At 38.8% G+C, this 234,488-nt stretch overlaps 10 protein-coding genes, 2 long non-coding RNA genes and 9 other non-coding genes across 27 annotated transcripts; 11 read left to right on the top strand and 10 right to left on the bottom strand.

Annotated features, from left to right (window-relative positions):
- Positions 1-9,103: 9,103 nt before the first annotated feature.
- On the bottom strand, positions 9,104-16,058 carry Hydr2 (abhydrolase domain-containing protein 2). 3 transcript variants are annotated; one of them, XM_002051578.4, is made up of 6 exons: positions 15,804-16,058; positions 15,436-15,701; positions 11,432-11,601; positions 11,008-11,362; positions 10,593-10,942; positions 9,104-10,152 (listed from the first exon to the last, which is right to left on the bottom strand). In XM_002051578.4, the coding sequence occupies exons 2-6, from the start codon at positions 15,588-15,590 to the stop codon at positions 9,983-9,985; spliced, it is 1,200 nt and encodes a 399-aa protein (XP_002051614.1). In that variant the 5' UTR covers positions 15,591-15,701; positions 15,804-16,058; the 3' UTR covers positions 9,104-9,982. The 3 variants fall into 3 exon arrangements, with proteins under 3 accessions (XP_002051614.1, XP_015028223.1, XP_032293543.1); XM_015172737.3 differs by having other exon boundaries at positions 15,436-15,718; XM_032437652.2 differs by lacking the exon at positions 15,804-16,058 and having other exon boundaries at positions 15,436-15,737.
- On the bottom strand, positions 10,288-10,369 carry TRNAS-AGA (transfer RNA serine (anticodon AGA)). The gene has a single exon. It is a non-coding gene; the product is annotated as a tRNA-Ser (tRNA).
- On the top strand, positions 11,866-11,936 carry TRNAG-GCC (transfer RNA glycine (anticodon GCC)). Its single transcript has one exon. It is a non-coding gene; the product is annotated as a tRNA-Gly (tRNA).
- Positions 16,059-18,004: 1,946 nt separating the features above from the next.
- Tango14 (transport and golgi organization 14) lies at positions 18,005-25,138 on the top strand. Of its 2 annotated transcripts, XR_011416552.1 has the most exons (4): positions 18,005-18,144; positions 18,201-18,820; positions 19,181-19,572; positions 24,874-25,138. XR_011416552.1 is itself a non-coding variant. In XM_002051576.4 (3 exons), exons 2-3 carry the CDS (start codon positions 18,329-18,331, stop codon positions 19,520-19,522), a joined length of 834 nt encoding a protein of 277 aa, XP_002051612.1. In that variant the 5' UTR covers positions 18,005-18,144; positions 18,201-18,328; the 3' UTR covers positions 19,523-19,619. The 2 variants fall into 2 exon arrangements, 1 of the variants encoding a protein (XP_002051612.1); XM_002051576.4 differs by lacking the exon at positions 24,874-25,138 and having other exon boundaries at positions 19,181-19,619.
- LOC6629067 (uncharacterized) lies at positions 25,105-30,386 on the bottom strand. 4 transcript variants are annotated; one of them, XM_032437669.2, is made up of 5 exons: positions 30,253-30,386; positions 29,280-29,442; positions 26,931-27,150; positions 26,286-26,874; positions 25,105-25,995 (listed from the first exon to the last, which is right to left on the bottom strand). In XM_032437669.2, the coding sequence occupies exons 2-5, from the start codon at positions 29,384-29,386 to the stop codon at positions 25,217-25,219; spliced, it is 1,695 nt and encodes a 564-aa protein (XP_032293560.1). In that variant the 5' UTR covers positions 29,387-29,442; positions 30,253-30,386; the 3' UTR covers positions 25,105-25,216. The 4 variants fall into 4 exon arrangements, with proteins under 4 accessions (XP_032293560.1, XP_015028221.1, XP_015028222.1 ...); XM_015172735.3 differs by having other exon boundaries at positions 29,280-29,447; positions 30,253-30,369; XM_015172736.3 differs by having other exon boundaries at positions 29,280-29,447; positions 30,240-30,367.
- Positions 30,387-31,014: 628 nt separating this feature from the next.
- On the top strand, positions 31,015-32,907 carry IntS14 (integrator complex subunit 14). Its single transcript, XM_002051574.4, has one exon. It carries the CDS (start codon positions 31,108-31,110, stop codon positions 32,854-32,856), a length of 1,749 nt encoding a protein of 582 aa, XP_002051610.1. The 5' UTR covers positions 31,015-31,107; the 3' UTR covers positions 32,857-32,907.
- Positions 32,908-33,069: 162 nt separating this feature from the next.
- LOC6629065 (male-enhanced antigen 1) lies at positions 33,070-33,834 on the top strand. The gene is made up of 2 exons (XM_002051573.4): positions 33,070-33,475; positions 33,536-33,834. The coding sequence occupies exons 1-2, from the start codon at positions 33,107-33,109 to the stop codon at positions 33,707-33,709; spliced, it is 543 nt and encodes a 180-aa protein (XP_002051609.1). The 5' UTR covers positions 33,070-33,106; the 3' UTR covers positions 33,710-33,834.
- Positions 33,736-36,520, bottom strand: Plap (phospholipase A2 activator protein). Its single transcript, XM_002051572.4, has 5 exons — positions 36,298-36,520; positions 35,341-36,207; positions 34,892-35,281; positions 34,595-34,834; positions 33,736-34,540 (listed from the first exon to the last, which is right to left on the bottom strand). Exons 1-5 carry the CDS (start codon positions 36,453-36,455, stop codon positions 33,829-33,831), a joined length of 2,367 nt encoding a protein of 788 aa, XP_002051608.1. The 5' UTR covers positions 36,456-36,520; the 3' UTR covers positions 33,736-33,828.
- A 313-nt stretch (positions 36,521-36,833) lies between these two features.
- Positions 36,834-38,360, top strand: LOC6629063 (reticulon-4-interacting protein 1 homolog, mitochondrial). The gene is made up of 3 exons (XM_002051571.4): positions 36,834-37,456; positions 37,516-38,118; positions 38,175-38,360. Exons 1-3 carry the CDS (start codon positions 36,920-36,922, stop codon positions 38,277-38,279), a joined length of 1,245 nt encoding a protein of 414 aa, XP_002051607.1. The 5' UTR covers positions 36,834-36,919; the 3' UTR covers positions 38,280-38,360.
- A 1,156-nt stretch (positions 38,361-39,516) lies between these two features.
- Sema1a (semaphorin 1a) lies at positions 39,517-225,363 on the top strand. Its single transcript, XM_002051569.4, is given in 22 exon segments — positions 39,517-39,643; positions 40,714-41,476; positions 78,243-78,821; positions 162,590-162,686; positions 178,401-178,509; positions 186,927-187,122; positions 204,962-205,066; positions 206,121-206,209; positions 206,638-206,779; positions 206,845-206,966; positions 207,072-207,152; positions 208,577-208,722; positions 214,839-214,921; positions 215,476-215,619; positions 215,718-215,829; positions 216,190-216,332; positions 216,417-216,545; positions 218,066-218,273; positions 218,337-218,607; positions 218,679-218,732; positions 223,231-223,303; positions 224,271-225,363. Coding segments are annotated over 20 exon segments (3,432 nt in total). The 5' UTR covers positions 39,517-39,643; positions 40,714-41,476; positions 78,243-78,601; the 3' UTR covers positions 225,179-225,363.
- Positions 97,743-98,350, bottom strand: LOC138911287 (uncharacterized). The gene is made up of 2 exons (XR_011416772.1): positions 98,098-98,350; positions 97,743-98,046 (listed from the first exon to the last, which is right to left on the bottom strand). It is a non-coding gene; the product is annotated as an uncharacterized lncRNA (long non-coding RNA).
- LOC26530463 (bomanin Short 3) lies at positions 113,082-113,576 on the bottom strand. The gene is made up of 2 exons (XM_015173329.3): positions 113,421-113,576; positions 113,082-113,355 (listed from the first exon to the last, which is right to left on the bottom strand). Exons 1-2 carry the CDS (start codon positions 113,470-113,472, stop codon positions 113,282-113,284), a joined length of 126 nt encoding a protein of 41 aa, XP_015028815.1. The 5' UTR covers positions 113,473-113,576; the 3' UTR covers positions 113,082-113,281.
- On the bottom strand, positions 141,738-144,324 carry Lsp1gamma (Larval serum protein 1 gamma). The gene is made up of 2 exons (XM_002051570.3): positions 144,050-144,324; positions 141,738-143,986 (listed from the first exon to the last, which is right to left on the bottom strand). Exons 1-2 carry the CDS (start codon positions 144,257-144,259, stop codon positions 141,875-141,877), a joined length of 2,322 nt encoding a protein of 773 aa, XP_002051606.1. The 5' UTR covers positions 144,260-144,324; the 3' UTR covers positions 141,738-141,874.
- On the top strand, positions 148,509-148,591 carry TRNAL-CAG (transfer RNA leucine (anticodon CAG)). The gene has a single exon. It is a non-coding gene; the product is annotated as a tRNA-Leu (tRNA).
- LOC138911285 (uncharacterized) lies at positions 159,685-160,490 on the bottom strand. The gene is made up of 2 exons (XR_011416768.1): positions 160,085-160,490; positions 159,685-159,883 (listed from the first exon to the last, which is right to left on the bottom strand). It is a non-coding gene; the product is annotated as an uncharacterized lncRNA (long non-coding RNA).
- Positions 192,128-192,199, top strand: TRNAD-GUC (transfer RNA aspartic acid (anticodon GUC)). Its single transcript has one exon. It is a non-coding gene; the product is annotated as a tRNA-Asp (tRNA).
- TRNAD-GUC (transfer RNA aspartic acid (anticodon GUC)) lies at positions 192,533-192,604 on the top strand. The gene has a single exon. It is a non-coding gene; the product is annotated as a tRNA-Asp (tRNA).
- TRNAD-GUC (transfer RNA aspartic acid (anticodon GUC)) lies at positions 193,010-193,081 on the top strand. Its single transcript has one exon. It is a non-coding gene; the product is annotated as a tRNA-Asp (tRNA).
- Positions 193,468-193,539, bottom strand: TRNAD-GUC (transfer RNA aspartic acid (anticodon GUC)). The gene has a single exon. It is a non-coding gene; the product is annotated as a tRNA-Asp (tRNA).
- TRNAD-GUC (transfer RNA aspartic acid (anticodon GUC)) lies at positions 202,448-202,519 on the top strand. Its single transcript has one exon. It is a non-coding gene; the product is annotated as a tRNA-Asp (tRNA).
- TRNAD-GUC (transfer RNA aspartic acid (anticodon GUC)) lies at positions 202,825-202,896 on the bottom strand. Its single transcript has one exon. It is a non-coding gene; the product is annotated as a tRNA-Asp (tRNA).
- Positions 225,364-234,488: the final 9,125 nt, after the last annotated feature.

A 234,488-nucleotide genomic window follows, 5' to 3' on the forward strand; every position in this document is an offset into this window, starting at 1 on the left:
TGCAATTATCCATATATTGCGTCCGTTCCGCCTGTAAGTGCATATTAATTATAACGTTTTATAATTAAGAACGTAATACCTGTGTCATGGTTTTGGAGGGCTTAACAAGCATAAGTTCCACTAGCTTATACCTAGGCATTTTTGCCTTTGTCGTTCTTAATTTGTTGACAAAATTCCTTTTTTCAGTTTTAACGAGCAACAACAGCCACAGGCCTAGTACCAGGCACAAAATTCTTGAGGACTGTTGCATTTTCAATTTAGGGAACGTCAATCTCTTCTGGCAGCACTGGTGAATTTGTAGGCTTTTATATAAAGATCTAAGATGTTGACGGTACTTAAAGATCTCTAAGAAAACATTTGTGGTTACAATTGAATTATACAAATACTTGAAAACTAAATGAGTTGAATGAAATGAGTTGTTATCATGAGTGACTGGCAATTTTCCATTAATACTTACAGTTAGTTAGTTTATTGCGCATAGTTTGTCTTTAAGGCATAGCCTCTGTTGTTCTGTGCCAATTCGTCATTAAAGCTAACAGTCTTGTAATTATACCTTATAACAAAGGCTTTTGCTTGGTAGAGATCACAGGATACTGCGCAATTCTAGCGTTGAATGAAACAAATTAAACCAAAAAATAAAAAAAATTAATAAAATTCAAACTAGCTAAAGATCACAAAATTATTAAATAAAAAAAAAAAAAGCAGATGTATACTTTCCCCAAATAATAGCCAGCAACAAAGAGTCGTACAATGTTAGCTATAATAAAATATAATTTAATTGCCCATATGTTTTGTTCAGTGGACTAAATGCAGAGATCACGAACAGCCTATAAAATCACTGAGAGACTACCTGGGCTGTCAGTAGAACATTGACATCTGGCATAATAATGCATGCCTTTTTAAGCATTTACTTGTTCATATTAGTCCTGTGGTTTGAGTTGTTTGGAATTGGGAAATGTTTTGAAAGCGCTATGTACCAAAGATATTCATATTTTTCGCCAGCTAAACAGGTTAAGTTGAAAAGTTTTGCAATGCACCCGTTCAAAAACTTGACAGAGGTAAATCGAATTGGTTAATATTTGTAAAGTACTTATATTTTTTTCGATTTCAGTCCGAGCGCAGAACAAACCTTTCCAATTGCAAAGGCACCGGCATGGCTTGTGATCGTGCCGAGGACTGTTGCACGATGATTTGCTTGAAAAGTAGCAAAAAGTGTGCGTACGTTAAATCAATTCTACAAAAACCCTTTAAACGTATAAGTCCGTTTAAGCCCATAACACCAAATACTAAATCCACTATGGATTGGATGCATTTAGAAAAATATTTGTTTACTCCCGAAACTTAGTGAAATAGTTTATGTAGAGTTCAACTTAATAACCAAACTGAAGTAAAATAAATTTATATGGAAAATGAAATCTGAATAAGCACAAGAATTATTTTAGGCACTCCGAAAATAGCTTATTTACGCATGATTTCCTTTTGCTTTGAGTGGGAAATAGTTGTTATTATATGGCCACAGTTTCCTTCCGGACAATCGAACAGTAAATTGAATCAGAATCCACTAAGAGTACACATAAATTTACAGCAACACTTTGTAATTTGTGAATTATTTATTTGTTTGTGGTTGTTGTCAGCTGGTGGATTTATGTGCTGCACTTGTTACTCATACGCCATGTTGTACATGCGCACAGTGGAAGACAAATCGAATGCACTTGTTCTGTCATTTTTTCTGTTATTTTATTTTCTTTTTTTGCTACACAAAGAAAGACCAGTGCAATAATTTATTGAGCACTTTGTTATGCTCAAGACGGAGCTCCAGGAATGGCAGAATTAACCTTACTTAAGGTCAACAGACAAACATTAAATTGAATGAGTACAGTTTTTACAGTTTATCTTCGAGAATCTAATTTATTTTACTTATGAAGCGAGGATTAAAAAAAAAATATATCTTTCTAATAGGAGTAAATGAAATATGGAATATTATTTTGTGACTAGCTTGCCGGAAGCCTGACATATTCTGGCATACACTTGATATTATTAGTTGAATTTCTAAGTCAGTTTCTATGATATTCTAACGTTCGTATAGATTAACATATAAATGGAAGATTTGTCCTATTCGAACTCTCTATGGAACACTCTTAATGTTAGTTGATTATCTAAAAAAATGGTACTTTTCATGACGCTGCCAAGTCCTTACAGAAGAACTGGCTTATCAATCAACTAACGTAATTCATAAATTTACTCATTCTAAACAGGTAGTTTCTTCTTTCTTGATCATTCAACTTTACATTTCTTATCAGCATTGTGATAGAAAATATTTAAAGGTGTCGCATGTTGTTGCTCGGCTCGAGCCGTAACGTGTTCTACACAACATGCTAGAAACAATTGCTGACAGAGAACAGTTTATCTTATGTTTCGTTAACAGGTGAAAATTTCCCCTTATTTTGCTATAAAGCTTTTCTGTTAATTCAAACTGAAGCGCTTCTATAATAACATGAGGAACAACGGCAAATGTTAACTGTTTAGTTCAATGTGAATTTTTAGTATATGCAGCCCAAACGCGGACGACTGCATTTATTTATATTTAATTATATATTTATTATTGGTTGACAAAACGAGTGTCAACCTAAGCATTAAATACATAGAAATATAACAATTTTAAAGTTAAAACGCTTTCAGAGTACACAAATCTTTGATTTTCAGCTCTATTAAAGCTAGAAACTGATTATATAGTTTGAATTATATATATATCATTGTGTATATCCGAAACAAAATTTTTTAATGATGGTTTTTTAAAAAGTTTTGCAATTGAGATACTTGGAGATACTGGAGCACAACATTTTTGCAACTTCAGCCCCAAACCTTTGAGGTATCAGTTTTAGAGCGATCAACTCAATAAATCTAGACGAGAAAAAGCTAACTGGTAACTGGACTGGGCCGGTAGACTAGTCTACCAAGGAACTTGTCTAGAATCTATAGAAATATGTGAGTAAGTCTTGAATGCGACTATCTCTTGCCCTGAGTGACATACAGGGAACTGACTGCAACGCGGCACAGGATCAGGCTGATGTGCATTTGCATAAATTACACACAGTCACAAAGTTACGGTGATACGTAATTAAAGCCATGACAAGCAGCTTCATTAACAATTCTGTCTCTTTCCACAGTAACAACAATTTGTTACTCTTCTCCGTTTTTTTTATCCGGGTGCACCCAGGCCAGAAGCAGAGAATCCAAGGAAGTCCTGCAATTTGAACACATGCCCGGACTGGTCGGCACGTTTGAGTCGTCCCTTTTGCCTGCGATGAGTTACTGCAGGTAAGCTTATAGCCGCGTCTGTATCCTGTTTGCTGGCCAGCCATGCGCGATTCCAAGTTAAGCATACCGCAAGAGTCCTTAGACTTCGTGGATTGAACGCAACTCGCCAAGTATGTGAAATATGCAGAGCAATGTGTCCACTACTATCACAACTCTATTCTTCTTCTTTGTCTAGTCGAACCGTGAAGAAGATTACATATATAATTTTAGCAGTTTGTAAATTTCACATATGGTTAAACGAAAAAAAGTCACAGTATTCACTCATGTTTCACGCCTGCGGGTGAAATCTTAAATCTATATATATATTTGTATAATATTTTCACCCTCGCAAGAGGCATTTTCTACAATTCGTTCTTATTTCTTATTTTCTCAGTCTAGTTTTGTTTATTTTTCTTGTAATTTTCCCTTCAATTGTGAGTTTTGAAGACTTTAAGCAAAATTCCCTACTTTATATACATTTTGTGTGAAAATTATGCCCATTTCTTTGCTTTGCACGTAGCTTGCCTATAAAACTTCAGTCAATTTAATTTTATTTAATTTACATATTTCTATGGGAGACACATACTGCAAGATTTAAGTTTGTCCTCACATTGTTGTTTGGCTCAAAAGGATGTTGCCAGCTAAGTGTGGAGGGCTAAGAAACTGTCTATTCGCATGAATGAATTGTTTGTGCATTTTTGGTTTTGTTGAATTGAATACCCTACACTACATGGGTATATCATGTATTACAGAGATAGTCACATTATATCTACGAAGTTATTTGATATTTGTCTTCAGACTTGTGGTAATTAACTATTAGCTTTAAGGAGAGGGTATAAATAGGACATGATAGTATGCAAATAAAGGAATCTCTGCTGCTTTAAAGCCTTTGCCTTTTATTTTATTCATTACAATTGGCTTTTATTTGGTTTGCCTTTCCACTAAACCTAACAATTGTTGTATAAATTTTTAGGGAAGTTTGTAGAATTTTATTCAACAACACGGCATGTTTTAAACATTTATGAAATTTTATGCCATATTTTGAGCATTTTGCGATGGCAATAATACAAATGGCCAACAGCCAGAAGCTACAGCCATACGACTTCAAGTAAATGTTCATTTTATGTTTAAAGTTTAAAATTAATTTAAAAGCGAAACAAGAATAATCTGCTTAAACAGTGTAATATAAATGCATGCATAAATTATGGCTTTTAGAATAGACATTTGTTTTAATTAATTTAAAATCGCATAAGTTTTACCTTTCCTTAAGCTTTTCAACACCTCGCAGTTTATGTAATTGATTGTATTTTTCTTTTACAACGTCTTAATTGGAATCTTATCTCAGCAAAAGTCAAATGTCGCATCATGAAAATTCGTGGCAAGACTTTTGCGCAAATTACAGACATAAAAGTCGCAGCCCAAAGATAACCATAAGCTTTAACAACGCCCCGGAACAACGAAACAGGGCGCAAATAACACGAATAAAACCAAAATAAAGATTATTTTCGATACAGACCCATATGGGCATATGCTCCCCATTGATTACAGTGAAGCAAATTGCAAGTGACATGTCAACAATTGGATTGCATGATAGAACATGAACATTTATGGCAGAAGCAGGCAATTGTCTGAGATGAGCAGCTTCATCAGTCGCATGACTGATAAACAGGCTAAGGCAGCATTACGTATTAACGGAATAGTCATTATTATCAGGAACAACATTATCAACAACATCCATTCAACGAGGAGCAGCAGCAGCAGCAGCAGCCAGTCTCATTCACAAACAAAGTCGACTTGGCTGAGCAGCTCTCACCGATTGCCAATGGGCATCCAGTTGGCATTACAAGCACTTCCGGCATGAAAGCAATGGACGAGCCATCTCTTGTGTTGCCAGTGGTTATCAACGGCAAAGTAGAAGCAACTACATCAACAACTATGCCAACTAGTTCGGTCACAGCCAGCCACTGGGTTGTTATTCCAATGTTTGCGGATATTGTTAAATTGGCAATGGCTGAGTTGAGTTTTCCACATTAAATTTCAACAAGAAAAGCCATTTTTATATTCGGACTGTCCATTTACACAAATGGTTATAAGGATCTATATAACACCTAACACCTATTGTATTTAAATGGTAAGGATATTAGATCTGGGTTCTCAGCATATAAAATCACTAGTATTTGATAGGTTCGGTTAAGATATTTTTAATTTAAGGTACACTAAAGATTAAAGACCATTCTATACATATGCCTCATTGACTTGTAAATATGTAATTGTTTCTTTGCAAGATATGCTCTGATGTTGAAGAGAGTGCCCTCTACAAGGATAAAGAAAAACCATTTCGATTGAAATGCCTAGAATATACATTTATGCACACCCTTGTCAAAATAAATCAGATATAAAACTAATTTTCCTTAGATATATTAAAGTGGTCCGATATTAGGGAAATTTTCTTTGTCAAGTAAATATCATAGGTTTTTTTAAATTTCTTTGAAATATTGAACGCCATTTGTTACTCTCTAGTGTCGCCGTGTTTTTAGCAGTATAGAAACATAATTAATTTATTTTCGTGAGTTTTTGGATGTGGAAATATTATAAGAGACAAGCTTAAGATATCTTGATCTCAGGATATATTGAAAAGCAAAAAAGTTGTTTATTACAGAACTCAATTTTCATTAATTAGTAAATAAATATCTTAAATTTTATGCCTTTTCATATTTATTTTATTAATTTAGTTGTTCTACATTTGCCAGCTAAAATATATCAAGCAGTTTATCTGCCTGATAAATATAAGATTGCAGTGCTGCCACCTTTCAGCGATTTACATGTGTGGCAGCACCGTCAACGCAGCTTGCCTTCAAATCTTAATAGCTTAACCAGCTTCTGGTATACACTTAATTTAACTTCCACCTATCTGACTCCTTCATGGCATCTAAAAAATGCTCCAACCCAGTCTTATATATTTTAATTTCGCAGTGAAAAATAGGTTTTCGCTGGGTTTTATTGTTGGCCGCCGCAGGCGGAAGACTTCAAAGTAAACTGCGCTTTCCGTGTCCATAAAGAGTTGGATATATGTAGGCCTTGCTCCATTTCCTTCTTTTTTTTGCGCACTCCGCAGTCTGAGGTGCATCGGAGCTGTTTCCTGTGTGCCATCCTTTTGCACCGTATTTTGTCATGTGCACATTCCGTGAAAAATATATCAACTTGCAGATGGAGCTGACAGCTTCAAGAAGGATTAAACTACTTTTCTCACTAGCAGCACAAAACATAGCACAAGGCACGTGGTATACTTGGCCGGAGTTTGTTTTTTATATATATATATATATTTATGTTTTTCAGTTTTGCTGTCCTGCTGCTAGAATGCTGTTTTCTTTACTATGTCCTGCAGCGTGTTCAAAGAGCATGTTTATTATTTTTCCGACTTATGTATGCTGAAGATGACCTTAGGTTATAGATACAGTTCATGTATGTTCTTAAAGGTAAGGTACTTTACGGGGGATTGAAATTACAAATATTAAATATTTTAAAGACATGAACTTTAATGTGCACAATTAGAGGTAAGCTGCTTTATTTTTAAATTCAAATTTTTTGGAATCGATCTTTCAACCAATTGTACTAATTTTGGTCAAACCTATTTGTTTTATTTATTATAGTTGTATTTAATCTAAAATTGAAAACCATATCATGGCCCTTACAATGCACAAAATATACATTCGTTTTAATATTAATATATTTCTATTTATATATAAATAATAATTTGTAATTACGTACTCTCCAGTAAATCCTCCTTTGCTCAAGCCACCGTCTCCTCCTTTGGTCGAGTCGTCTCCTCCATAGTTGAAGCCGTCTCCTCCATTAACAGTGAAGTCTATGGGACTTACTTGAATTCCTGAGAATCGCGTAGAAGGGTGTCTGTTAAAAATACGTTTTTTATTTGAACATGCAACGCAGCATGCATACATGCATAGATGTACACATACATACATACAAACATACATACATACTTACATACTTACATACATACATACATACTTACATACATACATATAAACATACATACATACATACATACATACATACATACATACATACATACATACATACATACATTCTTACATACTTACATACATACATACATTACAATAAATATACTTAAAGCATATATATTTTTATAGCAGGGAATACCTGACTGCGCCCGTGGCAAGTTTCATGCTTAAGATTTTAGATGTATGATTTTCCCCCAGAGCAATTCAAATTCTACTCGCATATTCCTGAACTCCACGCCTTAAGTCAAATTTAGCAATAATAAGTTGAAATGGAATATTTGGAATGGCCGCGCTATGCAATCGAATCAATTTACATTAATATGGACATTTGGTAAACTTCGAGAATGAAATGCGGAAACTGAAATCGCGAAAAGAATTGTGAAAAACTTCCGCAATAGAAAACAAATTCCAATAAAAGAGTCCCGTTCGTAGTTAATGTAAGCTTCATATACAATTTTAAATAGTTTGCTTCATGAAAGTTTTAAGTTTGATTAGCAAGCTTCATAGCTAACCAACAATTATGTTATCTTAATCATTTCTAATCCACTTGCTGAAAAAGAAATAAATTGCAAAAAACATACGTTTTTGGCAACATAGAATAACAACCAAGTTGCTGGAACAAACAGACACGATGAAATGGAAGCGCTGACAGGCGACAATTCGCGAACAGCCAGCGGAAAATTCTGTGGCACAGACTGTGGGTACACTCTGTGGCAAGTGCCGCAAAGGGCTTCTGTTGCAACTCGGACACGTCTGCCATAGTTAATTGCTCAAAATGCAACATACAAGCAAGTTTATTAGATTTTTTTTTATTAAATTTAACGAAACACTTGGCCGTCTAGCCAGTATCTGACCGCAAGCTAGGCAGACCGAGGCCGAAAATAAGAGGAATTGTGACCAACTAAGATTGTCAGGTATTTACACTCCAGTTTAATATTGAGAAGATAGAAATAAAATATTAATGAAATTCGTTGCGTATAAACGAAAATAAATTAATTCATTTTGTTATAAGCAAAGATCTGTTCAAATGAATATGCAAATTAAATTACCGAAATGAACAGCGCAAATTTAAGTGAACATTCTGACAGCTAAGTTTCCTGACACATTGCGCAATATAAAACTTAAATTCAGTTCCTTGCAGCTTCATAAATTTTACGAGTAGTCGAATTTGTTGTTTACATACAAATCGGCATGGAACCCATCCACATTTATTGGGCGCTATCGTGCGTGCCAAAAGTAAATAAACGAGTGGAGACTCCTCGGGTGTATATTGAATAACATGATGATACACACACACACACGTGCCGGACCAGCAGCCATGGATGAATAAATGTCAAACATTTTCACACGCATCACTGAGATTTTCTGCCCATTTTTCATGCGTCTATTTTTCACAACAATTTTCCGGGCATGTGTCTGTTTGCTTGTGGTGTACGCACGAGCTCCGTTTTTAATCAAGTGGACAATCAACTTAGAAAACACTCTATGTGCCAGTTTTATATGCTCCAAACAACAACTATATCATAGACAGGAAAAATGGGGGAAATTCATTTTTCTGCTTCATGATGCGCGCAGACAAAACACAAAAGTTTCTTATGCCAACACTTTGATTTTCATGCAAGCGCTGCCAACTTCTTTCTTAGCGCAAAAATTTCTTTTTATAAATATGATTATTTTCAATTAAAAATTATCCTTAATGCATAAAAACGAACGCATAATAGTTATATGTTAATTAAATAGGTTCGAAATGCATTGAAAAAGTCTTTGTAGTTAACGTTTGTTTATTTAATATACATATAAACACGTATATTTGCTACACACATCAATTTGTTTAATATACGTACATACAAATCGTACATGTATTTATTACACACGAATATATTTTTGTTTTATTGTGGACAATAAAGCACATAAATACAAACTACACCGATTGCTTCGCATATAAATATAGAGAACTTTGTTAATTTTGGTATACAACATTCCATTGATATTTAATAAACAGACATCGAGGAAAAGTTACACGTACAAAAATTAGACAATTTTTGTTTCTCTATTTGAGATTTGAAAATGCTTCACTGTAAATATTATACGTACATTTATATATGTATATATACATATATATATATATATATATTTATATTTTTATAAAAAAAGGGACTTGTAAATCATATACACATATAAAAATCTACAATAAGGCAATTTACTTATAGGTTGCGGCCAGGGACATTTAATTTATTTCAACTGCACTTGTTTAGTTTGGCTTTTAAATTAGCATTTCTTACAAATAAGTACATGGTATGTGCGTTACTAACTATAATATAAATTAACGGTTTTAACTAAAACGTTTCGCTTTTTATATATCAGTTGAAATTTGCCAAAAAAAAAAAAAATGTATCCAAAATCAAACAGTTAAACGCCATACAATACAATTCAATGCTCTGTTTTAAATGCACTTTTAAAAGTTTACATTCATATAAATGTCCGCCTCGTTTACACCAAATATGATAGTGGTTTTATATGTATTGTGTTTTACTTTGTATAAGACTCATTTGACAGCAACATGGAATTTTGGCAAAAACAAAATGCATTTTTAGTTCAGCGGCATTACAAATTTTGACAGAGTATGGGGGTTATCCGACTCTTTATGTCGACACTTTGCTTCCACCTGCATGCATCAGGACCAAAGAGCCGACCATGGCAACTAGCGTGCGATCTAGCCAAGTGACCGGATTGGGATATAGGAAACCGCCTTCATAGAATCCTAGATGACCGCCATGTGCCACTTCAACGTATGCTGATTTTTGACGAGTGCCTGTAAAAAAAAATTAATAGTTTTAAATGATTTAATAATATGCATATTGCAAAAAATAAAAAATAAAACAATCAATATTAATATAGACAAAACAATATCTTATACAAAAATAAAAAAAAAAGAAACACCTTGTTTCGCAGCCGGTAGGATTCGAACCTACGCTCCCAGAGGGAATCTGATTTCTAGTCAGACGCCTTAACCGCTCGGCCACGGCTGCTTGTGACTACAGCACAGCAATATGCCAACTTGTGCAACTGTTGAAGCACGTATGTTAACTTAACAGAGGGTAATTTTATCGAATCACGTAATGTTATTCTAACAGCGTAATGTTACGTTAAGATGCTATGTTAAATTCTCGATGGCCAAAACAAAAATATTGTTAATGTAAAAAACATATTTGTAATTTAAACAATAGCTTAAATGTAGTGTCTGCCACTTACTCGCATACTCCTTAATTGGATGCAGCAACTCGACAGGCACCAGCGGATCATCCTTGGCATTAATATATATCATCGGTTTTTCGATAGTGTCAAAATAGAATAGAGATGAGCTCCACTTGTAAAGCTCTTGGGTCGACGCAAAGTTATAGACACGTCGCGTATAAGCCTCATCTAGTTCCGGCAGTGTTGCAGCCGCTATAATCTCACGCTCATTGAGATTATGACGTGCCTTCACCTCATCAGAGAGCAGCACATGACGATGACGCAAAATGATGCTCTTCACGTTCTCGGTCATGATATACAAATAGAAGCGACGGAAGTTCTGCCAGTTTAGCAGCCATTTGGTGCCCCTAAAATAATCAAATGCCAAAAGTTAAAGAAGTTATAAAACCAGGTGGAAACACAAACTGCTTACTCGACGGCGTTGTAGCCCTGGCATATAGAGATGCCGCCAATGACACTATTCGGTTTAGTTTTTTGCATTTCGCCCATGTACTTGGTCACGAGATTGCCGCCCAAACTGAAGCCAACGGCGACTATTCGATTCTGGTGATACTTTTGATGTAAATGCTCCACCATGGCGGCAAAATCCTCCGTGTGGCCATAGGTGAATATGCGTGTCGAGGTTACTTGTACGGTACGCAGGGCGCCAATATGATTCATAACGGCACAGCGAAATCCATTGCACTGGGCCAAATGCACAAAGGTGCGTATATAAACCGATTCCGAACTATTCGCAATGCCCGGGCAAATAGCCACAGTAATGTCATCTAAAGACGGTGTAAATAATAGAGAGATATAGAAAGAATTGACTACATCGGCTGGGATCAACGACTTACCCTCCTGCTCCTTCAGCGGCTGATAGAGATCGTATGTTAATGTAGAGCCATCGGGCAGCGACAGATAGACGCGCTCACCCAGCGGCCAGGGGCAACGTACACGGCCAACAATGCTATGTAATACGGTCTGAACATGACCGCTAAAACCCCATAGGCGTGGTGGGACATACCTGAAAGAGTGAATTAAATATATTAAATAAACAAAAGAAAATGAAGCATTGCGTGTTATTAATTATAGCCTGTGAGCCAGTCAGCTGTTTTTAAATCAAGGCAAAAGCAAAAGCAAAGCTATGCATAATTTATAACAGTAGACAGTTGACTTAACAGCAGCGAACTGTTGCCCATTAACAGCAGTAATAATGTTAAGAGTGGCACTACACTAACAGCTATTCGTGAGCACATGAAGTTCGTTGCTTGCTTCACGCCAGTCACAAGCATCGGTGGTTCAGTGGTAGAATGCTCGCCTGCCACGCGGGCGGCCCGGGTTCGATTCCCGGCCGATGCAACTAAAGTTTTTTTGGTTTTTTTTTTCTTTAAACTCTGAACATCTGATGACCTTGACGGAACCAAGGCCTGACTGCGGGCGTGCCAAAAATAAATATGCAAATAAGTACTACATATTTAATACAATTAAATTGTTCATATTTTTAGATAGTTGCTTCAATTGTAGGATGCGGTTGTTGCAGTAACACCATTGTCAACATTTTGGCAAACAACACAACGCTGAGCATCAATTGAAGTCAATTGAGCAGCAACAAAATCAGCGCCATTGCTGTCAGGCCTGCAAAAACGTGAACCATACCATGACTGTAATACTCTTTCGTATACGCGGGACGGTCAAAACGTTTTCCCCTTTTCAATTATATTCAATCAAAATGGTAGCGTATAGGATTGGGGACAATTATTCAAGGGAATATTCACAAATTTGAGGGTAATTTACAATAGCAATAGCGAATTGTTAATCTACAAATATAATATTAACGATGCGTGTAGTATAATTAGTAGATCAATGACCATTAAATATTAAAGTGTGTTCAGTGCGACTGGATTGGGGTAAACAAAATTGTTGAGCTATAAAAAACAGCTGTGAAAATTCCCAGCCTGGCTGTCAACAAAAATTTAACATTTTCGTTAAATTTTAATTTAAATGATAACACAACACACGTAAATTACACAGTTAGATGTATGTCCATATGTATGTATGTCGGTGTGTGCATGCATATGCACATATACATGCATACATGAATGCATATGAGTCATCCAAAAAGTTTGCACCCCTAATCAAGTAATAAAAACACAAGAAAGAGCGCCAAAACAAAAACAATAAGTAACTTAAGCTTATGTGGACGCAGTTGTGTGAATGCAAGAGAAAGAGTGGAATAGAGAGAGCGAGAGAGAGGTAGGGAGTGAAAGGGGGCGATTGCAATAGCTGCTGCTGCTGCCGATGATGATGAGTTGTGCGTTCGCGCTTAAATCGCTTACGTAATCTTTGTTGTCAAACAAAAGCGCCTAGGCAATACGCCAAAAACAAATCGACAAACAGGTAGCCAAAACCTCAACCGGCAACGAGCGGTACTTTTATATATACATATGTATATACATAGCTGAAGAGAGTGTGGCAAACGTTTGCCGGTTTCATGAATGTATACCCTGCAATCACGCACTTTGGGATCTTACAGACCTCAGATTTCTATTAATGTTGTTTTTTTTTTTTTTGAAAACTTGACCTTTTTTCTTGGCGAATAAATAAAGAGATTACTTAAGGGCATACATTTTTGAAAAAGTTCAGAGGCTCGTTCATATGTATAAAACAACAAGTGGGTGTTTCCGGTCTCTTGACCTAGGTACAGGGTAGTATCTAGTGGTGTTATTTGTTACTAAGTCATTTTTGTACACATGCAGACATATACAGACACATGAATGTGCGTGTGTGTATTCCTTTAATTCTCGAACGAAGTCTCTCGCACGCGACAACTAGAAAGTCTGTTGGAAGCTACCAGGCCAAAACGTTGCTAGGCGTTGCTCGCTCCGACTTAAGAGAGCTGCGCAATTATGATTTGCACTTTGCACCGTTCCCTTATCACCGTTTGACCGAAAGCAGAGAGCAAATAAACCTGAATACAAAGCTTGCTAAAAATTGTTGAATTGCCAAACCTTATGGAGAGAACCGAAAGGCAAAATAAATACATGAGAACGAATGTATGTAAGTAAATATGTATTTGTGTTAATAAATCACACATACATACATACATACATACTTATGTACTTATATGGATTTTGCAATAAAAATGGGTGAAAAATTTCCAGGCGCGTCTCTACTGTCGCCAGAAAATGTTAGTACACTGCATATTTATAAAGGAAGTCTCTGATATGGGCGCTAAAATTATCTGTGCTGATTAGCTATTGGAGCTAAATTTTTTCAATGTATACACTATTTATATAATAATTAGTTATTCCACAATAGTTTAAGTGATATCAATACAAATTTCGAAAATAGATTTATAATGGATTTGGCAGACAATTTAAATAACAGTAAACATATGCCACTTACACTGAACTATCAAATATGTTGATTGATCTAATTGCTAGAAATACGCTGTCATCGTAATATATTGTAATCGAATACTTATGCATGTGAATAAATCGGCAAGCATGTGTACGTAGTAGGCTAAATTTATAAAAATTCATACATTTATTTGTATGCACGAGTGTGCTTATCATGCGACTACGTTTCCAGCTTATAAATCAAATACGAGTGAAAATCCTACGATTGTGAATTAAGTTTATTATAAACTATAGCCAAAAATTCCTAATTGATAAGAAAATTGTAAATAGTGTACATGCCCATGACCATTTTACGGTTCATGGTACGGAAAATTGCAATTGAATCAAATACGAGCGAGCTGATTAGACGGTTAGTTTAGTTATTAATCAAGCGACAATTTGAAAAAATGATTAAATTTTGATAATCAATATTACTAGCCAACAATAATAACAAAGATCTTTGTAAATAGAGGCCACTAATTGCGGTTAATGATTCATGTGCCACGGCAGCTGCCGCCGATTACTTGAACTTTGCGCATGTGACGCGGCTGCGTGTATGTGTATTCACAGTGAATAATGCACAATTGGGTCTGGCTTGTAAACATATTAGCGAGCTGAAATGCAGCAATTTGAAATGAAACGTAATTACAAGATGCACATCAGTTATGAATGAAACCGGTGAATAAATTACATTGTTGAAGATAAACAAAAAAATTTACGAGCGTCCAGGGTCAAGTTCTACCTAGTAACACGAAAATTCAGACAAGTTGTTTTGTTCAATTTAGCTGTTCATGATAATGCAATTAACTGCCAGAGTTTCTAAGCATATTGCAATACGAGTACTTTCTAGTAGGCTACAAACACAATTTCTTAGTTTTCGAAGTAGGCAAGTCTATGCCGAATTAAAGTTCAAGCTGATTTAATAAATTAGCAATGTCATTTAAAAGGGATTCATATCATAAGTACTAAAAATAAAGCTAGCATTCGTTTAAAATTTGAGTATTTGAATATATTTATAAGTATATTATGAATTTATGAGTGTGATCCGAATTATACCAACTAGCATACATTTTTAATATTTGACTTGAATATCAGTTTTTAAAAGTTGTTTGTATGTAGCAACAATTCTTTCCACTAAGGAATGGATTTTCACAAAATCCAAGTCAATGAAAATTAAATTTAAAAGTGGCTACTGTCAAATAATTATGCGCATGTTTGCTGTTAGCTAACATTTTGGCGTGGCTGTAATGTAGATGCCACATACAGTTAACAGCTGGGCAGTGGCGTGAGATCGCTGCACTCACACACGCACACGCACACGCTCACGCACACATAAGTATACATGTGCAGTGTGTGGGAGGGAAAACAAAATCAAAAACAAATTGCATTGGGCCCACATATCGATATTGTTAACTTTTATGTACATCTGCTTGTGTTGCATTTTCTATTGCTCTACTTACGGTTCGCGCAGCACCGGCGCTATTTTGTACAAACAATCCAGGAACTGCTCATCGAGACACCAAACGCTCGGCTTCAGTGGCTGGCTGTGTACATTGAGGATGCGGAATAGAATGCACACGATGACAGCGATGAGCGTTAAAAAGGCGGTGGACATCTTTAGGTTTTCTGTTCCGCACCTGTAGGTGTCGCTTGCGACCTCAAGGATGTTGATGCGTCCTTCTACCCTTGCAGCAGTCGTTGTTGCTACTCAACTTGTCACTGCACCCTGAATATTACAAAATTCTGGTTATACAAATCAGAACTGCGGCTTATGAGTTATGATTAGAAATGTGACTTTATTAATTTGTGTTGTACACAAAAAGCTTACTATGTTTTACAGCTGGCAAGGCGGGCGGCGGCTGTAAAGTGTTTGTGACTTTCTTAACAGGCACGCATACAACACGCACACGAAGCGGCAATTGCCGCAAAGAAAACAAGGTCGCGATTCAGGACACACGCGTTAGTAAACTGCACTTATGTATGTAAATCAATTATTTACACCGTTTGTCTTATCATATACAAGAAATTTTTTTCGACTTTAATTCAGCAGTGTTACTCAGTCAATGGTCCTCAATCGTCTGGTGTTGTTTTCAACCAGGTTATGTTAACTAGCAGGCGCTGTTTTACTCAAAATGGCACTGTTACGTTTTTTGTCATTTTTTAGTACATTTTATGCAGGCAAACTGTATTTGCGCGCCAAGCATATTTTCTATTAATGCCGTTTCAAATATTTGGAACAAATATATTTTGAATTTAACATCCAATTTACATATTTTGCACAATTATTACATTTTATTTCTTATTATCAGATCAGATTACTGATAACGACTCACATATAAAATACATATCATGTGTACAAATTTCATCATTCATCTTAAGACTTTTATCAATGTTCCATAAATGAACGCAATGCTCCCTCTTACCTTTATTGTCTGGTTGGGCAACATACCAGATCAAATAGGGAGCCTTGCGACCGGTGGTAAGTGATATATATAGTCCTTCTTTATAGAGATCATTGACGTCAAGCCAATAATTATGATTGTGGTTTAATTTGGCTTTTATTGCTCCGTACTCTCTTTCATTTTGGATGCTAGCCAGGTGACCACCACGTTGTTGGCATTCGTATGCCGCAGCGAACCAGCTCATCTTGTGTCGATCTTCAATATAATAATATTTCGAACCTATTTTCGTGAAATGGCTGGGATGATCTTTTCGTTTCCTTTCGATCACTTGCAACTTTCCTTCCTGTTGAGCAACCTTCTCTTGTAGTACCAAAAGCTGACTCGTAATATTGTTGTACTTAGTTTGGATGTCATCGAACTTCGACTGCAGGCCTACCAATTGTTCCTCAATCTTTATAAATTTTGGTTGGACATCAGCAACCTTTTCATGTGAAAGTGTCAGCTGCTTGCCAAAGTCTTCCAACTTGGCTTGAGTATCTGCATTCTGTCTGTCTTCGTGGCTAGCGACCTGTTTCTGCAATATGGCCGTCTGTTCCAGCACAGGTTTCACTATTTTGAAACAATATTTGCCACAAGTATTTTCCAATTCACTCGGCTCCTCACAGGACTTTGACAAAGACACATTTAGCTGCTGATATTTAATGATTAAAGACGAAAACCTACCGAACTGCTGCCTATAAGAGCTGCCTCAGAAATTAGAAGCGCGATTAGAATAATGTACATTTTGTTTGCTCTCTATTTTCAGAGTTTACCAAAGAAGTCAACAGACAACTAAAATGAATGCACAATATGCTGCATTATATGTATACAGTGTGTGCCAGTATTTTGATATTGTTTTTATAATCTTTGAATATTCTCTGCATTCTTTAGAAATGGTAGACGAGGTTATCAACTTAGCAAAATATGAGGTTCATATGTTATCAAGCTCGAACAAATATGGTTTGAACTTGGAAAATATACAAAGCGCCTTTAATATTATTGTACTACATTTCCTGGAATTAAATACGAACAAAGAAAAATTATATAAATCCATCTTGGCTTGGGTATCTGGATTCTGTCTGTCGTCGTGGCTACTTTATTGTTTCTGCAATATGGCCTTACGCTCCAGCACAGGATTCACTACTTTAAAACAATATTTGCCAGAAGGATTTACCAAATTTCTCGAATCCTCGCAGGACTTTAACAAAGACACTTTTAATAGCTGATATTGAATTATTAAAGAGGAACTGCTCCTTATAAAAGCTGTAAATCATAATGAACAACTGAAGAATAAGGTTTGCGTCAAATGAAAAGGCATAGCAGACCCAATGAAATATCCATTCAAATTTTTGTCGATTTGATCATTCTCGTCTGTATCTTTAGCTGGGTATAAGGTATTTTCTAGTCGGTCACTTCCGTTACTTGATATTCTTTTATTGATTTGCTCATATTATCCAGTCAAGCAATGTAACGGTAAATGTACATTTAAATCAACCTTTTGGCGGACTTACAACTGTTGATTGCTCTTAGAGACCAATAGCAGGAGTCTTATCGATAGCAGTTCGTAGACACTTTTCGCGATATATCGATGCATATCGATAGTTTGGCATTCACTCAGCGAGAACACGTATGTGCATATGTGCGTGCGCCAAAAAGGCAATGAAAAATTAAAGTTCAAGTAATGTTGCTTACCAGCAGCACAATTACCGCATTTGTTGCTTAACATACGTAAGTGCTGGCATATAGAATTCGAATAGAAAAGATAATGCCCATCGATTTTACAGGTTATGTGTGGGTACCGCAGCGGCAACACGGCAACAAAACAAGCAACAGGAACACCGTTGCCCGGCACGTCGACGACGCGACTTAAACATAAATATAAATTACCAGCAACCATTCCAAACGCCCCAAAATGATGATGCAAATTGTGTGCCTACTGATTGGCCGACTGCTGCTCATATGCGTCGCCGCCTACGAGCTGCTGCAACAGCTCGGCCTGCGACTGCATGCGCTCGCTCGCAGGTCATATGACTACTGGCAATGTGATCAGCATGAGTTTCTTAGGCGTGCCAAGCACCAGCTGGAAAAGCTGCCGCAGCACCTGGTGCTAGTTATTGCCCCGGACGATTGTTATGTGGATGCGTCGCTGCTTAAACTCGTTTTCGGCTATGCCCAAGTTGTTGGCATACCCTATTTAAGTGTGTACGATACGCGTACACCCCGGCTTGGCTATGTGGAGCTATCGCACTTCTGCCAGCCCAGCGGGAAGAGCGATCGGTGCTATCTCTGGCCGCTCAAGCAAAAAAAGGAACAAAGTTTACAGCCGAACGGCTGCAAAGCTGTCGCTGCAAATGGCACAGCCAATGGCTATGCAAGCAACGGTGGGCATTACGCCCAGCTGCAGGTGAGTTATCATTTAGGAACTGATAAGGGCTTATCATAAACTAGCGGAAGTAATGGAAACGACGCTCCAATACATAGCAAGTGTATATATTCTGCGCACTATGTGGACTCCCTTTAATCTTTTAATCTTATTAATATCATCTAAATTTAAAAGCTGTATCAGCTTCAATAGGTTTTGTCTGCACACATAGCTCAAGTTGATTAGGGAAGGGCATTCAATCTTCGGCAACCCGAATATATTTTTAGTTAATTTGGTATCTGTCGTTTCCATGGAAGTGCCAAATCAGTTTCATGTATTTCGGTTGATTAGAACCTATTATTATTATTTTGTTCTTATCGCTCACAACTCGTTCCCTTGCAGGTCTATCAAATCGGAAGCTCTGACGGTCATGCGCTTATAGCCGATGTCTGTCGCGAGCTGTACGAGAATCGCACAACAACTCAGGTGCAGGAGATGCTGAAGCAGCGCCAGTCGCTAACCGATGGCATTGATGGCATGTTAAATAAGCGGCTGGGCTTTGCGGTGCCGGAACCGGAACTGGGCATCATTTTCTCCAGACAGACGTGCACATACGGCCTGCTGCCGTGGCATGTGCGCTTCACCGAGTTTCACACGCATCGCAGCGGGCGTTACTTTGATGCTAAATCATTTGCCAAGGTGCTCTATAAATATGCGCGCTGCGAGCAGCGTTGGGGCAAATAGATATTAAGTTAAACATGGTCCCTATGTTCTAAACTAATTAAATTAATTTAATATATATGTCGTGTATCCAATAAATTATTGTGAGTATTATTTTGAATGCTAACGATTAAGTGTTAGTAAGAATCAGAGAATTTGACAGAAGGTACTGCTATTTAACATAACTGTCCTACTTGTATTAGGGTTGCTACTGAAAGCATGGTGTGAGACAAAAAAGATAGTCTCTGCCGAGCATGGCCCGAGTGTGTTGTATAACGTCCAGTTTGCTATAGTGTTGAATGTTCACTAACAGTACTAAAAGTCAGAGAAGAATATAGAATGACAAGAGCATGAGTAGTATGCTCGAGGACGATGAAAATTATTCATTCTAAAAGTGGAAGTCATAGAGAACAGACGTGCTCGCTCCTAAAAATATAATTATTTTGTGACTATAACGACACTCGGGACTTGCTGTGCTGCCAGTATGCCTAATTGCAAAGAAAGTGATTTCTCTATTCCGACATCAGAAGTGGGATTAGGCGATGCCCCTCCACGAGGCAATTCTGACGATTCGTGGCGTCAGCTTTTGGAATCTCAAAATCGAAATATTCTTGAGATTATTAAAGCAATGCAGATGTCAAATTCAGCATCCTCAACAAAGAAGAGCATCTCGTTGCCAAAGTTCAACCCGGACATTGCAGGCGCAGATGCAAATGCCTGGTGCAAAACTGTGGACATAATACTTGACGATAATCCTATTGAGGGCAGTACACTGGTGATGACCCTCAGCGGCTCCCTAGAAGGAAGCGCCTCGCCCTGGCTTTCTCAAATATGCTATACTGGAATGAACTGGCAAAATTTTAAGGAATTGTTTTTGCAACGTTTCGTGGGAATGGAAACATCGGCGGCAACTTTAATGAACATTTTTAATGGCCGACCGAATGATGGCGAATGCCTCTCCGTATATGCGAGCCGTCTTGTGACGTCACTTTTATCCAAATGGAAGACAGCGAACATGGAGGAAATTGCAGTCTCAGTTGTTTTGGCACATACATCGAAAATCGACAAAAGTCTGCAACGTATGTTATATACGACTAATATTAAAAGTCAAGACGAGATGCAACAGCATCTGAAGGCCTATGCTTATGGAAGGTCAAATGGAGGTCTACAGCCAAATATCCCAATGGAACCAGATCGCAAGAGATCGAAAACATATGGCATTAAATGTCATCATTGTGGAAACCTCGGACACAAAATGGTCGAATGTCGCAAGAGGAAGTATGAAGAAGGCAACGTGTCAAAAAACTCAGCATTACCTAAAGTTCGATCTGCCGTTACCTGCTTCAAATGTGGCGATGCTGGCCACATTGCGTCTTCATGTACGAAAGGAGTTTCTACGAGCGGTGTTGGATCACATGACAAGCGTATAAACATCTGTTGTGTGTCCGAGCCAAAAGGAATCCTGCGTCAATCTGGTGAGCTCGTTCCATTTTGTTTTGACTCTGGAGCGGAATGTACGCTCATCAGAGAGAGTTGTGCCGAGAAATTTTCCGGAAAAAGAATTAATAATTTGATAGTTTTGAGGGGTATTGGAGAAAATCCTGTGTATAGCACTATGCAAATCTTGGCTACTGTTAAAATTGATCAGTACTCCTTAGAAATATTATTTCATGTAATAATGGATAAGTTTTTGAAATACGATGTATTGATAGGCCGTGATATACTCGGATTAGGCTTTGGAGTCTCCATCGAGGCCGACAAATTTGAAATGTACAAAACCAAAACTGTTGATGTACTAATAAAAGTGCCAGATATAAGTTACGTAGAGCATCTGAATAACGATAGAGCATTAAGCAACACTGATAAGAATCGTCTGCTAGAATTATTGCAAAACTATGCTGATAAATTTATTGAGGGTATTCCTCAAACGCGAGTGACTACGGGTGAACTTGAAATCCGCCTGCTTGACCCAAATAAAACTGTACAAAGGCGTCCGTATAGGTTAAGCATAGAAGAAAAAGAAGTCGTGCGAAATAAAGTAAAAGAATTGTTAGACGCAAACGTTATACGTCCTAGTTGCTCTCCATTTGCAAGCCCAATGCTGATGGTAAGAAAGAAAAATGGAACCGATCGACTATGTGTCGATTATCGGGAACTGAATGCTAATACGGTCGCTGACAAATATCCGCTGCCTTTGATTTCTGATCAAATTAATAGACTGAGTGAAGGCAAATATTTCTCCAGTTTAGACATGGCAAGTGGTTTTTACCAAGTTCCAATACACCCAGACTCTATCGAGCGCACTGCTTTTGTCACGCCAGAAGGACAGTATGAATTTTTGGCCATGCCTTTTGGATTAAAAAATGCTTCCTCGATTTTCCAGCGCGCAATCGTGAGAGCATTGGGTGATTTGGCTCAAACGTATGCCATCGTCTATATAGATGACGTGTTAATTCTAGCGAAGACAAAGGAAGAGGCACTTGAAAGGCTACAAACGGTCTTGGAAAACTTGTCTAGAGCTGGATTCTCATTTAACATTACAAAATGCTCGTTCTTGAAAACAAGCATAGAATATTTAGGATACTTGGTTGAAGCGGGTCAAATTCGACCAAATCCACGCAAGATACAAGCGTTGGCCGAATTGCCGTCACCGCAGTCAGTAACGCAGGTGCGACAATTCATAGGCCTAGCCTCGTATTTTAGGCAATTCGTACCAAAATTTTCTGAGCAGATGAAAGCTTTATATAATCTCACCTCCAAGAATAATAAATTTGTCTGGAAGCCGGAATATGAGGAAATTCGTCAAAAAATCGTATCAATTTTGACTAATGACTCCGTTTTGACAATTTTCGATCCACTAAAGCCAATTGAATTACATACAGACGCAAGTTCTATTGGATATGGTGCTATTTTAATGCACAAGATAGAAAATAGACCCAGAGTCATTGAATATTACAGCAAATGTACGACAATGGCTGAAGCAAAATATCATTCATACGAGCTTGAGACCCTCGCAGTTTACAACGCAGTAAGACACTTCCGCCATTATTTACATGGTCAAAAATTTATTGTGCATACAGATTGCAACTCCCTGAAAGCAAGTATCAAAAAAATTAACCTTACCCCAAGGGTACATAGATGGTGGGCATATCTGCAATCATTTGATTTCAGCATTGAATACAGGAAGGGAGAACGCATGTTACATGCTGATTTTTTCTCGCGCAATCCGTTGCCTACTGATTATAAATCCTCAGCGAAAACGGTTGAAATGCACATAAACCTAGCTGAGATAACCGACGATTGGCTTCTAGCCGAACAGCAACGAGATTCTGACATTGCTTCCATAACCTTAAAATTGCGAAACCATAAGATGGGAGAAGCTATCTCAGCGTCGTACGAATTGAGAGCAGGAGTATTATATCGAAGGATTCAAAGAAATGGCAGCACAAAATGTTTGCCTGTAATACCTAGAGCCTTTAGATGGTCAGTCATTAACAATGTTCACGAAGCCATAATGCATTTAGGGTGGAAGAAAACTCTAGACAAAATGTATGCCAACTACTGGTTCGAGAAGATGTCTAAGTATGTGAAAAAGTTTGTAGAAAATTGCATTACCTGTAGAGTGTCAAAACCACCATCTGGTAAGCCACAAATAGAAATGCACCCGATTCCTAAAGATGACATACCCTGGCACACTGTGCATATTGATATAACCGGAAAATTAAGTGGCAAAAACGACTTAAAAGAGTACATCATAGTTCAAGTTGATGCATTCACAAAATTTGTTCACCTTCAACATACGCTGAACCTTAATACGGAAAACTGCATTAAGGCAGTCAAAGAAACTGTTGCACTATTCGGAGTGCCGGCACGCATCATAGCTGATCAGGGTAGATGTTTTGCTAGCACAAGGTTTAGGGAATTTTGTTCTTCGCAGAAGATAGGTTTACACCTGATTGCGACGGGCGCCAGTCGAGCAAACGGCCAAGTAGAGCGTGTCATGAGCACCTTGAAGAGCATGCTCACAGCGGTTGAGAGTAGTCAGCGATCCTGGCAAGACGCTTTAAAAGACATACAGCTGGCAATAAATTGCACGACAAATCGTGTAACGAAATATAGTCCGTTAGAATTGCTAATCGGTAAAGAGGCAAGGCCGTTAGGAATGATAACAATATCAGATGAAAAAACAATTGATAAAGATTTAATAAGAGCACAAGCGAAAGATAACATGGTGAATAACGCTAAATATGATAAGGCTAGGTTTGATAAAAATAAAGCAAAAATTATAAAATATAAGCTCGGTGATCATGTCCTACTCAAGAGGGAAGAACGAAATCAAACGAAGTTAGATCCCAAGTTTAAGGGACCTTTTGAGATAATCGAAATACTTGATGGAGACAGATATTTATTAAAGTCATTGACGAGTAAGCGCACGTTTAAGTATGCACATGAGTATTTGCGAGCTTTTCCAAGCAACAATGTATCGGAGGAGTTGATAGATTTGAGAGATGATGAGTGTGACAATGTTGAGGACATTGCTCAAGACACTGTGGCACTAAGAGAGAGTGCGGTTGGGCTCATACACGATGGCTAAGACCGCACCATAATACTCACGCCGTGCACAAGTGCTCGATCATGGCGTGCTGAAGCGGGTGATATTATGGCGGGGGTCAGAGGTTGAAAGACCTGTATGGATCCGCTCCATGTTATCGTTGCTGGGCAGCAAGAGCCTATAGACGTGTGATGACAGAACAACAACAAAAAAAAAAAAAAAAAAATAAAAAAATAAAACCTACAATGACCGATGATACTGCTGTTTGTAAAGCTATTCTTAAAGTAAAGTAATGACTAATAAATTTTACCCAACAATTTTGACTATGGCATGATCTAAGCGAAATGTACACACGAGGACGTGTGAAATGTCAGGAAGGCCGTGTCGTGTATCCAATAAATTATTGTGAGTATTATTTTGAATGCTAACGATTAAGTGTTAGTAAGAATCAGAGAATTTGACAGAAGGTACTGCTATTTAACATAACTGTCCTACTTGTATTAGGGTTGCTACTGAAAGCATGGTGTGAGACAAAAAAGATAGTCTCTGCCGAGCATGGCCCGAGTGTGTTGTATAACGTCCAGTTTGCTATAGTGTTGAATGTTCACTAACAGTACTAAAAGTCAGAGAAGAATATAGAATGACAAGAGCATGAGTAGTATGCTCGAGGACGATGAAAATTATTCATTCTAAAAGTGGAAGTCATAGAGAACAGACGTGCTCGCTCCTAAAAATATAATTATTTTGTGACTATAACGACACTCGGGACTTGCTGTGCTGCCAGTATGCCTAATTGCAAAGAAAGTGATTTCTCTATTCCGACATATATATATATGTATATGTATATATATATATATGTACGGTGTGTTAGATTAAGTTGGCGCTTGCAAATTGTAAAAAACTCCACTAGAGATTTAAGCAAAAAAGTGAAAAGAAAACTGCACACACACACACACACACACAGAGTCACACCCTATACACACAAATTTGCGAGTGTTTGTTATTCATAAACGAAATTGTATTTGCAGAGATTTACACATGAAGCACATGTTAATTTGAGTTTTGCATAAATATTTTATGTATTTTAATTGTAAGTTCGTTTACTTAGCTGCTAGTGTTAGGTTTTTATTGTATGTATTTTGTTTCCTGCTTGCGAACCCTGCGCTCTACTCCCGCTCGGGCTGAGTGTGTCGCTTAGACAATAGATTGAAATCGGTAACATATTGATTCTTCTCGATGTTGTTATGCGGCCCGGAACTGTTGGGCATGCGTTCGTGTATCAATTGAAACGAGTTGCGCAAATCCATCAATGAGTCAGCCAGACCCTTCTTGATGTTGGCAAATTCACTGGACATTAGCGACAACTTGCCCAGCAGATAGTTCAGATTGTCGTCCATGTCAATCATGTGCTTTTTGGTCTCCTCCACCTTGCTGCTCAGGCCCATCATGGTGCTAAAGGTGCTGTTCACATAGCCATCGTGTCCCGCCTGCATCAGGCCCAACATTTCCCGGCTCTGGCCAATCTCGCTGGTCATGATCTCGATGCGATGCCACACCTGTGTCAGCGCAGTGTCCAGCAGACCGCTTATGTTGCGATTCGCCTCCTGCTGTGTGTTCACGACAGCATCATCCAGTTCGTTAAAGCGCGTCTTCACCAAGCTGGTCAACTCGGCCACTTGCTGCTCCAACAGCAGGCTTACCTTCTGCACGATCTGCAGCGTGCCAAACTCCACCTTGCGCTGCGTGTCCAGCACCACCTCAGAGTTGGTCATCATGATATTGTTGAATTTGCCCAGCGCATCGAAACCATCGTTCAACTTGCTGTGGCTGGCGTTTATCGCCTTGTAGTACTTATTCAGCAAGGTTAACTCAGCTGACAATTGCTGCAGCTCGCCCTGTATGTTGGCCTCCGTCTGCTGCAGGTGCTCCGTGGTCTGGCGCGCTGCTGCATGTGTTTAAAAGAGATGCAAGCAAAATGTTTTTAAAGGATCTGCAACTATATGCCAAGTTTAATTGGCATCCTTAAGGTTATTCCAAATCAATTCAGACAGAACAGGGAAGCGAGAATATGTGGCAATGATAATGAAGAATATTAAAAGGAGTGAGAAACATTAAAGGAAGAACTATTAAAAATTATAAAATGAATATGAATGAATGAATGTAATGTATGCATGAGTTACAACTATATCCCTTCTTATTATTGCAACACCTTAGTCCAGGAACTCTTTCACCCACCTGTTTGCTGGGCTGTCAGCGATTCGCTCTTGAGTGCCGCCAGAGCGTTGAGCGTCTCATTATTCAGTTCCTGGATATAGGCTCGATCCTTCTCGCTGAGACCCAATGGAGCAGGAGGTGCCGCCGGAGCTGGAGCGCTGCGCAGCTGCGCCACATCGGTGCTCAAGGCGCCCAGGCGTTCCATTAGCTGCAGCTCAAACTCATCGTTCTTGGGCGGAGCCGCGGTGGTAACTACGGCTGCGGCAGCGGCGACGGCTGCGCTGTGCTGCTGCAGCTTGGCCTCGATCTGGGTTAACAGCTCGTCGGACTTGGGCATGCGCTCGAAGCCCTGCTGGGTCTGCTGGGCTGCCTGGCTGCTGCTGTCCAGCAGCTTGCTCACGCTGGCCGACAGCTGCTTAAGCTGGTCGAGCAGCTGCTTATTGATCTGCTGCTGCTCCTCGACAAATTTATTGGGCAGAGCTGGTGCGGCGATTGCCTTGGGGCTGCCGGGCGGATTCTTGAAGCACTCGTTATTCTCCCGCATCCACTTGAACATGTGCTCGATGGCCTGACTGAACTTGTCCGTTTGTGCATTGTACTTCTCCTCTTGCTGCATTGCGGAGCATATTTGTAGCTATTCCATGGAGATTCGTTAGCTATACTTACCGTGATCAGCATTGTCTCAATCTGACTGACGCGTTCGTCCAGTCGCCCAAAAATGCCATTGATTGGCTCCAGATTTTTCTGGCCCTTTTGCAGGGACTGCATCGCCTTCTTCAGCAGCTCGCCCAGGGCACGCTCCCGATGCTCGTGCCGCTCCAGCTTGTTATCCAGCTGATTGTACGAGTAAATAAGCGACTTTATAGTACCGCTTAGGTCTTCATTACTAAAAAAAATGCAATGCATTTAAAATATATATTCAAGCTCTTTAAATTCGCTCAGTTTCTAATCGAAACTTTCTATGCCTTAAAACCTGTTCTTAAGTTAAGAAATATTTTTATTGAAAAAACAAATAGATAAATATTTAAAAATTATTCTTTTTTATTAATTTTATAAATATTAAAGAACATTTTTAAATTTTTATAATAATAAATAATTTTAAAATAACTTGGCAACAAAATACGACAGAGCTCTGGAGTACTTTTCTTTTTGCTATTAAAAAAATGATGAGGAAAATGAGGAATTTTCCAAATATATTTCAAAATATTATTCCAATAAATTAAAAGTTTTTCCGTTAACGTTAATCCTAATACTTTTGTTAATTACTTCGCTTTTTATTGGTAGTTTTTCCCTTTATGCAAAGTACATAAACGCAATCTAGTTGAAGAACAAATTTCAGACAACAATCATTAGGGGCTGGGCATGTGACTGAGAATCAACATCGACCCCTTTTTGGCATGGCAATCGACAGCTGTAAATGTGGCTGGGCCAGCGGCTTGGAGCGAGTGCTGGCAGAGATCGTGATCAATTCTCGTAAACATGCTCTCGCGCCCACCCTGCCAGCTAATATTCGAGAGTCTCAGGGTCAGAAACCCTTTTAGATGCGATGCAGTGCATGTGTGTGTGTGCTTGTGTTTGTGTGAAATGCATAGATGCTGATAGATATGCAGAGCAGCAAGTTCTAAGTGGCGAGCCATGCGCCCCCGGCTAAACAACATATGTGTGCTGGCTGTGCACTAAGTTTTCCCCCGCGTGCCGTGCCCGTTTCCATTACGGTTTCCACAGGCCGCGGGCCATTTGGATGAAGTGTGTGCATGCTCCGGGCCAAAAATAAACAAACAAACAGGCAGATAAAGGCGGAACAGACAGACCAACATCTCTGTTTCTTTGAAGGCAATAGTCATTAGTTTTGTCAGCCGACTGGGGGCTAGCCGGCTGCTGGGATGAAGGCGTTGCCCTGTGCCAGCATATGGTGTAAAGTGGGCGGGGGGTGGGAGGAATTAGGAACTGAGTGTTGCATGAGATTGTGAAGAGAGAGGGGGGGGAGGGGTGGACATCCTGGCGCCGCACTTGATAACTTGCACATTTCGCACAAATACATTTTTAGTGCATTATATTTCACAGCCGTATGGAAAATCCAAAAGCAAAGTGCGAAAGACTCTTTGACACATGCCCATCTGTTTTGGTTTTCCATTCATAAATAATGCTGACAGATGTGGACTTCATTCAATTGGAACAGAACAAAGGCAAATAGCTAAACAGCATCACAATCTCGATATATTGGATAATTCCCTAATATTCCTCTCTAAAAACTTTTCCTATATATTTTTCTTTTTTTTGAATAAATATTATAGACATATATGACTGAAATTTGATAAATTGCATGGAAATGTTAAACAAATAACATTAAGTATATCTATTTTTAGGGAACACATAGCTTATATATCTTAAGATATAAATATACTTAACTCTTCTTTCTTGCAAATCTCAATTGGTATTTAGTTTAAAATAAGTATTGATCTATGTATGGACCTACAGATTTTGATAGTTCCACTTTTAAATGAACTGCATATCTACAACAATTTGTATACCCTTGTAAGGGGTATACTAGCTTTGTCATTAAGTGTGTAAGGCATGGAAGGAAATATCTCCGATCCCATAAAGTTGATATGGCAACCTTCCTTTAAGTTAATAGAACTGAGATATTATAAACATCGGACCACTGTATCATATAGTTGCTATAGGAAAGATCGTTGGAATAGTAGGATTTTATAAGGCAAAATATTTTCGAGCTGCACAAATCTCATATATTTGCAAAAGGGTATTAGATCTTCGGAGATATCCTAACATTCTTAATTCTAGTATATAGTTAATATATTGGCAAATCAGAAATTTCCACAAAGCAGATCAATGCGTGATCTTTGGAGCTGCACAAATCTCACATATCTGCAAAAGGGTATTAGATCTACGGAGATATCCTAGCATTCTTGATTCTAGTATATAGTTAATATATTGGCATATCAGAAATTTCCACAAAGCAGATCAATTCGTAATCTTTGGAGATTCTGGACTTACGTGACTGGCGATGCGGCGACATTGGTCTGCCCAAGCAGACCCAGGCCCAGGCCAATTAGGGCCAGAAGAACGAAGGCAATTGATGGATGCGTTGCTGCAGTTGCCATTTTGGGTGCGTGTCTGCTGATCTCCAATTAGTCCAAATTAAGTTGAGCTGCGTGATCTGCGCTGTCGAATGTGAATATTGAATATGCAAATTGTAAATTGAAAATGGAAAATTGTAAATTGAAAATTGAAAATGGCGCCGCACAAATTTGTCGATTAATAATAAAATTCAAGTTGGCAAGCGATTTGTTTAAAATTGCACCGACAATTGTTTATAGCAAATACGGTAGCCATAAACTTTGGCATATTTATGGCAACTGCAGTTTAAACAATTCGGTTCACGCTGATGAAAGGCATTTTATTCTAGTTAGAACAATGCAACGCCAATTAATTCCTTGTTGCGATGCCAATTTTCAGCTCATTGTTTTTGTGAATATCTGGAGCTCCTCTGCCTCTGCAATATGGTCAGATATAGAGCGCCATAAAAACGCCAACGGCCATAAACAATATGACGCAGATCTTTCATTCTGCGTGCGCCAGTTTTCGGTTTGATGCAATTGTAAAATACAGGGCGATAATTGGGTCAGAAATAAGCAAGGGAAATGCTTTTTAATGAGCACAAGCTGAACATTGTAAATAAAATGTGTTCAATTACTATTATTATTATTTAAATTATATTTCATTAATTAACATAACATGTGAATTAATAACATGTCCTTATCGCCGAATGGAATTGGGTTAAAGGTTGATAAATTGTGAATGCTAAGATAGAAGTATATTATAGAATCGAGTACACATACACATGTCTTGGGCAAATGTTATTGAATTAAATATGAACATTTACAAATACATGCATTATAAAAAAAAAAAAAACTCTTATAACTACACACTTGAGCTAAGCAGCTCTACTCAAACCTCAAACACTGACTTGCTTCCGAAACCGAATGCTGCACTGTAACTAGAAATTAGTACTATCACTTTTACTATTGATAGAGCAGACGACGTCCTCACTGCTCGAGCGGCACACTATGAATGAGAACAAGATGCTGGCGCCTGGCACTTAACGTTCAGCCTGATAATGATGTTGATCTGTGCTGTGAGAGAGAGAGAGAGAGAGAGAGAGAGAAGGAGAGAGGGAGCGCGTGCAGATCGTGCTCAAATGTTTCTAATTAAATGTAATTAAAAGAGCGGAGAAACAGTGAAGCTGCATAAAGTCCATCGCATTTATAGCTTCCCGCATCCTCATCCGCGTCTGACTGCCGGCATATTGTAAAAAGCGCAATTGAATTAAAATTCAATTTGTTCTAATACAAAACTATTCAATGCACATTAATTATGGGGATGATTAATTAACTGCAACATTCTGGCAGCGGCAAAATTCAAGCCAATCAAATTCTAATAAATGTGCATTCAATATATATATATATATATAAGCCAGCTGTCTTATAAAATGCATTTCTGTTTATTACATTTTAACGACAGTTTTATTGATGTTCAAATTACGTTTGGCGCCATTTCCTTGTACGTTGTCTGCACTGCGAGTGAATGGCATTTTTATCGATAATTCTTAACATTTGCGATAGTTTTTAATGCGTTTTAACAGAAGAATGTTAAAATGCATTTTTTGTTAAGCGGCAAAGTTTCCTTTTACCTTTCGATATTTAGAACTAAACGATAGCTAAACTATCGGCTTTCGATTAATGCGGGCTATCAGCTGTTGCCGGCGTTTGTTTATATTCCCAATTACAACAATTTTGTTGCTCATATTGCTAAAGTTGGAAAAATGCCAACAATAATTGCTCTGGATGTATCGCTATCGATGCTGCGTCCTGTGCCGGGTCGCAACGACCACACATACCAATCGCTGGCCCTCAAGGGCATTCAACTTCTGCTGGACAACTTGACGGCCGCTGGCAAGCTCGAGCATTTGGCTTTGGTATTGTACACCACAGTCTGTGAACTGAAAGTGGATTTTACACGGGACTACGATCAAATACGGCAGGCGATTAAGAAAATCGAGCCCGTGGACAAGGCCTGTCTGATGACCATGCTGAAAACCTCAGTCAGCCTAATGGCCACATGGGGCACACAGAATCTTCTACAGCTGGTGGTGTTCACGGACTGCGGTGCGGGCTTTGGCAGCACCTCGATTGCTGGCTTCCTGGAGGCGTATGCGGGCAAGGAGGCTGAGCCCGAATACGCGTGGCTAAAGACGCTGGCCACCTACAATCTGAACTTCATTTGTTTGGGCGTGCATTGCGATTCATATTTCACACGTGGGCTGACACTGCATCAACAGCTGCTCGACGCCGCCTCGCTCAAGGGTCAGCTCTTCATGACGAAGCCAGCGAAGAGCGCCGAGCCCGGCGACGCCACATCTGCAGGCAGCCATAAAAGCGAACTGGGTCGCACCGCTCTGTTCGAGCTAATCGAGCGCCTGTGCGAGAGCAGCTACAAATCCACGGAGGTGACGCTGAAGTGCGGCCGTTACTTTCGCATGGAAGGCCAGGTGCTGCTCTGGCCGCCACCAGTGCCCTATGAGCAGGCCGCACTCTATGGCGGCGATCCCACAATACGTCACATTGATCAGCGCATTGATGTCTGCGGCTTCCTGGCGCTATCCGATATTGGCTCGCCGGCCACGCTGAGTCGCCACTGGGTGCTGGCCAAGGTGGAGCGTGAGAAACCGACTCGTCGCTCTGGCGGTCTGGCAGCAGTTGCCAAGCCACCCAAGCTAACGCTGGACACCAACAATCCGCACTACGAGCTGGAGAAGCTGGAGCAAGATATACGCGACTTCTACATGAAGGATACCAAGGATGCCGAGGAAAGCGGCGACGATGCCGATGTTACTGTGGTGCTCAAGCACAGCTCCACACCGCAAGCGGAGCAGCAAAAGGACAATCTGTGCGTGCTGCTGCATGGCGCACTTAAGCTGGAGAACATGGCCGCACTGGTGCTGCTGGGCGAGAAGTGGTATGGCTTTATGTATGCCTACACCGATGTCAAAAAGAAATCAAATTTTATGCTCAACATACTGCCGCCGGGCTCCAATGTTATACCCTGGCTGGGCGACCTGGAGTTTCTTGGCTTTCCCGAGGATCTGGCACCTGGTGAAACGGCCAGTTTTCCGGTGCGCGCCGAGCGACGCTCATATTCACAAAGCAGCGTCGTCTGGATACGTCAGGCCAGTCTCCAGTCCGACGTCCAGAAAGTGCTGCGTCACGCAAAGAAAATGCCCGACAAGACGCAACATTTCTACAAGGAACTGAATCGCATTCGCCGCGCCGCTCTGGCCCTGGGCTTTGTGGAGCTGCTCGAAGCGTTGGCTTTGCTGCTCGAGAAGGAGACCGCACAGCTCACCTTGAATGGCGTCACCACCGAGTGCACGCTCCAGCTGCAACATGCGGCCACCGAGCTGCGCAAGACCTCGAACCGTGACATCAAGTCAACAATTGTGCCGCTCCAGAAGGCAAGCGCTGCCGATGCTACAGCGGCTGCTGCGCCAGCACAAGGCGGTTATTTGTACTAGAATATATGCTACTTTTAATGCTTTTAATTATTGATTAAATTAGTTATCAAATGACATACATATAATTGCGAAATGTGCATGCTATTTTTTTTTTTTAAATCCAATTTGAATAAAGTAACGGCCGTATTTGTGCATTTGCTAAGTCGTTTTACAGCACTGTTGCGGCAGCACACTTATTGTTATCGACTTATCGTTATCGACCTATCGAACATTGTTATTTATTTACGTTTTTTCTTGTGCAGCAGCAACAATGGGTGGCCCAGAACTACCAACAGATCCTGGAGAGGAGCATGATTTCCAAGCGCCGGCCATCGAGCATCCACATGTTGGAGAACAAAGCGATGACAGCGCCGAGTCGGATGCCTATGATGGTTACCAGCCGCTTGCCACAGACGCTGAGGAGGCGGGCGCAGTTATCAATGACATAGTCACAGCTGGAGAGTCGAATGGTCGGCAGGAAGCCGATGAGGACATCGATTTGATGACAGCTGAGGTGACACACGGCGATCCGAATATGCCGCCAATCGAAAGCATCGATGCGGAAATTGAACGCCAAGTGTGGAACGAACCACGGCCGCAGGAGCTGCAAATGGAGCTGGATAAAACGCGTACGGAGCAGGTGAGTGTGTGGGCGTGGCCAGAAAACTGGATGCAGTGGCATAACAGTTCTTTCCCATAGATACTCAAGGCCATGTCGAAAATAACATTGCCCAATGTGACGGTGCCCGACTGGGCCAAGGGTGTGCCGGAGGAGCGCTGGAAGCATGAGCTGCTGGAGCGCATACAAACACGCAAAGCGGCGCCATCAACCGAGGAAGCTGCTGGACAGTTGCCCAAGCCGTCAGTTGATTAATGCGCGTATATCTATATACATGAATCTAGGCTAAGCAAAAGGTATTTATTGTATTAGACCCTCAAAACGACACACTCCAATATATAAAATTTAAAAATAAATGCGTGCAACGCCAGATCTTAAAATACGGCAAGTAACGCCTGTCCCACCAAATTGACTTTGGTGAAGTTTTCGTCCTGCGGTGTATTTGTCAGCTCACGCAATTTATCCATCACATAATCAACGGAGACAATCTGGGCGATCGTTTCCTGGCCGCATTGTGTGGTAGTCAGATTACCAATGGCCTGCATTGAGCGATACCAGGCCTCCAAATCCTTGGCCCACTTGAGCAGTTCCACAATGCCCGAGGTGGTCACATGACACACATCTGGCCGGGCTGCGCCCAACGTCTGCGATATGGTCAGATTCAGATAAAACGTGGCAATCGCTATTTGCAAATTGGGGCTGCCCGCACGTATGCAGCTAACCAGCTCAATGATTTGCGGCAGTTGGGCTTCAATCTGCTGGCGTCCCACTGTGTGAGTCAAGGCGTTGGCCAGGCAGCGGCAAACCATTAGCTGATTGGCCGCCGTACCGTCCAGGTGTGGCAGCACGCCATTCAAAAAGTTGTGGCTATTGTGCAGCAGACTGAAAACGGCCTCGTGACGCACAGCTAGGCGCAGTATGTCGAGCACCGGGAAAAGCATGCTAGCCGGCCATTTGAGCAGCATCATCAATGCCTCCAAGGCTGTCGGCTCCAGTTCCGGTGACTTGTCCGTCAGCCGTATGACGGCGAGTAAGACTTCGTCGCCCACTTTACCCTCTGCGCTGGTTAGTTTATTGTTGAACTCCCTGAAGAAGAGACACATTTTCATTTATAGTCAACCATTGGCTGGCAAAGCTTACTTCATCTTCTCCAACACCTTGTTGGCATCGCATGTGTCGAAGGTGCGATAGGTGCTGACAGGGAAGTGCTTATCGCTGCCACGCACAAAATTCACATCGACGCTAGACTGTGTATTGCTGTTGGCAGTGGAGTAGCTGGAGGCGCCAGTAAAGGGATCCATATTGCCGCTGCCCCGGACGCTGCTGTTGCTGGAGCCGGGTACATAGCGTGAGCCGCCAGTGAAAGGATCCTGATAGCCACTGCAACAGGAATTTAAATATTAAATAGATGAAACCCACAAAAAAAACTCTACAGACGTTGTCGTTTGCGTCACCGCGGCGGGCGGATTTTCCGAATTCTTCACGATGAAATTGGCCACTTGATCCAGATATGCCTGGGGCAGGTTATTGCGGTGTATGAACTGTTGAGCGGCTTGCCAGGGATCTTCGCCGCGATTGTAAGGCAACTTAATGGGTGGCTCCGTATCGGATATATCTACATTGAACACATAATCGTACTCCTTGCCCTCATGCAGTTTCTTGCCGGAGTTGGCCTGTGTGCCGCCCGTGGCACCAGTCACATCGCCCACCAGGCTCCATTTACCCAGTTCCCACACATAACACTTGACCGAGCCATCCACATGGCGCACCATTTTCGTCTGACCCTCGCGAGTGCCATTGGTTAACAAAGACTCCGGTCCGGCCAGGCTGGAAACGTAGCATGCAATTAGGATTGAGATGAAATGTTTTGCTCGGACAGGACTCACTCTGTCTTCTTGACACCGCCGATTTCCTCGGTAAGCTGCGACTTGTGCGTGGCCACGGCTAAATCAAAGGCACGTCTGAGAGTCTCGGCAGCCTGGCGAGTCGGTTCCTGGCTAAAAACGCGCACAACGCCATCACTGCAGCCGGTAACAATGTCGCCGTTTTGCAGGCACGCAACTGACCACACTGAAATGGCCGGATGCAGAATAGGGGCACCCAGCTCGTCGCCTGTGATCACATTCCACATGCGCAGCGTGCTGTCCTCGCCGCACGAGACGACAATGTGCTCGCCCAGCGCCTGATTGCGTGCCATAGCATATATATAGTTGGTATGGCCGCTCAGCTCGCGCACGCACTCGCCGTCCTCGTTCCAGAAGCGCAGCACAGCATCGTTGCCGCAGGAGAGCAGAGAATTGGCGGGCAGCGGTACGAGCCCACGCACGCAATCTGTGTGACCTTTGAGTAGCCGCAGCTTTTCGCCTTGCGCATTCCAGTAGTAGATGCACTTATCGGCGCCGCCCGTAACATATTTCTGCTGTGTGTGCATCGTTGCCACGGCCCAAACGGCCGCCTCGTGACCCTGCAGCGTGACAAATGTGACATCGCCCGTTTCACTGATGGTCCACACGCGCGCTGTCTTGTCCCAGCTGCCGCTGATGAGGCTGCGCGACTTGAGGCCCGCGGCCAGAGTGCAGACAGTCGATTCGTGACCTTTAAGCGTGATCAATGGCACAAAGCCCTCTTGCCGGTAGATGCATATTGTCGCATCGTTGCTGGCAGTGCAGATCCACTGCTCCGACTCCAGATAATAGATGTAGGATATGAAGTTTTTGTGATCCTGCAGCGTGACGCTCTCAATGTAATCGTTGCTTAAATATCAAAACAAAGGACAATAAAGGACAATTAAACCGGCAAACTATAGAAGGCAATTTGTTTTTTTTTTTTGTCTTGGTACGCACCCGATTGGCTTCCAGAGTTTTGTGCTTTTGTCGCGTGAGCCGGACAAAATTAATTGGCCACCGCCTGGTGCGTTGCCACCAGCAGCCACTGCGCGCACATCCAGGCTGTGGCCCAGCAGCTCGCAGCTAATCTTGTAATTATCCAGCGTTGGCTCCATTTTGCAGTCCCTGACTTTGCTAATTTTCGTCGGCTTTTTTGGCGAATAGTATTTTTAGTAGAGATGGAAGTAACTGAATATCGATAACATTTTACATTGCCTTACACTCAAATTATCGTTTAAGCATAGTAAGCAGAGCAGAGATAACAGCCAAGGAAATGTACGATATTTTTTATGTAAATAAATTGATTGGATTTAACTTTTATGCGTTACAATTTAACACCTTGTTTAGTTCTTTGGTATTCCTTTATTGTGCAATAGCAGAGAAAATAATTTATTTAACAGCAGGTAAGGTCTTTTCAAAGTCTAATTGAATTGTTATTGCCTGCTGATCAGCATACTATGCCTTTTACACTTACGTCCTCTTTATTAAATAAGCCACAGTTGAACATTGCGCAAATTACGCTTGTAAACATAAAAGCAAAAAGCGTAGTTTAAAGTTTTAATACGAACGCTTGTTAGACATGCAGGCAGCAGGCGCAGGTATTCGTGTGCCGCTAAAGCTCTTCGCATTGCTGCCGCGGCTTTTGCCCGCCAGCCGCAATTTCGCCAATGCCGCAACAGTCTCAACAGAGGAGCCAGAAACGGCGACGCCACCGCCGTCTCCGCCGTCGGCGACATGTTCCATGAAGATGCGCGGCTGGCAGCTGCACAGCTACGGCGGCATCGACGAGCTGCAGCTGTCCAACAAACTCAAGTGGCCGCAAATCCGCAGCTCCGACGAGTGCCTGGTGCGGGTGCGCACCACAGCGGTGAATCCCATCGATATAGCCATGTTGGGCGGCTACGGATCCACGCTGCTCAACCAGTTGCGTTGTCAGGCCAACGATGACATTGAGTTCCCCTTGACGCTGGGCCGTGAGTTCTGCGGCGAGCTGGTCCAGAAGGGCATGGGTGTCTGCGACAAGCAGCTGCCGCTGGGCACACGGGTGTGGGGCGTGGTGCCCATACCCAATCCGAATGGCGCACATGCCGAGTATGTTGTGGTGCCCTCGTCCTGTGTAAGTACCGACTGCAGTTATGAGTCACTAAACTTTATTATGTATTGCATTTTTTTTAGCTGGCGCCGGCACCTAAGGAACTGGACGACGGCGAGGCGACCAGTGTGCTCTATGCGGGTCTGACCGCCTGGTCGGGCTTGTATCTAACTGGCGGCTTGGGCGGTCCATGCGGCGCCACCACGTCCGAGGGCGGTGGTGCACATAAGCGTGTGCTGGTGCTCGGCGGATCGGGCAGCGTCGGCTCATTGGCCATACAGATATTGAAATCGCAGCGCGCCCAAGTGCTCGCCACCTGCAGCGAAGATGCCGTGGAAATGGTGCGCTGTCTGGCCGACTACGTGGTGGACTATACGAAGCCCGATGCCAACGAGCAGCTGTGCACCTATGCGCCCTACGACATTGTCCTGGACTGCGCCGGGCAGGGCGGACAGCATGCCTCCGACTTGCCGTACGACTTTCGGCAGTATATCACATTCAACTCGCCGCTGCTGGCAAATATTGACAAAAGTGGCCTGTGCCTGGGCTCGCTTCAGAACTTCTCCGACTTGGTGCAGACAAATGTGCGCGCTGTCACCCAGCGCGGCGGATTGGTCAAGTGGGGCTATTTCTTTCCGGCGGCGCATGGCATTGAGTTTCTGCAGCGTCTGGTCGAGCGTCGAAAGGTTAGTTCAAGGGTATTACTAGCTCAATTAAAGTCTAATAATCGTTATATTTCTAGTTAATACCGCTCATTGACAGCAGCTTTGACTTCAACGACATGCCAAAGGCTTTTGAGCGCTTAAAGTGCGGCCATATGCGTGGTAAAATTGTGGTTAAAGTGTAAGACTAAATGTTAATCTTGTTACGGGTGATATTTAACTTGTTTGCTAATAAAAACTAAAACTTTTCTGAAAAAATCATCAAAATATTTATTTGAATTATCGTTGCTCCACCGTTTCGCAACAGTTGCTCTAAAATCTATCGATAAATGAGCAATCGACAGTCGGGCAGTTTATCGGCCGGCCTACACAGCCAATTGGCTAGTTTTGTAGTTTCGTGCATAAAGTACTTAAAAAATGTAAATTTAACCATTAATAAGTGGATAAATAAGTTAAAATATCGAAAATCTAGTAACATGCTACAGTTATAACATTGTGACATGGTAATTGGCCAAAAGTTATAATTTATTTTCATTTAAACGCTGTGTCTTTGCTTGTTGCTCCACGTTGTCGCGCTTGTGTCGTCTACAATTGTTAAGTCGTCAATAACGTTTGGCCAAACCAAAATACCAGTTAACAATAAATAAAAGCCAATTTTTACATGTTTCTTAGCAATTATTAATTATAAATAAACCAATACATATACACCGCCGGCAAAAACAGAGAACGCGCGTTTATTGAGCAAGCTACGAGAGCGCCAAGAGAGCGCACAGCAGTCGGGAATAGAGTTGTCAGCTGTTGAAATGGGCTAGTTGGTACCATTCAAAAAACTGCAAAATACAACATCGATGATTATCTTTTGTTGCTTAAATAGTGATACCAATTATTATTTCAAGTTGTACATCAACTTGCTAAGTGTTAATTTTTTTTTTTTTTCAAATAATAAGAAGAATAAGTTCTGACCTTATAATGTACCAAAGCACAAGCAAGGCGCACACTCGCCCGCCCATCGAATGAACGGAACTCTGGTACTGAAACGGCGGCACATTTGCTCAGGCAAAACCCGAAGGCTTACCAAGCCTGAGAGAGCGCAGGAGAGAAACAATAACAAAAATGTTGTGAAACATGCTTATCATCATGCGCAAAGTGGGGCAACATGTGCCTCAACATTATTAGCCATTGTGTTTGTTGGACTTGTGTGCATGTTCCTAAACATATTTTGTTGACAGCAAGGAGGGTCGCCCAATTTGGCAAATCTGCTTCACTCGCTTGCGTAGCAGCATGTGTCTCAACATGTATCTGCTGTAGCATGTGTGCTGCACTCGGTGCCGTTGTACTTTGCAACTGAAACTCCGGCTGAGTTGTTGTTACGTCGTCGAGAGAGTCGCGTGTTCATGTGTCGCGTTCGCGTTCTGATGTCTGTTGTTGCCACGGGCTTTGTCTGGTCGCAATGCAGCAGCAGCAGTTCTGACTGACTGACTGACAACAGATAAACAAATCGGTGCCGCGAACTGTGTCTGAAAAGTGCGTGTCATTTATACGGTAAATGGTAATCCCGTTAATCAATTGCTTTAGTTAAAGCGGCATATTGTTTCTTTTGTGCATGCGTGTGTGTGTGTGTGCGTGTGTGTTTGTTTGTGTGTTGCTAAACAACAATAATAAAGCAATCAATTGGCACATGAGCTTCCATAAATTATCTTAAATTCAAATTGAGCAAACAAAAAAAAAAATACATAATACATTACATTAAAGACGGCGAAAGAATTAAAGCAGAGACCGCAGAACACAAAAGCGGCACAAACAAAAAATGGAAACATTTTTTGGATAACTTTTCCAGATATTTTTCATTGATTTTTCTGCTGGCGCGCCACACACACCTCCTGCTGCCACCACACATATAGAGAGAGCGTGAGCAAGAGAGTGTGTGAGAGAGAGAGAGAGAAACAACGAAGGGGAAAGAGAGAAAGAGCGAGAGAGCGTTGCCATGCCGCCTGGTGTTTTGTGCACAGTTTGGCATTGGAACACATTGTGGTACTATGTGCGTGTGTGTGTGTGTGTGTGTGTGTGTGCGGATTATCCTTTTTTATATATTTTGTTTATTTTCAAGTGCCTGTTTCCATTTTGTTGCGCACATTTTGTGCTGTCCATTCGTTTCGCTGCATTCCATTCTCGCGGCGTTTCAACACAATAAGCCTGTGTGTGTGTGTGTGTGTGTTTGTGAGCGTGTGTGAGTGGTGGCAGCTGCCCTATGTAAATTTCTCTCTCGATGCTTGGCTCTTGCTGCCGTTTTACCCCCCTCGGTGGCAGTGCCTCATGTTTTTAACTCTGCTTTGCTATACCATTCGCATCGTAGCTGGCGCCGCTGTTGACGCTGGCGCCGCGCTCTCTCTCTCTCTCTCAATCTTTCTCTCTCTCACTCTTGGTCTCATTCTTCGCACATCTTTCGCCTGGCGCTGGCTGCAGTCGTTGTCCTTTGGCCGTGCATTGCGCGTTGCCAACCAATTTGCCGTGTGTGTTGTCATTGTCATAATAAGAAAATTCCTGCTGTGCCTGCGGTCTCTGCAATTGTTTATGCGTCATTTAATCGAATATGTGAAATATTTTCTATCATTTTTCCAGTGTCCTGCGGCCACTAAGGCTAATCCAAAACGGAGCTATCAACAACAAAAATACAAATTTCAAAGGAACAAATCATCATGAGGCTTTTGAATTGACAAAATTAAAGTGTTGCATACTTTTCGCGTCGCGTGTTAGTTATTTATACTTATTTCGGTTCGTCTACCCTGCGCGTCTCCTAACCGTTAATCAATCTATCTCCACCTATCTCTATCTCTCTGTGTGTGTGTGTGTGTTCGTGTGTGCTTGTGTATATTTTATACTGCTCTGTACATATGTACAATATTTGTCGTCATCATCATCATCATCATCGTTGTTGTTGTTGTTGTTATTTACTCGGCATTCGTATAAAGTAAAAATATAAATAATTTGTGTTCTTCGGTGTTGTCTCGTGTAAGTGTCTATAATTTGTTTAACTACGACAAGCGATCTGCAAGAAGCAAGACCAAAAGCAAAAGCAAGACCAAAAGCAAAACCAAAAGCAAAAGCAAAAGCAATCATAACATTTATCGATATACAATTTCGATATGGCAAATGATCAATTCTGTGCGCAACGATTCGAATGTCAACTATCTAAGCAATCGTATAGTCAACAACAGCAACAACTACAGGAGCAGCAAAACCTGCAGCAGGCCCAACAACAAGAAGAAGAGAAAGCTAGTAACGCCTAGCAGCTGAAAATTCTCCATTGGCGATTCCCTTTCAAAACCCAATTGGGAATTTCATTTGATTAAAAAGTTCACACCATTGTCGGACACTCAAAAAGGTAAGATCCCAATTCGGTTATATTATCATTTCAAAAATATTATAATATGTCAAAAGTAATGGGTATATTATGGAAATCAGTAAAGTCTTTATCATCTGGACAAGTATAAATTAGATTTCAATTGAATTCAATTGGAAATAATGAATTGTTCAGATTGCCAAAAAAGGAGAATACAATCAAAGCTCTCTCGGGCAGAGACTCAGGGTTTCAGTTTTTCGTCCTGCTAGACGATGTAAGTAGAGTTTGTACTGAAAATTAAAAGTTTTGAGTGTTCGATAACAATACATCAATAACAATATATTGATAACAAACTATCGATAACAACATATCATATTTTAACTTTATTCTACTTATTTTTTGAGTTTATTAATAAAAATGGTTTATATACAATCCTTATATACATTCCTATAAAATGATTTAACAATCTTTGAAAAATGTTTGTGTTAATAAATTGTCTAGCTGGAAAAAAGAATTCCTAGAGAAATATGTTTATAAACATACTGATGATTTTTCTGTGTAAGATGTAAAAACCTTCTCTTGTTAAATCTCTATTTATTCTTTGTATATTTCTGCTTAAACATTAATTGTTTTGGTACCTAATAAACCAATTGAATTATTGGTTACAACAGAAATATGTGCATTGATAAAAAACAGATACAAATGACATGACAATCATTTTCCATTCGCATTAAACATTATGACCGGCTTAAGTGCATTAAAAGATTAAAATCATGAAAAAAAAAAAATGTTTGTCAAGCGCGAAGCATTCGACGTGCATGCAAGATACTCATTTCGTATGGACATCTAAAATGCATTTGCATAGAGAAGCGCTCGACTGTGAAAGCAGTTAACTAATTAAGACATAAAGACAATCAAAATCAAATGCATACAAGATAAGAAAACGAAAGCAGCCAAAAAGGCATCAGGTCGTTCAATCTGATGATTGGAATCGATGGGATGAGTTACACTGCCGATAAAAAAATATGCTTAATTCATGTTGTTTTCGTCTGTCAGCGCCTACTCACACAAACACACACACACACACACACACACACACACACACACACACACACACACACATGCACACACACTTCATGAACAGCAAAAGATACAGATACGAAGTTCAACTCTCAGAATGGCGACTGTGTGCGGTTTTCAGTTTTATCTGCATCTTTTAATGACTTCGCAGGCGGCGTTTCCTTTTGTTTGTGTCCGAAATGTGCGGGCAGCATGTTTTGTTTTTGTTTACATTTTAAATGGGAAACGTTCTGCCCGATACCAGATGTGTGTCCACCAGATACGACTCGCTCGTTCCTGCCGTTGTTGTTGTTGTTGTTGTTTTTGTCGATGTCTGCAAAATGCATTCTGCTATTTTGGTTAACTACTTGGCCCTGGGCACAACGTCCGCCTGAGGAGCACTCTAATGAGGCAAATGCCGTCGTGCGTATCATGTGACACTAGGCAAATATCGGGACGACATCCAGAGCCATTATCCAACATGCTCCCTATCTCTTGAGCTATCTCTATCTGTATTGCCATCTCGTATCAGCGCGTGTGTTCTTTCTTTGTTTTGTTTTTTTGGTAGGAACACAACGTGCCGCAAATAAAGATTGCCTGTCCCCATGCTCTCCGTGTTGTACAACGCATTAGCGTTTGACAAAAAGAAAAAGAAAAAAAAAATAGAAGCCAAAGCAAAGCAGGAGACACAATCAGTAGGACGTCAGCAGCACAAAACGTCACGTCCAGCGTCACATTCGAAATTCCAATATCCTGAATATATATATATTTATCTGCACAGTGGACACACACAAGCGTCTCGCACTTTGTCCAATTAATGAGGCTCCGCTGTAAAAATGCACTTAAGTATGTTTACAGATGATTAGGAACAATTCACACAACTTGAATCCAGCCAGCATTATGTCAATGTCATTTGAAGTACTCGGTAGTTTTTTATTTAAGCTACTTTTTCTCTCTGTTAGACAGTGAATACTTTAGTATTTATGCATGAAATAAGTTAGAGCATGAGCTCTTCAAGCGGCTAACTAATTAAATCAAGCCATTGATAATGGGTAGAGGATATGCAGTTAAAACTCTCCTGAGCGGACAGCCATCGTCGGGCAAGAGGAGAGGAGCGTTGGTGTAAATGGAGGTCGTGTGATTTATGGATTGTACATTAAATTCTAATTATTGGATATAAAATGTCCGGCTAAGAAGGGTAGAGTTCTCCCCACATGTTCTTGCTTAGAAGAGTCTAGTCGATCAAGACAGATCTGTTACTCCATCCGTCCGCTGTACTCAGAGACTATAAGAGCTAGAGACTTGTCCGTAGAAGGTTACTTTTGCAACGATAAATCTCCCCGCTTTCACGAAATCCATCAAAATCGCTATAGACTTTCTGGTCTTCAAATCCCAAAGCCTATGTTAGCTAAAGATGCGAAAATTTGGAGGTAGGTTCCCCAAAATTGGGAGTAAAGTCCAAGTCCCAAAAAAGTCCAGTTAACCACAAAATCAGAAGCAGACAGATGAAGCAAAGCCGCTGTGATCCAATGAAATGTTGTTTCTTATATTGATTTCTTCGACACATAATTGAATGTTGTTTTGATCATTGCCGAACGCAACATAACGTGCATATTGTGTAATGCTGCGAGTCTTTGCCAAAATGTAGAAACAGTAAAACCAGCAAATGTTGTCTCCTGCGGGGCTCCTACCTCTCCGCCCACTGCTCCTGCCGCGTCTGCGTCTGGGCTGCCTATGGCCAAATGCGAGTATCTAAGCTATGTATCTAAGTATAACCAAAGAAGCCCGTATGTTTTGTATTATGTTACACAAATATTTAAGCTGCCTTAAGTAGATACAGCGAAACGCGTTTAAGATATACAAATAGTAGAGGCGGCAACAGACGCAAAGAATGAAAAGCGAGGAAAAGCGCTGCAACAGCAACAGCAACAGCAACAACAACAGAATGAAAAGTTACATTAAACTTGCGCCTGGCTCTCGTGTGTGTCTGTGTGAGTCGGTGTGTGTGTGTGTGTGTGTGTGTGCGGGTGCCCAGTAGGAGGCAAAAGTCGTGAAAGAAGTTATCACTACTCAAGATATATGCATACAGATACATATACATATATATGTATATATGAATGCATGCATATATATGTGTGAGCACATGCCCTGACTGGCTTTTGCCCGGGACTCAAACGGGTCTTAGTTTTTATGTGCTATTTGTATAAGTTGTCTGGCGATGCTCTGTTTTTCTATTGATACGCATATCGTTTGCCATTTGCTAGCTACACCCCGCTGCTCTATACCCCCCCTACCCACCATGTTAGTCCCTCCCTTTGAGTCGACACAATTCACTTCAATTCAATTTCTACGATTTCATCTTGGCAAAAAGTCGTTGGGCAAACGTTTGTTAGCCACTTGGCAGCAGCCTTTTGGACCAGCCTAGTCGGCAGAAGAGGGTAAAAACGACAGAAAAGTTGAAAACAACTAAAAGAGTGCTTTAGTAGTCGAATATGTCCGACTAGGTGATGCCCTGTAATCAGGTCCTATACGGCTTACACGGCCTGCCAATCATTCCTTCGCTCCTTACTTTAAAAAATGTTATTATAGATTTTTTTGAGCATAAATATGGCACATAAATATGTGCATATATCCAATTTCAAAATGATGTTTTGTATATATTTAAGATATCACATTAAAAACAGAACGAACACATGTCAAATTTGGTGGCTGCAGAGCGCAGAAGACACTGAAAAATGATTTTTATCGATTCTGCAGAAATAGGGAGAATCATACGAAAAAAAAAAACCTTATTTGTCCTGATCAAAACTATATATATACTCTATTGTGATCTGATATATACATTTTTGGAACTGTGATACAACCTTTTGAAACGCTTTATGCAGGGTATTCAAAATAGAAAAGAAGTCAACCTGCAGCCATAAGATACATTTGCCTTAGTCGATTTCTATGCATGCTTATGCCATATAAATTTCAATAAATTCATGAATTATTTTGCATGCTATTAGAAGCTATACCGATTTAGGCCTGACTGGGAATCTAGACACTCATTGCTGTTGCTGTTGTTATTATAATCCCCACTAATACGCAGCACAGTTATGCTGGACTAAATTTATAGGCAGCAGCAGCAGCAGCAGCAGTAACAAAAAAGAATCGATTGGTTTTTGTCCGTGAGCCTCTCGTGGGCGTTTTTAATCAAGATACACGAGCCCTGCCTGCCACCTACTGTCCCTCTCCGCTCTAAAATATTATTGTTATTTGTTTATGCAGTTCTGCAGTCGGCCCAGATAAGTTGTACGTTCGAGTACGGGCTGCACGAATTTCTCGTAGGTAGTCTACAAAATTTATGTGCACTAAACATTTTTATTTCAATTACCGAAATGGGTGTGTTCACTGGCATTGTTGCCCAACAGAAGGCTGTGCATCTTCTAAGGTCCAGCATAAAAAATTGACCTGCAATTCCATAATTAATTTCGATTGGATTTAGTCATTTGGTTATTTATAGCATTCCATCCATATCTTAAATGTTGTGTTAAGTAATTTGTTTCTTAATATTTCATTATGATGATGATTAACATCAGGCAGATGTGAGATAAGTAATATTTAATGAAATAAATTAGAAAACAGCTGCATTAGAAGAATATAACTTGCATTTAGTTAATATGCGTATTATCAATTATAGGTTTGACTTAACAAAGTATTTAATAAAGCATTGTTTTGAATTATTCGTGACGTGAAGGAACCTTGCTTTCAATTTCGCTTGACAGTTGCCACATTTTGTGTATTTTATAATGTGTGGCAACTCTCTCTCTCTCTCTCGCTCTCTCTCTAATCTCTTGAACTTCTTATACATTTTTAATTCCAAATATATATTTGGTATATTTTAATGCTTTTATTGTTCATATCGTGTTAATATAAGCAATAAGAAATCCAGATATTGGTCAAATAACCCAAAAGGTTCTCCTCAACAGTTCACCTGAAGCCGCAATCCATGTGACATGTGTGGCAGTGGTCGGCGCCTTCATTAGTTTAATTATAATCATTTTTACTTGTCAGCGCAACGAAATGCCAAAAATAAACAACAACACAGAGCTGGCAGCACAGCTAAAGGCAAAATGGCCACTGGACAGGCGATAGGTATACAAAAGTGAAAAAAATATACATATGTGTGCGGCACATTCGGTGTTGACCAAATTAAGTTGCAAGTGGCTGACTGCCCAAAAATGATTGATTTAATGAGGCTATCATTGACACTTTGCACGGCCACGCCCAGTCAGATTAGGCAACGGGTCTGGCCGAGGCGAAATTAAAGGCGAGACCTTCAGTTACGAGGTTTTGGGCAGGGTGCGTGCCTGGAATGTCTAAATAGGACATTCAGGAAATTATTTGGAAATAAATATCACTTAAACAAATAAATATAATTACATTTAATTAACAAAGCAGAAATTATACAAAAATAACTTTAATTTATATACTCTTTGTATAAGTTATTAAAGCCAGCTCCCGTTGATTTCTAATTCATGAAATTATTCGAAACGTATTATTTTTGTTGTTTATTTCGTTTTGCATTAACTATTCACAATAAATATACAGTAAAAATGACCTTTAAACATATCATAAACTTTACGAACACGAACATTTCTGATTGCTCGCACAAATTCTATTTGTTTCCAGTTCGGGACTTTTTCATCTAGTTTATTATGCCATAAACAATTAGGCGAAAAAGTTGCTTGTCCTTGCGTGGCGAGAAACCATTAAATAACACGCAAGTGGCCAGTTCAGAGGCCCAGTAGGCCCGCAGCTCCCGGCGACTCACTCCAATAACCTACATTGATTCTAACAATAGTACAAAACAAATTGTGGACCTCTATTGAAATTGAACAATAAACACTTTAGTGTCATGTTGTTGGTGGCGGGGTGCTGGAGTGTGCGGGGTCGGGGGGAGTAAGCGTATAATGGTGGGTACAAATACGATCTGGCAAATATTCGTGCACAATATTAATTTGATATATTTTTGAAAATTTATGAATAATATTTATTTGCCAGCAGAAAAAGATTTTTTTAAAGATAGGGAAAAGTTGGAATTCATAAATGAGGCTAAATAAAAATCAGGTAGAACTATAACTAAATATAAATAAATTACAAAGTACATATTATCTGTGTCTTAACGTATTTAATGAGGAATTTTTGCAGAATTTCTCACTAATATAAACATAAGTAGTTTTATATGAAATAGCTGAATATACAAAATTATAAAGTATATAAAATAAATGTGTTTTTAAAATTGAAATGTTCAATTCCTCAGTCTTGTTTTCCAAGGTGTGAGTACGGTCGTATCATATAGTATATTTTCGGTTGTTTAGAAAAAAATGACAAGTTTCAAAAAATCTAGAATTAATATGCAGCATAGCATATAAATAATATGCTCGGAGATGCTTCCTTCTGCCTGTTACATACATTTGCACTCGACCAATATACCCTTTTAAGCCATTTTCAATGGGTGTTCTGGATATAAATAGTGTTGTTAAGTGAAATTTGCACTGGTTTAATTCGATTGAAATCACATTTTACATGGCTGATGCGATTATATCATAAAAATTTCGAAACCATTTGAAAGTTCAACTGCGTGCAGTTAATATGCAAAATGCAGTGAGCGAAAAGAAGAAGAAGAACAACAAAAAAATGTGTTCATAATTCATAAAAACCATAATTTATAATATCAATAAATGCCAGATATATATATATGTATAGAGACAGAGAGATATATAGATATATATATATACGGCAAAAATGTGAATAGGGCAAATAGAATGGAAAAGAATTTGCAAACATTGAATTTTTAATTGCTGAAAATTTGTGTTCTTTCGCTTTTTATGCTTTTCCATCGCAATATTTATGCACATTTATATATACATATACATATACATATGTATATATATATATTCTGTGTATATTATTTTTAGTGTGTGTTGAGCGTATTTGTGAATTTGCGTTTATTTATTTTTCAGCCTTTTTATCCCACTTTTTCCGCTTCTGGCCGCATTTCCATTCAAAATATTAACTGTTTTTCATTTGCCCTGCTTCTTCTTCAGCGAAATTGCAGCATACAAAATTTATACGTTCACAAAATATTGAATGAAATCTAAATTGTTCGTGTTGAAATCATTCGGCATAAATGCACACATACATTTACAAATAAATTATTATATTTTTTTCATATTTTTTCTCGTTTATGTACAGTAAAAATGCATGTTGTTGAAATAATACACATTTCCAGGCCTAATGAAAAAATGAAGTTAAATGACAATTTTTTGTTGTTTCTGAACAATTTCTGGGCATGCAAATATGGAAAATTGCAATTGTAAATTTATTTGCAAATATTGTTGGCTTAAATCGTTCTATAAACCCAAAACTGAACAAATTCGTTAGAGCAGTATTTATTTTAGATATTAAGACAAAAAGAAAAAATATGTAGTGAGTATTTAACTATTTTACAATCTATTTGGCATTTAATTTTTTGACAAAAAAAAAAAAATTAACAGAAAAATATAAATTAAAACAATATAAAGATTTATACATAAAACAAGTAAGAGGCTCCAGTCTGGAGCTCCCGACAAGGGGATACCCTGAGGTAAGGTTTGCCTTTTTGTTCATTCATGTCAAAATGATACCGTTAAATATCTTATATAAACATAGGTCAATATTTCCCACCCCCATAACTCGGTCAAAACTCAACCGATTTTCAAAAGGTTTGGCATTTTGTTAATGGCTTGGCCCCTAGATCAATTCTGCATCCAAATCTGGCAACATTATTTTTGGTCAAAATTCATGTCAAAATGATACCCTCAAATATCCTATATAGACATAGGTCAATATTTCCCACCCCCATAACTCGGTCAAAACTCAACCGATTTTCAAAAGGTTTGGCATTTTGTTAATGGCTTGGCCCCTAGATCAATTCTGCATCCAAATCTGGCAACATTATTTTTGGTCAAAATTCATGTCAAAATGATACCCTCAAATATCCTATATAGACATAGGTCAATATTTCCCACCCCCATAACTCGGTCAAAACTCAACCGATTTTCAAAAGGTTTGGCATTTTGTTCATGGTTTGGCCTCTAGATCAATTCTGCATCCAAATCTGGCAACATTATTTTTGGTCAAAATTCTTGTGAAAATGATACCCTCAAATATTCTATATAGACATAGGTCAATATTTGCCACCCCCATAACTCGGTCAAAACTCAACCAATTTTCATAAGGTTTGGCTTTTTGTTCATGGTTTGGCCTCTAGATCAATTCTGCATCCAAATCTGGCAACATTATTTTTGGTCAAAATTCATGTCAAAATGGTACCTTCGAATATCCTATAAAGACATAGGTCAGTATTTCTCACCCCCATAACTTTGTCAAAACTCAACCGATTTTCAAAAGGTTTAGCTTTTTGCTCATGATTTGGCCTCTTGATCAATTCTGCATCCAAATCTGGCAGCGTTATTTTTGGTCAAAATTCATGTGAAAATGATACCTTCAAATATCCTATATAGACATAGGTCAATATTTCCCACCCCCATAACTCGGTCAAAACTCAACCAATTTTCATAAGGTTTGGCTTTTTCTTCATGGTTTGGCCTCTAGATCAATTCTGCATCCAAATCTGGCAACATTATTTTTGGTCAAAATTCATGTGAAAATGATACCTTCAAATATCCTATATAGACATAGGTCAATATTTGCCACCCCCATAACTCGGTCAAAACTCAACCAATTTTCATAAGGTTTGGCTTTTTGTTCATGATTTGGCCTCTAGATCAATTCTGCATCCAAATCTGGCAACATTATTTTTGGTCAAAATTCATGTCAAAATGGTACCTTCGAATATCCTATAAAGACATAGGTCAGTATTTCTCACCCCCATAACTTTGTCAAAACTCAACCGATTTTCAAAAGGTTTGACTTTTTGTTCATGGTTTGGACTCTTGATCAATTCTGCATCCAAATCTGGCAACGTTATTTTTGGTCAAAATTCATGTCAAAATGGTACTTTCGAATATCCTACATAGACATAAGTATGTAGGTCAATATTTCTCACCCCCATAACTCGGTCAAAACTCAACCGATTTTCAAAAGGTTTGGTTTTTTTTTTTCATGGTTTGGCCTCTAGATCAATTCTGCATCCAAATCTGGCAACATTATTTTTGGTCAAAATTCATGTCAAAATGGTACCTTCGAATATCCTATAAAGACATAGGTCAGTATTTCTCACCCCCATAACTTTGTCAAAACTCAACCGATTTTCAAAAGGTTTGGTTTTTTGTTCATGGTTTGGCCTCTAGATCAATTCTGCATCCAAATCTGGCAACATTATTTTTGGTCAAAATTCATGTGAAAATGATACCCTCAAATATTCTATATAGACATAGGTCAATATTTGCCACCCCCATAACTCGGTCAAAACTCAACCAATTTTCATAAGGTTTGGCTTTTTGTTCATGGTTTGGCCTCTAGATCAATTCTGCATCCAAATCTGGCAACATTATTTTTGGTCAAAATTCATGTCAAAATGGTACCTTCGAATATCCTATAAAGACATAGGTCAGTATTTCTCACCCCCATAACTTTGTCAAAACTCAACCGATTTTCAAAAGGTTTAGCTTTTTGCTCATGATTTGGCCTCTAGATCAATTCTGCATCCAAATCTGGCAGCGTTATTTTTGGTCAAAATTCATGTGAAAATGATACCTTCAAATATCCTATATAGACATAGGTCAATATTTCCCACCCCCATAACTCGGTCAAAACTCAACCAATTTTCATAAGGTTTGGCTTTTTGTTCATGGTTTGGCCTCTAGATCAATTCTGCATCCAAATCTGGCAACATTATTTTTGGTCAAAATTCATGTCAAAATGATACCTTCAAATATCCTATATAGACATAGGTCAATATTTCCCACCCCCATAACTCGGTCAAAACTCAACCAATTTTCATAAGGTTTGGCTTTTTGTTCATGATTTGGCCTCTAGATCAATTCTGCATCCAAATCTGGCAACATTATTTTTGGTCAAAATTCATGTCAAAATGGTACCTTCGAATATCCTATAAAGACATAGGTCAGTATTTCTCACCCCCATAACTTTGTCAAAACTCAACCGATTTTCATAAGGTTTGGCTTTTTGTTCATGGTTTGGCCTCTAGATCAATTCTGCATCCAAATCTGGCAACATTATTTTTGGTCAAAATTCATGTGAAAATGATACCTTCAAATATCCTATATAGACATAGGTCAATATTTGCCACCCCCATAACTCGGTCAAAACTCAACCAATTTTCATAAGGTTTGGCTTTTTGTTCATGATTTGGCCTCTAGATCAATTCTGCATCCAAATCTGGCAACATTATTTTTGGTCAAAATTCATGTCAAAATGGTACCTTCGAATATCCTATAAAGACATAGGTCAGTATTTCTCACCCCCATAACTTTGTCAAAACTCAACCGATTTTCAAAAGGTTTGACTTTTTGTTCATGGTTTGGACTCTTGATCAATTCTGCATCCAAATCTGGCAACGTTATTTTTGGTCAAAATTCATGTCAAAATGGTACTTTCGAATATCCTACATAGACATAAGTATGTAGGTCAATATTTCTCACCCCCATAACTCGGTCAAAACTCAACCGATTTTCAAAAGGTTTGGTTTTTTTTTTCATGGTTTGGCCTCTAGATCAATTCTGCATCCAAATCTGGCAACATTATTTTTGGTCAAAATTCATGTCAAAATGGTACCTTCGAATATCCTATAAAGACATAGGTCAGTATTTCTCACCCCCATAACTTTGTCAAAACTCAACCGATTTTCAAAAGGTTTAGCTTTTTGCTCATGATTTGGCCTCTAGATCAATTCTGCATCCAAATCTGGCAGCGTTATTTTTGGTCAAAATTCATGTGAAAATGATACCTTCAAATATCCTATATAGACATAGGTCAATATTTCTCACCCCCATAACTCGGTCAAAACTCAACCAATTTTCATAAGGTTTGGCTTTTTGTTCATGGTTTGGCCTCTAGATCAATTCTGCATCCAAATCTGGCAACATTATTTTTGGTCAAAATTCATGTCAAAATGATACCTTCAAATATCCTATATAGACATAGGTCAATATTTCCCACCCCCATAACTCGGTCAAAACTCAACCAATTTTCATAAGGTTTGGCTTTTTGTTCATGATTTGGCCTCTAGATCAATTCTGCATCCAAATCTGGCAACATTATTTTTGGTCAAAATTCATGTCAAAATGGTACCTTCGAATATCCTATAAAGACATAGGTCAGTATTTCTCACCCCCATAACTTTGTCAAAACTCAACCGATTTTCAAAAGGTTTGACTTTTTGTTCATGGTTTGGACTCTTGATCAATTCTGCATCCAAATCTGGCAAAGTTACTTTTGGTCAAAATTCATGTCAAAATGGTACTTTCGAATATCCTATAAAGACATAGGTCAGTATTTCTCACCCCCATAACTTTGTCAAAACTCAACCGATTTTCAAAAGGTTTGACTTTTTGTTCATGGTTTGGACTCTTGATCAATTCTGCATCCAAATCTGGCAAAGTTACTTTTGGTCAAAATTCATGTCAAAATGGTACTTTCGAATATCCTACATAGACATAAGTATGTAGGTCAATATTTCTCACCCCCATAACTCGGTCAAAACTCAACCGATTTTCAAAAGGTTTGGTTTTTTGTTCATGGTTTGGCCTCTAGATCAATTCTGCATCCAAATCTGGCAACATTATTTTTGGTCAAAATTCATGTGAAAATGATACCTTCAAATATCCTATATAGACATAGGTCAATATTTGCCACCCCCATAACTCGGTCAAAACTCAACCAATTTTCATAAGGTTTGGCTTTTTGTTCATGATTTGGCCTCTAGATCAATTCTGCATCCAAATCTGGCAACATTATTTTTGGTCAAAATTCATGTCAAAATGCTACCCTTAAATTCATATATAGACATAGGTCAATATTTCCTACCCCCATAACTCGGTCAAAACTCAACCAATTTTCATAAGGTTTGGCTTTTTGTTCATGATTTGGCCTCTAGATCAATTCTGCATCCAAATCTGGCAACATTATTTTTGGTCAAAATTCATGTCAAAATGGTACCTTCGAATATCCTATAAAGACATAGGTCAGTATTTCTCACCCCCATAACTTTGTCAAAACTCAACCGATTTTCAAAAGGTTTGGTTTTTTGTTCATGGTTTGGCCTCTAGATCAATTCTGCATCCAAATCTGGCAACATTATTTTTGGTCAAAATTCATGTGAAAATGATACCTTCAAATATCCTATATAGACATAGGTCAATATTTGCCACCCCCATAACTCGGTCAAAACTCAACCAATTTTCATAAGGTTTGGCTTTTTGTTCATGATTTGGCCTCTAGATCAATTCTGCATCCAAATCTGGCAACGTTATTTTTGGTCAAAATTCATGTCAAAATGGTACTTTCGAATATCCTACATAGACATAAGTATGTAGGTCAATATTTCTCACCCCCATAACTCGGTCAAAACTCAACCGATTTTCAAAAGGTTTGGTTTTTTGTTCATGGTTTGGCCTCTAGATCAATTCTGCATCCAAATCTAACAACATTATTTTTGGTCAAAATTCATGTGAAAATGATACCTTCAAATATCCTATATAGACATAGGTCAATATTTGCCACCCCCATAACTCGGTCAAAACTCAACCAATTTTCATAAGGTTTGGCTTTTTGTTCATGATTTGGCCTCTAGATCAATTCTGCATCCAAATCTGGCAACATTATTTTTGGTCAAAATTCATGTCAAAATGGTACCTTCGAATATCCTATAAAGACATAGGTCAGTATTTCTCACCCCCATAACTTTGTCAAAACTCAACCGATTTTCAAAAGGTTTGACTTTTTGTTCATGGTTTGGACTCTTGATCAATTCTGCATCCAAATCTGGCAACGTTATTTTTGGTCAAAATTCATGTCAAAATGGTACTTTCGAATATCCTACATAGACATAAGTATGTAGGTCAATATTTCTCACCCCCATAACTCGGTCAAAACTCAACCGATTTTCAAAAGGTTTGGTTTTTTTTTCATGGTTTGGCCTCTAGATCAATTCTGCATCCAAATCTGGCAACATTATTTTTGGTCAAAATTCATGTCAAAATGGTACCTTCGAATATCCTATAAAGACATAGGTCAGTATTTCTCACCCCCATAACTTTGTCAAAACTCAACCGATTTTCAAAAGGTTTGGTTTTTTGTTCATGGTTTGGCCTCTAGATCAATTCTGCATCCAAATCTGGCAACATTATTTTTGGTCAAAATTCATGTGAAAATGATACCCTCAAATATTCTATATAGACATAGGTCAATATTTGCCACCCCCATAACTCGGTCAAAACTCAACCAATTTTCATAAGGTTTGGCTTTTTGTTCATGGTTTGGCCTCTAGATCAATTCTGCATCCAAATCTGGCAACATTATTTTTGGTCAAAATTCATGTCAAAATGGTACCTTCGAATATCCTATAAAGACATAGGTCAGTATTTCTCACCCCCATAACTTTGTCAAAACTCAACCGATTTTCAAAAGGTTTAGCTTTTTGCTCATGATTTGGCCTCTAGATCAATTCTGCATCCAAATCTGGCAGCGTTATTTTTGGTCAAAATTCATGTGAAAATGATACCTTCATTTGAAGGATATTTATCCTATATAGACATAGGTCAATATTTCCCACCCCCATAACTCGGTCAAAACTCAACCAATTTTCATAAGGTTTGGCTTTTTGTTCATGGTTTGGCCTCTAGATCAATTCTGCATCCAAATCTTGCAACATTATTTTTGGTCAAAATTCATGTCAAAATGATACCTTCAAATATCCTATATAGACATAGGTCAATATTTCCCACCCCCATAACTCGGTCAAAACTCAACCAATTTTCATAAGGTTTGGCTTTTTGTTCATGATTTGGCCTCTAGATCAATTCTGCATCCAAATCTGGCAACATTATTTTTGGTCAAAATTCATGTCAAAATGGTACCTTCGAATATCCTATAAAGACATAGGTCAGTATTTCTCACCCCCATAACTCGGTCAAAACTCAACCGATTTTCAAAAGGTTTGGTTTTTTGTTCATGGTTTGGCCTCTAGATCAATTCTGCATCCAAATCTGGCAACATTATTTTTGGTCAAAATTCATGTGAAAATGATACCTTCAAATATCCTATATAGACATAGGTCAATATTTGCCACCCCCATAGCTCGGTCAAAACTCAACCAATTTTCATAAGGTTTGGCTTTTTGTTCATGATTTGGCCTCTAGATCAATTCTGCATCCAAATCTGGCAACATTATTTTTGGTCAAAATTCATGTCAAAATGGTACCTTCGAATATCCTATAAAGACATAGGTCAGTATTTCTCACCCCCATAACTTTGTCAAAACTCAACCGATTTTCAAAAGGTTTGACTTTTTGTTCATGGTTTGGACTCTTGATCAATTCTGCATCCAAATCTGGCAACGTTATTTTTGGTCAAAATTCATGTCAAAATGGTACTTTCGAATATCCTACATAGACATAAGTATGTAGGTCAATATTTCTCACCCCCATAACTCGGTCAAAACTCAACCGATTTTCAAAAGGTTTGGTTTTTTTTTTCATGGTTTGGCCTCTAGATCAATTCTGCATCCAAATCTGGCAACATTATTTTTGGTCAAAATTCATGTCAAAATGGTACCTTCGAATATCCTATAAAGACATAGGTCAGTATTTCTCACCCCCATAACTTTGTCAAAACTCAACCGATTTTCAAAAGGTTTGGTTTTTTGTTCATGGTTTGGCCTCTAGATCAATTCTGCATCCAAATCTGGCAACATTATTTTTGGTCAAAATTCATGTGAAAATGATACCCTCAAATATTCTATATAGACATAGGTCAATATTTGCCACCCCCATAACTCGGTCAAAACTCAACCAATTTTCATAAGGTTTGGCTTTTTGTTCATGGTTTGGCCTCTAGATCAATTCTGCATCCAAATCTGGCAACATTATTTTTGGTCAAAATTCATGTCAAAATGGTACCTTCGAATATCCTATAAAGACATAGGTCAATATTTCCCACCCCCATAACTCGGTCAAAACTCAACCAATTTTCATAAGGTTTGGCTTTTTGTTCATGGTTTGGCCTCTAGATCAATTCTGCATCCAAATCTGGCAACATTATTTTTGTTTAAAATTCATGTCAAAATGATACCTTCAAATATCCTATATAGACATAGGTCAATATTTCCCACCCCCATAACTCGGTCAAAACTCAACCAATTTTCATAAGGTTTGGCTTTTTGTTCATGATTTGGCCTCTAGATCAATTCTGCATCCAAATCTGGCAACATTATTTTTGGTCAAAATTCATGTCAAAATGGTACCTTCGAATATCCTATAAAGACATAGGTCAGTATTTCTCACCCCCATAACTTTGTCAAAACTCAACCGATTTTCAAAAGGTTTGACTTTTTGTTCATGGTTTGGACTCTTGATCAATTCTGCATCCAAGTCTGGCAAAGTTACTTTTGGTCAAAATTCATGTCAAAATGGTACTTTCGAATATCCTACATAGACATAAGTATGTAGGTCAATATTTCTCACCCCCATAACTCGGTCAAAACTCAACCGATTTTCAAAAGGTTTGGTTTTTTGTTCATGGTTTGGCCTCTAGATCAATTCTGCATCCAAATCTGGCAACATTATTTTTGGTCAAAATTCATGTGAAAATGATACCTTCAAATATCCTATATAGACATAGGTCAATATTTGCCACCCCCATAACTCGGTCAAAACTCAACCAATTTTCATAAGGTTTGGCTTTTTGTTCATGATTTGGCCTCTAGATCAATTCTGCATCCAAATCTGGCAACATTATTTTTGGTCAAAATTCATGTCAAAATGCTACCCTAAAATTCATATATAGACATAGGTCAATATTTCCTACCCCCATAACTCGGTCAAAACTCAACCAATTTTCATAAGGTTTGGCTTTTTGTTCATGATTTGGCCTCTAGATCAATTCTGCATCCAAATCTGGCAACATTATTTTTGGTCAATATTCATGTCAAAATGGTACCTTCGAATATCCTATAGACATAGGTCAGTATTTCTCACCCCCATAACTTTGTCAAAACTCAACCGATTTTCAAAAGGTTTGGTTTTTTGTTCATGGTTTGGCCTCTAGATCAATTCTGCATCCAAATCTGGCAACATTATTTTTGGTCAAAATTCATGTCAAAATGGTACCTTCGAATATCCTATAAAGACATAGGTCAGTATTTCTCACCCCCATAACTTTGTCAAAACTCAACCGATTTTCAAAAGGTTTAGCTTTTTGCTCATGATTTGGCCTCTAGATCAATTCTGCATCCAAATCTGGCAGCGTAATTTTTGGTCAAAATTCATGTGAAAATGATACCTTCAAATATCCTATATAGACATAGGTCAATATTTCCCACCCCCATAACTCGGTCAAAACTCAACCAATTTTCATAAGGTTTGGCTTTTTGTTCATGGTTTGGCCTCTAGATCAATTCTGCATCCAAATCTGGCAACATTATTTTTGGTCAAAATTCATGTCAAAATGCTACCCTTAAATTCATATATAGACATAGGTCAATATTTCCCACCCCCATAACTCGGTCAAAATTCAACCAATTTTCATAAGGTTTGACTTTTTGTTCATGGTTTGGACTCTTGATCAATTCTGCATCCAAATCTGGCAAAGTTACTTTTGGTCAAAATTCATGTCAAAATGGTACTTTCGAATATCCTACATAGACATAAGTATGTAGGTCAATATTTCTCACCCCCATAACTCGGTCAAAACTCAACCGATTTTCAAAAGGTTTGGTTTTTTGTTCATGGTTTGGCCTCTAGATCAATTCTGCATCCAAATCTGGCAACATTATTTTTGGTCAAAATTCATGTGAAAATGATACCTTCAAATATCCTATATAGACATAGGTCAATATTTGCCACCCCCATAACTCGGTCAAAACTCAACCAATTTTCATAAGGTTTGGCTTTTTGTTCATGATTTGGCCTCTAGATCAATTCTGCATCCAAATCTGGCAACATTATTTTTGGTCAAAATTCATGTCAAAATGCTACCCTAAAATTCATATATAGACATAGGTCAATATTTCCTACCCCCATAACTCGGTCAAAACTCAACCAATTTTCATAAGGTTTGGCTTTTTGTTCATGATTTGGCCTCTAGATCAATTCTGCATCCAAATCTGGCAACATTATTTTTGTTTAAAATTCATGTCAAAATGATACCTTCAAATATCCTATATAGACATAGGTCAATATTTCCCACCCCCATAACTCGGTCAAAACTCAACCAATTTTCATAAGGTTTGGCTTTTTGTTCATGATTTGGCCTCTAGATCAATTCTGCATCCAAATCTGGCAACATTATTTTTGGTCAAAATTCATGTCAAAATGGTACCTTCGAATATCCTATAAAGACATAGGTCAGTATTTCTCACCCCCATAACTTTGTCAAAACTCAACCGATTTTCAAAAGGTTTGACTTTTTGTTCATGGTTTGGACTCTTGATCAATTCTGCATCCAAATCTGGCAAAGTTACTTTTGGTCAAAATTCATGTCAAAATGGTACTTTCGAATATCCTACATAGACATAAGTATGTAGGTCAATATTTCTCACCCCCATAACTCGGTCAAAACTCAACCGATTTTCAAAAGGTTTGGTTTTTTGTTCATGGTTTGGCCTCTAGATCAATTCTGCATCCAAATCTGGCAACATTATTTTTGGTCAAAATTCATGTGAAAATGATACCTTCAAATATCCTATATAGACATAGGTCAATATTTGCCACCCCCATAACTCGGTCAAAACTCAACCAATTTTCATAAGGTTTGGCTTTTTGTTCATGATTTGGCCTCTAGATCAATTCTGCATCCAAATCTGGCAACATTATTTTTGGTCAAAATTCTTGTCAAAATGCTACCCTAAAATTCATATATAGACATAGGTCAATATTTCCTACCCCCATAACTCGGTCAAAACTCAACCAATTTTCATAAGGTTTGGCTTTTTGTTCATGATTTGGCCTCTAGATCAATTCTGCATCCAAATCTGGCAACATTATTTTTGGTCAAAATTCATGTCAAAATGGTACCTTCGAATATCCTATAGACATAGGTCAGTATTTCTCACCCCCATAACTTTGTCAAAACTCAACCGATTTTCAAAAGGTTTGGTTTTTTGTTCATGGTTTGGCCTCTAGATCAATTCTGCATCCAAATCTGGCAACATTATTTTTGGTCAAAATTCATGTCAAAATGGTACCTTCGAATATCCTATAAAGACATAGGTCAGTATTTCTCACCCCCATAACTTTGTCAAAACTCAACCGATTTTCAAAAGGTTTAGCTTTTTGCTCATGGTTTGGCCTCTAGATCAATTCTGCATCCAAATCTGGCAACATTATTTTTGGTCAAAATTCATGTCAAAATGCTACCCTTAAATTCATATATAGACATAGGTCAATATTTCCCACCCCCATAACTCGGTCAAAATTCAACCAATTTTCATAAGGTTTGACTTTTTGTTCATGGTTTGGACTCTTGATCAATTCTGCATCCAAATCTGGCAGCGTAATTTTTGGTCAAAATTCATGTGAAAATGATACCTTCAAATATCCTATATAGACATAGGTCAATATTTCCCACCCCCATAACGCGGTCAAAACTCAACCAATTTTCATAAGGTTTGGCTTCTTGTTCATGGTTTGGCCTCTAGATCAATTCTGCATCCAAATCTGGCAACATTATTTATGGTCAAAATTCATGTCAAAATGATACCTTCGAATATCCTATAAGGACATAGGTCAGTATTTCTCACCCCCATAACTTTGTCAAAACTCAACCGATTTTTAAAAGGTTTGAGTTTTTGTTCATGGTTTGGCCTCTAGATCAACTCTGCATTCAAATCTGGCAACATTATTTTTGGTCAAAATTCATGTCAAAATGGTACTTTCGAATATCCTACATAGACATAAGTATGTAGGTCAATATTTCTCACCCCCATAACTCGGTCAAAACTCAACCGATTTTCAAAAGGTTTGGCTTTTTGCTCATGATTTGGCCTCTAGATCAATTCTGCACCCAAATCTGGCAACGTTATTTTTGGTCAAAATTTATGTGAAAATGATACCTTCAAATATCCTATATAGACATAGGTCAATATTTCCCACTCCCATAAGGACATAGGTCAGTATATCTCACCCCCATAACTTTGTCAAAACTCAACCGATTTTCAAAAGGTTTGCCTTTTTGTTCATGGTTTGGACTCTTGATCAATTCTGCATTCAAATCAAATCAAAATTCATGTCCGGTCTTACCCATAGTCCAGATGAGTCTATCATATAAACTATGATATTAATAAAACAAGTAAGAGGTTGTATCGGGAAATCCTGACTAGGGGATACCCTGTACCCTCTTCTTCCAACATTAAATGCATATATATATATATATATTCGTTTTTAGAAGCTATATGTCAAGTTGGTGACTCTAGCTCTTATTAATTGCCAAAAAACAGGATATCGATATCGATTTTTATCGATTGCTTGGAAACGGAGTAAGTTATCGATTATCGGAAACAAAATCGATCTGCGCAGGCACTAGGAGCACCTACATCTAAAATTTTAAGTCTCTAGCTCTTATAGGTTCTGACATCCTTGCGTTCATACATACGGATAGACAGACAGACTGACATGGCTAGATCGACTTGGCTATTGATGCTGATCAAGAATATATATACTTTATGGGGTCGGAGATGCCTCCTTCTGGCTGTTACATACATTTTGATTTTGCACAAATGCAATATACCCTTATGCCCATTTTTAATGGGTTGAGGGTAAAAAAAGAAATATTTATTAATAATACAAAAATATTCCAATAAATTAGTTAATATTAGTCCAAAATTTCCTAGACACAATATATCAACATTCCCGAAGGTTGGACATAAATTAATAATATGTTGTGAAAATGTAATTATTTTACATGTTCTTTAACATTTAACTTTTTGAAAATAAAATAAAACAAAATAAAAAATAAATTAAATAAATAAAATAAAATTAATGAAGAAATATTGCAAGAATATTTTTATAGAATATTTAAATTTCTAATCTATTCAGAAAGAAGTATAAAAAATTTGTCCACAATTTCCTGGACACACAACAACAATGATATATTTAAATTTTTGCACATTTAATTGTTTTACATGACAGCCGTTTTATACTTTTTATACTTTGATGCAAATTGTTAAATTGTTAATCAATTGAACCATTAAAAAATAAATATACAAATTCAACAAATTCAAATTCCATTAGCGTATACAAATAAAATTAAATCAAATTACAAATGCATGGGCAAATTGCAGTTTCAACTTTCTGTGGTTTCACTGTTCCCAGACACACATAAACACACACACAGACGCACACACACACACACACACACACACACACACACACACACACACACACACACACACACACACACACACACACACACACACACACACACACACACACACACACACACACACACACACAAACACACACACACAAACACACACACACACACACACACACACACACACACACACACACACACACACACACACAAACACACACACACACACACACACACACACACACACACACACACACACACACACACACACACACACACACACACATAAACACACACACACACACGCACACCTGCCTCTCGAGGCGGTTAAGGACGCCTGCCGTGTGGCATGGGGCGTGGCCTGTGGCATGCTTATTTTCTGGCCGCTTTTATGTAATTTATCATTTTAATTTACCGCCTAGTTTTTGTTTTTCGTGTTTAATTAGCAATTCAATGTGTATAAATATTTAATGTTGTTGCTTTTAATGCTCGACTGGTTACCTTGGGGTTTTTTCTGTTGTTCTTGTTATTGTTGTTGTTGTCGTAAGCATGTAAGCACTATATCAATAAATGAATTTGTTAAATAGGTTTAACAAAAGTGTTTTTGTTAATCCTGTGCGTTCTTTTTTTGTATCCTCTTGTTGTCTGCGCAATTAACTGCACAGTTGGCTTTGTGGGCCAAACAATATGCACTTCGTGCAACTGCTTAAAAACTTTAATTATAATTTAATTAATATTTTAATTATGCAGTCAGAGCGCACATCATTTCAACGATTTTAGATTGAGTGGAAATTTTAATTGGATTTCACATATTTTAAGTTCTCATTTTTTTTGTTGTTGTCCGCTTTCATTTGTTAATTAATTGTAAATTAAAATCATCATAATTCTTAATGGTGCTCCAGTAAGTGGGAATTTGTTGTTGATTGATGTTGTCACAAATAGTTTAACATTCATTCAAATTTTATCATATTTTATTTTATATTTAAATAAACATCTAAGATACATTTTGTATTAGCTAAGGCTTACTAAGCTTATGCTAAAAATTTGTAGATATAGCTTATGAATTATTAACTGGCTTTTATTAGATATATATTAATGTATTGTTAAATAATATGATTATAAAGAGTGTATACTAAATTGGTTGATTCTTTAAAATATGCCATTTGATGTTGTGCAAATTTTTATCCACCTTTTCCGGGCGAAAAGATAGTACTTGTATGGCAAAAATCTTTTTTTCAAGATATATTCATTAAACTCAACTATAACGAAAATGTCTAAAAGCATTTAATATACGGCGTGCCGAAGATATCCTTATTTTCCCATTTATTTCATAATTTAGTTTTCCATTTTTTTGGCAGAAGATCGTTTGGTTCTCGAATTCATTAAAGCCATTGAAGGGCATTTGTCCGCAAAAGACCAACGGCGAATGTTCAATGAATATGCTGTAGTGTGCTTCAGAACGAAACGAGACGTATTTTGCATTTGTCAGAAGCATCATTAACATGGCACAACCATCAAAGGGTGCAACCCCAAAAAAGTTTGTAATATCTGCATAGCTGGCCTTTTTTTCCATTGTTGTTGCTCTTGCTCGACTTGAACAACCCCGAAAAAGTAGAACGTTCACATACTTATTTCGTAGAGTGCACTCGTCAATGAGGCGCGGAATTGAGAAACTGCGACAGCTGCCAAATAGATCAACCCGTCCAAAAATTGCGGAGCATTTTCGAGCCTTCTGGCAACGCCAACGTATTTAACCCGTATGCGGCCCTCGGGCTATTTCAGCGCCAAGCAGTACGAGTAATTGTAACGTAATTGAGTTCACGTTAAAGCACAAATGTCAATGCTAAAAGGAATAAAAAAACCAATTCAAATTGATATGCAAATTGAAAACGTAAATGTATTCTTAAATACGCAGCAGTTGTGCATGTCGTTTGCGTGGCAACCGACCCATTGTTTCACATTTTTGGTTATCATCTGCATGTCGATGGCTAATGGAGAAGCATTTTGTGTATGCACAAGTTAGAAAATTAACACTTAAATGCTTCCAGATGTTGTTTTTCCGGCCTCACTCCCCCTTAATGGGCAATAGATCAATATATACCATATATATACGCCACATGCGAGCATACAAGTTGCGGCTAGAGGAAATTAAGCGCATGCTGCAGCCAGCGAAACTAATAAAAATAAATTGTTTTGCCAATTTCGTAGACACACTTGTCAACTTTTCATATTTTTGCGGCTATGGGAGCGATAAGGTAGCTGCCACAACGCAAAGCGGGAAAGGGGCTTAGCTGGAAATAACGATTGCCTCCTTTTGAGCTTAAAGTTTATATATAGCATATGTGTACGCTATATTTACGTATTCAGGATTTGTTCCGAATAGTTGGGGTCATTTTTGGCTGATTGCTAAATTAGGCAATTAATAAACTGTACTGTTATTGGGTTCAGTTGTTTATAGCCTTGTAGAGGGTATTATAATTTTGTCATGAAATGTGCAACGCATAGAATGATGAGATAACCATATCTGTCTGTTTCTATGCGCACTATTCCCTCAGTTATCATCTATCAGCTATCATCTTGAAACTCATTCTTAATGCGTCTTATATAGTCATACTCTGCTTGACAACTTCTGGAGAGATTTACTTATTCTTGGTAATTTTCAGATTGATTATGTGTTTTCTTATAGTACCTAAATCGTTACACATTAATCTTTTCTTTGTTGCCTACTTTTATCAATGCCCTTCTGCTTTTGCTGCGTGTACTACAATTGAGTTACTGAGTAGCATTCAAAGATTAAAATTAATTTAAGCATGCTGCATTTAGTTGTGTTTTTATAATGATAAAATACACATGAGCTGAGTTCTGGTTCTAAATAATTCCGTTTTAAAAAGTAGAAAAGTACTTCGAATTAATTAAGTCGAGCGTTCTTTGCAAGCAGTACAATGTGTACTAAAAGTATTCAAAACTTTATCTGTAGGCCTTGTCGTTCTCTTGGCGTCAGTCTGTATCAGCCTGCTCTCATGCTCGGTCATTTCATGGCTTGAAGCTGGCCGAGGCACTTGACACTCCCACGCCAAACTGGTCAAGGGACTTATTTGACTTTTTTCTTGTTTGTCTCATTTTGGTCAGACTTTGGGCAAAGTGAGCGAAATGCATTCGGCCCGCATTAAATAACTCAAAATATACAAAGTCCGAAAATTTGTGTGGAAGAGTAGCAAAAAAGTTTTCTTTTAAAAAGTTACGTACGTTGGATGACACTTCTGTTTGCGGCCCTGGGACGACGCTCGATGCTTTCCCAGATGTTGCAACGTCAAAAGTGCAATGCCGGATAAAAACTTGTTTGGTCTTTTATTTTCTTCTGCTTCTTCTTCCACATTTCCACAGCACTTGACTTGTACGATAGCCAAGTCCCGGCCGAGCCATGCGTCTTCGTTTTGTCTCATTTCGGGGCGGATGGCACAGCGGCCACTCTTGACAAGTTTGAAATTTCAATTAAATTCATTTGAACTGCGGCCAGAGTCGGCACCGTAATGAGCTGTGGACAGCAGCCACTGTCTATTGCAACGTTTCTGTTGTTGTTGTTGTTGCTGTTGCTGCTGATATTGTTGTTGTTGTTTATTGCTTATGGGGCGTATTGCGTTGACAACTCCATTGGGCAGGGACACATGGTCAGCCGCAACGAACTCTAGTGTCCAGCGCCTTCGGTTGCAGTCAGCGTGGGCGTTGCGAAATTTCTGAGCGGAAAATGTCTTCATCAATCAAAGACTCGGCAGCGACTGACGCAGTCACTCAACTCAACTCAATTCAATTCCAGCGAGCACTCAACCTACATGACCCAGCGCAATGTTTGTTGCTAAATTTCAATTACAACTGTAACTACTAAGTACATCAAGTCCAGTCAACTTTTCAGCTAGCTGGTCAAGTCCCAAATTTTCGGATTCCGTACATCATCAGTCAGTCTGTTGCAGCTGTCAGCGTAAGTTGGTTAGAAAAGTTTTACCCCAAAAAATTTGCCATCAGCTAGTTGACTAGTCCACAAATTGTTTAGCTTTTGGCAAACAATATTTGCATTTGGCTGCCTAATTGTCCATGTGTGGGTATTTATAACGCAACAAGATTTACTCAAAAGCAGCTTTTGATATTCAACTGCATTGCTATCTTAATATTTTTTTTTATTTATTCACAAGGCTTAAGTTTTTCTGTGTAGTTGGAATACGAAATTCATGTTTTTTGTATGTATATTTGTTGTCAAAAATATAAAACTCTTATTGAATAGAAATCCCTGGATTTATACAACTAAAACCAGAATTGAATCATAATAATTACAACAAGGAAGATATTTGATCGTACTAAGCAAAGATAATCGATAATTGTGTTTCCCGATAAGTCTTCAGGTTGTACCAATGCTTAATTAACAATTCCACTTGCGAGTCCATTTCAAATCGTGGCCCCAGCCCAAAAGCACTCAAACCCGTGCCATTTCCCCTGCTATGGGAATGTGTTACCGCACTGGTTACAAAAGCCGACCCGCCTCGCTCCCTTGGACGTAATCTCCTTGCCAATTTCAAGTCTGTGCTGTCATTGTGGTGGAGCGCTGCGTCCTCAGCTCCCTCTGTGCTGCACCGCATGGTGTCTTCCAGGCAGTAAATTGTCATGTGTGCGTGCGTCATTTCATGTGCGTGTGGTGTGTGTGTGCGCGCGAGTGTGTGCTTGTGTGTGTGTCTTTCTGTCTGCCGACTGGCCGCATTTCCGTTCCCCAACGACATTTGCCTGTCATTGTTGGCTGTGCAGTCGGTTTGGTTTGGTTGGGTTTGGCTGGGTTGGGTTTGAATTTGGTCTGATAGCTGGTGCTTAATTATTACAGCATAAATTATCGGAGCTCGGCCAGCGCCAGCGTCGGTTGCATCTTGAGATGCGTCGGCGGTTGCTTGCTGCATCATTCACATGATTCACTTAACGACAGCCTACTCTCGATTTGCATACTAAGAGGCTTTTGTTGCCGGCCCAAGAAGCACGCGCGGTCAGCGTTCTACAGACGCCGCTGATAAGCGGCTTCTCGTACCACAAAGACCAGAAACCAGTTTGCAGGCTTTGTCATTGTTTACACGATTTGGAACTGCTGCGCTTGAAATGGCGTTCCATTTGGCATTGACATCGCCTTTAGCTCCACAGATAACACACATTATGCTTTGCTTTGTTTGTAGGCACTTATTTAAATTATTTATTGAAGTTCTTTTATATTTATTTTATATTGTTTTCTTTTCAATATTGAGTATTTGCAGTGCGCTGCTATTACAAATTGCATTTAGTCAGTCGACACATTTTTTTTTAATAATTTTTATTTTCTATACCCTGCACCATAAAAATCTGGCAAAAGGCGATTGAATCGTTTAGTATTGGCACTATTAATTAATTAACTAACATCTTCACCACATTGACTACCCCGTTTGTCAGTCATGTATCTCTTGTTATTTGGAAAATTGTTCCACAGTTTTTCGCCCTTTCTATTAATAATTTTTGATGAACGAAGCTCACAAAGATACATATGCTTCATTTGTATGCTGCAACCTACAGGGTATCCCCTAGTCGAATAGTCGACTCATGTAGCTCACAATTTTTTTTGAGGCTCTCAATTTTTATTGAACTCTTTCTGGCAGTGGCACGTGATTTATTGATTTGCTCGCACTTGGTTGCCCCGCTGCTTGGGCTGGGAATCAATTTTTTATCGCTAATGGCAGAGAGTTGAGTTAGGTTCGGTTACGAACGGATCAGACATGGCCTCCGGTTCCCAGTTTCAGCATTGATGAGTGTGTTAGCGAGTGCTAGAAACATTTACCATTTAAACATTTACCACGCTATCTTCTGATGGATTTGTCGTGGGAATTTGTAATTTCGTATGCAAGTTGTGTCTGCGGCGTTGCTTTGTCTGGATGGATTTGGTTACGCATTGATCCTAAGTAAATATGATGGGTAATTTCTTTTTAAAGGTTCTGCGTGAGCCATTAGCCAAATTGCAATACGAGTAGGCCTTCAAATATTCTAAATCAAATCAAATAGCTGCTGTCGCATTGAATTTATAAACAGGAGTTATGCAAGGGTTCGCCAACGGGGGAGATGTTCTTTTATTTTGTGTGCGCAATTTGAAATCTTTTAAATTTGAACCTGCATTTTATTAAATTTATTTGTCTTTTTTTTCTTGCAGGTAAAACATAAATTATTGAATCATGAGAGAATAAGTACGTAAGTAAGAAAATTTCTGAACTTTTAATGGCGACTTAAAGCCATTTCAATTATAACAAATCGTTGAATACTTCTGTGTGTGTATGTTTTTTTTTTTTATATTTAAGAAATGTTAAGCTGAAAGGCATTTGATAATTTTCATTTCAAATTAGTCGCACAAATTTTATTTAGTCAGGCAATAGGTAAATTCTTGAAATTCACATATGTTTATAAAAGAAAAAAATGATTTCATGCGGTCGGAATGACTCGAAAGCTATTGGCTGCAAGTGTCTGCATGGAATAAGCAAGCTTAGAAAAACCAAAACGCAAGCATTCAAGAAATGACAACAGAAATTTTCCTTACGCCGCACTCGGCCCACTTTGGACTCCGCCCCTCAAGCAGACATACACGCGCTGCCAGATTTTTGCAGAAGGAAAAAACTAATCCCCTTGGCACGCGGCGGCGACACTTCTAAGAAGCAAAAATTTGCCAGCATCGTGAACGCAGGATAAATCCACAGTGGAACCCAAGAGGGGAACGAGCCAGGGCACAAGGACACAAGGCGCACGAATCTTGTGCATGTTATGGACTTTTAGACCGGGGGCTGGGCAGGGTAGTAAAAGCGTACCGTTATACAAACATTACATAAAAATATTAAATTTATGATGCAATAAAAAAAGAGTGTTAAAAGGGAGAGGGACAGGGAGAGGCAGAGTAAACGAGGGGCAGTGAGAGCAGAGCAGGAGCGAGGCAATGTCAGCATGCGTGTTCTAAGGGTACGTGACTTGGAAATGGGTTTGGGCTCTTGTTCGGACATGGGCTTGGGTTTGGTTTCTGGTTTGACTTTGGGTTCGCGTTGCGGCTCGTCGGAAAAGTGGAAGCAAATTAAGAAAATGCGCACCATGAAAACTGGACAAAGCGAAGCGCAGCGAAGGGCAACATTTTCATATATCAGATGTGACACAAACGAGCCTGCAAACGATCAACTGGACCAACCGGTCCAGTACATCCGGAAATGATCTGTCATAACAAAAAGAACAAAAAAAAAACTCAATATCAATAGCGACTGTTTTTAGTTAAGCCCTCACGTCAATGTTAATAAAGGGATGGCAGACATAAGTTGCAACTAAGGGTTGTGCTTGGGGGTTGTGCGAGAAGAGCCAAAACCAAGTTATGCTGAGCGGTAGGGTGAATGGGCAACACACACACACACACACACACACACACACACACACACACACACACACACACACACTCACACATTCACAAGCACATACACTCTCTCACGTACAATTTGTGTCTGGCGTCTGGTTTTAGGCAAAACTGTCACACGCCGTCGGCTTACTTTGACTTTTGACAGCCCAAAAGTTGTGCAAATTCATGTTCTGGGGTTTGGCTCGGAATCTTCGTCGGGCTCCGCTGCTGGCAATAATAATATGAGAGCACGTGCCAGCCACAGCTAAGGGGCCCATCAATTTGATTGGTTTGCAAAATTTTCATTATTCTTTATATATATAATCAAATTCACTGAGCTACTAAATTGGTTGCATGCGTGTGAGAAAATAGATACAATTGACACTTTTGTGGAAATTGTTAGGATTTATTTAATTTCATTAAGTGGATTTTATTTTCCTTTTGTTGTTAGCTGTTATAATCTGACACAGTTCAAGATATTAACTCAAACTCGTTTTACCTACTAGAGTTAAATATATGATATCAGGCGATTACAAAAATTATGAAATATATTAATTATGTTGTTACGTTATGTGAAAAACTAAAAACTCATTGTCAAAGATCTTTGAGAGAATTTATCTTAAACGAGCAAACCCCCATAACTCGGCCAAATTTCATCCGATTTCCTCAAGGTTTGGTTTTTTCTTCACGGCTTGGCCTCTGATCAATTTAGCATTTGAATCTGGCAATATTGTTCTTGGTCCAAATTCATGTGAAAATGATCATAGGCCGAAATTTCGCACCACCAGCTCAATATTTACATGCGTCGCATATCTCCAAAAATGTCTACAAGCTCGTTAGGTCTTCGGCGTACCAAAGATATCCTGACTTCCTTGTTTTTATTCAATTTTATTGTATTTCAGCGTAAAGCCCCCCTTTTTATAGGCTCTGAACCATTTAATTCTTGTCTACTTTATTTTGCGTTGTGGAGTTTAATATTTATGCTGTTAGTTAATTTCATTTCAAAAGTCAATATGCATGCATAAATTTCCATACACCGTTGTTCTAACGCGCACTTGAATGCACACACACACACACTCAAGCATATATACCCCAGTTTTAATTTGCATTATTTGCATGGATAATACAGCCCTTTCCAAAATTAAACCGCTATTATGCAATCACGGACATGTGTTTATGCCCCTCGCCAGAGCGCGACCCGCTTGGACCTTTCGCTATCGGGCGCGGAGGTAAGTAAATAATCGTAAGCACGCGACATTGCAACAACATTCGCATTGAAAATCTCGTAAATCAATTTTTATACATTCTAATTATGTGATTAAGTGATTTATGACCTTTTTGTGATGTTGACTGCGGCTGCGTTGCGCCACCCAGTGGCAAGGCACACGGCGCACAGCCACACCGCTTCTCCGTTGCCTCCTCTTTTACTCATTTCCCATTTTTCGCGTGCCACACGCCTCGTGCGTCATTTTATGGTCAGCATGACGTAGCGGCTGTCCTCCCCGAAATCTATTCTGCCAGCAAGCCGTATAGCATCTCTCATCTCTCATCTTCGGCTTGGGATTGTTGACCCAGCTCAAAATGGAAGAAAAACGTAAAAAAATTGATGTTGCTCTACATTTGGCTTCGTATTTCATACTCGTTTTATTTTGTTTGTTGTTTGCACTCTTCAAAATATGTTTATGGTCTCACTAAAACGCACAAAATGTGTCCGTGACATTTATGATGTGACAATGTTACCTAACTACCCCTACATATACACTTACCCCTCGTTTTCTCGCCGTTGTCCCAGTCAAAGTCACAAATTCCCGTACCGTTCTCCCCCCCGCCTGTTGTCCATGACCCACACAAATTGTTTGCTCTTTGGTTACTTTTATGCGGCTCGTTTAGTTTGTTTGTTCAATTTTTGTGGTTCTTGAAGTCGTTGAGAGTCGCCGGCTCTCTTCCCTTCTACTTAACCTGCTTTGAAATATGATTGGGTTCGATTTAATTGATGGCTTGATTGATGCATTATACTGAATCTGAATCTAAATCTACGAGTGTGTGTATGCGAGTGCAAGTCTGAGTATCCACTTCCCGTTGATTTATTGTGTGTCGTAAAGGAATTAGTACGCGTGTGGCATTTTTAAGTGTCTCATTGCCATTACGTTCCATATTCCATTTCGTACCTCGAGATAAAGTTCATGTTATATGCATATCCGCAGTTTAGTGTGCTGGTTAAGTGGTTACTAATTTGTTTATATGGCCGCCTATTCAGATTCAATTCTATTGAGGCTAATTAATGGGGCTCTGGCTTTTAAATCTGTCTGCACAGTCCATGTGCTGCTTTGCATTATAATAAGCTTCAGCTTGAAGAATCGTAAGTCACTCATTTATAACTTGGTCGCATTTGACAGTCTTGTAAATGGTAACGCGTTTGCCGATAAGGTTCAGAGCTCCATTGATTGATCGTTGGAGAAAAGCGTGTGCTTTGTAACTGTCAACTTTGGTAAATGATACTCATAACGATTCATAGGCATTCAGGTAAATAAAGTAAATAGAATGATAGGTTAAATGAATATCAAAAATAAGCGTGGGCTTAACCATTATTTTTTATGTTAAAAACTTTAAGATAACTCTGTCATTTTATGGAAAAGTGTTTAGAGTTTTTGGTTAACTAGAAACACAGCTTTTAACGAACCTAAAACATAATAAAAAAGGGTGAATCACCCAATGGAATCGATTTATTTTATGCAATAAATTATTAAGTAGGCACTTCTAGATCTTTTAAAAACGGATTCTTGAAAAAACTCGCTTCCACTGTGTCATTCTTATGCCAACAATCTGCATTGAAACACCCCCAAAAATAAACTTGAACATAATTACAATTTTCGGGTGCATGCCACATAATTTATGAGTTTTTTAATGCTGGCTAAACAAAGTCAAATGTCCGTCAGTTGTCACGCTTAGACCCAGAGAAGACCATACGCAAATTTAAAGGATTATCAAATGCAAACGAGCCGACAAAGGCGAGCTCGAGGTTGTTGCCACTGCTGCGAGGGTTTCTCTGCAACCCATAAATCATGGAATCAAAATGCCACTTTAGACTAAGCGTTAAGCTCTCTGGATGAGGCATAATACGTAGTAAATATGCAAGAGGGCGACAACATAAAAACGTGGACGGGGCGTTGCCCTGTCGCCCAGCACATGACGCTGCGCAGACGTACCTCAGACATATGCTAAGAGAATGTTTCAGAAGAAATAATTTTCATGGGGAATGTTTCAAATTTTCAAATTTCCTATTGAAAATTTGCTCAATTTATAATTATAAATTATTATGATAATTATCAAACGATATCGGAATTTTAAATAGCTCTTTATATTCCGTATGTAGTCGAATTAAAAGAATGAATAAATTACAAGTTTAACTGCAAATTAAGTCGCAACGAAGTTTTAGCTTTTTTAAAGCTAATTACTAATATTTTTTTTGTTAGATAAATTATTTTCATTTGCAATGCAAAGAGTGTATTTTTATTATTCCAGAGTAAACCATAAAAAAATAAATAATAAATAAGACAGAGAAGAGGGAAGAGATAATGAATGAACTAGTATACAGTTGGCTCATTTATCTGCAATATCTTTCAACTCTCAATTTGCGTACACTCCAACCGAGCGAAGGTTTAAGATTTAAACCTGACTAACGTTCGGGGATTTACATATTTCTTATGCCATGTCACGGTTCGCGCTGCAGCAGTCCTCGAACCAACCAGCCGGGCGCCCAGCTTCATCCTGCCCTAGCGCTCAACTCAGAGCAAACTTTGCGCTTTGTTCGCTTGATTTTTGTGTGTTTTCCTTTTTTTTTTTTGTTTTGTGACTTATTTTTAGTAAATAATAGTTAGTTAGTTGAGGTTTTATTTATTTCTATTTGGCTGTTGTTGTTGTTGCTGTAGCTGGCAGTTTGCCTTGCCGTTTTATTCGTGTCTCTCGCTCTTAGCTGCTGGTGTTTTCCTTCATAATTATTATTCCTGTTGGCTGTGGTGGCAAATGGCAGCTGCTGCCTGGCAGCAAGCGCCAAGCTAATGCTTCCTGCAAGAAGGACGCAGCAAGTCTATGGGCAAGGGAGGAAGGGATCGGTAGGTTGGTCTTTTCTTTGCTTTCGCCATTTTGTTTGGCCTGGATTAGCATAATGCTATTTATTGTTGTGCTTTCGTTGTCATTCCCATTGCCATTCGCAGTGGCTGTTGCTGTTGCTGGTTTTCAGTTAATGTTGTTCCCAGCTACTTGTATTGCTTTTCTTTTGTGGTTATGTAAATAAATTTCCAGCTTCCGCATTGCAACTGCACCAATGCCAACTGCTGCTCTTTCTTTCAGTTTACAATATGCATTTGCTTATTAGGCATTTTCACGACTCAAACCTTTCTCATTCTCTCTCTCTCTCTCTCTCTCTCTCTCTCTCTCTCTCTCTCTCTCCCTCTCTCTCTCGATTTCTCGCTGCTCAGCTTGTTATGGCAAAGTTTGTTGCTGATTCCCAATTCATTAATAATTCTGCTATGCAACTTACAACAGCTCAAATTTCCAATTTACACTTTATGAACATGTAAATTGAAGACCAAGCCACAGACGCCAGCAACTGTTTCCCAGTGAAGAAAAAAAATACGGATTGTATGTGGCAGAAGAAGTTCTTCAAGTACCACTCGTACTTGTAGTTTCATGCAGCAGGCGGCAAAAGTGCAAAAAACCGACTGCTGACTGCAGCATAACCGAAATTGGATAGAAGTACTCCAGTTAAGTGGTCGAGAATCTGCTGCAAATGGCTTTAACGCCTCTCGCCCAACGACCAGAGACTAGAAATGCTTTTGCAATTGCTTTCCTAGCACAATGGAAATCTGTTTACCCCACTCGCTGCATCATTGATTGCCTTAGTTTTAAATTCGTTCAAAACAAACAAGATGGAATGCAATAGCTTTGAGTGCTTGTTTATGTGATACCCTGTAACTAAGTGTGAAATACCTTAATGCATATCATTTTTATGAAATTTTTGAAACAATTTTATCGGCATGCGGTGCAATTAAAAATAATTTGAAAATGTTTTTCAAAGTTTAGGGCTCAAAATTTATCTGAATCACGCGAATCAATCAGAACCCTTCATAGGTAAAAGACAGAGCATAGCTAAATCTCTTGTTTGTTAACTTGCAGCTTAAATTGAAGAGTTCTTACCAGACTCGATTATTTTTCTTAATTTTAAAGTTCGGTTTCTCATAGAATGCCATAGAATAGAGAATAACAAATGCAGCATAATTTTTCATTCTCCTATTTTCTACAAAAAAAAAAATTTGACTTTATTTATGACATAAATTCCAATTAAGGACAGTTCATATAAAATGTTTTGATAAAACCGCATAACTCATTGTTAACCCGTAGGCACCCGACCGAAACGAGACCCGCATACCAGTAAACCCACACACACACTCACACACATACACACACAGGTTACATGTTAAATTGTCGTAAGCCTTAAAAATTCCATTATGATTATTTACTCAAGTGCCAGCCCCTTGTACACCGCAAAGCTCCTCTTAAAAATGAGACATAAAACACAAACAAAGACATAAACACAGATAAGGAAACAAAGTTTTCTAAACGAATAAATCTGTTTGTCCTGGTGCCAGGATATTGTACACGTATGTGTTCACATAAACACGCAGACAAACATGTGCTTATAAAAATTGTAAAATATTTTTACACACACACTAAAGAGAAATAAAGCTAATAAATGAGAAGTTTACGCGACGGCCCAGGCAACAAATCCCATTTACAAGAATATACATATATTTATATATACATGAAAGCCGCTCGTCGTCAACGTTGACTGCAGCCAAAACAAAGCGGCGAGCCGGCAACAGAAGAAAAAAAATCGCTGCAGGATATGCAGACAAGACAAACAAGTCACGAAACACCGAGAAGCGAGGACCAAAAATAACAAGCAAAAATAAAAACAACGTCGGGCCGCAAAGATTTGCAACATAAATATTTTCGTTTTGCCGACAGACACAGAACAAACGATTTAAACATACTCCACTTGATATATGCAATATACAAACATATAAGCATTTAATATATATCACATGGCAATGCAGCATTTATTTGTGTATTAAGAGCTGATTTCTGCAGTGAGCTCTCCAAATGGCCGAAACGGCGGCGCGGCCATTTTGCCAGCTGCAACAAAATGGCGGCCGCAAAACAAATGGCGCCGCTCATGAGTGTTAACAGTGGGCGGCAACTGTGTGTGCATGTGTGTTGTGGTTGCCACACAGTTAAAAAGACAAAAACTGTAAAAACCTAAAATCACAAACAGCCGTCAGCCACGTTTGCTGCTGTTTTTCATTATTTTTGAGTAATATGCGCAATGCATCAGGCTCAGACTCGAGCTGAGGACACACAATGAGCTGAGCCTCAGCCTGGTGTATGTTGTTGCTGCTGCTGCTGCTGCTATTGTTGTGTTACCACACTTGACATATTCCTGCTGCATTTATTTTGGCTTACCATTTGCAGACCTGGCCCTAAGTTCACACACACATGAAATTGCAAAGACTGCAGCCCAAAAATGCAATTGTCCACATAGAGAGACATGAGGGGTTTGGGCTTTTGGGTAAATCGTAGCTGCAGTTGCTCCCTTTCCGGTGTTTGTTTGCTTGCAGCTGCATTTTAAATGCCCGGCTCGCCATTTTAATGTCGTCTCCGAAATGTTTGCCAACGTGTTATTTTTTCAGCTGAGGCATTTTTTTTTCCAGCACTGCTGCAAAATAAATGACATGTGTAAACAAGTGCATGTGTCGTTGCACATAAAAGTTCAAATATTATAGAAATAAAAAGTTCGTGCAATTAATAGCAATTTTAAGCGAATGTGATTGTTTTAATATTTTACATTTGCCAGTTTGCTGTTGCATAATAAATAACTAAAAATGTCGTATTTTAATCATTAATTAAAAAAGCTCCTATATTTAAAACAAATGTAAACCAATTTATAAGAACGTAGGTTCTCCTAGTGCCCGCGCAGTAGAAGTTTCTTTCCGATAACTTGGCCCTTTTCTCACCAATCGATAAAAATCAATTCGAAAATTCCATCCGCCAGTTGGGAAATATCGCAATTATCCTGGGGAAAATAACCTATATTTTTCGCTTTTAAGATACTCGTCCCAAGATTTGAAGAGGCTGCGAACGTGGATTTCAGCTGTTGATTGTCGGTTCGAAGCACTTAAAACTCATAAATATCTATTTAGATTTAGACGTTTAGCATACAATGGTACGGGTAGATGTATATTTATCACGGACAGGAACTGGGTGATAAATGTATAAAATTTTTAGCAAATAACATATATAATGGATAAATTTGCATTAAATTTCTTAGCACTCAACGTTAAATCTATTCTAGTTCATTTTAATTAATTTTATTGCATTTTGCGTTTTTTCAATGGGGTTGGCGTAATATTTATGCTCAATTTGAGAAGGAGACCATACCTAAATCGGCTTATTGTGCAATCATGTATGTGCACACCCACAGAAGCACCACAGACACACACACAAAGCTCAGCCTCACATACAGGCCAGTTGGGGCAGTGCGAATGCCTAGAAATGTCTGCCATACAGATAAGTTGTCGACCTTCGCCCACAAATGAATGGGGGCTGGGCTGCAAAAAGGGAAATAGAATTCGGTAGAGCAGGAAGGAGAGCGCGAGAGAGAGACGGCGCCCAGGCTAGTGTGAGTAAGTCAGAATGATGCCTAATAAAAAGAAAGAAAGCGAACAAAGCGCGTGAATGAGGCAAGTGAGAGCAAATTGTAAAGCAAAAAGAAAAACTGGCTAAAAAGGTGCCAAGTAGCGTGCACAGTTAATGAGTTTTTCAACATTTACCCACACTCGGCGAATTAAAATGTGGCACGGAATGTAGAAATGTGGCACATGACCAGATGAGGGAGGATCAGGGGTTGTGGAAAAGCGAGGCTAAGGTGTCGGAACTGTTAAGGGTAGCGGAATGGGAAATGGGGTTATGCGGTGTCATAAATCTGGCCAGGAGGGCACAAAAGTGCAGCGCAATTTGTTTTTAAGTCATGTGTGAGAGTGCGTGTATGCGTGTGTGCGTGTGTGTGTGTCGGGTGCGTTCTAATTATGATGTCAACAATGCGTGTGTGTGTGTGTGTGTGTGTTGGCTGTCAGTCGGGGGCTAGAAGTGCGCGCAAGTGGTAAAGTTGAGAATCTACTTGGAGCAGCCCTTTTTGCATTCATTTGAATTCGTTTTTGCCGATTGTTTGTTTTGCACAAAGTACCTGAAAGTAGGCACGCAAAATTTAACACCAAAATGAGATAAGCTTTTGTATTATATTAGTCTTAATTTAAGCACTAAAGTATCAAGAATGTCATAAATTTATAAAATATATGAATTAGTTTAGTAGACACAAGAGTCTCTACTGAAAGATCAGCTTTAAAGATTCCTATGCAGTCATAAGCTTCCGATTATTCAGCCACCTTTTATGCTCTTGTGGCTTTAACAATTGCCGATTGTCCCCTCTACCTGCTGTTGGAGTAAGATGAGGTACTCCCATATATTTTGAACAAAAATAGCAAATATAAATTACATAACTCTTAGAGATATCAATATTATTTCATATTTTTTGTTATAAGCTATTAAATCAGATGATAAATGATTTGTAATCCAGATATAAGTACACTAATAATTTGGAATAAACTTTAGTAATAAAATAACCCAATTACCACGTTGAACATTTAATAAATAAATTTTACTCTAATTATCTCTTTGCAGAAATTACTTACAAACTCCACAACCAGTTGTTTAATATAAAAAAAACACAATTAATATAAATATAAAGAATACAAAAACGCTCGGTTTTTATTAACTTTGTTAGGAAATTTGTTGAAAACAAAACAAAACAAAAATATAAAAAAAACATAAAATAAAAAAATTATATTTGCCATATATAAATAGCATTTAAATAGTAAGTAAATCAGAGTCAGTAAATAAATTAAATATAAACCCTACGACACACACTCAGCATATACATTTAAAATCTAAGCCCAACCTACGACGAACAATACTCGTGCTGACCGCAATAACAAAAATATTTATAACACGGATATTAAGTAAATTTATGCAAAATAGAAATGTTACATTTCCGCAACTTGGTAAATAAAATAAAACAGCAACACAATAACAACAGAAATCCAAACAATAACAAAAGCCACAAAATGCATCTGCAAAGTGCAAAAACACTAGCCCAAAGTTATGGATGGATGCAAGTCTTCCTACTACTGACACTCTTCGTGATTGGTAATCAAAGTGCCTGGCAGGAGAATATACGACCAAAACTTTATGTGGAATTAGGTAAGTGAAGAACTTTTAACACATAAATATTTGTTAAATTATAAAAAAAGTACAGCTTTATTTACTCTTGAAATTGCTGATTTCATAGCGCATACTATTTGATAGTTGATAAAGACAAATAAGTAACGAATTTTATAACTAATTGAGAATTATAAAGGGAATTGGCTGTAGCGTACAAGCTAATACAAATGTCAATTTAAATTATGGGCACGAGTGTAGAAGGGATGCATAAGTCAACACATATCAGAAACAACTGCCAAAAACTGTAATAGCTACTTTTTATGAGCTCCAAAATGTAATTTGACTGCGAGACTAAACACACACACAAATACACACATGCACATATATGCAAGCATAGTTATACACAAACTAACCTTAGATAGTTGAACTTGCCTCACCTTCAGCTAGCGTACCTCACTCCCACGTCGCCTATCTTGGTGAGGTGAAGAACTTGACTAAAGAAATGAAGCTATTACTTGTTAGGAAGTGCAACACACACAAATCCAAACTACACCCACCCACACACACTCACACACACACACGCATACTCATGCATAGCTACTAATGCACACTTTTGGATATGAGGCATCCACACGTTTGGTATCTTAACTATAAATAACAAAAATTCCTAGAAGACATTATTTGCATAAAAGTGGCGTAGCTTTTTATACAAAAACACACACACACATACACACGCAGTAGTATATAGTAGACAGAGTTAGAGTCGGGCAGTTTTCGCCCAGACAGATACACAGGACTAGTGCCAGCAGCTATTTCTAGTGCCATCCAGCCGGTAATTCCTGCTGCTTCAGGCTACGTCATCATCGTCAGTTGCAAATGCAAATTTGGCTAAAAAGTTGTGCGACATCCTCACGACGAGGTGACACTCGCCAACTTATACATATACATATCTTTATATAGTATATAAATATATATTCAGCATATACATACATATGTATAATATATTGGACTTTGTTTGTAGCTTGCAAGATGAAGCAGAAAGTTGCTGAAGAAAGAGACTAAATTCCAAAAATATCTTTTGCACGCTTCAGAAATTACGTTATTAAATGTGCATTTGGCACACACTAAATGTGAACAGCGGCACGCCCACTTCAAGGCATCAGCCCAACACCCGCCTCCATCCAGCCTGCTGCACTTTAAGCATGAGCTCCCGGCATGAGCGCTGAGACTGGGTAATGGCAACTGAGCCTTTCTAGACATATCACATCAGGCGCACATGTGCTGCTTATAAATGAGCCAACGAAATGGATTCAAGCTTCTATATTTATATTCACTTTTTTTTGGGGTAGCCTCCTGGCCTGTTTAGTGGTTGGTGTATTCATGGCACTCATTGCTGACAGGAAGTAATTCAAATGAATGCTGTCACTGCTAAAGAAATACATAAAGTATATGCAAAAGATACTTAAAATGAATGAAATGAATAGTAGGACAACAAATGGCCAAAACCTTAGAAACTGCATTTGAGTATCTGGCTCTCACACAATTGGGTACGTGCTGGATGTTTGTGTGTGAATGTGTCAGGCTCTAGAGCGATAAGAATATTTAAGGCTGGACAATAGAAAATATGTTGAATGCGGGCATAGTGAAAGCTTTTGGTGGTGAAAGTATCCATTTGTGCATTCAATTCGTTCAAACAAGCCCTGAATGATGGACTTGAAAGTGCTCTGCAACTTTGAGATATGACCTTATAAATGTAACTTTCGAATGACAATTATTTTGATATATTTGAAAAACTTTATTTGTCGAAAGTGTTGTCCAGGAACTCTAAATTAAGTTGTTAGAGCAAGGAAACAGCATTGTGCTTTCTTCAACAGTAAGATTTTAGTCTGAGTTTTGAGTAGTCGGGTTGACTTTGTAATCGGTTTCACTCCTAGGGTATAGCTATTTTGCTTTCTTAAGGAAAAGATCTTTCGAGTCAGACTCGCGAGATTTAATAAATTTATAGAACACATATTTAATCTCTACTAACAAAATAACACTTTAATATCCGTGTCGGACCTTAAACTAGTTTTCCAGAATGCTTTAACAAGCCTTTGCGACTTAGCTTTAGAATTGTTCGCGCAATATCTGATTAGAGTGTTCCGGAATTCAAACATTTTCAAAGAAACTCTGCTGATTAGCTTCATTTGCTCACTCGAAACATCCTGCCGTTTTTCTTTATCAGAGTCAACTCAAGGTAATCTCTGTAAGGACTGCCCCAGTAAAACCAATTACTTAGCCAACGCCCATTTTCGGTCAGGTCGTTTGGTGAGTAGGGTGTGCACTGTCGTTGGTTGGGGGCGTGTCACATGGCATGTGTTAAAGTTCATTTAAAATCCATCAGAGGCGAGTCGTAAAACCTTCGGGCTGGCTGGTGACAATTTTTTCGCACTCATGCATAACAGGAAAATAAGGTTAATGTGGAAATTATGAATGCGCCGAGTGGCAGCAGCGGCAGGACGAGAATGAGAATAGCAGAAGCAGCCGTCGCCAGGGCCATGGAAAAGATGACGACGACGAGGACATTTGTGACCAAGTAGAATGAAAGTGCTGCCTGCCAGAGAGAGGAAGAGAGAAAGTGGGTGGCAAGGAGAATGTATGTGCACTGGTAATGCATTCATATGCCATTGTTGGGCCAGCGCGGAAAAACAAAAACCTTGCAGCTGCAACACGACCACCCGCCCGACCGCCCGCCCGACCGCCCGCACACGCATAAAATATTACAACGCTGCGTGGCACGCCCCAGAGTTGCATTTGACAGCCGCAAGTGGTTGTCATTAGGCGAAGCTTGCCACAAGCAGTAACAAAACGAACATTTAAATGCACAGCACTTGGCCAGAGAAGCGGAGAACGTGGGACTTACTTCGCCCCGAAATTACGTCTATCAAGTGGGCGGTTAGCGTTGATCGTTTTGTGGCACTTTGGCGATGCATTTACCCCATGCCAGGAGCCCCAAACAACTGCCACTCCAATCTCTTTGGGCTACTTCATTTTGAAGATATTTTGTTAAGAGCTGCTTATGCTGACTTTTTCTATGCTACGTGCCGAAAATGCAAACATTTTCCATTGGGAAACAACACTGGCTGAGTGGAGGGTTGGACATGCCCCAAAGAATCGCAGTGTTGCATAAGGTATTAAGCTTGAATTGAAGACAATAAGCTAATGAGCTAAGCCACAAAATAAACACTGTGTGGACTATTGAAAACATTTTTAAAAAATCTAAAACTTCAAGAATATTAAACTTTACTTAGTATAATGAAATAAAAATAAATTGTAAGTCGCGGAAAATACGATTTATTTATTCCGAATACTCTTTTTGTGAAATACTATTTATGCAGCATCAATTGCAGCATCAATTGCAGCATAAAGCAGCATCAAATCAAATTCAGAAAATTGTAAGAAAATTCATTAGCCTTAGAGTTAATGAACGATATAATTAATAAAGATAACATGTCAAGAGTAATTGACTATGGAGAGCAACAACGATGGAAAAAAAAACTCACTTGTGAGACGTAAGCACAAATCAAAATATTTAATGTACATCTGAGGTATTCACTTTTGACATGACGTCAAGAGACTCATGTAGGACACACGTACATGTAAGCAGAAGACATATACACAACTATACACAAATATATATATTTCTCTATATATTTATGGAGTGCGCCCACCAAGTTGCCTTTCAAATACCCAACAAGTTGAAGGCAGCGCTTACGAAATTATGAATTCTGAATTTTGTCAAGATTCCATGCCATAACTGTCGACTGTGCCTACTTAATATAATTTGAATAAAAGTAATATGCAAATGGGCACAAGAGGATGGAAGAGTAGAGAGAAAATTTGGGGGAGGAAATTCTGAGTAGAGGAAACAAACAGCAAAAGAACCGATGTCAGACGTAATATTTTCAGTTGTCGCATTTCCGACAACAACAACAACAACGGCGGCGGCGACATTTCGACTACCAAAAATGCATATGCAAATCTGGAAGAGTGTGGATCTGAGTGAGGGGAGCAGCAAGTACTTATAAGTAACTGAAATTGTAGTATGTGTGCCACATAAGGCGCGTGTGTGAGTGTATAAGTGTGCGTGTGTGGAAATTATGTGAGGCGCGTGTCAAGTGCCGACAACAGAAAACTTCTCGGCTGTCTTCAGATACACGCTTCTCGCTTCTCGTCCGCGCTCAACTGCAATTACATTGTGAATTAAATTGTAATGAGGCGCATGCGGCAAAATATGAAAATGAGAAGCAGCAAGAACCAGATACATATATACATAAATACATATATACCCATATATATAGGCGAGTGTGTGGGGTGAATTTTGGAATAGCTCCACAGAAATGGCAATTAACAGTTATGTTTGCTGTTCCAACACGTTGCAGACAGTTTTAATGACTCCGCGGCGCAAAACTATTTTTAGACGTCTTTCGATGAAATGCCGGAAAAAGCGCCAACAGAGGCCATGGCCAACATCCATGTCAGTGCACAGGAAGCGACTACTCCGCCTCAGTCGCGTTGTCTCGTCTGAATGGCCGGCGGACTGGGCCTGACCAAACGTTTTGCTCGCCTAATTGGCTGCAGCGGAAGTTCACATAATTTCAATTCAAGGCGAACCACTGTGCTGCAGCACTCCACGTTGCTTCAATACAAGTTAAATTGCATGGAAGATCATCGATATCAGCCATTGACCATGGTTAAGTCGCCTGCGTGTCCCGACTTGTCCATCTACATTTACATAATGATGCAGCCTAGTCGTTGGCTTTGGCCTTTGAATTAGGGGAGATGTGTCAGGGCACAGGTGGAGTGAGCTATGAAATGCACTATTATCATAGAGTAAATAAAAAGCTTGGGAAGGGTTTTAGAAGTAGAAGGCATCCAGAATTGCCCGTTTGGACTGTGGCTTAAGTACTCCTCTGTTATATCCTGTTACAAGTTCTACGTTCTGCTTTAAGAGAGACGAACAGCATGTGCAGCTTATGCATTTTTTTCTGTAAGACATTTCACTAGAGAATTCAGTTCCATCTGACTATATTTTTCTATCTAACGAGCAAAAAGGTCCTAGACTGAAATGCAAAAAAAAACTCGAACATTCTGGCAAAAGTCTACGAATTCAAAGCACAATTTAAATTAATACCAAAGTATGCTTTTTGGGTTCAAGATAATTTTCAACAATCAACTTGAAAGGTTTTCGTTAATTTATAATGAATTGTTAGCTTTTGCTATTAAATATTGTTTTTATGTAAAGATTAACTGTATTTTTAACAAATTTACACTGTCCCTGAGCACCGTCTTTAAAGATAATAATTCAAAGTATTTATTTTGCCAGTCACCTCTGTGATTTACAAGACCTCAAATGAAAGTGTATTTAAAACATTTTTTAACAATTTGGAGCATTTGCCAGTGTAATTGGTGCTGGGAATTACAAATCACTGGGATGTGCTTTAAATAAATCGAAAGGCACACCCTATCAATTACGTGCCAAGGCTATGGACAGCAAAAATGTACAGGCTATTCCCTCGTATTGCTTGGGCATTTTGTGCGCTCGTGTGCAATTGGAGAAGCTTTCATGGATTAAACGGCTTTCTTAATTGAGTGCTCATTTTCCGGTTAGGAAGTTTTTATGCCGAGAAAATAAATTACACACATGAGTGCAATTTGGTTCTCGTCGCTGCCAAAGGACATTTAACGTTGCGAAGTTGTCAGTGCAAGCAGGCAGCAGGCGGCTGGCACTGGTGCATTAACCTGGGTCAACTGAACAATCAGCTCATAATAGCGTTAATCAAAAAGTTGCACACAGCTGCACAACTGCAACTGTTGTTGCTGCAATGCCAATGTTGCTGATGCAGCAGCAACTGCAACAACAGCAACAGTAGCCGGCAGCCTGGCAACCTGCCGTTTGGTCAGATTGAACGTTTAACGATGATGCCGAAGATGTTGCCTGACGTGGAGTTCAATGGCTCTGCAATGGGTTCTGTTGCTCTTGCTGTTGCTGCTGCTGTCTCTGGCAACGGCTCGTGGCCATGGTCACCAGGGAAATTAGTAATACGACAAGTGCAGCGACTGCTCGCTGTGCTACCAAGCACTCAGACCCCACTCCTTTGGACAAATGAGTTGCATGTCGCCATCGACGCACACACAAATTTTTCCATTTTACTTATTCTCTTTGTTCTGGTCGACATCTCCAGCTCGTTGTCTCTATAAATTTCGCCTCTCTCTGATCGTCCTGGCCTGGCGCCTGGCCAGTAATTGAAATGGCGTAACGACAAAAATTGAAGCGAATTTTCTACAATTTTTTACACTTTGCTTTTCTTCCACGCCCTGAAACTCTAATGAAAAAGTTAAAGAGTCAGCTCACACAATACATATATAATAGAGTATATATATGTATATATATATAGATATATATATATATAAAGTTAGTGTAGAAGCGAAGTTGTGTGCACTAGAAAAGTTTTGGCGCGCGCACAAGTAAAAAGTTAATATTGATAAATTGATTAAAAGTTTAATAATTGTACATTTTGTTTTTGGCCTTTCGCCGTGCACCGTGTGCCGCCGCCCTTATTGCCTGATTAGTTTTTTGACGCTCCTGTATGCGTCCCGGAATCTAGGGACACTATCAGAACTTATTGTCTCGCCGCACAAAAAGTTGGCTTAGCTCGCAAAATTAAAAATTAATTGCCAGACTGCAACTCTTGCCATTTTGTTGCTATTGTTGTTATAGTTATTGTTTTCATTGTTATCGTGATTGTTGCGTGTGGCTTACTTAGTTCGTGTTTGCCAATTGGCCATATTTAACATGTTGGGGTATTTTTTCATAGAAATCAAGTGAAATTCCAGAAGTTACTCTAGAGCTAACATTAGAGTTGTTTGTATGCAGATGTTGTAGATACTATAAATGGCAGATTATCGGTTAGACCTTTGGCTGAGATACAACATTTAAATTATTTTCTGAGGTTACTAAAATTTTGTCGCCTTTATATCGTTTACAAATATTTTTGTGTAATTGCTTAGCCTGACTTCCCGTCTTTGCTTGTGCCTTTTAAATATATATATATATCTAGCAGAAGTATTGTTTATCTATGCCATTATGTTACCCTACTCCATTCTTTATTCTCTTAAATAAAGATTTGATTTTGACAGCCGCTTAAGTATCAAAATCTTATTGACTTAACATAAGAGTATTATAAATTTGTTGCCCTTCGTCTAAACTTCTTTCTCACTGTTTGGTGTTTGGAATGTATTTTCAATTGTAAACACACTAAAATTTGAAGTGTTAAAGTGCCTGGTTTTATGGTGTGTGAAGCACTTGAGAGCTATTAACCATTGAAATGTAATTATGCATGTCATTCGTACATCAACTTGTAAATTCTACGGCATTTCCATTACTTACTCTGCAAGGCATAGTATTGGCGCTCATTAAAAATTAAGTCACGCCCGAGGAATGCTTACTGGCAAATGCCACGTGAAGAAGATTCCAACTTCGACTGGCACTCCATTGCGAAGGAGAAGCGCGCACACAAATCACAATACGAAAGAAGTTTTGGTAAAACTTTGCAAACAGCAGAAGAACTATATGAAGACATGTTGGCAAATAGTTGGCGAGAAGGCCAACAAAATTGCGCGAAACGAGCACAAGAAATCAGCATGACAATTATAATGATAATGAGCGTGGTAAAAGAATGATGCTAGCATCTGGTGGCTGGGGGTGGCGGGCGGTCGATCTTGATGAAAATGTCATTAAATGACAGCATGGAATTTGCCAGACTACCGAATGCAGCACCAACAGCTCAGACCTCGCTCAGTTTTCACTCAGCACCAAGTTGGCAACGTCATCATCAACTGTACCCTGCCCCATCTTCCGCCAACTATCCACGCCCGTGTCAAACTTGTGCTTCTCAACGTTGGCAGCTACATTGAATGCAATTAAAAAAGTTTTACTTAGCCGTTGTTATACTCTTAACATAGGGTATTCTAATTATGTCGCGAAATATGCTGCGCATTGTAAGCGACAGTTGCGAGTCCATAAGGTTTGCATTTTGTCAGCATTAACAGACAATGGTAAAGTTATATTAAATTGCTTTTATTGCAAAATTTGGTCTATAGTTGTTTTGATTGACAATTATCAATTTCCCAATTTAAGTTTCTAATATACTCGCAACATTTGTGGATAAAAGCTTTGTCGTTTTTATGAAAATTAAATGAAACTTTGCGTTTTGATATACGAAAATTTGTATATTGCTTAATTTTAGAAAAAAGTAAAAAAAAAAAGTTTTCTAATTTTTAAAGAATTTTCTAAAATGTTGTTAGTGGATTTTTAAAAAATTTGTGCCAAGGTAAGTTTGTAAGTAAGTTTGTTAAATTCCAAAAATAGTGACTTTGTTTCTAATGAACTTATGCCTTTTGCCTAGGGTATTTAAGCTTTGCGAACACAAGGCTAACTTTTAAGTTTTTTATTTTTGTATACACACATATTTTGGTTGCTGGGTGGAATTGTCTTCTGTCCTGACCCCGGTTAATGCTTTCTTTTAGCCCAGGGTTAAGTGGTTACTTGCTGCGCGGCACGTTTGCTTGACTTTTTTTTCTGCTCGTTGTAAAATGTGGGGAAAATGTTATAATTAAATTAATTAACAGGAAAATAAGTTGCTCAACAGTTGTCGTAGCTGTCGCTGATGCTGTTATTGTTGATGCTGCAGGTGCGGATTTGCATGTGTGTGTGTGTGTGTGTGTGTGTGTCTGTCTGTTAAACTATCTGTAGTTTGTCGCAGAGTAAATTCTCTATATGAAATAAGCTCTCTATGATTTGCGATATTGCCAGCAGGCAAATTAAGCTGTACCTTGCTGCAAGAGTATATATATTTATATTTATATGACCTCTTAGTGTAAGTGCATATTTAGATAATTAGATACTTGCAAGCATACAATTAGTAAGATCATATAATTCAATTTACGTTGTTGACGAGGATTAAATCAATGTCAAATGATGTCTCATTGAATCGAATGTGTGTGTTCAGTTAAACAACTCACATAGAGCACTAAGATTTTAAGAAATAATTTTAAAAAGTCAATCAGTTTTTAGAATTCTGTTCAAGAGAGAGTTGAGCAGCTCAAGTAATATTCACATATCCAGTTAAGACTCTATAGTTTCAGACGAGGAATCCAATTAAGTCTAGGCAACATTTTCACTTAAGTTGCATACTGATAAAAACCAAAACAACTCCAACTTTTTGCCAGCATTATAGTCGTTTTTCATAGCATCCAACTAAAACGATCTGAATTCGAAACGCTGGTGTCATTTTTAATGCTCTAACAAATTGTACCATATAAATTCCGCAGAAATGCAGCAATATTATACACACATTTGGTCATCTATTTTATTGGACACTTAATTGAGCCCATTAATACCAATGTGTATGTGTTTATGTGTTGTGGTCTGTGACAGAGCCAGAACTACGACTGGCAGATAGGGCCATCATTCGAAGCGCTTTCAATTGCTGCAGCCAAACCCCATTTTAGCCCACGCTTGCTGCTTTTTATTGCCCGAGCGCGTATTTGCTGGCCGTGTCTCAGTTGGTCCAGTTAAGAGCTGCAGGCAGGCTAGTTAATGGCGAGGCGTTTACAGTGCTCACATTAAAATAATAAACACTTTGCGACAGCCATAATTTTTTTGTCTTTTTGTTTTAATGTTGACCATTAAACATAAATCAGCCTTTGCCTTTAGCAAACGCAACAAGAGCTTCCACTCAAGCCGCACTTTTGGCTACTTTTACTTTGAGCTCTCCCAACTGCCAACTGTCAGAAGCAAAAGTCCAAAGCTTACCGCAGTTTTCACTCCTCCTTCTGGATGGCTGTCTTCGTTGCCATCGTTTGTGTCACTCTCGGCGGCGGCAAACGCTAATGATCTGCACCAGAGGCGCCCACGTAGCAGACTCTTCCTCTTTCTGCTACCCGGGCCACCTTCTCATTTTTGTTGGCGCATAAACTTTTTCGTTGGCTTTCAGTTGTTGCAGCCTTCCGGCAAAACGCTCACGTGTTCAACTAACTGATGCTTATTCGACGTTGCCTTAGTCAAATCTTACTGAAGTCATCCTCTTCTTCTTTCTCTGCCTTCCTAATGCTGCATTTGGGTAGGCTACTCGTTGACGATCCTACATTCAATGTAATTTTCAGATGTGCCAGCAACTAAGTGCTGATTATATAAGTGGTGTGCAATATGTGTGCCTCGTTAAAGGTTTTGTCTTCAAATTTAATTCAGAAGGTATTCAATTTTTTATGTTTTCCAAATTTAACTAAAGATAAGATATCAGATATCGGTTAAATAAGATTTGTCATACTCATTGTTCGTAGCATATGAGCATGTAGCACGAAAATCACACTTAGCAATATTTGATTACAGAGTATGCATTTTGGGCTCACCAAAATACACGCATGTGGGTGCCAACTCGGTGGAAATCTGTAAATATAAATAATTTGATTAAAAAAAATTTAGTAAGTGAAATCGGTTTGAATTTAAAATGTAAGCCTTAGCTGATTCTTATTAAAGGTAGATAATAAATTCTGCATCATTTTTAAAGGGGGAAAGCGAAAGGGTGGATTAAGTATACTTAATATAATATATATAATGCATCGCATAGACAAAAGACAATAAAATTATCAATAAACTTTAAACAGAATTATGATTCATTCTGTTCCATAAATGTTTAATAATATAATATATAAATATTTGCAATGAATGTTAGAAAATGTTTCAGTGAGAGCAATTTCTTTATTATGTGGACCTGCATATATTAAAATGATTAAAAATGAATGTATCAATACAATGAATAAATGTGTGTTATATATGAAAATAACATCTCTATTTCAAAATAAATGAGCTTCTTATCAATGCTGATTTAGACATTATTCGAAATATTTAGAAGAAAATGGTTCTAACTTGCAACCCTTAGCAAAGTCGCCAGCTATTTGTATTGAAATATCTCTGTAATTGATACATTTGTTGTAGCCATCATTTATCATGGTGGGAGTCGTGTGACAGGCCTAAGAGCATAACCCATTACAATGGAGACTTAACACGCGGAGTAAAGCAGCAACTGTTGGGCCAACCCTCGATGCCAAAGTCGTCATTTTGAGCGCAGCCATCATCAGCAGCCTCTGACAGCAGCCCACGCATGCCGCTCAGTTTGTACAAATCAGCGCACGTCATCAGGCAGCCCAAGCATCTCCCCCGACCCCCTCACTACACCAAAACATATCGCCACCCTGCAGCTCCAACTGCCAGAGTCAGTTTGCCGCATCGCGAACCCAGCCTAGCTGGGCTTGAAACAAATGTCTTCCGTCTTGCTAGCTTCCGTTGTGCCCCGGTTCGAGCTCGTTTCCCTGGCTTGGTACCTTGTGTTTTGGTTTGGTGCAAATCCGTCGCACAGTTTCTTTAGTCTACGTTTTGTAGCTTTCTTTTACGTTTGGGATTCTTTGGCTGTCTACCCTGTATTTATAAGGAGCGCAGAATTGGGTTGGGTTGTGTGTGACTCGTATAGTAAACATCTCGCTTAATCATATAATGTAACATATATAATATTCTATAATTATTTTTGATCATATTATTTTTAAAGTATATAAATATTAATTGTATAATTTCGTTATTATTCACTATATCATAATTTCTTTAGTATTGAAATTATAATATAACTGTTATAATTATTATTCATTTTGTGATCGGCTTAAAGTCGCAAATATTTTTCAATATTCAAAACATTAAAAGTTTTAAGATATTTTCCTTAATAATTTCTTGAGGTTTTGAAAAAATAATGAAATGGATATCTTAACTCGTACAGAGTATTACCTGGCTTAACACTTCCACAACTATTTCATGCTTGTGATTTTGGCTTTGTATTTTTTTGTTGTTTTTGCTGCCCAGATTTATCGCCTTTTATTCATCATTGTCAGTCAGGCGTTGTTTTTGCGGCGACGACGTGAAACCGCGCCGAGAGCTCTGCCATTGCCGCATTGTCAACGGGTCGGCAATGGAAAAGGGAAACATGCTTAGGGGGGCATAGTGGCAACGCAATTTGCCGCCACGTCGAAGGCCTTCAAAGATGTCTCTCGGAACATGGTAACGTTAACGCGTTGCGAAATCTTTCACTTGAGCCCAGGAGGCGCCTTCTGTTTTGATGAATTATTGGTACGCATGTCGCACTGACAATCGGCAAATCAGCTAAGCTTTTCAATATGGCCGACACAAGTGTGTGCGTATGCCTACGTGTGTGTGTGTGTGTGTATGTATCTGTGTGTGACTGATGATTTCTGAAAGGACGTCAGTTGGCGCCGTAAACAGTTGTGAAATGTTGTGGCTACCTCTTGGTAGCATCTCGTTTTAAAGCAGATTAGATTTAAAACTCATTTACGAGTTTTGACCTAAGCCGCTTAGAATGTTGTACGGTCCATGTGTTTGTCACCAGAGTATGCATTACCAAGACTATAAATATATATATATATATATATATATATATATATATATATACATATATATATATATATAAATGTGAGGGCTACGTCTGGTGAATGTGTCATTACATTAATTTGCGGGCTTATGTCCTGGACCGCTGTTAATGAATGCTCTTAGTCCCTGGGAAAGCACTTCATGAAAACGTTTTACAATTTGCTTGTCGGAAATGAGAGGATGCCATTTGCACTGCTTAAAGCTTAGTGTGGGTGGCATTATAAAAGAATAGTTGTTCCAGTAATTGAGTTTGTTTGTTTGCGGCCAGAACTGGGTCGACAACAGCACATAAACTCTATTGACGCAGAAACATTTGCAATGTTACAATTCCATTTAAAGAGGCATTTTCTAATTGCATAAAGTTTGTATCTGGGAACAAATTTAGTGCTGTAGAAAATCTGAGGTACTTTTTGAAAAAATTAGTTTTATTTCAATTTAAAAGATTCTACCATAAACTTATCGTATTAATCGATTGTGGCCATCAAAATTTGGCTGGATTCTTTTTTGGTATTTTAATTGTAAAAAAATACATTTCTTGTTTATTTTGCAAATCGAACATTTAAGTTCCTAAAAAAATTCGTTAGTTCAGTTTTATTATATCTTGAACCGTTAACAGCTGAACACATTAAGGGCCTTGCCAAAAAAGGGAATTGCATGGTTTGTAAGGCAAGAAGTGCTGTCATAATTTACAGCTCGTTAGCTTTTATGGATGAATGCTTTTCATATATTTGACAGCCATCGCTGGTGACAGCTTTTCACTTTTCACCTCTTCGGAGCGGTCAAGGCTGTTGTTGTGCGCGTTTTTCTTTGGCCCCACTCGCCGACTCCTTTGGACAGCGCAGCTGCATAAAATTCTGTCGCCTTGACGGGCCCATGCTGAAAAGCATAAACGTGGGCTTCGTTATGGCCTTCGGCCACTTTGAAGTTGGCCATCGTTTTCTCAATGGCCAAAAAAGCGCTGACATTTTGTCTGTGGGTCTGGTAAAGGCTTCTACTGCCACTGACCCTACCGTTTATGGTGCGGTTGGCAGGCCAAAGCATTTTAGAATTTTAATGTGCCGCCTTCTGCCTTATATGGCTGCACAATTGACAACAACAGCAGCAAAGGCAGCAGCAGCAGCAGCACTGGCAGCTGCCAACTGTCCAAGCCCAGCCAGACTTGACCATTGCGAGCCGCAACGGTTCACAGCCAAAAGATACTTTGCTGTGGCTAAGGACCATCCATATGCTACTGTTAACATGCACATGACGTTTGTCTTTGGACGTTAATCTCATTAAATAAGCAATGTGGTGCAGAACGAGGCGCCTCTTGTATGTGTGCGTGTGCAAAATTGTCAGATTCGTTGAAGTACAATGGGACAAACTAGATAATATATTCGCAAATTGTAGTCAGTTGTCCGTATCTTAATAAAATGTTTATAATATTATAATAAGTAAGGTAGATGTTAATAAGTATAATAATAAAAATAATAATTATTATAATAATAATAACAAAAAAGTTAAACTAATTCGTTTCCAAATTTATGTTGCATAATTGTCAACTTTAGCCCATTGTAGCTCATTTTAGGCCTTGCCCTAGCTTGTGGTTCCGCTTTTAATGCAAATGCAAATGCAAAAGCGCATTAAGAGCGGCACAAACGAACACAGGCCGCAAAGTAAGCTGCCGCCTGCTGTCTGGCAGGCAGGCAGGCTGGATGGCAGAGCAAGTATCCAGACCAGAGAGTGAAGCTCGCAGTAACAGTAGCTGGAGAAAGGAGCAGTTAGTGGGCTGGAGCATGCATACTATGAGATACAATGTGAATCATTTATGACATGCGTGCATACAGTTCGCAGTTAGCAGTCGGCAGATGGTATTGGTGGGCTTTTGCTCGCTTTGTGTCTGGGTAAATGTTGAGCTATCGATTAGTTTGCTGCCAAATTGCCAAAGCCGCACATTTGCCATTTCAACAGCCAGATACTTGTACTGTTCGAAGGGGACGTGCAGGCAACTGCAAAAGCAGCTAAAAGCCTCAATTGACCTCGAAAACTTGGCAGCATTTGCATTTTCGTGTGCCATTTATCCTGCGGCCGTATGGTATATTGGTAATTCTATTTAGGATGAGTTTAATTGATGAATTACTGTTGCGTTTTGGGGTGGTAATACGAGGCTGCCACCAAAATGTATCTGCCAGATACTCTGCACTTGTTAATGTATACGTATCTATGTCTGCTGATTTTGCTGCTGCTGCTGCTGCTGCTGCTGTTGACGTGCCAGCGACTTTTGTGGTCTCGCTTCAACCAAATTGTATGTTTATAATGCCAATGTACTGAGATAATACAGCAGCTGACGGCGCACTCAGCCGTGTACACCTGAATCATCACATTTCAATTATACAACATAAGCTGTCAAAATGCAGCAAATAATTGTAGATACATTTTGTATCCGCATCCGCCTGTCTGCGCTTTTGTATCTGCCACTGTGTGTTTGTGTTGTGTATGTCTGTGCTGTTTACTTGTGCTTGTCTCTGGCTCATTTCACTTGTAACCTCATATTATAGATATTCTCAAGCAAATATCGGTTAAGCACAAATGTTAAATTTTCCGTCAAGCACAAGATACATTTCAAACCAGAATTCGGATAATTATGTGTTTAAATGTGAACGTAATTACGTATACAAGGGTTGAAGATTAAATTTCGGAGAACGAAAAAAGTTTGCAATAATGTTTAAATGGTAGAAACAAGAATTTGTTGATACATAACTGCGTTCAAATTAAATTTACATTTACAATATACATTTATGTTTCATTCCGAGAAAATACAGAAGCATTAGGATTCATATTTCATACATCTCCTCTTTAATTCAAAGAATTAAATGAATATATGTCTTTTATATTTTTCATTGAGCTTCGTATCGCTTAAAATTAAGCTACTCCGATTAACATTATTAAATATATTCATTTCGAATGCACACACATAGTATTAGAGCTGGGTACTGCATGAAAAATAATTATAGAATTATGTGATATTTATCCAGAGAATAGATACCCCCAAATTCATTGAAGGTGTAATAATAATAGTGAAATCTCGACTGGATCTGTCATGAGCATCTGTTTAACTAAGAATCATCAAGCCGTCAGTCGCATTTTCGATATCCATTTCATTACTTAAACTTTCTATTGCTTGACTAATAGGCGTTAACACTTTTCAGCAGTATTATACACAAATGTGTACGAACAGGGTATTCTTTAGTACATCAATCTCGGTATTACCATTATGACTTGTTTAACATGTGCTTGGTATTTGTTATTGTTAGCAAGTTTGGTTACAATCCTCACCGCAATTAGCCTTCGGGTTGGGGTTCGCGTTAAAGCACTAAAGCAGCTCGCAACAAGAGCGCAACTAAATCGCACATGTCATCGCCAGCGGACACCATGCAGCAGCCCAGACAGAATCACACCCGAGCTGGGTAGCCCAGCTCAGCCCAGAACCACCCAGCTCCGCCCGGTTCTATGGCAAGACGCCGCAGAGGCCATCGACAATGAAATACACATACAGTTGCATTTGCTATCCGTCTTCACTGTTGACTTATTTGCTTTGAGATAAACGCCAAGTTGATTTATACAACCCACCGACAATTCATTCAACCATTTGCACCAACAGCAGTCATTCACTCGAGCACTCACTCACACATACAAACAGGCATTCATTCATTCATTCATGCAAACATGCAGTCAAGCGTACAAAATTCTTGTTTGTTTGTTTCTTTATTCATTGAGGAACCAGCCGGGCGGGTGGTCGGACGGTCGGTCTATAGATGCCGTTTGGCGATGCGCGAGGTCCAGACCTTTAGCGTCAGCTCCTACGGTAGCTGCAGATACTTATCGCTCAGCCAACTAACAAACTAGCAAACAATTGAAGCCAAACCGGCCGAGAAACTGGCCGCATACGTCTGGGCCACGTCGTCAGTCAGCCAGTCAGTCAGTCTGCAATCAATCCGCATCGAGATTGTCGGAAATTATTCAGGCGTTGCCTCAAGTTGCATTTGAATGTGGCCTTTTTATACCTCGAGACTCCAGTGCAGGCACAGGCCAAATAGTGTAGATGGCGCCGACAGACAACTTGTCTACGGCGCCGGCCGCGCTTCGATTGAAGGTCAGAGGGCGCAAATTAGACGATGATAAGGAAGTCAATCTCTGCTTTGGCTACTCGACTTTGGTGCGTGTCTTACTTTGCAGACAGCCCATAAGCTACACACAAGTCGTTACTTCTCTATGATCAATTAAAGCAGTTTGATGGCCTGATTAAAACGCTAGAAAAATTTGGTAATTTCCTCTTTACTGTGAAAATTGATTTGCCTGTTTGAAGTATACCATGCGGTTGTTTACTTTTCCGACTTGCAGCTGTTGAATTTTAGGCTGCGATAGAAATTTGGTGATTAATTTGTATAACCTTTGTATTGATTGTTGATTGATCGATTATGATAAATGCGACATGTCTTTACGGTCGCAAATAGTAATCGATCGTGTGCACTGCATTATTTAAATAGAATCAAATATATATATTTAATTAATATTTGTCGAAACGGTCGAACTGACCCATCAAACATTTTTTTTTCACCAAATGGAGTAGTCAAGATTTCAACAAATGATAAACGAAATGTAACCAATATTTTTCTTAGAACGTTCCACAGTTTTTTTTGTTTTTCTTCTTTTTCTATACATTTTTCTTTTGCGGCAGTACGTTGTCTTATCAGTTACGGGTCTTATCGTCAAAGTAACGTGCCCTTAAGCAAGAGAAAATCAAAACCAAGTCGACTTGGCTTGTATTCAATTTGTTCACTTCTATTCCGAGTTCTATGTGCATAAATTGCTAATTGGCCCCACTTTATGTGAATAAACTAACAAAGTATATTATACTATATACTAGACATCAATTGAATTCAATCGCTACTCGTACACATATAGTCTTATACATATATATATATTTATATATATATATATTTATATATATATATTTATATATGTATATATAGTACATATACACTTGGCTTAATTTAACATACGCATGTTTATGTAATGTGTAGGGCAACGGGACAGCGGCTGAATAATGTCGGCATGGCTTGTATGTTTAATGGCAATTAATCAGCGGAACTGTCCGCGCCCGAACATGCGTAAACACCAACAAACACACACACACACACAGAAACACACATACACACCCAGCTATAAAGTGGTAGATGGACCCTTGAAAACGGGCTGTTCAGCTGCACGCAGCTGCACGGCCGACCCTAAAAATGTTTTGCTGTAATTAACTTAGATAAACATAAAGCCGACCATGGGACATTAGCCTTTGTCGCACATTGGGCCAAGGCACGGCCTCATGGGCAAAGACATGCGTTTGTTTGGCTACTGAAGGAACCACCCACAAATGTTTGAGTGGAAATGGAGATGAAAGAGGCGAATCTTTTGCCAGTTTTAACCATTTCCCAACTTGCCTACAACACTTGCCAGATGCAGTTGAGAAAAAGCTTGTGCAAATAAATCATAATTAGTTATGTAAACATACAGCACAAGTGTGTGTGTATATGTATGTATGTGTGTGTGTTTGTGTGTGTGTGTGTGTGTGTGTGTGTGTGTGTGTGTGTGTGTGAGTGAAGTACGAGTGTGAGCAAAGACGATTACATTAATCGTCCATTCAGCTCCCTAATAGCCTTTATTCCTATACTCAACTGCAAAGTTGTTTAAATAAAGAGTATAATACATTATTAGCTTTAGCTTTTTAATACATAAATTTAGAGCTCAGGTATGAATTATCAATTAAAAATGACTGTAATACTATATGAGAAATACCACTGGATAAATTGAAATTGTTTAGAAATAATAAAGGCTATACAATTTTATGCACATGTAGACTTTCAAATTTTGTTCATGGGCTGGTTAAATGTATAAAGAATTGCCCTTTATGTAAATAAACCTCAGCACTCTCAACAACTTGCCTTGAAAGCGTTCTTATATTTATTTTTTTTTGCACTCCCAGCACGCATTCAAGAGTGTTTCATTCACAATGTCTTGTCATTATTTCAATAATATGATTCCATTGACACTGTCCATATTGTCCATATTCTGTTATTCTCATAGCTCTAATTACAGCAGCTTTCATTGTTAAGCCATTTCAGAGGGTATTATAAGTTTATCACAATGTTTGTAACATATAGAAAATAACATCTTCATCAGATTTATCAACATCATCAGGTTTATCAACAAATATAATTTTAGATTACTATGTGACGAAGAATATATCGTTAGTCATGAATGCAATTGTTTTGTTTATAGTTTGTTTTTTTGTTGTTTTTTTCATAAATAACTTTGCATGTTCTAAGTGCCGAAAGGGTATTTAATCTGTGACATACCCACGTCAGCAATGTTTTTTTTTTTCTACTTTCCTTTACTGTTGTTATTATTGGTCGTATTGCTGTGGCATTCGTGTGTGCTCTTCTTTTAATTTGTCTTGTTTAATGATGCGTAAATTGCTAGACAGCTCTTTATGGACGCCATCGTTCTAGGCGTAGGCGTATGCGAAGTCGGATCAGTCTCTAGGCGTCGAGGGTCGAGGTCAACGTTGCGTGGCTCATTGCGGTCGTTCATATCTTAAGCTTCGTCCGTTGACTGCTAGCTTTTTACGGTGCCTCAAACATTCCATTTTATGTAAACAGCCCATTCAGCCAATGTGCATAATTGATTTCTTACCTCTTTCTGGAGAATACTTACTCGTAATTATAGCTCACAATTGATGTTACCATTTACCTGGCCTGCGTTTCTTGAGGCTCCTTTATTGTACAACCTCCCCCATTGTGTGGTAAATTATAGGCTTTATGCGCCGTGTTTGGGTTCTTTGAGTGTCGGTAAAAAGGGCGTGTGCCCCGTTGCTCGGAATCTTTTAATTGGCCTATCGTAGTGATTTTCGATGCTTGTTGTTTTTTTTTACCTGTCGTTTCTAATAAGCTGTCTGTGGTATATTTGAAAGGTATGCTGTGTACTTCTAAGTTCTATTACTGTATCTTATGTGTGTTCTTTGACCTTTACTAACAAGATATTGGTATTTATTTCTTTACAGGTATGTAAAAAAGCGGCAGACTTCAAGCTGGAAATATTTAAATAGGCTAAGTATTTAGTAGTACTAGATAGATAGTAACATTGGATGATATATTCTATAGCGACTGTCGTTAGTCACCACTTGGTGACCAATTGGACTGTAAGGCCATTTTACATATTTCTCCTTTACAAATTAGTTAAATTAGATCCAAGGCCATAATGGAGTTCATTTAAATTTAAATTAATTCTCAGAATCGGCTAGGAATTGAAACTTAAACCGATCAATGACAAGCAGAGAGTATCGAAGGCGAATAGCAAACTATTGATAATATTAACAATAATGTCGATAGCTGATGGACAGAACTGCTAGAAAAAATCAATAGTTAATCAACAACCGATTGTCACAACCCGAAAACATGACGTCCATTTTGATTGTGTTATAAAAACCGATATCTTATACTTATCCTTTATATCATCTTATAAAACCATCTTCTTTTTATAAAGAAGATCAACTCTTTGAACATTGTAAATATCTGAGTAACGCACCATTTGAAGCTGTTGAGTTTTGCTTGTCGGATCGCATTTCATAGGTGAAGAGCTAAACCGCTTCTCAAATGGCTTTGGTCCATCGCAACGCAGGTAGGGTGGTTAACCTTCTGGCGGAACTGCACCTTATGCTGCAATTTATTTCAAGAGCTTATCAAGTTAAAGTTTGGCGGGATCTTTCATTTCAGTAGCGCACGTAGCGAGCGCTTTTTGTGGCAGCTTAACCTTTTTGGACGTCATGAAAAGTTGACTCCGTACCAACAACAGAAACTGCGCAGCGCTCGGTGCGTGGTACGAGTGCTTTTTAGCACTGACTGTTGTCGCCATTTGCGTTAAATGCGGCAACAACGACAACAAGGTACAACAAACACAACTGCGTAATAGAGTCGGTTAGTTGAACTGGGGCGCTTTTTTGGTTTTGGTTTGGGCGAGAGTTGAGGGTTCAGGCTACTTCAGCTTTTACCCTCCCACAATTGGCTGTGTCCTCCTCCTCTTACTGTGTGTGTAAGCGAGCGCTGAATTAAGTCTTTCGAGCAGTCAGCGATGCAACAATGGAATGCTCTGCTATCTGCTGGCTGCACAATGTTAGAGTTGCACTTAACTTCAGACACAGGAAAGCCGAGCTCTGCATCGTGGCACAATAAGCACAAGGACAACGGCAATGACAACGACAACAGCAACAACAACAACAACAACGACAACTGTTAAGCATTGGCAATGGTGTGTGGCTGACAAAAACAAAAGTCGCATGAAAATAGCATGAAATAGCTGCAGTTGTTGTTGCTAGCTGCCGGGCAAAGTCAAGTGCCAGGCGATTTTTCTTACACAATAATACACTTTTCCCATTTCGCTGACAGGTATTATTTTTTTTGTATTATTTTTTCTTTGCCCCATCGCCCTTCTTTTTCTTTTTTTTTTGTCTATATCTACGCCATTTTCTTGCACATGCCGCATGCAACATGCAGCATCGTGACGTCACTTAGCGCAGACAACTGTGATAATGATTAAATTAGATTATGGATGCTTTCCATTTTTCACACCAGCTGCACATCTGATACCGTCCCAGTTGCGGCACCGCCCCTCCACCCCGTCCCCAGTTTCAGTTCCAGTCCGTCACAGCGTATTTCAATTTATGGTGCATCCCATGTGGGAATACTATGCGGGTGTGTGTGTGTGTGCTGTATAAATAATTACCAGCAAAGTTTTATGTTACACATATGCATTGTGGGTGCATTATGATAGAAGCACAACACACACACACACTCATAGATATATCTGTGTGAAGTATCTTGTAGATACACAAGTCTGGCACAAGTGCAATGAAGCGAAAATTAAAGTTTATTGACAGTTTTCTTAAGCGCATTTGTTGCCAGCATTGCCATTTGACTTCTGACCTACATTGTGCGAACGCACCGAAAAGATACGAATACAAACGTCCGCCGCTTGCCTTTGTCTTTGCTCAATGTGCAGCGTGCAGCATCTTGTGACAGTTTCAACTTGAAGCATATGTGACGATTATAGGAATCATCTGCCACTGCGAAAAAATGCTTGTGATGTGCACATTGATCGGATTTCCAATTGAAAATAAGTAACAACTTTGTTAGACAAAAGACTTGCTAAAGAATGTTGGATACTCTGTTCTTTCAGTCAAATAAAACCTTGTTGCAGGTGAGAGCGGATCTTGTTTATACATAGAAATGTGTATAAGCTTATCTGTGGAGAATATGCTCGGAAATCTCCATTCAAATTGGTTTATATAAAAGTCATCTCTGATTTTGATAATATTTCAATATTATTAACCATATATTATTAGAATTGTTTTTTATTTATACGTTATTAAACTAGGAAAAAGGTATTTGAATCATTATTTATTTTGTTTTATTTTTTTATTTAAAGTACCCTATAAATTATTTAGGACAGAGAAATAAATTTTATTTCGTTTATATTTATCTTTTTCTTAAAAAAATCTATATTAATTACACTACATTAACTTTTACGTCTTTCAAATTGGAAAAGCTCATTTCGACTATTTCTTATGTTTAATTGTTTTAAGAAATGTTTAACCAAGTAGATCTCAGTATTGAAACTATTTTAAATTCGAAGTTTTACAAATGTTCTGAACGATTTATATACCCTATATTGGAAACAGGGTATAGAAAAATTATATCTATTTTTGTCCTCCGACCTTTGCTGTTTTCTGTTAAATTTGACACACAATTTACGTTAAGTAATTGAATTCAATTGCAGTTCTATTTGTAAGTAGTTCCAAGCGCTCTACCAGTCGAAGTAAAGTGAAAAAATAAATGTTGATATGTGTGATTGGGAGAACTTAGAGAAAAATGTGAAAAGCTATACGCTAGAACTAAGCTGATGGTAAATGTATACATCGTTAAGGCAAAAATGTAAAGAAATCAAGAATAAGATATAATAGTAATAGATATTTATGGTCACTATAGAAGTTGAATGGTTTGTTTAGTTGAATAATTCGATTAGCTCATTTAAATCTAATTTATTTTCGTTTTATGTTTGTTTTGGCGGCTCACTAATTAATAATTAATTAGGGTACATACCAAGTATAAGATTATTTGAGCTCTTTAATTTCCAAGCCATTTGAATTAGTGTTGACCTGACCGCAAAGGATTCACAAAGTATTCGAGAAATAAAATGTATATCTCGCACGCTATATAAAAGACTAATTACACTTAACAACAAACCTTAACGATGACTGCCCGCAATCTTGATGCAGGCCAATCGGAGGCGGAACGAGTTGCAAGCGAGAGCAATCGCAATGCTTTGAAACAAAATGGTTGAGTGTAAACACACGCTGCTGTCTGAAAGGCGGACTGGCTGGTGTGCTGCGAGAGCCGCCAAAAAGTGTTTTGGGGCGTTGCATGCCACACACTCGCATACGCAACTGACAGCAGTTAAAGATACATTCGTATCCGGCGGCGCTGCAACAGCTTCAGATGTACATACGTCTGCTGCTGGGCTGGGCACATGTAAATGGCTGTAATACCCCGCCCCGCCACGCGATCTTACCCAGCCTCACCCGTTTAATAAAGATACAAAGCGTCGTGCATGCACGAAGACGTTGCAAACGCATCCGACGTGTCTGCCGTAGTGACAAAATCGCGCTTGTCGTACGTGTGCTGGCTTTTGTCTGCTCTGATAGCAGCTCCTTCAGCGTGCCACAGCAATTGCTACATATGTTCGTAAATTTGCCTGACAACCAGCCCGGGCTTCACAACTTGGCAGCTAGACTATTTGTTATAGCATTCCTTCATCGCTGGGATTAAGTTCTCACTTAGCAATGTGTTGCTGATTTCCTTTTATTTTTTAAAGGAACGCCAAAAATACAACGCGGCCAAAAATATCGGAAAACACACAAAAGTCTTTTTTCAAGAAAGTTGAATTATTGCATACCCTAACCTACTCTGCCCAACCCAAGATCTGAGGTGTTCCAATAGATTATTAACAGAAAAACGTCCAGTCACATGAAATTATACCTATTTTATTTACTCTACATATACCCTATAGTGAGTGGAAGAGATTATTCTATGTAAATTTTACTCATCATCTTATTTGACAGCAATAATTTTATTCATTTGCATTGCAAATATTGAATATTTGGTAATGTTTGTCTGTAATTAGTAGAAATGTTATTATGCCTGTAAATATTATTGTTATTTTTTTATTACAATTTTATTAATAAATGTAGATAGTCCAATCATGTTAATGGCAAACACAAGAAACTCATGAGTTTACAATATAAAATAATTAATTTCATTCTCTGTAAATCAATATAATGCACACGAGCGAGTTGTTGAATTAAAAATTTATTAACATGATAAATATTGGATTGGTAAAAATATTTGGCGTACAGGCTGTTATTGTTGTTTTGCATTTATTATATTTTGGATTATGACAATATAAACAATTTCTTTTTGTATCCACTGCTTGAGCGTATAGTTAAATTCAGAAATTGAATATTAATTAATATTTAAATGTATGTTTTTGGTACATTTCCATATTCCTCTTCCTATATCATCTCAAAAAAATTAACACACAGTCTATCTCCAATTTACAGGGCAAACACTTTTATTATTTTCATTTTCTGCTTCTTTTTTTTTAGTTTCCGTTTTTTTTTTCGTTGCAGTTTGTTTTAATTTATTGACAAGACATAGAGACAACTAAAAAGGGAAAAAAGATTGCAAGAAAACTCGTTTACATGAATAGTACACGGCAGAGCGATTGGTAATGTTGACGTTTGATATGTGGAACACGCCCAGCCGCCCTTCTGTTATATCCCCATCACGTGAGGCAACAAATGGGTGTGGCAACGGCGAGAAACATGTGTCTAAATTCGCATTGGCAAAGGCAACTCTCAAGCAGCTCGCGTACATTAAAAATCTACGCTTCCGTCTGAGCTTTCCCCCCTTCACACCACACCCACAAACACATACACACCCAAACACACACAATAGCATTTTTATACAAGACTCAGCTTCAATTCCAACTGCTGCACATGGCCCTATAGAAACCGTCAAGCATTTAGGTATGGGGCAAATGCATTTGGAGTGTTTGCGGCAATGCCAAAATGAAATACATAATACTTAGCAACAAAAAGTTGTATTTTGTTGCTGAGTTGCATTTTTTGTTGGTGGAAAGGGTGGGTCGCATGCGGGGTACGAGGGATAGAACATAGTACACTACTCATATAAGCATTCTCTCTATGTACTCTCTGTATGCCCACAGACTCAACCCACATGGCTTAGTTGATTTGCTTGGGGGTGGATTTCGCTTTATTTTTTAATTCAATATCGCTGGGAGGCATTTTTATGTATTTTGGAACGGCAGGCCCGATGGGCAATCGTATAGGGACCCCAAACATACACACACACACACACACACACACACACACACAAATATACACGCACACCCCCAACCATATCATATAAAATGTTTTGTAATCCGCTTTTAAAATAATGAAAAAACTGCATTTAGATTTATGTGTGGGTGAGTCGCAAAATAAAAATTTCTGTCTGTCATTTTTGTGAGAATTTTCTATAAAATTGTTTGCAAATTATGCATGAATGCCCCAAAACCGATTTGATAATCAATCGAAGTGCATTTCCGCAATCTATCAACTATTCCAATTTGTGTGCTTTAACAACTCTGAGTTGTGCGCTTCGCTAAAGTTCAACGAAAAACTTTTTTAACTTTTCGTTTACTGCTTCAATTCTTAACTAAAGGCAAACAACTCATGTTTCTTTTCGCCTGAAACAATAAATTTTCCGCAGTGAATCAATAAAATTGCTAATTTCACGCTTCAATTAACCGATTATTCTGCCCACAAATTCTGGCGAAATTTAAGGTATAAAAGTTTAACGCTGCCGGAAGTTTTGAAATAAAAGCAAACACGACTGGTTACGTTTTATATTCTTCAGTTTATGTCTTAAGAAAATAATAATTGTAAATATCAAAAGTAAAATTGAATATTTGAAATGTAATGAGCTTTCTACTCAATCTCATGCTAACTATAAAGAGTCTTATTAAAGCGTGATACGATAAGTTTGTATTGATTATCGACAGGCTTGCTATCACGATGATTGTCGGTTGATGAAGTACATCGAGCCATAGCCATCCATTATTTGGTATTTTCCGAGTATCCAACAATGAATTGATAAAGCATTTCTTTAAATTTTTATTAGACGCACAAGCGGAAGTTTAATTTAGAGACCAGTCGCTAGTTTACTTAAACCCAAAATTAAAGTAGTTACCGGTAGCAATTGCTGGATTGTAAGCGCTTTGCCCCCTTCCCACACGCTGTTCGACGATTGTATTGCAACGTTTGTAGCATGCAGCAGGCAATAATTCAATGCTCTATGAAGAGTGGCTGCACGAGCCACTGGCCCAATGGGGGGTTCTGGGACGTAAAAGCGTCCATACAACACGTTACTGAAAATCCAAACACCTTTAGCGTCGTCGTTGCCAGTTGTTTGCCCACCAAAAGGGAGACTGCTAGTGGTGGTGGTGCTGATGGTATTGGTGGTGCTGGCGCCGACTGACTGCAACTGCAATCTGTCTGCCCTTTCTGTCTGTCTATCTGTCGTGGTACGGGCTTGGTGTCGGGTACGTTGGTATTTGCGCCCCGTTGACGCCTTGAGTGCAATCGCTTGCACCTTTGAAGCGTGTCCGTGTCGCACCACCAACAGCGTCGCTTTGTTTGGCACAAGGCCCATTGGATATGGATGATGGGATGGTGCCGACACCGCTACCCAACTGATGCCCTCTGCCATATGCATTTCTATCTGTATCTGTAGCTGTCTCTGTATTTATACTGCATAAGCCGAAAGGCAAATGATCTAACCCTCTCTCGCTCTATTTATATTTGTTTGCTTTTGCATATGCAACTTTGCATGCCCTACGTTTGTGGCTCATTGCAATGGTAGTCTTAGACGTTACCCTATTGCTTTATCGAACATTTCTGCTAGCTTATGACTTAATATAAGAAATGCTTGAAAATGGGATTTTTTAATTTTTATACCTGCAATCTCGCAAAGCCATTTAACAGCAGCTTAAAATGTTATGTTTATAATATATGCAGCCGCAGCAGAGTTGGTAACAGAGTTCCGCCGAAATATTATTCACGGATTCCTAAAATAAGCAAATGTTGTATTCATATGTAAAGGGAATATTGCATGAGCTCATTCAAAAGATGAATTACTCTGTTTATTTATTGTTATCAGCTTAGCTTAGTTTATTTAACTTTTATTTGCAGGGTATTTAGCCAGTTGTTCTGCTCAACTGTCACATTCCAATTTGTGTGTTTTCGTAAACACATGCGCGCATTTTCAATGCAACATGCAATTTGTCTGAGTTGCAGCCGTCTCCGGGGAGGCAGCCCTCAATCTACGTACTTGCCGCGCTCCTCTTGCTACCACCCCCCCTCCTCGTGCTTCATTTGCAACTCTTCATCTTCACCTTGGTGTGCAATGTGTTGCCTTTGCTTTTTGTCATTGCCATTATAATTGATAGCGTATAATTTTGTTGCTTTCCACCAATTCCATTTCCCAATTCGGTTTCTCTCTCTTTATCTGTATCCCTCTGTCTCACTCCTCATCGTTTACTTTTATGCAAATTTTCGTGCAAATTGCTTTTAATGCATTTTGAATGCAATTTGTGTTTTGTACGTTGGAATTGAAGTGGCACAAAAACTCGTAATTGAAACTGAAAGATTTTAATTTAATTTGAGTTTCTGTTTCTCTTATCTCCTACTGTATCTCAGTCTGTTTGACTCTCTTTCTCTTTCTCTCTCACTCTCTCTCTCTCTCCATCAGCCCACTTTGTGCTTGTTTTTTAGGGGAGTTTGTGTATATTTTTAGCTGGGCGCTTGGTATTTGGCTGCACATGCGGGATGTATTTCGTAGCGCCTGCATTTCGGAATAGCCCGTGGGCATTCATTAAATTGATTTAGATAAAATCGTGTTTTTGTTGACAATAATTACAAGCGAAATGCTGGCCATTGTAGCATACGAATACAACTTAATTATGACAAAACGGTTCAAATTGCTGTTTTGGACCTGTAAATTGTATGTTCTAAATGGCCGATAATTTAAGAGAGTGCGGTTAAAAAAGGATTTATCGACTGATAAATATAAATCTGAAATTGTGAGGCATAAGAGGAAATTTGCACATTATTTACTTTTGTGGAAAATTAAAGACTTTTATAAACTAATTAAAATATTTAAATAGATTAATTTTTGTATAAAATAAAACATTAAAATATTTAAATTAATTATTTTTCAATTTCCAATTCAGTGAAAATGGTACCCTGAAATATTCTATATAGACATAGTTCAAAATATCCCAACCAATAGCTCGGTCAAAACTCATCCGATTATCGTAAGGTTTGGTTTATTGTTCATGGTTCGACCTCTAGCGAATTTAGCATCTAAATCTGGCATTTATATATTTTGTTGCTTCGGTTTTAGTTTAAGATAAAAATTATTTTTGGATAGAAAAAGTGCTAAAAATCTTAATTTTCATGGAATTAGCAGTACTAAAACATATCTTTATTGAATACATATATTGCACATTTGCAAACATCTAATATTAAACAAACATTGAACTTGCGCACTTCGCAAACTCATTTGTGTTAAGTCTGCTGCTCTATAATTCATATTGCGAAATCGTATCAAAGACAGCGAAAATGCGGCACTATAATAAATTGTAACCGAAATTGTGTGGGGCATAAATATAAAATAATGCGACCCTCGAAAGCATGATCCCAACGGCAAATGCATATTTGGCTAATTTTGATTATTTTACTGCCGCTTTTGGGGATTTTTGTTAATTACCTCAAATATAACCAACTCATACGTGTGTGTGTGTGTGTTGTATGTGTGTGTTGCGTGCACTCTATTAAAATGGTATGTGAGCGTTTTGGGTCCCCGGACTGCTGTGCTCTGATAGAATTTAGGGCTCACTTTATGCTTTTACGGACCTGCCATGAATGTGACATTAATGAGCTCTTAGCTTATCCCACAGGCACAGTCTGTATTCTAAAACACACACACACAGTCCATGGCTGAGGTGGGGTAGCATAAAGTTGATGCCATAATTTGTCCTTGAATTTGACTGGCGCATTGTCGTCGTACACTGGATATCTCATAATTAAAATGTTATTTAGACTGGATGCTAAACTGCGTGCTCATTTAAAGGTTATGAAAGGTCGTCGTCGTTTCTTGTCCCGTTTCGATTTGCAGCCAGAAAAAGGTACTACCTAAACCCTTGTCAGAAAAAACAACAAGACTCTGATGCTGTGGATTAAAAAATTACTTTATGTGCAAATGAAATGCCTTTTTTGTAAAAGTGTGTGTGGTCCGAGCAGCCATTTAGCCACAGTTTTAGTGGGCAACGTGAAGTGGCTCCTGCTGAAGAGCTCATGAAATACAGGAAAGCTCCAGCCCTTGCATGTCCTGGGCGGGTAGTAAAAGTTTCGATTCCCCAACAAAAGTTAAACATAATCCGCAAGGTAAGTCAGCTGCTCAAAAGTTGACTATAACTTGGCATTAATTTCATTAACATCATTTGTCGACCATGAGGATGGGGTGGGCGGAACCGCTTCATCACAGCAGCCAAGTGCACATTTAATTTGATTGTTTATTGTTTCTTGGGATAAGCTCGAATAAGGTAGCCCAGCATTTTCGTACCGCTCTCTGAAGTGTCATAACACTCTGCAGATGGTCATTGCTACGAGGGAAGCATTCGAACTTAAACGAAATTAAAAAGTTACCCAGATTACTTTAATCAAGTTAACTTAAGTTTCTTCTATTAATTTTTAATGCATCTCATCTAAATGGGGTTTTCTGTAGCAATTACAATATTTGTTGGTAGCGGGTATGGCATCGAAAATCATTAAACTATATGCTTTAATGTATTAGCTGGAACGTTTGAAAATATTATATTAGCGAGAAAGTAAGGTTGGCAGCTATATTATAAAGTGGTCCGTTAAATATTTTCTTCTTTAAAATGTATTATTATTATTTATTATTATAATTCACATATCATATTATGGACAATTCAATTAGTCTTAGTTTTTGCTCAATCCTTAAGTACATAATATTATTGGCTAACCTAAACTTTTGTACTCTTTTTCGGCATAAATTCTTTCTGAGGGCAGCGCGTATAAAGTTATCTGAATATATATTTTAAATGAGAATCATTATTTCTGGCAACAAACCCCTCCTTAGAGACTCTTTAAATGCATATATATCAAATAGAAATCATAATTTTAGGCAGTCCGCTCGTAAAGTAGTCATAAAGTAGGCTTCAAATATGCTTCTTGTTTATTTGATAGATACTCATAACTTTTTAACCTAAAATAACCCATCTCAAGTCCAGTTGAACACTCCAGCCAGCGGCGAGGCAGTGCCGAAATTACTTTTGGCTCGCAAAAATAGGTGGAACTGGCGCAGCAGGACGCAACCTGCTGCCAGATAAAATGAAATGGTGCCAGACGCTGCTGCTGCTGCTGCTCCTGCTGCTGCTGCTGTTGTTGCCCTCCTAATACCTCAGCTCGTGCTTTTGTTTTTGTTCATTGCATCGCAGGCAGTGAACGTCAAGCGTTGTACTTCAGTGGCTGAATTTATGTTTACCGTCGCTCTAATTAAATTTAATATGCATATTGCCAAGCATTTGAAGTGGCCAGCTGTTCAGTTGTCCAGCTAGGATAAGTTGGCCGTTGGCAAAAGCGGGCTGAGCCATGTCAGTCGCTGGCCACGCAACGGTACAGAGCAGGTGAGCTTGGTGGAGCAACGCTTTGGTTAGTCGGGGCGGGGCGGTGGGGTCAGCTTGGCTTGGTTTGGTTCGTTGCTCACAAGCAAAAGAAATGAGCTTGCGGTCGCTCGTTGAGTGTGTGCGCGTATGTGTATGTGTGTGTGGGTAATAAATTTGATTAGCAGGATTTACGGGCATACGGCAACGTAAACGTCAAATGTTCGTGGTGCAGTAAATTTTATGCTAAACAGGGACTGGCAAACGAAGGGTTTGTTGGTCGGGACCCGGCGTTAGGTTTTGTGTGTGTAGCTTTTTGCCTTGACTGCCTGTCGGCGCGTTCTTTTTGCTCACTTTGCTGCTGCCTGCTTTTCGTTTCGATTTCATTTTTTGTTTGCTTTGTTTTGTTACGTTTAACGAGTTGTTACAATAAAATGTTATTGCATACTTTATGGCGCTGTGTGTGTGCGTGTGTGCGTGTGTGTCTGTGAGTGTGTGAGTGAGGGACAAGCAGAAACGGAAGTGCACAAAACAGACAACGCGGCAATGGGGAATATAAGACAGCGGGAAAGGCAGCATATGCAGCACTAAGCGCGTCTCCGGCGTCAACGTCAAAGCTGCCGCAAAACGCTTTCGCGTGCGCCATTGTAATTCTAACACACAAAATGGCGGCGGGCCGCCGGAGAGAGAGACAGAGCGACTGTGACTGCTGGTAAAGTGTTTTTGTCTGGCTGCCTTTGGCAGCATTTCCGCACCCTTTGACTGCCGCTTTGGCCGCATTAAAAACATTTTCGCATAACCATAATTAGTGCACCAAAAATTGCTTACAAACTGCACGCCGGCCGCTCCACGGTGCCTTTGACGCTGGGCGTCACATAAACAATTGCTGCGCAAATTGCTTGCACCATCAAAGTCAGTTGCTGTTGCTGCTGCAGCATCAGCATCCGCATCAGCAACAGCAGCAGCAGCACATCGCACTACCACGCTCATCATTAACATCATCATCAGGCCATAAAAAATGGGCAGCAGTTGCCAGCGCGCTGTCGAGATTACGCGATAAAGCACAACGTGAAATGCAGCAAAGGAATGGACAAGCGACGTGGCTAAAATGAAATTTATGCTTTGCCTCATACTGTCTCGCCCTTCCTCTTTCTCTCTCTCTCTTACCCTATTTCCCTCTCTATTTCTGACATTTTGGCACATTTCTGGCATGGCAGCGCCTGCTGTGCCGCCGCCATTTTGTTTGCAGCCATTTTTTTTTTTGGGGGCCACTACAAAAATGAAATGCAATCGTTGTGAAAGTCCTCAAACTCCAGCTACAGTTCCTGGCCCGTGCCTTTCCATGCCCCTGCCTTGCCCTTTGCAACCGCTCAGTTGCATTCGCACTAAAATTATGCGCATTGGGCTTCTTTTGCTATTGAAATTTTGGGATTTTCGTGTCGGCTTTTGCAATGGCTGAAAATAGATGGATGCGCTGCAAAACTCGCTTTTGGCAAACCCCTTTTGCGGTTCTGTTTGTGGCAAACTGAAAAGAAAATTTGGTTGTTTGTCTACCTCAATTGAAATGCATTTGAAGCTCCACGCTGTGGGACATAAATCTACATTTCTGACATTGCTTCACATATGTGTAGCGTTTGAAAAAGATGCTTAATAAAACAAAAAATTTAATATAATATTAAATTGGTCACAAAATGTGCTACAAATTGAATACATATATTCTTTCAAGCAATTCTCTTCGGTCTGTTGCCTTTGTTACCATTGTTTGCTAATTTACCATTAACGAAAAATCATATGGACCAATGCCGAGTTGGCCGATAAGCATTATAAGTATGTCAAACTTGCATTCTAAATAAAAAATGAATATATCCTTACCAATCAATAAAATATTCTTAACAATTGATTAATGTACTTCTTTTTTCTCTTTCAGGTAATTACATTGAAAATTTATGCGTTCAAATGGAAAAACAATTGACAGAAAGGTCCGAAAAGCCCATTGCACAAATTTAAAAGAGCCCAGAAAAGTTCAAGTTTCAGACTGTCTATTCGGATTGCTAGTGATCAAGAGAATATATATAGTTTCTCCGATATGTATGAGAGAAAAGAGTCAGGCAGATACAAACCGGCTATACCCCTGATAGGGTATTCAATTGAATATCAAAGCACTTGATAATATTAAATTGAATACATTTTCATTGAACACTATTGGTCTTGACACTATTGGCTTATGACACCCAATGTTTTTAAGCGCAATGGTATATTTGTTGATACCCCTTTTGATTTCATTATTCATTTTTAATCAGAGAATGGACGCATCATCGCCACAAAAACAAATTAAGATTTATGTGCACTTAAATAAGTTTCATTTCAGCGGGGAAATTGTCAAGCAGGGAATAATGAAATTATAATTTCATTTATATAATTAATATTATTTAAAACGGAATATTTAAAACATATCGTATTAATTGCGCACATCTCGCAGCCGTTCAGTTGGGGGTGGACACTCGAAATGTATGCGACACATTTTCCGTATATTCAGTCAGCAACCAAAAAGGCTAATAAATCAGCGCAAATAAATTATATATAAGAAGGGGAGAAAAAGCATACATATAAACGTTCGATAAATGACAGCGACACTTATAGAATCGCGCCCCAGGGCATGGGTAACTCTTTATTGACATTACAGTTATGTGCATAATAAGTGCACATTATGTTGTTTAATCCAGACAATAAAACACAATTACAATGCCAACTGCTATGCGAAAAGCTGCAGTGGCGCCAGCGGCTGTTTGATATGAAATTATTGGCCCGGTTTATGTGAAATGCACCGACAAATCAACGCGGAAAAATTGTGGGGAAAATTATAAACCACGGGCACGACCGAACCCAGCAAATATGTTGACATTAACCGTATATCGCGTATTGTCTTGTCAGTAATGCCCTGACACTGCGATGCCAATTAAACTTGTTAATAACAATTTTATGGCGGAGAGCTTAATGCATTTATAAAAACCGAAGCTTTGCAAATTCATATGGAAATACCTTGAAATGTCAATTTGCATGTCGTATGACAGTCGGTCATGTGTTTAATTCAATTCTTGTTGTTATTTAATATAAATATTGGGGTCAGGGTTTTGGGAAAGTAATGATTAAATTGGTAATATTGCAACAATCAGGTGTATAAAAAGTTGGGGTCTTCGCGAACAAGACTAAAGAAAGGGCTGTTATTATTATATCAAAGAGTTCAGTATTTTTATAAATATATAGAAATATAGAAATTATAGAAATGTATAGAAGAAAACATCTCTAATCTCTCAAAATAGGTACGAATAGCCGTGTTAAATGCCATGTTCATCAGTCCTTCCGTCTGTCTGTTTTTTTTTTGCGAGCTAGTCTTTCAGTTTTAAGGCTACTTCTTTAAACTTTCTATTGCAGGCAGTACATATGTCTGTACTGGCTGGATCGGATCACTATATCATGGTGCTGCGATTCGAACTGTCGCAAGTAGCTTTTTATAAGGCAAAAACTATGTTTTCTAAGATATTTTTATCAATTTCGAATTTCACATATTTGCAACAGTCAAATATCTATAAGGGTATTACATTTTCGAAGATATCCTTACTATTTGAACATTTTAATTTTTATTATTTTATTTGCATACATTTTATATATACATATGTTTTTTTTTTTTTTTTTTTTTTTATATAATTTTACTTTAATTATATTAATAATTCGTCAAATTATTTGTTTTCCAAATGCGTTCCTCTTATTAATTTTGTGTTATTGAACTGGTGGCAATTTAATCAGTAAATAATTTGTAAAAAAGTTTTTACAGCGATTTAAAATCGAGTAAAACGATTAAAAATGTTGGTCGATTATATTAAATTGAGTTATTTTTATTTAGGTGATTTTGCTTGTCAATTCCTTGATTTTGTAGATAACAAGCATTTACGTGACAACATAGTTTGAAATAATTATATATATTTTTGATAATGAACATATTGCTGTAGTAATCCATAGTGCCAGATAGTTGAGCAGTGAGCAGGTCTATACTCAATTCAATTTCATGAGATGCTTATTTGCCGCCATGAACATTGCACACTCTGCAATCACCGTTGATGATCACGTTGCCAGGATTCAAGGGCGTGGCTGTCGAGACAAAAAAGAAAGTGTTAAATATTATTTTTGCATTATGATCTTCTTTAAGTACTCACCACTAGCCAAAGCCAGCAGACCCAGCAGAAATGCAACCGACAGGAATTTCATTTTGTTTAGTTAGTTAATTGGTAAGCTTGTAGAACTTAAGCTGAACTGATGCTGTTCGGAACAGAGCGATCTGCTTTTATACACAGATCATCAGAGCGTTTGCTATCAACATACAGTGGGAAACCGCAGCGATTATTATACGGAATTACCCCCTCTGTGTATAGTCCATTGACTAGAACGAGAATTCCCCCGTACATTCGACACGTTGGGCAAAACACACACAGCGATAAGCTCGTGTGTCTCTAATAATAACAGCGCGTAATAAAAAACAACAATAAGCTGAGCTCTTAGCCGCTGTTGTGGATTTAAAACTGGATTTTAAGTACCGATCATATACAGCGGCAATTAAGTTCGATTCGCCGGCTTTTCTTCAGAAATAAAACTCGCTCTGCGATGCTTGACACTTAATGACATTTTATAAATTAAATACTCGCCGCACGTTGCTGCGTAATTGAGATTAGCATAAGTTCTAACTAACCATGTTTACCGATTTGCATTGCAAATTACATTGAAGAACTCAATCGATGCGTTCTTATTATTATTGATTGTAATCAATCATGGCTTAGCCTTTCACTTGTCTGTCAAGAAAAACAATTGATACTTAGTACTATTCGAAATTATTTTACTTTAATTCACACAAAATGCAGGTTGTTCATCATCTAGATTAATTTCCTTCTCTCTAATCAGTTATGACATGCGCTTTATTTAAGACTTTATACACAAACTAAAGAATAGCATATTTGTTTTGTGCAATGTAAGTCTGTCTCTCCGTGTGAGCGCAATTGTTTTCACTTTGTGTTCAGCTCGCAGATATAAATTTTATAAGTAATACCTTTAATGCGTATTTGTTAATGCTATTAGCTTAACGCTGGCATACATATATATATATAAACTGTATATTGTATAACTTATTAACGATAAAGGATGTAACTTAAGCCCCCTTGCTCTAGAAATCATTAATGATTGATTTAATTGGTTATCAGAACTTTAATTGAGGTCTCTCAATGGAATATTTTTTTTGTATGTGCTATAAAAATCGTCGATCAAATAAGGGATACGTTTTTAACAAAATGCGAATAATAAAATGTTGTTATTAAGCTTTTGCCAACTATCTGAAGCAACCTAATTCCGGCAAGTGCCAAATTTTTATATAGAGTTCAAGAATAAATGAATTTGGCTTATTGATTAGAATCCGGTTTCAAATAATTCTCACATCAATGCAACGAGCAATCAGTGCAACTCGCTATTTAACGAAATACTAGAAATCAACATGAAAATTGAAATGGAAATGGAAGAGGTGTTGAAAAGTACAAGAAGAGAGCACGCAAACATAAATCAATTCATCATCAATTCGATGTGCCATTCGCTCGGTTCTGTTTTCAAACGTATCGACAATTCCTTGTGCTGTTGTTTGCAAAACGAATGCCAACTGAACTTGGAGCATTTTTCAATTTTCCGGCATGTCTTTCTGTTTTTTTTTATGTGCTTCTTCTTATTCCTGACTATGCAGCAATAAACGTAATTCGTGAAAATCTAGTGGGAAATGTACAAAGCAAAAAAAGAAATGGAAGGAATATAGAGTAAATGGGAATGTGGGTGCAGGTAAACAGAAAGTCTGGTAGTGCTGTTGGCCGAATGATAAATGCACAAAAATTTACCAACATCAAAATCATCAAGAGTTCCTCCGGAATGCAGTTCTTGGGGGCCCTGCAACGTACACGTATTACACTGCCAGCGCGTTTTTATTTAATATTGTTTTTTCTTCTTTTTTTTTTGTATATTCTTCTTCATTCCTTCTACCTTTTGTTATTGTTTGGTGCGACAGGAGCCGTGGCAAGGACACGCGTAGCTCAGCGATTTTTTTTCGCGATGCTGCTGCAATTCGCTTTACATTTTTTACCCTGCTGCGTCTTCTTTGCTGTGAGCATTCTTGGAGAGTTTTTAATTTATTTTATTTTCCGCTGTGTCTTATTTTCTTTTTTTTTTTTTTTTGGTGAGGTTTTCCTTTTTTTTTCCTGCTGCTATTTTTTTTTTTTTTTTTTTTTTGTAAAGCGTCAATTCGTAATGCAATTTATGTGCATACAAATGAGTTATCCGCACGAAACTTTTTACTTCAAATTCATGGTGGGGCTATTCAAATATGGGCGCAATTTCTCATAGTGCATATAGAGTTTTTCATTAGTGCATTTGTCTCTGCGTGTACTCAACTACGGTGCATATGTACTTCAGTGGCTTGTTGCTATTTTCACATCCAATTAAGTGAGCGCGAAATCAGCATTAAATGCCTGTAAATAAATTCATTAATGTGCTACTCTTAACATTAAATGTGCATTAAAAAAGGCTTTAGGAGTGCAATTTTGTTTGTGTGTTACATAAATGATATATTCATGTTTTTATTGAGAATTTAACAATTTAACAATATGATTAACAATATAATATGATTTATTTATTCAAAGTGGATTTATTCTTGTTTATTCCTTATGCCACAGGCCTGAACCAATTATAAATAAATAATTATTTCCAAAAAGAAACCTTAAACCAATATCTTCTTCGGTAGCTGTTGAAAGCGAAATAAAAATTCATTTCGAACAAAGCGCAAAAATAGTAATAAAATAATGTTTTAATGATAGCTCAGCTTAATCAAAGGAATTGCTTTTTAAAATGTTATGCAAAATAATATTATTTATTATTTAAAATTATTACAATGTACTTTCCAATCAACATTAATTCCAATCTTTGTTGGCTTTTGTCGAAAAAACGCTCTCCATACCCATTTACTCCCGGCCTGGTTAGCTTAACTTATTTTGGTTGTTTGTAAATATAATTTATTTGCTCAAATTTACTCCGCAATAAGTAATATGCAATTTTATCAAAGAGAAACATTTCTTTAATCTTGTTTTGAGCATACTTGGTGTGGGCATTGTAGAATGCCCCAATGCATTTGATATTGTGCAGTCCATTAGCTAAAGACTATTAAATCATGAATGAAATATTTCATTTGGCAGCTTATTTTGCATGGTAAATTGTGAAGACCGAAAAATGATAAATGCTTTTATCAAACTGATAATGAAATGTATCAAATGCTGTTAGCTCTTTAATCAAATTATGCCATGGCCCTAGACCAATATCCTGGCGATGCATGCGGACAATAAAGTTAATTAATTTACTTGCCCGTAAGCTGAACATGGTCAGTGACAGGGCTGGTCCGGCCAGGACGAAGGAATCGACAGGCGAAGTGCATTTGGTGTACAGTAAATTAAATTCAAGAAATGTTGCAAACTCTGACAATATGCAGTTAATAACACACATACACACACACACATACACGCACACGCACACACACAGCCGGAGATTGTTGAAATAACTGCTCATCAATTTCTGCACAACTTGATATGCAAATCACGTATGTGAACCGTAACACAAGTCGATTATAAAATATTAATAAATTAATTTAAATTCAAATTGTTATCACAACACAGCCATGTTCATGGCATGCCACGCCCCCAAGCCACACGTAAATCAAAGCCTGGTTGGGCCGTTAATGGCTTTATTTGAGGTGCTCGTAAAAGGCTTACGAACATCTATGCACCCAGCACTCCTTTCCTTGGCAAATCCATATCCAAAATGCGCTGTTGTCAATTTTCACGCCACAATTTATGTTAATTCAGTTGTAACCTTTGATACCGTAGGGAAAGGTGGCGCCCGCTCTTCAACACATCAGCGATCCCAAAAGCATCCATTATAGAACACATTCAGGCATAACACACACACACACACACACATATTATATATATACAGACGCACATACACGCTTCACAATGACTGGCAACAATCCATTAGTGGGTTACTAACGGTTCTCTTGCCGGCGCCATTTTGTGTAACAACTGCAAATCAATGTCCTGACATGTGAAAAATGGCAATGGCGCTTTTGTATGCCATGTCTATTATAATATTCGTATATTATTTTATGCATGCACTGTGTGTGTGTGTGTGTGTGTGTGTGTGCTATACACATTTTGTGATTGTGTGTCTGCATTTTCGTAATCAACCTCATGATAAATCGTTTGCGCAAAATTTATTGAGTTTTTGCATGACATCCAATTCAAACGACAGCAGCTGCAGCGACCAATCATATTGAGAATGGGTATTACAAATTTTTGGAGCTCTACGTGCTGCAACTGAGGCGCTTTTAATATCTGCTCCTATTTACGCTTAATTTATAAAAAAAAACTAGTTTAATTATTTACCAAATTGTTAGTTTAAAGTTACAAGAAAAATGGAAATTTTATTGTAGAAAAAATATTGCTTAACCACTGACTAAACTCTTTTTATTTCTTGAGACATATGTTTGGTATAGTCTCCTTAACTTATAACATTATCTTCAAAAATAATTCAATATATTTAATTTAAATTTTATGACTGTTATTTAATAAACTATTCCGAACGAGCAGACAGCAAAGATTAGATAGCTTAACTTCAATTGTGAAATAGCTGAGACTTAGCCCATTCCAAGTCATTTCCACAAACTTACAAAAGCCAACTTTGAAAAATTTGCATTTTCTCATAAATATTTAAATTGTGTGATATTGATAAATGGGTTATTTAATAAATAGCAAATATGCTCGCAATCACAGTGCAATATAGCAACTGCATCAAAATTCGAAGTGCAAGTCCAAACAATTTATGTTTGTTGCCCAAACGACAGAAGATAAGAGTCCATTTCCAAGCCAAACACTTTTATTTAATTGCAGTGGCAATTTTGCTTGTATTCGTTTTTATTGAGCCAAAAATGTGAATATAAATATAAATATATGTGCAGCAATTTTTATGTTTGGTCAGCTGTTGAACCGTGTTCAAATGTACGTGAGGATTTTTACTAAAATGTTGTAAAAAACTGACAGGCTACAATATTTGCCAAAGTGTGCTTCAAATACTAAACTCATTTGCACAATTTACCTAAGTGTATTGGGACGCTTAGCGAAAGGCCATTTGTTTTTCACAATTGCGGATCAGAGGCCAATACTGCGAGTATTGCGAGCATATTTTTAAATTATATAAACAAATACGAATATGTAAGTTCAAATTTTGGATAATATAAACCAGAACTGTGAAGTAGAGAGATAGAGTGAGAGAAAAAGAGAGAACTGTATGGTTTTTATTACCTAAAATATATGTTTAATACATTTTTAAGCTATAACTTAAGTTAAGCTTAGCATGCTCTGAAACATAGTATATCTGTGTCAATTTCAAGCATCGATAAAATGAAAAAAAAAGATATAGACCCTAGCAAGGAAAACTTGGAAGTTTTCGTGCACTCCACTGTAGCACATAAATGGTTGGATTTATTTTTGTACGTATGTACATATGCATGAGTATAAATGTATAATTGATGAATGGGTAGATGTGGCCCGGTTGAATGGCTTTTGTCTGTGCGGCAACCTCAAAAATGTTGCAGTAAAATAAATTCCATTTCCTTGAATTTTGCTGTTTTCGCATTTGGCATTTGTTTTATGTTTTGGGCATCGATTCGTGGCCATCTCCCTCCTTAGATGCCCTTTAGATTGCTTGGCGTCGTGATGATTGATGAACTATTGAATTTGTGTGAAAATGCACAAGCGAGTAAATGTTTTAATTGAGATAGAAAAATGCCTTAGATTCACAGCTGCTAAAATGAGTTGACTATTTGTTTCATTTAATGCATTTAGTGTGTGCTGCATTTCGAATAAGATAAATGCAAATGTGTCAATGTTTGTAATGTGTATTTTAGCATGAAAAAATGTTTAGAATGCTTCAACGCTTCGTTTTCTTTCATTTTCAAGAAAACTTAAATGTTTGCAAATGTGTCGACAATTTATATTATGTGCATAGCATTTAAACGAATGAAAGAAGTATCATAGCGAAATTCAAGGAAATTTAAACAAATTTTCCTAAAATAGCAATATAAATAAATATAAAACAGAGTTTTAATATTGGATTGCAAATTGCAATTAAATACAATTATGATAGGCGAACTTTACTATAAACTAGTCAGTTGAGATCTTCTATTCTATTTGCCATAGCTACAAAGAATTATTATTAAAGTTGAGATGTCTATTCTGAAAACCTTTCTTTTCGTTTAAATGTTGTTATATATGTATTTGATTTGGGCATTATTTGGTTCACATCCAAATCATATGCATATCTTTTGAGACCAAAACTCAAAAGTTTCAAATGACTTCAGCAGCACCACCCATTTGCAAAGTTCTGCACATGAAGATTAGCACATTCTAGCTGACATATTATGGTCGAAAAAAGCACAGCAATTACAAATATCACTATTTCCACACATTGCACCACACACATACACCTAAAAAAGTGCAACTCGGAAAACATTAACCCTCTCGTCACAAAAGTGAGATATACCCAACAGTTGGCCAGCCACAACTCAGCCTCTGATGGCCGTCAATAAAGATGAAAATTATGAGTAGTGCCCCCTGGAGATAGGGGTTTATAATGGTTGATATCCCAACTGCTTTATGTCCACTCTAAACACTCTGACTGACTGTTCTTCTAGTTGTTGTTCTTGTTGTTGTTGTGGCTGGTTTCTCTGGTAGCATTTCCGTTTTGTGCAATTTATGGCACATAGAACAGAGTTGGCAGAAATTATTTTGAAATATTGCAGACAAAAGCTGCCTGTGCAAAAGACAAATGTGTTGGACAGCGACGAGGGTGTAGCTGGAGGGGTACCTTGTATAAATATGAATGAAAAACTATTAGTTGCATATGTGTATGGGTCTGAGAGCGAGTATGTGACTGTGCATGCTGAAGTAGGCGCCTATATGTCCATGTACCTTTGATACTCTACCAAAGGCTGCATTAAATTTCTCACTCTATGTGAACATCAGAAGGCATACATTGGTATCCACGTCTGGGAAAAGATCAGAAGGCATTTATTGATATCCAGGTCTGGGCCATTGGGTCTTGGCCGAATCGGAGCCTTGCGCCAAAAGACTGAAGCTAATTATGCGTCTCAAATACAACCCTGCAGAATGACTTCACATGAGTTTTGTTAATGATATTTAAAAAATTCCCATGGCTTCATTTTACAAGGATATTACCTTTTCGGTATGCCGAAATTTACTATTTTTTTGTTTTCTGCTATGGGCTACAATTGTGATGACATGGAAAGTGCTTGTAAAGTTACTAGAAACCACAGAATGGAACATAAGTGCAAGCTTAGTAGAGGTCAGTAAGTAAGGTGATCCAAATGCCCCCCAACACATGCACACACACACACATATTCAACAATCTCCATCACATAGATACTTTGGCCATATATCCTATGGATTCTGCAGACCCTATGCAACTTTTATTCCTGTTGAGCTTTTGAGCACAGGACGCTTGCTGTTTTGTAGTTGAGCGAACCCGTGACTGTTGACCAGCCTGCCTGGCTGGATAGCCGGAAATGTAACAAAGGCCGAACATGAGATACATGAGCTATATGCGCAGCAAATAACTATAGATAACCCCAACTCTCGGTGGCAGCAGTAGCTCAGGACTGTGTTTCGTGTCGCGTTGTGTTGCATGTTTTTGCAAATTGCAACAGCAACAACAAAACAACAACGACAACAACAATAACAACAACAACAACAACAGCAACGACAACAAAACATTTGACAGTCGTGATGCACTGGCCAAAAATATTTTTGCCAACTCAAAAACCTTTGGCCAGTGGCCATTGTCAACGCTTTGTGCCTCCCCACAATCCACAGATCCCATCTCTCAAATACAATGGCCAAGTACAATGGGCGAATATTTGTTCAGTTGACGCTGATGTTGTATTTTTTGTTGTTGTTGTAATCAGTTGAATTTTTTTTTACTTTTTACTGGCTTTATTGTTTGTTGTCCTTTGGCTTTTGTTTCTTCGTAAAAATATATGCGAAATTCTTTAAAGCATTGCATACTTTTGACCTATCTTGAGTCTTATATATATATATATATATATATATATATATATATATATGTGTGTGTGTGTGTGAGTTGAGTGTGTATATGCCCGCATTAAATGTGCCATAAATTAGCATCAAGTGTTATGGTGCGTGCCGTGCTTTAAATGTTGCCGATTTACTAGCTACTTCATTTGGTGGAGCTTTATCGAGTTACTTGGCTTGGCTTTATGTTAGTTTCATTTTATCTTCCTCTTGTTTGGGCATTAAGCTTAGTTTTATTATCTTGCCAACTCGAACATATAGTTCATTTACGAGCATTTCTCTATTAAAACAGACTTTGTCAGTGCCTTTGTATTGAAGTTGAGCTCTTGCGACGCCTTCTACTTGAGTGGAGGGTTTTCGAAAGTTGTAAATTATTATTTACTATTTAAAGCTTGTGTTTACAAGATCATAATTAAACTAATAAATTCCAATTTTGGTCTAGATATTTTTAAAATTCTTTTTAATATATGCTTATAATATTTCCTAAACTTTTGCAGTGTGGATTTTAACTTTGAGTAATTGTCGCATAACTTTTTATTTTATTAAACTAAATCTGTTATCTGTGAGATTAGGTACAATTGCCTCGTTTAGTTTACATATTTCTTTTTAAATTGTTTTAAAAATAACCTCCAACGACAACTGTCTGCCACAATAGACCAATTTTGATGTACTTATCTTTCGGCATGAACGACTAAATTTGTTTGATTGTCCTATGCCATGGTCTGCCATCAGTATTCATCTTTCTGTTATTGTTGCTGTTATCATTATTGTTATTCCCAGTCACATCATATGAACGCACGCCGGCTACGAAAATATAAAACATGCGCTAATTTTTTGTTGACGAATATAAAATACCCTTTTAAAAATATTACTTAAGTGCTGATATATATAAAATTTGGGAAAAATATAATAATAATGGAATATATAAGCTTTTTATTTTGGTTGAAAGCTTATTAGGAATAATTGCTTTAAAGGCCGTATAATTTATTAATTTAAACTTATCTGATCCATTGCATACTTAATCACAAAAGGAAAATATCCTCTGCAAGTGTAACTTAAAAGAAAGCAAAAATATTTGGGCCTTATTAAAATTCCATGCAAATGCGCTTATGTGGCCCGGCGGCCCCGACCTGCCAAGTGGGCGTTGCCCCCCCGCCCACATAACACCCAGCCGTCTCACCGCCATGCTTACCATTGCGCCGCTCGGCTGCTTTAACGTTGGCCACTTGGAGGCGAGACACGCGCACGCCCAAAATCCTCATCAGCCCGGCCATACAATTCAGAAATACTTTGAGCCATTTGTATGGATCGTGTGTGTGCCTGAGAGTGTGTGTGTGTGTGTGTGTTGGGGTCGTAAGTGTGCGGCAACAATTGTTTCGCTGGTGGAAAATGCGCAAAAAGTGAAAACCTAACCAAAAGTTATTTCATATATGAGTTGGCAGACGCAGACGCGAGTCAACAAAACAGTCCGTTGCAAGGGGATGCGGCACGGTGGAGTAGCTGGCCAAGGACAACAATTGCAGCGGGCGGCGGGTCCTGGCAAGCGCGCGCGCGTGTTAAGCATATTTAGTTCATTTATTTCAAATTAGATTTTTAAGCGACAGCAGGACGACGACCACAAGGGACAAAAATACATACTTATATTGGAAGGCGGGTGTCATGCACGATAAGAAGGATGCCGCACACTACTTAGAGGGGAGGAGCTTGTGTTTGGGCAGCTCTGGGATCTGCTGCCCTCCCTTCCTTTGGGCTTTTGCATACATTTTGAAATTATGCCGCATTTATTTCTGTACATTTTCGACGTTTTCTCATCTGTTACGCGGCATATATTTTTCCATTTGCTGATTAAAGAACCCACGACAAGGGCTGTTTATGTTGTGCTTCTGCTTATTCACTTAAACAACAAAAAAAGGGTTAAAATAACAGCAACTGTTTGATGTGGGCTTCAAACTGGTGGAAGATGTGGATATCTTTCTGAATGGTTCATTAAGTTATTTGTGTGAGCATAAAGCAGCTTCGTATATGTGATCAGAAAGAGAAATTCAAATATGTAATAAATATGTGCGGGCTGTTGGTCAACATGCTGTTTCGTAGAAGATGTTTTGAAATGCGTGAGGCATGGCGCTTATGTGTTTCGATTCACTGATTCGGAAATTGTGGTTATAAGCACTTGAAATGTTTCACTTGCTAAATAAGTTTTTGCCAATGTTATAGCACACTAATTCTGCAGCATCCTGGAGCTAGACATTTAAACAATGACTTATTAAGACAAATTACAATACGTAGAGCTAGTTATTGGTCCGCTTGTCTCAAGTGAAGCTGTTCGGGGAAATTCTCTACGCACCATAGTCTGGAGTGTCCCAATAATCCCCATAGTTGCCCGATTAATACAACGGCAAATCAAGTGAATAGATAATTTAATTATAATAATATACCAAAAGAATCATTTAAATATTATAATAAAATAAATAGAACATGTTGTTTGAAATAATTTTGACGCACAGGCCTGGGACTCGAACCCGGGTACTCTTCACTTTGATGACAGATGCCATATAAATATTAGTTCTGCATTCTAACAAACCCGACTTTCGTTTAAGACTCAGTTTCAGTTGACTTTATGCAAAAATCGTTTGCTGTTTAAAGTTTTCTATAGATACAGTTATTGGCAATGTCACCCATCCAGGGGCTATCATAATGTGTCCATCTAACTACAGCAAACATTCCACGTTGTTCGCAGTTTGTGTTCAATCTAGTAAAGTGAACAAGGGTGTAACAGAGGGGGATTGCGGTAAGTACCACAGGCCAAATGCCAAAGATGTTCGGCAAAAGAGCGACTGGACAAACACACTGTACAGAGCGGAGATCAAAGAGTGGGGAGCACTAGAATAGAGAGTTGGAAGCATGGCGTGATGTAAAGTAGAGAGAAGAATGCCGCTGAACAAGCAAAAATTTTATGACATTGCGAACAAGTGATGAGTGCGATGAGAAAAGGCCAAAGAGCGGGGGGTCGCGGCCAGACAAGAAGAAACTGAAAAACGCAAACACAATTATAACAAGTGCGGGCAATGGGAAGAGCGCAAAAAAAAAATTACAACACAGCCGACTGGGTGGGAAATAACGGCATGAATGAACAGTGCCATCATAGGGGAGCAATGGTCAGGGGGCAGTGTGTTGGCCAACAATGTTGGTCACAACACACACACACACACACACACACACACCGATAGTCATAAACAAACCCATACAGCTGCACAGTTGAAAAGGAGGCGGCAAGTGGCCCCACAACCACTAACAAGAACTAATATTTGACAGCTGCCTCTGCCTTGTCCTGACGCTCTTGTCCGGCCCTTGTTGCTTTCCCCTGGCCATACGTATGGTTTTTTCTTTTATTTTATACCCTGTTCCCATAAGATGGTTACGAAATGGGTCGGATCAAACTGTGCAGCTGTGTGGAAGCAAGACAAGGAGAAAGCTTTGGAACTGTTAAGTCTACATATGCATAATACATATTATGTACTATACCTTACAATATAATTTAAGATTTTCTTATACATATGTATATTTATAAAATAAAATAAACATTTTATTGCAGTTCTATTTTTCGATTGTTTTTCAAAACCTATTTTTCAAAAAAGCATACAAGTTTTTAACAAACTATTTTGTATCTGGTAAATCGATAATGTCGAGTGAGCCTTTCATTATAGATAGTAATAGATAAAATTATCAAATAGAATTCATATAATCGTATATAGGTTCAATTTTCCTCTTTCGATCACGCACATAAAAAATACATAGCATAAATATTTATATTCAAGCCTGGCCAGGATTTTGCTTCGATTTGTTTAAGGCTTGAAATCCATCTGTCCTCTTGCATTACACAATCAAATGTATGCATATTTTATAGCTCAATTAAGACATACAGGGTATCTACGAAAAAATCATTTCAGTCTAAATTACTTTAACATGTTTTGCCATGTTGTCCGGGTCGCCTCGTCGCATAAATGTCGACGGGCCTTGCGCCATTTTGGCCAACGCGCTGCGTTCAACGACTTTTGGCTGATTTCCTAAAAGGCCAACAGAGCGAAAGAACCAAAGGCAACAAAAAATACAACATACTTGTACAAAAAAAAAAAAAAAAATGAAGAAAAGTTCAAACTTTACCGGCAACAAAAGTCAAGTAGCCGTGCCAGCGAACAGCAACAAAACGTAAAAAAGTAAATATAAAATTGTTACGAAAAAAAAAATGCCAGGCCACAACACATGCTGCTCATTTCGATGGAAAATTTTTTATGAAAACAAAGGAGGCTCATGCTCCATCAGGGGCGTGGCAAGAATAACACTTCAGCCGGCGTGCGAGGTGATGCGTTGCGCAAAAACCAAACTCACATTTAAGCACTTGAAAGGGGGTCTAAGTAGCAGGTAGCTGGGGTAGGAGGGAAGAGCGCCAAGAAAAATAAATGCGAGTCAGGTAGACAAATTTAAAATGACAGCAGCAGCACGCAAAAATGTTGCAGACTTTTAGGCGCATGTGTATGCTCATGTGTAAACCATTTTGTTTTTGCTCGATGTGCGAGACGCTTGCAGAAAAAAAGATAGATTTTTTTCAGCCGTATCACTTGGAGCAAATAATAAAAGTATCTACCACCATGTGGAATAATCAATTTCTTACATATTATCATTTTATTCGAGAGCAACAGATGAACATTTTTATATCCATATCCTAAAATCCACATGTTCTTTAAAAAATTGACAGTAGTCAAAAAGTAGGAAAGTATATTTGAAAGGAATGAGCTTGCTCCCGAATAAGATCTTGCTTATAAAAAGTATTTATGATCTTCAGTGTTTGGAAAAAAAAAGGAAGTATTTAAATATTTTGGAAATCCAAAGAAATAATTTCAAGGAATTTAATTCGATATTAAGTTCAAAGTACTTAGAAATAAATTTATGGTTTCAAGAGTATGTCAATGTTGTAAATCATGAATTTATGTGTTGGCTGTTAAAAATAAAGAACTTAAGTCTATAAATATAATTAATTACATACGGATTTTCATCAGTCTTTAACCGGACTACATTCTGTATGTCAACAAAATCTTCATAGTTTCATCGACAATCTGATTGACAGAACTCGCCTTTAGTAACTTGACGACATTCGCTAATCACTTAAAGGAAATGCACACTGTGAATTAATAATTAGCTACTCAGCAGTTACTTTGGCCCATATATAATCAGGCCTTATTGTTTGATTCGACTAATAAAAGGCTGACGCTTCAATTAAATGGCAAAAGTTTCGCTCGCAGATTCTGATTACATACAAAAAACTTAATTAAGTCGCAGCAGCGCAATCGCCGTCGTTTGGCAAACGGCAAAAGGCAAACTGCTGAGCAACTTTAATAGTTTTACACGCTAACCCACTTTGGAGAGCAGCGCGACAAAGTGTCGAGGCATGAGATTAGCGGCGGGGTGGTGCGGGATGTTTTAGGTGCTTGGGAGTCAAATGCATTTTTGAAAAATTGCAAAACTTGATTAGCGATTTGTGTGCGCCTCGCACATGCCACCACTCAGCTTGACTATGACGAGCTGCAGCGCAAATTTGCAGCACTTGGAAAAAGTTTTTGGCTAGCAACTGTGAAAAGTGTGCTATGAAAAAGCAAAGCTAATCTGACTCTAACCCTAGCTTCGAACTATGACTGTGGTGGTCTGACTCGTGGCCCACCTGGGCAGCCTTTGGCGCATTCATCACGGCACATGCAACAGCCGGAGAGCGAGCGAGAACTTTGCCGTAGCAGATCCCAGAGTCCCAGTTCACTTATCCATTTTGCAGCGCAGCGAATGAGGTTGCGCCTGGCCAAGGCGCCTGCAATCCAATTCCCAGCGAGTGCTCTGCAGATATGAAAGCAGAAGTTGTGGCTGCTGTTGTTGTTCTTGTTGTTGCAGGGCGGGGAAGGGGTGGCTGTATTTTGGGGGTGTGTGCAGAATTCACATTCGCATTGAAAATCCCCGTACGTATTTGCAATTTGTCGGTGGCGCAAACGTTGGGGCGCGATAGCGTGATTGAATAGGTCGCCAGACTGGCCACGTGCTCAGCTGGTGTGTGTGTGTTTGTATGTGTGTGTGAGTGTTTGAGTGTGTGTGCGGGCGGCATAATGAGAGTTATGGCTAATGCATACCAGTATGTATTTTGAGTCCCACCACCGCTGCTACGTCGGACCCAGCTTGATGGATGACCAGCCTGACTGAGCAGACGTAGATCCCAAAACCCCATACGAAATTTCTGACCGTGTCTGCAGCTGCATTGAAGCGTAAAGCTTCTAATGAAATTCTAAAGCGAAACATAAAACATCCGATTGGACACTGCAGGTGCGTTGGCCGTAAAGATTTGCATACACCCCAAGCCCTGATTGTCTGTCATGGGTTTGTGTGTTGCTTTCGAATTTGGTTTTCTGGCCAACGGCCAATGGCCACTTTGTCTGGCTGCAGTCGATTCGTGCCCTTGCCAGCTGTCCGAAGGCAGGTGAAAGTTGATTCAATGGCAACTCAATTCTTTTTGCTTTCTTTTTTTGGTAAACTGCTGAAATCGATGTTGTTTGGCTTTTAATTTATTTAATGGCTGGCAAAGGGGCTCTACTTATCCTTTATATTGAATGTGCATAAAGGTTAGCCACTATATCATTGTCCAGACTGATTAGAATGGAGCATAACGGTCCTTTGCCATGTGTGTGAATGTGTGTGCGTGTGTGTGTGCAGTAGAAAAGATGTAGTCATGGAATTGGAAAGGTTTTTAGCATTCTTATAGACAATTGCACAATTTTGTATTTGTTTTTAAAAAGAAGGATCAAGTTAAATTGTGAGGATAAAGGTCGTGCAAATGGATTTTCAATGCGACAACTTATCTTTAAATGTTTTATTATAAAAACTTAGAAAGTATATCAGGCATCTTATAGTTTCTACGAGCAAAAAAGAAAGAATAAGAAACAGGAAAGAATACTGAAAATATATTAAAAGTGTTATATTTTATTAAAGTTTCTTACTTAATGTCGACTTATTATTGGGTTACCTTAAATATTTATATACATAAATAAACGCTTATCAATTATCTGAGCTTGCTACCGAAGTCTTCCAAGCCTTCAAACTTTAAATCTTCAAAAAGAAATAATATGTTTAATAGGATATCTTTTATATTCGCTAACGTGAATGAAGTGGGAACATATATTGACACAGTTCTCATATATAAAAAATATTATATTAAAATCATTGTATTAAGTTCCGCTTGTATCCACTTTCCACTTACAACTGTGGCCGATGGTAGGCTTATGCGATTTGGTCCTCTTTTGAAAGCGCAATTTTAACATTGATTTCATAAAAGTTTCGCAATTTATTCGCAATTCAATTTAAATATATGAAGTTAACACAAACAAGTTATTATTGTGAATGTCTAAAAGCGAATCAACATATCATATTGAAAATCGTTCTTTAAAGTTTTATAAACAAGTTGATCCGCTCTCAACTTGTCGCTGTAAAATTGCCAGCTGTAGCTGACAAATATTTTGTTATGTTAACTTTAAGCTGAGATTCCTCCTATTTTTTGACATTCTTCTCTAAAAGGCGTTGCGATTGCGGGCATTATTTTTTATTGGTTCAAGTTGCCTAACGATGAATATTGGATATATATATATATGTTTTTTTATATGCAGCAGTTTAACTGTCACGCATACAAGCAAATAACCCAACACGCACATAAGACATCTTTCTTAGCCGCATTTATCAAGGCAAGTCCAGAGGCGTCCAGAGCTTCCCCCCTCACCACACTTTCAGACTCGTCCACACTTCAACTGGCTGCTGCTGAATTCACACAACATCATTTATATTCAACTTGTTTTCGAGCCGTCTGCAAAACTTTGAGAACGGCGACCGCACACACACACAAATGCAAGTGTATAAATACAATTTATGTGAGCTAGTGTATTTGTGTGGCAGCCATTTTTGCGTATATTTACAGCACACTTTATGCGTATGTGTGTGTGTGTGTGTGTGTGCGGGAAATGTGGAGGAACGCTGCACGCTTCAGTTGAACGCACAAGCAAATGTTGTTGCTCAATCGAAAGTATCAAATTGCCCACAATAACACTTAAATCCGACATCTAAGCCGAAGTCAACTCAAGTAAGAGGTAGGCAACTGGGCGGGGCTGTATGTAGCGCTGGGCTTAGTGTAGAGGTAGCAGCTATGAGGCTGTCAAGCGGCACGGAAATGAGCAGCAATAATAAAAATGTTAAATCTAAGCATAAAAAAAATAAAATCGAAATTTTTATACTCGCAACGCGTCAACCTAGTGTTCCGTAATGGCAACAAAAAAAAAAAATGGAGAAAGAAGCTTGAAATGGTAGAAAATAAGAGAAAAATACTTGATTGATGGATAGAAATGTGCATTTTATAGAAAGATTTCGTTATTTGCTTGGGTATTGCATAATCTACGATTGAGAAAATGTAAAATAGGTCGTCAGAGCGATTTTTTATGACAGCTGAGTTTTTTAAATAAGCTTTGAAACACGTAAAAGTTAGCATAAGAACCAACTAAATGAATGGCAATTTATGGGGTGTTGATCTCTAACTAAAAACAAATATTAAATTCTACTTTTTGTAATATTTAAGAGATAACTGTTATGCATTTAATAAGGCAAAACAAAATTCGGCTAAACATTCGCCTAAACGCCATAACTTTCTATATTGTACAAATTTTTATTACAGCTTTGCAATTAGCTAAAAAAAATGGTCCCAAATTTAATTGGTCCCAAATTTAATTAGCTAAAAAAAAACAAAATTGGCAGAAGATTCCAACAATTTAATTAACATTTAAAATGAAAAAGAAAATGAAGTAAATAAAAATCAAATCTCATTTGATCAGCTTTAAATTAAGCTGCAGTTTAAGCATTGCTGTGAGGAACGTCTGACATTTCCAACGATTTGTTATTTTTATTGCCGTTGTATTGTTGTTGTTGTCGCTATTGTTGTTGTTGCTGTTGTTGTTTCTACTGCAACGCCAACAGTTGCCAACCGATTTCAGCTCCTCTTACATCTCGGCAGGACTCTTCGTTAGCCATTTTGTGTTTTGGCCATTAGAAAAACTTTTTGCCCCGCTCATTTCTCACACTCTGTTGCACTCTGCTTCATATTTATGTTCTGCGTATGGTTGTATGTTGCTTTGCCTTTCTATACATTTTTTCTGGTGGTCGTCCTGCTGCTGCAACAGCAGAAATATTGTAAATATTTTGCAACTTATTGTGCACAAGTTTCTTGTTTATTTCTTGCTCCCGTTCTTAGCGACTGTGACTGTGACTGCTGCACGTTTAATATTTATTTCATGTTTTAATATTTGACACGATTGCGCCACGTTTTGTGGCGCCCCTCCCAACTTTTTCGCCGTTTTTATCCAGAATTGTTGCCGGTTTTATTTTACCATCTTACGGCCAAGAAAGTTTTTGCTATTGTGCATTGCGCGACTGCCATTTGGTATTGAATAAGTTGATACGATTTGCCAAAAAAAAAAAAAGAAGAAAAACAAAACGTTGCAAATAAAAGTTGTCTGCCAGTCAAGTAAACGACACTTATTGGCAGCGTTGTTCATTTAAATCAGTCGTTTAATTGTGCATCAATAATTTTTATTAATTAGCTTAAGCAATTATTATAATACATTGTTCAGGTAACTTGTTTTCATGATTATTGCTGAATAAAGCGATTAATAAACTTTTCATGAGAATACGAACTTTGCTCTGAAGTGCAACACAGAAGGAGAAAGAATGCAGAAATCGAAGGGATTTATAGCTTTTAGGAAATGACTGTGGGAAAATGAATTATTTTGCATAAATTTGCTCAAGATTCAAGGGATATTTGTTCGTCTATTTCAATGAGTGCGACTTTATGTTCAGAGGAATATCTCTTAGTATGAAGGTATAACAGGTAACACAACTAATGTACATTGCATTATAATTTTGTTCAGATTTAATTTGATTTCAGATTGATTGACAAGATTTTTAATATAAATAAAAACATTCTTGATAGTAGTTTTGACCAAGCTTAACCGTTTCATAACATATACTACCAGAAAACAGCTTGAATAACAAACGTGCTTATAAATATGAAACCTATTCGCATAGCCATAAATATAGAAAGTTTTGATACAACCAAGTGCTAACTCCACTATGTATGAGATGTGTGAGCATAAAAAATGAGTTTCTCTCAATACATCAACACTGTTTGGCCTTCATCGGTTGCTCGTGGCGCTTCAATCAACGAAAAACAAAAATTGAATGCAACACCAGACGCTGGCTATCAAATCAGCGTGCCACGCCGCAAAGTATGCAATTTAAAAATTTCGTTGAAAAATATTTTTTTTTGCAACGCATCGTTGCGAATGCCGCTAGCACTCAGAAATCCCAAATTCAACAGAGTAGCTGCTGCTGCTGCTTCTGGTTGAGCTTCAGCTACGGCTTCGACACGAACTGATTTATAAAGTTTACAAATGCGTGGCAAAAACCCCGTGACTTGACTTGACTCACTGACGAACTGGGGGGACTGATGGACTGATGGACTGACAGGACTGACGGAGCTGCGTTCGCTGCTGGCTGAAAAACGTTTGCCACTTAACACGTACGCCGCATATTTTGCCACGCCCAACTTCTCGCAGCTGCTGCATGATTGGGGCGCGAGAATGGGTTTTTCTTCCTTTACTTTTTTGTTGTTGCTTAACACTACAAAATTTTTGCTGATTTGGCAGCTTTTCAGTGTGAGAGAAACGAGACTCCGCATAGCAAAACTTATACGCGCCCCACAGATGCCATGCCATGTGCTTTGTTTGGCTGATCCTTGAATAATCAACAACAGCAGCCAGCGAGAGACAAACAGACAAACGGACAAAGAGCCAGCAGCCAGCCGCCTGGCTTAAAAAATGAGTCGAGCGTGGCCAACGTACGTTGTTCAAATATTAATGTTGACCCTCGACTGCTCGTTAGCCTGGCTAACTGGCTGCCTGGCTCTGTGGCTTTCTGATGTGCACAAAATGTCGAACGCATCTGTTTTGCGAGTGCGCCAGTGTGTGTCTGTGTGTGAGTGTGTGCGTGTTTCCTGTGGACGCAGCTGCTCATCAGGATCGCAGCATGTAGACCACGCTCTAACATACGACCTGGCCAAACGCGTTTTGAAAGTCTTATCCATAAATGCGATTGCATTCATGTGTTTTCAACCTGATGTGCTTGAAACAATGTTTCCTTCGATAAACCTTTTAAGTACTAGTTTTTTCTTCACATGAACTATTCGATACTGTAGCTTGCCAACGAAAACCCATTTTGAAATCTTGTATAAGAAACAAAAGCTATACACAGATCGCTTGACATTAAAGTGTTTATCTAAATTTATTTGTTAGGTTGATATGAAATGCAATTAATCCAACTTTTGTTATGATATTACAAATTCTGTTAGCCAAAATAATTGCAAATAAGTATTTTGAAATATATTTTGCTTATTTTTTATCACAAAAACAATATCAACAAAGTCGGTAAATGCTACAGTTCGAAACAATTTAAATTGCATGTAAATTAAATTTGTTAAATTTAATTGGGCACTTCTAAAATGATTTCCTCATATGATGGTAATGATGGTGATGTTAAGTATTGCCAACGGTTATTAATATATAAATATTTAGTTTTCATCAAATCCCATTAACATTGCGATGTGTTTGCTCTTCTTATAAGCGTTGCTTAATCAATGGCAAATAGAATTTTTAATTGGAGCCGCATTTGAAAAGTGTATTAATTTGTAATCGCCTTGAGGGCTTTAGTTAATGCCATTCAATTTATTAACAATTGTAATTGTAATCAAATTTATGCTTTACTCTTATCGTTACAGGTATGTGTGTAAATATGTCACAAAATTTGAAATGCACAATCAAATTTGAGGCCAGCATGAAATTGAGTAAGAAATTAAATTAGAAACACAATAGGCTAAGGGTTGGTTGGACCTTGTGGTTTATTTAGCCAAGTCTCCAATATGTTGGCTAATAAGAAATGCCATTGTTACAACTTTAATTAATGGCTATTAAGCAGAAAATGCCAAGCCATTTTATACGGCTGTAGACAGGCTGGCTCCAGACGCACGGACCTGAACTCGAGCCCCGGAACCGCAGCCGGGCAAATTATACGGCACACATACACAAGCACTGGGGCAGACAAAGCCAATTGTTGGCTATTTACGAGCTGTGCTTCGGGGCAAATGCCGTTGTGGGTGTTTTCTGCTTTAATAAGCAATTTTTAATTTGCAATTACTTGAGCATTACACACACACGCTCTCTCAGAAGTGCGACTGCAGCACTGAAATTATTTTTAATGAAAATGCGCATGCAAACACATTACGCATACGAGGCGTTGCACAAACTTCCTGATGCCGATTGCAAGCCACCGCAAACGCCAATCAATGCACACACGTATACACACACACGCACACACACACACTTGCGTCTACATCCATGTAAATGTGCTTGTATATAAGTTTAATAACTTTGCTTATTGCTTTGCCCCAGGCACACAATGGCCACAATAGTTGCATGCAACACACCACCGCCATCATCGACCAGCGCCTTCTGCCCGACCACGTTCATCGTCGTTTCAGTTAAGTCGACAAGGTGGTCATTAGGGAGCTTTGGTGTATGTTAATCACATTACCGCAAAACGTTATAATGTTTGGAGGATGCGTTGCTTTGCTCATCATCGACGCGTTTGCATCCACTGCTCAATTAACAATAACAATTATTTTCACCACATTTGTGAGCGACTGTGTCTTCCCCACTAAACGTGTGTCTGTGTGTGTGTGCGTGTGTGTGTGCCCCGTTGAAATAGTAAACCGCAATTTGGTTGCCTGCCTCGACGACTAGTTGCAAATGCAAACAGAAACCAAGCCCGGGGTTTGAGTATCCAAGTCCACATAGCCTGCATTTAGCCACAACTGAAGCTTGAGGGAAACCTTGCGTTCGCCACTGCGTATACGCATAATTTCAATGCGTACTGTAAGCGTCCTGCAACACAGCAGCAACAATGCCACAAAACTAGCTACAAAACTTACAACGACAACAACAACAACGAGAATGTCTCAGCGAAAGCTCGAATTTTCTGGCACCGTCCCTCGAAGGCAAAACGTTTTTTCGAGCGGTATTTTGGGGCTCGTTTAGTTTGATCTGAAACAACCTACACACACACCCACACACACACACATATGCATACACATATACACACGCTTGTACGCACGGGGGCATTCTCATAATTGTCCAAAAGTTACATTTCCTGTGTGTAACTGTTTGTGCACTGAGCGAAACTGGACATTATATCTGACTTTACTTTGTTTTTCATATTCCTACTCAAATTTCTTAATATATGAATTTTTGAGCGGAGATTGAATTTTGTGAAATTGTTTATAGTATATTTATTTTAATATCAAAATAAGTATTCAGACAACTTTGGTAAGTTTCCTTTAAACATGGATCTGTTTATAAAAAGGAAACTAGAAATAATTTTGAAAAAAAGAAAAACAATATATCACATTTTTTATATCACAGATATTAAAGATTCCGATCATTGCATAGGAGATGGAGAAACATTAATCCCTACAAGCCGTTAAATAAATTAAATAATAAAAAAAAACAAAAGATTACAATAATGAATGTATCACCAGACCAGTTGTCCTGCCAATATTTTGTTTATTTTCCAGTCCTTTCCTTGTCTTACATACATATGTGCGTATACAAGGCATGTTGTTTGGGTAAGCTTTCATTTTCTTAACGTGTATCACGTACGATTGGTAAATGCGATGCGCTCTCATTGAAGTAACAAAACATCAAAATCGATCGATACAAATTACAAAACCAACGTCAGCAGCTTTCTCGTTTAGGGATGCTGTCGGTTGTCCTTGTGGTGGTGATGTTGGCGATGGTGGTGGTGGCGCTGCCTTTGCTCTGGCTGTTGGTGGAGTGTTATCCCACAATCCCAGTCACATGGGCACTGAGCCAACCCCCTGGTGCATAGTTCCGCATTGACGACGACAACGACTATGACGGCTGGCACTTTGTTCGTCCTGTTCGGAGCCGTGTCTCCTTTGTACCGTTTGTGTTTTACTTCCACTTCAATCATAACTGTGTTCAATTGTTGTTTTTATTACAGCATTTCTTTCACCTTTCCCCTGCCTGGCTGCCAGAGCAACTTGTTATGCGGCTGGGAAAATTGGTTGGCTTTTCCGCTCTGACTCTCCCAGATGTACGCTAACTGCTGCTTCTTTTTTTTTTTTCTTGTATTTTTGCCGAGGGTATTGTTATTTTGTCACAAAGTGTGCGACGCATTTAACTTTGTAGCCACAAAGAATATATACTTTTTATCAGCACTAAGATCCGAGCTACTACAACTATATCCAAATCAGGTGTCATGCGTGAAAGAACACAAAATGAAGTTCTATAAAATATAAATTATCATTTACATTCAATTAAAGCCAATAACTATATCAAGGTCCACTTCTAGGGCCAATCGTTCTAAGTAAGGGTATTTAAACTTCGAACTGTTGACTCTTCCTGGATTCTTTTTCTTCACGTTTTTTATGATTTCATGCAACCGACAACCGTTACATGTGCTTATCTGGCGGCAGAGCACTTCTGCTCACCTCAGCACACATTTTCCATTCATTTCCTTGCCATTTTTCCGCATGAACAGCAACCGGGAAAAGCAGCCGCCCATCGACTGCCCCGTGCCGCCTGCCTCATGTGTGCGTCCGAGCTCAACAATTGCGCATAATATAAATTAATAATGCAACAATTGCATTTTTGTTGTTGTTGCCGCTGCTGTTGCTGCTACTGTTGTTCGTGCGGCATCCTTGATTTCATTAAATATTTGTAGCCGCTCGCTGTTATCAGTTTTTGAAATTGTTTTGCATCAGTCAGCAGCAGCAGCGTGGCCAGGACCAGGCACATTTCATGCTTTTATTGCGCTTGTCCCCCTTGCTTTTATGACAACAACAACGACAACAACAAGAACAAATAGAAATCCCAGACATACTCACACTCACAGACATCAGCATTCAGTTTGACTTGGCCTCGCCTCGCATTTGGCCTCCTTTGCAGCCACCCAACCCATCAAATGCATTTGGCATACCGAACACGCATCCTGCCGCACATTTGCTTCAACATTTTACGAGCGTGTTAAAATCGACCCGAACAACTCGCTCGGATTTCAGTTGTTGTTCTTGTTCCTGCTTTGTTAGCTACCAACATTTGTTGGCAATGCTGCATGCGTACGTGTCTGGGCTTTTTAATTTGCCACACTGGCCAATAATCTAATTTTGACAGTCTGACAAAAGGAAAGTTCCTTTACAGCTGTCATTTGGCCCTGTTCTGGGAATTGGTTATAGCCAAAAATTATTCAATTATTCCGTTTTCGAAATATGCCTTGACTTACCAAATTGACCTCTTGACATTTTCAATATTTCCGCTTGTTGCAAGTTTCATGCTTCCTCTTTAATAGGAATGAATGGCCAAATCTTAACTTGAACCAAACCAAAATTTTGTCGACAATTTTCCCAGAAATGTCCCCATAGCTTATAAGGTATAAATTTTTCAATGTTTTTATTTATTTTGGCGAAACTAAGCATTGTGCATTTTATTTATTACTTAGGCCAGCACTTGAAGTTAGGATATTGATTTTTCCAAAATAAGCACAGCCTATAAGAAGTCGATAGGCTTTAGTTTTGTGTGTATATCCAAAGCAAATTCCTTCCTCTGTCTGTCGGTCTAACCAGTGCCTTTAACTGCTTTCATTTAGCTCGTTAGAACTTAATCTTTGCCGACCAGCTCTGCAATTCAGACATTTCAATTAACGCCTTGTTTTGTGCTCCAGTTATGAAACTTAACACACAAATTGAAATAACAATGGGGTGTAAATGGGAAAAACTGTGTCTCATGCTGATTTTTGGTGTTCCATTACCGACTTTGTCTATCAAAAAGTCATTACTAAGCAGAAAACTAGAACATAATGAGAGTTGGTCTCGTAACTGCTCGCACCCGAATATCAATATTAATTAGTATGTATTACGTGACAACCTGCGCATGAGGTTAGTAGCTCTGGGAGACGTCTCTCTCCGTTTCACTCCGATTTGCTGTCCAGTAATTTTGCGATTCATCAACACGCGGAACGCCGTGGAAAGCTGCGCTTAATTGTTTTCGATTTTCTACTATGCTCTCGACTGCCAATGGGCAAAAGTGATTGGGTTGAGGGAAAAACTAAATCAACTAGCTCACACTGGACGGATTAATAAACTGATTGGCAACGACATTAACATTTTCATCAGGCGCACAATGAGTCAGAGAAAATTGCTGGAGCCGGGGCAAATGGGTGGGCAATAGATGCCGGGTTGGAGACTTGACAGCCGTAATCCATCATCATTGCTCGAATGGAAAGGCTTTGAATTTTTATTATTATTATTATGTATTTGTGCGTGCGGTTGGCAACAATGGCTGCAAATGCTATATACGAGTAATATCGCCGATTTCGCTGTGTTAGCCATTTATCGCAACTCATGCCGCACGTTTCTCATTAGTCTCTGCTCTAGTCATCAACTGTCTGTCGTTATGTCGTTCCGGTACGCCTGCACGGTGGGCCGGATATGGCGTTGACATGCTTTGACAGCTTGCAAATTATCGATACCATTGCTATTTCTATTGCTCACTTTGTCGAAAACATTGCCCCAAGCTTTTGTAGAAGCAGAGCCTTTGATAGTCGCTTGTGTTATCCGACTTCCCGGACTTGACAAAAAGTGGCCACGGAGACAAGCAATTGAATAGATTACCGATGTTACAAATGAATAATTCTCTGTGTTTTGGTTAGTAATCGACAATAGAGGGAGAAATCGAGTAAACAAGGGAAGAGTACCCTTAATCTCTACATAATATTCGGGCTAAGCTTTAAGATGCATAAAAGAGTGAAGTTTTATATATATTTATACAAAATATACCTTATTGTGATAATTGAAATTTATTTTTCAGTAAAATATTCTATTGCATATTTACAAAAAAAAAAAGAAACTTGCGAATCAAAGCAACCCTGAGTTTTTAGATGAGAAAAATCAATTTTGCGAACCGAGCCTTAAGGCGTGGAATTAGATCGAACCGTATACCGAAGCAACGTAAACTTTTGGGGGCATTGCATTTTTCTTTACAATTGTTTCACTGATTTTAAAACATATATAGATAGAATTTAGTGGTATAGAAGAAAGAACAATCGAACATAGAAGGTTTCGGGGACGTGAGAGACGCTTCCATTGCAACTTGCTGTGTGAGCTTTACGATAAAGTTAATGCTTATAAAGAATAAAGCAAAAATATATTTAAAGCAGCATATTATTGACCTGCACTCTTATCAAGTTCAATATAAATCAATTCTCCAACATGACGTGCGGCAACTCTGATGCATTCTATATAATATTTCCAATTTTGTATCTTAGTCTTCCGCTGTAAATTTTAGCTGGATGCATTAGCGTTGAGTCCATTGTCAGGCCGCCCTGCTTAGCGGGTGGCTAAGTGGCGATAATCATGACTGACTTTTACAACGCCCGTCTGCCAGCGACAAATTCAACTCTATGGACTACTCCTTTACTCTGCACTCAGCCGCGCTCCTTTCGCTGTCTGCGAACACGTTTAATCTGCTTGCCACAGATTTCTATCACTGTCATGCCTGTTGTCGCTGCTGCTGTCGCTGTCGCTGCTGCTGACAGCGCTGCCGCCAACGGCGCTGCCATTGTCAGAGTCAGGCCGTGCCACATTGGGGCTCATCGATAGGGCGTCTGGTTGGGCGCAGAGCTGCGGCAATGGCCCTGCCTGTTTTTCCTTTGGATTAACATCAGCGCTGCTGCGCCCTGCCGCGTCGCCTTTTTTTAATGATACACAATTAGTGCGATGATAAATGGTCTGTCAAATGCAGCATCAATGCCTGACAAAACAACAACAACAACAAGGATTCGCTTCCAATTTTTTTCTTCTATATATATTTTTTTTTTTTTGCTTTGCTCCATCTGTGACTCTTTTTGTACTTAGCCCTGGCGCATGCTTTTGTTATAGTTCGTTCATTGATATCATCCGTTTTTGTAGTTGTCGGCGAGTGAGATATCTAGAACAGACAGTGGGTCGTTGGGCTGGCAAAAACTAATGATGGCAGCGCTCAGATATTGGATATTAATTGTTACAAATAACAAGAAGCTGCACTTCAGCTACATGCTGTGGGTGTATCGAGGGAAGTGCCAGCGACGATATCAATTAAAATGACTGAAATAAATTGTAGACACAAAGTACATGACCAACAAAGCAGACATGCCCAGCTGGATAAGCTCGACTAAGTCTGCCCAGCTTGTCTGAGCGGGCATCAGGGAACTATTTCTGATTAGCCCCGTTGCCAAGGCCCATCCTCAACATTTTCACTGGGGAAAATGAGAATGAAACAGGCCATAAAATATGGCATGCTCTGCAGCTTCAGCTCTCTGTTAAAGTAATTGTATATGTAGTATGCCAGAATATGGACACTTGTACAAAAGCCATTTAGCTGAAATTTGAGGCGCGTTGTAAGCTTTAACAATGAAAGACAACTGCTTGGTGAACTTTAATGGATGATGGCAAAATATATTAATTATGATATTGAAAATGAAATTGATACAAAACTTTGATGGGTGGAAGCAAGAGCTTTAATTTAATCGAAACCTAAGGCTTTTTACTTTATATTTGGGCGACACATTAAGTTATGGAATCAATGGCCTACGGATAAAAAGCATTGAATATATTTAAAGTACATATTAACGCTTTCTCCCATATAAGTTGGTGGCAGACAATGAACTAAACTTAATTGAACAATCGTTTCAGCATAAGTTATAAATTTAAATCCAATTTCCCTTAACAGTTCACTTTTTAACCCCATATTGCTGTCCACATGCCGTTCAATCTGCCGGCCCTAATTTCCAAATAGATGGTCGGCAATAAATTGCACTACTCGCTCGGAATACAGCAAACAACATTAGGCTCATGACCAAAGAGGAATCGCCGCCAACTACCGAACCCCGAACCCGAACACGTACCCCAGTCCCAACTCCAACCACAGTTCGAACCTAAATCCAAATGTGCAATCTGTAATCAGCTGCTAGCTTGCAACTGAAAATGCAAATGCGAATGCGAATTCAAATTCGACTGGATATGCAGATGCGATAGACAGCAATAATCGCGGGCTGGCAGCGTTGGGCATAACTGTAAATTATCGTTACCAAATCAGGTTGCCACATCGGCTCAGATAACGCTTTGGCAATGGGGCATACTTGTGTCTCTCTCATGATTCAATTGTGAAAATGGGCGGCAATAGGGCGCCACATCAAAGCCGCAGAGCATAACTTCATTTACATAGCAAACGCAATGGGCAATCGCTAGTGTGTGTGTGTGGGTGTGTGGGTGTGTGTGTGTGTGTGTGTGTGTATATCGGGTAACGCACCCGCATTGCTATCAAATTGCCTTTGGGGTGGAGGCTAGCGCGCAGTTGGCTGCGCTGTGCTGTGTACTGCGTTTTAACGGCGCCCTTTCGATCAGCCGCATTTAACATTTGAACTTTATTATTAGTTTTTGCGGTTGATTTCAATTCGAATGCAATCAGTGCGACGTTGCCACAGTTTGCGGTAAGAATGACACATTAACCGGCTGCCTCTGCAACGTATGACAATCGGAACGAGTGCCAAGCAGATGACAATTGGCAAGGATTGCCACAGGATCAAGTGGTCGCGCATTTTGCTTGTCAATCTGAAAAAGTTTTTGTGCAACAATACAGAATCGAACTGCATTTACGGCATCCCTTTGATGTTATTCATTGAATTCGTTGCACATTCGTATATATTATATTGTCTATAAAATATAAGAAAATTGATTGAAATTATCTCATCCGATCTCTGACCGGATAAAGCATATAAGTTAGTTCAGTTGTCAGTTTTCAAGTTCCCCTAATATCGAGCAGAAAGTCTCTTGGTCAGATCAAAACATTTTACGAAAACCCCATATATCCATATGTCTGCTGGGTCAGCTGATCAACTTTTGTATTGGGAATTAATTTAGCTTGTTATTCCCTTTGATATATTCTTGATCTTTGAAATATTATAATATACAATATTATTGTATATTTTTATTTATGTGTTTGCCAAAAGGTTGAAAAATATCTATCAAAAAAGAACTCAATGTTGCATTTGTTTAATTTTTGTTTCTTTATTTTAAGCTTTGGTCTTCATCGTTTCGTTGTTCTTCTTGGTTTTCTGAGTTGTTTTTTATTTTTTGGTTTGATTTTTTGGTATTGCATTAGAAACATTAGAAATTAATTAAGAGCTAAATCGAATGGCGTTGTCTAGTACTCCACGGAGTAGTCGAACACGCCGTAGTTCTCATACTTCTTCTCGAAGTACTTGGCAAAGGTGTCGACGTAGTAGATCTTGACGTCCTTGAAGTAACCGTTGGGCACGAAGAAGCTGTACTCATCGACAGAGCGATCGAAGGGATAGCCGAATGGTTTGCTGTCCACAAAGCGGGTGCCGGAGCCAACGCCAGCCTGGTAGGCGTAGTCGAAGTTGGAGAACTGTTCGTAATCCTCGGTGTAGGGCGAGACAAAGAAGTAGAATTGCATGGGCAAGCCCTGCTCCCAACCACGTGGCAGCACCAGACGATCGGGGAAGGCGTTGTGCGGCTCACTAATGTCCAATGGGAATTTGTATTTGCCCTCGCTGGCCAGCTGGACGTACTTGTAGAGTTCAGTGTAGGTGGCGCGATCCTCAGCGGTGTAGGTGAACTCCTTGGAGCTGCGCTTGATGGTGTTCTGACCGGCAACGAAGGGATAGACAAAGCTGTCGATCTGAACAAAGTTCTGGCCGTTGTACTTCAGTGGGATAACGCGACCGAACTCGTCGAATTTCGGTCCCAGGAAGACGCGCACAACACCCTTCTGCTCCTTGGCTGAATCGATCGTGAACTCGAAGTTGAAAGGCTTGTGGTTGAGGCGGGCCTGACGGGCCAAAAGAGTCTTGTCCCAGACGAACTTGCCATCGACAAAGGTCATCTTGTCATTGAGCAGATTGGTGACATCGAAGTCCACAAAGTCGAAGTAGGTGGTCAGCTTGCTAACGCTCACATCCTTGATGGTGATGCCCTCATAGTACAGATCCTTCTTTGTGTAGGGTCCCAGGAAGAACTTGAATTTGTAGAATACATCGGTGAACTTCTTGTAGAAGGAGTAGAAGAAGGGATCACGCAGCATGGTCTCGAAGTTGAGGAACACATTGGGGAACACCTCGAAGTCATAGTAGTCAACATCGGCGAAGTACATATGCGACAGCACGTACCAGTAGTTGAAGAAGTACTTGTCATAGGTATCAACATTACCCTGCAGATAGTTGCCAATGAACTTGATAGACTCGGGCTTGTGGAGATCGATGACAACGCCATCGGCGGTCTTGAAGTAGCCGGTGTCCAGCACATCGTAGATGCGGTCGAAGAAGTTTTGGATCTGGTAGAGAATGTCGAATTTGCCGTAGGTCTGGTACTCGAAGTAATTCTTGCGGTAGCTGTAGCCAACACCGTTGTAGTAGATCAGCTGAGGATCGTAGCCATATTCGATCTGTTTGTACCAGAAGAATTCAGGAATTTCGCCGAAGCCGTTGGCCAAACGCTCCTGGTAGTAACGAGCCAAGATCTGTTGAACATTGTAGATCCAGTATTCGCCGCGACGGTCCTTATCCAGGCCGAATTGCTTGCCATCCAGGAAGAAAGCATAGTCCAAGTTCAGGTAGTACCAGTACGAGTTCCAGCCCAAATCCTCGGTGAAGTAGCTCAGCTTGCTCTCAGCGTTGAAGAAATCAATGTCGCGGGTATAATCAACGGGCATATAGAACTTTTGCACATCCTTAATGATGTCGGCGTATTTGGGTTCCTTGTTATACTGTGCTATGTTCTCACGCAGGAAGTACTTGTCCTCGAAGTGCCAGTGCTCGCCCAGACCCATCATCTTCCACCACTGCCAGGTCTTCCAGTCCTTGGTGTAGAAGTAGAAGTTGTCGCTGAACTCGCTAATGTCCTTGTACAGAATGTCCTTGTATTCCTTCTCGTACATGATATACTTGCTGAACACATCATAGTCGAACTTTTCGGCCTCGTACACGAATTTGCTGTTGAAGAAGTACTGAGGGAAGATCTCATAGATCTGGGGCAGTATGAAGCCTTCGAACTCGGGCTTGTGGATAACAGCCAGGGTCAAAGCATAGATAAACATGCCCTCGTTCACATGGATGCGAGCCCAGGCGACATTCTGGGAGAAGGTTTCCCAGTCCTTGGCGTAGTAGAAGAAGTTGAACAGACCCCAGGCCTGCTTGTGATGGGTCTTCACCAGAGCACCGAAGAATTCACCCTTTGGCAGCAAGGCGCCCAGCTTGTAAGACTCCCAGAATTTCTCCATATAGAAGTCGAAAGTCTGCCGGAAGCACAGCGTTAGATCAGGGGATTAGGCCACTATTTCAGCTCATATAATACTCACGGTGTATAGCGACTTGTCAACGACCAATTTTTGTCCCAACTTGATCCATTCCTCGAACAGTAGTGGATCCTCCACACGGTAGACAATCTCGAAGAAGAACTTTTGCTTTTGCAAAAATTCTTGATCGGCGATTTTCACCTTTGTCGAGGTGGGCACGCTGAATGCGGCCACACAGCCCACCAGGGCTAGAAGGACCAATGTCAGTTTCATCCTTGATGCGTTTTCTCTTACTGCTCCGGCTTTGGTATGCTTTAGCTCCAAACACCTAAAGACTGTTGCTTTCACTATGCTGCAGCTGCTGCTTTTATACCCCAACCATGTCCGGCATTGCACCATATCAGCATCAGACACTTGGCACAACAGCCAAAAATAGCCAACATCATCATTTAATTCACCAATTATGTGCAATTCGGTCCGCACTTATCAGTTGCCGCATTGGTGCCCAGCTCATCACCAGCTCAACTTCCCTGGCCTTGGATCGCACGCTGCTGGATCAGGTGAGATAAGCCAAGCGGCAGCTCAAATGCATAGTGATCCGCAGTGCTGCCGCAGTCAACATCAGTGTTGTGTAATCGCTATGCGGACTGCAGCGTTTCGTTCTCCATGATCTATAACATTTATGAATTTGACACTCGACGACTTTCAGACGCTGCGCGTTGATAATCCATACATTTCTGGGGATCTTCGACACTTTCTACTTTTGCTTTTCTTTTTTGCAGTGCGATTATATTTGATAATTATAATAATGCTACACACGCATTCAATGCTACACCGCAACGTACATTTAAATCTTACATTCCACTTTGTTCATCACCTGACAAGTAGGAACTAAGTATATTAAGTATTTATATACATCACTTAGTTCTGGTGGGATCTATGAAAATGATTAGTATATTAAGATATTTTATCAAAACCAATAAATTATATGAAGCGTTCGATTTTATGCTCAAAAGTATATATAAATAATGAAAATATTGAAACAGGCTAACAAAAATGCAAAAGATGTGCAAATATTAATAATATTAAATGCCATTGCACCTTTATTAACAATTTCTAACAATAATTGCCCTTAAATTTTTATGTTGCAATTTTTGGAGTACCTTTTTTTTATATATTAAAACAACAATGCTGACATTTAATGCCGAATTTTTTTAAATTATAAATACATAAAATTAAAAATATAAATTCCAAGGTAAGGTAAACCGAATGAAAAAAAACCAAGCGCGAAACAAAACTCAGTGTGTTGTAAGGAAATCTTTTGACATAGACTAAAACTCTCTCAAATAAATGCGCAATTAATTTTCATGGCAAGACTCGAGAGGAATTTTCATATCGGGGGAATATGCTGCAAATTGTTACCAGCTTGTACAATTCAATGGATAAAATAATAGCATTGCGTCCGGGGGGGGGTAAGGGTTGGGTTCAGAGCGCGGTACCTAAGGAAAAAAAACACTATGAAAAGAGATGAAGCAAAACAGAGCAACTATTTTTTTCGCTGCAGAAACAAGCGTGTGAAATAGTTATATATACTTTTCACAAAACGAAATTGTATGAAGTATTTTATTTTCCTCGTTAGCCAGTCAAAAGGGTATATCATTGAATAAGCAACATTTAACCTATTTATTAGCCTAATTCAGCCTAATTATGAAGTACATAGGATAAAGAGGATAAGGTTTGATCGTTTGATAAATAAAAGATAATGTCGCATGTCGCATAATAGTAATTAAATTTTTATTCTATAAGATCGCATGGAATATTTTAATTATAAGTTCCCCTCGGACAGGGTATTTTTTAGTGGGCTATCAAAAATCTGAATCTTCTGGCGTTTATATAGTAAGCGCAATGTTTAGCTAAAAAAGTTTATTTTTTATTAAAATATTGAATGTTTTTACTTGGGCGTTACCGCTCACCCCAGCAATGAAAAGTTTGCCATACTTTGAATTTGTTGTTTTGTGTGCAATTCCTTAATTTATTTTAGCTTGCCTGCGTTGGTATAAAAAAATCAAAATCGCGCAAATGAGCAAAGTTTTCTTCGCCAATTTCTACTCGCTCTTTTTTCTGTATTTTTCTTTCTGTTTTTTGTTGCAGCGCAAAGCTGCAAAATTTATTGCTTTTGAAATGTGGCTGCGCATAAATGTGCAGCAGAACAACTGCAAACAAACAGGAGGAAAAGCGCAACAACAATAACAACCAAATAAAAAAATTATATACATTTTTTTTTTATCTGGTTGTTGTAACCAACTGCGGTTTCTCGCTTGGGTCGAAAGCCGCAAGGCCGCAACGTAAATGAAATGAAATGAAGAAATGAAATGAAATGAGAAATCCGCACATAATTGCAAATGCGTGAGATATTTTCCAAATGGCGAAATTATGAAAATGCTATCGCATTTCCCATGGTTCGGGTTTTCATTTCGCCAATGCCTTGCTGCTCGCCTTGCCAAGTTTTTAAGTATTCCACTCAGGTTCGGGCCTTAGAGACATTTTGACGCCTCATTTTTGGGCAACTCTTATTTTGATGGCCCCAGTAACAGGGGAAATTTTTCCAAATTGAGAATTGGAAAATGTGAGCACATCAAAGGCAGCTGCATTTAAATAAATGACTTCTAATCTAACCATTGACCTTGCAAAGTAGCCAGACAGCGTGTCACAGAAATTATTATTCTGGCTGATAAGCTCATAGTTTATGTCCAGAGATTAGCAACATAGTTTGCAAAAGTTTTAATTTTTAGAGCTGAGTCATTTGTAGTTTGTACTTAACAAATGATTAAATCTTAATACAAGTAAAAAATTCGATAAGCCATTAACTCAATTAATATTATAGGTTTGTAGCTCAGGCATTTATAGTTTTTGGACTTTATACATACTAATATCAGATACAGTAAAGTATTTTAGTTAAACAGATTATTCATATTTTTACTGGCAACTATTAAAATTTAAAACAGTTTCACTTCCATTCAATTCTAATAAATAATTGATTGCAATGAATAGGAGTTAAGCTTCTTTTATGCACTTAGAAAGCTGCTTAATTCTTTCAATATAACATATTTTCAAAATTTAAATGCCCGTAAAATGTTTTCATAAAAACCGTCAATTGACCAACTAAAATCGGCTTAAAAAACTGGTTTTTATTGTTATAGGCCCATATATATAAAATGCACCAGCTTTTGCACTTTCAGCAATATGTGTTTGTGTGTGTGTGTGTGTGTGTGTGTGTGTGTGTTTGTGTGTGTGTGTGTGTTTGTGTGTGTGTGTGTGTGTGTGTGTGTGTGTGTGACCCGACCCATATACTTAATTGAGTGGTGCTCTTTTATTAAAAACGCAAAATTAATGGCCAGCCTCTACACGAATACAATAAAACTATTAATCAATGCTTCAACCGAGCCAAACGAAAAGAAAAAATAAAATCAAAAAAACAATAACAGAACAACAACTTTTACCCACTTTATAAATTTAATAGAGTTTACAATAGAGGCAGCAGCAATTATATTTCAAAACTTTTTTACAGCTTTTCATTTTTCAGCATGTGCTCCAGATATATAAAAATATATATACAGATCGTTTTTTTTTTTTTTTTGTGAGGCCTTTGTGTTGTGGGCGTGGCCAAAAGAGCTGGTGCTTCGCCAAGATTCACTGAGCCCGAAACATAAAAAGTCTACAGAAAAGCTGATGTTAGTAGTAGAAAAAAAAATTGCAGTACATGACGCTTGGGGGCACAATAGCGCAAAAGTTTCAAGTGGACTCTCTAGGGAGGGTTGTGAAAAGGGGCAGGGGGAGAGCGGTACAGAGGTAAGGGGTTGTTTGGGCTCTGTTATATATGCTGGTCGTTGGCATCTGTTCAGCGCTGTGGCACATATTCCACTTTTGCCTTTTATTGCATGTCGTTGGTTAGCTTTCGGGCGCTCAGTTGGGCTCCAGCTCTGAGCCCTGGGCTCCTCTTTTACCATGTATTTTCATTGTTTTAGAACAATGTTTCCCCATTTGGCTGCGCGACTGGCTTTGATTTGCTGTCTCACTCGCATGCAGCCGGCCCCGCTGCGCGCGCCCTTTATATTGTAGTTTTATTTATGCTAGCAAAAGGCATTTAAAGTCTACAATTGTGCAAGTTTTTTTTTTGCTCACTGCGATAAGTCTTTAAATCGCTTATTGTAAGCCTATAAACGAAATATTTTACAAATTGCAATTTATTTCTTAAAGCCCAGCTAAACAATATTAATATATAAATTCTAATAGCCAAAAAGATAGTTTTTTTGTTAATCAACTTTATTTTTTCATTTCCGAGTGCCCACTGCATTGCACGTTCTTAAATAAACAATTGGCTCACCCTTCAAAATCTTGAAAGAGCTTTAAGCTTTTTTCCATGACTCAGTGGTCAGACTGAACAGGTTCTAATTGTTTGTTTTTGTTATTGTTTTATTTGGTGCTTTGCTTGTGTGGCGCATGTGACGCAGGTGTATCAACGGTCAGGATGGCCGAGTGGTCTAAGGCGCTGCGTTCAGGTCGCAGTCTACTCTGTAGGCGTGGGTTCGAATCCCACTTCTGACAAGAATTTTTTTATTTTTAAAAATTATTTATGGTGTTATGGTAAAAAACTACAATATCTAAATTTAAAATTTTAACTTTTTGCAGCCAATCATAACATAATTCTGTCAAAAACATATAAAATAAGTTAAATTCTCAACAGTTGGCCTGCCCAATGCGCAAACATAAACTGAAACCCACGTTTCTTGCTGTACATTTTTGTTGTTTTCGGTGGTTCGGGTCTGGTTTTTGGCCGCTGGCACTTGAAAATGTCTGTGAGCCACTTTTTTGGAGCACATGGCGAGCATTAACAAAGTTTCACTTGAAAATTAAGTTGCTTTGCTGGCTGCTGCTGTTGTGCGAGAATTCAATAAATTTGCTGCAGGGCATGTTTGTAGCAGTTCTATGGCAGGCAGAGGAGCAGAGAGAACTACTAGCAGCAATAACACAGGCAGAGTAAACAGCAACAGAAAAATTTGCGCAGGTTTTGCCTTTGTTGAATTTTTCCCCCCATTTTCTGTAATATTTTTTTTTTTTTTATTTTTGCAACATGACGACCACGAAACTGAACCCAAAAGCAACACACAGAGACACAAACGAAAGCTCATAAAATATTTAACTGCACATACACACACATGTCCGAGGAGTCGTTTAAAATTGTAGCATTGCAAAAAAGTGCGTCCAAAAATGTTCTTTTCTTTTTTTTTGTCTTTTTCTACTGTTGCTGCTGCTGCTAACAATAAAAGTTCTCACAGCACCCATTTTGTTGCTGCTGTTGTTGGCCGTCGTTTCCTTTGGCCTCTTATTTTCCGCCATTTGCAGCTGTGCCGAAATGCAAACGACGCACACGCACACACCTGCCGCTCATGAACGGAAAATATCGAACTCCAAAAACTGTGCTGGCAAAATTGGGAGGGCTGGGGAGCTGATGCTTGGTATGTGCCGACATGTGCCTCATCCACCATGTGTTCAGCCTTTTTGCCAACCTAAAATTGAAACTGGGTTACAAAGTTTTATTTTCAAATGTTGTTTTGTGGGCGGTGGGCGGTGGGAGGGGGTTGTAGCAGTGGGATTGGTCCATAGGGGCTATCATGCAAGCCAAAGTGAATTTATGCCAAACGCGAATATTTCCATTGATTTTGGCTTCTTTATTGCCATTTTTCGTCCTCGTTGCTGGCATCCTTAAATGTTGTAACAATTGCTGTTTCTCTGGCTCGCATTTGGTTTGTTTTTTTCTTTGCCAGCAACTAGCAAATAAATTGCCAGCATGATAAAAAAAAAAACAGCTGCAACTGCAGTTGCAAAACCCACCTCCTTTTACGAAAAAAAACTAAAAACAAGAATCAACGCATCGAAAAGGGGCGGAAAAAGCCATGCAATTCGATTATTTAAATCCCCGTAGTGCAATGATATATAATACATCTAGTACTTGCATAGAAATTTATTTAATAAAATTTAAAAATATACAGGCGGTAATTAATCTATCTACAAAATTAAAAGTCTAAGAAACTGAACTTTCTTATGCAGAAGCAGGAGCACCGCAGTGGGAAAAAGTTTGAGAAAAAAAAATCTGTTGCATCAAATATTTTAATTATAATTTGAGCCGCTTAAGCAACCAAAGAATTTTGTTACGAGTTTTTTTTGACGTACTTTACAGATTTCGTAGCTAAGATATAAAAACAGGAGGTCGAGATTGTATAATTAATAAATTAAAGGACAGGAACTACACCGACGTTAAGAACTTTACCTGTGTGGTGAAAAATTTCTGCAGCGCTGTAAAAAGCAGCTTAGTTTGCTTCACAATTCACGTCTTATGCGCTTACAAAAAAATAAAATAAAATAAAATAAAAATATCTTGGATTGGGGGTTCTTATTTAATTTATTTCCCTTTCAATTGATAAATAAAATTCCCTCCAATATATTACTTAGGATTACCTTATAACCTTTACTAAGTCTGATTCAATTCTTGTATCTTTGCAGGTGCGTACACATGTGCATGAAAAGTCTTCGACTATTTTTAATCGCTATCGAATAATGATAATGACCATGATAAGTATACTCGAAACTCACATATCTCTGTAGTTATTGGATAGTTATTATATATCACACTAGCAGATACCATACTTCAGATTGGCCTGTCGCCATTAGAGGATGCCGCCATTCTTTGAAGTAGCACTTAGTATGTAAATAACGGTACGTTATTTAACTTCCGTTTGTCAGAAGAGTGTTTTTCCGACGATAAATAACCATACAGTTTCTGCTTGCGTATTCTTCTCTATTCTCGTATGTTTTTCCACGTTTGTTTAGTGGGAAATTCGCTTTGGCCACGTCGTCATTTTCATCTTCATCATTGTCTTTGTATTCGTTTCATTGCCGTGAGCGCTTTTATTTTTACATTCGTTTACTTTATTTCTTTTGCTACTCCAACTACCCGCCACACCCACCCTGCCCTGCCGACATCTTTTGTACAACTGCTACGTGTGCCGTTAAGTGTGTATAGTCAATGTCTGTCTGCGTGTGTGTGTGTGTGTGTGTGTGTGTGTGTGTGTAGGTGTGTACTATTGGAGCCGCAAAGGCCTTCACAGAATAAAGAGCTCCTTCAGGCCAGCATCCTTCAATATTAAAATGGCGGCACCATCACACAGAAATTATGAAAGGCCTGAATACCGTTACGAGCTCAAAGCGAATGCTTTTTCACCACTTAAGACTTTGGGCTTCATCGGGTTTTTGGCCTTTAAATAAATAAAACCAAAGTCGCTGAACAGGCAAAGCTTACGTCTCGGGTAGGCCAGGGCCAGCGAGTAGGAGGTTGGGTGATAGGCGGTGGGTGGTTTTTGTATGCTCTGACGTTGGGTTAAAGCTGCCAGCCACAAGTAGCTCAAAGCATTCAACAACCGCAAAATAATGATAATAATGATGACATTTACGATTTCAATTGTATATAAAACAAACGCTTTTGCCACGAAAAAACCTTTTTTTCGCTTTTAAGGGCATTTGACATGGTTGACAAGCACTTGTACGTTATTTTGCGCTGGATTTAAATTTTGGGAAAAATCCCTTGAAAGGCAAACAAATGCTCTCAGAAGCAGCTGCTCCTAACAAGCATTTAATTAATACGAGTTATTATATATAAATTTATTTTATTTATAAACCTATTTGAAATTTTTTACAATTTGCATGCTTGTTGGAGAGAACACAAGTCTTGTAGTAACAAGTTCCCAGAACTCTGTTTTATCATAGTTAAAAAGTTAAAGTTAACGTACTTTACTTTCTTTCTCCGAAATGTGTTCTTTTATGTTAACAAAAAAAATGTTGACAAGCGTATAATAGATAATTCTGTAAGCCAGATAATACTTTCGAAAGAAAACTGCAATAAAGTGGATTTATGTGGAGAATACGAATGATTAATATTCCATTGAAATGAATATTCTAGTTGAAGAAAGTGTCATAAATGTTTTTAAAATATCTAAGATCCAAGAAGAGTTTCTTGTCATTTAGCTGTGGGTTCTTTTATAAATGACTTTAGTAGATTTGTATAAGATTTAGTTGATCTCTACAAAAATGACTTTCTGTATTCAGTATACAGATCTTTAGGTAAGTTTCCCAGAACTGTAGTTGACTCTGCTTAGTCTGTTCCAACATCAACTTGTCTAATCTGTAGTTTTAATCTCATATCCGTTCTATTCCGTGCAGATGCACACCGCTCAATTTCATTAGGGCCAATTGCAGCAAATAAGCTGCATCGATGCCAATTGGCAGCGTGCACCTGCAGGAGCTCGGGCTCAGGCTTAGCACCAGGTAAACTCGCTCGATTTGACATGACCCGCTTTACTTTTGAGCGCGTGCCATGTGAACCACAAAAGCGACGCTGGCTGGCAGCTTGTTGCAATGGATTTCATGTCCTGGCTGGGCCAGCGTCCGTTTTATGGGTCATTGGAGCAGCATCAGAGGCGGTGGCAACAGCAGCAGCAGCAGCAGCCGCCACTGACGTGCTTCTGGCTGTCATACAGGCAATCATTGGGTTTGAGTTGATGAAAAGCCAGAGAGCGTGCAGCGACATAACCTACATGATAATGTTGATGTCAGTAAAGGATATCATGGGACAGGAAAGTAGAGAAGGGCTGTCCCACCAGAAGCTAAGGCTGAGCCACAGGCAGAGTCAGAGGCAATGGCAGTTAAACCCAGCCAAACTAAGGAGGTTCTGTAGCTGCAGCTGGTTGACAGGCAAACGGCATCATTAAACACGAACAAAGTATCATCGTCATACTCATCATCAGCAGCCATCAGATGGTATACATAAACTTTAGCACGTGCCAGCCACTCAGACACTGAGAGAAATTACCCACACACACAAGCTCATAAAATGAACTACCATAAAATTGTCAAGTTAATTGTTAATCAAGTGCATGCTGTTAAAGTGAAAAGAATTTAATGCTTTCATTTTAATGGTATAAAAACATTTTTTTGTTAATTTAATACACAAGCAGCTCAAAACTTATACTTGAAAGAAAATCTATGAAATATAAAGTTATATAAATATATATACATATATATAACACTTTCCGTCAAAAATGTTGCTTGCAAATACTGTTCAGTATTGCAATGTGTTAGTATACTTGTGCGTATATAAGTGACCTTCTAAGCTCCAGATAACCGGAATAAAACATGAGTCGCACACGTGTGAAAGTTCTTGTTGGGCACCGAAGAAATAATGCTGTTTCAAGCAGCTTATAAGCTAAGAATCTGCTTAAAGTAATTGCCATTTAAAGACAGGCCTTAATGCCCTATAATTAAAGATATATAAAATACAGCTTTCAACAAAATTCAGAACTCTTAATTATATTTTTACTAATCAAATATATATAAAGTACTACTGCATGATATATTTCAGAACTATTCACATTATATTCTTGAATGTAGAAGCTTTAAGGCTCAAGTTAGCTTTTAACTATATTCGCGTATGAGTTTCTCGTGCACATGAAACCATTGCAAGCTATATTAAAACAAACTGACATAAAGAACTTATTCAATTTGTAAAATAGGTCCAAAAATTATAATTATTTTCGCATAAAAAGTTAATTTTATATGTCAAGACTGAAAATAATAGTTTAAATCACAATTGCATTGCTTAAAAGTTTTGATTAATTTTCGTAAGTAATCACGTACATGAGTGCGTTTGTGTAATAGCTGCACGATGTAGTCTTAGTGTATTGCAACTCATTTTGTACATATGTTATGTTTCGTGCTGTGCATATCATAAAGCGCTCACATGACGCGCCACCTTATGTGGCTCCACCCGACCCCCAGACCCGGTCACCATTAAAGTAGCGCCCATTTATAACGCAATGCAAGTCATTGTTTGATTGTGTATGCGTGTGCCCCAGCTACAGGAGGGCTCAAGTGTCTGAGCTTGATCAATTACACCCACTGACACTGTTAACCCGGGCCAAGGAACAGGCCCAGGACCAGGCTCGGGCTGGCATTCATATTTGTGTGGGGGCGCATATCATTGTCATTGTAATAAGTGACGCGTGTGCTTAGTGCACACACACACATACACACATACACACGCACAGCTGCGTCCTACTCAACGCACGTCGGACTGTCGGTCTCTGTCTCCATCTCAGTTTCCATCTCTACCTGTTTGCGATTCATTCATGCATGCCTCACTGGCCCAGTTGCGAGTGGATGCGTGCACCTGACATCGCTGCTGCCGCTGGTAGCTCTTTAGCCGGGTCTTCTTCTGGCCATATGTTTGTTTAGGCACATGTGAAGCATCTTATCTGCGTCGTGTAAGTGCTGCTGCTACCCGATTGCCAAAGCCAGGCCTGAATTATGCACAGACACAGCAAGAGCGAGAAAAAGCGAGAGAGAGAAACCCCACACGTATGTAGGTAGCAGCCAAATGCTTTGGCACACATTCAGATGAGTTTTCAGACAGCTCATGCCGAAAATATCATTTAGTTTCTGTTTGAAGAGCAAGTCATACAGGCGTGAGCTCCTAATGATGCACACAACTTGAATGGAAAAAGAAAACGAAAAATGAAAATGCATTACGCAAGCTATCAGCATGCAAACACTTAAGAAATACATCAATGAATATATGTTTAGCTTTCTATGGCCATACATAGTAGCTGAAGCTCATTAAAGATACTTTATAGTATTTTATTGATTGTTCAAGATTGGATATTATAAATTTGATGCCAAAATAGCTGCTTGTGCAAAGATATTATACCTATTATTGATTTTGGCTTATCCATTTCTGCAAACGGAAAACAAGCATACAATTAAATAAGTTGGCTAACATTTTCATTACACTTCTTTTCAAAATGCTGAAATAAATATTGTCTTACCCTTCATTGAAGTTTAATTATCTCTGCAGCAACATTTGTACCCATTTTGAGTGCATCAATTCCTTTCAATTCACTGCAGAACGCACTCAACATTCGCAGGAGTCAAATGTAATTAAGTTTTATATTTTAACATCAGCAATTCCTTTGGCCCGGACATTGTGCATGGGAAAATTTCTCAACATTTACTTGGCTCTTTAATAAAACACCTGCCAATTGGTTGCGACAATTTGTTGTCATTAAAAGCTCTGAAGTGTGGTCTTTGGTGCCAGCTCTTTGCCTGGCGGCAACAGTTGCGACAAGCCACAGATGACAGAAGTTCTTCATCGTTAACCGAGGCGGATCCCTTACAAAGGATGAGCGTAAATAAATGCAAAATAATACAATAATAATTAAAAGTGCATAAAATACGTAACAGAAACGTGGCACAGCAGGGCACCGGAATAGCGCAACCGCGCAAGGATCGTGCTGGGTCCTTGGGCCCCCGAACATGTGCTGGCCTCGCGTTTCCACTTGACGTAAGTTGCGTTAATTGCTGCATAAATGGCGTGTAGTCCATATCCTGTCACATTTTGCGGCAACCACAGGACATGCGGCAGGCCCCGCGAACCTATTCCCTTTCGCCCGACCTTACTCGCCTCTCTAGAACGCCTGCCCGCCCACTTTCAGCCTAAATGAATTTAAAGGCTTTTATGACTTTTCCTTAACGTATGCCGATTAATTTCATTTTCCACGAAGCACGTTCGAAACAAGGTTATTTGCACCAAATGCCCGCCAGATGGCGCACTCATCCAAAAACTGCCGCAGCTCTTACGGCAGGCAGTGTTGCATTTCGATAAATCTTGAATTTCCGTATGCTTAACACACGCTTTACTGCAGTTTTCATAAAGTTTACACACATGTATATAGGTTGTGTATATAAAAGTATCCTATGAATTGTATATATTTCGGACATACTAGTTAAACTCATATCAAAAATAATTTTAGTAATAAAGTCTTGATATATATCTCTATTTGACCGACTGACTGATTTATAGGTGATCAACGCACAGTTCAAAGTGTAAAAGGTTTGGGTCTTTCTTCATTAATTGGCCTCTATATCAATTTGGCAACTAAAACTTGCAACATTATTCTTGGTTGAAATTCATGTAAATATTTCATATAGACATAGGTCATAATTTTCCACTCCCATAACCCGGTCAAATCATCTTATTTTTACGAGGCTTGTGTCTTGGTTCATGGCTTAGTCTCTAGATCAATTTGCGATTTGCTTTTATACATACCCTTAGTTATATACATATTGGGAGATGAAATTCTACCTTTTATCAAATATATACACACAAAAAAAACTAGTTTTAAATTCTTTGAAAATTATGCAAATAATACGATTTTTAAACGATAGATTATATTTTGACATTTTACATAAGCTGTTTTTGTTTTTATTATATAAAAATTATAGTCAATGAGGGAATTCTATAAATGTAAAAATCCAATTACGGCCATCACACATTCTGCATTAAGTACCGGCAACCGCAAATTCAATACAATTATGTAAATAATTCGATTGGACTCTCTCGTCAGAGCTCTATAAACTTGACCCTTTTTTTGCCTCGCAAATTTTGTTTTTATTTTCGCTTTGTTAATATCCAATCAAATTGTAATGCAAAAAAGTATAGTTGAATTAAATTTAATTGTCAACGATTTGAAATATTAACGAAGCTTCAATTTCAACGCAAATATTTTTTTCTGCCCAGGGACGTTGACCGTTTGAGGCCCCTGGAGGGACGTGTTCGTTTACACACATTGCACATAAATTCGATTTGTTTCAATTGTTATTTGTAAATAACAAGGCGTAAGGGGACCAAAATGATAAGTGATTGAGTTTGTTTTTGTGTGACAACGCAAAAATAATTTATATGCCAATTTTTCGATTTGAAAATACGCTTGGTATGGAAAGGGCGATTCCCAATAGTGCAATAATTATCTGAAACATCCATTACAGTTGAACAGGTTCCGTGATACTCTTGATTATGACCTGGATCTTATAGACGAATATAGAACTTTTTACTCAAGCGATATTAACAGATTGAAAATATTAATCAAGATTTTAAAAATATAATTTCCCTTAAAATGTTCATATTATATTTTGGCTATGCGATATGGTTTTTGAATGAAAATATTACCATATTACCATAATATTTGTTTGGGGCTTCCTGTTGCAAACGTTCTCATAAGATAATCCTGTGTAGGGCTTCCCTTTCCAAGCTTTCGCAAATTCTTATCGACATCAAAAAATAAAACACTCAAAAAAAGGTCTAAGAGCTCGTGATTCCAATTAGCTGTGCTAATACCTGTTCATTATCCGTTGTCATCTTTTATGTCATCTCAAAAACCCAAATGAAACAACGCAATTACCAAGTGACTGTGTCAGAAAGGTGTTTCAGTTGATCCAGTTATAGTTTAGCCCACTACGAAAAGCCAAAAGCATGACAAGAGAGTAAAGCAAGAGCTGCTATCAAGATGCAAACAGCATCAGAAAGGAATTGCAAGAAGTCTGACTCCGACTCCGGACTGGGACTGGCACATCAATTGGAGAGGGAAACAATACAGAACGAGAAAGAAGCAGAGGCAAAAGCCAATGAAATAAAACAGACCTTGGGTAAGGAGAGCATGGGGTGAGGCATGCCCAGAATGAGCTAACGATAAGCCTGTGGCCAATGCCGCTCCAGAGATAAGACCCTGTACCCCAGGACCGAGAACGGCGTCGATTTCTGATTTCATTTCGTTTACTGGCGGCTCTATGTCTAAATGATTTTCTTTTTTGACTTCTTTTTTGTTTGTTTGCTTCTTTTTTCATTTCGTCCTGATGTTTGGCTTACGCTCTGAATTTCTATCTGGCCTGTGTGTGTGTGTCGGCCGACGTTCGGCGTTCATTTCAATTAAATGCAAATCTCGGCTGGGATTTTTCCCATTGAACGCCGCTCGACCAAGAGACAGAGTCAGCCACCACAGCAGCAGCAGCCACGGAACATGGACAGGAAGTTGCTCTGGTCCGTGGATGGCGTGTTGCAGAAATCGTGGAATGTTTTTCACACATCGCCGCATTTTGTTTTCCGGCATGCGAAGCCCCTCTTCATTGTAGTTTCTTTATATTTTCGACTATATAATTTTTATGTGATGGCGCCGCCATTGTGTATGTCGTCGATTTTTCATGGCCAGCAGCCAAAACGAGGCATATCGCATTTCGAAAGCCGCTTTTAATATACGATTGCATACCATGGTATCAATAACTGTTGCTGGGAAAATAAATTTCAATAAATTAACTATTCTTTATTCGCTTTTTATGCAATTGTCTTTCGTGTTGCTCGAATTTTCCGTCAAATGCCGCCACAAGAAAAATTATTTAAATTTAATTTTTTTATATTGATTTTATTATCATTTTTTATTATATTAATTAATTTAATACTTTTACTTCTATTATGAACAGTAACCTATTTATTTTAATCTTCGGCGAAGAAAACTTAACATGAAATTCGAGATTTCGTCGCATTTCTTTAAATTACGATAATATATCATAATATCGATGAGACCATCAATAGTTTCAACTGTTCAACACATATTAGCGCAATTTATTTATTTACTTTCTTTCAATTCTTTACCCTTTGTGGGAAAACGGATTACTTGATTTGTCGCAAAGAGAAAATAATAATTAAAAAAAATACGATTTACCTATAAACATCGATTGTTATAATTTAATTACGATTTTATTTATTTATTATTTAAGCGTCCGCTTTTTTTATGATATTATTATATTCTATTCGATATATCAGTTACTGGCCATTCACAGAAACTTTGCAACCTTTGTGCGACATCTTATTTTTTCTGTTCACTTTTTGCTGTCTACTTTGAAGTTCCAGTTGCGTCCATTAAGCTTACTTGCATTATTTAGTTTTTGCTCTTTTTTAGTATACCTCGCTATTCTCAGACTCTCGAAGGAGTGCAACATTTTGCTTGCATTTATAAAGTATTTGCATTTTTAATATCTCACTGTCTTTTTGCTGGCTTCGTTCACATTTCCCCTCGGTCAACTCATTCTCAACAGGGTGTGGCAACAGTAGCCTCCAGCTGTGAGGGCCCACCCGAAGTGTCCACCTTCTGAATGCGCATATTTATGAAACTGACTGTAGAGTCGTGGCGGTGCTTACTCAATGTGTATGTTGTCAGACGCTGGGCTGATGTTGGGTAAATATTTCCTTTTCCGTTTGTAAATGTTGCGGTTCGAGTGTGCGTGAAAAACTCACCAGAGCCAGAATGAAAAATTCATTAAGAAATATTTAATAATCAGCTTATGTGGCGCTGTGTAATTTGTATAAAAATGCTCGAACGAGGTCCTTAAGAGAAGCCAGCTTCCCCATTTATTAAAACGGCTACTCAACCCCTCCCCTCCAATGCTTGAAACATCATAAGTCGTCCGATCTTTGCGTTGTCACGTTCCGGCGCTCGGTTCCCAGTCGCATGACAAAGTCAAACATGGACACGTTGTCGCCATTGTTACCGCAATGTAAAATCCTCATAGCGCAGTCAGCGAACACACACACACACACACTGAGAGAGGGTCCTGGTAACTGCGTTGTCCGGCATTTGTAGATTTCGAATGTCAGAATTTACGTTTATTTTCGTCGAATTTGCATAATTTGGAGCGGCAGGCCCGACTGTCAGTCAGTTGATTAAAGTGATAGACTCTGTCAGGTTCTTCCCTTCGTACTCTTATTTTTTTTTTTAGTTTTTTTTTTGCGCGTCCGCTCTGCTGCTTGCTGAATCGTCTGGCGGATTCGGTTCGGTCTGCTGCGTCTTTGTTCAAATACAAGCGAGCAACTGTGGCACTGAGCGGAGAGTCCTGTGAAGGCTGGATGGGTGGGGCAACAGGCGCGGGCCTCGGGTTGGGTACGTGTTGAGTTGCAGTTTACTTTGGCGTTGCATACATTTTGAAAGTCAAGGTAAATATTAGATTTTGGCTTGTGAAATTTTTGGCTGTTTGCTGGCCGAAATGTGTGTGCCTGTGTATATTGTGCGTGTGTCTGCGTTTGTGTGTGCGTGCGTGCGTGCGTGTGTGTGTGTGTGTATGTCTGCCGTGTTGTAGATATAGGTAAAGCAAATATTGGCTTACAATTTGTGGGCTTACACAGTTTGCAGGGTCGCCGAAAATGGCCCGCGGTGGCATTAAACATAACTTGTGTGCGACGTCGACTCTATATGCAAAACTATTGTGCGTTTGAGCGCTTTGCAAGCATTCAAATAAGAAAGTTTGCCGGCCATGTTCTGGTTAGTCAGGTGCAGCTAAGAGCTGCCAGAGGGTATCCTGCTGGGCAATATGTTGAATGGTTGTACGCTTACAAGCAAAATTAGTTGAATGTATCAGGGCTGAATTATTTAAGTTAGTTTTGGGGGTCTACAAAAATTTGATAGACTTGTGGATGGATTTGAAAAACAAACGAAGAGCGGGCCCGATATAAAGATTCAAGCTGACAGGAAATAAAAATATGTTTACGATCGTGTTTATTATATATTATTTATTGGAGAATTGGAGGTGTGTGGATGACTAAGCCTTCTACCTAACACTATTAAATTCAAGTTATACGAAACCTAGTTGTACTTTTTCCTTAAAGAACTTATAAAGTATCTCTCTCTCTTCTATATATATATATTTCGTTCTCTCTCTATCTCTCTCTGTCTCTTATTGGATTTTTCACCTGCGTCCATCTCTTTCTCTCTCGCTCTCTCTTTCTTTGTCTCACTCTCACTGTCTCACATATGTGTCGGCTGCCATTTCTGCATATTTCATTACCATTGCAGCTGTCGAGTTTTTCTGACAACTCTCCCAACTCTCTCACTCGAGCTGCCTCGTTTTTTGTTTCAAAGCTTTGTTGCTTTTAATTAAAGCGCCAAATTAAAAATGTCGCTTTTTCTACAGCGTATGCAACTTTTGCTGTACTTGCGAGCCTTTCCCCAAAAGTGTAGGCTCTGTCCTTATCATGCAGCCAGATGCGCACATGTCCCACGTGTCACGTTAAACGTCATGCAAACAAAAGGCCTGTCCTATTTGAAAAGCTCGTGCATAAAAGCTTTTTTTACGCCCATTAATTTTGGCTCTTTTTTTTTAAAAGGGAGGGGCACATCCACCAAAATGAAAAGTGTGAAGTGTGCGTCCAAATGCGCTTTCAATAACCAGGTTAAAATCCAGTTGGGCTATGTCCACATAAACGCCCCCGTCCCGCCCCCACAACCGCGACTGCTCTGCCCGCAGTCTGCGAATGCGAGGTTCAGGCATTAAAAAACAGCGGTGAAAAGTTTTTCGCTCTTTGTGGTTGACCGCTTGCAGTCAAAGTTAAAAGCTGAGCTACAAAAAGTTCACCCTGACATCATTGATCAAATGAAGGGACTGACAAAAGGCGTGTTACGTTATCCGTAATGATTGCAGTGCGGGGGTCCGGGCGTGGCTATTATAAAAATATATTTAAGGGTTACTATTCGAAAGGGTAGTAATGTTAATCGAGTGCTACGGAAAATAAAATTGAAAAAATCCGTCTATCTGATTTCCCTTTAAAAGTGGAAATTCGTATTGTCAGTCAGTCTAAGTCTTTAATAGTGGCAATCTGTTGAAGTACATGGAAATTGTTGTTGTTTTTTTTTTTTGCAGAGTTTTTATTGTGCATTTTTTAATTACAACAATTTTAATGAATTAATCCATAAATCTTAAAAATAAACTGTGCATAAAACCTTCAAATAAAATAGGACAGCTAATATTAATTGTTTATGCTACTATTGGTTTTATATATAAACAAGATGCTTATTATTTTATAGTGTATTTACTCAAAGCATTTTACTGTGCCCCAAAGGCTCGAAAGCAGTCCGCAGAGATTTCTGTGATAGCTAAAAATTTAAATTATGCTTGAATGATATTTCAGTGACAGCATTGCCGCTAAAGTATTCTCTCAGTGGAGCTTCAGTTCGGGGCGCTATTGGGAACTGAGCAGACCCGTAAGATAACACCTCGCCATGTAATTACCGAGTACAACTCCCTGGGAGATTTAAGTACTTGATGGCTCTTTGCTAGTTTATCAGACAGTGGCTCAGTTTGTGGCAGCTGACAACTATCAGTGGTTGGTCGCTTTCCCAGACGGCAAGTAAAAAAACAACAAGAACTAAATTGCGAATGGCTAAAAGTAAACAAATGGCAAAAAAGTTTGCTGCAGCTGTTGTTGTTGTTGTTGTTGTTGTTGCTTTTATTGCTGCTCTTGGTGTCCTGTTTTTGCAGCTAAACGGGCGGGCAATCCTTTGTGCCCGCATTGCCTGCCTTTTAAGTCCGGGTCCCAGCTCGGGCGCCATTTGCATATCATCCGAACAACAGGCAGCTACTCCCACAACTCCTGCCTTGACAGCTGCATTGTTTTTTCCCGTGAGCCGCCGCCATTTTCAGCTCTTTAGCATTTCGCTTTAGTTTTAGCTGTTGGCAACCCTTAGCCGTGACTTTTTTGTCGCCTTTAATGACGCCTAATTGCCTAATTAGGCATTTGCTGGCCCTCGAACACGCACCCGTCCATGACGCCCTCACATTCTTTCACCAAACTGAAGTCGAGTGTAAATATTAATATTTCTCCTTTCTTTCTTGCAGGTCCCGATGATATACTGAAATTTCTGGGCAACGAGAGTGTCGTGGATCACTTCAAGCTCGTCACCAAGGATGGCAACAGCCTGCTCATCGGTGCCAGGTGAGTTTTTGCGCTATTCACCTTTATTTCTTTTTACACGCCAGCTGCAACCCAAGACAAGCTGCTGCTGCTGCAGTGGCACAAACGAGCAGCAGTCCTGCGGGGCCCATTCAGGGTGCGGCTCTCCAGTCGCAGCACTCAACCCCAATCCCAATCGCGGCTCAAGAGGCCTTTGCAACTGGCCGACTACTTTTTCACTTTTAACTCTGCTTTTTGTTGTGCGTTTTTCTATTGTTGTTTTTGTTGTCGCTCTTGTTGCTGCTGTTGGGGGTGCGGCGCAAAGGAAAGTTTCCTTTTCCGTTGCTCTATTTTTCATTTGATCGTTAGTGGATAGCAATATGGTAGGGAGGGGGCGAGGCGTGCGGGTCGTGGCGAAGGTGAGCAAGTCTAGTGCGGCAGGCATGCTGTGCATTTTATGAGTTTTATGCCAGGCACTTTTGTTGCTTTTGGAAATTGGTTTGGAAGATGATTAAAGTTTTATAATTGCATTGCTGGAGTCATTCGTAGAGGCGGATTGTGGGGATATACCTGTACCTCTACAGCCAGAGCTTACAATTTCGACTTCAATGCATTTAAGTATAAAATGGCCAAGTCGTATTAAGTATACAGTGAAAACGAATATTTGATAAACAAAACAGAATTTTTGGGTATAATATTTAAATGTGTTCTATAGCATCTCTAATGACGACATTTTAGAGCTTCTTTTTATTTTATTTTTCCTGGAATTGGCCAGCAATTTCTTCAGATTTATAGCAGGACAGGTGGGATGTATATAGAGGTTTATAAAATATGTGTAAGGGATGCTCTAGTTTTCAATACTGCAGCAGGCCAACATCTTTTTAGCCGAGTAATGAGACGAGCTTCATAGAAAAGCCTCAACAGACTCTAAATTAGCTTAAACACTTAGAGTCCCAAGAATAAGTTTGATTAATTTCATCAATAGTTTAAGTTCTATTGAAAGAGTTAACTAACAACCTTTCAATATTTAAAAAGTGCTATCATGTCGATTTCAGATAAATTTCCAACCATTAGTAAGATCATCTCTCTCTTAATATGTAACTTTTATTTAACTACAAATCGGTATGGGGCTCTGACAAAATGAATCGACTGAACGATTAACCTTTTGTACAATTCCGTAAAAATATGGAACTGGCACTTCTGTGCTTCAACATCTTATAAAGAATGTGGGACTGCATACCTAAATATTTATTTCTGTACGCTCTTCCGAAGTCCGTGTAGCAGAAAGCCGCAGCTGATTACCATATTTATTATGTATTTATCGTATTAACTTGTTGCAAAAATGTTGCATGAACACCCTGAATGTTGAGCATATTCAAGCTCTCATGCTTTGTGGTCACATAGTATATGCTATTCAAAATCAATTTTATTAACAATTTAAAAGTTTTCTATAATGTGTTTATGGTTTTAACTAGAGTTTCGTTGCCAACGGCAACACTTTCAAGTATATATTAGGTCCCAGCCGTAAATTCTAACCGAAAAGTGTGCGAAGCTAGCAGCCAAGTTCTGACAGGCAACAGTTGAAAGTTCAAAGTTGAAGCCTTTAACAAGTTACCCCCACAAAGCTCCCCTCCCCCATCTCTCTCTCTCTCTGAGCTCAAAGCCTGTAATGTCAACTTTTTCGTTGGGTTTGTGCGTGCGTGTAAGCCTCGTCTTCAGCATTTGTTTAACATGTTTTAAATGAAACTCCGTAAATGCAGCGCAGAGTGCAAAATCCACATAAAGCAAACTCCAATTTACTTTTCGCACACATTGTATTTAATTTAAGTAGAAAATACTGAGTATATGAAAAGCTCGCAAGGGCACAAAAGACAGCAGCAGACGGCAGACAGCAGACGCCAGATGGCTGTTGAAGCTGAAGTAGCTCTGCGAGTAAAAGTGGCATCGAGGTGGGCTTGTGGGTTGGTGGACCTGGAGACATAGTCACTGGCAGAAGCTAACGTGCGTGGTAACTTTGATTTTGCAGGGCAGGACAAGAAAAACAAAAAAAGAAAATAGCAAACCAAAGCGCAAAACTTTGCAGCAGGTGCCCCTAAGATATAAGGGTTTGACAGAGGTGTGCAGCTGCGCGGGCGAAGCGTCAGAAGATGTTGAAGTTTGAAGCCGGCTGAGGTTCGAGTGGTAAACTTAAAGGGTTGCCACAAGAAGGGCACGCCCCAAACCAAAACAAAGACGAAGCCGGAGTTGGTGTATGAGCATTGTAAATTCTGGCGTTGGGGCAAAAACCGCAAAGACGCTTTCTGCGAATGTTGTTTGCCAGGTTTATTAGATGTGCGTCACATAGACAATGGATGTGGGGGGAGGTACAGCTGAGCAGTTCGCCCTGTGCCCGCCTTCTGCTACCATGCAAATGGGCGCCAGCTGACACACATATTAAAATGTTGCATACTTTTTGGAGTTGGCCTGGCCAGCGGCAGCAGACATAATAAACTTGTGTGTAGCTCTTTCTGCATGTGTATGCGCCTCTGTGAATGTGTTTGTGTGTGTGTGTGTGTGTGTGGCAAGTGGAGCCAAGGAATTTGTGCCGAAAGGAATTCGTGCAGCTTGTAAGACAAGACATCGACACCCTCTCGCAGCGCAACACCCTTCGCCTCGTAGCCGCACTTGCCCACACGGCCAGACAGTGCAAAACTTTCAAAAATTGCAAATAGTTTTTGGTAATTTAATATTAACACGAGTTGGCAGTCCACTTGGGCTATGTACAATTCAGCTAACGGCACTCTCGCGCTCGCACTCTCTCTTGCTCACAATCCCATCAATCTGTCTCGCTTTCTCCTTTCCTTTGTCCCTGTGGGTTTGTGTTTGTTGCGGCTTTCTGGAACCACACACTTGCACACATAAGCACACGCACAGTCACAGTGAATGCCAAAAAAATGAATTTTCCAAAGGCGCTGTGGGAAAATGTTTGGTTTTTGCAATTGGTGCGGTTTGTGCCAACGTTTCATTAAATATTTTATGTGAACTTGGCCTAAACAGAATTACAACAACCGAGCTGCATATGGCCACAGCTTGTGGTTAAACCTCTTAATACAATAATTTGGTAAGAATACTTGAAGTGCAATATTACAAGCAAATTGTTGGACAAATACCATCTAGAAATTTAAAAGATGAAGCGAACTTTGTTTGCTCTTTAGGAACTGATCGATTGGGTAATACCCTCTACACAGGCGGACAGATGCGTGGAGTTTTATTCTCAAAGTAACAAATTTAAAAGAAAAAATATGCCTGCGACTACTTAATCCCTTTAGAGCCAAATTTTTCTAAACTACTTCAATTCTTAGCTGTTAGCCATTCCAGTCACTTCTTATGAGCTGCTGCTTAATTTGATCGGCCGAATTATTATACAAAACAGAGTAATAAATTGTAATATCTAAAAAAAGTATATATAACTAATTTGTTATCTCAACATTTGTGATGTATATTGTCCTAGTTTAGTTTTTGGTTGGCAATATATGTTTTTCTCTTGAAATTGATATTCTTCATATTTATTTTAGGCAAGATTTATTTGCCTAACATTGAATCCTTCGGGCAGCGCACACGAAAAACGTTGATTTTCATATGTAAAATCATGCTTTTTGCTCGGCTTTTTGCTCACACACATAATTTATGTTTAGCAATCTTGCATTTTCGTCAGGCTCTCTCTCTCTCTCTCTATGTGTGTGTGTGTGTTCAAAGCCCCCTTTAGAAGTTCTCATGGTATACCTTCATTTGCGAATCTTTGGGACAAAAATGCCTCGAACAATAACGAATGCAATTTACAGCGCCCAACTAAAACATTCATGATTTTTTTTTGTAAATTTAATTACATGCATAATTTCCGGTTTGCTTATTTTTCCGGAAAAACGTAAAATTAACAGAGAGAGTGAGAGAGAGAGACTGCTAGAGAGGGATGTATTATGAGTGATGCAACTGCTAGGGTTTGAGCCTGGGGTAGCATAATGAGCCAGCAAAATGCAAACACAACAAAAACGCAAGCAGGGCAAAAAAATTATGTAGGCGCCAAGCACACACACTGACACACATACATACACGCATACAAATTAGTGCTGTATAAGTATTGGTGGGTTAGAGGTAGAGAAAGTATGTGAGAGCTGGAAAGGCAGCGGCTGAGGCAGTCAGGGGCTTGTCGGCTTTTTGCTAGCTGATTTTTCGCACGCATGAACGCATTTGTATGCTGGCTTTGTCGTTGCCAGAGTTGCCACTTACGTGATTAATGGATTTTTAACAAGTTACACATTCCAAAAGGAGCCCAACTACACCCACACACACCCCCACACCCACACACACACATGCCCACTTATCCAAAGAGCGTCAAAGTAACCAAAGGACGGCAACTGCTGCTGAAAGCCAAAAAGCGCCACTTGTATGTGAGACTGTGTGTGTGTCTATGTGTGTAAGTGTTGCCACATGTATGCGTAAGGCTGTATTTTTGTGTTGGGTCCCTACTAAACTAGCATGACAGGGCGGAAATGCGAATGTGACACGCGTTTTGCATGTGAAACGTCATGAACAATGTAGTAAAGGAGACGAAAAAAAGTAAGGCGAAAAGAAATAAAAATGAAACCAAGCGAACGAACAACTTGCCCTCTATCAGACCTCACCGGAACTGGCACGTACACACACACACACACACAGTCCCTCATAGGTAACAGGTCCATGTGGCTGCCAATGCCAGGTACAAGCCTAACTTCTGTATGCAAAGTCAAAGTGAATTTGTTAAGTTGCCAAAAGCAGCAACTAACTGCAAATGGTTGGCAAAGAAAAAAAGGGATAGAAAACGAGGCCAGAAGAAATTCTCGAGGTAATCGAAAATAAACTGTTCGCCAGAGCAGCTCAGATCGGGCTTTACCTACTCTTTACGTATTTGTGCTTTGCTTAAATTGATGGGATTCTTGGCGCGCAATTGATATTACATTTACTAAACGTTTCTCAATGGTAATGTGAAAAACTGGCAGCTAAAAACAAAAATGGTGTTAGGTTAGCTGCGTCAATATAAATTAATATAAATTATGAAACTAACGTGAAGAATACAAGAACATATTTTTTCCTAAAAAGAGCTTAAGCATATGGAGCTAAAAGTTTAATAGTTTGTTGCTAATTGTTTACATTTTAAAGGCGCCATTCAACTTTCGAAGCATAGTAAAATCGATTAAGCTCCAAAATGTTAGCTTTTAAAACTTTCCACATTATTTTTGGCAGCTAGTAAAATGTTTATGGATACAAAATATAAGCATAATGTAAGAGTTTAATGATTAATGGAGTGAGCAAATATTTTGCTAATAATAATTTTGGAGCTTACAGTGCACACTATTCTTATAAATATTAAAACAAAATATTCCCATAAACAATAAACGTAATAAAAATGAAAATGTAAACAAATGCCGGCACTCAAAATAATGAAAAGCTAAAACAACGTATATTATTCGTATAAGTTATGCTTTTCATTTTGCAAACTTTAATATAACAAACGTTTTAAACATAAAATGTATATTAACGTATTTTTAAAGTAATGTTGTGTAAATGCCAATTAACTTAGCTGCTGTTTATTACCTTAAAATATAGTATTTGAAAGGTAATTTTCTTGCACAGCTCAAATCAATTTCAACTGTCTGAAGTAGTCGCTTTGTCATTTTAAAATCTATGCATTTCAATTGTTAAAGTTGCTGTCAGTTTCCCTTTTCCAAACGCAAATGTCACTTATGCAAATGAGCAGCAGGCCTTAGGAACTTGTTTCCCATTTGGCCCACTTGACTTTTCAGCTCTTTGTGTGTAAACTCATTTGTTGGCTGCCGAAATTGCATATGGGGTCTCGACCTGAGGCTCAGGCTCGGCTCGTTAATTCTCTGGGGCTGGCAAATAATCGTAATTCAGCGCTAAATTTGTTACACACGGAATTTGCCGCTCGTGTTTATCTGATCTATTTTTTTTTTCTGTTGGTGGATAGGAGGGGATTTTCTGTGTCTGCCAGCCAAGCGTTCGGCATGAAAATTGGGTTAACACATTAAGTCGGGATATGTGCAGCAATGTCCTCGTTCTCGTGTCCACATTCATGTCCTTGTCAGAGTCGCTGCCAACAGTTTGGCAATCGAATGAATGGCGACAAAGGCGGAAATAAAATTGCTAAACGAAAAAACCATTTCAACGACTGCCTAACGTGCCTTGATTCTCTGCTGCTTTTCACCTCTCCATCCCAGTCTCTCTCTCTGTCTCTCTTTGTCTCTCTCTCTCTCTCTATTTCTCTTGGCATATGTAGGCCTATGTGTTTGTCTTTTAACATCTCTTCCACCATGCCGGCATGACAAAAGCAGACACAGTGGTAACAAATTTGATAAATGAAAAATTCTAAATTTTACATTGTTTTGAGAAATAAATTATTATTCTATATAAATTATGATATTATGTTACCATCAATGAAATTTAAAATTATTATTATATTGTTATTATTATTTTAATTTTGTATATATATTTTCAAGGGTTTTTTACAACTTAAAAACTTATTTCATATATTAAGCTTTTCCTGGAAAAAAAGAAGCTTGTGAGAATTGTTAATTTACCTCTTTCTTAATACATATTTGGTCACTGTGCAATATTTTGGCAATTCAATTTTTGTATGCAATTTTCCTTTGGCGCTTTGCAGGCGCAGCGCAAATTCGTTTACACGCACACACATACACATATACAATACACACACACACACACACACACAATTATACTCACTCAGTTGCATGAGAGTGTTGCGCTGCGTCCATCTTTTATTTCATTTCGTGCTTTGCCTTTGTGCAACTGTGCAACAATCATTTTTGCACCGCAAATTCATTTCCGTTTGCACTCGTTTCGTGTGTGTGTGTGTGTGTGTTTGTGTGCGTGTTGTTTATGTGTGTATGCACAACAATCGCCAGCTAATTTCGTGCGATTTATACGCATACGAGCGGTGCAACAGCGTTGTATACTTTTTTCAGGCTCGCGGCTGGCCGAAATGAATTTTCATGGCAATTTTATCAAGGCGCCTTGGCTGCACCGCCCGCCTTCCTCTCCAACCCCTTTGCCTATTCCCTGCGGCTTGCCATGTTGTGCATAGTCCTGATTTTAATCTGCGGCAAACGGAGCGCACCTCCAAGCCTCTACATACCTCGTGTGGGCTAACAGCTTGATTGAAGATTGCAGATTGAATTGTGAAACAAATGTCCTTCCATACGATCCCACTCCCACTCGTACTGCAGCCTGGCAACAATGCCGTCGTACAAGAGGCTTCCTTTGTTGCCTTCTCGGCTGGGCATTGTTTAGCGCCATTCAGGCTGATACCTTGGCTGAATAGATAGAAGAGCAGTGGAAGAGAGAGAGGGGACGTGTGTCGCAAAAAGATGACGACAAGTGCTTTGATTCTTAAGCACAATAGAGCAACAATGATGTCAGTGGGTAATCGGAAATGGTACAAAGTAGACGTAAGACAAGCCTGTAAATAATACCGCCCGCAAGTCTTATAAATGAATAGAAAACTGTTATACGGCATGCCTTTTTATACTATATTCGATCAGTTTCACAGTCTTTTTAACGAATTTTTGTGAAATTCATTCTATAAATATAAATTATATATTATATAAAAATATTGCCTAAACACTATAGCGTGCAAAACAAGTATAATTGAAATTCTTAAGCTAGCTCTAACCCAATTATATCCAAAGATGAATCATTCTAGCTGTGGGCCAAAGTCAAAGTACAATATCCTTTGTCGTGCTCTGCAAAGCAGATATTTTTTGGTAAGAGCAACGCCTAAACAATGCAAGCACCTTGAGGCACAAGGATAAGAGACTTGGCTTTATTGCTATAATTAATATTGCATTCATTAGGTAAATTAAATTTGCCTGGCCCATGCGCACGCCCACAGCTCAGGGGTAAAATGTCTGCTTAAAATATGCAAGCGATTCGTAGCCGAGAGATCAAACTCCAGAAATGTAGAGCCCCTTTGATGCGACTAAAAGCTCTTTTGGCAATGCGAGCAAATACTGACAAATTGGAAATGAGTGACCTGTAGGTAATATTTTATGTAGCTGATGGGTCTGGATTCGGAGCTGGCTGCGGAATGGGTAATTGGCTCCACTCGGTGGAGTGCGCTGCACTTGGACTTTAATCATGCTTATGAGTCGGTCGGGGCAACTGAGGCTGAGGCTGAGGCTGAGGCTGGGACTGGGGCTGGGGCACCAACAAAATGCAATTCGCTTTGTCATGTTGTCGGTGGTCAGCAGCAGCATGTGTAGAAGGTCCGACAGAATTGAGCCAATGGTGACATGACCAGAGGTGAACGCTGGCATGTTGGCAATGGCAAATGTCGAAATCTGTTGCACCTGCATCTGTTTCGGCACCCTGTATGGTTTTGTGGAGCTGACCTCCGGGTCCTCTTCTCACAGCTCAATGCCATTCACATTTTGCTTTTTGGCATTTGACAGTTTGGACATTTTCTGCTTGCTTTGAGTGCTGACGATGGAACCGGAAGGGAAAATCAAGTGGGGTGCGGCAGAGGTGCCACAAAAGAAAAACGTCGGTCAATAACATGAAATTCGAACCGTCAATTCGATGCATGCCAAAACACAAGAACCGACCAAAGGGGCCAGCAGAGGCAGCACCAATGACTGTTGATAGGAATGCGAATGAATGCACGAATCGGACAAGTGGCAAAGCCACAATCAAACTGGCCGACTAGCCAACGCCCTGCATGCGGCCTTAGAAGCTTCTCAATAATGTATAATTATCATGTTAAGCATGTTTAGCACGCATTCGAAATGGGTCGATAAATTATACTGTGAAGAATCAATATAAATCAATAATTCGATAAGTTAATCACAAATATAATCAAGTTTAACTTTATTAAACAGCAAAATGTCCATCGACTAGCGAATTAATCGAGCGACAGCTCAAGTAACGATAACATTCAAGACAAGGATGCCTCCTTGCCACGTTTTAGAACATTATAAAGAGATAGACAGCCTGAAAGATGTAATAGAAAACGGAAATGAAAGGAATTGAAGAACAGGAAAATGGGAGCTGACAGAGCAGGAGCTTCCTGCTGCGCTTCAATAATTTTTGCATTGGCTGCAATTGCACACACATGTAATTCAATAAGAGAAACGCATACAGGGTAGGGGTTGGGCACATTAGAGAGGCGAGGGAGGGACAGGGGTCGGATAGGGCACCACATGGCGAACGGCGGCGACAGCGTCAACTTTTAACTTTGTCCAGCTGCCGAGCACACACAACAATAAGCAGCAAGGCGGGGTAAACTTATGATGCCTTGCCATATCGGGGAAATTTGCTTGATTTGCTTATCCTTTGGCCGTACAGTGAAGCCATTTACCGTTATGTCAGAAGAATAACGCCACGACAGCGCGTCATAGTCGGCTGTGCTGCAGCCAGCGACATGAATGCAACTCAAACGTGGCAGATGGGAGATTGGCAGAAGGAATATCCTACAGCAACAAAAGCTGTCAAATGCCCGGCCAAAGTCAACTTCATCTCATGCCCCAAGTGTGCAAACGATAGATGCCGAACTGGATGCATGGATGCAAAACGCACGAGCTACAGCAGCCGGAATGAAAATATCCCCTGCAGGCCTGGCATTCGACTGCTCAAACTGCTGCTGCTGCTGGTGATGCTGATGCTGATCCCTGCAACTGCTGCCAAAGCAGCGCAAAGTTTGATGACGTGTGACATTGAAAGTTAACTGGGAATGGCAGAGGCAGCCAGCCAGCTAGGCAGGCAGGCAGGCAGCTAGGCCGTCAGGCTGGCGACTGGGATTGGCATTGACTGCTGTGCGCAGCAATTGCCAAAGCCGAAGCAGCCCCCATTAATCGTATTTGTAAAGTGCCGCAATTTGGCTTCTCAATTGCAAACGTGGCCCCACCAACCCAAAAAAAAAAAGATGAGAAATGCATAAATCGCTGTGAAGTATGAGAACCAGACACAAATGTTAGCACAGTAAAAGATGCGTCAGTGGAATTTCAAACAGTATGTTCAATCATAAATCTGTAATTATCTATAACTAAATTGGGTGGACTTAAATGTTTAAAAATAAAAGGCATTTTATAGACACGCAAAGGCAAGCATGCAAAGATGTCATATACTCATATATGAGTAAGAAAATTCAGCTGCCTCTACATACGTTAAACTTTCCTAATCATGTATAGTAAGGAAATAAAAACGCAACAATCTGTTTATACGTTAAGCTTTATAGCATAAATTGAGAAACTGAATACGAGCTTGACTTTAACCTCAAGCAATATTTATTTAAAGAAGAAGTAAACAACACTTCCGATGATAAAGCGTTTTGCTTAGATTTTTCGTAAAATATTTTGCTTTTAATAAAAGCGATTTGGTTTTGGCATTTACAAAAATTCTGAATAAATTTGTTCGCATATTTTCTGTCTAAATTAGAGAAATTCCATGGCTCACACTTGGCTCTTGCTCTCAAATGTAGTACTCTTCTCCTTAGCCTAATGCACTGGGGCAATAAATATGTAATCAAGTAGCCGAACAAATAAATTATGATCATAATTCAAAGAGCGCTAATGATGCTTGAATTTCGCAGCAAACCGTCAACAAACAAATAATATGTCATTTTTTCTTTCGCTAAAAATATGACAATGGCAGATAGCATAACAAAATGCACAGCAGAAAAAACAAATATATATGTATATATATAGAAAAAATACATTTTGATATATATGTATTTATATATCAAAATTAATCAGATCGGATACAGAGCGAGAGAAAAAAAATACATAATTTATATTCATCGTATTTACATGCCGTGTACAGTAGCAGCCGCCTTCGAGGGTAATAAATATGTGCGCCTATGTTAAATTTTGGCTGGCATTGCGTAATAAATATCACATTTTATTGGCCACACGCGAGAGTTCTTAGTCCACACAAGCTGAGAGCTTGGCATAAAGATAAGTCCGTTGGTAATGATGAGAAAATGCGTCGCTTGGCAACCAATGGATACATTTTGGGTTCGTCTGGCTGTCTATTCTCGCGTAGCCAAGGTCACTCTAGTGTGCGTGTGTGTGAGGGTGTTTTGTTATATTTTTTCATTCGATTGCCGTTCGCCCTGGAGCAACGCGTCGTATGCGCAATTTGCATGTTTCACTGAAGTCTAGACTTGCTATGAAAAGGGAACGAAGGCTGACACAGCATTGGCTGCTGCTGCTGCTGCTGCTTTTGGCCATGTTTTGTCTATTTGATGCTTTTTGTGGGTCAAGCCACAAAATGGCGGCAGCAGCAGCGATGGCGATGATGATTTTATGCCCTTCTTATGTTTTGTTTCGACTGTGGAAGGTTTCTTCAATCTATTTTATGACAACGCCACATTCTCATTGTCATTCCTACAACGGTTCATCTTGTTGTTGTTGTTGCTGCAATTTTAACGTCTTTGAAAGCCCGTCAACCACAAGGCCGTTATTTATGTGCATGTGGCTTTGTTTTGTTGCTTTTCAAAATACTTGAAAAGGGTCCTCAGAGAATTTGTTTCCTTCTCGCTATTTTATTTTTGATAGCTCACTGATTCAAGACGTGCAAAAATGGCATTTTCAATGAGAAAAAAGGAATGTTAACGTCGACTTGTTACACATAATTTTAAAATTATGGCGAAATCATGCGAATGGGTTCGCGTCAAGGCGACAGCTGCAGTCAGAAATGTGTGGGGATGTTTGGATGAAAAAAAAAGCTATAAAATGTAAAAAAGTAAAAAAAATGTATATCAATTCTTTTAGTCTGATGACTTTTACAAATTTTGTTAAAAAACAGACCGAGAAATATCACAGCACACATATAAATTTATTTTATTTAAGTTTACATTATAAATAAAATAAACTAATTAAATTGAATACAATAATTTGGTGGTAATTCGAATTACCGCAACGCATATTCAAAACATTTTGGTAGCAAACTAAAAACAAAGAAATCTTTATTTAATATGTGGATACATAATGGGGATAGAAATACGCTTAAATTAAACCGGGTGTTGTGTGTCCTAATGATAACTAGGCAAATCAGCCAAATTCATTGACCAAATATGCAGTGAGGCATTTGATGGCCGGCCATAGTTTGAAATATCTGCGGTTTGGGATGCTGTCAGGCTCAAAATGATTCGCGGTTGCATCTCTTGTGCGGCTCGTTGCACTCATGAATAAATCGCCAAACAAATTCCGAACACAATTCAATCGACGGCACATTTAACATAGCCGCCAAATTGTGCATTTATTCAATTTTTTGTTTGTCAACATTTGCATAAAACAACGAATATGTATAAACTTTGAATATGCAACAATTGATCAGATTTTGGACGCCTCAAATAATAGATGAAATTGCAATTCATTAAAATACTCAAATATTAGAAATAATCAGTTTTATTGCCAAACATACATTTTTGCCATGAAACACATGAAACATGGGTCGAGTGTGGTTCGAGTGTTCAAATTTAAATTCCCTCTTATATCAGTGCTTATGTGTAACATATGCATATGTATGTAAGGAAAACGGATTTATAAATAGTTAACGAATGCACAGAAAATATGAAATAATATAAATGTGCTAAAATTCAAGACTTAACCTTAAAAAAAGTCAATCGCAAGAAATCCCTTTCAAAGATATTTTGCTTAATGAAGCATTTCCGATAATTAATCCATAACTGATTTTAATGCACTTCCGATGCCGTTATTCAAGTGCTTAGATTTTGATTGCTCAGTTAAATGTACTCGTTAGTGCTGATATTACGTTGCATTAAAGTCGCTAAGTAAAAATAAACTGAGCGTAACAGCAGCAGCAACAACAACAACAGCAACGCAGCTAAATGCGCAACAACAACAAAACATGTGCAAAGCAGTGAAAATCCTGCGTAATCGTTGCATACGCCAACTGCACTGCTTGCAGGCAGTAAAACAACAACAACAGTTAGCACTAACACGCTACCGTGTGGAAAATATTTATGAGCTTGGTTTTTACGCCAAATGCATTCTATAAAATGTTCTCAGTCTCTGTCTCGGTCGCTGTATCTCTTGCCCTCTTCCCCTTATCACCGCTGCTTGTGCTTTGCGCTATCGCAATTTACCTCAACGTTTTCGTAAGCGCGTAAATATCATTGGCGCTAGTGCATATCCGTGTGTTCGTGTACGTGTGTGTCTGTGTTAAGCAGTGCGTTAAAGTGTTTATGTGTTTGTTTACGTGCGTGCATGCGTGTGTGTGGGCTTGTGTGTACTCTGTCGCAGGCAAGTTATTTTTTTTGCACTTTACGCTTTTTGGCACTCAACGCAGCTGCTGTTGCTGTCGCTGTTGCAATCATTGCCACCTGCCGCGCTTTCACGCTCATTCTCTCTATCTCCCTCTCTGTCTCTTCCAACTGTATGGCCCCTTCCACTCATATGCTAATTTCGCTCAGCACATTTTATATTTATACGCTGCTGACAACAACAGGCTACAAAACTGCAGCCAACTTAACTGCGCGAACCGCAGGGTTGTCAGCGCTCGTTTCGTTTGAAGTGTTGCCTTTTGCTGTTGTTGCTGCTGTTGCTGCTGTTGTCATAATTAAAACGCGCTACATAATTGCCAAACAATGGCACTGCCGGAGTCTGTGTGTGTGTGTGTGTGTGTGTGTGTGTGTTTGTGTGTGTGTGTGCACAGGTCTCCCTGCCTCTGGGTTGGGCTGTGCTGCAGGCCTGTTGCCTGGGCTGGGTTCACGGCAATCACGACCATTTATTCGACTGCCTAACAAAGTGGACAATGTGCACTTTTTTCCAGCCCTGTTTGCATTGGCCAGGCCATCAACCAGCACACATACACAAACACATACACACACACACACACACTGATGCGCAGCTCTTGGATGCAACAGAACGCGCAACAAAATGTTTCCACAATTCGGACGTAATTGGATAACGTTGCATGGCAGTGCGCCAGCAGAACCCTTTACATTGTTGCACAGATTGTCACATATGAGCAACTATACGTGCATATGGTATACCGTTAGAAAGAGAGCACAGACTGAAAGTAGTAGAAAATAAAAAATAAAATATAAAGAAGCGCACAGAAAAGCAATCATTTAAGGGAGAAGTTAAAACTCTTTTTTAATATAGTAAACATTAAAGAAAAATTAAAATCTGAAAGTTTGATAGACTTGCGAGCCAATACTTCTTTGTTATATCTATTATAATATATAATAATATAATAATGAGTAGGATTTTGTTACTAGAATGCTTCTATCGTCCAGCCTTCGCTCAACAAGTAAAATAACTAGTGTTAAAACTAATACAAATTAAAAATCGTGTTGTAATTAAATTGTGGACGATATACTGAATATTCCAATAAATGTAATCAAAATACATCACATTCTTTCTATACACAAACTTTTTTCCCTGACTTCAAACATTATTTCATTTACATACACATTTTTATCTATATTGGCTATATTATACAATATATTTATGCTCATAGATATTAAATTCTTTGGCTATGCACATTTATAAAAAAAAAAATAATTATAATAAATATATAGAGAACATTCATTTCATAGCAAAAAATTGATTTATTTAAATACAGCAAATATTTAGCTTTATATATGTTTTACTCTATATCCTTTTACTAAATACCTAACTGCATATAATAAAAAAAAAAATAACCTGCTTATTGCAAATTGCATATACTTTGCTTTTTTGAGCTGAAAGTTGCAGCAAGAAAGTAAATGCAGCGCACAAAAAGGGTATCTTAATATTATGACAACTACTTGACATTGCCGGAACTTTGCAAAAGCAAAGTTCACTTTAAACCGCATCATTTGGCCATGTTCCCTTCCCCGCGCCAATCCGCCTTTCCCTTTCGCACCTCCCTCTCTTCATCAATTCTTAGATCCACCTTGTTGCCAATTTGCCTTACCCTATGCAAAAGTTGACTACATATTTATTTTAAATTTTCCGCTCTTTTTGCTACATTCAACCCAAAATCGCCGGAAGTTTCGATAAGGTTGCCTTTGCCCCACATTGGGGCGGGTTGGTTATGGGTGGCTGCGGTTTTCTAGGTGGTTTTCAGCTTGGCTTCGATTGCCTCATTCTCTGTTTGCCCCATGACACGGCAGCCATAAAATATTCGGCCAAAGTGCACTCACACATGCATACATACGCCCGCACACACACACACACACACACACACATACACAAACATATATACATTCACACGGCCGCACTCACGTAGTTGTGGTTTCAATAATCAATGAGTTGATTTTATGAAATTTCTGTTTACCTCACTTGCCTAGCCCCAACACCCCAGCGCTGCGCAATATTTTTGGCTTAAAACATTCATACATACACACACACACACACATACACACACACATGCTCGTTAAGCTCACTCGCGTGTGTGCAAAATTTTATTAACGGGAATTTTGAAATTTTTTGCATAAATTTTTGCATTACGGAGTTTTTACAGCAGCCAAAAGCAAAGCAACGTGGCCCGGACGAAGCGTGTTGATTGCGGCTCAAAGGTCAAATGAATTTTAATTAATATTTTAATTAATAAAATCGCCAGCTAGCTTATCCGGTCCCCCGTTTCCCCTCTGCTTCACTTTCGGCTGCTGAACATGCCATAATTGATTTTCTGTTAACTTGCAGACTTAGTTAATATCCTATTATAATTCCTTATTTTCTTTCTTTTTTCCAGAAATACCGTATTTAATTTAAGCATACATGATCTCGCGGAACAGCAACGTCTTGTATGGACGTCGCCGGAGGATGATACCAAAATGTGTCTCGTAAAGGGCAAAGATGAGGTAAGTACGGTTAACCATATAATAACTAATAGTTAATCAGTAAGAGAAATGTTATATCTTGGGTTAGGTATTTAAATAATTGCTTTGCTTCATATAAAATTAATACTCCAATACACTTGCCGAGGATAAAAATGCATCAATATATATATATATATATATATATATATATATGTATATATATATATTTTGTATTAAATATAATGTGGGTTAAATTTTCTCTTCTGCTAAACGCTTAAATCTTTGATAAAATTCACACCACAATTTGGCATATTCTTCAATTCTCTGGCTCTAAATAACGTTGATCATCTTTATAGCATTTGGCTGTATGGTAATTTCCATTTTCATTGCAATTTGTATTTTGGTTGCGAATTTAGTAGTTGTTGTAGTTGCTGTTGCAGAAGTTGTTTTGCGCCAATGCTTCCGCTGTGGCAACAACTTTGCGGAAAGGCAAAAACAAAAAAACAAAAAGAAAACAAAGCAATAAAATGTTTTCCGCTCCCGCAAGTTTTATCGCGCGCTACAAATGTGAGCCAGAGCTGCAGCTGTAGGGAAATTGATTAATGCAACTTCTTTTCTTTTCTTTTGTTTTTGTGGCCTGGCTGGGAAATCGAAATAAATTTATTGTTAGCATTTCGGTCCAGCGCAGTTGACCCATTAAGAAAAGTGCCAAACGGGCAGCAGTGTGGCAGGCGAAGAGTGGAAGGAAAGTCAGAGTCTGAGCATAAAAAAGCAGCAAAGTCAACTCGGTTAGTGTACAAAAAATAAGGCAAACATTTTCGAACTTAATTTGGTATTGGTAAACGCAGCTGCTGCACTACTTTTTGTGCTGCTGTTGCTGTTGCGCCTTCCGTTTCCGGTCAAGTAAACAAAATGGCGCACACCGCAAGGAGAAATGAAGGACGCGCCAACCCCCAACCGTTGCATGCTCAAGTGCACTTCAGGCATTGCTGACGCTGACGTAATTAAGCAACACTTGTTAGGGGTCTGCCTTAAAGGGGCGAGCCACACACTCACACACACACACACACAAACACAGTCAGCTTTGCAAGCGCAACAACTAGAAGCAGGTGCAATTTGTTGAACTCAATTTGCTTCACTTGACTTGCCCCCAACTAGTTATTTATAGCGTCAAGTTGGCCAAAGAAAAGAATTAACCTTTCGTTTCTTTTCCAACACCCAAAAAGGGGAGGCAATGCGACTAACAGCCACCCCTTTACTCCCATCGCCCCTCGCCCAGCAGTCTGTATCAATTGCGTGCATGGCCGTAATTTTTACAAAGGTTGCGCCCTTTGCCTGCAGCGTTGCCAAAAATAAGAAAAGAGTAAAAATGCAAAACTAAATGGCAATAGTTTCCATATTATATGCACTAATGAAAAGTTCAAATTTACAATTTTAATTAGCTGACATTTCGCTAATGTGCGCAGCCCGCTAATAGAGATAATAATCGCAAACGGACGGGCGTGCGCCTAAAAGCCAGCTACACTTTATGGCCTGCAATGCAATTAGGGCGTGGAAAAATGCAAACAACTCACGCGATTCCTTTTATCTACACCAATTAAATACGCTTGCGTAGCTTAAATATAAAAAAAACCTCAGAACCGAATGGGAGAAATATTTGAGTATCAAGTAAGTGTACCTTGAGAAATAAAAGTGGTGCGTTTTGGCTAACTCTCAAATTTGCAAATTTGTATTTAAATAAATTTTAAACAAATCGAAACTTTAAGCTCGCATCAGCTTAAGCATTGTTCCGTGCCAAACACAAACAAACAAACGCCAAAACTTTTCTCATTTGCGCTGCATATTTTAAGGCCAATTGTGCCAAACAGGAAAAAATTCATGGCTGATAAATTTGTTGGGCGCTTTTGTTGTTTTTTTTTGAATTTTTTACAAGGCCTGCAAAAAATTTAATAACGCGCCCCAAAATGGCCGCCACGTGTTATCCTTTTTGCTTGCCTTTCTGTCATAATGGCGGCCATTTTATGGACACTGCGATGCCGGATGCGGCAAAATTGGGCAACAAAACGGGTAACTTTTACACACACACACAAATACATTGACGCGATTATAACGGCATCGATAAGCACACATACATGTGCACAAAAGATTTTTGTACATTTTTAATTGATTTATTATTTGCCACAATGTTTTATTCAAACTGCGTAAACAGCAGTAAAATAAAAAAAACGACTCGTCAACTGGCATCCACCTGCCTGCCCAGGCCACGCCCCGTTTAGGGCTCGTGCGAATGATAAAATGAGCATTCAATTGCATGCAGTTGGGTGAAAAAATGATGGAACAAACATGGCATATATAAAAAAATATAATAAAAATGCCAACAACAAAATGAACATTAAAAGCGGTCAGCCGAATATAACAATCCACTCTACAGGGGCCTGTGTGGATGTAAGTAGGTGTGGGTGAGTGTGTGCACACGGTGCGAATTAATTAATAAAAGCAAGTTAAAATATTTGATTAAATTGTTGAAGTCAAATATTAACGCCCGACCGTTCATGCATAAATATTTGCAGACAAACTTTGCAAGCGGCAAAATATTTGCCCACGAAATTCCATGTGGGTTATGCAAGGATCGCGCTGGAGTTGTAAATTAAAAAAGCCAGCATGAATATACCCCGTAAAGGGAATAATTTAAGCCGAGATTCCTTAAAGAAATTATCAGAGCAGAGTATTAAATGAGATCCCATTTTAAACTTTAAACAAAACAAACGGGCTATGAAATGATTGCGTTGGATTTATAAACGGAACAGGACAGCGAGCTATAAAAGATGTTTAGGAGAATTTATTGCTGCAGAGTAGATAATGAGATCTGACTCAAATTTAATATAGCCTAAGTTCTCCAATCGCCCTTCCTTTTCCTTTTTCCACTTTTATCAGCCATGCTTGGATAAACTAGCTTCATGTATAAAAAAAGTCTTTTAATATTGTTACTTCTATGATTGTTACAAGTCAAGGAGCACTGACCACTATGATTTTCCACTGAAACCAATATCCATTACTTAGCCTCAAGATTAACTTTTACCGTCTATCGCCCTTGCAATTAGAATTTTATATTATTTATGTTACCTACACAGAACTAAAATCAATCATAAAACTAAAAAAATAAAAAAAGAAGACATTTGTGAGGCATGAAAAAGAAAATTCCATTCTCTTTATTGTTTCGGCTTAGGGTTTTATTCTTTTTCGGGCTTCGTACAAATTAAAGACAAACAGACGATTAATTTTGAATGCCAGGCGAAATTTGGTCAAGCCTTGGGCAGAAAAGGGACAAAAACCAAACGTAAACAACACGGAAATGGGCGTGGTGAGGTCGACAGATGAACAACGCCGGAGAGGCCGTCGAGCAGGGCAAGAGGAAGAGGAGGGAGGGGAGTAGTGCTTTGGCCAGCTGGTTGAACGACTTTCGCAGAATTAATGAAATTCCGAATGCCAGAGCAAAATGTCAAAATGAAATGAGTGATTTGTACGGGGATGTACGCATTTGAATGGGCGACCACCGCATGCCACACCCCCCATTCCGCACAATTCCACGGTCCGACCGACCAACTGCCAACAACAAGTGAGATAAATGAGTGTGCGATAGTTGGATAGATGGACGCATAGATATATAGAGGTATTGAAACAGGCAGCGACACCAAAATGCCAAAGTACTTTTGCGGTCGGCTACTCGGAGTCGCATCCCTGATGCCCTGACAGAAGGATGATGTCTGTATTGATGTAGGTTCAGGCGTGGACGTGCATGGGGATGTGGAGAAGAAGTTGGCTGTGAATGTCGAAAGTGTTGGCCACCTGTGCATAAATTAAAAGCACTTCCGCACTCAAAATGAACAATAGCTGTCCGGTCAGTGCTGAGCTTCAATACAAATGAATGGCATTTTACACAGAAAGGTGTGAGAGAGAGAGAGAGAGTGGAAAATAGAGAAAGAGTAAAAGCATGGTAGCCATATGCTATGCTGTGCTTCTTCAACAAAAACAATTCAGCATTCAGTCAATCGGTTAATGGTTCGCAACCAAAGAATTCTCAAAGTATTTCGAATCCATTTCACAAAACCTTGTTCAAATAAAAGAGTCCCAGCTCATTACCAAATAAATATTTAAGAGCTTAAATATTAAATGAATAATAATAAAGTTACTCTTTTTTTATTCATCGACCATAAAAATTGCGCTTAGAACTGCAAAAAGGCGTAACGATCAACATATTGTCCTATTAATGTTCAAATTTAATGTGCCTTCTTCGTAATGGACTACAAGAGACCTACAGAGAAATATTTATTAATTTGGAATGTCTCGTCGCAGCAGGAAATAGAGACATTTTCTTATCAGTACAAAACAGCTTTGCTTGCGCACTTGCCAAGTGCTCAATTGCAGACAATGGGCACGCTCATGACATTTAAATATGTGACAAGCTGGCCAAAAGCCATTAAGCAAAACCTTTCAAGCAGCAGCCACAAGATGGACACGAACAATTGCTCACGTCCAGTTCAAATGGCCCAAATATTTAGAAAATTTTGTTATCCGTTTGCCCCAAAGCAGCTGCATTTGTTTTTCTTGTTGTTGTTGTTGTTGTTGTTGTTGTTGTTGTTGTTGTTGTAGTCTGCCTTTCATTTTTCATTTCTCAGTAAAAATTATAAAATGAAAATCGTTTGCATTTGCTTTGAGTTTTGTGCAACTCATTTGCCTCATTTGCTACAACGAACCGAAAACTTGTTGGCCACAACTCCCAGCACGTCTTGGTCTGTGTTTCTGTGTTTGCGTATCATTAACAGAATTGTTGCCTACCTGCAGGCGCTGTACCGAGCAGAGCTCGACTCTAGCTCGAACGTGGTTAAAACCGTAAACATATGTCCTGGAAATTGATGGTCTTCGTTTGAGCAGTATGGCAATGGCAAATTTGTGAAATGTTCAGAAAACGTTTGCTTGTAAAATTGCCTGCTCTTGAGGCTGGCCAACAAATTTTGCATTGTCAACGTGATTAATGTCAAATTTACTTTATTTGATTTCTCTGCCAGATTATGTCACAAATCTCCCTTGAAAGTCTCACAGTATATTCCTCGGGCAAACTGTGCACAAAAAGCTTCAAATTATTAAAATATTTACGCCAAACCAAAAACTTATAAGCAGTCAACTATGTTGAAGGATTTCGCATGCAATTTGATAATTTGCTTTTAGCCGCAATATTCTGGCCAAATTAAATAAATTTGAAATTATTTATGTGCCGAGAATTTAAAAATAAATTAAATCAAACGAAGCTTTGCCAAATTACGCGCATATTAGAAGCGAAATACCAGAAAAATATAAAAATTGTTTGGTTCGCTTTGTCGAATACCCTGCAGAGAGACTAACCTAGTTCTATGTGGCTATGTTAAATATATGTTTTATATATTATTTACAAAAAACTAAGAATGTTATATATGAGTATGATTTTTTTTTATCTATATATGCTTTACAATCTGTGCACAGTTTGATTTTGAAGCATAATATCAAAGCTGTTTAACTAATCTTCTCTAAACAATATGTGGGTATAAAAAAAGAAAAGAGTTTGCCAAAAACAATAAACGGCAGCCATAACTTTCAAAACAGAGAATTAATAAATTGTGCGCTTAATTGCATTCAACTCGTTTAGCAGACATTGAAATAGTCTCTTTATATACAGTACAGTCTCTTGTATGCGTGGTGGATGCGTGGTGTCGTTGTCTATGTTCGTGTTAATTACAACGGCAATAATGTAAAGTACAACAAAAGTTGAAGTGACAAAGCCCACCAACCCAGCCGGCTCACCCAACTTACCCGGCACGCCACGCTGGCCGCATGCCTGTGTAATTGTTGTAAAATGTGTTTTGTTAATTTATTTAAATTTATGCTCAAATGCTGCACAGCAGCAGCAACAACAATAACAACTAAGCACATAACTAACAGCCTGGCAACAACAAACCGCAAACTAAGCAAAGCCAACAACAACAACAACAACAACAACAGCATCAACAAGAGAAGCCATGGCAGCAGCTACAACAACTCCACAAAGCAAACAGTTTAAATATTTAAAACAATAAACAAAATGAAATGGAATATGTTGTCCGTTTTCACCATTTTGAAATTTCCCAAGGCGCTGCGAGCAAAAATTATGAAACTAGTTGAGAGAATTTTACAAAATTAGATAATAAAATGCATAGTTGGGTACTCGTTCATATGAAAGGGAATATGTATTTAGAAGCTGTATTTAAAATATATATAAAAAAAAAATTTAACACAATATCAAATTATATCAAGGTAAAGCTCTGAATTATCTGATTTAAATGAAAATATAAATTTTTGCTTACATTTTTATTAAAGTATTTGGCAAATATTCGAAATATGTGTACAAGTAAATTGCAGCTAAAACGTTTTTTTAATTTTTATTTTCGTTTAAATCGGAATTGTTTTTAATTAGAATTTACAACAGTTTTTTTTTTTACCGCACCGGAGATTGTAATATTATAAAATATTTTTGGGGCCATTTGAGCTAGCAGCGAGGTGTAATATCCGTTAGCATTTCCCAGCACAATTCTTCACATTATTGGCCTCAATTTTCCAGGCTAAAAGCCAACGGAAAATGTGGTTAGCACTATGTTATGGTGGATAGTTGTTCGGCTGTAGATAGGCGCAGATACAATCAGGACAATGCAAATGTTGCGGCCGAGTACGCGGTGCATGCGGTGCCAAGGACTGAAGCGGGCGGACAATAAATGTGCTGCACATTGGGCTGCAGTTTGTTGACAAAACGACACGAGCTATGAAAATTGTGAAAATTAGTAGGCAAACAAACAAAATGTTTAAATATTTTAGCAGAAAGAGAGAGAAACAGCCAGAAAGAGACGGATAGAGAGAGAGAAAGGGAGGAAGCGCAACTAGGCAAATGGAAAATGTTGTCCGCTTGTTGAGTTTGCAATGGGGGAAAAATTCAAATGATTTGTCATGTCACAGTACAGTGCACTTCCGGTGTGTCGCAAAAGGGGCGTGCCACTTTTCCGTAGCTTGCCAAAGTTTTGCATGCTTTTTGCTCCATTCCCCCCATCGTTTGTGCGAACGCTGCGTATGCGTATTTTGTGCAGCAGTGAAAAGGTGCATGGCAAATGGAAGCGCCGCACAACGTTTCCATTGCCTTTTAATATTTATTGAGTTGCAAGTTAGTTAGTCTCTGCGAGACCCAAACAATCCCACCGTTCCCCAACGGCCCAGCTTACTGCCATTTAAGTGTATTTGTTACGCATTAAATATTTCAATTTGCAAAACATTTATGCAAAACATACCAAACACACACACAGACGACACACTTTGGCAGGATCTGTTCGGGCCTCGTTAGGCCAAAAGTGCAGAGCAGACTTCGTGCGTATTCAGGCCAAATGGCAAACGGAAGTACATGTTTTTGATGAACATATGCATATGCTAGCACTTGCTGCATCTTCTTCATTTGGTATATCCACGACCGTTTCACATTTTCCATTTGCCATTTTCAGCTGAAAATTGTGCATCGCATGCAATTGCACACAGAATGTCACGCAACAGTTTCTCTGCGTATTTTCATCTTGTTGTCAAGTGCACTTTTTCTCTTAAAACTTAACAAATGACTGCAGTCAATTGGGAATTACATGAGTTCGGTTTTGTGGGCATTGTAAATTAAAGTGAGCCATGTTTAGTTCAATAATATATTATTTGTATAATGTGCCTGTCAGGTTCGATCGAAAATTAAAATTATAAATTGTATGTCCATATAACGAGAAAACATTTTAAGCAAATTTATTGCCATGACAAATAGCTTTGATAAATAAAATAAACTTAAAAATTTTAGTTTTTCTTTGTTATTTGATTTTATTTCTGTTAATTTTTAGTTATAGAACGGGAATTAACTATTAAAAATAATTATTCTTACCATTTACTCGCAACTATTTCATATACAACATTTAATAGCATTTTATACCCTTGTCGAGGTTATTAAAATCAAATGGGAAACGCATAGAAGGAGACGTCTCCAACCCCATAAAGTATATATATTCTAGTTCGGCATCAATAGTCGAGTCGATATAGTTTCTATGCAAACTAGTCTCTCAGTTTTAAGGTATTTCTATTGCAGGTAGTATATTTATGTTTGTCGAAGTCGGCCAAATCGGACCACTCTATGATATAGTTGCCATCGGTCGAACAGTAGATATAGCAAAATATGGCGAATATTCATTTTTCCAAGATCGAGCATTTACGTGCTTCCAAATTCTTACACATCTGAAAAAAGGAAATGTCTACAAGGGCGTGAAATATTTGGAAGTCTGCCGAAGATATCCTTAGTTTTTCGTTAGTGCATTATTTATATTTAAATATTTTAAGAGACTAGAAACAACTAATTCATGCATTCTTTATGTTAACATTTTTAGGAGGCCTGCCAGAACTATATTCGGATTATGGTTGTGCCCTCGCCGGGTCGCCTGTTCGTCTGCGGAACCAACTCGTTCCGGCCCATGTGCAACACGTACGTCATCAACGACAGCAACTACACGCTGGAGGCCACAAAGAACGGTCAGGCGGTGTGCCCCTATGATCCGCGCCACAACTCCACCTCCGTGCTGGCGGGTAAGTGGCCATTTTACGGTTATTCAAACCCAAACCCTAAAAGACCCCCTTTACCATTATTTATTTTTTGCACCACAGTTATATAGGGAGTATGAATCGTTATCGGTATTTGCAAAAAATGCAATTACCCTGGGCAAATGGCATATACGAATGCAACTACGAATACGAATACGAGTACCCGCATTCAATTGCATTCACATATAGATTTTTTTTTTGTTGTTGTTGCTATTTGCACACAAATCGGATATAAATTGTCATTCCTCATGCAATGCGCCGCAAAAGTATTTGATTGCCCCACCACTCACTCTCCACCACCCCAACCACCCACTCTCCAGCACTGCCCTGCCCCTCCCCTCCCCAACCCACCACTACCCAGACTCCTGTTTATAACGCTGACTTCTTTGAGTGATGTGTGTGATAAATTTCGCATTTCGCAGTGTTATTGTTTGACGGCAGCGCTCTGAATAATGTGTTGATGTGAAAATATATTTCCAAAATAATATATGTATATATTTTATTATACTTTTCTCTTATAATGCCGGCATTCCGTTTGGCTCTGAGCGCTGCTTTCCTGTTGGGGCTTTGAATATGTTTCGCGTGTGCCCGGCTGACGTTGATTTTGTTGTTTGTTTGAAATTTGATTGCAAATTTTTTGACAGCGTGTGGCGTAGTTTTGTTTCGCTGGCAAATCGATGGGCGTGGCACATTTGACATGTAGTCAACCGGTTTGGCAGTCGACAAAACGCTTTATTTTAAATTGAAATCTGAACTCATTTCGTGTTTGTACATAAAGTTCAATTGGAAGACAAACCGATGTACTGATCAGATTATCCGTTATCGGCATGTTCTTGAAATTAAAGAAGCCACAATTTTTTGATCAAATTGAGCAGGATATGTTCCTTCTAATCCATTTCCAGCTTTATATATTCGCATTCAGCGATCAGACGCTCAGACGCTTGATGCTCACAGGCTCGACTACTATTTGTATAATTTGTTGTTATTCCCAGAAAACAGTCGATAAACATGCAATTTAACTGCTAAATATGCCACGCCATAACCGAAGCTCTGCCTTTTTTGTGGCGTCCTTGGCTCCTTGCCACTCCTAAGACCCCAACACGACAATCTGTTCGGTTACTCTCGACTTGTGATAATATTTCCACTTGGTGCCCATAAATCGACGCTATTCGCGGGCTGTTGCTGAAGTTTCACAACGTGATTTGTTTGCATTTCATTGTCTACAAACAAGTTAAAGGTGTGCATGTGTGTGTGTGGATGTGTGCGTGTACATTGGTGTGTGTAGGTGCTACCAAAAACTTTTGCGGCAAAGCAAACAAAACTGCGCCAAACACAAGCTGGCGGCTCTTGTGCCATAATATCGATAAACGTTTATAACTAACTTCAAAGTGTTTGTGGTCATGTGTGCGAGATAAATATGTATTTATATATGTGTTCGTGTGTGTGTCAGTGTGTATTCGGGAGGCTAAGTGTTGCGGCAAACTTCCGGCGGATGCAGCCAACATCTGTGCCACATCCATTGCGGCTGCTTACTATGTGGGTCATAAGAGTTTATCATCAACAAGCTGCCGCATCCGGCGTCCTGGGCAACCTGAAGCCAGGCAGTCAGCCGCCGTCGTCAGTTGCCACTTTTCTTTATGGGCCAACTCCATTTTGTTTATTTTATATATATATATATATAAATATATATGTATATACTCGTTTTTGTTCTTATTTTGCACATTGATTGCGCTTTATGGTGCTAATATTAAAACGACATTTTTACATATTGGTGGCGCTTGTCGCTTGCTATTTTGTTGCTGTCGATTTATCGCCAGGATTTGGATATTTAACAGGCGACAGGATGTGGAGCGGGCCACCATGTTGTTTAGATTACAAATTGGCCGGCGCAGGGCCAAAAAGAAAAAAAACTGCCAAAAAAAATAATGTAAAAAGCAGCTAAACTGAAAATGTTATCAATTCAGTTTCATTCGTGACAGTGGGCGTTGTGGCCGGTGGGCGTGGTACTTGATGAACTTCTTTTTTTTTTTGGCTTTTTTGGTAACAACTTTGTTCACAGGTTCACTTTTTTCGTTTTCGTTTTTTTTTGGTATATATTCGTTGTTGTGGCAGTTTTTCTAACGCTGAGCGAAAAGTTCGTGGACAACATTTTTGTGCCAATTTCGTTGTAAAAATATTGTTGTAACCATGATGAAGTTTTCAATTGGTTTCGCCACCAATACTACAGCGGAACGTCATCCAGGCTGGCGACGGGTGGCAGCGGGAGCAGCTTGGGCAGCACTTGGATACTCGGGCAATCGGCCATTCAACCGTGCTGCCATTCGCCCCGGCACGGTTTCAATACGGCGGAAGGAATCTATTTTTGTTCGATTTAAAAGTGCATGTGAAATAAATTTCAATCGCAGGACGTAATACAAAACTTTGCCAATAAAAAAATTAAGCCAAACTTTTTTTTCGCCTCTCTGCTCTTTTTTTTATATTTTGTCAGCCAGCTGCAAGGCCTTGGCAGCAGAGAAATGTAGATTGGATTGGTGATTGGTTAAGGGAATGAATTGGCAATTTGTCCGTCTTTGTCATTTAATTGGCTTAATGGTTTCATTGAGTCACGTGGGCAGTGATATTGAATTATTGATAAGTCGAAAAAACATTCGACACAAGTTAACCTGAAGTGTGTGACGAAATATGGTTTATATTTAAGTAGCCTTTATTATATTTGCAACGGCTTTAAACAAAACCTAAAGAAGAACAAAACTATTTGATATATTTCTATAAATTATTCCGTGCTCTCTGAACCCGAGAGTAGTTTTTCCTGCTTCTCATTAAAAGCATTCAAAACAGATCTACGAATTTTCCACTGTTCTTTTACATGTCAAGCATATATTAGTATATACTTAGTTTGTGACCTGAATATTAAATAAAAATATTTATTAAAAATATAACTGCGGGATTGACACCCATTTTTGGTCTGCCCGTTTCAGTGGCACTTGAAAATATGGCTTAAATGCCTTACCAATTCGCGCATCACGCCTCAGAAAACAATGCGAACAATAGTAATAAATAATTTATAAGTGCGCATTTGCCACATTAATCACGAGCCGACGCTGCCGCCTGGAAATGCGGGAGGCAAAAACAAAAAGCTGCGAAAAGAGCTATAGGGTAAATCCCTTGGTAAAAAGTTTGCCCGCTCCAAAGCCGACGCATATTAATTTCGGCACAACCTTCTACGCCGTGCCACGACCTACCAGCTCGTCCATGCTCAGCCCCTTTTGCGCTGGGTGAGCTGGAAGGACACCGCCGAAGCGTACAAATTGCCATCACTTGCGTTCAATTTTAGACTTTTCCAAGCAAATGCACAGACGCGATTAAAACGCTGACGAATGGCGACACGAACGGCAGGGAGGCGGCTGGAGGCGCGGTCATTGCCGAAAAATGTCAAGGGCCAGAAGCACAGCGCCTGGACAAGGCTGCGTTCGCTCTGTCTGCAAACCCATTTGCATATTGTGTGCCTACAACAACGGCCACAAGAAAAGAACAAAAAAAAAAACTCAGTTGGTCCAATTTTGGCCGCGTCGACGTTTTTGGCATTTTAAGGCCCGCATCGCTTACTAAAGCCGCCAAGGGAATGCGGCACATTTACGCATTTGCATATAACCGGAAACAGAGCCTCTATATCCCCGCTTTCGTATGTGTGCGTGTGTGTATATGTGTGTGGATGGCAGTAACTTGACCTTTTCACAAAATGTGCCCAAAGCCGAACTTGGCGCTCGCTTGCAACGGCAATGTTGCAACTTTGGAATAAAATAATTTAAATTTCAAAAAGAAATATGCATCTTTAAATATATATGTGCTGTACTGTAAATGTATACATACATCGATTGAATATCTATTGAAATTCGACTTATTTTGCAATATTTCTACAAACCTTGAAATCTTTATTATTAAGGGGCAAATATAATTCGTAAATTTCTAAGTCATTTTGAATTGAAATAAACTTAAATACCTCGAAAACTGACTAACCATATTATACTTATTAATTTAAAAATATTAAATGGAAATTGATTGCTCACATATTATTGCCAAAACTATTCCCACATGCAAGCACCGTTCCACAGCTGTTCCCAGTTGGGAATTTTAAGAATAAATATCTGCCCGAAAGTATGCACCACATTTTTCAATTGGATATCATTGGGAATACTTTTTGTCTGTTTCCATCAGTGCCCAAAACTGATTAATCCTTTCTGTTATTCACATTAATTTATTCGATTGAAATGAGTGACAAATATGTGCAATAAACAAGCACCAGAACTCATTTCAATTCAGCAAACGTTCAGGCAAATCGCATTAAGTGTGTTTTATTATTTTCCAATTAATTGCATAGCAATCGATCGCGGCCAAGAGCAAAAACAATATACGAAGCAAAGCTTTAAGCCATGGCAATAAAAACAACAACAACGGTTAACATTTTGAGTACGAGGACCAGTTCCATGCAAATGCTTGCATAAGGGCAACATATGGCTGTCGCTGGCATGGGCGTGGCACAAGAGACATACAAAATGAATATCAATGAACTGCAAGAGCGACAAAAAACAATAAAAACGAAACAACAGCGGCAGTAAACAAAAACAAGAACGACAACAAAGAATCTGCGAATAGCGCAATGGGAAATGTGGCCTGAAGTGGATGGGCGGAGATGGCGGGATGCGAGTTGATGGCATGTTTGTAAAAACTGGGCCAACGCTCGCAGCAGTTAAATAAATGATATTCCACCGCCAGTAAATGTGCTCATTGCTCATATGTGCATGTGTATGTAAGTGTACTTGTCTATGTGTACGTGTGTGCTGCAGAACTCATTAACTTTTGCTAAATGAGCACGGAAATAACTACAGTCCCGGAAGAACAAAACCGACAATGCTGTTCCATCTGATGGGATCAGCATTAGAGACAAAACTAGTTGACTACAAGTAGACAGTTTGCCAAGTCATGCCCAACGTCCTCGATAGTATAGTGGTTAGTATCCCCGCCTGTCACGCGGGAGACCGGGGTTCAATTCCCCGTCGGGGAGAAATGTGATTTCATTTCCTTTTTAAATATTTTTTTATTTATTTTATCTCATAAGCATTTAGACAAACAGCAAATTAATATAAATTAAAAATTCCTACAGAATTGTTTATATTACAAGAAATAGTACTTCCTTTGGATATGTATGTATTCATATTTTTAACAGCCAAGATTAAAATATATACATACAAATTTCATATCGAGGAGCAACACAGTTTCATATGCACAAGTTATAAATAATGCATTTTGCTTATCCGTTAACTTCACACAGTATTTGCATGATCAGAGTAACAGTTGCAAGAGTACAAAATCAGGTTTTGGCAAGCGAAATACCATGTCCTCGATAGTATAGTGGTTAGTATCCCCGCCTGTCACGCGGGAGACCGGGGTTCAATTCCCCGTCGGGGAGAGTTACCATCATAATGGTGATACTCAATATTTTTAAATTTGTTATTTTTTAATATTTGCTTGCAACAACATGTGTATATACATATATGTATATATATATACTACCTAAGTTGGATGTAAATAAAAAGCTAAACAGTTTTATTTTCTAATGAATGTATATTTTATGAAGTAAAAGATGCTTGTGAGTAAGCATTACAATATACTTAGATAAGGAGAGCATATAAGACAAAAAAAATAACCGCCTCTATATTGATCGTGTTGTTGTTATTTATACACATAATTCCAAACATATATATTTGGGTTGTATTGTAATACATTTTTAATAACAACGCATTTGATTCATGATCATCATTAGAATTCAACCTGAATGCCTATAAGAACGCTATTTGACAAATGGAGTTCAACGTCCTCGATAGTATAGTGGTTAGTATCCCCGCCTGTCACGCGGGAGACCGGGGTTCAATTCCCCGTCGGGGAGAAAGTGGCGATTTGTCGCAAAACTTTGTTTTTTTATTTGTTTATTTTAGTATTTATTTACTTATAAACATTTCACACATTTTTTAATTGTATACAACCAAAATGTTGTATTCTTAAATTATACGTAAGTATATTATATTTAATTTGGACAGTATTCGTTCAAAATACTGAAAATATTCTAATTATTAGGCACTCCAAAATACATACATTTGATTCTGAACCGATGTGCAAAACTGGCTTAGTACTTGCGAAATTAATTGCATAAGTTTTGAACCGGATTAAAATTCCAAAATATTAAGACATTTTATGACCAAATACTTTTTGTTCGATTTTCTAATATTTGTTTCGTTAAAAATAATAAGAAAAAAATAAGCTATTTTGAACATTCTCCCCGACGGGGAATTGAACCCCGGTCTCCCGCGTGACAGGCGGGGATACTAACCACTATACTATCGAGGATGTTGAATCCCTTTCGGTCAAATTACTTATTTAATTTTGAGCTGTTAGAACGCTAAGGGGAATGGGAATGAGCAACAGCCCTAAAGTCATGATTATTTATTAATTTAGTGTAATATTTCCTCAGCATTTGGTTTAAAGTACATTTTTTGCTTTTGTTTTTTTTCTCTCGAGCTTGCACTCGTTAAAAGTAAAACACAGCTAATTTATTTTAGCCAACTTAAATTGGCTTAAGCGAATGACCAGAAGAAAACAAATGGCGCGTTATCTGCAAACCAGAGGCAAGGCACACACACACATAGACAAAGGACAATGCGGGTGCAATGCAAAGCAAGTGGAAAAAAAAACCAACAATAACAACAACGACTACTGTCAGTTTCATTAAAAACAATGAAATCTGCTAAGAGCCAAGAGTTTAAATGAGCGTCTAACTGTGCACAGTAAAAGGAAAGCAACACGCTGAGAAAGGGAGTTGTAGATTGAGAGAGAGTGAGAGAGAGGACGAGTGAGAGACAGAGAGAGAGAGAGAGAGGCACACACACAATGACCACTGGAAGTTGGTAGAAAAAGCCAAATGCGGCTGCAGTAAAATATATACAATCAAAAACAAAGTCTATACACAATAAACAAAATGGCGGAAAAAAAGAGAAAATAAACAAACAAAACGTACAAACAAAGCGAACTAAGTGCAAAGAAGAATGAACGAAAATAAGCACAGCTTGTGACCCTTTTTACGGACAATGCACGAAGGTCTCTATCTCTAACTCATCTGCTCCTCCCACCAATTTATTATTTTTTTTTTTAATTTAAAGCAAAAACATTAACAAGAACAATTAGCTCTTGAAATGAGAGCAGCAATAACAAGGAAAACAATTGCATTAGACAAGTTCAACCTTCGACCGAGGCCCCTGCTTATGAGCCAGCAGATTAACAATAGAAATTGAACCTTGAATGCGTCACTCCAAATGGTAAACCCATAAAAATAAAAAGTGAAAGAAACTGAAAAGGTAAACTGGTCAAGCAATACTATTCACTTCGCAAAGTTCTAGAAGCCACTTTTAGTTCAAATTCCTTGCCTTAATATTAAATATTCTTTAAAAGACGACTATCCCATGTAATGTGCAGTTAATTACGTCCGCTGCGTAAACTGACATGAGCTTAAGTCGTGGGCAAACATTTGTAACAGTGGCCGAAGGCAACTCTTGCCGTACATATAGGTCTCAATGATTCAAAGACACCAACGAGACAGAGATGAGCATTCAAAAAGGACATTCACAGCTGAAGAAAGGAACGTTTTGAGCAATGGCTCTGCATGCTTTACATATGTCGAAGAAACGGGCATTAAAAGCTTAAGCTGTAAAGCAAACAGGGAAGGGGCCACTGGCAGGACGAGGTGGGATGGGCAACGGATTAACTAGCTGGGTGCTGATCCTGCTGCAGGAACAGGTCCTGGTCCTGTGCATACAGGAAGGAAGGACGCACGGAAGGAAGCAACACGCAGAAGGCTCAAGAAACGTGTCTACTGTTGCCGTGGCAGCTTCCTGCCCCCCCTTCTTCCCTCCTCCGGCATTGTTTCAACAGGATGTGCGTTCGAGAGTGTGCCCGTGTGTATGTGTGTGTGTGTGTGCGTGCTGGAGTGTGCGAGTGTGTTTATGACGGCCCGCTTGTAATTTATGGTATGTTTAGGTAGGCGACACAGCAAGCAGCTCTGCTTTATGTTTGCTTTGGCTCATATTTTTAACACTAAGCTCGAATAAACAACAACTGGCAACAATGAGGCAGGGATTCAGTTCTCATAGCCAAAAACTTGCCTTATGCCAGCCTCATTGTGTCATAAAATTATGCCATTTCTGGCAGTATGCGAAAAAATACAACACAGCAATAACAAAGTAGAAACGAAAGGATGTTCGAGCTAAAAGGATTTTCGAATGTCTCACGATTCATCTGCTTGTTGGACTAATTGGCACTACAATGAGTGCTGGATAAAGAGCGCTCGGTTAGCAATAAGGCAGGATGAAGAAGCAAAACGGAAAACTACTTAATTTTCCACTTCTATTTTTTTTTTTTTTTAACGAATGATTCACGTTTCAATTTTGGTTCAATTTGGCATGCTAATCGAGCGAGGTTGTTTTTGTGGGTTTGTTTAAAGTCCTTGTTGTGGGAATTGGTAAGGAAATCGTTAGCTTTTACGGTACGCAGCGATGCTGAAGAATTTGACATGGAAAATTAAGCATGCTCTGAATTCATAGCTGGGGAATATCATTACTTTTCATATATGACCAAAAGGAATAGTTTAAACAACATTACTTTTTTATTAACAGTAGTAGTGTTGGAAAACTGTTAAGTATGCCCTGAATCGATTGCTTCGATAGTCGATTGTGGACGGCCAACATTATTATCGATAATTATACATATATAATATGTATAAGCATAATATATATATATTGCCTGGATGTTTAGACATATATATTTTTTTGAACATTATGGAAATCAGTAAAAAAAACTATGTTGTTACAGCACCCGAAATAATTGAATATGATTAAGACAAGCACTTGTCAGATTGCTTTGAGCAAAATCAGTTTTTTGAATATAGATATTTCAGCTTTGAAAGCTCCTAGCCCAAATGCGAGCACAAAAAGTTGCTCAATTATGCGAGAGATTAAAAGTATTCCATTCTATCGCCCCCGACGGCAAAATTTCATTTAATTGAATTCATAATTATTTTTGTTATTTGTATAAGATCTTCTGTTTCATAACATGCACACTTCGGGGCTTATCGCATTAATCTAAGCATTTTGTAAGCTCCTAACGGCATGACAAGAGAAACATAGAAATTATCTAACACAATAACATTCAGCCTGTCAACTGATTGAGTTGGCAGCCTTGAAACTTTCGGGTCTGGCGACCCGGAGGCAAATGCGAAGGCAGCAAAAGGTTAACTTAATATCAGGAAAGCTAAAAAGTTTTTGGCGCAACATCAATATCGATGACGATAAATATGAAAGTGGGGGCGTGGCTGGGAAAACCGCATGGAAAACTATGAAAGAGAATAATTCATAATTTATGAAAATGGCAAATGGCAAATGGGAAATGGGAAACTCAGCTGAGGAAAACAGCTTAACGAGTCAGACAGGCGCCGCACTCACTTTGTAGACTATAAATGCCGCAATGTATGCTACAAATTTCGTGTGTGTTTAGAATGAAAGGAAACCAGAGAGCATAAGGAAACAGGAGAACAGAGGGTTGGTTTTCCGAGAAGGGAACAAGAGAATGAAACACAGCCACAACTGTCGCGTAAACAAGTTGCTCAACTTTTAATGTTGCACATTTTTCCTTCTTTTTATTATTTTTGTGCTGCCTTCCTTATTTTTCGGGGCGGTTGACTTGAAGTGGGTGCCAAAGCTGCCCCCGAGTGGAGCATGCTCCAAGGGTTGTTTCGCTCCGACTTAACCTTAATGAGCATCAAACTGTGCGCCATAAACCAGTTGATGCTACCCGGGAGTGCACGGGAGCAGCCCGCTTGCCAGGAAAGGTAAAAAGTGTTGCCTTTTTATTTCGGTTAGCTCAGAGCTGCGCCCGGGTCTAGCTCCACAATTTAGCGGGCCTAATGATAAACAAACACAATGATTTCAAAATAAATGAGTGGCATAAGCTCTGCTTTGGGTAAGTGGAGTCATTTGTTTATGGGACCGCAGACTGCAGGGTTGCTTTGCACGGCATATCATTTGTCTGGCCTGCCGAGGAGGCTGGGTGCAGGATTTGTGGGTTCCCTTCCATGTGGCTACTTACAGTTTTAATTTCGTACTTTAATTATGCGCCTAATGTTTTGTTTTAAAGCGATAAAAAGTTTTTGATAGCGCATTCAGGTGCTGAAAATTTGCGATCCATTGAAATGGAATATTTTATAAACATTATTTAGGCCATTCTTGAAGCTTTTAGAAGTTGTTTTCAAAAATACAGATACGCATTATTTTTGAGAAAGCCTCTAAGGGCCGCAACATAGAATATGCTTTTTTGGTATGCCCCGAATTCTTGCCAAACCGAAAATCAATTTTCATTGCTTAAGCTACATAAGATTGGCCATTAGATGGAAATCCAAAAGCATTTGTTTTACGCTCGGCAATGGCCAGCCAAGACATTAACTTTTAATTTGATCGTTTCTAAGAAAAACGCAAGCCAGCACAGATGCAGATACAGATACAAAGATACGGACTACGGACTACGGGCTACGGATACAAGACAGCTGCACTGCAGACCATTTGCTCTCTCCAGAGGGTGGCAAGTGGCTGTGTAGGTGGCTAGAGGGGGGCGTGCCAGGACGTTGTGTGCGGGAGTGTGCGGGAGTGTTGTCGCAAAAACTGGAACAGATTTTGCACAAAAAGCCAACAGCTGATAATTGTGGTGCGCCAATAAAAAGCAAATTAAGCTAATTGCAAAATTTGCAAAATCCCGGCAAACGACCAAGAACTAAGCAGCCGCAGCAGAAGAAAATCCCAAGGAACAATAAGCCAACGAAGGCAGCATAATAAAAGTTGGTAGTATTATAGCCATGCCCCCGTTGGCCCTCTCGACCATTTTCGGCTAGGCCAGCCAGAAGAAGTCGGGTAATTATGCGGCACACAAGACATGTTGCCAAAGTTGGATTCAAGCCTCGGCCCGGCTCTGGCAGCTGCTGCTGCGCTTTGATTATTCCATTTTTGGCCAAGTTGGCTGCACATTTTTATCGCCGCCAAAGTGAAATGTAATTAGAGCCAAAAATATGATAGCACAAATATGGCCCTGGACTTGTGCCAGTGCCTGTCAAATTCTTAAAGCCATCACGAGTCTCATAAAACAAGCTCAAAGTCCTTTGGCTCTGGCTGCGTTTGGCTTACCCCAAAAACTGGGCCAACCACATGGCCGCAATTATCGTAATTAATAGGCATACACCCACACACTCAACTATTTTGCACATGTGCGAGTTTATTTGTTATATCAATTTTATTATATCAAAGCCATTTGTGCATGCAAAATCGCAAAACAAAGTGGGTTTTAATATTTCCCCCCAAACAAATCTCTCGGCCAACGGATTGTGATATTCGTTTTCATTTATTTCTTGGTCATATAATGAACGGTGAGGGATTGGTAACAAAATAAAATATAATAAAGATAAAAGTCTATTCTCGGCCTTCTCATCAAAAATCAAAGAAAATTTACTTGAAGAGACGAAAGCTACTTTTTGAAATATAAATAAAAAGAGACCACAATTTTCACAAGATTACTAGTTATTACTTTTCTAGATACCTAATTCAGTTTTGGCTGAAATTAAAAATTAATAATAAATAAAGGTGTGTGGATGCGTCTCGTATTTAAGAAAAATGCATAAAGGTCGGACTATAAGAATCGATGCTTAGCTTATAGCATGCAGTCTAGTAAGAATTGTTTGATTCCATAAGTTATGCACTGATTCCAATGAACTCTAGCTAGATCCCAGTGTGCATTTAAAATGTCAATATTGAACATGTCTTAAAATTGTTGAGGAACGCAACAATTAGTCATTGGCGCCTGTCCCACACCGAAATGTGCGACACAAATGAAGTAATTTGCAGTACATGAAGCGCTCTTTGGAAACAGAGTTGAAGGGGGGAGATGGATAGAAGCGCTTTTAAAATGGGCATTGTGCGGGTATTGCACTTGGGCCAGACGTAGTATATGTGCACATAATTATTCCTAAACGAGCTATTTAACTAACGGCCTTACACTCGGTGCACACGCAGGTCGTAATTAAAGTGGCATAAAACCCCCTCCAGAAGGCAGCCCAAAGCGAAACCTGTCCAAAAAATATGTTTACATAAAATATTTAAAATGCGACTGCGTTACAAACCCCAACAAGCCCGGCCATATCCTGGGTAACCTCTCGTGGCTCGGCTTATGGTTCTGGTTCTGGTTCAGGTTTTCAGTTCCGGGGACGCTGCGGCATGTGGCATGTAATAAAGTTACGCGTGCTTAAACACTCGCCTGACTGTCATTGAAAATGAGTGTAATTTATGTATTAGTGTGTGTCTGTGTGTGTTTGGCATGGTGTGTGTGTCTGCTGCATAGTTAAACATGCAAAAATATGCAAATTGCCGCAGTCAACGCGATGAACTTCGTTGCGCCTTGTTCTCGTCAGTTTAAAGAGCCTTTTCCGTTGTTGTTGTTTTTGTCCTTGTAGCTTGCGTTGTTATTATGAAAATCGATTAAATCACTTGAAGAGTTTATCGAACCTGCCGCCCAGACAGAGCAGACCGAACCAACAAGCACCAGTCAAAGTCGGTCAAGTATTTGCACATAAACGCTTTCCAAACCCAAAGTTACTTCATGAGAAGCGCCAAGAGAGGCAGCTGTTAGCTAGGCATGGTTAAGGGGCTAGCCTTTTCTATTGCTGTGCATAATTTCTGCACGCTAGATTGTCATTTAAAATGAGTTAAGCGCTGCAACTGCTGCAATGCGGACTATCTGGCAACGCTGACAGCCGTGGCGGGTACGAGTACGAGTCCGACTTCGCGTAGTTCTAGGTAATGTGCTCTGGTCCTTGTCCTCGTCGCCAGGTAATGAGCAAACAATAAAAGCAAACGTCGCTGCACGAAACAATAGCGACAAGGAAGAATGTTGTAGGCGAAGAGAGCTCGCTTAGTAGATACCCTGGTAATAGATAAAAAAAAATAAAAAAAATATGAAAAGTATAGTTTCCTGTAACAAGAAGTCTATTGCGTCTGTAATTCAGTTTTAAAGAGTTTTCGAAAAGCAATAGAGGCTTTATATAAATACAATATTTAACGTCTTTGATCCCAATATCGGACAGACTGGAAAACTTTTCTGATAGCTCTTATAATATACAATTTAGTATACCCCTTTTTGCAAAACTAAAACTTTTAATAGAAAAATTACAGGGTATAGGCAAAAAAAAAAAACAATAAAAAGGAAAACCAATTAGATGCAAGCTGAACCCCGTCGAGAACAAACGAAATATACAGTGCAGCAGAGCGAGACAGAAAGAGCAGAAAGAGTGAGCAATACAACTTTTCGTGTTCCGTCGATGTTGTGACAAGCGGCTGCTGTTAGGTGGATCAGGGGTAGGGGGCGGGCGCACCGGGGCCGTGTTTATTGTGCGCCTCGTTAGCTGGCAATGGCGACCAACAACAGCGACAATGGCAACTCTGGCCGCGATGTAAATTGCATTTCCATTGTTAATTACCAGCGATTCATAAATTTTGCATAGCTCTTTGACCTCAACGTCCTGTTGGCCTGCAGCCTGGCATGGTCTATCCCATTCTTTTTTGGGCTGTGGCAGGCTTTGCTTTTAGATTGTAAAGTATACGAATCCTCAGAGTCGGATGTACTTGCTTACTTAGCATATGCATTTAATACATTTAATAGTGGTAGTCATATCGATAAAAAAAGTTAGAATAAACAAGAAACTATTGTTAATAACTAAATACTTTTTAAATTCCGAATAATTGTATTACGCCTCATGTCGTATACTCTGGCTGCCAAAGTTTATGTAACTCATCTCGAAAATGATGAAAATCTTAAAATTCATTCATTGAGATAATTTCTGGCAAACCAGCCATGAGAATTGCGTGTTTGGGCTCCATTGTTATGGCTCGTTTCATATTTCAATTTGGAAAATTTGCATTTTCTAGCAATTTTCAAAAAAGTTTAATGACAAAACTTTAAGCTCTAAGCATGGCTTAAAGCGGTTACCGCGGTCACCACCCCTCCCCCCGCACTCCATTTCCCCCGTGCGCATATTTAGCAAATGTTTTTATTGGCCGTTAGCTTCACCTGGCCCATGCTGGTGCCCGCAGGCTCCGCATTCTCCACCCGCCTTCATGATAGAAAATTAGCATTCGTTATTTATCACCACCACGAATGGGAAATTCGCTGCCAGCAGATTCTATAGAGAAGCGAACGAGCGCTTTTACTTTTCACTCACCGCATGACTTTTACAGCCTCTTAATTTAAACAGTCGCCCGTTAAGGGGCGGTTCCGGGCATGTTATGGGCGCCCAGGGGGCGGCTGGCAAGAGGGTAAAATTAATTTGTACCAGACGACATTTTTAATGTGCCTGCTACTGTTGTTGTTACAGTTGATGCTGTTGCTGTCGACTCGCATTTGGATTTGTGCTGCGTTTTTAGTTTACTTTGGACATTTTCATTCAGCGCGTTCTTGTCACGTAATTCAAATTTTATATTCACTTTTGAGAGCTCCCCAGCACCACCACCAGCCCCACTCATAGCGTGTACACGTGTCTGTGTGCGTGCGTGAGCCGCTGGGCCATTGTAAATTTTATCGATTTACCGCACAGATTTCACACCCTCCAATCTGCGATCCACAAACCACCTTCCATGTCTCGCCCCGCTGGCTGCGCGTGTACGCGAATTAACATGAAATTATAATGCACGCATCAAATTCATGTAAGCTATTTTTTCATAATTATGCAATTTTCACAGTTTTGCATAAATTGTTGGACGGTTTGCGGCATTTATGTGTCCAAATCCTGCCCTTAGTCCCTGGCACAATATGTTGTCTATTTGCGGGGCTCTTAGCGATATTTGATGAGTTCAGGCTTATGGAAAATTGTTCGATTATGCGATAATAGCCAGCTAACATAAATACCATCTGATTTGCAGCCTTTACCCAGGTGAAAAATTAATATTCGTGTTTATATATTAATAGTTGAACCAAAAATAAAATTTTCTGTGTATTTATTTTGCCAAAAACTACGATTAGATAAGATTAGATTATATATATAATTCAGTTAGGTAATTTACAGCTTGATATTTGAGGTTATTTTTAGGCTCTTATTTGATAAGAATAATTGCCTATTATCATTGATCTAAGCAGACTTTTGTCAACATGTTTGATATTGGGAAAACTGCACACAGCGTCCTCGATAGTATAGTGGTTAGTATCCCCGCCTGTCACGCGGGAGACCGGGGTTCAATTCCCCGTCGGGGAGAGAGAGGCTGCAATATTAGTTGCAACTTTATTTTTATATTCCTGTTAAAATATAATATAATTATATATACTTTGTTTAAATACATTTGCATCATTTATTTACACTTTGGGGTACAACTTGTCTATTTAACTAATTTATTTATATAACACACGGCAGCGCAAGTCATAATAAAATCGTTTCATTTTTGTAAGGCAATACCAGGATTCTTTAAATAAAATATTAAAAACGACCCAGCAAACTGAATAATTATAAACAAAATATTCACAATACAATTTAAATAATATTAAAATAAATTGCTAACATCTCTCCCCGACGGGGAATTGAACCCCGGTCTCCCGCGTGACAGGCGGGGATACTAACCACTATACTATCGAGGATGTTGATCACAAATGCTAGAAACAGCAAACTTCAGTTTGCTTCTAATGATTCTACATCTAGAATTTCTAATTTATATAAGAACAATTTATTTTTATTTCCTCAAGTTGCATTTGTTTGTTTCAGAGTTGATAAATTAAAAAGATAATTTATTGTCAAAGTTTCATTATTTTTCTTTCGGCTGTTGCTGTGTGTTTGTGTGTGGGTAATTACAGAATATTTTAAAGCGAGTGCTTGCTGAAATTACTTTTGCTTGTTAGCAATAACGGAAAACGTCTACCGGCTGCTTTGACAGACCCTCACAGGCCGGAGCATTATGCAAAAATTTGAACAGACTGCTGCAAGATTTGTTTCAACGTCCATTCAAGTCTGTGCCTGGTTCTCGTTCCCATATTTCGCACTGTTTTCCCTTTGCCTGCATGTAGATGCAAGGATAATGCGCGGCTCGTTTGGCTGCCTGCTCGTCGGCTGTTGGTCTCGAACTTTTGGCCAAAACGCCTGCAGGCGCGGCGCACAAAGCCAACACAGCAATCGATTCTGTCATTGAGCCGCCGGCTGCCAATGAGCTTCATCGGACACTGACTGTGCGCAGGGTGCGGCTGCTGTTTCGGGCCGAGGGCAAAACCATTTCCGGCCAGACAATAAACGGGCAACGTTCCCAGCTTGCTGGGCATTTCCGGTTGCGCGATCAACTTGTCGTTGTTGCTGTTGTTGTTAATGTTGTTACTGCTGCTGTTGCTATTGCTACTCTCCTCTTTCTCTTTTTTTTTCGGTATTATTTTTGTTGCCTGTTTTTCCATATTTCTTTAGCTTGTGGAATTGAAGTTTGACAATGCCAAAGCCAGCCGGCAGCAGGCAGGCAGGCAATTCCGCAAGTAAAAAGTTGAGGCAGAAAAAACTCATTTATCTTGCGCTAATGGACAAGAGCGGGCATTCAGGGGGAGCGGAAAACATTTCACTGCTCCCTCAAGCCGCAGGGCAATTCAATGTCGCCGAAGACATGTCAAAAGTTTTGCTGCTGCTGCTGTTGCTGTGTGTTTCTCGTTTAAGTTAATTAAATTTTCTCGCAAATTCGCATTTTCATTTTGTCCGCCGTGTACACGCTGCGTATGTGTAATGACAGTAAACTGCCACAAAAAAAGCTACAATTGATTAAAATTTTATTGTTTTTTTCTTTTTTTTTTTAGCCCTTGGCTTTGCGTCGTGGGCAAATTGCTTAGTAATAAGTAATTTGTGTCTGCCTGTGTGTGCCTGCGTCTCGAGTCTTTTGCATATTTTAGTTACGCAAATTGGCTGAGGCTGAAAGTTTCTTGTGAACCGTGTTTCGCGGCACGACACGACAAAATAAAAGTTTATTGCATTGCAAATGTGAGCTGAAATTTGCACATAAAAATATCATTTACACTTAATAAAATGCGATGCGTAATTGACATTTATTAGTGCCATTTTCGAGCTCATTTTTCTTATAAAACTCGCCAAAAATGTTAACAGGCAGATAAAAACGATACTTGGATTATGCATAACAAATTTGAGCAGCGATTTATTTGCTGTTAAAAGCATTTTGAGGCAACGATTAGATATTTTATTGTTAAAAGCATTTTTTGATCATATTTTCAATCACCTGAAGCCTTAAGAACAAAAAAATGTAAATAATGATTGCTTTTAAGAGAAATGGTTCGATAAAGGCATTAATTTTTATTATCGAGCTTTTAATTAACCAAAGCCCAATGAGGTGCTTTTTGCAAACAAAATTGAAGGCCGTTTTTTAAGAGAAATGTTTACTTTTCAGCATTTTCTTATATTATTTTTTGTATTTGTTACTTTCCATGGATTTTATATAATTTTAACTAAGTTTATTAATTTATTATTTAAGTCATTTTGTGGTCCCTCCATTTCCTCGCGCTCGAGACTAACACTTAAATTTTGGCTTATTTTTCTTTTTTTTTTTTCGTGCGGCAAAAGTGCTCTTTAATAAGCTGTTGCGCTGTTTACTTCTCAGTCTTTATAAATATTTCAAGTACTTAACTAAATAATCAAACGTTATGTTGTTCTTTCTTCTTTTTGCAGACAACGAATTATATTCAGGCACTGTGGCCGATTTCAGCGGCAGTGATCCGATTATCTATCGTGAGCCTCTGCAGACGGAACAATATGATAGCCTCAGTCTCAATGGTAAGTTGTTTACATCATCCCCATCCGACTCTCCAATGGCAGCCCCACCGGCTGCCATTCCCATCTTTAACAGCTTTCCCAACAAGCACTCCTGGTAATTGAAAATGTCCGCTCTGTTATGATTATTATTGTGCCTCTGTGCGCTCAGTATTAGCGAAATGCTGGCCACTTGAATTGAATTAAGTCTGATTGTGCTTCTGTGAGTTTCTCGCTGCTGTTCGATGTATTTCAATGTCCTGCAACAGGGACAGCAACGTCATATTGCGTGTGGTTGCCTTTTGCATATTTCAAGTGTTCGCCGCTTCGATTTTCATATGACAGACTTCCATTAACCGAATAGACGTGACAGCTTTGACTGACCGCCTGTTGGCTGTCCTTTACTATTTTCAGACGTCCACTCGTCCCCTTGCGTTCTGCACGTACTGAATATTTTATGCAGCTTTGCATTGCAAGTAAACCGAACAAAAAGCTACTAAAGTCATGATGCATATGCGTAACAGCTCAGGGAAAAATATTTGGAGCCTCTTAAAAGGTGTTAACCATGTGTTAACCAAAAAATGTGGTTAAAAATGATTAAAATCAATAACGAAGGCTATTTAAAAGTTCAGTCATATATATATATATTATATTATATTATTATATTATTTTTGTTTAAGATTCATTCTATAAAAATTTAAATATGTATGAAATATGTATATTTGCATTTAGACATAACTTTTAAAATTAGTTCATGCTTTAATTTCCTCGTGCATTTTAATATTAAATTTTATGATGTTATCATATTTCATTATTTTTACAAATCCATGCCAAATCATATTAAATTACAGCACACATTTAACTTTATGCATCATGTTCTACTCATCAATTTAATGCCCAAAAACTGGCGCTGCCATTCGATTGTTCTGCCATCGGCACGAGTCGCACATAAATCCCATGATGATTTTGACTATAAAATGTTTACAGCCGAAACTATAAATGCAATTTATGACTAAACTTTCTTGAAGCTCATTTTCTCATTCTGACTTTTGTTTTGTGACCTTTCTCTCATTCGCAGCGCCAAATTTTGTGAGCTCATTTACTCAGGGAGATTTCGTGTATTTCTTCTTTCGGGAGACGGCGGTGGAATTCATCAACTGTGGCAAGGTGAGTGCAACGAATAGAACGTGAATATATAAATTCAACTAGGCTGGCAAAACCCAAAATTAATTTCTATCCACAACAAATGTGGATATAATTGGACGGATTAAACAAGGCAGGAGGTGCGAGCACAAGAGCGGAAGTGACTCTATCGCCGCCATGTTGGGCGGCCATTTTGCTTGTGTTTGCTTTATGCGTGCACACTTCCGGCTCGGGCTCGGGCTCGTGCTCGTGCTCGCGCTTGGGCTTTGGCTTTGGCTTTGGTCCAACGGCCAAATACAGTTATCGGTTTTGGATTTTGCCGGCTATTTGTTTATGGGCAACGTTTGTTGGTTTTCTATTGGAATGCGACCACATCAATGGGCCGATTTACTACATTTCCATTCTCCAGCTTGTCCAGCATGTATTAATATTTATCTTTTCGGCAATTTCAGGCGATTTATTCGCGCGTCGCACGCGTCTGCAAATGGGATAAGGGCGGCCCGCATCGTTTCCGCAACCGCTGGACCTCGTTCCTTAAGTCCCGCCTGAATTGCTCCATACCGGGCGACTATCCGTTCTACTTTAATGAGATACGTAAGTGGCCGGGCTAGCTTTGAATTTGATTCACATAATATTGTGTATATATCTGTTGCCCACAGAATCGGCCAGCAATCTCGTCGAGGGACAGTACGGCTCCATGAGCTCCAAATTGATTTATGGCGTTTTTAATACGCCAACAAATTCAATTCCCGGCTCAGCGGTTTGTGCTTTCGCCTTGCAGGTGAGTGCACAATTACGATTTACCTTCCCCATGGCCAGCTTTTAACTTGTGTATTTCTCCCTTCCTCTCTCTTTCTCTCTTGCATCTCAATTTTGTAATCCGCAGGACATCGCCGACACATTCGAGGGACAGTTCAAGGAGCAGAGCGGCATCAACTCCAACTGGCTGCCAGTGAATAATGCCAAGGTGCGTTTCACTATTTCAGATGCCAATATATAATATATATATATTTATATATATATATATATATATATATATATATATATATATATATATATATATACATAAGTTTGTGTGTGTGGTTTGGTTAATGCTCACTTTCACGTTGGGAACGGGAGAGCAGTTGAACGCAGCTGTTTCAGAATTTATTGCCACACAAATTTGTCCAGCATTGGCGAAAGAAAGTACTTTTCCTTTGCCAAAAATTTGCATTTGAATTACGAATGGATTTCCCAAAAGCGAACCAGATGACTGAACATACTGCTAACGGTTTGGCCAAATGGAAGCTCTCTGTCTAGAGAGCGCACAATTTGCGGTTCAAGGAAAGCCAAATTAGAAATTGAAGATCTTTGAAATTCGAAACAATTGCCATACTTTGAAATGCATAAAACTTTTAATATAACACTTAAAGTGCATTTGGCACAGTCTGTTGCCGCCTTTCGACCTGCCAGAAAGCTTCAAATTTGCATGGAATTTAAACATAACTTTTGTGTGTGTGTGTTTAAATTAATAGAATAAGAAAAATTCAGAACAAACTTAAATATTCGCTTAGTCAGCTCTTTTTGAGGCATTCTGTATTCTCTCATTTTATAAACTGCCAAAGAATTTCCACCGATTGCCTATCACTATAAATCCTTCAGGTTTTAGTTCGCTTAGTTAGCTATTTTCAATATGGAAGACATATAGGTATTTTCCCAGACTTATAAAAGATGTCCCATCTATAATAATAGAAGTCCTATCATGTGCAATTGAGCATATTTATGAAAGCTCAAAACATTTTGAGGGTTTTTTACTTTAACAAATGTAATAAAATGCATACTATTTAATTTGAATTTGAGTGTAGTATAGCTGTGGATGTAGAGAATCTGCTGAGTGGAGTCAAATATTGCATTGCACAAGGCAAAGCGCTTTTTCTCAGACCGACAAAGTTTATATCCTTATAAAAGAGATGCTCGCCTGAATGCTGACTTAATAATTTCCACACAACACACACGAATCAGCCAAGTCAACATCTGAGCGTGCATTTTCCGCTGGCGATTCATAAACCAAATCATTGCCAAAACAGAAAACTCAGTATCACACACACACACACACACTCACACACGCGCGCGCACAAAGGACACTTTCCGGCGGGTCTTTGTCCGTCTGCACTTGGCCGTGCTGCGCAATTTCCGGAACGTTGTGTACGGGTATTTGTTACGAGCAACGCGAGCGCCGCAAATGCAATTTATACGTTCCTTTTTGTGGCAAGCAAAGTGAACGAAGGCGAGTGGGCGCTGGAGAGGAAGGCAACTGACCGAGCATAACCATAACCACATTGCAGTCATATGCGGGATACTAATAATTTATATATGTATATGTCTCTATCTTGTTGTCGTCGTCTTTTGTAGGTGCCCGAGCCGCGCCCTGGCGCCTGCCACAATGATTCACGAACGCTGCCGGATCCCACATTAAATTTCATCAAAACACATTCGCTAATGGACGAGAATGTTCCGGCATTTTTCGGTCAACCGATTTTGGTGCGGACGAGCACAATGTAAGTACCAGCCCCCTCCACTACATATATGTAACTCCCCCTCTATCAGTTCGCTTTCTTTTTGCTTCAAGAGGCACGTCACATAGTTGCCCAAAAGCTACAATCCCGAATAATGCTGCGGCAATGTAAATATTATTGCACGACGCCAAAGCCAGAGTCAAAACTATGCGCTTATAACTAGTAGGAACGAGGGGGTGGCACCGCTTGGGAGCGGGCGGAGACATGAATTCCGTATGTGGATTGTAAAAACTTTAGCTGCAGTTGCAGTTGCAGCTGCATCTGCGACTGCCACAGCCACTTCTCTTGCGGATGTAGCCAAGTGAATACGTGACGAACCAATTTCAGTGCTCCGCAATCCAACTAATTTCATTTAAATAACAAATTCCTCGCCATCTGATATGGCACAACTTTTCGAATGCAGCTGTCGTAATCGCGGGTGCTGTAAAACATATTAAATATACCCATTCTAGCCATATGGGTATAAAGTCGAAAGTCGAATGGGTGTAACATTTTAGTGCGAAATATGTTTCAAAAATTTCAGCCAATTTGATTTTCGCATTATTATACTAGTTCCAGCTTGATTTGGCCTGAACAAAATTCTATATTAATTTGTTTGATCCCTTTTTTATTTTATTTGAAGCCTCATATAAAATATTCAAAAATTTAAAAATTAGCAAACAAAACTTGCATTCATAATGTGAGTTATAAAAATTTAAAAGTTTTATTTTCCATATTATTTGTTATATTGTTGCTCAGATAATAACTATAAATATTTGTAAAATGAACTCTGACAGCTTTATCTCTGTCTTTCAATATCGTATGAATAAAATTGTAAATCATAAATTAGACCACTTTCTATTTAGTTCCCTCCATATGCTAGAAACGTAGCTTCAATTCACATATTTCTGTGACTAAACTTTTTGTGATTGAGTCTGCCTTAAAAATCAATATTGAATTTAAAAAGAATTTGAATTGAGTTTTCACAGCTTGTTTTCAACTTATTCTGCTGCCCTTTCAATTTAATTTATAAAAAAAAGCATTAAAAGTCGGAATATGGAATATTGTATGTACTTGTGCTGTTTGTGCCGCAAAGAAATGAATTTCCTACACAAGTGAATAAAATATATACACACGCACACACACACACACACACACACACACACACACACACACACATTGTGCGGTTGCTTAAAGCGAGAGGCCAACCTGCTGTTAACAAACAGGCTGATGCTTTTGGCCGGAGCAGCTGAAATGTTGCAGGACGATCCTGCAGCTGGTCCAAGTCCTGGGCTTGGGCTTGGGCTTTTCTGCATGCTCATAAATTATTTTCAAGACTCTCTTTCAGACATGTGGAAATTTAAAAATTCAATTTGGCAACTTTTCCATGTAATTGAGCCACAATTACGGGCTGTTGAGGCGGGGTACGGTAAACTTTAAAGAGTAAATCATATGCAAGCCACTGAGCAGAGCCAAGCGGTAGTTCCGAAAGCGAGATGCGGCTGGTGGTGGCGGTGGTGCCGAGGGCACCTGCTGCGGCTGCTGCTGATGTTGCTGCAGTCAAGCGATAGTTTGAACCAAACGAACCGAGCCAGCCAGAAGGAAATGCATGGATGCGCCGAGGCAACCCGTAACGAAAATATGTATGCACAACTGAATAAATTAGAATGAAATATGGAACACGTAGGACCGGAACAGCGGAGACTGCACTCCTCCTATCCAAAACGCCCGTGCACACACTCGAATCAATCCCTATCCACCCAACCGGTTCTTTGTCGAGCCACACACACATGAGCAGACCACAACAAATGCAAGTGCGGGCGAGTGGCATTAGCGAAGTGGTTGCACGGCTCGCATCCGCGGGTGTTGCGGGGGCAACGTGTTCGTTTTGGCCACTTACTCGCACTGCAACTGACTCATTGTGCTTATGGCTAGAGCCCCACAACAAGCAGGATGCGAGAGGACACGCATCAGAATTTAATCATGCCCAATGCAATTGAAAAGCTCAAAAGTTACCATAGAATCTGCGCACACATTTATACGGCGACCCAATTGCTCTTTTGGCCAGTCACAACGCGTAGCTCGGTCATGCACAAATGCAGTTTTCAGTCACAGATATTACTGCTACTGCAGCAGCAGCTGCTGCTGCTGCAACTGCTTCAACTGCAGTTACAGTTGCTGTTGCCAGAAATAAGTCGCACAGTTGAAAAAGTCCGCTACTCTTTTGGCTGGTTTCCATTTAACCGCATGAATCACAGTTAAAGATGATGACAGCCACAGCTGAACTAACAAGTTACCCAACATATAATTTAAGTTATCGGCTCATCAAGATTTAACTGATATAATTTAAACTCATGACATACTATGCTCGCAAGAATAATTTGTATATAATTGTTTATATATTAAAGTGCTTACTTAATGCCAGCTCTTTACAATTAAGTCGATTAACTTGTACTCAATTAAATCCGATTTTTATATTGATGAATCCCACTTCAATCATCAAATAAACGAACCAAAATGTTAGCATGTTACATTCTGTCCGATAACAGTGTTATGTCAAATCATGTAACCTCTGTATACCTCTGACAACATTAACGTGAGTTTATAATCTTTTCATTTCACATTCAATACAATGTTAAATTGCTAATCAGAGTCTTTACTGTTGAATTAATATGGGAATTAACTTAACAGTCTTTGACATTCAACTTAACACATTTTTTGACAGTTCCTTAAAGCCTTGTTAACGCGGTTAAAGCTCTTTAGCCGAAAGCGAGTTTGTTGCTTAAATATTATTCATTTAAATTCAAGCAATGCATAACTTACACAAGTGTTAAGGAAGACCACAAACTGACCAATTTAATGAAAACGAGAACAGGAAGCATTTCGAATTGGACTTGAATTGGGTCAGGGCTGGAGGATGGGAATCCGATGGTATTTCTGTTTTTGGCATTATTGAACACAAATGCCAAAATCAAATCAAAAATTCACAAAATTTATGGCGTTGGGCTGAAGCATAAATTTATTATAATTTTATTTGAGCAAAGCGTTTCGGGTACAGCTCTGCCAGGGCCACAGTGCGTATGTGTGTGCTGTGTGCGAATAAATAAATCACAGAATGGGACTAAAGATGAGGTGGAGCCACTTGCTCGCACACACACACACACACACATACACAGAGCGGCCAGACACCGCAGGATACTCATTTGAATATGCCAGGGGGCGACAAGTGGCTGATAGCTGGGTTGGCGGAGCTGCCAGCGCCAGCAAAGTTTCTTATAAGTTGAAAGTTTTAGCATCTCCGCAAAAGTTAAATGCTTCAAGTTGCAAGTCGCTGGGGTCACCGGCTCTGTAACAAATTGTTTCCTGGTCGACCCGGAAGTATCCGTACTCGACAGATTTCTGCCAGCTGGTTGACCATATCCTGGCTCTCCTCTTGGCCTGCCAGTACCAGTACCCGTACACGTACCCGTTCCTAGCTAGTGTCATATCCAAGGTGCCAGCCACAATTCTGTTATGTGCGCTTATCTTATCGGTCAAGTTTTTATACCTCTGCCACTTTTACTGTCATGGCCTTTATCATGCATGTCCTTGTCCTCCGGCTGCGGCTCACTCACTGACTCCAGCTCCAGCTTCAGCTACCCCTCCTGCTTCAGATAAAGCTTTGGCTCTGACGCTGGCTGCCTTACTAATTTCATTCCATATAGCATGGAGTTAACTTCCACTTGTGACCCTCATCGCTGTTGCTGTTGTTGTCAGCATCGCCGGGTCTAAGCTCATCGGAGCGTCACAAAAGTTGGCAAAAATTGTGCAAGTTTCAATTGCCAGCTGCTCGGACTTGGACTCGAACCCGAACCTGCCTCTCTAAAAATGTCCTTTACTTTTCTTTCCATTTTTGATTATTTATTTTTTCTTTTCTTATTTTTTATTTTGTTAATGTGTCTTTATTCTATTGTTGTTGTTTCGTGCTGGCGTGGCCTTTGCCTTTTTTTAATTTTCGGCCAACAAAGTTTTTGGCAGCACTTTTGCATTACCATTCACTGGGATTTGCCACTCCAGCCCAATGCTGCGTCCATTGGTTTGTTTCTGCTTTGGATTCATTTCATTTCTTTTGGCTGCTTTTGTTGCGTTGGGAATTAATTTATAAGCCGCCGCAACTTTGCTTTCAACTCACATTGCATTAAATATTTTATTTATCGTCGTTTCCTAAAATTTGTGACCATAATTGAAGACTTTCCCAGGCTACAAAAACAATTCACATAACACATTCCTTTTAAATGGTCAATTTTTAGTAGAATGTTTCCTTTTAGATTGTCAGCATAAAATCATTTTAAATATAACTTTAAATATTTATCGCATAACTAATCCAATTTAATACCATCAACTGCAAAAACAAATTTTGCATTTAATTCCAAGGAATTTTAATCAGTTTGCCAACAGGAAGTTTATCATTCATTATCTGCACAACTTACGGCTCTACTAATTATATAGTTTATACCACAATGATCGATATGTGGCTCAGTTGAATTCATTCAACTCTTAACAGCTCGATTTGTGAATGACTGTTATGAAAATTATATAGGTGGCGATTTCTGCTCGTAAAATTCAATAAAATGAGGCGTTTATTCGTGTACAGCTTGAAATAATATATGAAGATACTTAAATTAAAAATAAAACATCTGATATAAACATATTTCTTACTTAATTTCTAAAGCATAGATTATAATAATAATCATTTTCAAATTGAAATCAATATTAAAAAAGTAACTATCGAATTCCGAAGTTATCGATTGTTACAAACATCTAGAGTTTTGCAGCACTGGTGTTTGTATACTGAAACAATTGGAATTACCATAAATGCAAACATTATATTTTGCCGCTACGATGTATTTTACAATCAAGGCCTAAAGATACATTTGCCACACAATGGTGAACTTTTTCAATTTTGGTTTAAACTCTTGCCCTATCTGGCCCAGAGCAAACATTAGTATATTCCCAAATCTCAGCTGCACATACTGTTGCGCACATTTCAACAGGGCAACCGCAACAGTCATCACAAAATAGAAGCCATTTAAGCCAGCAGTTGCTCGTTGCCGGACAAGCCAAAAAGCGATGCAATTCTTTGGCCATTTAGAAAATTGAGCAACATAACTAAAACTCAAAAACGAGATTTGTTAATTAACAATAAAACAATGCACAATGCCAAACGGGCTCCGTCCAGCAGGAGCCATTTGCTGTTCTGGCTGTTGTTGCTTCTGTTGCTGTTGCTGTTGCTGGTTCTGGTCCTGCTGCTGCTGCTGTTGTTGATGCTGCTGTCCATGGCGAGCATTTGCATTTAAATCGAGCCAGCAACTCACACAAATACATAAAACAGTTGCACAAAAACCAACATGGAAGCAACAATAGACAAGGCAGCCAAGCGCACAGCCACAAATGTTGCCTGCAACAAGGACAACTGCAACAACAACAGCAGCAACAGCAGCAACAGCAGCAGCAGAGGCGCTAACGTTCAACATTTTTGTGGTGAAATCAGAGAGAAATTTCCGTTTTTATTTCATGTCTTTTATTGTTGTTTGCTCGAATATGTTTTTACATATAAATACAAACACATTGTTGCTGCTTTAGTTGTTGTTGTTGTTGTTGTTGCTGCTGCCGCTGCTTCTGGGTGTATGTTGTTGCTGCTGTCGCAGTCGTTGCTACCGCTGTTGTGGTTTTCAGTCATTCTGTTTGTCATTCTCACCATTGCTACGGCAGCTTTCTGCCCCATCTCCCTGACCCAACTCGCTGTCCCGCTCCGCTAGCTGCGACCATTTCGTTGTCCATCCTTTATTAATGGTGTCTAACCGAAAACCAGCCGCCTATCCAAAATGTCCTGTTGTGTCATTCGGCTGGCAGCATTGACATGTTGTTTGTGGTTCCAATTTCGAACATACGACTCCAAGCTTGGTTAGGTACACTGTTAAATAACACTAGGCGACACTATTTTACAATCCAAACAGGCATCAAACAGGCATCTTATAACGAATTATTTCCACATTTCTATTCCATTTTATTAACAATTATATTTTATTATTCTCTATAACTAACTTTTTTTATTTTTATTTCTCTTAACTCATTTACAGTTATCGCTTCACACAAATTGCGGTAGATGCACAGATCAAAACTCCCGGCGGCAAGACATATGATGTGATTTTCGTTGGCACAGGTGAGTCGCATTTGGCATGGACAGTTGAAGGGTCCCCGGGGCCGATTGCCCTGACACCGATTGTCTTTATGGTTCATATCACTGACCGATGCGCCCCGTGGACCCAATCAAAACGTGAATACCCTGCGCGTGAACGATGTCAGGGTATATTAGAGTAGATTACACAAGGGTGGTTTATCAGCATGCTGAATTCTTGCTAGTTGCGGAATTCACATTTTATATGTTTTGAAAATGGTCATTTTTATTAATTCCTATAATTTGAGTCCATTTAGAATAATTAATCATCAAATAACGTTTCTATAACAAACTTGTCTAAACTTAATTTAGAATTCCAGCTTGTGACTTTTGTCAATCTATTAAACGACGATTGGTTGATAGGTTTATAGAAAACTAGCTCCAGTTAAGTCGCGCAATTTACAAAAATAACCATTTAGACAGAATTATACATGGCTGTACTTTTCAATGAATTAATATACGACAAAATAAGACTCTAAAACAAAATAGTATTGAGCGTAGCCTTAAATTTAATTTTCGTTTCTGCTTCATTCAACCAGATCATGGTAAAATCATTAAGTCCGTAAATGCCGAATCAGCGGACTCTGCGGAAAAGGTCACATCGGTAGTCATCGAGGAGATCGATGTGCTGCCCAAAAGTGAGCCCATACGCAATTTGGAAATTGTGCGAACCATGCAATACGGTAAGTGGAACTGTAGACCCATTGAATCAGACTCAATTAAAAGGAAACGTGTAACGAGCTTTCATTGTAAAACGAATTCCCCAATCCTTGATACGCAGATCAACCGAAAGATGGCAGCTACGACGATGGCAAATTAATCATTGTCACGGATAGTCAAGTGATAGCCATACAACTGCATCGATGCCACAACGACAAAATCACCAGCTGCAGGTAAGCGACACACCTGAACAATATGGGGAACAGATTGGTCAGACAGCAGAATATCAGCAAGAACAATGACATTTTTATTTCATGTAACACTTTGCGTGACTTTCATGCCTCGGCTGTCAGACTGGCAACCAGTGAATAAGAGAGAGGGAGAGAGAGATAGAGGGAATGTGAGAGAGGGGTAGATTCTCCAGCTCTTTCTCTCATCTATAGCTCACATTGCCATTTGTCTGTCTGGGTTCTGCTGTTGCAGCTGCTGCTGCAGCACTTTATGCGCATTTATGGAGTTTTACATTTCACAATTTGCAGTATGTTTACACCATTGCCTCTTAACCCCCCTGCTTCTCTGCTTCTCCTTTACAGCGAATGCGTCGCATTGCAGGATCCATATTGCGCCTGGGACAAAATTGCTGGCAAGTGTCGCTCCCATGGCGCGCCACGTTGGCTGGAGGAGAACTATTTCTACCAGAATGTGGCCACCGGTCAGCATGCGGCCTGCCCCTCAGGTGAGTTAAATGCCAGCAGATGTAGCTGTAGCTGCAGCTGTCAGTGCAACAGCTTCAACTACATTAAACTATCCTTGTCTTCAGGCAAAATCAATTCAAAGGATGCCAATGTGGGTGAGCAGAAGGGCTTCCGCAACGACATGGATTTGCTGGATTCGCGTCGTCAGAGCAAAGATCAGGAAATCATAGACAATATTGATAAGAACTTTGAAGGTAAGGCACAAAATCAGGGTTTCCCCTAACATATTGTAGTTCATTTGCTTGGCATGTGCTGTTTTATATCATCTTTAACAGCTTGATTTACCCATAGCATAGAATAAATACATATATGTGCGCATATTTACCAGTCTGTTGTCATTTTTTAAATCACATTTTCATTTCATTCTTTTTTTCTTTTTGCACGCCAGGTGCTTACCTGGCTGCCTGAATGCCATTTCGCCCCCACCCTCATTACGCTCCCTGCTCCCTCCTAGTTTGCATATTGCCACTTTATGCTTTTCAATTTCAATCAACATTTACCCTGCACTTTATTCTAGTTGCTTTATTATCGTCATCTTGAATGTAGCTGCACAGTAAACGTATTTTCATTTTTGTTTTTATTGCATTTTCCCCCCACTTAAATACCCTGCCTTAAACTCTTCTGCTATACAATTCTTCATAAAACAACTTTTGTATTATTGTGTATTTATTGTGTTATTCAAAACGAGCTGTTTACATTTGGGAAGCTTATAAGATTTGACCAATTCACCAATACCTAACTATATTATATCGATAACGCATAATTAAATAAGTATGTGTAGAGCTGATTTTCTTTAGTCGGATTAGACTAACCTAATTCATTATATTTATGAATTGAGAAAATTATCTTTAAATCTAAAAGTAGAATAAAAATAATATATTTATATATATACAAGAATAATGTTGCCAGACCAAGTTATGTGTGTGTGCGCATTGGCCTTTATGTGTTAGTGTATGCACGCATGTATTTATGCATTTATGTATGCATGCACGGTTGTTTTCTAATACCAAACGCAGACCAAGCTTATTTATCCCTGATGCGAGCTTTTTCCGATTTATTTCAAACTTATTTTCAAAGCTCTACAAAAAAGTTAACGAAAACATATATATTTATTATGTAAATTTTTTATATACCTCGTGAGTACCTTTTATCCCGGGAAATTTATTTTATTTTTTTTTTTAATTTTAGATTTCATAACCCTTACTTTTAGCCCAATATAAATATAGTTGCATGACATCATATATATTCATTTTTATATTTTTTCTATTACACATTTTTAAATTAATATTTTGCATCATTATCATTGATTATTAATTGAATAGATACTCATCTATATATGTATTTGAAGAATTTGGTGTTGTACCTTGTATTAACTCGTTTTTTCTTCTTCTTGTTCTTCTTGTTTCATTTCAATTATTGATGTTTCAACATTTTGCCACATTTGGTTATAAAAAAAACGCGCCAATTTGGGCGTTATTCGTTGTATTTCGATGTTTGGATGTTTATTGATGTGGTTACAAAACGGATTCTATATGTACACGTAATCCTTCTTGCAAATATGACCCTGACACACAAAAAAAACAACATATATATACTCGTTGTGGCTCGATGTGCTAATTCGGTGAAAACTCAAAATTGTATCGTAATATAATAAAATTGATAAATATAATTGGTTCATATTCCGCCGATAACTATGTACATTCACTAATCGAAGGTCCCCAAATCTCTGCAGATATTATCAATGCGCAATATACAGTGGAAACTCTGGTAATGGCCGTGCTGGCCGGTTCGATATTCTCGCTGCTGGTGGGCTTCTTTACGGGCTACTTCTGTGGACGGCGTTGTCACAAGGATGAAGATGACAATCTGCCGTATCCGGATACGGAATATGAATACTTTGAGCAGCGTCAAAATGTGAACAGGTGAGTACCCAAAAAAGCAATTCTTAGCTATAGCTATAATTTGACGTTCTTTTTGTCGTATAGCTTTCCATCGTCGTGCCGCATACAGCAGGAACCAAAGCTGCTGCCCCAGGTGGAGGAGGTGACGTATGCGGAACCGGTGCTGCTGCCACAGCCGCCGCCCCAAAACAAGATGCACTCGCCAAAGAATACACTGCGCAAGCCACCCATGCACCAGATGCACCAGGGTCCCAACTCGGAGACGCTTTTCCAGTTCCAACCGGACGGTTACAATACCCAGCAAACATATCGCGGACGCGACAACTTCGGCACGTTGCGCTCGCATCAAGTGATGGTGAGTCACACATCCAATGAGATGCCGGGCCCAAATTTCCAGCACATAGACTAATCCCTTTTACTTTGCAGGGCGACAACTATAGACGCGGCGATGGCTTTTCAACCACTCGCAGCGTCAAGAAGGTGAGTTTGCCATTCGTAGTGCCTGTTGTAAGCGTTTTACTTACAATTTTGATTTGATTTTTATTTTCATTGTATACTGATCTCTAATCTCTAATCGTATCCATTGAGCTCTTTTTGATGTTGTTGACATTTTGACATTTAGTATATACTTAAACGAATCCTTGTGGTGCGCTTGTATTTGATTGAACTCTCACTCAATCGTCGATTGGTGTATTTCTTAGACTCACTTTTCAACTTGTTGTGCGTGTCTCCATCTCTCTGTATCTGTCTGTGTGCATCTGTGTGTGTGTGTGTGTGTAACATATGTGTGCCTATCCACTTATCTATATGTATCTACGTATCTGTGTACTTTAGAACTTAAATCATGCTCACTCTTTGGAATAAGCGTCTCACAACAACACATCAGCTGCCATTTTGCAGTCACTCTGTAAATTTTATTTTTATTTTTAATTCTTGCATTGCATTTCAATAACTCACATACTAGCTGCATGTTCTGTAAGTATTTTATATGTCGATTTATTCAGTTAAATTATATTGATTTTCAATTATTAGCTTCCCATGCTTCATTATACTAATATGCATTCATTATGGTAACATCATTATACATTATACTAATAATGATTTTTGTCAAATATTCAAAATATAATCTTGTGCAAAATATTTTTACACCATATTAACAAATTTAAATTACCCAAAAACAATTTAGTACGTTTTTTAAGCCAATAATTTGTCTAATTTAAATCTTAAATACATGCTTATAAGTTTGTAAAAATACATAGAAAAAAAATTAATAGTTTATATATATATAATTTATAATTTAAAGTTTCTATAATTTTGGCCCCCTTTTCTTGAGGTTTAATTTTGCTGAACTCTATTTAATTAATACTTAATTAAACTTAATTTTTAAGTGTCTCAGTCATTCGCAAGCATAAAACATTCGTATATGCAACTCAATCATATAGCCAATATTTATATTTATCCATAAATATATGTTTCGTATCTACACGTGTATATCTAACCCGGTTCAAGGCCATCGTCCATTTGCATGTCCATGAACATATGATAATTCTCTCCATGTATATATACATACATATAAGTCATGTACATTAATCCATAATTCTGATTCTGAAATTAATTACATTTGTCTGGGGTTTGTTTATTGTAAGTTTTGTTCGCTGACGTTTTAGAAATACACCAATCTTTCGAAATGGGCGATTGCGAATCTTTGCAGGCGTCTCTCTAAGCATTTTGTATAGTTGAATCTTTGCAATTTCCGCTCTAAGCCATCTTTACTCTTACTAACCTCTATTGCTGAACTTCTTTTCACATACATACATACATACATACACCGAACACTTACACTATCGTGATGATTGCCGATCAACTGTCAAATGTGGACAACACCAAGCAACCGAAATACCAAAACTCTATCTATCTTTTCTTCTTCTTCCCTTTTTCATTAGGTTTACCTTTGAGACGGGAGTGGGGCGGCTGAAACCAGTCAGGGACTAATTACCCAAAATATGGTAAATACTTACGCATAACTAAAGCAAATTTAGTTAATTTGTTTTCATTATTTTCATTTTGTTTGTTTATTTTTTTGTTACAAATTTTTATTTGATTTTTTTTATTTGATTATTTATTGATACGGCTGACAAAATTTGCTCAAAAGCTGCAGTGCGGATACCCTCGATTGAGAGATCAACTGAAATTCTGAAACTGAAAATCTTCTCTTACTATTATACATACACCCAGCACAGTTTGATCGAAGTTTCATTTATCTCACGAGTAAACTGTAAATTACGTTATGGAATGCCATTTTTGATTTTGTGTACTTATGAAAGAACAGACCGTAAACAATTATATCGAAATTATACTCAACTAATCTCAGACAAAAATTCTTAATCAGTCCAAAGACATCGTCCAGTCTGTCAGCCAGCCCGCGCCCAACTCGACGATTTATTGCCATTTGCCAGCGGAAGGGTTGCAATTTTTGTGTAATCGCTTATTGCACATCGATTCTTTTTCGATTATCGATTTATTGTGTGAGTGAGTCTCTGCGTAAATGAGCTGTGTGTGCTTGCATCTCTTTGTAAACCCAATCCTCATACACACTCGCATAGGTTGGCAACTCTTGAACTCTTCTTCTGCATGGGCGTCCAGCACTTTGCGCATTAGTGATACACACCCGAACCCTTGATCCAAACGATAAACCCATTAGCCAAAGAATGTGTGTGCATTTGAACCTAGATACTTACATACAGTATGTCAATAAAGTGTTTTTACTAACAAAAAAAAACTAATTTTTTGGGTTTAGTTGAAAATAAATGTACCTAAAAGTGAGAATTTTTTTTCAATTATAATTTATTTCGATTCTATATTTCTCCTAGAACTTAATGGCAAAAAGAATTGTTAAATAACATTACCCAAACATTTTATAAAATTAAAAAACTAAAAACATTCACATTTTATGCTGTCAATAAAGTGTTTTTACAGCTACGGTAAATTGTTTTGCCGTTCTCTTTTGGGTGATCCCGTTAGATTTGGGCCCATGCGTTTTGGCTTCTCTTGTGTCTTCGACTTTTCTTGTCATTTTCTATTGCAATTTATAACGTTTTGCTTTAATTTTATGAAAAATAAAATGCCAGGAAAAAGAACAACTTTTGAAGTCGCTCAGCTGGTGTATTATAACCATCAGATGGGACGTCAAGTCTCGGAACTGGCTGATATGTTTAATTTATCAAAAGCAACGATATACAACATATTAAACAGAGCCAATAAGGAAGATAGGCTAGAGGCAAAGCCAGTATGTGGTCGACCCTGCAAAATTTCTGACAGAGATAAGCGAAAAATTCTGAGAAAAATTGAGAAAAATCCACAAATTTCGCTTAGGGATATTGCTCAGGAGTTCAAGGAAGAAAGTGGTGTTGATGTGTCACATGAAACTGTCCGAAAATTACTGAATTCCAATGACTACACATCACGAGTTGCCAGGAAAAAACCTCTACTATCGGCGGCGAATATTTTGAAGCGGCTATCGTTCGCTCAAGTCCATGTAAATAGTTCGAACGATTTTTGGAGTAACGTCATATTCTGTGACGAAAGCAAGATGATGCTATTCTACAACGATGGGCCATCCAGAGTCTGGAGAAAGCCACTAACAGCGTTGGAAAACCGCAATATTATTCCAACCGTTAAATTCGGAAAACTATCAGTGATGGTGTGGGGGTGTATTTCGAGCAAGGGTGTAGGAGATTTGACCTTCATTGAGAATACCATGGATGCTAGACAATATCTGAGCATTTTACAGACACATCTCGTCAGTAGTGCACAGAAATTTGGATTCTATGAGGACAATAAGCCAATTTTTAAATTTTACCAGGACAATGACCCGAAGCATAAAGCTCATATGGTAAGAGTTTGGCTGTTGTACAACTGTGGAAAGGTGTTAGACACTCCACCACAAAGTCCAGATATGAATCCAATAGAAAATGTGTGGTCATATTTGAAAAAAAAAGTCGCAAAGCGGAGTCCAAAATCAAAAACTGATTTAAAAGCTGCTGTACTGGAAGAATGGCAGAAGATTCCAGAAACATACATACAAAACCTTATTGTTTCAATGAAACGGCGATTGCAGGCTGTATGTGACGCTAATGGCAGCCACACAAAGTATTAAAAAAAAATATTCCTGTTTTTTTAACATTGTTATTTAGTAATAAAGTTTCGTGTAAAAACACTTTATTGACAGCATAAAATTTGAATGTTTTTAGTTTTTTAATTTTATAAAATGTTTGGGTAATGTTATTTAACAATTCTTTTTGCCATTAAGTTCTAGGAAAAATATAGAATCGAAATAAATTAGAATTGAAAAAAAATTCTCACTTTTAGGTACATTTATTTTCAACTAAACCCAAAAAATTAGTTTTTTTTCGTTAGTCAAAACACTTTATTGACATACTGTATATCCACAATATGATTATGATAAATGTACTTGTAATTATTCTAATATACTACCTAATAATACTACCCACAAAGAAACGTAATACTTATTTGTAATGCTATTCAATTTTCAGTTTATTGCTTGCTAATTACAATTACATAAGAACGTGCTTAGGCTCTTCGTTAAATAAGACACTTAAATAAATAAACTTAAAGTTAAAGATCTGAATTTCTAAATTTATAGAATATTTATCATTTATGACAATAATTTCAAATGCCACCCACGCTAATACAGAGCTGGGCTGAGCCGATATAAGAACTGAATATTGGACCTGAAATGCTCGATCCAAGTAGTTTGATTCCGTTCTTCAAAGCTTTTACTTTTGTTTTGTTTGTTAACCCAATCAGAGCCAAATTTAATTGAAAGAAATTTTTTAGTTTTAAATCATTTTATATTTCTCTAAATATACAAGTACAGTAAAGTCTTTGCAGTTTTCGTTTATAAGAATTTAATAGAAAAGAAAAGAAAATATAAAAAAAATTATATCACCAATCCTAGGCTGTAAACAACACAAACACACGAAACAGAAGTCTTGGTCGAGCAAGAAGACAGCCGCCCCGTCATGGTATTGGTAAGTTTTTCTGTTCCATTCAGTGATTTGAGCCTTCGGTTGATATTTATTAATTGTAAATGACACATACAAACACGCATACACACACAAAACCAATCCAGTTTATTAAAATTTCAATTGAATTGTTCCCCCACGATCTCAAAGTCTCTCTGTGTCTCTTTCTCTCTTTGTCTCTCTCTCTCTCTCTATGTGTTTGCCCTCTTTCTCTATGTATTTGATATATATTCGATCAAAGTAAACAAAATCGTGTTTATTTTTAGTTGGTATACAAATTGGAATACATTACTTTGAGAATATATTATATATTTTTTTGATAATAGTTTTATTTGTTGGGACACATTTGATTACATTTTTCATTTTGATCCAGTGTTTACAAATTTATAGTTATTTAAAATCGAACTTGATCAAAAATAAAATATTTATATTTATATTTTAATTAATTATTCATAATATAATAAATATTCCAACATAATTTTGTATACCACAACATTTTGACAATTGCAGAATATAAACTTAATAGTAAAAATTCTATCTAAAAACTAATTTTGAAAAATCGATGAAGCCTAAAATAAATATATATTCATTAATTTCCTTTTAAATATTTATTTATTTATATATTTATTTTGTTTATGATATGTGTGTGTATGTGCGTGTCTGTATATTTGTGCATGTTGCAACGGACTCAGTGTTGTGTAAAACTTATTTAAAATAGATTTGAAAACAGAAAAACAAATGAATGCAGTATACACATTTATATTAAATATGTATGTATGGATTTGTGTATACGTATTAGATGTGAACTAAGCTCTATTTGTGTTGTTGCAACATGTATTTGAGTACGTGCGTGTGCGCGTGCGTGTGTGTCATGTGTGTCGTGTCTTTGCATAACTTTGCATAAGTGCTCTCAACACCTGGCAGCTGAACTCAATTGACCCGCTGTTTGTGTTGTTCCATTTCGATATTGCAGTAACTCAACACCGTTCAAATAGCCCGCAGCAGCAACAGCAGCAGCAACAACAACAACAGCAGCCGCACTCCAGCTCCGGCTCATCGCCCGTAATGTCGAACAGCAGTTCGAGTCCAGCTCCGCCATCAAGCAGTCCCAGTCCGCAAGAGAGCCCCAAGAACTGCAGCTACATTTACCGTGATTGATTGATATGTAACACCAAATCGATGCCACTCATCCAGGCGTTGCCCACGCCTACGCCTACGCCCACGCCTACAAAACCAATGCACCAAGCACAGGAGCAGCAGCAACCGCACGAGCAAGTGCTGGCCAACAGCAAGCAGCTTGCCAAGTCTATGCCCGTAACGCCCATACAGCCGCAGTCACCCACAGATCCGCAGACTGCCCATTTCATGCTCATGCCGCGCTCGCCATCGTACGAGTTGTACGAGGCGCGACCCGCACTCTTTCGGCATGCCCACTCCGATGCCACATTCCAAATGCAACACTACGACGACGACGAAGACGACAATGATGACTTGGATGACGCCGATGTAGACACATCATCATTGGCCATGATTACGCCGCCGCCGCCCTACGACACGCCGCAGCTGGCAGTAGCTGGTGCGAGTGCCGCCTCCACCTCCAACTCCGCGCCGCCGTTGCCGCCGCCGCGTAGATTTCGTTTCGGCAATCGCGAGCTGTTCAGCATGAGTCCCGGCACGCCCAAATCCAATGCCATAACGCCCACAAAACTGAGCGCCGCTGCTGTCGCAATGTTTGCGACGCCGCAAATGGCCCAGCTGAACCGAAAGTGGGCGCATCTGCAGCGCAAGCGTCGGCGGCGCAACAGCAGCAACGGCGACTCCAAGGAGTTGGATAAGCTCGTCCTGCAGTCCGTCGATTGGGATGAGAATGAGATGTATTAGCGGCTGACCCTTTAATCGATTCACATTTGACAGTCCAACCCCTAAACTCCTAACTGTACTTGTAGCAATCTTAACATATTTATATATATAGATATATATGCCTGCCTATATAGCTCACAAATCGTGTCGGTAGCATGTCAAATTTGTATTTTCTGTAAATTAAATTAGCCTGCGATACACACATACACACACACACCTATGCAATGGCAGACCCCACACACAGTCACGTAGAATGTTTGGAGTTTATATATACTTATATAATTTTTGCCAATTTTAGATGCGACTTTACATAAATATTACAAAGTGCAGAGGCATTCGTATAGTGAAAATAGTGAACTCAATCGATCAAAGTGTAAAAGCAGTTATATAGATAAGGGTTGTCTTTAAAATCATAGGGTATTGGAATACAAGGAAACTAAATTAAAAACCATTTTATGATCTATTTATTTTATATTTATATTACAACAAAATACATCAATTATTCAGTTTGAACTCTTTGCAACAGACAAAACATTAAGACGACTTATTTTAATTACTCATGTAATTAAGATATTTATTGACCCAATAATTTTGTTGCCTTAAAGATAATGTTAATGTTCTTGACTTATATTTCCAAAAACTATATATTTCTCATCAATCATAAATTATATATACCATAAATTGTTTAATGGAATTTGAGGAACGGCTTTTAAGGACAACCCTCGGACTAAATAAACTGAAATAACTTGCATATTGAACTGGGCTGACTTAGCTAAGATTTATCCAAATGGCTTGATGGCATAAGGAACAGTGACAGTTACAATTTCTTTTTGTTTGCTAACGCTTATGTATGAATCTAAGGACATACTTAAAGCATAGGGGGTATACGCGTTTACACCCAACTATACTTAGTCGCAGTAAAGTGAATAGTTTGCATTTTTGAAATTATTAAAGATTTATGATATATCTACACAAGCAGCAGCAAAAAAATAAAAAACAATGAGAATTATACACAAGATTTATAAATAGTTATATACATAATATATATACACACATTTACTGAGAGCTGCTAATTATACGATTATGCATAAGTGTGAGTAGGCATCAACAGAACTTTGTTGTGAACAAAAACTCAAGAACTATGAACAGAAGTAAAATTATTGTTAATTAATACACCCACACAGACACACTGACAAACGGCAGATGGCATGTATTGCATGAAAAATACTCGAGAATTAGCAAACATGTAAATTTTTAGTAACGAGCAAAGATAGGGATTTCCAATGCAATTTGTAAATAATATTAAAGACAAGAGAAGTTGTGTATTTAACAAAAAAAATCGCCCACATTAAATATAACAAAATATTATACAGTACATACAATTTTTTGCATTTAAAACAACAACAAACAGAAAAAAAAATAGTAAAAATATACAAAAAACAAAAGTTAAAAAATACAATAAGAAAAAAAAAAAACAAAAATAAATTAAAACAAAAAACGAAACGCTTATTACTGATTTATAAATAAGTAAAATACCAAAATAGTAAGAAAAGAAAGAAAATAAAAACAAGTTAGTTTTTAATATATAAGATATACTCGTAATGAACACAACAAACTTAGTACATACTTACACAAATGCATACATACAAATATTTAATCAAAAATGTTGCTCCTGTTTTGCTTGGTCATGTTTGTTTATCGAAACCCGATTACAATTACGATTACGATAACGATTACAATCTGTGTACATAGAAACTGTATTGTGCATTTTACTTTACATATGATAAGCTTTTAAGGAACTGCCAACAGCTTACATTTCATTACATACTACGGAACGTTGCTTTTAACTCTATTCAACCTACATATAAGCCTAACAGTAGACTTTCTAAACACTCGATACCTACTATTTAATAGCGAACCGAATACCTAGACAGAGAAATGGGTCACTTCTGCTTTGAAACCTACTTTGTTTGTCCCACACATCTCAGATACATATTCTGAGTAATAGATGAACGACGGTCAATTTGATTTGCAGCCTTATGCTTTTACGTGTACTTCACTCCTTCAATTGCATACAAGTACAATAATGCTTATAACCAATTGATCTACTATATAAAAATTTGTATAAAATGTATAGCATTATACGCAATACCATTATTGAAATGTATAACTGTACATATGTGCGATATGTGCCATAAATAGAAAAGGAGTACGAGTGCGATTAATATCAAATTTACTAGCGAGCATTCATAAACATGGATGTTTTTCTGTTCTCTTTACTTGCTTTGGATTTGTTTTTAAAAATCAGAAAAAATGCAGTTGATTTTGAGTATACAGCACGAATTTTGTTCAATTCAGGCCCAATTACCACAAAAGCAATCTTGAGTATAGAATAGAAATGTCTTGTTTCACAGTGAGGAAATTCCTTAGTGTATATAAAAATCAGTAATCTTTATAATGGAATCATAGCATAACCAATTCCCAGAGATATCAGTAAATTTAATTATTTTCGCTTTTGTTCAACATAAACATACAATTTCCAATAAAGTGATCGATCAAAAGATAGTGAAAAGTATAACGTAACATTAGCTATAGAGACTTTACGAGTATGATAAATAGAATATAAAATCGAAATTTTTGCAAACATTCAAGAGTAGGGCGTTGGCTAAATTGCTAAGGGAAACACATTTCTCTTTCATAGAATAAGCCAATTAAATGAGAAAACATATTTTGTATAAAGCTTAAAGAAAACGAATTCAATAAAATAACTTTACGTTCTGTATTGCATATAAGAAAACGAAATGAAAGCGTAGTAATATCTAAATCAAAGCAAATGTATAAAGAATGGATAAACAAAAACACAAATTATCCTAGAATAAACAGTAAAACGAACACATATTTGGTTCTTTTTATAAACAATTCATTTGGCGCAATTGATGCACTAAAATTAATTGCATTTAAATAGCCAAAGACACATATTTAGTTATTAATATTATTTGGCTGCATTTATAATTTGTATAAGCTCCAGCATATTACTTTGTTAGTGTACATACAACAATTTACAAATATAATTTTTATATGACTTGATTATAATTATTTATTAACAATAAAAAATTATACAAAAATGCATTTACATAATCACCATTTAGTTCAATTTGTCACTTTGGTTTGAAACAATTGTTGGGTTTATGTTTGCTTAAAATCAATATATCAAATCAAGTGTCGAATACATCAAAAGCAATACAAACACTTAACATACTTAATAAGTATAAAGAGAAATTACAAACTAAATTACAATTGACACATACTTAGCATACAACAGCAACTTAAACTACAAGAGCAACAACAAAGAAATAAGGGAAGGAACAAGAGTATAGAATTGGAGGAAACGTAGCATATAATTAACTAGCGGACTCTACTAAAATCTAGAACTACATTTATAGCATTGCATACGAGTAAATACTACATACAAGTACATATACTTATAAATTAAATCAGATCATTAACTTTTATACACTTTACATTTACATACCATACGAAATAGATATACTTGATATATTATGGCAAGTATTGTAATTTAGATTCAAGCTACAATTAAAAGGTTTTACAGAGTATGCCTGCAGAACAGCAAGAATGAGAAGTAGAACGAACAGCAACAAAAATTATTAATTATACACTCATAGGTGATGCATATAACTACCTATAGGTACATGCATACACACTTACAATTAACAAATACTTTAGCAGACAAATTGTCTGAAAATGCTTTTAAAACAAAAAAAAAAAAAAAAGAAAAGAAAAAGCAAAAACAAATTCAAGGATAGCAAGTATTTTACTAGTGACAAATATTAATTTCTGAAACCTTTCTGCATATGCAAAACTTGTGAGACAAATGCCATGAAGTACTAATCATTAACATAAAGATAAACATTACCAAAAAAAAAATCGGAAGTTGAAATTAAAAACAAACACAACTCAGCAATTTTTAGGAACGCAGCAAACGATAATTATAATATTTAATAATAATGATTGATGATGATAACGATGATGATGCATACTTTAATGATAAGCATAAGCTAAATGACAAGATTTTTAACTTTCTCCAGATAAGATAAAAATGATAATTTGCTATGTATGTACGAAAGATTTGTAGCGAGCATATACAAGTTAACAACTAAGCATAAATATATTGCCCTAGCAATTAAGTAGCTTCGTATTAACAATGCTGACGCGCCAGAACTGAGTTCAGCGCTCTGCGCTAAGAACGGCCAGCAGCGGTAAGCTGACACTGCATGGAATGCTGAGTCGGCTTGCCGACCATGCTTTGATGGCGTGATGCATTGAGGCTTAGGGTATTTGTATAATTTGCTTGTCCCCTAGTTTTCAGTTTTATATGAAGCGCGCAACACATAAGTCGCCGAAATAAATATACTGCTCCGGCATTGCCGATAAAACATATCTTTCGTAATATTACTGGATCAAGGAGAACATATTTTGATCAAGGGCAGCGCGGGATCAACGCAACTTACCCAAGATAACATTGTGTTACATCGCAGAACATACATTAATGAATAACTGGCGCCCAACCAATAAATAGGAACCCATACCATGTAAGTTCATAAGTGATTTCAGTTTGAAGAAATTATTCACGAACGCCACGTACCGATACGTGTGATTTTTAAAAAAAAAAAAAAATTGTAAAGTAAAGTAAATATTGCTGCTCTCTTCTGCCAGCATTTCATTCCTTTAAATCATTGCATACTTTCACTAAAAACTGTTGCATACTTTTACCAGCGTTCCTTGTCAATAAAGCATTGCATACCTTAAACGAATAATTATTGCATACTTTCGGCAGCATTACATTTTTTGCTGCATACCCCTAACAATTTTTTATAATAAATATTGCATACCCCAAGATTCACCAGTTTCCACTATTGCCAACAGCGTTACCTGCCGATCTTTCTCGATCGGCCTAAGTTTGAAAAGTGCCAACCATAAGCCAATGAGTTGGAATTATAGGGAGATAAAAGTCGAATATAATAGTGACGATAGCTGGGAGGGGGAAATCAATTGCTCAGTAGATCCTACTCCTGCAGATACCGTTGTAACTGAAGAAATGGAGCCGGCTCAAGTTCAGAATCTCATTGAGGGTGCCATCAGGCAAGCTTTAGCGCAACAACAAAATCAGTTTCAAGCACAAATAACCGCTTTAGCTTCACAAGTACAGAGTTTGCAGGTGGAGGCGCCGCAAATCGTCACATACGAGAAAATATCCGTCGATCCAAACGCCAAATGCGATATTCCCTTGGACATTATTAAATCTGTGCCGGATTTCTCCGGCGTACAGGATGAGTATGTAGCGTGGAGGCAAGCAGCCATCTACGCGTACGAACTATTCAAGAACTATCCAAAGAGCACTGCACACTACCAAGCGGTAGCGATCATTAGGAACAAAATCAAAGGCCCAGCTGGAGCCTTACTAGTGTCTCACAACACTGTCCTAAATTTCGATGCAATACTAGCTAGGCTAGATTGCACATACTCGGACAAAACATCCTTGCGCTTGCTGAGACAATGTTTGGAGTTAGTTACGCAGGGCGAAATGTCCCTGATGCAATACTACGATGACGTCGAAAAGAAACTCACGCTCGTAACTAACAAAATTGTAATGTCTCACGACCAAGAAGGCGCGGATTTGCTCAACCGGGAGGTCAGAGACGACGCCTTGCACGCCTTTATCTCCGGTCTTAGGAAGCCGTTGAGAGCGGTTGTGTTCCCTGCACAACCAAAAGATCTACCATCCGCTCTGGCCCTTGCCAGAGAGGCAGAAGCTAGCATTGAGAGAAGCATGTTCGCGAACTCTTACGCTAAAGCCTTGCAAGACCGAGCGCAAATTGCTGAAAGTAACAAAAACCGTGCCCAAGGCAAGCAAACCAGATTTAACAAAGATGAGCAAAATCAGGAGAGAAATCCCCATTTTGTGAAACGCCAAAAGGGCGGTCCCCAGCCCCAGGCCCCTAAAGATAATCAAACTGAGGCTCCACAGCCCATGGAAGTTGACTCTTCCTCCAGATTTAGACAAAAAACCGACTACAGCAAGCGTCAGGCTAATGAGTCCAACGCACCAAAACGCAAGAATTCGTCAGACCGTTCAACAGGTCAAAGACGACAACGCGTTAACAATGTCGTACAATCAGATTCCAAAGAAGCCGTAACAGAATTCGAGAAGGCGGCCAAAGAGGCAGTTGAAGAACTAGAGAGTGAGAACGAGTACGCACCTGGTGACGACTCGATTAATTTTTTAGGGAACACTCCCGGCTTCCGTACATTGAACGACGGTTGGCTGGGAGAACTCTGAAGATGTTGATTGACACTGGCGCGGCAAAAAATTATGTGAAGCCCTTAACAGAGCTAAAGACCATAACGCCGGTCGCCAAGTCATTCTCGGTAAACTCGATCCACGGGTCTACCGAAATCAAGCGCAAATGCTTGATGAACATTTTCCAACATACCTCCCCGTTTTTTCTCCTCGATACCCTAAGTTCTTTCGACGCCATCATAGGCTTCGACTTGCTAACACAAGCCGGAGTCAAATTGAACTTGGCAAAAAACACTCTGGAATACCAGAGTACATCCGAAAAACTCCAGTACTATCAATGTGCTGATGTGAACTTCACCGATGTCAACGACATCGTAGTCCCCCCTTCCGTAAAGAAAGAGTTCAGGGACATGATACTCAGAAACAAAAGAGCCTTCTCAAATGCAGACGAAGCTCTCCCTTTTAATACTGCTGTTATCGCTACAATCCGAACAGTAGACAACGAGCCTGTGTATTCAAGATACCCGAGTCTCATGGGTGTTTCTGACTTCATAAACAAAGAAGTCAAACAATTACTGGACGACGGCATAATCAGGCCCTCCAGATCGCCTTACAACAGCCCAACATGGGTGGTTGATAAAAAAGGCACTGACTCATACGGTAACCCAAAAAAAAGGTTGGTAATCGACTTCAGGAAACTGAACGAAAAAACCATACCGGACCGCTACCCCATGCCGAGCATCCCCATGATCTTAGCAAATCTAGGAAAGGCAAAATACTTCACTACCCTCGACCTAAAGTCGGGGTACCATCAAATTTACCTTGCGGAGCATGACCGCGAAAAGACTTCATTTTCAGTAAGCAGCGGCAAGTACGAGTTCTGTCGCCTACCATTCGGCCTGCGCAATGCAAGCAGCATATTCCAAAGGGCAATAGACGATATCCTGAGGGAACATATAGGAAAGATTTGCTTTGTCTATGTAGACGACGTCATAATTTTTTCTAAAAACGAAACGGAGCACCTTCAACACATTAACATTGTGTTAAAATGTCTAATCGACGCAAACATGCGTGTAGGCCCCGAAAAGACTCGTTTCTTCAAGGAAAGTATCGAATTCCTGGGTTTCATTGTAACCAAAGACGGAGCAACATCCGACCCCAAAAAAGTTAAAGCCATTCAGGAATTCCCTGAACCAAAGAATGTCTACAGCGTTAGGTCCTTCTTGGGGTTAGCCAACTACTATAGGGTCTTTATTAAGGACTTTGCCGCTATAGCGCGTCCGATATCGGACATACTTAAAGGGGAAAATGGTTCAGTTAGTAGGCACGTATCAAAGAAAATCCCTGTTGAATTTAATGAAGTTCAACGCGATGCATTTCACCGTCTGCGGAGTATTTTGGCATCAGAAGACGTCATGTTAATGTATCCAAACTTCCAGAAACCGTTCGATTTAACCACTGATGCTTCGGCCAGTGGAATTGGCGCGGTTCTTTCCCAAGGCAATAGGCCAATAACAATGATTTCTCGCGCCTTAAAACAGGCCGAACAAAACTATGCCACTAACGAAAGAGAATTGCTGGCCATTGTGTGGGCTTTAGGCAGATTGCAGAACTTTCTGTACGGTTCTAGGGAAATTAACATTTTCACGGACCACCAGCCGCTCACGTTCGCTGTGTCGGACAAGAACACGAATTCCAAGATTAAAAGATGGAAATCTTACATTGACCAGCACAATGCCAAAATGTTTTATAAACCGGGCAAAGAGAATCTGGTGGCGGATGCCCTTTCAAGGCAAAACATTAATGCTCTGCAAGATGGGCCCCGTTCGGACGCTGCAACCGTTCACAGCGAACTTTCCCTGACCTACACGGTCGAGACAACAGACAAACCTTTGAATTGCTTTAGGAACCAGATTGTCCTAGAGGAATCGCGTTTTCCGCTAAAGCGAAACTTGTTGCTGTTTCGCAGCAAAACACGCCACTTGATCAGTTACACTGACAAGAGCTCAATTCTCAAAACCCTCAAAGAAGTTGTGAATTCTGGAGTCGTTAATGCAATACATTGCGATCTTCCCACGTTGGCAAGTTTCCAACACGACCTGATTTTGTATTTCCCTGCTACCCAATTCTGGCATTGCAAAAATCTTGTGCAAGATATAACGGACAAAAACGAGCAGTTAGAAATCATCACTGCCGAGCACAATCGAGCGCACAGAGCAGCTCAGGAAAACATTAAACAAGTACTTCGGGACTATTATTTTCCCAATATGGCCAGTCTGGCCAAAGAAGTGGTTGCAAACTGCAGGGTCTGCACTAAAGCCAAATACGATAGGCACCCGAAGAAACAAGAACTCGGGGAAACGCCTATACCAAGTTATACTGGCGAAATGTTGCATATTGACATTTTCTCGACAGACAAGAAACAGTTCTTGACCTGCATAGACAAATTCTCAAAATTTGCAGTCGTCCAACCGATATTATCCAGAACGATAATCGATGTCACAAGCCCTCTACTGCAAATTGTTAACCTTTTTCCCGCAACCAAGACAATTTATTGCGATAACGAGGCGGCCTTCAATTCCGAGACCATCACTTCGATGCTCCGAAACGCCTACGGCATTTGCATTGTGAATGCGGCTCCGCTTCACAGCACCTCAAACGGCCAGGTGGAGCGCTTTCATAGCACCCTGACCGAAATTGCGAGATGCCTCAAGTTAGACAAGAAAATCAGCGACACTACAGAATTAATCTTAAAGGCTACGATAGAGTACAACAAAAGTTTGCACTCAGTAACCCTCGAGAAACCAATTGAGGTCGTTCATGCAGCAGCTTCTGATCGTCGCGGGAACGTCAAAAACAGGCTAATTAAGGCACAGCAAGACAATATCAAAAGGTGCAATGCATCCAGACAAAACCGCGTTTTCGAGGTAGGAGAAAAGGTGTTCCAGAAGAACAACAAGAGGCTAGGGAACAAGTTAACTCCCTTATGCTCAGAACAAAAGGTCGAAGCAG

Source organism: Drosophila virilis, chromosome 4 (genome assembly GCF_030788295.1).
Source record: "Drosophila virilis strain 15010-1051.87 chromosome 4, Dvir_AGI_RSII-ME, whole genome shotgun sequence".
Classification (NCBI taxonomy): domain Eukaryota; kingdom Metazoa; phylum Arthropoda; class Insecta; order Diptera; family Drosophilidae; genus Drosophila; species Drosophila virilis.

What these genes read in the sequence shown, in the direction of transcription:
- Hydr2 (XM_002051578.4), bottom strand. Translation starts at nt 15,590, where the DNA reads ATGTCCACCGCCTTTTTAACGCTCATCGCTGTCATCGTGTGCATTCTA. An exon ending in GCGCCGGTGCTGCGCGAACC is followed by an intron (nt 11,602 to 15,435) that starts GTAAGTAGAGCA and finishes TCACTCTTTCAG; the next exon opens with GTATGTCCCACCACGCCTAT. An exon ending in CAGGGCTACAACGCCGTCGA is followed by an intron (nt 10,943 to 11,007) that starts GTAAGCAGTTTG and finishes TGATTATTTTAG; the next exon opens with GGGCACCAAATGGCTGCTAA.
- Tango14 (XM_002051576.4), top strand. Translation starts at nt 18,329, where the DNA reads ATGATGATGCAAATTGTGTGCCTACTGATTGGCCGACTGCTGCTCATA. An exon ending in GGCATTACGCCCAGCTGCAG is followed by an intron (nt 18,821 to 19,180) that starts GTGAGTTATCAT and finishes GTTCCCTTGCAG; the next exon opens with GTCTATCAAATCGGAAGCTC.
- LOC6629067 (XM_032437669.2), bottom strand. Translation starts at nt 29,386, where the DNA reads ATGGCAACTGCAGCAACGCATCCATCAATTGCCTTCGTTCTTCTGGCC. An exon ending in GTCGCCGCATCGCCAGTCAC is followed by an intron (nt 27,151 to 29,279) that starts GTAAGTCCAGAA and finishes CATTTTTTTTAG; the next exon opens with TAATGAAGACCTAAGCGGTA. An exon ending in GCTGACAGCCCAGCAAACAG is followed by an intron (nt 25,996 to 26,285) that starts GTGGGTGAAAGA and finishes AAACACATGCAG; the next exon opens with CAGCGCGCCAGACCACGGAG.
- IntS14 (XM_002051574.4), top strand. Translation starts at nt 31,108, where the DNA reads ATGCCAACAATAATTGCTCTGGATGTATCGCTATCGATGCTGCGTCCT.
- LOC6629065 (XM_002051573.4), top strand. Translation starts at nt 33,107, where the DNA reads ATGGGTGGCCCAGAACTACCAACAGATCCTGGAGAGGAGCATGATTTC. An exon ending in ATAAAACGCGTACGGAGCAG is followed by an intron (nt 33,476 to 33,535) that starts GTGAGTGTGTGG and finishes TCTTTCCCATAG; the next exon opens with ATACTCAAGGCCATGTCGAA.
- Plap (XM_002051572.4), bottom strand. Translation starts at nt 36,455, where the DNA reads ATGGAGCCAACGCTGGATAATTACAAGATTAGCTGCGAGCTGCTGGGC. An exon ending in GCGGTGACGCAAACGACAAC is followed by an intron (nt 34,835 to 34,891) that starts GTCTGTAGAGTT and finishes TTCCTGTTGCAG; the next exon opens with TGGCTATCAGGATCCTTTCA. An exon ending in AAGGTGTTGGAGAAGATGAA is followed by an intron (nt 34,541 to 34,594) that starts GTAAGCTTTGCC and finishes TCTCTTCTTCAG; the next exon opens with GGAGTTCAACAATAAACTAA.
- LOC6629063 (XM_002051571.4), top strand. Translation starts at nt 36,920, where the DNA reads ATGCAGGCAGCAGGCGCAGGTATTCGTGTGCCGCTAAAGCTCTTCGCA. An exon ending in TTGTGGTGCCCTCGTCCTGT is followed by an intron (nt 37,457 to 37,515) that starts GTAAGTACCGAC and finishes CATTTTTTTTAG; the next exon opens with CTGGCGCCGGCACCTAAGGA. An exon ending in GTCTGGTCGAGCGTCGAAAG is followed by an intron (nt 38,119 to 38,174) that starts GTTAGTTCAAGG and finishes TTATATTTCTAG; the next exon opens with TTAATACCGCTCATTGACAG.
- LOC26530463 (XM_015173329.3), bottom strand. Translation starts at nt 113,472, where the DNA reads ATGAAATTCCTGTCGGTTGCATTTCTGCTGGGTCTGCTGGCTTTGGCT. An exon ending in TCTGCTGGCTTTGGCTAGTG is followed by an intron (nt 113,356 to 113,420) that starts GTGAGTACTTAA and finishes TTGTCTCGACAG; the next exon opens with CCACGCCCTTGAATCCTGGC.
- Lsp1gamma (XM_002051570.3), bottom strand. Translation starts at nt 144,259, where the DNA reads ATGAAACTGACATTGGTCCTTCTAGCCCTGGTGGGCTGTGTGGCCGCA. An exon ending in TTGACAAGTCGCTATACACC is followed by an intron (nt 143,987 to 144,049) that starts GTGAGTATTATA and finishes TGCTTCCGGCAG; the next exon opens with ACTTTCGACTTCTATATGGA.